Source organism: Poeciliopsis prolifica, unplaced genomic scaffold (assembly GCF_027474105.1).
Source record: "Poeciliopsis prolifica strain line A6 unplaced genomic scaffold, Auburn_PproV2 SCAFFOLD005, whole genome shotgun sequence".
NCBI lineage: Eukaryota > Metazoa > Chordata > Actinopteri > Cyprinodontiformes > Poeciliidae > Poeciliopsis > Poeciliopsis prolifica.
Window position 1 is genome coordinate 13,654,611 of NW_026562380.1, and position 244,043 is coordinate 13,898,653.

The 244,043-nt window shown below is 40.0% G+C and overlaps 7 protein-coding genes across 19 annotated transcripts; 4 read left to right on the forward strand and 3 right to left on the reverse strand.

The window, feature by feature from the left end:
• The first annotated feature begins 2,051 nt into the window (after positions 1–2,051).
• On the forward strand, positions 2,052–93,795 carry LOC129359710 (ankyrin-3-like). Of its 10 annotated transcripts, XM_055029531.1 has the most exons (50): positions 2,052–2,746; positions 28,333–28,434; positions 28,546–28,644; positions 30,961–31,059; positions 31,815–31,913; positions 33,335–33,520; positions 34,348–34,371; positions 36,600–36,698; positions 37,467–37,565; positions 37,653–37,751; positions 38,321–38,518; positions 39,913–40,011; positions 40,108–40,206; positions 40,288–40,386; positions 40,465–40,662; positions 42,447–42,545; positions 43,667–43,765; positions 46,369–46,566; positions 46,794–46,892; positions 47,436–47,534; positions 47,750–47,848; positions 47,947–48,042; positions 48,613–48,685; positions 53,712–53,835; positions 55,451–55,462; positions 58,726–58,828; positions 59,372–59,422; positions 60,453–60,562; positions 61,330–61,362; positions 62,774–62,998; positions 63,113–63,267; positions 64,348–64,559; positions 64,746–64,953; positions 65,073–65,169; positions 66,092–66,320; positions 66,414–66,539; positions 67,507–67,629; positions 68,162–68,188; positions 70,419–70,500; positions 71,658–78,902; positions 79,796–79,870; positions 80,955–81,086; positions 81,373–81,516; positions 85,956–87,342; positions 87,457–87,616; positions 88,101–88,175; positions 88,502–88,585; positions 88,707–88,813; positions 89,818–89,894; positions 91,590–93,795. In XM_055029531.1, exons 1-50 carry the CDS (start codon positions 2,624–2,626, stop codon positions 91,607–91,609), a joined length of 14,007 nt encoding a protein of 4,668 aa, XP_054885506.1. In that variant the 5' UTR covers positions 2,052–2,623; the 3' UTR covers positions 91,610–93,795. The 10 variants fall into 10 exon arrangements, with proteins under 10 accessions (XP_054885506.1, XP_054885507.1, XP_054885515.1 ...); XM_055029532.1 differs by lacking the exon at positions 34,348–34,371; XM_055029540.1 differs by lacking the exons at positions 43,667–43,765; positions 55,451–55,462.
• A 1,881-nt stretch (positions 93,796–95,676) lies between these two features.
• On the forward strand, positions 95,677–110,981 carry LOC129359968 (coiled-coil domain-containing protein 6-like). Its single transcript, XM_055029972.1, has 9 exons — positions 95,677–96,013; positions 97,484–97,633; positions 99,689–99,817; positions 101,526–101,629; positions 102,325–102,485; positions 103,997–104,153; positions 106,781–106,881; positions 107,756–107,877; positions 109,728–110,981. Exons 1-9 carry the CDS (start codon positions 95,759–95,761, stop codon positions 109,932–109,934), a joined length of 1,386 nt encoding a protein of 461 aa, XP_054885947.1. The 5' UTR covers positions 95,677–95,758; the 3' UTR covers positions 109,935–110,981.
• A 6,123-nt stretch (positions 110,982–117,104) lies between these two features.
• On the forward strand, positions 117,105–123,081 carry LOC129359907 (monocarboxylate transporter 9-like). Its single transcript, XM_055029863.1, has 6 exons — positions 117,105–117,208; positions 117,335–117,592; positions 118,841–118,984; positions 120,206–120,301; positions 120,645–121,520; positions 121,638–123,081. Exons 2-6 carry the CDS (start codon positions 117,394–117,396, stop codon positions 121,820–121,822), a joined length of 1,500 nt encoding a protein of 499 aa, XP_054885838.1. The 5' UTR covers positions 117,105–117,208; positions 117,335–117,393; the 3' UTR covers positions 121,823–123,081.
• A 787-nt stretch (positions 123,082–123,868) lies between these two features.
• Positions 123,869–141,372, forward strand: LOC129359700 (protein FAM13B-like). Of its 3 annotated transcripts, XM_055029510.1 has the most exons (22): positions 123,869–124,141; positions 124,975–125,158; positions 125,284–125,493; positions 125,682–125,862; positions 127,975–128,149; positions 129,118–129,239; positions 132,282–132,494; positions 132,608–132,677; positions 132,899–132,996; positions 133,447–133,455; positions 133,782–133,839; positions 134,453–134,527; positions 135,630–135,810; positions 136,630–136,879; positions 137,002–137,134; positions 137,711–137,792; positions 138,142–138,377; positions 138,493–138,576; positions 138,679–138,780; positions 139,045–139,259; positions 139,791–139,892; positions 140,380–141,372. In XM_055029510.1, exons 1-22 carry the CDS (start codon positions 124,112–124,114, stop codon positions 140,501–140,503), a joined length of 2,934 nt encoding a protein of 977 aa, XP_054885485.1. In that variant the 5' UTR covers positions 123,869–124,111; the 3' UTR covers positions 140,504–141,372. The 3 variants fall into 3 exon arrangements, with proteins under 3 accessions (XP_054885485.1, XP_054885486.1, XP_054885487.1); XM_055029511.1 differs by lacking the exon at positions 133,447–133,455; XM_055029512.1 differs by lacking the exon at positions 133,447–133,455 and having other exon boundaries at positions 134,456–134,527.
• A 550-nt stretch (positions 141,373–141,922) lies between these two features.
• LOC129359701 (phytanoyl-CoA hydroxylase-interacting protein-like) lies at positions 141,923–157,786 on the reverse strand. 2 transcript variants are annotated; one of them, XM_055029513.1, is made up of 6 exons: positions 157,685–157,762; positions 156,175–156,547; positions 147,754–147,941; positions 146,344–146,518; positions 144,249–144,366; positions 141,923–142,715 (listed from the first exon to the last, which is right to left on the reverse strand). In XM_055029513.1, exons 2-6 carry the CDS (start codon positions 156,278–156,280, stop codon positions 142,178–142,180), a joined length of 1,125 nt encoding a protein of 374 aa, XP_054885488.1. In that variant the 5' UTR covers positions 156,281–156,547; positions 157,685–157,762; the 3' UTR covers positions 141,923–142,177. The 2 variants fall into 2 exon arrangements, with proteins under 2 accessions (XP_054885488.1, XP_054885489.1); XM_055029514.1 differs by lacking the exon at positions 156,175–156,547 and having other exon boundaries at positions 157,685–157,786.
• Positions 157,787–166,039: 8,253 nt separating this feature from the next.
• Positions 166,040–224,050, reverse strand: LOC129360183 (protein bicaudal C homolog 1-like). The gene is given in 22 exon segments (XM_055030313.1): positions 166,040–166,198; positions 167,309–167,408; positions 168,071–168,234; positions 168,480–168,636; positions 169,370–169,524; positions 169,603–169,642; positions 169,723–169,882; positions 170,280–170,433; positions 171,952–172,087; positions 172,184–172,356; positions 172,475–172,636; positions 174,354–174,558; positions 176,629–176,760; positions 178,270–178,387; positions 178,389–178,463; positions 180,534–180,733; positions 184,455–184,508; positions 185,498–185,656; positions 186,212–186,291; positions 193,124–193,193; positions 200,976–201,022; positions 223,595–224,050. Coding segments are annotated over 22 exon segments (2,868 nt in total). The 5' UTR covers positions 223,794–224,050; the 3' UTR covers positions 166,040–166,070.
• Positions 224,051–226,934: 2,884 nt separating this feature from the next.
• Positions 226,935–231,641, reverse strand: LOC129359966 (ubiquitin-conjugating enzyme E2 D2-like). The gene is made up of 7 exons (XM_055029970.1): positions 231,482–231,641; positions 230,867–230,930; positions 230,669–230,700; positions 230,375–230,452; positions 230,134–230,239; positions 227,991–228,084; positions 226,935–227,911 (listed from the first exon to the last, which is right to left on the reverse strand). Exons 1-7 carry the CDS (start codon positions 231,503–231,505, stop codon positions 227,866–227,868), a joined length of 444 nt encoding a protein of 147 aa, XP_054885945.1. The 5' UTR covers positions 231,506–231,641; the 3' UTR covers positions 226,935–227,865.
• Between the last annotated feature and the right edge of the window lie 12,402 nt (positions 231,642–244,043).

The window sequence follows — 244,043 nt, forward strand, 5'->3', positions numbered from 1 at the left end:
GTACACAGAAAAACAACACGAATGCATCTCTGTGTTCATTGTGGCATCTGTTAGCGGGTGGGATGTTTCAAATGAACTCGTTGTCCTCACAGATTTCGGAGCAAATTATTGAGAGTCTGGTAAATGCAAAATTGAGTTACTGGCTGTTTTGGACATTAGCCATTAAGTGCTTTGCAGTCTTTCTCATTCGCTTCCAGATCTTTTCAGGTCTGAGACGATGCGATCTGCTGCGGTACGTTCTGTACCTACCATATGTCATTTCAAACTCACATGGACCTACATTCACATGTCCACTTGGAACGAACATCATTTTCTCACGTGATTGTCATCTCTCCACATTTCCACAGCATTTACCAAACTAAAAATAACAAAAATAGAAGAAATATTAACCCTGATAAAAGGCTTTTCTTTCAATTAACTTTAACTGTTACAGCTTTTTAAAACATCAAGTGCTGTTTTCGGCGCTCTGTGGCTCCATAACAGCTTTTTAAATGACAAGGTTCTGCTCAGGTTTATGGGCCTTTTTGATGTGTGTCTAAAACTGTGGCTTTTAAGTATCTGTGGATATTACAAACTTCCTCTAAAGTTGAATGAATTTTAAAGACGCCATTACACTATCAGCATAGTGCATTTATTCCAAATCTATTACTAGATTTTTATTTCAAGTGAAAGTGTTTCTGCTCCTGTGTTGCCTCTGTGGTAGTAGAACATGAACGCCGCCTCGCTGCAGATGAACGTTTGACTCGGTGTAAGTGATTAAGCGTCGTCGCTGTGACAATATCATTGTTTATGTTTTTTTTTTTTTTTTTACCACTGGAAAATGCAGCTTTTAGTTCTGCAGTGGAATAATGGGCCTCCATCCTCTTTAAGTCTCCGTCCATGTCGTACTCTGGTGTGATTGGAGAAGTTCTGCCGACTGACATAATCTTGTTGATCCACAGAGGATTTCTTTGAAAACAGTAAAGAAGTTTAGACATTGTTAAATTCACTGTTACAGTCAAAGTTTGTTCGTTCTCTCTGTGAATCTGTGGGCTCTTCTGGCTACTTCAGAGTCAGGAAAACAAAACAAAAAAGGCGTGTTTGTGAGGTTAAATGGTCTGACTAAACTGCTCTTAGATTAAGAGTGAGTGCGTATGTGTGTGTGCATGTGTGTATGTACTGTTCTTGTCTGACTGAAACACAGGTGTGAGTGCCCATGTTGGTCGTATTATGCTTGTATTATGCTTACATACATATTAATTTATAAAGAAGCACCAAGCAGTAATCGACTGAAAGGTCAATTTGGAAATGTCTGATTTTTTTTCTCCATTCTTTTCATGCGTCGAGACTAAAAACATCCATTATTTACAGACGACAAACACAATCGCCTGCAGCCCTTCCTGCAATTAATTTATTAAAAATTAGATAGGTTTAAATGTGACTAGTCTTCAAATTTCTTCTTTTTCTGTTGAATCAAAGCTACTTTCTTTAAAAAAGAACCCGCAGCACGTTCTTTTTTCTGTGTGTGTTTGAAAAGTGGAAGTGCATACAACTGGACTCTAGAGAAATGTGTTTGGGTATCAGCCAGGAAAAGCTGGATCAGTGCATTTCTAGTCACATTTCTTACTTTGAATACTTGAATGTTTCAGACTCCAGCTGGCTTTCTTCATACATTTGAATGCATGCGAGCTGACACTGTGTGTTCGCAGACATGCTTGTTGTTCACTGTGTGTGTGGAGAGAAGGAATTATGTGCGTTCGGTGTGTTTCAGCCGTGTCCTCTGCGTGTTTCCCCCCCTCCATCCCGCTTCTTGGCCACCATCACCTTGTAATCTGTAGGGGATGGTTGCACACTCTCTACTGTTGCTCCCCCACCTCCTTCCCACTCCCACTAGCAATGCCTTTGGTTCATTCATACACTTACTACCACTCACATGTTATTGTTCTTTTTGTTTTTTTGTTTGCATCTCTTTATACGCTCTTCCCTCTCAGGCTCTGGACAAATACATTTATTGCCAACCTGGCTGCAGGAAGAACAAAAAAAAAAAAAAAGCAGCAATAATGTCAATTTCAAAGAATGGTGTAAAAAAAAAAAAAAAAGGGAGTGTTGTTACCGTGGAAACCACTCCCCTTCCTCCGCTCCCTCCTCCCACCGTCTTTCTCCTCCCATCCACCTCTGTGCTGGTGATGCTCGCGTCTCTTCTCTCTCCACCCGGTTTGTCCTCACCTCTCCTGGACATGCTCCTCTCACACTGCCAGCGGAGGATACACGAGGAGGAGGAGGAGGAAGAGGAGGACGAGGAGACGAGGAGAAGCAGCTGCCTCTTCTCTCCCATCACTCCATCACTTTGAAAAGAGCAGAGCAACAACCAAAAGAAAAGAGGACACACAGGATTTACTTTCATACTTGCAAAAGAAAAAAAAGAAGAAGAAAAAGAATTGTAATAACCCCTACTCTTCCCCATTCTCCTTTTCAAGGAGGGCATTTTTCTTCCCTTTCCCCCCCTTTCCTTTTCTACCCCGATTTTTTCCTCTGAGATCCCGGTTTTGTTTTCGCCAGCAGCCCCTGAACTTCTCTGGGATTTCAGGTGAGGCGCGCGTGTGCAGTGTGTGGTGCTTTTCCCGTCTTTTTATCACTACCTATCATGGCTCACGCGGCCTCCCAGCTGAAGAAGAATCGGGGGGAAGTGGATGTGAATGCAATAGAGGACGAGAAGGAGAAGCGGAGGAAGAGCAGGAGAGCGTCGTCCCGGGAACAAAAGAGAAAGGTAACAGGCGAGGGCTGGCGGCCTGGCTGCTGCTGGTGGCTTCATCTGTTCTGCTCTCTCTGTGTCGCTGGAGCGTAGCTGGGTGCACGTATGTGTGTGTGTGTGTGGGGGGGGGTGGGTGTGGGGGTGTGTGTGTGTGTGTGTGTGTGTGTGTGTGTGGGTGTGTGTGTGGGTGTGTGGGGGTGTGTGTGTATGTGTGTGCGTGTGTGTGTGTGTGTGTTGTGTGCTCATTAAGCCCCATCCGAGAGGTTTGGAGGACTCACGTGTGTTTATTCATGGATGTGCTCTTTCTTGTAAGTGTGTTATTTGCTGCTGGCTGCCTAATTATGTGTACTACATGTGTTATAATAACTCTTTCATAAGAGCAGGTGCATTAAATGTTGCTGCGTAACTCAATGTCAAAACTATTGGAGGTACAGCGATCAGTTTTTTTGTTTTTTGTTTTTGTTCCCCTGGCTTATGCCGATTTCTGGTTTTCTTTGCGATCTGACCAGTGGATTTTGAGTTTGACCTTTCTGACGTTTTCTTCTTGAACTTACGTCCTTTGAAAGAGAAAAGAAATTGTCAATTTTTTTTAAACATAAGAAAAAAAAAACCCTGCAGAAATCGACATGCTGTTGGGTGATGCAGGTGACGGACTGAAGATTGTGGAAATCTTTACTTTCAATAAATGTGATAAATCGGGGGGGAGAAAATCTGGTCCTTTCAGTATCTGATCTGCCGATCATCGACCAGAAAAAAAATCAAGGAGAAATTGACCGATTCTGTTTTGGGTTTTTTCCCAGGACTGTAACACAAAACAAAAAATATATAACAGCTTTTTTGATAGATGAAGTCTTGACTCTAACAAATAGATGAAGACTATCCACATTTCTATCATCTCAAACCAAAATGACCTCTATGTCAGAGTCCCATTAAACTCAAAGTGCATCAACACACGTGCTGCTGGTTCAAACATGTAGAAAAATCTGTGGAAGAATGAACCAAGTTCAGTTTTCTAACCAATGGATGGGATTTCTAAAGTCTTACCACCTGTCCACACACGATGACTTCCTCCAGATCAGTTGAACTCCCATGCTTTTGTTTCTTTGCCGTCCTCTGACTCTCTCATCATTTACTGTCATTTTCATTTTTTTTTTTGCTGAGGTACATGTGATGTGTTCACTCCGCTCTCTGAAGAACGTGCGTTTGCATGTTCGCTGAATGGTCGGCAGACGCACGAGATGTGAATAACTGCTGCTTTTAGGATTTTTTTTTTTGGTTGGTTTCAGTCAGTTTCATTGTAGAGTCCCGTGTGCATGTGTGTGCGCTTGGATGCAGAGACAGCCATGCATAATGCATACTCGACTGATTTATTGATGACGAAGCTTTTTCGTATGACGGGAACTGAAATGCACGTGTATCTCTGTGGCCATCCGGCTCTCGACTTTGGGCGAAGCGCAAAACTTCCCTGAAAACAAAGAGACGGTCAACGGGATTACAGTAAATATTCAGCGTCAAACTTCTAAAAGCACAAATATACGCGTCTGAGCTGTCCTGTGACTATTTCTGAAAGCGTTTGCTGCATTCTCCATATTGATAGTAACACATTTGACCGTGAGGGATCAATCCAATAACAGTGTACTTTGTATCCATGGGCGCCTGGTTTTGAATTATGCTGCTGGCAATGTTATTTGACCTTCCCATATGCAAGGAGTGAGCCGTCATTGACAAATCTTTCAGAAACCGGAAAAGATTGCGAATACGCTTGAGGAAAGTAGCGGTTTTCTTTGGGATACGAACAATAAAACACGATCCACATGCGAGAGCCTGTTCACATGTCTGAGGTGAAGATCAGGTAGTTGTCTTAATGTAGAGTCATGTTTCATAGACGAGAACGACAGAGATGGGAGGAAAGGAGTCGGTTTTATTGATTTGGATGCATACCATCTACGACAGTCATCAGTTCTTGTTGTTTATAATGCATATTTTCCTATTTTACTTTTTCAAGTTCCAAACTTGTAGCTCAGCTCTAATGTGCTGCTTGATTCCATTCCTTGACGTGGTTCCTATTTGAGAGCTTTTATACTAATAGTGGTTCAGTTTGACCCGAATTGGGATGCTATAATGATGCAAAGAGACAAAACGTCTCTATCCAGTAGGATTCTTTTCTGTTTTGGAGTACGAGGAAAGTAACCTGAGTTTTTCCACTAATTTCAGTTTACTCCTTGGATGCCCTTGCTTCTAAACTCGGCCTTCCAGCTCTCCTTTTGTCTTAGAGACCTGACTGACTAAGCATTGGCAGTGTCACGGACGCTAAGCAGAAACGAGACATGCATGAAACTTATTGCATTACAGCCAATGAAATGCAAATTGTGACTAATAACTTAATTTGAGATTAATGATTAAGTTTAAATACAAACTTAGCAAGTTTTTTACAAATGAAAAAAATTACATTTTGATTAAATTTCTTCTATTATGCAACTTGATATTGCTGCAGTGATATTGCTGCGCGGCTGCAAACTTGTACAACAAACGTCTTTGAGTCACTGCTTTCCACCGCTCCTACAATCGCTATATTTGGACGTCAGAACAGGTAGAAAACTTTGCATGGAGAACACTTGTAAATGTAGAGCTGCGTTAGTCACCGTCAGGCTGATTACTGCATGCAGAATGTTATAAAGTCAGACTACGTTTTGACAGAATCACAGTTCATTTCAGTTGTATGCTTTGAGGCATGTGCACATTTGTCGGCACACGCAGTAAAGATATGTGAACAATTGTCTATAATCATTCTTTTTCATAAGATTTAGGTGTAGAGAAAGAGATTGCTGACTGAAGATGCCTGATGACAGTAAGCTTTGGAGATTTTTACTTCCCTTATGATCCTCAGTCCTCCTCTTTCAGTCTGGTGGCTAAAGGTATTTCAGCAGATTTTGGTACCAGAGAAACTTAATGTCTTCTTGGACAGTCCTAGAATCTGACTCAAATTAAATTCTGTAATTTTCTACTTTTTACAGATTGAGCTATTGGAATTTGTCCCTGACTAGAAATGTGTGTGGTAGCAGTGCGACTTTTATTGGTGTAAAAGGTTGAATGAATGAAAAAAATAATAATTTAAAGGCTTTTGTGTGGCTTTAACATTTTTCACTGACCAGCCACTTTGCTCTGATTGATCACCAGATTGGCAATATATGATAGAGTGCAGATTATCTTTTGAATATTTTCTTTTTGTTTGTGGAGTAAGTTAAACTGAGCTTTTAGCTTTAGGTTTGTAGCCTTCCTACTATCAGATGTCTTCATCAAAGACAACGTTAGCTGTTAGAAATGCTCCCAAAATGAAACTGTAATACTGCGTATTTCTGCTGTGTTACATTTATAGCTGCACCTATCCACATTTTCAGGTCAGCCTGTGACATTCTGCTGCACTGAAACATACTGTACTGTTGGCCTTCCTGTTATCTGAATGGGAAATCCCTATCCCTTCGTTCCATGAATTCTCCAACATGTTTTAGCTCCAATGTCATTATTCCAAAGCCGGGGTCTCCCAGTGGATTCCCACAGACGCACTCAGACAAAGACAGAGCAGAGCATAATTTTCCTCCTGATGTGCCCCAGTTTTACAAGGTTTCCCAGAACTGAGAACGTGCTTTGGGACAGCACTAGTTATTTCTCTCATAAGGCTCACGAACACAGATGCTTCCATTCACCTTCAATTGTAAAACAGCAAGATAATGCTTTTCATCTTCTGACAACTTTAAGATGTCCCTCTCAACTTATGCTCAAAAAGCATAAGTTGTGAATATTACTATTATTTCTTCTTGTTATTATTACTATTATCACCTTTGTTAAAAGTCTATCTCATCAGTAAATCCAACATAGAGAGCTTTAAATAAATGCTTCCAGAAAAATAGCAGTGTCGAAACTGTACTTTAGCTTAATGCTGTACTTTGAGTTCGGCCCTGAGGGAAATGGCAAGGCTGGGGTTTTTCTTGCCCTGAGAAGAAAAGCTAAAAGAGAGGAAAATTTTCCTTATGCTCTTTATGCATAAAATATATGCATCTTTTTTGTCCACCTGCCTCCTTTCCATCATATTTCTCTCATTAATGGACATGCATTGCGACCCTCCTTCCTGTCTCCACCTCTTCCCTGCCCTTGTCCCCCACCATCAGCCCATCAAATATGGAGGTTAATGAATTCAGACGCTCATGCTTGCCTCAGTTAATTGCACTGGCATCGGGAACTCCTCTTTGTGTTACTAAATGTTTTCACTATCAAGATGGTCACTGGCTAGAGTGAGAATTGAGTGAGGAGGCATTTTAGCATTTAATGGCAGCACAGTGAGAAAAAACAGAAATACATGTTTTTCAGCAGAGATGAATTCATTTGTTGAATTCAAAACCATTTCTTTAAGCGAAAACACCACATGACTCTAAAAGTTTATGGTAAAAGTCCTGAAAAGGTTTTGATTATTTGGTTCCAATGAAGTGTCAGCTTATGTCCACAGTGAGGACAGTTTGTACTCGCTTTGACAGCCAATGATGTGTTGGATGACACGGTTGTTTGCAGACCCCCTCATGATATACAGCTGGTGCTTGAAAATAAAGCGTCCATTTCATTCCCTTTGGGATCTGTTCCCATTCTAAGCTATTTTGTTTTGCTTTGTTTTTGCAAAAATGTCTGGGAACAGTTTTCTCACAACATGGTTCAATGGATTTTCTGCAGGCATGCAGGATACAAGTAAACCCCTCAGAAGAGCAAGCATCAACAGACGACAAAAAAAAAAAAAATCTAAATAGCAATAATTTGACTCCCTGGCCTCCCTTAGCAATGCTCCATTCTGTCGTATAACACCAAGATGTTCCATCATGATTTATAACAAAAAGCAAACCAAGTTGAAAACCTTGTTTTGTAGGTTGCATGAGTTTTATTGGGTTGATATCGAATTGATTGTGTTGATCAATACAAATAGTGTTTTTGAAATTTAGGAATCTTTATTCTTAAATATTCTAAACTCCTACAGACGTGACCTGTTTCACAGTCCTTCCAGTCCGACATTAAAAATCGCTCTTGACCTTTTGAGGAAGCTCTTTGACAGCAGTCACTTTTGTTTTGGGTCCCAGGAAGACAAAGCAGTGACTCAAGCTCAGTTTTGCTGCCGACTGCTTGAGATTATAGACTAATATCTTTATAGCCAAAGAATTGTAGCTTTGCTGAAGGAGATGCTTCCAGTGTGGAATTTTTTTTTTTTCACCAGGTCTTCCTGTTTGGACGTCTCTTCTGTTCAGATGTGTAGTTTCTCTTGCAGCCCATTCCTGTGTAGAGTTCTAAGGTTGGTCTTCTTGAAGATTACTAATCCCGATCATTAACGAGCATCTTGGCTGTTCTGGGGTCTTTAGAAACATTTCTCAGTGTTTCATCTTTTTTTGTTTTGTTTTGTTGTTTAAGTATGACATTCCCGACTCCAGAGGTTTTCCCCTCAACCATATTCCATCCATTTCTGTGACACATCGTCCATTGTTATGGTAACTGCTGTGTTGCATGTGTCCAAAACCCAGTAGGAATCCCAGATTGTGCAGCAGAGCATCCCGTCTCCTGTCTGCACCTCCACTTCAGCTCCAGTCTCTAAAGGGAAATGAAAACATGCAATAAGGATTGTTCTAATTATTGATCCACTTCAAGGCTTTTTACAGAGAGCCGCTGCTGTTGGAGGGGGTTGGTGTGTTTGTGGTACGAGAAGGGGGTGGTGAAATGTCGCTTGGAGTCTCTGTAACTGTGCATCTGAAGGTTTTGTCATTTGTGAAGTTGGGATTCCCCTCCGTTTAAAAAAAAAATATATATGATTTGCTTTTAAAGCTTAACAGTGTCTCCCTGTGCTGAAGAATCCCACTGGAAAGGCAATGAGACAGAGCAACAGATGTGAAAGAGTAGAGAGAAAGAAAAGACTTGGTGCCATGTGTGTGTGTGTGTGCTTGACAGCAAGGACAGAGGTAGAGACAAGAAGAAATGAAGAGAATTAGCGGGAGAGCAGGATTATAAGCCTAAATGTCATTTGAAGGTGATCAGTGTCTTTCTTGCCGCTCCGACAAACCATCAGCACTCCTCGTGCTTCCTGGACGCAAGTGCTGACGTGACGTCCTGTTTAAAAGGACAGGACATGAATTCACATCTGACATGTCAATAATTATCCACCGACGTGGCAGAGATAATCACAGTCCACAGCAAAAATCCGCTTGGAGTCATCTTATTTAATATCCTAATAAAAATGTATTTACATAAATGAAAAAAAGGCATTTATAGCACAATAGAAACATTATTTTGCAAATGAGATGTTCGGATAAAAACGACCTTGGTACTTTGAGTTTTTGAGCTGAATATCTTCTTGATGGACAGTTTAGTTTCTTGTATCTTAAATGATCCAAATAATAAAAGTTTTGAGGTTTATGACACAGATAAGTGTTAGAACAAATTTTCTGTGGTTATGTTCCGCTGAGCAAATCTTTTATGGACAAAAGTGATATGTGGACAGTTATAAAACCGAAGTCAAACCCAAGCGGACAAGACAAAAAACAAAAACAAGCTCTGTAGCAACAGGGTGAACATGACAAAAATTCACAATGTCACAAAGGCCAGCATGAATTCTCATCATTTTTAAGTGTTCAGGGTTAATTCAGGGATAATTAAATACATCTGGACTTGCAGAGAGGAATATACCTCACACTAACAAACCAGAGACACCACTAAAAAAAAAAAATAAAAAAAAGCCTTATTCCCTTTTCTGCTTAAAGATGCAGAGCTATCTACAAATTCTTAAATGTTGTATTATATTTGCTGTGCACTTTCATAATGAGGTCTGCTGCAGCTCGTTTTAATGCCCCCACCTCTCTCTGTCACACCCGGTAATGCACCGCTGGGCACCATCAGTAGACATGTTCCATCAAGCTCTTAAGAGAGCCAAATGTTGTGTCACAAGCCTGGGTGGATGTGTTGTTTTCTGTACGGCAGGTGTTCCTCATCCATACGCTTCTCTAATTGAAATAATGCTGCCTTGCTTGTCTGTCTCTCTCTCTCTCATACATGCAACCCCTCGTTTGACCCTTGGGACTCACGCCTTTACGGGTTGATAATTACTTTTGCTTGTTCGCCCCCCACTCCCACTGCTGCCATCTCTTCCATTCTCCACTTAACCACCTGCCACTCTACCGTGATGAGCACCGATGACCGCATTCATCCGGCCGTCAGTTTTGTCACATTCTTTGATTTTGGTTGCCCCGCATGTATTTTAAGTAGTGCACTTATCATGTCAGTGCATGTTGCCTTATCTGTGGAACAGCTCTGGAAAATAAACAAGTCTGGCTCTTTTGCCAAGGACAAAAGCATGTGGTCTTGGCCTTGTGGCTGCTCTGCTAACGTGTGGAGCTCAGAGGCTGAAGAGCCGAGGAAATGGACTGTGTTCGGTCGGATCGATGGTAATCACGGCGCTTCACGGTTAGCTCCCACGTATGGGGGAGGGAGAGGAAAACGTTGGCAAAAGGGAGAAAGAAAACAGGGGGCTACCATGGGAGGGCTTTGCATGCAGAGGGTTCCCGTGATAATAGAAATATGCCTCATTTTATTGTCATAGAGAAAGTCTTCTTACCCCTTTCAATTCACCTACCCAAACAAACTGACAGCCACGGATCCAACCCTCTGTCTGAACAGGCTCCAACTTTCAGATCTGTTTTAAACTTTTTTTTTTCCTTTACCAAAATATAAAATGAGTATCTCTTCAACTAACCCTATTAACACTGGACATTAGTTGACATCTTTCTAATGCCTTTCTAAGGTTGACGATTCATTGTCTTTATTTAGCCCAGAAATATGCAGCCCAGAGTTTCCCCCGATTGAAATTAAACAAAAACAAAAACATTTTATCGACCCCGGAATCCTTTCTACCACATTCAGGCATTTTTACACATCTTTATGTGGACGTTCAAGTTTGTGTTGTTTAGGCAGATGAAAATGCGAGCTGAGAAATTAGCTTGTGTTCTATATACTATATGCAGTCTCTAGGTAAAACTTAACATTTTCTGCTTTTTAACTACTCGCCATCTTTAAAGCAGCGATGGAGTGGGAACACCAAGCACTGAACATAAAATATCTCGTGGCATTGCGCACTTCCAAGGTAGAGCAGCGAGGGAACAGGAAGCTTCGATCATCTTTTGGCTTCTAGAGTAAATCTGTAAATCAAGCATGCACAAAATGTTGTGATCCAGCAGAAAACTGACTGCTAAGAAAAGGTTACTTGTAGCTGCAAGGTGGTGTTGGTATTATTTCACTCCGGGTGGCTATGTGTGAGATCATGGAAAAGATAGACCTTTAGACAACATAATACTGTATACACAGCTGCGTATTACTGTGATCTTTGGTTGCAATAATATGCAGCCAAAGCCTGAATAGAAGAATGTTCCTTCTATCTTGTATTTGATGCTAAATTATTCACAGTTATCTTTGCATGTGTGCTCTGGTGTCGGTGTATACTGACAACATGTTGAGGTTTGGTCGTCTGTTCTCTTAATGTCAAGTGTGTAAGTATGGTGGCGTGATACAGTCGTTGTTTCTCCTGGTGATCTGTCACTTCTAAAAGTGTTCCAGTTTTTCTGTCCTCTGCCTTTTCCTTTAAGGTTCTCAGAATCTTACAAATGAGGAAAAAAAAATTAAATAAAAGATTCACTTTAAAGGACCTCAAGGTCTGTGCAGGAAAAAAAGACCAAAGTCCATATCCTTGAGAAGGATGTGAAGGAGCTGTAAGAGTCGAAAAACACAAGCAAACCTGCTTTGCCTCCGATTGTTCTTCTAGGTGAAGCTCAGTGTCTCCCTGAAGGATGAAGATTTCTCTCTCTCTCTCTCTCTGATATTGCCTGCCCTGGATCATCCTCAAACAAGACATCCAGCTGCGCCCACAGCACTGTACTGGTTGAATCACCAGCTGAAAACTGAAGAAAAAGCAAGACAGAAGTTTGTGGAGAAAAAAAAAGAAGAAACTTTGGCTGTCTGACTCCCTTCCATCCTTCTGTCATGTGCTGCCATGCTCATTCCTTTGCAGTGAGCAGTTAGCGTCCCTATTTTTTTCTTTCTCTTCAAAACACTTTATGAAGTTTTACCAGTCATAAAATTTGCGGCAATAAAATAATGTTTCTGCGTGGTTTTAGCATGACTTAGGTTTTCTTTGCATAGTCATTCCTTTTGATTAAACCCACTGACCTTCGATGGTACATGCACAAACAAGGTTTTGTGTGTCATTGTGAGTAATGTTTTCCCCTCACTGTTTCCTGTCCGTCTGGGATTGGGTTCCTTCCACATATCTGCAACTAAAACCAACAAGGCAGTTTGAAATTCTTAGCACAATAACCAATTATTAAACAATCAATAAGCATGCACACATATAAAGAAAAGCAATAACTGAAAATCTAAAAGAAGAAAAAAAATAAGGCTTTGTCTCAGAGACAAAGCAACAGCAATAGCAATTATCATCTGATGAAGGTGAAACTTAACCTTTCTCAGCAATCAGGTCGTTACCATCAGCCTGCGCTTTCCAACATTACTGAGTCATGCTTATTTCTCATAATCCATGTAATAGATCACTTTTCCATCTCGGTTCTGTAATATTTGATGTGTCTTATGATTCGTACTCCTCTGTTCGTCTTTCTCAATCACACGCGTTAAAAACAGAGCAGATCCACAGCAGCGTCCACCCTGCTCCATCGACGATGCGCATTTCCACGTTGACAGTCTCGCATCCACATGTTTCTGGTTCTGTACCCGGCTGCTACTTTGAGAGCAGCCTGAGTCAGAGACACCCTATATTCTGTTTGCAATCCACCTGATCTCTGTGTCATTGCGTAGTGGTAATGAGAGGTCAGATTGTTTCACGCTGCTGATACCAAAAAGATGCAGCATTACTCAACTATCTGCTTTCAGTTTGCTGACCCTGTTTCCCAAAAACAAATATTTAGGCAGAATAGAACCACATATTTACATACAATGAAGAAAAAGACATTGAAGCACACCCACCTTTTCTTTAGGTCACATCCGCTGATTACTGCGCCTTTAAGCCTCTTTAAAAAGCTTGGGTGATGATGTAACTTTGTAAAGTTGCTGACAGGACAACTCACAACATTTTAATTAAGTGGAGGCACCCTTGTGGATATATTTGAACACATCAAGCACATCATTTGTGGCATCATGGAAAAAATCTGGAGGAATCAGCCATGATAGTAAGAAGGAAATTGTTGACCTCCCAATAGTCTGGTTCATCGTTTGGGTTTAATTTCAATACCTTCGGGCTGCTCTGGAAGCTGAGAAGTTCTCTGTGTTAAACGTGTGTATCAGCACCAGAGCAAAAGCAAAATTATATTGAATATCCTGGCTGAAGCTGCTAAAACACACACATACACCACCCCCCCCACACACACACACACACATACACCATAAAATATCACAAACCTGTTTCGTTTTTTTCACGTTTGTGGCTCCAAATGAATGTAATTTTGCTCATAGACATTTGAAAGTGCCTTGAATCTTCAGCTATTGTCAAGGTGACTCACTTTCTTATCAACAAAATAATGATGGCCAATTACGAAACAGCTATTTCAACTAATACAAGTTCAGAAAGCATTTTTTCAAAAGCGTTTTTTTCAAAATATCACATTAAAACTATTCTACTTTAAGGTTTCAACCCACTTTAGCTGCTGGTTGCTTTATCTTTTACCTCTGGTTGCATCCATGTCCGAAACGAAACAACTTAGTAACTTGAAGTGCACTTCACATCCATTGAATGCAGGGTTGTATGTTCCCCGCCTGGATAAGAGGGTGTTCTCCTGCTTCCTCCCATTAAACAATAAAAACATGACTGTTGGCTCAGCTGAGTGCTGGAAAATAAACTGCTCTTATGATGGACTGGTAGCTTGTGTAGGATGTAGCCTGGCTTTTGCCCAGTGACTGCTGGAGTCAGACACCAGCAACTATGTCAGGATAAGCGGAGGATTGGAGTATTAAAATTACTTTGCTCATAAATGTTCTGACTAATTGCACATTTTGCTAACTGTCAGACTGGGAGGCGTGATGTGATGCTCTGAGATGCAGCAGTGCAAGTCAGATTGCTGGTGGTGTTGCTGCTGACCTGGGTTGCTGTCACACACCAGAATGCATGTCTCTGGGTGTGTATGCGTGTGTGGGTGTGTGTGTGTGTGAGAGAGGCTGTCAGCGGTGTGTGAGCCGACTCGACACCCTCATGTCGAGGGTGTCGACATGAGGCACCTTCAACTTTTCAGAGACCTTCCCTCCGGACAGCGACCAACCGTAACCAGTGACGTGCAAAACATGAGTTTGCTCAGTTGATCAGAGTGAAAAAAAAAAAAAAAAGCTGAGCAGAAATATCCAAGTAGACACCAAGTAAAAAAATTAAAATCCAACAGAAGATGATTTTTGAGAAGAATTACAAGATTTTTTCTATTTAGGTCTCAAAGCAATTATTCGTAACATTTAACAGATTTCTAGTAAAAGCTAAAAAGTGCATCAAAGTACGAGACATTGGTTTGTCCTAAAAACGGAGAGTGCAGGTGTTTTTAGATTAGAGAGATAATAGCAAACAAAAACAAAGACTGTAGATATTTAACCTTCAGACTAATAGTAAGAAAAACGAAGATAAAACTGGTAAATAAACTGATTCAGTTCAAAATTAGTGTCACTATTCTATGGCAAATGAAGCATGTATTTGTTCATTTTGAGAGTGGTCAGCATATATTCAGCAATTCAAACAAGCAATATTTTATAAAGGTCTTTTATTTGGACCTGGATAATTACATCAGTTAAATTCTGTGATGTCACCATTTTGCTTATTTTGAACAAAATCGATTAAAACAATTAAAAAGACAAGAATCTGGACAAAGGAGAGAGGGAACCCCAAGCTGAAGAGCAGAGCCAAACGTAAAGGACAAAAACTGACACAAAGTGATTCAGAGCTCTGAGGAGCAGAGGACTCTGCGACTGTGTTCACTGCTTCAGCCAAGTAAACTGAATGTCCCCATCAGTCAAGGTTGTGTGTCTTATTATAGGTTGTTAGTCTCTCTGCTCAGCTGCGACCTTGGCACAACTGGACAGAGCATCTATACGTACCATGGTAGGCAAAATCAGAGAGTGTCTCTGTGTGTGTGTGTGTGTGTGTGTGTGTGTGTGTGTGTGTGTGTGTGTGTGTGTGTGTGTGTGTGTGTGTGTGTGTGTGTGTGTGTGTGTGTGTGTGTGTGTGTGTGTGTGTGTGTGTATGTGTGTGTGTACCTGTGACGCTTTGCAGAGTTTGCTGAAGTGTTGGTGTGGGCATGTAATAGCACGCATTACTGGGGACTTCGTAAACAGTCAGCTTTAGCTGTGTGGACTGGATGAATGGACAGACAGTAAGGAAGCTTTTCAGGGTCAGATTCAGTGCAACAACAGGACTAATGCTGGTAAAGTAAAAGTGCTGCCGCCCACAGTAAAACACGGTTTGCGCTACTTGACATGTCGGCTGTGTTTGAGCTGCCAACAGCCATCCACCGGTTTATTCTCCTTTACCCGCTTTGACAGCTGCACAGTAACATGCAAACCACAGTATTTCATCAAGTTCTCAGTCCAACGGTGGACGCGACGTTGATGTGATGCGTTGAGAGAAACTCCACCCATCTGCAGTTTCTCGGTTACCCCTGAAACGACACTAAAACATGCAACTTTTACCCTTCATGTAGCTCATCATTAGATCAATCTTCTTTTTGATACATATATTTTATCAGTAATTATAGTATTCACTGTCAATATTTTTATCTTAAAAATTATGTTTTGTCGTCAGCATTCAATATATGGCACAAAAAGTTTCTAACTTTTTATTAAAGCTGAAATTTGTAAGACAAATATTTTCAAAAGTGCAAACCCAAACCGTGTTATCTTAATACTTCAGGATTTAATGTATAAGCAGAGCATAATGAATGACTGCAGCAAATAAAAAGGCGAGCAGCGCATGAGTTTATGAGGAGAAGCGCTTATTCTCGGGACATTTGTGACATCATCAGGACAGAACTAGTACGTCTACATTCGACTTGTTTTGCCTTTTATCCACTGAAATAACTTTCTGCTCTTTAAACCCGCCGCAAAACTTTCTGACTTTGACTCAAGAAATTTGGCAAACTGTGTTCAAAGTGCAAAGCACAAGTCTTTGGTTACTGTATTACGCCAGTGTGTCAGATTCCCATCGCAGAGTCCTGCAGAGAAAAAATAGCCACCCAAACTGAACTCAAAGACACGAGGAGAAATCAGCTGTGGATCACCCTGAATCTCTCTCTTTATTGATTTCTGGATCCTGAGCTAAACAAAGCTCGGGCGAAAGAAAAAGAAGAGATTTCTTTACAAACACAATCTGACTCAGATTGAGGCAACAGAGGGAATTTTTCTATTTTCTGATTTTTGCTTTATAAATTTCCATCAATTCTCCTTCACCTGTTGGTTATTTGTCTAAATTAGCTACTCAAAGCAGACAGACAGAATGGCCCCCCTGCTGCTCTGTCCTCTTAAATGTATTGAAATCCTTCCGGAGGCTATGCTTGACCCGGCTGACCTCTTGACCTCCAATGGCCTCTGGGATTGCTTGCGAGCTTCAGTTATTGGCATCTTTATTGGCTGAGCTTCCTCTGCTTTCTATTAAACGTCTAAGTAGATCCCAGGGATAATCTAACCATCCAAAACACGTTTTCACTGATACTAAATACTCAGCAGCTGTCGAGGTTAGCACTTCATAGGGGGAAAGAAAATTCAAATAAATTTCTTTACTCAGTCTGCTCAATGCCTCTCCTGTTGGTTGAGTCCTGCTGTTATGGATTTGGGGCTCTCTATTCATCAGCCTATTACTTTGTGATGCCTTGGGGGCAGCGGGTTGTTTCAGCACCGGACGTCTGTCTGCCAAGCAGAAACGGCAGATTTAGAGAGGCAGCAATCTACTAACATTGTTCTAGCAACTAACGATTAAAAAAAAAAAGGATTATTTTGTCCATCATTCTGATGTTCAATTGATTAATGCAAAATTGCTCTGAGTTGTAATTAACTTTCCAAATTTGGATCACAATGTCAATATTTACAAAGTAATGCAAAGTTGGGACTCTCAATGGACTTTCAAAGCAACTTTGCATTGAAAGTGTCATTATTTACCGAATGACACTTCATGACAACAGTAATAGACATTCATAAATACTCCTTCATGTTTATGACAGTGTCATGTCAGTCTTATGCACACCCCTTCAAATAAAATTTCACCAATTCATTTTTTAAATCACGAAATAAACATTGGCTTGCCTAAAATGCAATAACATCGCATTCCTTTAAAGTGTGCCTGATCATTTGCATCAAAGGATGCAGCTACATTTAATCAAATACTTTGAGTAATGTCACAAACCGATTAATGGGAGTTCCTTTTTAAAGAAGGAGCCAGGAGAAGCTAAAACTCTGATGCCTAAGGAGTTCTGGATAGAACATATTTACAGTCAAACTTTTTTTTTTTTTTAATCTTAAATGGAAATACATATAACCACTAATAGATTGATAAATCCAGAAAAAATCCCTCTAAACTCTTCTGCTTTTGCCGCTTCTTTCGTTCTAAATGGAGCCTTTGCTCTGTTTTGGTCTCGAGACTCGGGCTGTTTGTGGAGAAATAAAAATATTGTCTTCTAATTTTTTTTTGTTTTGTCCAGATTGTGGTTGAATGTGTGCGTGCGTGTGTTTGTGTGTTTGCGCGCGCCGCGTTGACACCAAGGGGGGCTCAGAGGGGACAGATGGCCTGTAGTTTACTCTCGTCTGGTGCGATCTGTCTGCCAAGGAGCAGGCGAAAACAGTTTCAGCGCGCTCTGCTTCATTCAGATCTGCTCCACGGCCAAAATAAACACACAGCTTTGCAATCCTGACTTTTTTCTAGACAGCTTTATGTGCGAATAAAACGTTATGATGGAAGCCACAAAAGAAATTTGCAACATTTCTTTTAATATCACCTACAGGCGTTAAATGTGTTTTTTGTGCGCATGTGTTGGCGTTTACCTCCTTGTTGCAATTAAATATTCAATTAAGGGTTTTACCACTGGCTGCGTGGAATCATGTGTTTGTACCCAATGCTTAATAATTTATCGGGGACTCTTTGCTTCTGCTCTGCAAGATTCTGTCACTACGAAGACATCAGGAGCGAATGTTTCCTAGATGAAACATTAATCTATTTTTCTTGCATTTTAATTGTCTATGACTATTTATATCTGAATAACTTGGAATCAGAATGAAATCTCCTTTCTTCTTACTTGTGTAGCATTAGATGTGCTCAACACTGACCACACACACTCCTGCCGAAATGCAATATTTATGATGATGATGCTGTTCTGAGAAACTGCTAATTGATATTTATGTGAAAGGAACTGTCTTTAAAGTTTAGGATCTTTTTTTAGCTGAAACTTTTTGTTTTGAAACAGCCCTCTCAAAAGCATGAACCAAACCGTTTGAAAGGACGATAGATCAGCATAAACATTTGTGCAACTTGTGTAGATAATGTATTTATGTTTTGTCCTTGCTTTTTCTACTATAAATTATGATTGAATATACTTAGTCCTAGGAATATGACCAGTAAAACAGTCTTCTTTATTGAAATTCCAAGCAGAATCTTAGATTTTAAGTATTTTATCACCAGAAATGTTAGCTAATTTTGGTCTGGTAATAATTTGGTATGTTCTCCATTTACAAAAAGAAAATGCATGTATCCTAAAAAGATGATCAAGTGTTTTTTTGGGGGGGGGGGGATGCTTTCATTTGCAATAATCTTACTCTGGAAAACATGTTTGATAATTGTTCCTTTTTTTTTCTAAATGGAGCTCAGAGTTTCTGATGTTAATGTTTCTCATACTGTTGATTGTTTTCAAATTAATTCAAACTAACTTCATTTACATCAACATGTTACAAAAGAAGCAGACAGAACAGTGTTAGAAATTTTGTCAATTCACGTCATTTGAGACAAATGCAGACGAAAGTAAAAAAAAAAAAAAGCCAAAAATGCTAAACTTACATTAAAAAAACAAATAAACAAACAAAAAAATGAGAGGTTGCAACATGCTGGTGTTTATGTACAATAGCTCCTTTTATAATGAATGTAGCAGCAAGATAAAGATCCCTTTGTACATCAATTATTCTTCAAACAACACAACGACCAGATGGCTTTGGTTGCAGGAGGGTTCCTGGTGTTTTTGGGACACTGCTGACATCTCGGTGGGATCGCTGTGATGCTTTGCAGTTGTGATGCAGGAGACTGTCCACCAGAGTCCAGTGTTTGCCTGCATAACGGAGCCTGACCCGGATTAGGCCCAGGTTAGAGAGGCCGATGCAATAACCCAGCCAAGTGTTCGGACCGGATTTAGGTCATTACATACATTGACTGTATTTGTGTTTGATCATGTGCTCAAGCTGTGCTCCCGCCAACGTGCATTTCTCTCTCTCTCCTTCTTTTCACTCTACACCCAATCTTTTCTTCGTCTTGTGCGCCTACATCCTGACCCGTTTGTCCTTTCAGTAACCTTCCTATAAACCTGCCGCCTCCTTTCCGTAGGACGACCTGGGTACGACAGGTCAGTCTGCTGCACAGACAGATATTGATGGGTGAAACTTAAGTGTGCAGATTTCACCTGTTCAGCTGACAAACCAGTTGGATGAAATCCAGTACGGTGTTCGGGTTCCCCCCGTTTCTGATGCCACAGGGTGTTTCTAATGTGCAGCTACAGAATAACTCTTTGCTTATCAATGCAGCTGTGCCTCCCATGCGATTAAAACACCAGGACCTGGATAGTAAATTGGGCAATTCTTTTATTCTTTTATTTTTTTGATTGAATCTGGGTGAGATTGGATAAAAAGTTGGCATGAATTGTACACCCTTTTCCGTCCCTCCCACCTCTCTTTGCCTTGTCTCCCATTTCTCCCTTTCCTCCGATCGGCTCACGTTCTCTCCCATTCCCCCTCCAGCCGCTGCCGGTTTCTTGTCCCAGGTGAGGGGGGCCGTGTCCTTGAGCACGCTCTGTGCAGCTAAAGCAGCAATTGACTTCTGCAATTTCCTCCACAGAATGAGGATATTGGGGTTTCTCATTCCTCCAGTTGAGGTTTGAGAAATGAAATGCACATCGCCAAAAGCCATTTCGCTTTCTGTTAAATTTCAACAGAATTTTTTTTTCAATTATTATTATTTTATGGCAGCCTGAGTGTCCAAATCTAAATGCTTAAAAAAAACAAAAAAAACAACTGAGAGTCAAGCTGAAGAAAAGTGAGTATAAGAGAGAAAAGGTCAAAGATCACTTTCAAAAGAATACCTGCTGTCCTGTTCGACAAAGGTTGCACACCTTATTGTGATATTTGTTTCATGAAAAGTGACCTTACAATCGACTCTCTACAATTAAATTAATTAATTAGAGACTTTGCTCACATATTCACAGGATTAAATGTAAGCATTTACTGTAAATAGAAGTGCAAGCACCTCATTTGGCGCGTAGAATCAAAAACGTGCGTTATTGTTTGAAAAGGCAGGATTTAACTGTGTCAAAATGATTTTCCACTGCCAGCCCTGAATCCCCTCCTTTTCCTCTGTAACCCTCCCTCGTAACTATGGCAACCCAGTCTTTTCCCGAGGAGGATTGCTCACAACGGTGTTAGCGTGAAGGAGCTCGTGATCCACCAATCACACGTCGCGCTCGCCTCTTCTGGTCCAGAGCATCTGTCACTCCCTCCGTCAGCTCTCTTCCAGGTCTCCCTCGGTCTGAAATCCCCCCCCCCCGCTGTTGTCAAACTCGTTTTGTCTCCTGTCCCAAAGTACAGGGATACACCCACAACAACGCCAGTGTTATAAGACATTTTAATTTTCCTTTCTTTTCTCTCTTACGTTTCTCCTTGCTCAGTCTCAGATAGCTGGCACGTCGATGGCACCATCTGCAGTCGTGTTTTCGCGGGATAACAGAAAAAGTTTGGTTACTTTTGTAAAGTACTGGATTTGGAGAAATATTGTCCAGAATTTGCTCTTCTACCATATGATCTTAAAATATAAATAGTGATTTTACAGTTTTTATGCAGTTTATGGCTCACAGATATAATCATAATCAGTAACTTAGAATATATGGTCTGATTAGATTTTCTTGTTGAGCAAGTATACAACATGTTTGTCATGAAGGCCACATTTTATTAGGTTTAAAAATGTTTATTATTACTATTGTTATTATTATTTTTGATGTGATGTAATGTGCTCGCTTTAAATCCTTTGTTTTCTTTATATTTACGCAGAAATTCATTTAAAAATAGTCATAACATCAGCAGTCTGTAATGTATTTCACTTAGAGAATTGAGTGACTGAAGCAAATTAACTCTAATTTATTGAATAAGGATGTTTCATTGTTTTTGTTGTTTTTTTTTTATCAACTTTTAATGCTTTTATCAGATGAGCCAGTCTGCAAATATTAAAGAACTCAGAGGTTTTGCTGAACTTTGCGTTGGCATAGCCACAGACAAATGAGTCAAGGAACACTGAAGTGTTGTAGAACCTCCTGTAAGACGCCATCGAATGACCTTTCACCCTCAGGTGTAATTACCCAATATCAAACGTGCAGATTAGATGCAGAACTTAGATGCATTTTCTCCTCTCTGCTGCTCGTATGGATCTCTGTGCACATGCTTCCACGCTGTGCTGAGGCGCAGCTTTGAGTGCCTGGGACAATTAGTGGGGGTGTGAGTTCTCCATGTTCGGCTCCCACTCAGCTGACTGTGGCGGTGCGCCTGGTGGAGAGACAGAGGGTGTCCCTAATACTAAAAGAAAAGCCCCTAATCCTATGTTAACGTCTCCTCGTTGATGGGAGAGGGGAACCCGCAAGATCCTGTGCCCTCGAAGCAGCGTCTGGTGTTATTGTTTGTCCCCTGCTGCATTCAAAGCCGCCCCAACCCCCCAGCATCGCCAGTATGCATACAATCACCACTGTGTTGGGATTCCAGGTATAGCAAGCCCAGCCTGTCTGCGTGTGTGTGTGTGTGTGTGTGTGTGTGTGTGTGTGTGTGTGTGTGTGTGTGTGTGTGGTGTGTGTGTGCGCTCACAGCAGCTCTGACAGTGGTCTTTGTTTGGGGAGCAAAAACAAGCTGATTAGCAGGGCGACAATAAAGAGAGGAGCGGGCCGGCAGACACTATGGGAGAGAACGAGTGGGAGGGAAAGAGAGGGAGAGTGGGTGGGATAACGCGGCGGTTAAGGGGGGGTGTTTCGGTGAAAGTATTTGTTTCAGCTGCTATTTTCAGTGTGGCCCCTCTTGCTGCTCGTAACCTTGGATATCTAGATCACACTGACGCCCCCCCATATGCTCAGAGTAAATGAAGGTAAGGAAGAAGAGAAAGGAGGCAGACAGGGATGGAGAAGCCTCAGCTATTATGGTAAGTCAGCTTCCCCATCTCCTGTGTCTATGAGGAGGCAGGGATTTACCCTCGTTTACAGATTTAAGTAAAGAAGAGAAGCACAGGAGGGAAGGGATGGGGAGGGCGAGAGGGCAGCAGAGGGGATTTGGCATGTGTCCTCTCTGCAGCGTGAGCGCTTTGTTTACTCACTATGTAGACTCCGCTCTCCTTATCAAACCTCCTGTCCTGCCATCCATTTTTCCCCTCCGCTCACCTCTTTACCCTCCTGTCCAACCCTCGCCCTGATGTGCATCGACCACAGAGCGGAAGGAGCCCAGAAACTCCCACCGCTTGCAATTTTTTTCCTCCCCACTCTGTCACTTGAGCCAATGGCTCCTTGCACTTTACTCCGGTTGGGATGGAAGTTTGTGAGGCTGAGACAGCAGCTCACTGACAGGCTGAATAGATGACTGACTGGCTGGCTACTTGGCTGCCTGGCCACTTTCATCTCAGGTTTCAGTTTTCGTTATTGGGAGGCGAGGAAGAAAGAGGCAAAGAGCATGGCTGTGGAAGAGGGTGCAGCCTTACTTGTCCGAGTAAGTAGTTCTATTATTGAAAGCTCGGCTTATATTTTGTTGTTGTATTTTGGCTTGATGTTAGAGAAATGCTTACACTATTAGAATTGCAAAAGATGTGAATGCTGGCATGCAAAAACTACCAGGACTCTTAGCAGTGGTGGCTGTGAGCTTTGGACTGCAGCTGATCTGATAAACAGCACAACATCATAAAAAAAATTGCATTTTTATTTCTAGTTTTCATAAAAGTGAAAAAGATGTAAGTTTATTTAAAGAAAATGGCTTCTCTATGTATTTATTTAGTGGGCATACATGCTTTTAGGCAGCTCTCATTTTTTTATTTTTTTGTGCTGTGATCAAAAACTACTCAAGTTGTTTTTTTTTTTTGCCTTTATGCTCAGCTACATATAAACATCAGGCATCTGCCTTATATTTATCCCTTCACAAGAAATGTAATAAAACATATTTATCGACCATAAACCAGTTATTGGTTCAGATTGGAAGCAGGGTCTATTTTCTGCACTAAGGAATCCACCAGGAATCCAGCAGTATTTTAAGATGCTACCATGTGCACTTGTAACTTAAGGCTGAATTATAATTTTAATGTCCCCATGTCAGCATGACGCCACCAGGACCATGTTGGCTTTCTCTGAGTGCATCTAGCGGCTCATTGAAGGCCTCAGAGGTTTGTCCGATAACTTTGGTGAATAAACAACACAAGACAAAAAGGAACATACAAGGCTGAAGTTGAAAACAGAGTTAGTTCAGACATCAGTGTTTAGTTGGTCATCTGAAAATGGAAAAAATGTGGTAGAACTGCCCACCAAGTCTTGTGCTGTCCCATGTCAATGTAAAATTTATTTATATAGCACTTTAAAAACAGGTTCCAAACTGCACCAAAGTTGATGGGAAAAAAAACACCACAACAGAAGAGTTACAGTATCAGGCCTCAATAAAATGTCAAAGAATAAAACTGAGTTTGTCATTGTTCAAAGGACGCTTCATGGTGTCATGTTAACAATTTTCCGCAAATCAACTAGGGAACAAATATAGCAGGAGCTGCTTTGATCACATTAGGCCAAAGTTGATGCGTGTAGTTTATTTTTTTAAGGTTTTGTTGGCTTTAGAAGGCTTTATTTAAAAGTAGTTCAACAGGAAAGAGAGTAATGACAGAGGGGGAAGGCCGGGAATTGAACCTGCGACTGCTGCCACAAGGACTAAAGCCTCAATGCATGGGCGGTGCTTTGCCCCTGCACCACTACAGCACCCTGATACATGTGGTCTTATTTGAAGACTCTCACTCCCCACATCCCGTTGGGAAACCTGATCTCTCTAATGAAACACAGTGGTGAAAGCATCATGCTGTGGGGAAAGCCAATTATTGTTTTCCTTGCACTTAGGAATATGCACTGAAAAAGTCCAAGGGTACATAGTTTAATATTAACACTTTTTTTTCATAGAAGTCCTAAAAACATTCTCTAGTGTAAACATGTCAGCCAATAATTCTTTAGCAGGCTCATCGTATTTAACCGAACAGACTCTATGAGAATCTGTTCAAGTTGATGAATCTGTTTTGCTTCACCTCCTGTGGTAAAGTGACTGCTGCTGGGAGGCAGAGTTTTGGCGCCGCCGGCCGCTGCGGCCCTCATCCGGACGCCGCTGGCTTTGTGCGCCCAACTCTGAGTTTTGTGCTGTCAGGAGAGCAGAGGATCAAGTTAAACAATACAGCTGCTGCTGGTCTGGCTCTTCTCCTCTGAGCTCCCACTGAGCCCATAGTGGTGACATCAGTGTGTGCTTATTTTGGGTGCCGCTATCTCCCTGCAGGTAAACAAAATAAAGTGGGCCTGAAAACTTTTGCAATAACATTTCTTTATTCTTTTTAGTGTGAGTGGGTGCGCATGTTCTGATCTGTTTGTACTTTGCTATGTGCCGAAGTGACATCAAGAAAGCAACGCTGCCCAGGAATCTGTCTTTAAACGGACTGAATATCCAGCATATCTGTGCTAGAATATCTAAGAAAATGCAAAATGTGATTCAATTAAGCTTTAACAACAAAGTCAGCATGGAGTTTGAATGTTCTCTAGTAGGTGTGGTTCTTCAATGAAAACTAAAATGCTATCTGTGCAGCATTAACGTTCAGAGTAAACTGCAAAAGCCTGCAGGACCAACTGGATTGCTTTTAGTTTTTTCTTCTGAGACGCTCTCACAGACAGCAGCCACTAAACAGAGAATGCAAAGGGCCGAGCTTTTCCTGCATTGTGGCTGTTTTGAGTGCAGCTTGAAGACAGCTCATGTAATTTATCGCCCGCGTGTCAGATTTGTGTCCCTCATCCTCACCCGTCCAGCTAACACTAGATTAATGCTCTCCATCAGGCTTAACCTCGATTTTAATGGCCCAGTTTCCTTTGGCGTTTGATCTGTCCGCGCCCAATGACGTTCCTTCGCTTTACGCTCCTGCCGCGTGTAATTCCTCATTCACAAAGACCGTCACGTCCCTTATTCTGGACAGAATGTAGACCTTGAAGTTAGTCTCAGAGATTTTCTAGAGGCTTCTGTGCATAACTGAACAAAATCAGTGTTGTGCATGTGGGTAAAATCTACTTAATCTCTTTAAAGATGCGTTGGGAGTTGCATGATATATAAATAAAAATTTCAAAAACACTTGAGGATTTTAGGAAGAATAGCTTAGCAAGTGTTCTCAGCCCTTACATAGCTTTTCTATACTCAGTATTAAGGTGTGTTCTGCTATTTATGCGATTAAAGTGTAGTACATGCTACTACAAAAAAAAAACAACAACAACAAAACGCAGGTTTTGTCTTGAATCTAAAAATTATACAGCACTGCGATGTGTAAGTTTACATGGTTTGTTGCCTTGTAGCAACAAAGCCTCAGTAGGTCACACACCTGGACGCTAAACTCAGACAGTACCGTGACAAACACGCATTTCAGTTTCTGTAAAACACTGGATTTCTGCTTGGGTTTTATTCAGACGTGAGAAACCAACAGATAAAGATGCTTACATTATGTTACGGACATTGCTGTGGGAGAACAGATGTCACGGTGAAATGGTCATTTTGTTGAAAAGTTACTGAAACTAGACTTTTTCTTTGCTTGAAGCAAAAAATGTTTACTTTATCTCACTTTAAAAAGAATAGATGCAGCAAACTAATTGGATGCTTTGAGAGCTGAGCTATGGACTAACTTTGCCGTTTGAGGGAAAGTCATCTGGAGCAACTAATACACTAATTACAAATCCTTCCTGTCTTGTCTCTTCAGCCGCTTGCTTCATAAAGGAACTGAGCAAATGTATATGTATATATATGCACTTAAAAGTCTGAGACAACCTTGACATTTTTGGCTCAGTTGTTTTTTAGTTAAATCAGATTGTGTAAGCGTCATCTGAACTCATTCGGCAGACACATCAATTCTCCTTTCAGTTGGTCTATGTTCAAGCGAGAAAGTATTTCCTGAGAAATATTATAAGTTTCTCCATAACACTTAAAACGTCCAATAAAGTAGGGGAACAAATGGAAAGACAAACCTGTCTTGCTTAGTCTAGCTTTGTCATCAGAGCCACATTATTTCCATTCTGTTAGGGAAAAACTTATGTTAATTGCACGGATGTCAACATGTAGACGTCTTAATAGGACAATAAAAAGTCCAGAGAGTTTACCTCAGCAAATGTGTGGATGTGTGTGGTGACAGCATGGTGGAGTTAAAGCTGAACTGGAGACAAAATGTTTCCAAAAAGGTCAATACAAAGGTCACAACATCTGTAGCTTGATGTCCAAGACTTTCAAAAGACTTTATATTCACACCTTGTTCTGAGTTCTGCTCTCACACACATTCCACTTGCACCTTTTCAAATTTTTGTCAAAAACAACAAGCTTTGCTGAATTTAGAAGGCTAAATGGAGTCGTCTCTGTTTACTAATTAATTGACAAAAGCAAGTCTGACTTTTCTTTCAGACTTTTAGTTGGAAAAAACAAAAACAAAGCAGCAGTCATTCAAGTTTGTAGTTATACCACGACAAAAGGAGGTATAAATGTTGTTTAATTGCTCTGTTTTCCCTCAATGGAGAAACTTTCTGATCCGCAGTGTAACTAATTATGTTTGGAGGGCGTCATCTTGCTGCAGTCTTGATGAAAACATGTCTTGTTTTGGCTTCACTGATCGACTCTGAACCACTCATACATTTAAATGTTAGCGGGTTTTATTGTTGACATGATCGGCACTCAGGCCTGAATCCTGACTTTTCTCACAGCCGTGAGAGCAGAGACATCATTAGCGATCCATCAAACCGTCCTCTGAGAGTTGAGGATATGGAAAAAAAGGAAGAACAAATGTGTACATGCCAGCTGATGGTCTGCAGCGATACGACATTTGGCTTAATGGTTTCTTGTAATCAGGAAATGACTGGTTCCAGTTAGCGTGGCTTCATTTGCCATTAATTTGCGTGTCTGCCCATGAACGGACGACCGCCAATATATTTCCTCCTGCACTTTTATTTACAGATTGTTAGTGGAAAACTCTGATGCTGGATGTTTTGCGTGGTCACAATTTGGCTCTGAGCCACTGTTATTTCAGGACAAACTTAGCAGAAAGGGGGAAGGAGGAGGAGGAGTATAAAGTGTTGGATTGTCCAGTTTCTTCCAAGTTTCTCTGGGTGCGAGGCTAAATTTAGCAGGTCTGGACCTTTTGATAATTCAGAGAAATTTGGACTTTAAGCTTCTGTTATAAAGGAGCTTCCCCGACCCCCTCCTGATCTCAGCAACTCCGCTGCTGAGTTTTACAAAATATTCCTTGCAATGTTGCTGCTGCTAAGAAGAGGGGGGAAAATGTGCAGAGTTTGCTTTGTGTCATTTCATGTCAAATGTAATGTCCTGGGAGGCAGCATAGATACAGACAAGAAGTGCAACCTTTGATTCTTTTTTTAGCCTTCTCCATGTCTTTGTTTTTTTTCTCCGGCTCTCTTCTCCTCTTCCATACCCCCTCGTACTCTCCACATTTGTTAAACAGGGGTACGAACATGCTTACCTCATCATTTTTTTGGTGTGCAAAGCCCTATTTTTGTATTGGGATAAAGGACAGCCGAGCAGAGTAGAGGGTGCGCTGCTCTTCGTTGCACAGTGACTGCTTCGCTGGAGAACTGCATGGAAAAGAGGAGGGCTCTGTGGCAGCTGGGAGGACCACCCGGTCGCTGAACTTCCGACGCTGGGGAATCACAGACATTTGGATGGAGCAAAGCTGAAACAACAGATAGTGTGGGACCCGATGGCGGACTGTTGAGATGGCAGGATGAGGAGGACTTCTTAAAATGTGATTCGAAATGCTAGCTGGTGGACACAAATGGATTCCTTTACCGTGACTTTCTGTGGATGCTGACTTTGTTTTTTGTTTTTTTGCCTTTGTCAAGATGCCATCAGATCCCTGAGAAATAATGTCAGAGTTCTACCTGGTACAGTGATGCTTCTGCTTTTGTTTTTTGAATGTACTTTTTTTTTCCAACAGAGTCAGTTGGATATTTACCTCGCATCACTCCTCTTTTGTTTTTGTTCTTTTTTTTTTACTTTGTTTTTATTTCTCCTGTTTTCTCCAGTCTGACAGTAATGCTAGTTACCTGCGAGCTGCCCGGGCGGGGAACCTTGAAAAAGTCCTTGACTACCTCAAGTCTGGAGTTGAGATTAATATTTGCAATCAGGTATGTTTCACGGAAATGCCAGCCTTCGTCCAAACGTCTGATTTCATCTGTAAAGAAAAGATAAAACAGACTGTGCAGCTCTAACGACTCAAAATAATGTTTCTCCCCCAGAATGGCCTGAACGCTCTTCATCTGGCCTCCAAAGAGGGACATGTAGAGGTTGTTGCTGAGCTGCTGAAGCTCGGAGCCACTGTGGATGCAGCCACAAAGGTAAGGCACGCCCAGCCTGGCATGAAAGTGGGCAAAACATGGCCGCCTTTGTTAGAGTTCAAAGCAGAATCTCTAATTAATGAGGCCCTAGGGATTTCCTGTGCCAAGGGCTACATTTATATCATTATGCATATTCAGTCTGATCAGTTGAATTAAAAGGCACATGGCTTTTTTTTACAAAATGCAGTTTCAACTTACAAAATCATAAAGTCTCAGTATTTAGTAACATTTGAGAAAGCTGAAACCAATTACTACCAGGGCTGTAGGATCAATAAATCAGTTCATTAAGAACAGTCTGACTGCATGAAGTAGGGTAATAGATGTTTATCAGTCTCGAAAGTGTTACAAAGCCATTTCTGAGGACTCCAGTGAACCACGGTGAAAGCTATAACAAACGGAAAAAACCCAGGACATTGGTGAACTCACCAAACTTACTCCAAGAGTGCATCAATAATTCATCCAAGAGGTCAGAAATGAATCCAAAACATAAAAAAAAAAACATGTCTTACTAAGGGTCAGCGTTTGTGATTCAGCAATAAGAAAGAGATGGAAGAAATGTCATGCAGTGGAGAGCTCCGAGACAAAAAACACTGCTGACCAAAACAAAAAGAAAAACTCACTAAGGCTCGTCTCAAATTTACCAAAAAACATCTTGATGATCCCCTAGACATTTTGGGAAAAGTGTAACGTACCTACAGAAATATGAAAGTGTGTACAGCAGAAATTAGAGTGTACTGCACCAGAACTTGGAAAACTTAATGTAACTGATTTAACCGTGAATTTCATTTTACCATAAATTGTCCAGCTTTCGGATTTTAATTTTGCTCTCACAAAAATGTAGCTTTTGTAACAGAATATGCGAGCAGTACCAGCTATAAACGGAAAATTAAGTGTAGACTTTAGTCCATGACCTTAATAAAAAATTGTCAAGAACAGTGAGGCAATATTTCCTCTTCAGAGATATGAAAGAGTCAATACCAGCTACTACATGGTAAATGTTTTCACCAAAGGTTTCAAAATATAGTTTTCACATGAAGTCGGATTGGCTTCACGTCTTCCTAGAGAAAATGAAATCATTTCAAAACTGCTTTTTGTATTTATGTGGGTTGCCTGTCTGACATTACAGCTTGTTTTTTTAAAAAACATTTAAGTGAGCCCCCCAAAAAACAACAGAATATAAAAAACAGTAAAAGGAAAAAAATTTCCATACCACTGCATAAAGCAAGTCAAACAAAAGGCGCGGAGGCAGGATACTTTATATGCTGCATAAATAGATATCCTATACTCAAAAAAATATCACATCACTATTCTGACGTTGAAAAGGGTTCAGAAGCGGAGCCAACGGAAACATTATTCACATTTGTACCTTGAAGGCTTTTTATTCCCATTTCGTCGACTGGTTCGGTGTCTCTGCCCCGGGCCGCTCGCCTGGTGCTGACATAAACATGAGACGCAATAAAATATTTAAGATCAAGGAGAAAATCTCCAATTAAAATATCTCTGTACTGTGACCCTGAGGATTCGTAGGGATTAGTTTGGATGTTGCGTGCATCTTAATGTCATCAGATGTTAGGATTTGGCTCAGCTTTGTGGGCAGCAGAGAGGATACCTTGACTTAGAGATTTCTGTTGTTGTGTGTCGCCAGCCTTCTGACATTGTTTTGCTCTATTTGGGGAGAAAATACAATGTCGTGCTCGACTTTGATTTGTTAAATAATGTATGGCGCACTTTGCAGACTTTTCATTTGCAAAAAAAAAATGTCTACAATGTATTCTTTCCACTATTTCTGCAATTATATGTTGCTCTAAATTGATTTTGCTCTCTCCCATAGGATTGCAATTGAAGCTTGTAGTTGTAATAGCATTTCAAGTGGTCAAGTCACTAGCTATAACTTGTACCTTTTCGGAGTCTGCTTTGAATATCAGATGTCTGCTTGATTTCACTGTGACTGAATGTGGTAAACGTGAGCAATCACTGTTTTGTCACAAGCACATTCCATATCAGATAGCCAGAGGACAATGTGAGGGTCAGTCCTGCCTTCACTCTGACCCGGACACATTCGTAGAAGGCTGGTGAGGTTTTATTTTTAGGCCAGGTCTCATTTACGTGTGGGACGTCGGGATCGGAAGTGACACATTGCTGGCAGTGCGGCCAGGGGGATGCCAGAGTCCCCAAATACCAGTTCAAGCATGTGATTGGTCAGGATGGGATTTACTAGAGCGAATGGATGTGACCTACGGTGACAAAGAGCAAAAATGGTGGAACAGGTGGGCCAGAGCTTAACGTGCATTCCCTTGGCTGTTGTGTGTAATCCAGAAAGGAAACACTGCTCTGCACATAGCCTCACTGGCTGGCCAGGCGGAAGTCGTCAAAGAGCTGGTTACCAATGGAGCCAACGTCAATGCACAATCTCAGGTGGGACACGCGCACAAACATTCGCCTACAGATAAACCAAAAAAAAAACTAAGGTGCCCCTGCTTCGTTGACCTGAAGCCAGTATAATGTAATCACACTTCCAGTGATGCACACATTTGTTGGGCCTGATAGTGTATCAGGCAGTCACTGACATTGTGGGAATCACTCAGTGGAAAGGATTTTACTGACAGTAGGTGGCAAATTGCCAACTAGGCCTCTGCGGAAAACTGCTGTCCGTGCATTTTACATTTAACTCTGTCAAGGTGAGAAGTGACGAGAAGTCTGACTGCTTCTCTTGAAGCAGGGGTCTCCAGCTCCCTGCTTGAGAGACACCATGCAGCAGCTTTTAAATGCTCCACACCTCTGTAGTACTTTAATGGCATGAAAGAGGCTTTTTTCTTATTTGATTGAAGAATGCTAAAGCACAAATGCATTTAGCAGTTGCAGGACAGTGTCTCTTAAGAACTGAGGTTGGACATTCCTTTGTTACAGCAGATAGATCCAAAAACAACACACAAGTATTACATTAAGAGTGTTTGTGATGATGTTCTTTTGGCTTGATATTTAACACTGATGTTGTCAGAAATATTGGATGAATCTGAACAAAACATAGCTTCATTCATCTTACATAGCTGCTGATATTTTTCTGAAATGAATTATTTGGTTGAAGATCCAGTGATCTTGTGTTGTGTTGACCTGTGTGTAACTGTATCTGCTTTTGTGCCTGTGTGGTTTTTTGACTCTGGGCTGTGCAGAATGGCTTCACCCCTCTCTACATGGCAGCGCAGGAGAACCACCTGGAGGTGGTGCGGTTCCTTCTGGAGAACAACGCCAGCCAGAGCATCGCCACCGAGGTAAACGTGTGTGCGTACGTTCTACTCACACGCCGGTTCGGTGGTGTGTTTCTGTGTCAGTGCTGTCGTACAGTTCGTCTCCGTGGGTTTGGCTCAGTCACTTGTGGTCTTCACAGCTGTTGTACTAACCACGTTCCTCTGCTCCTTTTGTTTCCTCCCCCTCCTCCCTTTTCTTGTCCCACCCACTCGCTCCGCACCTTCCTGTGTCTCCGTATGTCCCTCCGTCCTCTGGGCTGTTTGCTGCCATGGTGTTTTCCCTCATCCTCTCTGCCTCACATCATCACTCTGTTTGCTTCCTCCTGTCCTCCTGTTCCCACTCCCTCTCTCTCCCCACCTCCACCTCTTCATCTCTTCCTGAGAGCCATGGCAGAGCCTCATTGATCGGCAGCGTATGTTGGTGGAGGCAGAGTGACCTTGAGTCGGTCACAAGACGTGGTCGGCTCTGCTTGCTGTCTCTCCTCCACCGCTGCTGCCGCGATTTAACGCCACTCAGTCTGTGGGACTCAAACACACAAACAGTGATAAGTAGCTGCTAGTGCTTATACAGGAGGCAGTAGCTATCTACAAAATGGGACGTCCCTCTGACACACACACACACATACATACACACACCCTGATAGGTATATATTTAAAAGAACCACTGAATCAGCTGTATTTGTGTGACATATCTGATGAGCTGAATGGACCATGTGATCCAATGATGCTATATTTCAAGAAAGTTAGCAAATAATGAAAAATCCAGCTTCTTGATTTGCTGGAAAGTATTACAGATCATTAATTATGGATTTGTTTTCCCCATCACAGTTTTGCAGGATTAGTGTGAAATATGTCACCACCAGTTGTAATCATTCAAGAGCTTTCAAAGTATCGGTTCAAATTTTTATAAACTGAGGTTCTGTGAAATTATCAGTAAGGATTTCTGTAAATATTTCATCTGGCCCCGAGTTTGTAGAAATTGTTTGCTGTGGGCACAGGTGTCAGACGGACTGCCATTTGTTTAAATTTAGTAAACTCATTGTGACAACACTGGATTACTCTGAATGCGTTGCTATATTAAATGTTTACACAATCAAGAGAGACAGTTATTCAGTTTTCTTAGCAGAGTAAGATCTTATTGCTAATGAAACTATCCTGGTGGAGAATTAAGCTGTTATGTATCTATAGCCAACAGATTGTATCTTCCTGTACTTTGGGGATCAAATCAAGCATGACTTCATTTGCTGAACTTATATTTTGTGTCTTTTTTGCGCTGCATTCAAACAGCAAGTCAGACGTGTAAAAATGTGCAAGCAACATTTCTACGTCTTCTGTTCTAAAACCTGCTTCACTACCATCAACCTGCCACTCTTCATCCATTGCATCTCTAAGTGAAGCGTTTATCTGTTTGGCATCGGTGACCTTCTCTGTCCCCTCGTCTGCAGGATGGCTTCACCCCTCTGGCGGTGGCCCTGCAGCAGGGCCATGACCAGGTGGTCTCCCTGCTGCTGGAGAACGATACAAAGGGCAAGGTGCGTCTGCCTGCCCTGCACATCGCCGCACGCAAGGACGACACCAAGGCCGCGGCCCTGCTCCTGCAGAACGACCACAACGCCGATGTGGAGTCCAAGGTGAGCACTGGGGAAGTTCAGCTCTGATCCGGGGCCTTCGGTCGGCTGGTTAATGCCAGATTTTTGTTTGAACTCAAATGACTGCATTTTTCTATTTGTTTTGTTTCTTGCCTTCTTTTCTTTCTTGTTATTGGAATTTGTTGCAATTATTTATATTATTTTTATTTCTGGCAAAAAGGAGAAAGAAGTAAGGTGATTTTGAGGAAACTTGATTACGGATTGGGACCCTGATTTGCTCTCTGCTTTGGTGTTGACTAATACGAGACAATAAGTGTGATAATGGTCATTGTTTTCAATTTTATGTGTTCATACAATGAACAAAAAAAACCTACTAATGGCGTTACAAACCTCCAAAGGACTATTAGTACATACCATCAACATTCTGGACCTTTTGATGCATGGCAGCCATATTGAATTCTGAATTTAGGATGACTTAAGGATGTCTGATCGTCCCAGTCAAGATTTCAGGAGGAGCTTTTGTTGTATTTCAAACCGGAATTTTGAAAATCCGATCTCCAAGCACATAAAATGCATCATAAGTGCATTACTTTGCAAAGATCTTGAGTTATGACTCTTTTTTTGTACTTTTTTTGATGTTTATAGTCATCTTGATTAAAAAAAACTATTTGAATGTTTTCAAAGTGCTATAAATTCAACACGATTCTGCAGGTATATTATTGTAAGCTACTGATCTCAAGCAGGAAATCTCATGCGAATTTGATTCAGGGTGCATTATTTCTCACTGAGCTCCTTCTCTCCTCTTTGCCTTTTCTGCCTTTTTTTTCTCACTAACTGCCCATTTTCTCTTCTTTTGGCTGACTTTGTAGATGATGGTGAATAGAACAACAGAGGTACACATATATATGTATATGTACATTATGTAGTTTCCTCATTACAGTTCATAAAAAACAAATAAAACAACAAATTTATTGCCCCCGACTTGATGCAGTTGTGTTTCTGCAGCCCTATATTATATCCCACTGTTCTCCATTTTAGCTCGTGTCTTCCTCCTCTTCATTGCTTCATTATGGTGTATACCTCAACTCATGAAGAAGAGTCAAAGTAAAAAAAATAATAAAAGCATGTTCATACCAAAATGTAAAAGGAAAAGAAAAATCTGGAGCTAGAGGCTTGGGTATCAAGGTTTTCCTTGATTTAAAGGGTTTCATGGTGTCCAAACATGTCCAAGGTTTCTCTTTTTGGCAAATGATTTGTGAATGTTGACAGAAATGTCCATGAAACTGATCTACATGATAACCAGTGACCGCATGAGAAGTGGTTATCATCCACTGAAAAGCTGCAGTGTGTCTATAACTTGCATGGCAATCCCTATCAGCTGCAAAACGTCTCGCTGTCTAGCAACAGCCACTCGGTCTGTTGGTAGAACAGAAGAACTCGGTCTTTAGCATACAGTGCCTCGCAAAAGGATTCGCTCAACCGTTTCACACTTTGACTTTAGTGCGATTTATTGCAGTTTTATGCGATGAACCAGCACATCCTTAAAAAGCCCAAAACATAATGCAACCACCACCGTGTTTCACTGTGTAGTTAATGTGCCACACGTCTTGGTTTGCATGTTTGCTGAAATGTTCATGGCACCACATCAAGACTTTTTTAACAACAGATTTGTATTTTACAATGACAGATCTGCTCATACTTGAAATATCAACTATTTTTATTCTGAGATTGATTACACAGAGGCGGAACGTACAGCAGTTATATAGGTGTAAGTCACACTTCCTGTATTTTCATCTGCTTAAAAATCTTGGAAACAATAATCATCCTTCCACTTCACAGTGCTGCTCTGTTACATCTTGGTCTATCAAATGAAATCCAGAAGAAATATACTGACATGGCAATCCCTTGTCAGTTTTTGCTCATAAAACAATAAAATGGTTAAAGGACATGGATACTTTCGCAAGGCACTGCACCTCCTGTCCTAAATTCGTCCACTTGGAAGCATTTTGCATGGGACCAAAGCAACAAACATGACACAGCTTCTGCGTCACACCAAAGCCAGGTGGCCACCTCCTGTGTGTGCCCATTTTGCTTTATTCCTGCCTTTGGTAGGCCTGACAGTCAACTGATATGATTCACCCAAAAATGGCCTTGCTGACCCGAAGCTTGAGCATCGTGGTAAACAAATGTGCATAATTTTCAGATTGCTGAAGTGCTTGCGATGGATCGATTAATTTATCACTAACTCACAATTTTTCAAAGGATCAGATGACAGTTTTATGTTTAAATATCAATTAAAAGCATTTCAAATTGATTGCAACTGTAGAGTTGCAATCAATTTGATTTTAGTACCTAAAAATTGTCATTTGCTTGCCAGTTCTTTTGTTCTTTTGTTTTTTTTTCTGGCTTTTTCAGCAGTTTTAACTAACAATGTAATCTTTCATGATGCCTGCCGTTTAAAATGTAAAGAACTGGATTTGAAGTTAATTTCTAGCGTAGTGGTCTTCAGCAGCAAAATGGTCAGCATGTCAAAAAGTTTAATCGGTCACTCAAGCTTTATTTATAGAGCAACTTTCATAAACATGAATTTATAGATGTTGAAACAGAAGGATGGACATAAAACCATCCAGAGGCGCGTATTCACAATGATCTAATTATTTAGACAGACAAAACAAATAATAATTGATAATACATGATAATAAGACGATAAAGATAAAACATCGATATAAATTAAGCAGTACTATGTAAGCCCAACAGAATAAACCTTCATAGAGGCAAATAAGGAGATGAACAACTGTGGTTTATTTTTGAAATAATTTTCTTTTCATTCAAGAAAAGTCTAAAACATTTCAAGCTCTGCTTTAGATTTTATACCATCAGCTCTTAAAGACACATATCTATGACAGGGAAGGCGTTAATATTGATAAGCATGTATCTGGACCCATGTGTAATGCATCTGTACAGACTTTCTCTTAGAGAAAACGTCAAATGTTGGTGATCATGAATTTGTTTAATGTAGACAAAGACTGAGATCCTTTTGAATATCCTTTTGAATTATTTTCTAACATAATGCATCTGTTTGTCTGGTTGTGTTCCTCCTCCTCCCCCCCTCAATCCTCAGAGCGGCTTCACCCCCCTGCACATCGCAGCTCATTATGGCAACATTAACGTGGCCACGTTGCTGCTTAACCGAGGGGCTGCTGTGGACTTCATGGCTCGAGTGAGTTTATTCTACCCTCTGGTGTCTGGTGGAAGTATTACCGACTTTTACCAGCTTTCAATAGAGAGACAAGCAAGCTCAGGCAACAGAGTAACAAGGAAATTCTTTTCGTTTCTAAACGTTTACTTCGTTAGCAATATTGACAGCGTGGAATGTCATATGAAAATAAAATCCACTGCATCAGAAAAAAGACGACTATAAACCAAAAGGTCGTCTTTACCACTTTGATGCAACATGGGTCACACTGTGTGACAAAATCAAACTCTACCTCTTTAATGGCCGTTTTGCATTTCTTGTATATTTTATAGGTTTTACTCTGCACAAGCTGCTTAGTTCCTCCAAAATAATCCTATAAATATTTTCCACAGCAACACTATTAGATCTGAGGCCAAGTGCAACCAAATCCTCTCCCTCATCAGATGTTGCCTGCACCATATTTAATAGGGGCCTAATTACTGGCTGTTTTAAGAGGTCGCTGGTGTTTGTGCTGATTTTGACACTGATTACACGTCTAGAGCAGAAGGGATAGTTAGAATCACCCAAGGAAGAGACTCAGCAGATGCTTTGTTTTTGTTTTTAATTTACATCATTTATTTTCACTAAGGGTCGGCCTATGGTTGTTTAATTCTTGAAATTGCTGGTTAAATGAGAAATGGCTAATGATTAAATGCTTTAATTACAGTTTCATTCAACTGGTGCTGTTGGCCGATCAGAGGTAAATCAATTTGTGGTTAAATATTTATAGAGACGTTCCTATTTTTCTATTAGAACGACATCACTCCGCTTCATGTGGCATCGAAAAGGGGCAACAGCAACATGGTGAAGTTACTACTAGACAGAGGGTCCAAAATAGATGCAAAGACCAAGGTCAGATTACACTTTCCTTCCATAAAAATAGTAAATTTATCCATGAAAGACCCTGTAATGAATATTTATGTGTTTATATGTTTTCAGGATGGCCTGACGCCTCTACATTGTGGAGCGAGGAGCGGGCACGAGCAGGTGGTAGAAATCCTTTTGGACCGAGGAGCGCCCATCCTGTCCAAGACCAAGGTAGCTACCTGAACCATAACTTTGTGAGCCGATGCTTTGCTCGTTAAAGGAAGAGGTCAGAAAGACATCGCAATTGTTCTTGGCTGTTAAAAAATAAGGTCTCAGTAAGTCATACCTTCATCAATAACACTGACACGTTTGTTTCAATCAGCTCCTCTGATCACACAGAGCGATTTGAAATCTGTTATCCAATCAGACAGCAGAGCTGTTGCTGTAGGGTTGTCGCATTGTCTCCATAACGTCTGTGCGACTTCTCCAGAACAGCCTGTCCTCGCTGCGTAAACCCTGCCGTTTGACCGCGCAGGACAACCAGTGTAACACCATAGACATTGTTGTAATGACCTCGTTATAACAATGCTTCTGTAACAGCAACTTCCTTCACAGTTTTACCTGTGCAAGCGCACGGCTGCGTCCTAACTGCCTGTGTCTGTCTGTCCACCTGTGTACGTGTCTGTCTGCGTGTGTCTGTTTGTTTGTTTTTTTCTTTTCTCTCTCTCTCTTTGTCTGGATCTCTCCGTCTCCTCCCCTCTCCTTCTCTGTTCTCTCTGCCTCTCTCCGACGCCTTGTAGAACGGGCTGTCGCCGCTGCACATGGCCACTCAGGGGGACCACCTGAACTGCGTCCAGCTCCTGCTGCAGCACGACGTGCCGGTGGACGACGTCACCAACGACTACCTGACGGCGCTGCACGTCGCCGCGCACTGCGGCCACTACAAGGTGGCCAAACTCATCGTGGACAAGAAGGCCAATCCGAATGCAAAAGCTCTGGTACGGACGATGTTGGAGCAAACTGTGTTCAAAACGAGTTAATACGACTGTTGAATTTTAGTTTGTGAACCAAAAGCAAGTTATTTTGATGCATTCTCTTAATCTGGCATGACAATCCAGGCCAAATAGTTGAATCATAAACCCAACTTGGTGTTTCAATTGAACTCTGATCACAAATATGTCTCAATAGTTTCAGAAGACCTCCTGAAGGGTCTTTGAAAAAGTCTTAACTTCAGTTGCTTTTTGAAAATAGACCAGTTCAACTTCCCTTACAGACGGCCTAGAAAAGGTACACATCCAACCAGAAAGCTAGTCGGCGGGAAAATGGTTGAGCCTTAACTTAAGGGATATTTACCTAAATATTGTAGGAGCTATTTCTCCATTTTTTCAGTTAAAGTTTAGAATGTAGATTATTTAGTTTGTTTTTATTGGTTTATTTTCTAGTTGATTTATAATTAGAATGTTTATTTTGTTGTTTCTAAATAGGTTTTGTGGTTAGTAATTAACTTAATTGTTAATTGATTTCAGTTTGGGAAGTGGGTGTGTTTCACAGTATAAAAATGTAGAGTTTAGATAAGTCTTTAGTCACGTGGGTGGTCTTATGGTTTTTTACCTGTCGTCTGTCATCAGTCAGTCAGTTTTATCAGTGAGATACTTTATTCAGGTGCAGGAGTTAGAACAGATTTATCCGAAGACTGTAACTTGTTTTTAGCTAAAAACTGAATAAAGTAAACAAAGAGCTGCATTTTGACTGTTTTGACCCTTTTGTTTTGGACTGCGTAAACCAGAACCCACGATGCACAGTATTGACTATTTGAGTTTATTTTATTTTGCTTTGATCACTTTTGAGATTTGAGTTTTTTCAATTTTGGAATTTAGTTTTTGGACAAATAGTCAATACAAATATTAATGCACCAGCCTGTGTGCCTGTTCATATAGCCCAAAATTAACTCTGTTTTTTTGTTTTGTTTTGTTTGCATAGAAGCCAAATCTTATTTTAGATTTCCAATTTTAGACTTTTGTTGTGGTGTATATTTTTCAGTTTGACTAAAAAACGAAACAAAACAAAAGTAATATTGAAAAATGTGGCTGGACTACTCAAGTTTCTGTTTAAATCAGCAATTTGTTGATGTGACATTCAAAACTGGAAGAAAAAAGAGACTTAAAAAGGTTATTTAAGGTGCTTCCACTGTTGAACTTATAACTTAAAAAAATAAACCTAATTCCTCCTGAAGTCCTCACTTACTTATTTCCAGCTGACCTTTTCACCACATTTATTTTCCTAAGTGGTCATTTTCTTTCTTTCTTTCATCTAATAAACAATCTCTTTTGTAACTGTAAAACTTCCAATGTTGACTAGATGTCAGTGTAGCATTAATTTTCTCCCTGTCTAGAACGGCTTCACTCCACTTCACATCGCTTGCAAGAAGAACAGAGTAAAAGTGATGGAGCTTTTGCTGAAGCACGGAGCGTCCATACAGGCCGTAACAGAGGTGCAACAGCAAGCCGGAGCGCAGTTCTAACAAAATCTGATTTGTTTTGCTCTTCAAGCTTGACATGATGTTTGAATCGTTACTGTTTCTGTGCAGTCCGGCCTGACGCCGATCCACGTGGCAGCCTTCATGGGCCACGAGAACATCGTTCACGCACTGACACGCCACGGAGCGTCACCCAACGCCACCAACGTTGTGAGTGGATGATATCTAAATGGTGCTGATTGTGGTTTTGTCCATCTTTGATTTGAAACACGTTGTGTTTGTGTCCTCTAGCGAGGGGAAACGGCTCTCCACATGGCGGCGAGGGCTGGCCAGGCAGATGTAGTTCGTTATCTGCTGAAGAACGGAGCCAAGGTGGACACCAAGTCTAAGGTCAGTGTAAAGCGCCTCGGTGTGATTTATTCAGTCCACTGAGTAACGCTAAGGGTCACCTCATCGCTCTGCGCATAGGACGACCAGACAGCGTTGCACATCTCCAGTCGGCTGGGAAAGGTTGACATCGTCCAGCAGCTGCTGCATTGTGGTGCTTCTGCCAATTCTGCCACCACTTCGGGTTACACGCCCCTCCACCTGGCCGCCCGCGAAGGGCACCAGGACGTCGCCTCCATGCTGCTGGAGAACGGTGCCTCACTTTCCTCCGCCACAAAGGTAAATCCCACAGAGGTCAGGTCAAACGCAGACACTCGGGGAAATAGAACGGAGGTCATCCGGTTTCAGTACCACACTTCCCCACTAGTAGGCCTCCGGGCTGCTTGTTCTGTTTTCTGTTCCACATCCAATTTCAATTCTGACAATTGGATTTTGGGGGGATTTGTAACATTAGGATTGTGACTGCACTGTTATTTAAAACTGTTCCTGCAGATGATAATGATTTTTGGTTCTAGCTCAGACCGCATATCCAAGTAGCGGCAGAGATCAAGATCAGAAAAAAGAGATGAGGAGAAGAATTAATGCAGCTGGTTTGTGGAAGTGTGCCATGTGTAGCTGAGGGGCGTTTTTAAAGGTCACCTGGATCGGTGGAGCAGATTAATGGAGAGTGAACCCCATAGTGGGGTCTGTCTCACTAACACTTACTCACTCGGACCCTCTGGGGACTCCCACAGATACCGGGCAAGAAATGGATGCAGCTGCATGTAAGAGAAGAGGAATTGGACTTCAGGAACTACTAGTTAATTTGTGATATTTACTGAGCAGCCTCTCATTTCAGCAGCCTGTCTTCTCCTTCACTGTGTGTGGAGGTCATGTGAATGCTGACTGTAGGCAGTCAGAAAGAAAGGAGGTCATGTGTTTCAGGGCAAGCGGGCATTTGTGGGAGTCCCACATTCCTTTGGAAAATATGACCAAATGTCTTTAAATATCTGCACACACACACACAGGAAGCCGAGTGCTGCTCATTTTGTAGCATATTTGGCTCATTGTCTGAGGCATTTTTGATCCGCTGTTTCTTCTGTGCAGTTAATTCTTTCTAACAGCAAAGCAGACACGAGCTTGATTATCACTCTGGTCATAAAAGGACAAAACAAAAATCTCAAGTAGGTAGTAACTGTTTAGGGTTCTTTAATCATTTTGTTGTTGATTTTTACACAACAGCCTAAGTCAGTTTTTAATTATCCATTTTACTTAAATGTGACATTTTATGAGCATTTTTGAATCATAATTCTTATATCAAATTGTGCGACCGTTCATCTCCCTAATGTGACTGCCTCAGATCACGATAACTTCACCCCTCACATTAGAACACAAATTAATTCATCCACCATGGTAGCGCAGGCCTTTTCTTTTCAAACTTTCAGACTGAACCATAAAAATCCCTTCCCCTTATATTGTCATCTACATCTGGGCTTTTTGAGATCGCTTTTGCAGCCGTGTGCTTCCACTTACTAGTCAAATTTGGACTCAAATTGCATTCAGTGACCTTCCTAGCTCATTATCATGTCAGTGTTTAGTTAGACCGACCATCCTGACAAGTAAAGCTAAGCAAGAGTTAAACAACACATCTCACCAATGAAAAAAAAAATACTTCACTGGCCTTCGTTTCTCTCAAACAGTCGCCTGACCTAAGCTTTATAAGCTCCAGCTGCGACCATTTTAATGGAACTGGACAATGAAAAGTGAGATGTGTGGTTTTAAAAAAAATTACAAATCATATTCAATCTCTATAAACCTTAGAGTTATTGCGACTCTCTTCTTCTGTGGTGTTATCTTGTTGTTAAACAGATATCTTACCCTCAGTAAATAAATCTTAGTGCATCATTACTTTTATGGCACAACCATTAGATTAGACTTAGGTCAGATGATTAGAGTTATATGAAGCGCTATATTGCTAAAATAAACTAATATACAAAGGTATCAAAAATATCCTATGAACTTTCTTCTCTTTTTATTTACATTGTATTCAAGTCCACTGATCGGTTTTGCTCTGTGTCCAACAGAAGGGGTTCACGCCGCTGCATGTAGCAGCAAAGTACGGCAAGATGGAGGTGGCCAGTTTGCTTCTTCAGAAGAGAGCCCCACCTGACGCTGCAGGAAAAGTGAGGACAAAATTACCTTGCCTTTTCTTTTCATGAAGATCAAAACCTTTCCGTATTTAAGCTGCTAGAGGGTAAATAGAGGCCCAAAAAATAGAAGAAGTTGTCCAGGTCTGGTGGTCTTAAAGTTTCTGACTTGTTAATAAAAGATTGAAAGTCTTTAGCAGATGTGACAGCCTGTTCTAATTCAACAAAGTGTCGGGAATAATATGCAGTGACAATATTCGATCTCCATCCAATACAAGCAATAGATGCTCCAGTTTTTGTTACCCATTTTTTTGGGATACCTTAAGATGATATCAGGGGAAATAAATTTCAATTCGACTCAGCGAGGCTAAGTGTGTGGGGAAACGGCGACTCCACTTTCATTAAGCAGGTTCTAAGGATCGGTTTGGAGTCATTCTGCAGATGTTTGAAATGGCCCAACAGGTTATTTCTGGTATATTTTGGCAGCAGCTGCAATAAAGCTGGCCTACTTCCTGTTTTTATTTTCTGACCCTGAAATTTATCCTCACATGCGTCCAGGTTGGCCTCGTTATGACATGTTTTAATAAATGCCATGTTTTACCAGTTTGACGCTGCAGTGTGGGAACTGAAATCGTTATTGTGCAGTAATAAGCTCCGTAGAGCATTTTAAAATAAACAGGTAAACCCCTAAAATGATGCTGTGATAATATTTTATTTCTCTTTTAAATGTGGGGCGTCCAGAGTCCCTCATTTAATATCACAGTTTAAGTTATGAAAAAATGGAAAAGGTTCTTGTGCATCTTATAAATGTGATGGTGGACAATAAGAAAAAAAGAATGTTACAAACAAAGTCAAGTATTTGGTCAGTGACACATTAATTTGCCTTTTTTTGCAGATGCTAACATCCAGCTTTCTCTCCGTATTCTGTTGATTTGATGCTCTAACTTTATATTAGCATGTTTCTAATTATACATGCTAAGTGATTTCTAATATTCTGTCTTGCATGCCGTTTGTATGTGTGTGTGTGTGTGTGTGTGTGTGTGTGTGTGGTGTGTGTGTGTGTGTGTGTGTGTGTGCGTGTGTGTGTGTGTGTGTGTGTGTGTGTGTGTGTGTGTGTGTGTGTGTGTGTGTGTGTGTTGTGTGTGTGTGTGTCTTAGAGTGGGCTAACTCCGCTGCATGTAGCCGCTCACTACGATAATCAGAGAGTGGCGCTGTTGCTGCTGGATCAGGGATCTTCCCCTCATGCTGCCGCCAAGGTATCTGCACAAACATTACCTCATAGCTTTTTTATATATATATGTATATATGTATATATTGTGGATTGGATTTAGAATGATAGGTCATCCCATCTCATAATTGGCTTCCTTTGAATTTTCTCAGCCAGCCAGACTTTGCTCCTGCATAGTGGCTTCAGTGACTTCTAGGAAACCATGTATAGTTTAGTGATACTCCATGCAATTTGCTCTGGATGGCAGCGCTTGAGAGACTATTTTTCAATTTCCTTTTTCTCAGTCATTCCTTCCTGCATGTCTTTTTTTTTCTGTTTGCTTATAATAAAATATCAGGTGTGTATTGGGTGCATTTGGATTAATTTAAGCGCTTCCGGCAAGTTGTTACTGGTGTTATGCTGGAGGAGTCTGTCTGCATAATCTTTCAAACAAATGCAAGCTGTACATTTTTTCAGAGCCCGACATCACGTGTATTTCCACGCTCAGATAACAAAAACCATTGAAAGGTCCCATGAAAATGAACTCAGAGCTGATTTTTAGAAGGAGGCCAGGTTAAAAAAACATAGTGTGCTTTTATCTGTATATTTTTAGAATGTGATCTAAATTTACCAAATGTGACAGATGCCTTTTGCACACACTCTTAATCGTTTTTACTAGCTCTATTTTAAGCTTTAATCTCCTTGATACTTTTTGGGTCCTAAAGCTGCATACAAATTTAAATAAACCCTCCTCGGTTTTTGCCAGTGGAAGATACACTCATCAGCCCTAACGTTATAGCTCCCAATGAAGTGCCCTGCAGTGCTAATTCTGGTACCACTAAAACCAGTATTAGCATCTTTAGCTATTTTAGGAGAAAATTTCAGCCAACATGCATTAAAGAGCCTTTGCCACACCTGACCCTGTTGCAGATCCTAAAATGTTTCTCAATAGGTCCGCTTTTGATAAGTATTGACCATCAGATGAGAGATGGGGATTCGAGTTTCAAACCTGGAATTAATTTAACTTAAGCCTTGTTTTGCTGAGCAGCTTGGATTGGTGTGGGTTGGTGCGGTTTTTGTGGTCCGGTGTCTTCAGGAAAGGCTCGGTTCTATTGTGTCACTCATGCTATGGTAAACAGTGGTGGTTTACTGTTAGGGTTAACACCTGTTAAACATACATTAACAAAGACAGAAAAGACAAAAGAGTTGGATTCTTTTCTTTCTCGCGAGGAGAACGGACAGAGATGTGCTTCAGTTACAATCTCCTACCGCTCTGAAGCATATTTTGTCTACTCCTCTCTTTTATTATTTTTAGGATCCCTAATCACAAGGACGCTGTAGCTCTAAAGGGAGGGGGAACAACTCTTCACACAGCTACAGCGTCAAAATGTTAATTCACTAACTAACACACAATCATTCTGTACTAGATAATCTCCTTTCAGGCACAAAGATTAATAAAATATGTAGTGATCTTAGCAATGATGGTTTTATTGGAGGCCAGCAACTCAACCGAAGCAGAGCTCTTCACCAAGAGGTAAACCTGCAGGAAGATTTTGTTTCTGCTCTCTGTCAGTGAGGCCTTCTGAGAAAGGAATCAGAGCAAATCAACAATACAAGAAACATTCTTAAATCTATAATGAGATTAACTTTAAGGAAAGCATCAATTAAAGATACATTATAAAGATCAATGAGAATAACAAATAATTGATAAATAAAATCACAATTTCTCCAACATTTACCATAGCATAAATTTTTTTTTTTTTTTATGCTATGGTTAATATCACAGTTTAAGTTATGAAAAAATGGAAAAGGTTCTTGTGCATCTTATAAATGTGATGGTGGACAATAAGAAAAAAAGAATGTTACAAACAAAGTCAAGGATTTGGCCAGTGACACATTAATAGGCCAAATCCTTGACTTTGACATATTTAAGCGCTTCCGGCAAGTTGTTACTGGTGTTATGCTGGAGGATAAATTTTCAAACAAATGCAAGCTGTACATTTGTTTGAAAATGTACGGCTTTTTCAAACAAATAGCCTTCACCTGAGCTGCCCCAGGTGAAGGCTATTTGGGGAGCGTTTGTGCTGTCTTCCTCTCAGCTCAGGAAGACAAGGTCAACGTTGCAGTGCCCGTATTGTCAGACCTGGGTAAAGTGACTTTGATTTGACAGAAGACCTGCAGTTTTTGAGATGTTGCAACCTACTTTAACAATTAATAGAATTTGTAGTTTTTCTTTTGTCCTTGTGTAATACCAGTGTCAAGGTTTTTTTTTTCTTCCTTCATTAATTTAGTTCTAGGATTATCTTTGATTAGCTTTTGAGTAATGACAGTCTACTAAATCTTGAAATGACCCAGAACTTTTCTCCATCCAACAATTTTAGATCAAGTAAAAATAAGTTATTATTGATCTACCGTCAATTTTTATGATATTTTTTATTGATCTACATTTTGAAGGTTTTGTACTTTGATCCATTGAATGTGAGGACAATTTTATGATTCTGAATAAAATGGATAAATTATAGAGAAAAATAAATCTCAGATGTTTTTGTCACCTTGACTATAAACCTGAACCATAAATTAAAATGAGGTTGATCATATAAATGACCTGCAGTTCCATCAAATTAATATTTTAATTCCCCTTTCTTGTCCTAGAACGGCTACACGCCTCTCCACATCGCTGCCAAAAAGAACCAAATGGACATCGGGACCACACTGCTGGAGTACGGCGCAGACACCAACGCTGTAACGCGGCAGGGCATCAGTCCAATTCACCTGGCGGCGCAGGAGGGCAGCGTGGACCTCGTGTCCCTGCTGCTGGCCAAGAATGCTAACGTCAATGTGTGCAATAAGGTGACCGGTGCCAGTTTTTACAACACGTAAACCGATGTTTGAAACAAATGTGGAGGAACATGTTTAGCTTTCGATTCCAAAACATACAATGTGAGATTTTTGTTTTTCAGTAGGATCTTTGGAACTGCTTTTTCTTAAAGAGTTGTTTCCTGTTATTCTGTTCTGAGCTTCATCCAGGACATTTTTGTTCATGCGTTGCATTGTGTGTGTACTTTAATTTAACACAGAGTGGGCTCACGCCCCTGCACCTCGCAGCTCAGGAAGACAAGGTCAACGTTGCAGAAATCCTTGTAATCAACGAGGCTGATGTCAACTCTCGAACAAAGGTAAAACGCTCTCAAACAGTCCAGTCTGCAAATACAAACATTTTTTTTTAGCCTTATTCGGGTTTTGTAGTTTTTTGGGGGTTTTTTGCTGTTGTTTCATTCTTTCTATCTTGGAGTTTTAACATTTCAAGTAAGCAAAAAGTGTTGACCGATCATCCAGTTCTGCATCAAACAAATACATTCTCATACAAAGTCGACCTGTATGTGTGCGCTGGGGCTGAGCTGCCCCAGGTGAAGGCTATTTGGGGAGCGTTTGTGCTGACAGGACAGATGTCTATAGGATAAAGATCATTCCTGCTCTGATCTCTAAGTGTTGTGCTCATAATCATAACTCAACATGAGACATGAAGCATTGTTCTGGTTTTTTGAAAAGCCTGCTGAGAGTTTGGTTATACGGACATGTTTCCACATTTTTAAACAAAATATTTCTGAAAAGAGAGATATCTGTTAGAAATGATACAGCTTCTTGCCTCTATTGACCGTCCATAACTCCGTCCTCTCTCCCTTTCGTCTTCTTTCCTTTTCATGTCCCTCCATCTGCAGATTGGATACACTCCCCTACATGTGGCCTGTCACTATGGCAATGCAAAGATGGCAAACTTTCTTCTGCAGAACCACGCCAAAGTCGACGCCAAAACGAAGGTAAACCAATGTTGCAGTCAGTATCAGTCACTTTAAATCTCTTTGATATCTATAGCAGCACCAATTTCATGTTTTATTTAGTTTTTTTAACAACAGATCAGTCTCAGTTTAAGCTGAGGAGGAAATCCTAACCATTCCATCGAGTTTCAAACGCAATTCACCAAAGAAGAAGTTGTTTCAGTTCAAGTGTTTTCACTGTGTCTGTCTCCATCTAGAACGGCTACACTCCACTCCACCAAGCAGCTCAGCAGGGCCACACCCACATCATCAACCTGCTGCTTCAGCACGGAGCCTCGGCCAACGACCTCACCGTGGTGCGAACACCGAGCAGACCGGCCAAAATGCTGAATGCTTTCTATGATTTCTGGACCTGTAATATCGTTCTCTTTTTTTTTTTTCCCTCAATGGTCAGAATGGAAACACTGCCCTTTCAGTGGCCCGCCGTCTGGGGTACATCTCTGTGGTGGACACTCTGAGGCCCATGACTGATGAAAACCTCTCAGCTATGGTGAGACACTGTCTTCTACTCAGCAGTTTCCTCTTTTAATGTTAGAAAAACCTACATCAATGCAATTAAGCTCCACTTAATCGTGTAGGTGCCAGCTTGTCCAAATCAAACCTGGCCTTCCAGTCAGCAGCACAATTAATGGAGCGAGTGAGCAAATGTGGCATCATGAGCCGCCAAGTTAGTCCGACACGCCGTGTCACGTGTGTGACGTTGCCCTGATTAAGAAACATAGAGAAGGCTTAGATTGGAGCTTAGGTTTCTTCTCCTTAGCCAAGGTCACAGGCAGCGATCCTATTGACACAAGGCTCAACGAGAAGTGTCAGGGTTGGCCACAGGAGAAGAGTTTGCACTCGAGACAATGCCAAAGTTACTGGGAAAAGTTGGGCAAAATGGCCAGTGAGAAGCAATCTTTTTGAGTGGTAGGAAGTAACAGACTGCACAAGGTAAAACCCATGTATGCTGAAGCGTCAAGTGTTGAACAGACAGACAGAAAGAAAGAAAGTATAATGTTTCTCCAACTATGTGTCATGTCACTTTGATTGTGTGTGTTTTGTTTGTTTTTTCATTCAGAGTGCCTCAGAAAAACACAAAATCAATGTCCCGGAGACCATAAATGAGTTCCTTGACATGTCAGATGACGAAGGTAAGTGAATTATTGTTAAAATATCTGAGATTTTATTGGGGTTTTTTTTTATTAAATCATGATTACCACCTGCATTGTGTGGTTGATGTCTTTGACATTTGCATACTTAACTGTATGTGTCCAAATCACGCAGTTCGGACTAATGTGCCACAGATTCTCAGAGAAGAGTCTTTTTCTGATTTTGATGAAGGTACTGGTGACCAATTTGAATCTGTTTCGTGCTGTTTGCTTTCTTTAATCCGCAGACATTTTCTTACCTTTAGCTCACTGTGCTAAGCAGCCTTTGCTTTACTACCAATCAAAACTCGTTCTTCAGCTGAGTGAAGTGATTTGTTTGTGGTTGCTGTTAGACTACTAACCACATGTGCTACAAAACCACATCCTGCCTGTTTATATTGTTTGTTTTGGTTTGTGCATCATTTTAGCCACATGCATTTTATTTGAGATCTGCAAAGTTATGTTCTGTCGAGCTTTATCCGTTGACTCTGCTGGTCTTGGAAAATCAAACACTGAATATCTTTGTCAAAGAACACTTTCTGTAAAATATCGATGCCCTTTGACCATTCTCACAGCATGATGCTGCCATCACCATGTTCACTGTCTAGTCGTTTTATCCCTTCGCATGTACTGTTGTCTTTTGATCAACAATTCAGATTTTTATTCCTCATCAACCATGTCATTTCCTGTGCTATAAGCCTCCTACATGGCTTATAGCAAACATGAATCATTGTTTCTTATAACTTTTTTTTTTCCAACAGTGGCTTTCTTCTTGCCAGTCTTCCATTAAAGCCATGTGTTCCTGTGTTCCCTGGTCATGTTTACTAATGTCCTCCTGAGAATCCCTTTCTCCAGGATTTAGTGTGATTAAAACGCACATAGTTGGTCGCGCTTGATGTTATTTAGAGAAAAAGGGGCCTGAATACTAAACATAGAAAACTGTGATTCTTTCACGTACCCCTTCACAATTTTGTGCTATTTTGTTAGTCATACAAAAACCCAAGAAAATACACTGAGGTTTGCAGTTTTAATGAAACAGAATGTGGAGAATATAATGGATATAAATACTTTAGAAAGGCTCTTTAAGCCAGAGATAACAAATTGCGTTTTTATCACTTACATGATGAAGTATGACTGCGGCATGCTTGGTTACAGAATGCCTTTATTCCTCCAGAACCGTGTTTATGGTACGAGTCACACAGTTTAAAGCTGCCACCTTCAGCCCACTGCAGTTTGTTTTGGAACCACCGACCTAACACGCTTGTAAAATTGATGAGGTTGTTCACAGGCTGTTGCTTAGGGGATGGTTGGGAAGGCGGCGGTTCTTTGTCAGGCGATACGGTTGGACTGCACAAACATATCAAGTGATGGTGGATGAATTTATTTTTGAGCTGGTTCCTCGCTGGCCTTGTGCGCTTCCACCAGTGTGATCTTTAATTAAAAAAATAAGACAAGAGAATCCTCCTAGTGCTGTGTATGAAGTTTTGGTAGTGTGTGTACCACCCTGAACAGTGATCCTGTTCAGAGTGGACTTGATAGCAGCCCAATAGAAGTGAGGACAGATTGGGTGTTTGCTTCCAGGAGTGGAGTCCCTCCTGGCTGCCGGACGGTTTTTTTGGTCTGTGTGCGAGTTTGTCTTAAAGAGGCAGGGGAAAGTAAAGACTTACCACAACTCTCTTTAATCCAATATGGGGGAATCCAATTATAGCCCAGATTGGGTAGTATGTGTTGTTCTAGCTGTTTGTGTGGCTTTTCCTTTACTTACATTAAACTTTCAGCAGGCTTCTGTAGTTTCCAGTTGTACTGCAAATGTGGTAAAACCTTTAATATTCGTTATGCCCTACTTTCATGGAGTATTTGAAAAGGCCTGTTACCAGATCTGGTCTGGTATTTTTTGGTTGCGTTGGTGTGTGTGTGTGTGTCTGTGTTAGAAATCACTGGATGCAGCATGCAGAGAAAACAGAAAGAGGAAGAGTTGCGGCTCAATATTTTCTTAAAGACTGGCAGAAAAAAAAAAAAAAAAAGGAAGGTGCCTGCTGAGTATTTCATCACTACTGACACTACTTCCCCCAGTTTGACATGCAGCCAAACTCTCCCTGGCTTCCAGCATAAAGAGTCCCTCACCCCCCACCCCACCCCTCTCTCATTCACTGTCCTCTCCAGTGAGATTCTCAGGCATTTGCTCAAACAACCTGTCAGCTGACTGTGGCTCCTCTCCACGGAGCCCTAAACTCTTCCAGTGACGGTGCTCTCTGTCTCTGCTTGTATTTGTTGAAGACCAGGAGTTTCTCTCTCTCTCTCTCTCTCTCTCTGTCTCTCTCTCTCTCTGTCTCTCTCTAACTCGCTAAATCCAATAAGATGAGCTTTCTCTGAGCCGGAGAATTAACTCCTGCGGTCAGGCGGCTTTTTGACTTCTGACATCTCTTCCCTCGCGGCGACACAAAAGTTCCAAGTGTTTGGATTTGTCCCATTTATTTTGCGAAAAGAGGGACGGAAGAGATGGCGCGCACCGGCGGATCCAAGCGCAGAACTTGTTGCTGTTGTTGTTGTTGCTGCTGCCCGGACGCAGGGAGGCGCAGGAGTTGACTGAAGAAAGAGCGCAACTGTTCCCGTCTGCGCCAGAAGCGCACCGAATGGACTGCTCGGTGTAGGTCTTCCTTAGTTTTTGTACTTATTTATAATTTTTTTCTGGTCTATGTTTGGGTTCTGTTGCTTCAAGTTTGGGGATCGAGAAAAGGCGCATAGGAAATAATTAGCGGAGCTGCGATCAACATGGCTGCGTCGGAAAAAGGTGAGCATGAAGGGACATCGAGGATGTACAGTAATTAACTCAAAAAAAAAAAACTACATTGACACGAGCCGTCTGGGTAGCTGAAACATTTTATTTCAGGGCGAATTTATTTATTTAGTTAGTTAGTTAGTTAGTTGTAAGCGGAGATTATGGTAATGGAGCACAAAAACTGTATTTTTGTGCCAATTTAGTGTGCTTGTATTTGAATGGGTCTGTGAAATGTTAGGAAAAAAGAAGTGGATTTCTTGTTTGGTCCAGTCAGACAAAAAAAGTGTAGAAAACACAGGAAGTTGCACCAGGAATGTAGGTTTAATGTATTTTGAGTTATTTATTTTTTTTAAACATTTGGAAATCTGATGGGAACATAAAGACACAATTAGGGGTTTTAGTGCTTCCCTGAATTGCACTTAGTTCCTGCATGTAGTTGAATGATTCTTTCATTGAAACATTTCATTTAAATGAGCAAAACCAATGCCTCGAATAACAGATATTACAATTATGACGAGCAGTTTCATTAACTCTGCTTCAAACATGTCATTTTAAGCTGTTTACCAGATAACAAAGATTGGTGTTCTGATACACAATGTGTCAGAAATCACATTGTATGTTTCCCAATTTACTGTCAGTAGTGCCACATTCAGATGTCCAATCAATAATAATAATAATAATAATAATAATAATAATAATAATAATAATAATAAAATGACCTCTTTTCAATTAAGACTGAGTGAGGGGGAAAAAAACACATAAGTTAGTTTACACAAACACTTTAAAATGCATTTTGAACATTTTAGCAAATGTTCAACTTGTCATCAGGTTTTTATGTGTACCTATAAGATAACAATTGTGTGCTGAAATATTATATTATCAATCAAATCAAAGCTGTTTTTCATCTATACTTCCAGATTTGAAAGATGTTACCATTGAAGAGAAATATATATAACATATATAATATTTTAACAGTTTTAACATATTTTTAATATATATTATTGTTGTGTATCATGTTCTTTTTTTAAATCTATGTGGACTAGGAATCTGATGAATAAATCAATCAAATCATATGTTCTACTGAAGACATTTTTGATCTTCATAAGGCCCAACATTAAAAATGAGTTTGGTTGACACCTCTGTGTTTTAGCATCTGATCAGTGGCTGATCAGCTCCGATCTTCCTTTGTGATATCGCTGACCCAAATACACACCAGCAGAAACTCTTTTACATTTGAATAAATCAGTGTCTGATATTTACTGTCAATGCAGCCTACATTTGTTTGTGAAAAAAAAAATGGACACAACTTAAACATTGTTCAAAACACAAAACCAATGGAACCAATTTGAACCGGAGCATTTTGTCTTTTTTTTATTATTAGCTTGAACACTCTTCTGGTTCCGTCAGTTTTCTACCACGTTTCTTTTTCTTTTTTTCCATTATTTTTAAAGAAAACAAAGTAAAACGAGCTCTTTTCCAAAGAAAAAAAAAAAAAAGATTTCCTCCGTCATGTGTGCGTTAGAGTTGGGTTTTATTTTGAAATCAGACTCCGGAAGTGCTCTTGCGCCGCTGCCTTGACGGCGGTCGGTGGCGTCTGCTCGGAGTGCGGCAGTGCTGAAGGCAGGAGGGGGAGGGGCTGCGGTGAAGGAGCACAGTGTTGCAGGCAGGACAGAGACGGACATGAGGGAGAAGGGGAAGCACTCCGGCCGCTCCGGCGGCTTCATCGATCGGCGTGTCATCGTCCACCGGTCCGCCGATCGAGGTGCGATGCGCTGCTGAATTTTACGCTTCTGTACTGTTTATTTTTCCGGCTTTGCTTGTTTTCATCACAGTTTGAGTGCTGTGATGAGAGGTGCGTTTGATTTTTTTTTTTTTACAGGACAGCAGCAGATTTACCGCAAAGTTGCTTTCTCGCTGCCTCTCCTGATGTTTTCTGTTAAATCCTCTTCCTAACCTCTGAATGAGCTGCAGTCGTTTGGGATGCTCGCTGTTGTGTGCCACAGTCTATTGAACAGAGTCAAATAAAAGTAGCAGGAGGCTGTGCATCTGCAGTGATGTTTTGGGTCCAACGTCACAGTGCTGCTGATAATTGCCCCCAGGGCCTTGATAAATTCTCTGATCTAATAAGAAAGAGATGGACGCCGGCTGCTCTGGTTCATTTTCCTTCTCTGAGGTGCTGCATCGCCTCCTCCTTTATCTGCTTGTGAAGTTAACAGCTGGATGTTGTGATTTCACCCCCCATCCCTCCAGGTGAGGATGCGATGACCGGTGACACTGACAAATACCTGCGACCTCAGGACCTCAAGGAGCTGGGGGATGATTCTCTCCCACAGGAGGGCTACATGGGCTTCAGCATAGGAGCTCGCTCTGCCAGGTAGGCGCCTGTCATTTGAGTTGAGTTTATATTGAACCTAACTGGGTAATTGGGAGATTTTCGATGCCGTAATCACGTTCATTATAGATTTATAACCACTGCATTGGCCGCTGCCTGTGCAAAACCGAGGCATGTTGTGAGGAGTTGGGCGTTCTGGTTTATCTGAACACAAAACAAATAGAGAATAATATGGAAGTCACCTCAAAACAAGAGCCTGGAAAGTTGCCATCTAACGATTCAACCTGACAAAACAACAAAAAAATGATTCAGCGTTTTGCCTGACCTAATTCAGACCCAGGCCACGAAACGGCCCAGAGTGTAGCGCGGCATACAGACGAGCCGCATGAGTACACTTTTCAAAGAGACTACAAAAGGTTGTTGTGGAAAACTGGCAGGCCACAGGGGAAAACACATCAGAGGCTATTGTTTCTATAGTGACAGATGGCAGATGTACGCAGATATACGGCGATGGCTGGATTGATAAAAAAAGGAAACGGAGAGGTGAGCGGCGACAGGAAGCTGCTGGCATCAGCAGGGCTCGGCAAACAAGGGAAACCCAGAATTAGATGGAAAGATTCCATGTAAACAAGTTTTTTTTTTGGTTTGTTTTTGAGGATAATGATGGAAAAAGTCTCAGTAGTCGCTGAATGTTAAGCTGTTCAAATGTTAAGATGCCAAACAATGAAAGGATTTACTTTTTATTTTATTTTACTTTTTTGCTTCACTTTTTGTGTTTAATATTAGAGATGCAGTGATCCAATATTTGGGTCAGATTTCTAATATTCACGTTTTGCAAAACTTTGAATAGCTGACACCAAATGTATCTGATTCCACTTTCAATTTAGAAAAATATAATGTACCAGATTCAAGATATTTCTTTCCAAACGTCCTGCCAAGAGACACCAGTTATTAAGAAATTAAGGTGATGCCACAGCTTGTGTGTGAGAAGTTGCTTCTTTGTTTTGCTAAAACTTCCAAAAGAAGATACATTTATTGCACTATTATTTGTTGTATTATTTTAGTAGATCTTTTTAAACTCTCTTTTGCAACTAGTATGATTAGCATGGCGAGCATTAGCTGTAGCTGTTGCGTCATCAGAAACATCCCAAAAGAGAAGTGGACTGGACATTTTACGTCAGCATTTCTAACTTTAAATTGCTCTTCTAAAATATGTACAGTATGTAAAACTGAAGTCATGTAGAATTCCTCCTCCAAATGCATTTTTACTCCTCTAAAACTGGTTAAACTTTACTTTTACTTGCCAACTACTCAAATGTCTCTTTACAAGAATGTGAATGTCGTGAAATATATTAAATTATGTATTATTGATCTTTGTTTACGTATGACGCTGAGCAAGGCCTTTGCTTTCCCTTACCTTTCTGTTTACACATCGACATTGCATGGTTTTGCTTTTGCTGGGCTGCACACACACATACACACATCCATACGAATCTAAACAAAATGTGCTTAGAGTAGTGCAACCATGCAAAAGCACACCATCAGTGTCCTATGTTTAAAGAAAAGTCATATCATGCCTAAATGTTTTCAAAATGCTTTGCTTTTCAATGTTCTGTTTTTTTTCTTCTTCCTCTTGTTTTTCTGTCCCTCATTCTAGCCCTAGAATCAGGTAAGAAAGGGCAGCAGTAGCATTAGTAGCAGTAGGAAGAATAAGTGTGAGTCGTGTCTTTTGTGTATTCGAACCTCCACCTAAAGCCACAAGTCATCCTATTGCACATTGGTCTCATGGTGTTGCTGTTACAGCATTGCTCCGATCATTTAGCTCCATTTAGCTGAGTAGCATTCACCGCAGTTTCTCATCCCTGTTAACAATCATTCATCACATGTGCTTGTTTAAGTTTTAAAATGTCTTTTGGGTTATTGATGTGGAAGAAAGGTGAGAACGCAGTGGTGGTGTTCTACTTTAGATTAGTTTATTTTAGAGATGCACCAACCTGAGAATTTGTGGCCGATTTGAGCTTATTTCTGTTTCACTTCAAGTGTTGCAAATTTTAAATATTCCAAATAAATATTTATGTAGTTTCTGATTATGTAAAAAAAAAAAAAACTGTCTTTAAAAACATGTGTTGTAATATCATCAGCTTCGTAAAATAGTGGGACATGTCATTGTTTTCCCAAAAGTAATTTTGGCAAAAAAAATACAAGTAAAAGTAAAAAATAACCCACTTGTATTAAATCCTCCACCATTAGCAGGGTCAGTGTGACAAGCATTGCTAACTCAGTCTCTTTGTACATTTACTCTCAATAGAGTTGATCTGATTCTTAACTGAGATTTCCCCCAAATTGAAAAAAATAAAAAATCCAAATCTTGAAGAGTCTGTGTTGGCCCTTCAACAAGCCAAAACAGACTAATTTTACTTCCTGCTATATGCTAACATAACATCTCCCTCCTAGTTCAAATTAAGTAGCAGTCTCAAAGAGCAGCGTACATGACTCTGCAAAAACATCTCTTTATTTTTAGAAGCAGAATAGCTTTTGTTCTTTTCAAACACCTCGCTGATACTGAAAATGTGGACAACTTTCACGCGGGAAAGTGTTGTTGTTAGCGTAACATGTTAGCATTTAGGTACGGTGTTTTCCGCTGACCATAACAAGATGGATTTTTCATTTAGTAAATGGCCTGACTCTGGTCACCAGCGTAATTCTCGGTGCATCTCTGGTTTATGTTTTTTTTTTTTTTCAGTTTTGGTTGTGTGGCTTAACCACTTCAAGTTTTCGTTAGTGTGACACCAAGTGTAACTTCCAGGGATCAAAATGTCAGCGTACATGCCCCTGCCCCACCTCACATCTTGTCGACATCCCAGTGATTGAACTCCTCCCAGGATTATTCTAGGTACTGTGATGGTTTGCAGAGATGGAAAGCCTACACACTTGACGGATTGACATGGCGGAGATGCACACTCACATGCACACTTGGCACTTACATGGATGCACAATGACTCAACAGTCAGCAGTCGTGTTTGTGTGTCCGCACCCACTCCCCCAGCCACTGGAAACCGCCAGAGCACTGACATATTCACATGCAGATGTTGAAGAGAAAAAGAGGAAGAGGCGTGCAGAGTGGGTAACCTCCAGTAAAATAAGTCGACTGGTGTACCAATAGGAAGTCGGAGAGGAGAAAAGGATGTGGAAAGAGCGAGGCCGAGAAGAAAAAGTAGAAATGCCTTCTCGAGATGGTGCATCATAGCTGTGAACGCAGAAGCACTGCTACACAGGAGTAGACAGTTGAGAGCTCCAAAGGTTAGAAAGAAACAAAAGAGAAGTGAGTGGAGAAGGATGTACAGAATGAGAAAGAGGAGGAAACTGTGAAAATCAAACAAGGTCCCGGTGTGAACAGAGAGGGACGAGGGGGACGCCACGCCAGCGGGTCCATTCAGTCCGTACAGAGTTGCTTGGTTACATCCACAGTGTAGGCAGGCTCTGCTGAATAAAGGCCTTCTCTCTCTGCTGAATAGTTTGCCCACTTAAACCCGCTGAGCTCTGCAATTTCTCTGCGCCCCCCATTGTACACTCACGCACATGGAACATCAATACACACATACAGTACACTGTCCCTGGAAACGCAGCAGTAAGATGTCAGCCTTTTGTTGTGGGTGTTTAATCATTTTCAGAGGCACTTATTAAGTGCAATCCTCTCAGTGCCTAGTAAAAGTATTTATACCGTTTGTCACGTATTTTATTGGGATTTCATGTGAAAGGAATACTTGGTTTTATGTTATTATTATTTTAAAATTCTTATCTTAATGGTTTAGGACCATTAAGATAAATAAGATCCAGGTTCTATTCAATAAATGCAGTTCACCTGCTCTTCTGAGAAGGTGTTTTCCAAAAATTTGGCTTATGTGGCCAGAACAGGCTCATTGTTAAATAAACATCCATGAATTTAAAGCTTGCTACCGGCTGGTTTTTTCATTTGTCAGATGAGACCAAAATCGTCTCTTTTGCCTAAATTGTTAAGATTATATGCAGAAAACAAATCATCTCCTGAAAACACTATCGGGATAATGTTGGTAAAATATCCCAAAATATACAACTTTATTTCAAAAATGTTCAAACCATGTATTTATTTTCTTCCTCTTGACAAATAGGTGCTACTTTGTGTTAATTTAATTGCATAAAATCCTAATAAAATACATGAAACTTTGTTGTAGTACTGCATCCATACAAGGGGAATGGATGTCTTTGTGATGTACTGTTTGAAATTGAAGTCCTCATCAGGTCTTTGTGGCAAAAGAGTAAAGGAATACAGTACTGCATCAATGCTGCAGAAATAGTCACACATCATTGCACGCAGCAGTAAAACAGACTGCAGCAAGGTTGAGGGCAAAACATACTTCAGTTTCAGAAACAGGCCAAAGAGGGCCAGTATTACAACAAAGTCAATTTGACAGCTGAGACTTTTTTTTTCAGTTTTCACAAATGTAAAATCTTCTCTCTGTCATCTGTCAACCAGGCGCCGAAATGTAAGATCCACTAATCCTCCACGTTTCCTCGTTTTGACATCTTGTCTAGTTCAGCTGTTACCCGAGCTCATGATGCACACCCACCACACCTTCCCAGAAAAATATTCTCAGCACTTTTTCTCCCTTCCCTTCTCTGGCCAACTTTCCCTCTTTATCTGCTAAAGCAAACAAGCTGAGCTCAGTCTCATTTCCATCTCTGAGCAACCTGCTACAGTATCTCTTCCTACAGGCTCTTCTGCCTTTTCCCATTTTCCTCTTGACAGCTGGACTCTTCTTTCGTCCAGCGACTAAATTCTGGTTCCCTGGAGGTTGCATATTGTAACGGAGTTCTTGCTCTCTGTTTTGTGCCCCGTTCTCCTGTCCATCACTTGTTGTTGCCCGTGGTGCCGGGTTGCATGGTAAAATGTAGCCTCCACTCATTCAGTTCGGATAGGTCCAACACTCTCAACCGGAGCTCCTTTGCCAGAGACAGTATGATGATTGAGGAGATCCTGGCCCCCACAAAAGACACGGTAAGACACAAGTTCTCTTCCTTCTTGCCGTCAGTTATTTGATTTGTCAGGATCTTTTGTTGACAGTTTTTTAAAAAATTAGACGTGTTGTTTTGAGAATTGCTGGCAAAAGCCTGACAGGCTTCACAACTTTCATGTTTTCTGTTTTTCCGATAAAAATCGAGTCACAAGGCAGGTTGGAACGGTTAAAGCAGGATGCTTTTTTGCTGCACAGGCAGAAGCACTGCTGAGGCTATCATAGCTTTAGCCGTAGTAATCAGATTAAGCATCATCCTTAACAAAGAGTGTATTTAAAGAGGCCCAGAAAACTTCTTTGAACTCATTTTGTACTTTTGTCTAATCGGGAGTTTATTTTACTTGTTTTTTATTATTATTCTGATTTAAAAATGTGCCTTTTAAACATTTTCAATAAAGTATTTGATGATTCAATGTAATAAATTGTAATCAGATCTAGAAATCCTTTTGGTAATCATTAATCAGTTCATTTAACTGTCTGTTGTCCCAAGTACAAACCATAAACTGATGTTTTTAATCTTCCCTAAGCTTCAGAGTGTCTGTAAAGACATTTCCTACCTGGTCGATCCACTTAATAAGGTACTCAGCGTGACAGATGTCAGGCTTATTCAGAAGCTTTTTTGGTTTTGAGTCAGTGTCACTGTGCTTCCTCGTCCATTTGTTTTCAGTGTATTTTCTGTACATCTGTTTGTTGTGGGATCAAATCATTGCACTTACTGTTTCGGGGTTATTTTTCCCATTTCCATGTCACTGGACGTCAATTCATGAATGCACATGATCCTTATTTATGATTGATCAGAGCTCTCTTCATGTCGTCATTTGTCTTTCCATGAAGATTTACTAGTTGGCTTTGTTCGTAGTTACTGTGTGCTATCTGTTGTGCCTTTATGTGCAAGAAAAGGTTGTCAGACTGTACTTTAAATGACCATTTTCACCCTTTTACATTTTTTACTTTGCTAATTTTTAGTTGTTAAACTATGAAAAAGAGCCTTGTGCGATGGGAGGTTTAGTACCAACCAGTTGGGTCATCATGGGGATGCTCTGTGCCCTCTTCGCCAACCAGTGGGAAAACGTTTTATTACACAGTTAAACAAATTATTGGACTCTGTTTAGGAATAAGGGGTCGAGGTTTCTCTACAACATGATCGTTTTGCGACCCATATTCCCAGACAGACATTTTGCCCAACTTACTGCTGCAAAGTTGGAACATTTGAGAAATATTACATATGCATGTGCTGAGGGTTTTGTTGGTGTAACTGGCTGCACAAATGTAGTCTTATCGACTCAAAGTGTTCTCTGAGCAACTACTTATAATTTTGTTGAACTCTCTTAAAGTGTATCTTTAGGGAGCTTCTTGTTAAATTTTAATTTGAAATTTGATTGAGGCTCATTCTGACCTTGAATGAGGTCAGAAAATGTCATGAAATCATAGGGAAGGGGACTTTCTGTCCGTCGACTGACTACTGTCTCTTTTTGTTTGGTTTCAGTCTATTTTTTCCACATTCCTCAATGGTTTCTTCACTGTCTGATCATTCTGACTTCCTCAGTCTCTTTATTCAGTTTTATTTGTGTCCATGTTTCATCCGTCTTTCCTCTTCTCCACGCCCAGCACCTCGCCGTGACAAGGGACCACAGTTCGGACTGCATGCGACGCTACAGCTGGACTCCGGACACCATGGACCACAGTCACAACACCGTGTCCAGCCCCATTCACTCCGGGTAAGCGCACCTGTGCTGCCTCATCTTCTCTGCTGACGTTATGCTTCTAACACATTTACAAAAATGCATTATGCAAACGTGTCCAATAACGCTACTGCACAAAACTACCGTTAAAAACTCCTACTCAGCAAAGCCCGCAGCACCAGATGTGGTGCTGTTAGATCCTGCAGTTCTGCTGCTGTAACCATTATATTGGTACAGCTACTTAGAAATGCACTTCATTTGCTGAAGCCCTTGTGTAACATCGCACACCTAGAGACACGGCCCAGAAGCAGGACCTGACTCGCCGATGCTGTGCTATTTTAATCATTAGTCAAATAAAACTGCAGGCTCTACATGAGCTCATACGCCATCGGGCTAATGTGTTTTATTTGGATCCGGTGATGAAATGCCGCTTTCATGTCCTTGCGCACACTTTGAATATGTGACATCATAAAGTGCTGAGGCCTGCTTTATACAAACTACGCTGTGTCTGCACGGACATGAGCCGATGTTATTTAGAGATAAAATATGGTGACGTGTCACGTCCAACTTTGGTTCTATTTTTGTCTTGTGAATTTGTACATGTAGCTGTTCCTTTGTTCCTCGTCGTTGTATCCGCTGTGTGTGTGTTATTTATTTGGTTGCTTGTCTTTTTTCCTCACTTCTAGTTTTTAGCCATCTTTCATACCTAGTCCCCGTTTGCAGATCCAAACAGAGCTTCTGAGACTTTGATACTAAATCTAGGTTTCTGGGGGCGCACTGTCTCCATGTGTTTACTTTTGCAGCGTCTCGTCCCCACTCGCTCAGTACGACTCCAGGTGACGACTGAGTTCGCTGCTCACAGCCACAGTGTCGCAGTGATGTCACTCACTTCTCCATCTCTCGCCTCATCGTTGTTCCTGTTTCGTTTTGTTTTGTTTTTCTCTTCTCTGTCCACTCCGCGCTCGTCTCATCCGTGTCGTCTGGTGTTTCATTTTGCAATGCGTAGACAGTAGAAGTGTGTTGGGAGTCTGTGCTTTACGTGCCGTCACCCTCTCTCGCTGTGCACATCAGAATTAGGAACTGAAAAATAACTTTCACCGGTCCTGCTGCAGTGTATCCACCTTGAACCGTTTCAAATTATGTCATGTGAAAACCTCAAACCTCAGAGTTTTATTTTGGTATTTTATAATGGATAAGCACAGAGTTGGGTGGTGTGGTGGAGGACTCTAAGGAGGAATGAAAAGGGTAAATCATTTTCAAGTTGATTTAATACTCAGTACAAAAACATTTCGGTCTACCTGCTTTGCAAACCTAAATAATAAAATTCTTGCCATTTTTTTGTTTGAAAAGTAGCTTCTCCTATTTGTGAAACTGAATGGAAAGCGTCTGTGTCAGATTCTGAAGACTCTCCTCATCATGAGAGTGTGACCACCATGTTCCACCACTATACACAGGCTTATGCATTAGAGCCAAAAAGTTTAATTTTGGTCTTATACTGAGGTTAGAGAGGTGGACTAGTTGTTTTGTTTGCCAGGCATACAATAAATTGGGTTGCATTTAAAAGATGCTACATGTTTTTAACTTTTATTTGAAAAATATTGTAGGAGGTTGGGAGGGTACTGTCCTTCTCCTACCAAAACTGGGGTTTGCAGATGAAACATGAATATATGAAAAAGTTCAAAAGGTGTGAATACTTTATAAAGACGTTATGTAACAAAGTAGAGTGAAAGTAGTATTTCCACCTCGACAAATCTCCATCCTTTCTCATATTCTGAATATGGGGTGCCACAAATAGCTTGTCATGTCACAAATAGGACGCATAAGATGGGAGTCTTGTTACCTGATCTTGGTGAAAAACATTTGTGAAAATCTTTGTCTATCTAATCACTGAACGCTGCTTTTGAGGGGCTTTGACATGCATCTCATCTTCAGGCTTAGAGCTGGAAAACAAACTTTCCGCCACATCATTAACACCCCGTTTAGTTTCAGGCAATGTTTGATGTCCTATTAAAAAAAAAAGATGGCTGACGGTGAGAACTATCAAGTTTCACAGCTCAAAGCATCTTTTGTTCTTTTTCCATTTTTATCTCTCTCTCGCTCTCTTCTGGTTAATTTACTGCCTTCCTCTTACTTTATTTGGGTGTCCAGTGATCACAGCATGGGAACCATTCTCCTCGTGTGTCCATGTCCGCCCTCATTTCATAGGGTTTCCCTTGTTTTCTGAGTTGGTCCTCATTATTCTTGCAGGTTCCTGGTCAGCTTCATGGTGGACGCCCGTGGCGGTTCAATGAGAGGAAGCCGCCACAATGGGTTGCGTATCATCATTCCTCCCCGGAAGTGCACAGCGCCGACACGCATCACCTGCCGCTTGGCTAAAAGGCACAAACTGGCCTACCCTCCACCCATGGTGGAGGGGGAGGGCCTGGTCAGTCGGTTAGTGGAGGTTGGACCTGCTGGCGCTCAGTTCCTTGGGTAGGCTATTAATAAGGCAACAATAAAGTCCTCGTCGTAACACCATGACTGATTAGCCTGTTTGGGAGTGCTTGAGTAGCTCTGTAAACATAACTGTCCTGTTTTCTTTCTCAGTCCAGTTATTGTGGAGATTCCTCATTTTGGTTCAATGAGAGGGAAAGAAAGGGAGCTAATTGTGTTGAGGAGTGATAACGGCGACACTTGGAAGGAGCACCAGTTTGACACCAGGCCAGAAGATCTCACTGAACTGCTAGCTGGGATGGAGGAAGGTAACAATGATCTTTAACAGAATCTGAAGGTAAAAGTGATCAGATTATTTTTAAAAAATCTATTGTGAGGACCACACAGATGTCCATGTAAGGGGAAACTATACAATGAAATTAAAAAAAAATACTTCTCAAACTGTGAAAGTGACTGGGCAGCATTATGCTCTCTCTTAGTAGTGTTAGGTATGGAAGTTTATTCGTTTTTTAATATTTAACACTAAGGAGGTCTATTGCATCTGGAAATTGTATTGACATAGAACCTCCATATTTGAACTAACAAATCATATCAAAATAGAAAGTAAAAGTGTCAGCTTTAGCCTAGCTATTAATAAACCATTCCATATGTGAAACATTGTCGTCAATAGTAAGACAGAAAATTATTTTATTCAAAAGTGATAGTTAATTATTTCTACACTGGAATAGCATATTGAGAAAAATACCTAAAAGAAAATTAAATGCTGTCACATTTGGAATATGAGTGAAACTACAATACTGTCATGATATTAATATTGACGATGTGATATCTATGAAATGTGTATTATTTTTCTGCAGTTTAAATAAGTTGAGTGCTTTCAAACATATACATGACTTATTTTATTGTACTGTGGAACTTAAACTGAGTACTAGCAAATATATTGAATTAAATTAAAGCAAATTAAATTAAATGAACTCGATAGGAATATTGTAAACATAATTTTTTTAAAATGATGTTTTCAGCTGCTCCAGCAACCAATTTTCTCACACATTATCAGTCATTTCATTTCTGTATTACTTAAAAAAAGAAACCAAAATCATCCAAGATAAGTTGACTTGAATAGAGTTTAAAAGTAGAAAACCTTTCAAAAAATTACAAAGATTGTCTGATCGTAAGACTGCAAAATATGCAAATATAAAATAAATCACTTGTCAAACAGTGTGAAAGTAAATGCTTTGCATTATGCTCTCACTCAGTAGTGTTAGGGATGGAGGCGTATTTGTTTAGTCAAATCTAGCATTTAATATTTAGCACCAAAGATGGAGGGAGAACAGTTGACTCTGTCTTTAAATTGCATGTAATAAAACACTTTTTTATTTTGCAAACAGAGATGGACAGTCCGGATGAGCTGGAGAAGAAGCGCATCTGTCGCATCATCACCAGGGATTTCCCCCAGTATTTTGCTGTGGTGTCCAGGATCAAGCAGGAGTCCAATCACATGGGTCCAGATGGAGGAGTGCTGTCCTGCAGCACGGTGAACATGGTCCAGGCCTCATTCCCACAGGGGGCTCTAACCAAGAGGATCCGCGTGGGCTTACAGGTACAAAGAGACTGCTCTGTTCGTCTTAAATAATGTCTGCATATACAGTCCACTTACTTACTTAGACTTGACCTAGCTTTGTTAAAACTCATTCTACCTAACTTACCTGCCTCCTTTAATTTGAGGTAAGTATTTGAAGAAGTTCTGTTCTTGCTTCATTATGTTGGTTCCGGTGTTTCTGTGCAGGCTCAGCCGGTGCCAGATGAGTTAGTCAGGGCGGTTCTTGGAAACAGAGCCACTTTCAGCCCCATTGTCACCGTGGAGCCCAGAAGGAGAAAGTTTCACAAGCCCATCACCATGACGATCCCCGTCCCTCCCAGATCGGCAGAAGGCCATCCCAGCGGCCAGAGGGGCGAATCTGCGCCGTGCCTGCGTTTGCTCTGCAGCATCACAGGCAAGTTAACGTGCAGATAATTAGAGCGTAAAGGTTTTCCATCTGCTGCTTAGACTGGTTATGAGCAAAAAGACTTCCGGAAAGCAAACGAGCTCATTTATTGGCCCCGTTTAACACAGGAGGGACGTCTCCTGCACAGTGGGAGGACATCACAGGAACTACGCCGCTGTCCTTCGTAACGGACTGTGTTTCCTTCACCACAAATGTATCGGCCAGGTGAGACACCTTCACAGATTTTTTTTACTAGTAATTAGAATATATTTGTTATGGATGCCGAAAAATTTTTTTTTACAAAGTACATTGGTAAGATATATTTGTATCTAGTAAATACTTATGTATACTTATGTAGTTAGCTAGTCTTATGTAAGACTAGCTAACTTATATAAATTTTTATTAGGCTGAAGTTTCAACTCCAATATTCTTTAATATCTTTTGAACTGCTAATATGATAAGTAATGCAAGCCAACTTTCTGATAATAGAAATATTCTAATGTTTTTATTATAGCTAGTTTTATGTATTTGAACTGTCTACTGCTTCTTCTCTGAAACAACGCACTTAGTTCCTGCAATGAAAACAAAATGATCATTCATATAATTAAATAATACCCTTTTTAAGATAAAGACATGATCTTGAATCATATTGCTTCTAGTCTCCATGTGAGCAGGCAATAATTAAGAAAAAGCACAAAAAAGAATACAAAATAAAAATTAAATTAAACAAATGTGAATAGATACTTTGTTTTCTGACCTTCTCACTACAAATAAGGAGCTAAGTTTTCATTAAATTTGAAAATTTCTATTTTTGTAGGATTTCTGCTGTTTTATTATTGAACCAGTATTTTGTCTGACACGTCTGGTTGGGTCAACAGTTTCTCTTGGCATTCTGCTGAACTGATCTGAGTATTTTTGTAACTATGCAAAGTTACAAACTCTCACCTAGCTCAATTTGAATTATGTGGTGAAAGTGCAGCCAGGTATAAACTCTCTCTTTGGTAATTCTAATCTACAATTAGTTGCTAAACAGTGGTCACGCGTCTGTGGGCTCGCTCTCGATAACCAGCTCCTCTTGGTAAAGGTTGATTACTCTAGAAACCTGCAGCATAAGGGATCTTTTGACATTAGTCTTACTCTTCCTCAGGTTTTGGCTCGCAGACTGTCACCAGATTCCTGAGACGGTAAGCCTAGCGTCTCAGTTATACCGGGAGCTGATCTGCGTGCCGTACCTGGCCAAGTTTGTGGTCTTCGCAAAGATGCATGACACCGTGGAAGCCCGGCTACGCTGCTTCTGCATGACGGATGACAAGGTGGACAAGACGCTCGAGCAACAGGAGAACTTTGAAGAAGTGGCGCGCAGCAAAGACATTGAGGTAAAGTCGACTTGCGAGAATTCAGAATGAAAATTAATGTTTGATGCAGTAGGATGTAAGTGGAATTTAAATACACGTTGTTTCTACGCTCAGGTTCTAGAGGGAAAGCCCATCTTTGTGGATTGTTACGGCAACCTTTCACCTCTCACCAAAAGTGGGCAGCAGCTGGTTTTTAACTTCTACTCTTTCAAGGAAAACAGACTTCCTTTCAACGTCAAGGTATAAAATGTTTCCCACTTATCATATCTTTTGTGTGCTTGAAGTTTTTTTGGCATTGCCAAATTCCAACGATCTCTGTTAAAGTGACATCATAACACTTGACATGAAGTTCGTTGAAACAGAAGCATTTCTGTGCAACATGTGATGATGTGGTGCCCTGATGTAGCAAAACTGTTAGAACTTAGGTAATTAAATTGGTATCACAAATTGCATACATTTTATTTAGACAGATTCTTAATCAGTTAAAAAGAAAAGTTAAATGGTGTACAAATATATCTGTTTTTAAAATGTACTTTCTGAACTAAATTAGGTAAATTTTAACTTATTTGGATCAGTTTGCTGATCTGGTTTGACTTGCGCTGTAAAATAATCAAATGAAATACGAGCTGGTTTTGTGATGAAGCCGTGAAATGTTGCTAAGCCCAAAGTTTAAGGATCTCAGCTTTTAGCTCATTCATTGATGCTGTTGCTAAACTAGCTAGCGCTGGATGCGAGCTTATATTCTCGCTCTAACACGGAAAGTTTCTCAACCACACGTCTCACAGTAGTTCTCACTGTTTACATGGTTCATATATTCACTGATGATAGAACGGGATTAGCGTTAGCATTCCTTGCCAGAATGTCCAGTTAATAATTGAAGTATTAAATATTGTCTAAAATAGCTCATCTTCTTTAATGGTGGTGATTTTAACCATCTCTAATGATTTAATTTATAAAATAACATGCCAGAGTCAAATAGAAACAACTGTATTGGCTAATATTTAATTCTTCCCAAATTTAATTTTATAGTACGAAGCCAAAAAAAGAAGCATAATATGTTTCATAAAAATTGAAAATTACTTGTAAAAATTTTTTTTGGTAATATAATTACAAACTTTTAACGGTTGCCATCTACCATCCAGAAATACTTTTTATGGGTGTAAAATCAGGTGACAGCAGCTCTTTCTCGTCTTTTCATCCTCCGCAGGTTCGAGATGTAGGCCAGGAGCCATGTGGCCGCCTCTCCTTCCTGAGAGAGCCCAAAACCACCAAAGGCCTTCCACAGACTGCCATATGCAATTTGAATATCACACTGCCAACCCACAAGAAGGTAGCAATACTGTATTTGTACTTTTCATCCTGTTACACCATATCATGTCATCTAAATGTAAATGATGTTCCCAGACAGAGAGCCTCTGAAGCTGAATTAGTCCAGACTTGACTGCCTGCTGCTTGTGTCTTTTTTTTAATAGTGGAAAAGCCTGTGCCAGTCATAAGACCCCACAACGTACACACTGAAGCACACATGCACACTGTGCTTTGACCTGTTGCCTGGCTCAATGTGGGCAGTCCAAAAATAATGCAAAAACATCTGTATGTTTGTTGTGGCATTGGTTGATCACAATAAACTGTAATCATTTTTATTTTATTTTTTTGCTTTTGCTTTAATTGTTTTGCTGTTTGTTTCATTTGTTAACCTCATAGATTTTTTCTGATGCCTTTTGTTGTTTTTGCTGCTCCATTTTCATCCCCTGACTTTTATTTCTGCCTCCCGCCCACCACCCGCTCACTATAACTTCCCTGCTATCCATTGTGTCATCTCTCCTCTCCTCTCCCGCAATGCATCTTGGAATTTACCACAGGATATGGAGTCTGACCCTGATGATGAGGTAAACATATTCTTCATCATCACATGAAACTGCTTCTTCTTGGTCATTCTTTATGTTGCCTTTGTTGCAGAATCTGGGGGATTGGGGAGTGTGCTGCAGATAGTTTGTCTCTGTGCAGTTGCCCGAGTCTGTCAGATGCTGCTAACTGCATTTTTCTTTTCTTTTTTTTTCTTACATAGCTGCAGCGTTTACAAAATAATCCAATGCACTGCATGAGTGAGAATGGCAATTGTTTTATTTAGCCAAGATTTTTTTTTTGTCCGCATCCCAAGCCCAGAGGATCAAAATGCTGTGCCACATCTCGGCTTGTTATTCATCCCCTTCTCCTCACCATACACCTGTAACTTGGCCCCATTATTCCGACTAACTGCTCCTCCTAGATATGATGTCATATCAGCTAAAAATAAAACCATAACTCTTGACATTTGTCCACTTGTTTCTAATTTTGCTTAGGGATGGTTTTATTTTTTTGTTTGTTTGTTTGTTTGGATTTTTTTTGGACTTTAGTAATCCATATTTAGTTAAAGAATATGAAAACGTTAAGCAACATCCTAAAAGGCTTAAACCAAATGGTGCACTTTTCTGGTTTAAAATTGTAATCATGAAACATTGCAGTGTGTTTGACAACAAAATATCCATCAAGATGCTGTGGAGAAATTAATCAACTAGACTCGTAAATCTGGATAATGTGCCAAAATTATGTCATGGGGATGGGCAATATGGAAAATAAACATTTTGTTACCCTGTAAAATCACAATTTTATAACTTTCTTTTTTTAAGCCAATGAACATTTTGAAAATATTTTCAAATTTTTATGCAGTTTTGTTAATTTGTGTCCAGTACAATTGAAATGTAAGACTTAAGACTAAAGTGTTTTGCCAAATTAATATTCTATCCATTTCATCCATCCATTTTCTGAGCACCCTTCTCCCTAATGGGGTCGGGAGGTAATTAATATTCTATGTTAACTTAACTGTTAAGACTGACAGATTAAGTGTCCTCTTGCTACAAAAAAGTTATGAAGCTACAGGAAAAGAATCTGCACCAGCCTGCAGAACATCAATGAGCAAAATCTGCTTCAAATGAGACCTTACAAAATCATTTTTAATAATAAACACCATCTTTCTGAACTTCCTTTCAAATGTTATTTGGAATGTATCATATTTAATGGGTACTACATAAACTTTGTTAGAAGAATAGAAAACCTGCCCAACGTTATTAGAATTTGGTTTGTCATCATAATTTGTAAAAAAAAAAAAAAAAAGGAAAAATAGTGAGTGTAAAATAAGTTTCTCCTTTCAGTAAAATAAAAGTTCTTTAGATATGATTTTACAATTCTCTGACATTCTAATGACACTTTACTTTATCATGTATTTCTAAGCTAATTGACCTGCCATATCTGGCTACAAACCCTTGAGTTGACCTGCATCCTGCTGGTGTAAAACTGGAGGACTTAACTAAATGACAGGCTAACATTAGCATGATTCCAATCTTTTTATGAAACTCGGCTTGTCAGATGTTTTTTCTTAATCGTAAGTCAAGAATAAGCTCTCTCTTGTAAATTAGATCTTGGATGTCAATGAGACAACCTGTGTGAATAACAGTTAAATAAAAATGAATAATAATTTTACTATAAAATATCATTGCAAAGCTTAAAAAAAACACACTGTTGGGGAAAAACAATTCAACATATTCTTTAAATGTATAGAGCTATTATTTGTCAAACTTTGTAATTCTATCTATGGTTTCAACGTGAAAATTACAGTCCTTTGGTAGATTATCAACTTGTTCTAATCTTTGACAGTCGAATATCAGAATACCTCACAATCTTGCATCAGTGTGACAAGATTTATAATTAATTGGCCTAAAAAAATGTGGTTATTGGTATATATTTTTTTCATTTTTATAGATCACTAGACAGTTTGACTCTTTGTTTTGACAAGATAAAGTCATACAAGTTCCTCGTTTCAACAATAAACTGAAGAATCCCTTTTTAAATGAGAGTATTTTGTTCATCTTCACAACCAATGTTTCATATTATCCACGGCAAATCTGCAGTACCTCCTTGTGTCATTACTAACCGTCTGTACAGCATTTCTAAACACAGGACTACAGTTCTACTTTGTGTAAAATTATTATTTTTAGGTTACATTAATTTGATAGATGAGAACCAGATTTCATTTAATTTTATGTTAAAGCTCCTTTTGTTCTTTTTTTTTGTTTGTTTCAGACTGAAAAGCCAGAACGACGACATACCTTTGCATCCTTAGCTTTGCGTAAGCGCTACAGCTATTTGACTGACCCAGCTGCGAGTGAGTTTCCGATTTTTGCTTTATAGTAATTTTTCATTTAGTTTAAGATGGATATTTAGTTGTAATTTTAATTAGTTTTATTGCCTATAGTTTCAATAATTTGGTGAAAATGTCATTCAGAAGCCTATGTACAGAGAAAAATCTATATGACATGTTCATACCTCCAAAACAAGTTCACTGATCATTTTTTCACCACTCAACATATGCTCTTCTGTCATCCTCCATTCCTCAAATATTTGCATGGTTTTTGTGTGTTAAGCTTTGCTGACCAACCCCATGTTGGAAAAAAAAACTATCTCTTTGTTTCAATTGTTTTGTCATTTTTACATGTGTGGAAGCACTGGGAACTGACATGTTTACCATTCAAACTTGTTTTAAGCCATGTTAAATAAAAATGTTTTGTTGAATTGTCATTGTTTTAGTAGCCATTGCATCTTTTATTGGCTTTATGATTGTGTGCGGCTGTGTATATTATTGTCAAACAGGTTGCACTTTACACCAATTTGATTCCCTTTGTAGTGCTGATTTCGCAGAGTAAAAGTGTATCATACATATTTTTTTTACTTCTTAAGTTTTAAAAACACCACAAATGGCTTCTTAATTGATGATGAAACTCAGAACTGACTTTGACATTTTATTGCAAGTAAAAATAGACACAAGGCTCATTTGGTAAAGTGCAACTTCTCATTCAACAAACTGAAAGTTAATAACGTAATTTTTTTGTGAGTAATATACACTTGTGGGGTCCTCTGGCATTGAAACTATAACATTTGAAAAGATCCACATTTTATTCTGAAAGACACTGTTGCTTAGAGGCACACACTGCAGATTAGCACATGAAAAGTCAATAGAATTGTAATTTTACATTTTTATCATTTCATCTTGTAATCTGTATCATATGTCAAACATTCTTATTCCTGCTCCATTCTGTATCATGTATAGTTTTCCATTGATTCATCATTACTTGGCGTAGGAACTTTTCTCATATTGATTGTGTAAAATTTTGACTTTGTTGCTGTGTGTTCAATCCCCTTTTTGACTGACTCAAATTTCTCTTTCTGGTTTTTGTTGTTTTTGTTCCATTATTTTATGTTAATTTTGTGTTAAATTTCTTATTGCTTTTTATTTATTTATTTTTATTTAAATTATTGTTGAAGAAACAACTGATCGAAGCCCGCCGAGAACACAGCCTTCTGGCTACCCTCACAAACCTGTCTTTTCAACAAGATCTTATCAGGCGTGGTCGCCTGTTCCTGTCACCGGCCCTGGCCAAGCCAAGTCTGGGTTTGGCTCCCTCTCCAGCTCGTCATCAAACACGCCTTCTGCCTCTCCCTTAAAGTCTGTCTGGTCCATCAATTCTGCCTCTCCCATTAAGACCAACATGCCTGGATCACCTGCCTCCTCTGTCAAGTCAGCTAGTGACACAGCCTCGCCCATCCGATCCTACATATCCATTTCGTCTCCGATAAAAACTGTAATCCACCAATCCCAGTACCCTGTCCAGGTTACACCTAGCCCCCTGGCTTCACCTGGTAAAAGTGCTTCAGACCCTTTGTCCATGAAAGGATTAGCAGCATTGACTTCTAGGACCCCTATAACGTCAACTGGAGGAGGAAGTCCTTATCTTGAGAGGACGTCAATGGGCCTGACCCCACCAACCTCTTCCAAATCTTCTCTCAGCATGTTCAGTTCTTCCCTGCCATATAAAACTATTCTGGGAAGTTCAACTGGTACAACTCCATCCTCCTCACCTATAAAAACAGTCCCTGGTCTTTCATCTGTGCGTTCCCTTACGATGGATTCCACTGCTCCTGTAAGAAACCTATTTTCCTCCCTTTCATCACCTCTTAAATCCAGCAACTCTCCAAGTGCTGCCGCTCTGATTAATGGAACTATGTCACCTGCACAGTATCGCTCTTCATCACCAACATCTCATCTCACCAGCAGCCTGCAAGAAAGAATACAAGCAACCACCAATGCCGCCACAACAAGTGTTAATGCGGCCTTTGACGAGGTTGAAAAGACATTCAATTCTTGCTCTGCAGGTTACGGCACCCTCAAGTCTTTGTCCTCATCTGCCTCCTCCTCATACCAGTCCATTCGGTCATCGGCTTCTGGTTCCCTCTATACCTCCCTGAGATCCCCTCCCAATGTCACCACTGCTGTAACTTCAAGTACAATGACTGTTCCAGTGTACTCTGTGATTAATGTGGTCCCAGAGTCCCAGTTGAAAAAGAGATCTGAGGTGCCCCCCTCAGTTGCTGTCCTTCTGTCACCAAGAAAAAGTATTCCTTCTGACATGAATGTTCAATCCTCCTTTGTCAGAACTCTGTCCCCTGTCAAAGCACCCCTGTATTCTCCTGGTATCAAATCCAACACAGCATCACCATTATCATCAAGCCAAGAAATTCTTAAGGATGTTGCTGAAATGAAAGAGGACTTAATTAGAATGTCAGCCATTTTGCAGACAGAACCAAACGCTACAGCCAGCAAAGGGTTTCAGTCCGATTCTCCTAAAGAGGTTAAGCTAGAGGATGAGGAGCCATATCGAATTGTGGAGAAAGTAAAGCAGGACTTGGTAAAAGTAAGTGAAATCCTGACTAAAGATTCCAGAAGGGATGGTAGAATTTCTCCTGCCAGAGGTTCATTGGATGACATACACTTCTCAAAAGTCCAAGTTGAACAGCCACCAAGCAACTGGAGTTACCCACCAAGATATGAGACAGTAGTTTCTCAAGCAAGATCAAAACCCATACCTGACAGAGATTTCAATCTGTCCAAAGTGGTTGACTACCTAGCCAATGATAATAGCTCTTTTTCCAAAATACATGAGACAAAACAGAAAACAGATGAAGGGAAAAGAGAAGCAGAAGGTAAAGAGAAGCAGAAACGAGTCCTCAAACCAACTACAGCAGTTCAGGAGCATAAGCTCAAAATGCCTCCTACAACTATGCGATCTTCCCCTTCAGAAAAAGAATTAAGTAAAGTGACTGATGCACTTTTTGGTGGAGACACTGTGTTGGAATCCCCTGATGACATATTCCACGAACAGGATAAAAGTCCTCTCTCAGACAGTGGGTTTGAAACCAGGAGTGAGAGGACTCCCTCTGCTCCTCAAAGTGCAGAAGGTACAGGTCCAAAGACTCCTTTTCAGGATATCCCAGTTCCACCAGTAATCACAGAGACTAGAACTGAAGTTGTGCATGTCATCAGAAGTTACGAGCCAGAGGACGACAAACAGCTTACAATGGAAGATGTAGATTCTGTTAGAAACATTGATTCAGATTTCAAAAAGCATCAGGCTCCCTCTCTATCAACTCCAGATCAGAATAAATGCCATTCTGTAAAATGTAGCCCTGATGAAGACCCAATGGGAAAGGGAATGAGGGTAAAAGAGGAAACTCACATCACAACCACCACTCGGATGGTGTACCACAAACCACCTGGCAAAGAAGCACCATCAGAGAGATGTGAGGAAACAATGTCGGTGCATGATATCATGAAGGCTTTTCAGTCAGGAAAGGACCCTTCCAGAGAGCTAGCTGGACTGTTTGAACACAAGTCTGGCAATGAGGAGGTTTCACAAAGATTTCTTGAGGACATTAACTCCAAACCCAAGGTTGAAAGAATAATTGAGGTTCACATAGAAAAGGGAAGTAAAGCAGAACCAACAGAAGTAATAATCAGAGAAACAAAAAACCATGCAGAGAAAGACATGTATTATTACCCAGGGAGTAGACAAGACGATGAGGAGCCTGAGGAGTCACTTCCAGTGTACCTTGAGTCCCCTAGAGTGAATACACCTCTGTCACAGGAAGAAGACAGTCGTCCTAGTTCTGCTCAGCTAGTGGCAGATGAGTCCTATAAAACACTAAAGTTACTTAGCCAACAATCTGTAGAGTTTCATGAAGATGAGTCATCAGAGCTTAGAGGAGAATCATACAACTTTGCTGAAAAAATGCTATTATCCGAGAAATTTGATCAATCTCATTCAGACACTGAGGAGTATCTCAGAGATAGATCCCGGTACCACTCACCTGACAGAAGCACTCACGTAAAGGCTAGGTCACCTGGGCCAAGGACAGAGTATGTATTTAGGTCATCAAGAAATGTCTTTGACAAATCTGGACGAATGGCTAATGTTGATGATAACTTTGACAAACTGACACTTTTGCAGTATTCCTCGGAGCCTGGTAGCCCAAAACAGTCCGTTTGGATGCGTGTGCCAGATGAAACGCAGATTAAGGAGAGAGAACAGTCTGAATATGAGGACAGAGTGGATAGGACTGTTAAAGAAGCAGAGGAGAAACTTAGTGAGGTCTCTCAGTTTTTTCGGGATAAAACAGAGCAGCTAAATGATGAGCTGTCCTCTCCAGAGAAGAAATCTCGCAGACCAGATTTCAGGGAATCCCGATCTGGGCCCAGTTCAACCCAAAGTAGCCCAGAGAGGTCACCATATAGGAGTGGGGGTAGTGGGGAGGAGTGGAACAGAGAAAGGTTAAGAGACAGATTTGGCCCTAGTGATAGAAAATGTTCCAGTCTACCCAGCAGTCCTGAAAGAAGAGTATTGCTCCAGTTAAGTGATAATGACCCAAGAAAACAAGGAGATGGAAAACTACAGGGAAGTGCTGGTGACAGTCCAAAATCTTTTCAAATGTCTTCCTCCAAAGTTAGTGCAGTCAGGCTAAAATTTGAACAAGAGGCTCAAAGGCAAGATCGGGGAAGTTCAGGGAGTCAAAATCAAAACCCTCCAATCAGAAAGCTCCAGGAAACTAGACTACCTGTGTATCAAATGTTTTCTGGGTCTAGTTCTCAAAAAGCACCTGACAGCCCAGCAAACCAAAGAAAATGCAAAGAGACTGAGTCAAGTAAGTCATCACCCAAGCATGAGACCAGTGGTAAAGATCAGGAAGAGAATAAGTTGTTCAAAACATGGGAGAGACAGGGATATGGGCAGTGTAAACCTCAGTCCCCAAAACTATCCAATTATTCAGCTCAGGATTCCACAAAAGATTGCAGTAGTGACTCCCAAAGACAAGAAACAACAAAGAAAATAATCTATACAGAATTTGTTGTCAGAGAAAGTCCAAGTACCAATGATGGTCTAAAAAAAAACTCGGAATCGCAAATTCCTGTAAGAAAATTGTCTAATTTTTCAGAAAACCACAAATCCACTTCTTTAAAATTAGATGAACCAAGTGAAAGACCAAGGCCTCATACCCCTACTTTAGGTAGAAGTCGGTTACACAGTAGCTCTGAATCCAATAGGTCTACTTGTGGATCATCCTTAGGGAAATCCACAGTCTCCTCAGAGAGTAGCCAGTCAAATATAGTATGTAATGGGGTTGATGACGAACAAGTACAGTACTTGGAACAAGCAACTCCTGTAGTTGTGACTGAGGGTTTCAAAGATATTAAACCCTTGCCAGTGTATGTCAGCATTCAAGTAGGAAAGCAGTATGAGAAAGAAACAAGTTCAGGGCAGCTGGGGACATACAAAAAGATTGTGAGTCATGAGAGCAGGACAGTGCAAGAAACGAGAGGTGCAGTTTACAGTGTCAAGCAAAAACAGTCTCCTTCTCCTCAACGAAGTCCAGAAGATGACACTTTAGAACAGGTAACTTTCATGGACAGCTCTGGGAAAAGCCCTGTAACCCCTGAAACCCCAAGCTCAGAAGAGCTGAGCCTGACATCCCGAACACCAGACTCTGTGATAGGTTTTATGACCAGCATGCCAAGCACTATCCAAGAGGAGTCTGAGGAGGAAGATGGAAAGACCTTCGTCTATAAAGAGCCCTTAAAAGCAAAATCCAAGCCAGCCTCTCCAGAAAATCAAAGTAAAAAGCAGGAAGGAGAAAGAGGGAAGTCTAAAGAAAAAAGAGTTGCTTATATAGAGTTTCCACCCCCTCCTCCATTAGAGGCCGAGCAGTGCAGCGCTGAGAAAAGGTCTGCATGTACTTCCTCTGAAACAGAGACAGAGATGATGGAGGTAAATCTGCAAGAAGAGCATGATAGACACCTTTTAGCTGAGCCTATCATTCGAGTCCAGCCTCCTTCTCCTATTCCCCCAGGGGCTGATAACAGCGACTCTAGTGATGATGAGTCTGTCTTTCATCCCGTTCCTATCAAAAAGTACACCTTCAAAATGAAAGAAGAAGGAGAGAAGCGTCCAAAACACAAAAAGACAGAGAAAAATGGAACTAAAGAATCTGGGGTTAATGGTGGAAAGGGAGAGGATGCTGAATTGGAACAAAATGGAAATGATCAGTCCATCACTGACTGTTCAATAGCAACAACTGCTGAGTTCTCCCATGACACAGATGCTACTGAGATTGACTCTTTAGATGGATATGATCTTCAGGATGAAGATGACGGACTAAGTGAAGACCCTAAAACATCAAGTTTGTCCAATGATGGGAAAGCTACTGACCGTTCATTTAATCAGTCCAAGCTTGAAGTGATAGAAGAAGAGAAATGTGAGGAAGGAGGTGACAATGGAAAGAATAAAAGTGGCACATCTGGAGCCAAAGCTAGTGGAGAAAAAAAAGACTATACCCTTGAAGGAAGACATCCAGATAGAAAGGGTTTTGGGGAGAACTATTTTGGATACCAAATTCAAGATGAGCTGAATTCAACCTTTAAAACTGTTGCTACCAAAGGTCTGGACTTTGACCCTTGGTCAACAAAAGGGGTTGATAATGAAGGGCTTTTTGATTCTAAAGCAAAAGAAGAGGACCCCAAACCTTACAGTTTGTCGGCTGAAGAAAAATCACAGGCTACAACACCTGACACAACCCCTGCTCGAACACCAACTGATGAGAGCACACCGACTAGTGAGCCTAACCCCTTCCCTTTCCATGAAGGGAAGATGTTTGAGATGACACGCAGTGGTGCTATTGACATGAGCAAGCGGGACTTTGTTGAAGAGAGGCTTCAGTTTTTCCAGATTGGTGAGCATTCCTCTGACCCTATAACAGGGGAAAAGGGGAGAGGGGGAAAGATCCTGGGGGTACCTTCCTCTCAGTCAAAAACTGGGGAGAGGTCAACAGTAGATGGAAAGATGACAGCTGTAGATACTACCTTAGACAGCAGCACTAGACCAACAACACCAGCAACAACTGCAGCGAAATACAACCCTGCACAGCCTGGCAGTGACATAGGTTGTGCTGTTACTGATATTCTTTCCTGTGAAGCCATAGCTGAGACTGCCTCTTCATGCACAATCACAGCCTCTAAGGTTGATTCCAAATTACGAACTCCTATTAAAATGGGCATAGCTGCCTCTATAACTGTGAAAAAAGACTCAGGGGATCTCACAGACTGCAAAGCTGAGTTGTCAGAGGGTCAGATGGTGCCAGAATACATTAGTATAAAGGGTCAGTGTTCAGAGAAACAGTCTAGCAGTCATTCTGACCTTAGAAAAGAAAACAAAGACTACCCATCTGAAAACTGCAACAACAATAATAACCTGGAATCCTCCAGTGTTCAGGCCAACTATATTCAGTGTGGCAGTTTAGTGTTTAATTTGCAGTCCTCCTCTGAGCCCACCTTGCAGAAAGCTAGCAGGATAGAAACCCTGTGCTGTAAAGATAAGAACAAGAGAGTAGACGTGCCCAGCAGCAGTCAGGTTCAAGAACAGAAGACCGAAACAGTTAAAGACAGTGAGGCAAAGCAGCCCAGGTCGAGGCTTCCAGTCAAAGCATCAGGCTGGTCATTTCACACACAAGGAACTGCCATTGGGAAGCAGAAACCCAAGCAAGCAGTAGCAGGTGAGGTCAGGAAAAGAGGAGAGCCAGTGATTGCCAAAGTAGAGCCTAGATCAAGGATACCAGTCAAAGACGTTAAAAAGAGTAGTCCTGCTGCTACAGCTAGCTTACCTGTCTCAGTTCGTATTACCTCACATCCAGTGAAGACACTGAATACAGGGAGAGCAGCCATACAACTGCCCACAAGGCAACCACAGAAGGATAGGCATCAGTTCTGCAGTGTCACCAGTGAGGGAGCATCTAGACAGAACAGACAGGATAACCCTAGTGAACTTTGTAAGCGCACCATTGAATACTTTAAAGACATTAGCGGGGAGACGCTAAAGTTGGTGGACCGCCTGTCAGACGAGGAGAAAAAGACGCAAACAGAGCAGTCGGAGGAAGACAGCACCTCCCGAAGCACCTCTCTGTCGGACGCCTCCCAGCCTTCCCAGCCCTCCCAGCCCTCCCGCTCATCCAGGTCTGGTAGAGGTTCGAGGGCTGAGGCCGGGGCCGCGTCCGTAAGGGCAAAGGTGGCGACGACGGACAGGGGTTCCGGCAGTGAGAGGAGCAGAAGGAGTAGGCGGACTGGTGGGAAGGAGGGCAGTCAGGGACTCACAGGGTCTCGAACGCCTCCCATCGCGGAGATCAAGCCTAGTTTGTAAAACTTTCACACTATGTTTAAAATACATCTATATATTTAAATTTTTCACTTTTAGTTGCATGACATTTTTGTGATCATTTATGGATTGACTGGAATGCCTGTGGCGTGTTTACATATCCTCGTCAAAGCAGTAGCTGTCATTTAAATTCCTTTTTTTTTGTCATTAATGTACTGTGCTGTCAGTGTTACCAATTTTTCTGTCCTCCCCTCCCCTCTTTCAACCTTGTTAAGCCTAAACCCGTGGGGCTAAGCATGCCAGTAAAAGTGTCAGATCACTGGCACAACCAGTCCCATGTTTGACAAACTCCCTGGTCTACCTGTCTATTTGTCTGTGCAGGGTGGTTACTGACTTATTGTGGTAGTTTGTTGTAGAACTTCTTATGCAGTTGTCATCGAGACTAACAAGTGTTTACAAAAAAAACTATTTAAAAAAAGTGTCTATGCATGGTCACATTTTTAGATCATAGATTTGTAGACCTATAAGCCTTTCATTGTATTTTGTTTTGTGTAGTTGCCATGACAGTTACTGCCTGCTTAGAGCATACATACCACAAACAGTCACAGAGCACCACTTACCTTATTGACACATCTAATGTCATAATGTCTAGTAGAAAATATCATTTTCTTGCCATCTTGAGCCTGAATGTGTTGATGTGATAAATATGGCTGGTAAATTTGGCAAACACTTGGCTTTAGTCAAGTAGTTTGAACACATTTTTAAAACTTTCTAAATTTTGTAAACCTCATAATAACAAACCTATGCATGAAAAAAAAAAAAAAACAAGTGGCCAGAAAAGGAAATTCTGTCATGTTTTTCTCTCACATTAGTGAAAACTCAGGAAGTATGGATTATTGTAATGTATTGTTATTCTTTTATCATCTTCAGGTCCCCAAAGTCCTTGTGAGCGAACGGACTTGCGCATGGCTATCGTTGCAGATCACCTGGGGCTCAGCTGGACAGGTGAGAAACTTGCTGTAAACATTTAAAATAAAATTTGAAAATCATTTAATGCGCATTTATATTGCGAGTTTAATTTAAAAAGTGAAACTCTTTTTCTGTGCATATTCATTATATGAACACATATATTAGGCATTTGTTTCTGCTGTATAAATATTTGGAACAGCTAATGGAAACTCACATTTCTGTTTCTCGGGAGTTTGGAATGTTACATTAAAAAACAAATCTTATCAACAGTGTAGTCCATTTTATATGCTTAGCTCAGGTAAGATATTTTTAATATTGTCCAGGAATGGCTTCTTATTAGGGATGCCACAGCTGCAGCTTATGTTCTGTATACAGCAGTGTGTGAACAGCCAGCTTCTTCATCACTGACCTCTCCTGGCCTATCGTCTTAATGGAAGGTGTTATTGACTATCTGCTGGACAACTGTCGGCTCAGTAGTCTTTTTTGTGATTGTGTTGGTAATTATATAACATAAATTTATTAAAAATGCTTTTTAATCGGTCACATGTAACATTCAGATTGTCTGAGAAGCTTCATTTTGAACCATAGTCAGCTGCTTCAACATAAACCAGTAATTAAAACGTATCACTTTGTGTGTAATGAATATTTACAGAATATTACGTTATCCTTTTCTATTCACTGAAATAAATGAACTTTTCCACAATAATTTAATTTGGTCAGTTACATTCACACCTCTTCTGCTTAGTTTTCCTAAAGAAATAAGAAATTTCCCTTTCTTTGGTTTCACAATCTGTTTTTTGCTGCCATCTTCAGGTTATCTGAAGCCAGACAACTACATTATTTTAAATCAATGCATATTTTAACTAACTCGCAATGTCTACAATAAACTCAGTTATTGGTTGACCTTGATGCTCATTTTAAAACTAGCGTGGCTTTTCTACACTTCTTAAACATACCTAATAAATAATAGAAGCCTAGCAGGAAGTCAGTACTCTTTAAGTTGCTTTGACAAGTGGAGGTATGCAAAACGTGGAAGAGGAAGAAAAACCTATGAATATAAAACAGACATTTTGTCCATTTTAAGCATTTTATTTAAAATGGTCTCTTTCTGTAATCACAGAGCTGGCTCGAGAGATGAACTTCACAGTGGACGAGATCAACCACATCAGACTTGAGAACCCTAACTCTCTGACAGCACAGAGCTTCATGCTACTTAAGAAATGGGTCAGTCGTGAAGGGAAAAATGCCACAAGTAAGTCTATTTTTATATATGAAAACATGGCTTTCTTTTACAGTCAGGATCAGAAACTGATTTATCATTTTCACAAATGCTTGTATTTAAAAGAAAGTTATCCATTTCCCTGCTGTTCTCCCTTCTATCTCATTTTGTATATGCTCTAAACTGTAGCATAGATTATACTTTAACTGATAACATGCAAATTACTAAGTGGTTTACTTTTGCTGACGTTCATTTTTCATGATTATGTTATGGTTTTTGTTTAAGTCATTAAAAAAAGAGTTGTGGTTTCTTCTCACAGCGGATGCCTTATCTGAAGTGCTGACCAAAGTCAATCGGATGGATATTGTGACTTTGCTGGAGGGCCCAATATTCGACTATGGTAACATTTCAGGCACGAGATGTTTTGCCGATGATAACGCTGTTTTCCGGGATCAGGCTGATGGTAAAGTTTAGCTCTACTAGCTGACCTCTTACCTCTCCCTGCTACCTTTTCTTTTGCACAAATGCAAATATCTAAAGTAGATATTATTACACTAAGATTTGTACTTTGGACAACTGGGTCCCGCAGTTCTCCAAATGCTTTGTTGATTTCTGCAATTACACAGCATATTTGCTTTGAAATAAGCATAATAAACAAAGCTTGACATTATCTTTTACTTTTAAATGTATATTTATACTTTTTTAATGACTCTTCAGTTTATTCTGGGATGTTTGTTTATTTAAATTAAGATATTCTAGTTCAGTTAAAGATGGTGAATCCAGTTGTCCCAAATAATCATTTTTACTGTCAGAACCCTTTTATAAATGCATGCTTACTCTAAACTGCTTTAGATGTTGCTGATTTTTGTCCAAGTAGAAATTAACATTCTAGAGTCTGCCTTTCTCCCTCTATTGTGCCTTATAGAAGTATTCACTTCTGTTAAACTTCTCTTTTTGTCACATTACAACCTCCCTGATATTTATGAGGATTTATTGTGATAGACCAACATTAATTGTGCCTAATTATGAAGTGAAAGGGGAATATAAATAATTTATAATTCTTTTAAAATAAAAATTGTGAGCGTGTTGAGCATTTGAACTCAGTCTTGACTCTCCTGAACAAAATTCAGTGCAGCCAATTGCCTTTAGGAGCCTAAATGAAGTAACGCAGAGTAACTGCAGAGATCCATATCTCTTTTTCTTATATCAAAAAATAACCTCCATAGATCCGATTCATGGAGAAAAGTGGCAAAAAGAAAGCCATTACTGATAGACTTGAGACTTGGCATGAGCATCACCTTTTGGCACAACCTATACCTTAGCATACAGTGAGAACTAGAAATGAGCAGTTTTAATCAAACTGTATGTGTGGGTGTGTGGGTGTGTGGGTGGGTGTGTGTGCGTACGGGGGTGCGTGTGTGGCTGTGTTGGAATGGCTTAGTCAAAGATTAGACCTAAATCCAATTGAGTACCTGTGGCAAGAGTTGCAGATGCTCTGTATCTAAGAAGAATAAGGGGTAAAAACAATTCATGGGATGCTGATTAAGACATAAATTCAACATATTCACAGCTGTAAATTCAGCCAACATTTTCATTTGCCAAAAGTGTTGAAATTCATGTATTACTGGCCTTTCTCTTCACAACTAGGAACAACTGTAATTTGGTAAATCAAAGAAAATGTGTGGAGGTTTGTGTTTGCAACATGCCAACCTGTGAAAAAGTTAAAAGGGTGTGAATACTTTTGCAAGGCACAGTTTTTTAGTTTCTCCTAGTCATCCTCCAGTTCCTCTGAGCCTTCTTTGGATAGATGAGAGAAATTGTTCCTCCTTGAAACCAAACTGCCTCCTCCTGCATTCCCTTCACCTCCCCGCAGTAGTACGAGTGGCTGAATACAGCAAAAACTGCTCTTTACTATTTAAGAGTCATCCACATGTGCCTGCTCCTGAATCCAACGTCATGCATCTTTTCTGTTTCACAATCATTATTTCACAGCACTTTGTGTTCTCCCCCTCCCTCTCTCCTCAATTTCTCTTTTGTTTTGTCCTGCATGTCCTCTGTTATTTTATTTCTTCATAGTGTGTGTCATCATACCCTTAACTCCTAGAGGCGCTGAAACGGCTTATATCCTGCCGACATCAAGTCCATATTTCCCTACACCGACACCAACTCCTCCACCCACTCCCCTCACACCTTCTGCGGCAGCTACCTTCTGTCCTTTATCACCACGCCGCTCTCCAAGTTATGAGTCTTCCATTTCGCTCAAAGACTTGGCGCCTCCTACATCGTTAGAGCTACCACAGTCGAACTGCCCCCACTCTCATTCCTTGCGTCCCGTGCCTCAGTGGCCCTCTTCTGATCCATGCGAATTTTCCTTCTTGCCCCAAATTTCCTCTCCAATCCCCCTAATCACCTCACCTTTACCTTTGTCCCCTGCACCTTTTTCTCCATCAGGCTTTTCAGTCTTTTCCATTCCAACTTCTCCCACCTCAGTTCCAGCCTCCCCCACTCCTAACGCATCCTGCCCTGTCGCTTTACACACAAACACAGCCTCCCTCACGTTATCTGAATATTCTTCTGACTTGTCCTTTCAAACCACATCTTCCTTTAAACCAGACCCCAGTCCTACAACCCCTACCTCCATACTTTCTTCTCATGACACCAACCTATCTCAGCCCATTACCACCCTAGCACCCTCTGCCAGTGACTCTGCAAGCAAAGAGTCTCCAGTTGCCCAACCGTACTCCTCTTCCCGGCCTGCCTCCCCTCTCTCCATATGCACCCTTCCTCCGATTTCTCCCTCCGGGTCCCGTTGCCCCAGCCCCGCCCCTTCTTCTCCTCCTTTGCGCTCCCTCTCTCCTTGTCCTGTTTGCCAGTGCAAATGTTTGACCTCAGTCAACCAGCCACCCGCTCGAACCCGCTCAGATCCTTCTAAAATGGAACTTTTTATTTAGCTCTCTCTGGGTTGATCCCCTTTTCCCTGTCCAATCCTTCCTTCCTCACATCTCTCATCTGTCATCAGTGTCATGTGAGCATGTAACACAACACCCTGGCAAATAATATGATCTTACACTTACCACTACCCACGCTATGATTCATGCAACCTTAGGATGCAGCTTTATCATCTTACGTCTCTGAAACTGTAACAGTCTGAAAATCAGAGACTCTATGAATCTATATTTGTAATTTTTTTTTTCTGTTTTTATTGAGCTAATCCATGGTTCTCAAACTCTAGCACAAGAATCACTTGTGATAAATGACCTGACTTCATAAATGCTTATTACAAATTCTGATATCAACTATACAGATTTAGATTGATCATATATGTTGGAACAGTGAATGATGTTACACCTGAGTCAAGAGCATTCTGGTTCCAATTGTGACTTCTCCTTTCAATATTTGATTGCTGTGTTGACTTATTCGGCACTTTAGTCAGGTTCTGGTCTTTCCAAAGTGCTCTATCACATGGAGTTTAGTTTTTGGGTTGTTTTTTTTTATAACTATTATCAGTAATATAATCTGATGTCAATGTATTGCACTCTATCTTATGTGTTCAAACAGTTTTTATGTTGATATTTCACAGCGCTGTTAAACCATCAGAAGTGCTAATAAATAAGTAATACAGCCATGTTTCACTACTTCTACATATCTGGCAGCTATGAGATACAAAACCTCTTAGTGAGGCTGGGCATTCCTGTTTTTTTTTTTTTTACTGGGACCTCAGAACATCAGATTTTCCAGAACAAAGGAAACGCTCCAATTTTTGCAAGGTGAAAATTAACATGCTAACGTAAACAACGGAGTGAACCAAGAACAAGTGCCTGTTCATTACTTATGCTGCGTTATATTTACTTCTATCACTGGAACTCGGCTCTGGGAAAGGCACTGAATCTCAGTTAACAATATTTCTGTTCCTCGTTTGGAATCCAGTGAATTTTGCTAAGTAGTAACCTGATCACTTAGCAAATCATGTTGCATATCAATAGGGGTTTCCTAATTTAAATGTTAAGTGACCTTGCTAACAACTCTTCAAAATCTGTGCTCATAAGCATGCTTTTCTCTGCATTACATTTTTTCAAACACTGATCACTTGGCAAATAAGTTAGAAGACAAATAGGGTTTGCTAAAACGTAAGTGAAGTGACCAGGCTAACAATTATTAGCAAAAGAAGTTAATGACAATTTATTTCTCTGCATTTTGTTGTTTCAATCACTGTAGAAACATGTTATCCTAAAGGAAAAAATAAAAATACCATCAAAAGTTTAAAAAACAAAAAAACTGTTTTGCTTTTATTCTGCAGCTATCACTATTAAGAATGGCTGTCATATTCTATTCAGACATTGAGTGTTGGAAGGCAATGGGGTGAAAATGCACAATTAACTGTACAAACATGCATTATTGAACCACATCTCTTGTGGACTATTTGGACAGTCCCAATGTGCCAGTTTGCCAAAGACAAAAAAACAACAAAACCGATCAAAGACTTGTTATGACACCGTTTTAAATTGTCAATCCCATTGATGGTACTTAAAACAACTTAGTATTTAAAGAGTTGGTACTTGTTATGAAAAGTTTGAGAACCAATGGACTAAATACTTTACGTACACATACTTTGCAAGAAATAGTTTATAAAATGACATTTGTGATGCTTTAATTGATAACATTTACACTTTTAGTACTGAATGCATTTTTTACATTGATTTGCCATTCTGTAATTTTATACCATATTACATCTTGGCTGGTGTTTGGTTGGATACTTGCTTTGCACTTGAGTCTCTATCTCATTGTCCACGTCACATGGTTTTTGGATTGGGTTTTGTGTTTTTGTCTGTGTCTGCTTGTGTCGTGTTCTGTTGTGGCATGCTTCTGTCGGTGTCTGTACATTTGTCATCCTGTCGCCTACAGATTATCAGAGCATTCTAGCCGAGCTGCAGTCCCCTGCCGCTCTGCAGCCCACCCTCCACTTCCTGGAGCCTGAACTCCCTGTCACCCCCAACCCTTCCCTTGCCCAGCCTCAGCATCTCCATTACCCCTATCCAGACAAGTCTTGCAATCAGCCTCAGTTCGCGAATTGGAGTTCAGTTGTTGATCCTTGTAGTAAAGAACCAGACAGCCCGCCTAAGAGTCCCCCCAGGCCCTGTGAGCTTGCCCTGTCTGCCCCAACCTTTGATCTTCCCGACCCGCTTCCTCCTAAGGTCAGAAAGCCCCACATTGCTTTGAACGACCAGCTTCTTTTGAGTGAAGAGGAGGACAGACCTTTTCAAGAAATGGAGCCCACCCTCAAGCCCAGATCGCAGTCCTTTCCGACAATGTGCGAATTGGACATCGACATTGCATTCTCTACCTCTTCTCCTTCACTGTCATCCATGTCATCGATAACCCCATCATCCCCTGATAGATCATGTATAGGTATGCGGTTGGGAAACACCTCAGATGGGGCACAAGAGGATATAGGTCAGACAGGCGGTCAAGTGGAAGTGAAAGAAGAAATTGAGAAAGTGGTTGAGATTGTTACGGCGCAATTGGAAGAGAGGAACGGATTAGTGGAGAAGTTGGTAGAACAAGAATTGATTAAAAATGTGGAAAGAAAGTGTGAAATGGTTACAAAAGACAGGTCTCAGCTGGTAGAAGAAGGGATCATTTTGCTGGAACCAAAGTGGTCCATAGAGCAGGATAAAGATTATGTCAATGAGCAATACAATGATGTTCAAGATGGGAGTAGAACAGCAGCATGTGAGGAGGAGGAGAAGGCTGAAGATGAATACAATGTGTTAATGGAGCATGTTAGTCTAACTGATAAAGTAGTCAAAGAGGCTGTTGGTCAATCAATGGATGTTGGGGAAAGAGTACAAGTGAAGGAAAAAATGGAAGATCCTGAGTCAGAACTGCAGTCTAAAGATGGACAAGGCATCTATGACACATTAGAAGGGGCAACAGAACGCCAGACTTTGTCTGACCTTCCCCCTCAACCTTGGGTTGAAGCGCTTGAGCCACTGCAGCCCTATGAGTCTGGATCCAATGAGAAAGAAGAGAAGCAGAGAGGCAGAAAAATTCCAGAGGAGGCATTAGGATCTCTGTTGGAGGAGGTGAACAAAGAAGGCTCAGAGGAGACGGAGGAGGAGGACGAAAAGGTGACTCAATCCAGGAATCAGGAGAGACTTACAGAGGTTGAACACGCAGAAAAAAACATATGTTCACTTTCAGGATGGCACAGCGACTCATCCAGTGTGAATGTTGAGCCGCCAACTCCGGGCCGCAGTGTCAGCTCAGACTTACTCGACAAGCAGGAAAGGTACAAGTGCAACCCAGCAGAATGGCACCTTAAGTACGATTTAAAAGGAAAAATAATACCCACTTACTTATTTAAATGAAAATTTGTTTGTTTGTATTTGTTTTTACCCGACAGTCAGGAAAACTCTAGTGAGTCTATCACCTCCTCATCTAGAGCTGAATCAGGGAGGTCCAGACCTAACGGTGATAACTCGAAACACTCACCTCAGGACGCCTCATCGGACTCATCAAACGGCAGAAAAGACGGGACGCCGGTGTCGGAGAAAAAAGTGCAGGTGAAGTGACAGTAAATAATATTTGTTTACTAATCAGGCAAAAGGATTGTAATAAAAAGATAATCTTCACCTGATGGAAGTTGGTTGTGCCTTACAATTAGGTTTCTAAGATAAATAAAATACAACATAAAAATAGCAAAATGTGATTTTTATCTATAGATGTGAAAGTATAGGATTGTTAAGGGCTACACTAATAGCTGACTTGTCAGATGTCAATTGGATAATATGTAATGGAAAGCTGGAACCCAAAATAAACAGAAATAAATGCTTGAAATATACCACCCTGGGTGCAATGGCACTATTTATGAATTTGAGAATAACAAGTTATGAATCATAATTCATAACTTGAGATGCTCCTTTATACTCGCTTTTCTTGTTCAATACAGAACCCAGAAAGAGCTCTATTGAGGAAATCAACAAAATATATCAAATGACAAATTTGTGTATTTGTTGTGTAATCTTTGAACGCATTCTTCCACATCAGGTTAGTGTAGATTCTGGTTCAGAGGAAGAACAGACTGTAACCACCAGAATCTACAGGCGGCGTCTCGTTATAAAGGTACCCTGAAAGCCTGGCGTCCAGGCTCGTTGGGCTTTGGTTTGATTTAGTTTATAGTTCACCGCCTCATTCTGGTGTGCGCTCTGCAGCTTTGGTCTCTATCCCCAGAGGTTTCCTCCATGTTTGTGTGTCTGTGTTTTTAAAGCAGAGACATTTGAGTACATGTGTCATTGGTTGTACTAATGGCAGTTTATGACTGAGGACTAACTCGGGGCATTCTCGTTTTCTGAGGTTTTCTTCTAGCGTGGTGTTGGTGATGGATTATTTTACTTCTTTTTGGAGTAGGAGCTGAAATAAAATGATTTGCTAACCGCAAACACTTACAGGGAGAAGAAGCAAAAAACATCCCAGGCGAGTCTGTGACAGAGGAGCACTACATGGACCACGATGGTAACCTCATCAGTAGAAAAGTAATGTACAACATTCATTCGGATTTATCTCTCTAAATCAGGAGAGAAAGTTTGTTTTTCTTTTTAGAAGGGAACAAGAAACAGCGGATTGTTTATCCCATTGCCTTTCTACCTCGAGCAGGTGATCAGGAAGGTAATTCGGCGAGTCTCAACTCCCACTCCAGAAAACCAAGGAGGTGACAGAAGGCACAGTGACCTTCACCACAGTCCCACTCAGCAAGATTATGGGTCAGAGGTTGGCACAAAGATAACCCTTTAATTATTCTTCCTGAAGGGTTAATCTACATGGGTGTATGGATTTCTGAGGTCATAATCTGGGGGAAGCTAACTGCTGATTAAAAGGTTGGCTTAAAGCTGCACTGAGCACAAACGGCTTTTAACATAATTAAAGCGCACATTTAATTGACTTTAAATGGCTAAATGGATTTTTTATTTTGTTAGTAAGGCATATTTTAAATTTTTCTGGTAACAGCCAGGTAGAATCGCAAGTTTGAAGATGGTGCACAAAATTGAAGTCATCATCCATATATGGCAGCGGCTTCCTGATTTTGTGACAAAAAAGTCCCCTTTTGTGTGAAGAAACGCATAAGATTGAAAAATTATTTGAAAAAAATTGAAAAGAAAAAAACAAGTTCTCGAACTTGTTAGAATTACAAGTTAATAAAAAAAGGATTTCTAAAAATACAGGTGCTCAGGTCTGTCTGTGTGCAGCTCTAAGGTAAACTAGAATCAGTTCAGTTTTATCAGGTTTTTCTTCAGTTTCTCCAGGTTCATTCTTGTTGGTTGCATTAATATTACTGTCCTCATTATTTCAACTCACGGGGATAAAATGCCTTTATTTGATATGCAGCCTTGCATGCTGGACATGAATACAACAGACATTGCAAGCCACTTTGCTCCTCACTGTGTGTGTTTTTGCTGTTTTCTTCTAGCCTAACCAGTTAATAGTGATATGAGTGCTGTGACTTTGTTGTTTCTAACCCTGCTCATAATATGTTATTTTTCCTTCCAGGTACGTAGCTGGTGTGGTCATAATTGTTTAATTTCTATAACACAACTATAACTAACCCTTGCTTTGGATGAAAGCACCATGAAACCAAACCTCCGTGTGCCATTGTGTCTGGTGTTTTTTCTATCCAGTTTGAGGTTTCACATTAATGTTACGGTTGCATGCTGTTAAAAGGACGGAGACATTTTAGTTGAAGAAATTTCTGTGTGTTTGTGTTTTTCAGCCGGGGGATGGAGCGAGGAAATGCAGACGATCGGGGGACAAAAAGCACCTCTAGTAGGGATGGGTTTGGTTTAGCAGGTACATTAAAATACAGTCTACCAATCACTAGGCTAACTTTGCATTAACATTGTTATTACTGGTTAGGATGTGTTTTATGAAAAACATCAGATGTCTATTTAATTGAATTTTATTTTCTTTAGCAGAAGTTGAGGCTTTAGCAGTTTCTTGTCAAACAGTAAATATGCCTCGTCAGTTTCCATCCCAATGAAGCTGCTTGGCAATCAGCCACATCCTGAGCAGACCAGCTAAGCTGTACAATTACAAAATGTTATCAAAACATTATTTTTAGATGAAGTTATAAGCTTACAGTGCCTTGTAAGCTTTAGTCACATTACAACCGCAAACTTCAACGCATTTAACTTGGATTTGTTTGGGATAGAAAACATAAAATAGTGCAGTTTTGAAGTGGAAGAAAAATTCTACATGCCGTTGAGTCTTTTATTTTCGTAAAGGTAGCTGCAAGTCTTTTGGAGTACATCTCTGTCAGCTTTGCATGTCCAGAAACTGACATTTTTGTCTATTCTTGTATCTAAAATAGCTCCAGCAGATCAGTTGGAGAAAATCTGTGATCACTTTTCATTTCTTGCCAGCGACTCTCAGTTAGTTCTAAGTCTGGACTTTGACTAGCCATTATAAAATATGCTGAACGCGCTGTGCTGTGACTGTAGTCACCCAGAGCCACTGTAATATGACTTTTAGATTTGAAAAACACATTATTCAAGGGAATGAGGGAATCACTATTTGATTCAGATGTGTGCTCCTGCGTTCAGCTCCATCCATCTTCCTTTAAACTCTTTTGTTTGGCTCGTACCACTGCAGAAAATTGGATCCATCAACTGATGCATAGAAATTTAAACAATTTTGCACATCGAACATAAATATGTAATTTATCATTTTAAGCAGCCCTCGGGAGACTGGAACAAGAAAGAAAGCTAATTTAATCACATACAGTACTTGCTGTGTTTCACTGTACTCGGTGTAAAAGGCTGTCTGGTCTGAGCTTGCTTATCCCCAGAGCCACTTTTCTGCCCTGCTAAGTGAGCGTGAATAGGAGCCGGTTACAAAGAAAACAGGGCTTATTGATGGCACACACCTCAGCATTGCATCGAGTTGCTGATACCCCTGCATGCCTGTTTTTGTCCACCAAATCCCCAACTCAGAACAGCCTCGTAGCATCCGAAAAGAATTTGTTATCCCACCGGCCAGACTGTTAATCCCAGCTGCTGCTCACCCTTATGTTTGCTGGGAATCATTCCATCTGTGGACATGTCACTTCAAAACAGAATGGCTTTTTGTGAAATCAGAAAGAGAGTTTCTATAGTGACAGGGGTCATGGTAGCAACTACGTGTCAAGATTTACCGTTTTATAATTATATCAAGTGTGCAGCAGAACCTCTCCGTGCACCTTCCAAATAAATATCATGCAGTGCCTTGCTGAAGTTGATCTTTTTCCGCATTTTGTCTCATTACAAAAACAAACTATACTGAATTTTACATTGGTATTTCTATATCACATTTTGTGTTGGTTTACTACATAGTAGCCCAATGAAATGTCCAGACGTTTGTGGCTGCAATACTATGACATCAATAAACAGTTTAAGATGCACGCTTATGTCTTCTTGTAATTGTATGTAAATATTTTTCTTGAATGAATTTGTGCATTTGAGATGGTCATATCAGCTGTAACATTTCACAAAATATTTTGTCTTGCAGGCTCACAGGAACTACGTTAGATGTTACCTGGGATCAAGCACTCAAACCATTTTGGGAGCTCCATCCATTGTGAGGGATTAAAATAAAAGTCCAGTCTACAGAATTTCTGCATCAAGCAAATGATGTTTATTCCGTAAGAGGAGCCTCACCTTCTCAGATTGACGCATGAGCATGAAAAACTCACTTTTGGTCACCATGAGGACCAGGAAGTTCCTTTCTTTCTTTTTTTTTGAGAACTGCGGTGGACCAGTAGACAGTGATTCTGCTTCCTGATTTGTGTGAAACAGTCCGTGCAGTGGATCCACTGGTAGTGCGAGAACCTTCTTGAGGAGCATCATTTGCTGTGGAAATAATTATAATAATTATAAAAAAGACTGCAAAGGCACAACTGTGACCAAAGATGGCACAAATGCTCAAGGAAAGGATAAAGCAGACATGGTACCGCAAAAATAACCTATGAAACACTTCTGACTCGACTACAACACTCGCCTTATAGTTTTTTCTTGATTCATTACTGTCAGGATGTAAATTTTTGGGGGATTTCTTTTTGTTTGTTTTTGCTCCTTTTTAAAACTTAAACTAACAAAAGAGCTTTTTTTCTGTAGAGAAAATGACTGTGTATACTTCTGAAATAAAGGGCGAGTTAGTAATAAGAGTGCATTGAGGAGATGGCTCTTTTCAAGTGCTTTCATAATCTACAGAAGCAGTTCCACTTTCAAAGATCTGACTGTAACTTCACAAGTTCTTGTATATTTAATTATTAGAGCAGGTTTAATGTTTGTACACACACAAAAAAAGCTGGTTTGATTTTAATAGGGAGAAGGGGGTGGGGGTATTTCCAGAAACTTTCTGTTCCCAACCTGGGAACTGATCTAATCCTGCAAAAAAATAAATAAATAAAATTAAAAAGAGAAAAATAAAAGAAGCAGCCTTTCAGAGTAACTCATATTTTCATGCATGCTGTTCACCTTATTTTAGGTACAATTTTTACAAGTTTGCAAACACTGTATTTAAGTGACAAAACCCTTTATCTCTGAACACCTAAAGCCCTGAAACTTGTCACCAGTTTTATATTTTGGACTGGCAAAGGATGCCATTGATGTGTTTTTAATGCTGGGGTTTGGGGTGAAAAAACAAACAAACACATATATAGCTTGTTGAGGATGTGATGTATTGTCTGTCTGTTGAAAAGCTGAGAGAGGGCCAGCTTCCGCTTAGAGGACAAGGTGACCTGAATGTAAATGCTTGTAGGCTGGTTCGCTGTAATATTCAACTCGTTCTGTGTGTATTGGCGATAAGGTGTTGGAGTCCCTGTACACTGTTAGACTGTAATCATTTTAGCTGAGTGTCTATTTGGTTTTCTAACAGCTGGTGTGGTGTTAAAGAAGAAGCATCGAGGCATTTTTTTTATTATTATTTTTTGGACATATAATCATGGGTGGGTGGGAGGTGAAATATCTCCTTGGTTTAAAACACATTAAGGACACATAAAGGATTTGTTTGATTGTAGCTCTCCATAGCATAATGTATGACAAAACACTGGATGGATCCAAACAATAATTTAAGCATAAAATAAATTGTGTTTAACTCTGAAACTGTGTGATCTCTTTAGACTTGAGAGACTGTATATGCAGTGTGAAATAGAAATGTTCTCACTGGCTCACTGAGAGGATTTTATTTTATATTAGGAGCCATCTTTGTATTGGTTTTCATTAGCTACCCATGTAGTTCTAAAGTGTGGTGTACTACTGATGCGAAGCCTCAGTGTGCTGATGTCTATGCTGTGGACATGGATAAAAAAAAACAAAAAAACAATGTAACCTGTTTTTTATTTTTCCTTGTTTGGGTATGGGGTTGCTTAGAAGAAGTCAGGTATGGTGTAAAATTACATCCCCTTCTACTGCTATGTCAATCAGGGGGTACAGAGGATCCTTTCATATGGTTTGAAAGTCAAATTTGTTTTGTCAATTTTGTTAAGTGTTTTCACCTGAGCAGACTTTTTGATGTACAATTCTTACTAACAGAGTGAAGCCATTGAAAATGTAACTATTCTAGCACTTTGGTTATTCAAGGTCTTTTAGAGGCTACAGCAGCAAATGATGCCACCACAAATGTTTCAGACATCTTTAAAAAAAGTCAACCTAAAAATTCCCAAAAAAAAATATAATAATAATTAAATAAATAAAAATGCTAAGATTTCGCAATATGGCTGTTTCTCCTCTCTTTTTTGTGTCCATAAATGGTTTGATATGCAATAACACTTTTTTTTTTAATGTGTAGATGAGTCAGGTTTGTAGGCTGCCTTGCTTTCCAGTTCCACCCACATGTTTTCTTTGAAACATCAGGGCTTTGTGATAACTTCTCCACAACACTGACATTATTGTCATTAAGCTATTTCGCAACTAATCTGGGCTAATCTTCCATTTGGCAGACCCATGCTTTTACTTCCTTACTTATATTTTGTGACATTGCTACATTATTGTCACATAATGTTCCTTCTTCCATATATTTTGGAAAGTAAGTCAGACCCTCTGGCAAACGAGAACAAAATCAACATCATAATCCCCTCACCTCCATACTTTTTCTCTTGGAATTGTGTTTTCACTCCCTTCTTTTTCTTACAAATATGAAAACATTCACTGTCATCATATAACACTGTGTTATATGATGATATGCTGTCTTTCAGAGACATTGCATTTGTCTGAACATTGCTTTCTCTGTTCCTATGTCCACTTGTTTACTGTAATCTATTTTTTTTATATATTATTTATGCTTTAAGACTAATGGCCTCTTCTTTGCTGAATGGCCTTCAGCAAAGAAGGTCGCTCAGTCTGTAAATAAGAACATTTTCTTACTGCATGCACATTTCTCACCAGAAGATATTCATCTCCCTTTCCTTCCTTAAAGGCATGATGGCTGGGCATTAAAATAACAACTGCAAAAAACTGAAAAGACGTTGACAAAAAATGTCCAAGGAACTGAGAATATCAGTCATTAGAGTTCGAACTCTAGGTGGAAAATGAGAAATTCTGTTCAAACCAAAGCACGATCAGACAGATGAACAAACATTTCAACAACAAATGCCCAAAAAACAGTTTGGTATGTAAAAATAACCCCCTCACAAATAACAAGAGCTGATATAAAAGACTGCAAAATAAAAGTGGTGTGGGTGTTTCAAGATGCACAATAAGAATGTCTTTGAAAAACAATGGGCTGCATGGTCGAGTCACCAGAAGAAAGACATTACCACAAAAATGCCATACAGTATCCCACTTACAGTACATCAGGCAGTAAAGAGACGAGTGTCAACATTTCTGGATTAAAGTTATTTGGATTGATGACACCAAAATGTTTATTGAACAAGAAATCTGGTGGTCCACAGTTCTCTTCCTGATATCTTGTTTGGAAGAACAGTGGAACAAAGTGACCTGATCTGATTGATCGCATATTTTTTGTGTTTGTGGGTAATGTCTGCACATTCCCACATTCCCAGCTGAGGGAAAATGAAGTGGCAGGGGCAGTTTGATACTTTGATCAATGTTCTGTTGGGATTCCTGAGAGACCTTGGAATTCTGCCATGCATGTGGGTGTTACATTGACATGAACCGCATATCTAAGCATTTCTGTAGACGCTGGGCTGAATTTTATAAAACGGTACAAACTGTGTCACTGGAGAGAGTTCTGTTAAGTCTTGGTGAAAATACACAAACACACACAAAACATTTTCTGCCATTTGTCATCATGCGATCCTGACACAGGCTGGAAATAATTACTGTACACTAATCAACGGTATGTTCCCTTTTGATAAACTTAGCCACAAACATAGGTGAATGATTAGATCTCTTGACAGATGTATTTTGTCAATCTCAAGTTTGCATTGTCTCACATGACATAAGAATAAAGAATATTACATTTTTAGGCGTGAGCAAGAGCATTTATATGTTATAGTTTACAAATAGAAAGAATTGAAGGCTCTAATTTGTTAAATCAAAATGTCTCAACAAAAAGTACCATTCACTATACAGTACTGGAGACATCCTGGTGGGGTCGCTATGTCGGCACGCCGGGGCAAGGTCACACAGTGTACCGTTCTGCTGTACTCGCCCCTCACGCTTTCTGCTGGAGCAGCTTCTTCCCTTCCTTCCCTCTCCACTGACTGCCGCACAGCCATGGCGGACAGCGCGAGCGAGAGCGACACCGACGGAGCGGGGAGCAGCTCGGCCACCCCGATGTCATCCTCCGCTTCAAATTCTGGGAAGCCAAGTATAGTCATTTCACAGTTTCGCCTGGAGGAACTGACGAACCGTCTTGCATCGTTGCAGCAAGAGAACAAAGTTCTGAAAATTGAGCTTGAGACGTTTAAACTAAAGTGCAAAGCCCTGCAGGAGGAGAATCGGGACCTCCGCAAAGCTAGCGTCACCATTGTGAGTAACGTTAGCCAGCTAACTAGCTACACGCTGTTCTCATTCAACCAAGTATTTTGCTTTTGTCAGTAAGTTAGCTGCTGGTGGTGGTATTTATCCAGTGGGGGCTGGTTCTCGCTAATAAATTTGGGGCGTTATGTGGTGGTATTATTAAAAAATGAACACAACTCTTGGATGTTTTGCTAGCTTTGCTAATAGTTAGCTTGTTGCTAAGTAAGCCAGCGGGGTAGCGTTTGCCAGGTGGTTGGGCAATGACTGGCAGCTACTTTGCTTTGTTGTGCTTTGGCTTGCTAAAAAGCGCCAGGACCAACATGTGCACCACACCTTGATGGCCCGTTAGCTGATAACTCACACCGCTGTCACTACTTTATAACCAAGGGGGATACAGTAACTTGAGTTAATAAATAGCCGTGTAGCAATGTTGGCACATGCTGACGCCTCGTATGTCTTCTTGCTGGGTTAATCAGCCAAGCTTCGTAGATATGTGAAAGCGATCCGTGGGACGGGTGGGGGGATATTTAGGCCAAACTTTACGACGTAGCGAAATGCCACGCCGTTAACGTGGACAGGTCGACCTCCCTGCTCGCCGCTTCACAGTTTCGGGAGTTGCGTGCAGCTAATATACGGGGCGACTCGGTCGCATTGAAAAGTTGACACATTGTTTCTGCTTGATGAACCCAGTTTAGCTATGAGGACACTGAAGAAGAGATGGGAAATGAGACAAGCAAGGACAGGCATGTCATCACTCTGTAATGCTAGCTGCCGTGGCTGTCCCAACACACTTCTCCTGTGCCCTCGCTGCTGCAGTCTTCCCTTCATTAAAAAGTCGACCTTTACTGCAATACCTCTCGACTTCTTTGAGAAAAGTATGCTTCCTCATTGACTTGCAGACTTCCCTGCAGCCAGATTTGGTGGAGCATCTATCTATTTGTTTTACAGACACATCTAAGAAATTTTTACACATGCAGTTTGATTGTAAAATAGATTATTAAAATGTTAATGTTTTTGATTGATTTGGAGCCCCCTTTACCAATACAGAATTTTCTTTTTCCTTTCCTTTCTCACCTTCCAATATTTATTTATTTATTTATAGGGACTATAATGCATTTATTAAATATGGAGTGTTTCAGCATACAAAAAAGAAAAACAAAAATAAATCACATTTTAACCTACCTCTCTTATTTTGAAGTGTGAAAAGCCCTTTGGCAGCCCACAGCATATGAATTTGTGAAAATGTGTAAAACCCTTAGCTATCCCATGTTTCACTGAGGATTTTGTTCTTCTAATTTCTTACCATATTATCCACTTTGCAGGAGTCTTAGCTTCCCGCATATACGGCTGTACTCATTGCTTTTTGCTGTTCCAATTTAATCAGGATAAAGATGAAAACATTATCCCATGCCAGGTTGCTAGAGTCTGTTTAACTGACGTTTCCTTTGGCACTGTCCCCATTTGTTTTATGTTGCACAGCAAGCAAGAGCCGAGCAGGAGGAAGAGTTTATCAGCAACACCTTGTTCAAGAAGATCCAAGCTCTCCAGAAGGAGAAGGAGACATTGGCAGTCAACTATGAAAAGGAGGAAGAATTCCTGACGAATGAACTGTCGAGGAAACTTATGCAAGTGAGTGATCGGATCAAGAGGGGCGGAGATCGGCTTTGCAGAATTGCCAAACTTTCAGAGTTTTGACCAGTTTTTGTTCAGTGATCATTAGTGGATGATTTAAGCACATCTTGAAGGTAATTTTAGAGGCTTTGTACATCATAATGTTTTTTGCATCAAACTCATTTTGTCATCCATCAAAAATTTTGGTGCTAGAAATTTCACCTCAATTGCCTGTATTGCCTCAAAAGTGAACTTAATTGGTGCTCTGTTTCACCCAACTTTATGTAAAAGTGGGCCAAGGAAAATGTTCCTTCACCAAATATTGTGTATTTACAGGTAAAGCTATAACATCCTACTTATAATTGTGTATAAGTCGGGATGCGTTTCTGGTGCAGAAGCAGTTTCCAGGAACATTAGTGTTAGCCAGGTGGAGTTTCATGAAGGGAGATTTCTTACCTGTTAATTATTTCCAGTATTTTGTTTCACTCATATCCCAGTGGAGCATTCATATTTTCTTTTAAATAACATTTTTATATTTGTTTGCAAACACAGAATTCAAACTCAACCATGTTTTTGTGAGCTGACAGTTAAATGCATTCATAATATCAGACACACTTACCAGAAATCTGAATTAAATGAAGTGTAGTTTCCTTCAGTGTTTGTGGAGGGTAACCATTGCTAAAATATTCACAAGTTATGGCTGTAGAGCTCTGGGTTGTAATCTTGAATAGTTTGTCTTCTTATATAAGAAAGTTTGGACAATATTCATTGAGCTACTGCTGGAGGCAACGTGTGGCGAAGAGGTAGACCCCATAATCACAGGCTGTTAGTACTCGACACTGCCGCCTAAAATTCAGCTTTCCCATGGCCCCCCACTTCCTTCTTTCTCTGCCCAGTTTTTGCCTGTTTGCTGCAAATTAAGGCACCAAAATCTTCCAACAAATCAGCTACTGTTGCACCTTTACCTGGAGATTAGAATGACTTTAATTGTGTTATAAAATACTTGCTGTGACAGAATAATAAGTTACAAATGCTAAAACTTACAGATGCGACTTAAACTTCTTAAAATGTTGTTCATTTGCCCTAATTTCAAACCAAACTTCAAAACATTGATATTTTGTACATTTTGAAAAATTAAATTTGAGGAATTTCAAACTCACAATGGATGGAAACGTTTTAATTCTCAGTCCCAATGGTGACATTGTTTCTGATCTGGTTTTCTCTGCTTCAGGAGCAAAGAAACAAAAACCGATGGAAACATGATAGCTCTGCAACGTCTCGCTGAAATGAAACCAAACAAGCAAATGTTCAGAGTCAAACGTAGGAGATACAAAATTATACTTTAACGTCTTAACCTGGTTGGGCAGCAGACTATCTCCAACTTTGAATTTAAGGCTGCCCTGTGTGCTGAGAAACTCACTGTATAAACAGCTAAATGTGGTGTTTGGTTGTAACGGGGTAAATGAAATGTCTTTTTAAGAGTGAGAACAGAGAAATCTCTAGCTGCAGAGGGAGGATGCACTGCTGAAGCCAAAATAGTCTGCAAGTTCATTAAAATGACTGCTTTTGGTTTGCCACAATTTCCTGAATATCTCTATTCACATGAATACTGTGGACTGAGAACTAACTGTGTGCGAATTTAGCTTATTGGTACCATCCACATTGAAGGAAACATTTCCACCACTGAGCAGGTATGGGAATAAAAATGCTTCCCCCACACCCCCCTCTTCTGTATTTCACATTAAGTGAATTTAAATTCTTTTTCCATATTGGTTAGCGAGTTATATAATTCATAACAGAGATGCTCTGATCTGCTCTGCTGGGCCGCACCCTGGTTTCGTTTTTAATTCATGAGCCCAAAGTTCTGTGGTAGCCATGTAATTTTTTCCTGTGTCTCTCCGGGAAGTTCGTCCCCAAATTCAATACAATATTTTGTTTTACTTCAAGTATGTAAGCCAAATGTATAAATCTTTATTCAGGCTGCTGCTCTAGCTCATATTTTCTCTTTTGTTTTTGTACATTGCATGCATTTTGTTCATCCCCTTTTTTCCTTTGTCTGCCTTTCTGTTATAGCTCCAACATGAGAAGGCGGAGCTGGAGCAGCACTTGGAGCAGGAGCAGGAGTTCCAGGTCAACAAGTTAATGAAGAAGATTAAGAAAATGGAGAATGAAACCATCTCAAAGCAGCTAACCCTGGAACAGGTAGGCTTGTTCTTCAAAACGAAAAGCGTCTATAAGCAGCCTGTCAGCTCAGCTACAGTTTTAATGTCTACATCTTTTCCTTGTTCTTCTTTACATAATTTTATTTGTGGCAGCAACAGACTCTCCCACCTGGGAATGAACTTTACTGCAGCAAACTTTTTTTGAAATTAATTTCTATTTACAGAACTAAGCTTCAAGATTAATGAATAATACCTCCATGGTATTAGAATCTTTTTTTTTCTTCATAAATTTAGTGTAATAATGCCAGAAAGAACAAAAAGTTCTTAGTTTATCTTTATTTCTATCAGACAGAAATTAAGTAGAATCATCATTCTCATAAGATTTAGACTGTTTGCTCTCAGCATTATTTTTAGAATATGGCTGCAAGAAGAAAAATATGCTTTAGCTCCCAGTACAAGGACTTACCCTGCTATTCATTGTGTTGCCATGAAGCTGCTGCCTGCTGCCCTCATCACTGCCTATATAACAGGAGAACCTTCACCATGTAGTTCAGCTCCTACAATGTAACCGTATTGCATTAGCATGCTGGACATTTTTTTGAGAGAGTATATGATTATTATTGTCAGATTGTGGAATTTACACACACATAAGGTTATAGTTCAGGAAAACTGAAATGAGAATGCAGCAGGGTTAATTCCCAGTATTTTTGCTGGTATGGCGATGGATCAGTGTCTAGGACATCAGCGTGTTTTGTTGTAAAATGTACATTTTGGCCCTAGAATGGTGTGAAAATGCCAGTTGAAAGCTTGTGAGGGTGTCATCATTCTGTAAAATCAGGTGCGTGCTAATTAGGGTTAAAAGGCTTCTCAGAGAAGAGGAAGCCATTACTCCTAAAGGAACATAAACAGCCAGATTAGTTTGTAAATTACCTGAACGACATGGACCTTCATTTTGGAGACATGGGATGTGATGAGACTATAATTGTAGTATTTGAAGGCCATGGCCAGTGACAATAAGCATACCTGGATTTAACTGAATATACGGGGAAACACATGCTCATTGTTTTTGTCAATTAATCAGCAGCTTGAGAGTCGGGTGAAGGGTTTTTGTGTACTGCACTGTTGATTCGGCTTGCTTTACTCTCCGAGGACATGCTGACAGGTCTGCTAGGTTTCGTCCACACACAAAAAAAACAAAATGTCTGTTTTTGTATTTACCAATGTGAGGTAAATCCTTTTCCAGGCCTGAAAACTGAAGTGGGTTTCTATTTTCATGAATCTCGCTGTGAATGCTCCAATCAAACCAGCAGGCTATCGTATTACTCTTGTTTTTGATTCCTTGATGCAGATCATTCTCCTCTTCCTCCTCCTCCTCGGGGAGCAATATGCCAGAGCTTTTCTTTTACAGACTGAGAGGTACACACTGCAGCTTAAAAACAAAACAAAACACAGTCCATCCCTTCAATCTTGCAGCAGTTGGCACCACCAAGGGTGGATTTGATTTGGGGTTTCAACTCTCGACTCCTCATCCCATAGTGTTTGTATAGCTTCTTATGTGCCAAGAGTCTGAACATGGAGGACATTTATGGCGCTGGGTAATTTTTTGACATGTTTGTGCTCTTACATGTGTGACGGGCCAAAATTCGGTGGTTCTTTTTGGAACAGGTTTATCAAGATGTAGTTCTTGGGTTCGAGTTACAGGGTTTTCTGTCTCTGAATGCCATTCATTTGTCTTTTCTGTTTCCCAGTTGAGGAGGGAGAAGATTGACCTTGAGAACACATTAGAGCAAGAACAGGAAGCTCTGGTCAACAGGCTGTGGAAACGCATGGACAAACTGGAGGCAGAGAAAAGGTAGAAAACTGCTGTCTCTTGGCAGCTTTGTGTAAACAGAATTGTTAAAAGATAACTTCTTCAAGATGAACGTTTTATTGTCATGTAAGGAATGGTTCTCATTTATGAAACCAAGGCTGGAGCACATTTTACCTAACATGTTTCTTCCATCCTTATTAGAACTTTTTGTTCTCCACACTTCAGAACTGTGTGTCTCCTAAAAAAATGTGAATATGGTTATTATCTTGATTAGGTTTATCGTGTGATTAAAATACGGTTTATATTTGTTCATTTTAATTTGACAGCAAAGGAAACTTTAGTTTATTTAGAAGCAAAAGTCACACTCTTGTCGATTATTTACATGGCAAAACTTAACATTAACTGCTTTTATTAGTAGAAATGTAATTCTAAATCTATTTTAAATTTGCAAGCCCAGTTTTTTCTGAAAGTAGGCTCATTTAATGCCAGTGGGCAGAGTTGCACTAATTAAAATCACAGTTTCTGTAACAAATTATTTTTAAAGTCTTGAAACAAAAGAACAAATGTTTTTAGGCAATTTATGCTCAGACATCAATGGAGAGCACATTTGTGTAAGTCTTTTTCTATTCGTGTGTTCTGTAAAAGGTGCTTAAGCTAAATGTTTATTTTTTTCTTTTTGAGTTTTTATGAAAGCATCTACGTGTCTAAGTCAACATTGTATCTTTCTTTTAAACAAGAATTCTTCAGGAAAAGTTGGACCAGCCCGTATCGGCTCCTCCATCTCCAAGAGACGTTTCCATGGAAATAGACTCACCGGAGAACATGATGCGGCATATCCGCTTCCTGAAGAACGAGGTGGAGAGACTCAAGAAAAGCCTGCGCACCACCGAGCTGCAGCGTAAGTTTTCACTCTCCTTCATCTTATGACCCAAGGTGTGTAAGTTGGCCTTCCTTGATAATTTAATGATGACTAGTAAAACTGACTCATGTAAACAAAGGTGGAGAGTTTGTTCTGCCCTGTTTTATCTGATATCACAAACACCATTGAGAACAATCTGTCTGGTTTCATGGCATTAGGTTTGTTTCAGCTTCATGACCTCCATCTTCTCTGGATGCAATAAACCAATGTTGTGACTGAAAGTCTACAAAACTGACCTAATCAGATTTTTAAATAGGGTTCATCTCCAGTCTTTATTATTAAAAGGTAGCCAGTGTTTTGTCTTCACTTTATTATTATAGCCTTGTCAAAAAGCACACATTTCAAAATGTTGACGTCGCTATGAAAACGGTTCAAATAAATAACTAAAGTAAGCAAAAAATGGTTTATGAAGACCAAAGGTGTTTGCTTTGGGGAGGGATATCTCTCTGCAGGGTTGAGAAAGTTGCAAAGATGTTTTGATCTGTACTGTTTTCATATCCCACAGTCAGCATTTTTGCTTTCCCAGCTCTAGCTGTTGGCAAACTTTCACAAAAGTCCCACGGTAAGTGAGGAAGTTTGAATCACCAGAGATTTGGAAATTGATTCATGGCCGGGTGACAACAAAGCCGATGCAGTGATTGTGACAGCTGATCAACTTACGCATTTACATTATCTGTAAATGTTTTGAATGAAAATATTTAACTCAGAGATTTGTTTTCAGTGGACCTTAATTAAAGTTTTATGATATAGTATAAAATACTGGACTCTCTTCTCTGTTACAGTGAATAGTTTGAGTGATAATCCGTTCAAGATCATTCATGTCTTTAATGATATTGTATAAGATATGCCTCTGCAGCCATACAGACAATAAGGCATGGATAGGTTATTTAAAAACGTGCAACAATCAGAATTATATGGTCTGTTTTTTTAACTAGTTTTTTGTTTTTTTTTAGACTATTCATCTTTCATCTTAGGGAGCAACATTTTAAGCAGAGATAAATTCTCCATACAATAGTTGTGGGTCATTTTTTTACACAAGAAGCAGAGGCGACATCACTGTTGGAATGCAGAGCTCTGTTAAACGTCATTAAATCAGACTAGACGCAAAGCAAGTTGGACTTTGGATTTTATCTTTCTGCTTTTTTACCACTAGGGGGAGATGCAATGCTAAATATTTTAACAAACTTGGTGAAAAGACAATTTTCAACAAGACTGCCATGGAATAACCAGCTGTGTTATCCGAGACTGGCATTGACCCATTTTGTTGGGAAAACAAAAACATAGGAATGCACAAACTGGGTTATTTTGTGAGATTACTGGAACACAATGTGCCTTTGTTTGGATATCTCAGTTTTGTGTGCTACTGGTTCGACTAGCTGAATATTGTTTCAGGTGTTCTTTATTTTACCACCTTGTATTATATCTGTGATTTAAAGCTGACGGTGTTTTTTTTCTTTCTGTTCTTTTTATTTATTTTTTGGTCTGTCTAGACACAGAGAAGCGTGCGCAGTACATAGAGGAGGAGCGGCAGATGCGGGAGGAGAACATTCGATTGCAGAGAAAGCTTCAGAGGGAAATGGAGCGCAGGGAGGCGCTGTGCCGGCAGCTGTCAGAGAGCGAGTCCAGTCTGGAGATGGATGATGAGAGGTAAAAGGTGCAGCATGCCACAGTAAAGGTTGCCACTTGGGTCAGAGTAATTCTGACTTCCACTGGTGTACAAAACGATATCCACAATTTACTTCAGTAGATAAGTCAGATATTCTTCATCAGAGTCCTGACCAAAGTTTGGAAAGCATTTAACTTGTTGGCATTTAGTTTGGACATTGTAAATTAAACAACGGGTCATTAAACGTGCTAGTTTGAAGAGATTGAAAACCAAAACAAAGATGAATAACATTGCAAGGTTGCTGTTCAGATCACAGCTTGGCACTAGACACTTGAATTTGGCTTCTTCTGTTTTGAAGGTGGAACCTGTACAGATCCTTGCAGAAGACCAAACCTGTCTTGCTAAGTTTGAGGCTGAAAAGTTCTGAGAATTTTAACAGGATTTTTTGTGATTAAAACAAAATAGTGCATAATTGCAAAGTGGGAGAAAAACATGCAATACTTTTCATAAATCATGAAAGTGTAACAAGAAAATTTTTTAACTAGGTAGATTGAATGTGAGGAGTAGTCATTCCCTTTTTTCATGATTAATTATGTTGAAGCCTCAAAGAGGCGACCACGAACCCAGTGGTCACTTAGACGGAGCGCCAGTGTTTGTTTTTCAGAGATAAAACCACCCAGGAGGTGAGCCATTGCTAATTGACTCCACCAAAAGGCCTTTATGTAAGAGTGGCCAGATGGACATGTTAAGGTAGTGTCCCTTCAGTAAAGTGTAGGGGTGTTTTTCTGTGACAGAAACTGGACCCCTGGTCCTGTCAATTAAACCTGAATAAACTGAAGAGGTAAATGTTAGGGTTTTCATCAGCTTCATCTTCATCAACTCTCTGTAACATAAAACACAACAATTTTTTTATTGTTGCTGATGAATTGCATCTCTGCCAGGACTTTTAGTGTTATAGTCTATCTATGAACCATCTTTGTCAGGTTTTCTACCCGTATTTAGCTCTTGCCACCTACTTTGTGTTGCTCTATTTCCTAAAACTCTAATAAAAAACTTTGTGCTACTAACTTGACCTTTGAAGAAGTTGAGGGTAATTATACTTTTGCAATGTGCTGCATCTCATTTTGTGTTTTTGTGGAGTTTCTTTTCCTCAAGCAAAGCGAGAACAAGACCAAATGCAGCAAATCATTCTGGCCACATTAAAGCTTACACATTGCAGAGCTCAATCAGCTTTTCGTAGTTGTTGATTCCTCTTACTTCTGACAGATCTTCTTGTAAATAAAACACGCAGGTTGTACCCACACTGCAAAAACACAACATCTTACCAAGTATTTTGGTCAGCTTTCAACTACAAATTTCTTTGTACACCTGAAATAAGACAAAACTAATTCATATCTTTTTAACAAGATATAGCAGCTTGTTTCAAGTCAATAATTCTTAAATATTTATTTTTAAAAAAATGCTAGTTTCACTTAGATTTTTTCACTTGGAAGAAAGTATTAAACTGAAGTAAATAAAAAAAAATCTGCCAATGATACTAGAACTTTTTGGTGAAACTTTATTTACACTGTCATAAACATTACATTCATTCAATTCAAATTTGTATTAAAAATGCATTAAAGGTGTAAACTTTCCATTATTTGGTAAATAACACTTTAAAAGCAAAGTTGCATTAAAACTTGCTTTAAAAGTCAATTAATTGTCAACTTTGCATTTAAAAAGTGACTGACTTGAAACAAGCTACAATATCTTGCAGAACAGTTCCTTGTTTGTTTTTGTCTTATTTCAAGTGTATGAAATAGGACATAAAGACTTTCTGCCTTTATGACTCAGTCAGTTTTTATGTTCATACATTTATATGTTTTTTTGCAGGTTTTCATAAAGTTCTCTGATTTTTCTTGCACTAGGAACTAAACCATAAACTTGGGAGTCCAGGTGATTTCCTGCTTTGTTTATAAGTCTACAATGTCTGCTTTATCGAACTGATTGGGGCTTTATGGGATTGTTGGCGGTTAGCGTGCTAATACAATGACCACAAACTATGCAGAAGTCCTTTACACAAAGAAACATTTACTGGTTCATTGGCAAAAGTGCTACTACAAAGGTTTTGCCTGCCATTTGTGCAGCTACTGGAAAAACAGTCTGCAGAGTTAAAAATGATGCCAAACAATGCATTTTTAGATTTTCCTGGCTTCAGGTGTCTAATGGGTGTTTCAATTTTAGGGTGCGACACATCTTTGACACCACAGGATGAGGAGAACACACATGATGTCATGATACTGACTGAAAGTAAACCAAATCATTCTAGGTCATGAGCTGTCAATTTTATGACTGGGAGCTGTAACATAAGACAGCAAAAACCAGTCACATCATTCTGTATTAGTAAGGATACATCTTGGACCAGATTTATATTGAAAAATGAATAGGAACTTGTATGTTTATTGCAGCTTAGCAATATTACTTCCATATCACAATGAACATCTATAACGTCTACAATCTGTCTTGCTTCAGACTTGAAAGTGATCTTCCTGTTTACCTGTCATACCACTAATCTAACACCAGTTTCTCCATTTATGACTTTCTGCCTTTATGACTCAGGCAGTTTATATGTTCATACATTTATATGTTTTTTTCGCAGGTTTTCATAAGGTTCTCTGATTTTTCTCAGGTACTTTAATGAGATGTCTGCACAAGGCCTGCGAGCGAGGACCGTGTCCAGCCCCATCCCCTACACTCCTTCCCCCAGCTCCAGTCGACCCATATCACCTGGTGAGGACAAACCATCAATAAAAAGCACCTTTGAGGTCAATTATTGTGACTTATCATCTTTGATCCAAGTTTTATCTTTGTGACAAAGGTTGTATGGTAATTGTTCTGTGTCTAACCTGGTGCAAACATTCATAAACAAGGCATTTTAATGTTCTATACGACAGGCGCTGCTCTGCTCCCAAATCCTATCTGATCTTCATCTGACTTAAGGGCTTTTGGATTAGAAAACCAAAAGTATAGTTTAAACTAAGGAATGCTATATTTACTTGTGAAAGTTGCAATAAAATAAAACAGTTTGAATACACAACCAGTCACTGAAAAATTTGGTCAGCAAAACAGAGTCAAGCGTAGTCAAGTGATTTAGTGCTATATTTTGCTAACTATAGTTTATAGGTATTAGTGCTGCTTTTGACAGTTCTCAAAGTGCAGTTGAGGTCACCAGTCATATATAGTGCACAGCGTTCCTGCTGAATTTATAGCTTTTGTCTTGCACAACTTCATTGGGTTGGAATTGTGACATTGGAATCTGGTACCAGCCATTAGCATTTGTTGAAAGGTCAAATTTATGACTTACTGTTGCTCACACAGGAAAGATGTCTTCAGAGTGGCCTTACTTTCAGTAATCTGTAATCCAGATTTTGCAAAACATCGGAGGCAGCAAAGAAATCAATGGCCATCTCCGTTTGGTGCTGCTTACTACAATTTGACCAACTTTGATATCTTTGTAACAAATAGACTCTGAAAAATGTGCAATGAAGCAAGGAAATTGAATTAAATAATTTAAACACATGCAGCTATTAACTTCCATATCTGTGGTTTAAATATGACTCCCAGTGGGTGATCGCTCTAAATTTCACTCCACCTTCTCCTCCAGGGCTCTCGTATGGGACTCACACAGTCGGCTTCACCCCTCCAGCAACGCTGTCCAGAGCTGCCATTTCCCACTACAACACCCCCGCCCTGCACATCCACGGAAGCTCCTCTCATGCCGTAGCAGTAAGTAACATCCACAAGTTATTGTCCCCAGCTCTTTAAAATATTGGTGGAGCTTTTAGGAGTGTTGACCTCCAGTCTTAAAGAGCCAGTGCGCTTTGTATGTTTCTGCTCCCAACACAGCAGATTCAAAAGGTAGAATGATCTCAGCGTTTCATCAATGAATGTAAAAATATTCAGTTTTCTTTTTTTTTGTCTGAAACTTTGCTCAGTATACAGTAAGAAAGTTGCTGAATTGACAGCACTGGGGAAGCTGTTGTTAACTGCAAGTGTGCAGACATTACCCAAACCATCATTCCTTTTACTTATTTTCTGGGAAGACAAATAAAAAAATCCCAACGTCCTTATATCAGGTAACTTCGAAAAGAAATTGAGTAATAATATTTTGTATATTCTTCCATTTATTTCTTATTAAAAACATTTTATATTGCCCTTTTTGAATTTTTCTTTAAATGCAAAGAAACGACAGCTTGTAATTTGTCATTACCAACGGTCCCTGGCCTAATTTTAGGCTTTGACTATTTGACTATAAGAGTGACTCTGAGTGCTCTTAGGGTTTATGTGTCTAATGTTTCAGTACTGAAGTATTTCCTCGAGGATTTGGGTAATTGATGTTCACCACCACCATCTCCAAAAGCTCAGCATAATTAGCACCTTTCAGATACAAAGCAACGGTCTGTAAAAACCATGTTAAATAAATGGCCTCTGGTGCTGAAATATTCTTGGATTTTTGTAACAAAGACCTCAGCAGATTGTTTTAATGCTTGTTAAATCATGTTTCTAGTAGCAAGACCTCGAGCTACACAATTCTTATTTGGAACAATGACTAAAGATATTTTCTGCCTCTCAGCTGTAATTCACAGCCAGGAGGTTTTTACATGAAGATGTTTTGAATAGACATAATTGCAGACATAGTTGAGACATAAAGTAGCACCACCCTCTCAGGAACACACCACTTTTCATATATTTCTGCAGTGAAATATTTCAAACTAAAACCTGGCCGAGAAAACTCTCGGTTTTGGTTCTAATATGGGTGCACTCTGTTGCTGATGTGGGTTGTACTTTCTGCAGCTCATAAATGATCTAAAGTCAAGTCAACAGCATGTTCATGTTTTCAACAAGTTGATAGCAAAATGATTTTACATAACTGTTTATGACTGAGTTGATGTTTTAATGAGCTGGTTATTGCAAGCGTTTGTTCTGGGGAAGCAACAATTCCTTATCAGTTAATGTATCTTTGTGTTTTGTCAATGATTGCAAAACAGTTGGTCTTAAGATGCGGCTTAAGTGTTGTTATTCAGACATTGATGACTGATATTCCCATGTTAAGCAATGCAGGAACAACTCTGGTCACATTTACCTTTTTTTAGCTTCTCTTTGAAAAGATTTTAAACAGTAGAAGTGTATCTTTAAATTTTTCCACACATTGACTCCATTCACCAACTCATACCTATGTTGGGCACAATATATTTGGTTAAAAATCCTTTTGAACCTCCACCCAGTCTCTGAGGCGCTGAGCTTCAAAATGATCCTGTCTGAACGATTAAAACCTCCCACTTCCTTTTAGTGGTCTGCGTATCTGGAGACAATGCTCCTGCTCCTTATTTACAAGTTTAAAGCACTTTCCTCCAGGAATGTCCAACCCTGATCCTCGGGGAGCTGCTGTCCATTAAGTTCTGCAGAATCTATTGGATCTATTGGATCGGTTGTCAGAGCAGGGGCAAACCCTGTGACATCATAAGTGTTGATATCCTTTTAGCTAAACCAAGTCTCCTCTTGGTTTAGCCACAAATTCTGTGTTCTTGTCTGTTTATACAAACATAATTTATATTTATTTTCTCTTTCTTTCTCAGAGGCCCTCCCCAAGAAGAAGCACCAGTCCCGACAAATTCAAACGTCCAACGCCACCGCCCTCTCCCAACACGCACTCAGGGGCCCAGCAGGCTCAGCCGCCACTCCCCCCACCAGCCCAGCCCATGGTCCAGTCCATGTCCTCCCCAGCAGCCATGTCACAGCATGCAGCGACAGCACCACCACAACAGCCTCCCTCCCAGCCTTAACGCCACACTCACTTGCGCGCACACACACACACGAAGTTTCTTTGTCTCTGCGCATGAATGCGCATTGAATGCCACGATGCTACCGCTGCAACTTCCATCATTACCAGCTCTGGAAGTGAAGTTTCTCACTCTTAACAAAAGTCCACAAGACGCAGCTTCAGATGTTTCGGAGGGAAAAGGAAACAAGAAGGCAAACTCTGCCTCAGTGACGGCAGCGGCCTGCCAAACCCACGTGGCGATATTTAGCTACTCTCAAAAGGAATGGATGGATTTCAGAATAAAAGCTCCTGGGATTTGTAGGATAATTGTTCCACCCTCTGTCTTGTACCTGTTATGTTCTTTGTTTGGGACTCTAGCTGGTTGGAGTTGTTGTGGCGCTTCTAAGATAGCACAAACGGCACAGTTAGTGTGTGTCATGGTGGTGTTTTATTATAGGTTGGATGTTTGGATCGGTGGATGTACAGCTAGAGAACTGGATGGATTGATAGATGGTTATTTTTTTCATGCCTATAAAAAGACATAGCAGTAATTTTCTGCACTCCAGTTCTCCCCTGTTGTCTTCTAAGCCGTGTCATCATGACTCCAAGTTAATCGTGGCTTTGATTAGGTCCTCAAAAATTGTCGTGGAAGGATGTTCTCCGTTAACAGGGCATTGGATCAAAACAGAACCTGCAATGCAGTTATTTTAGTTCCCGGAAGCCTTGAGTTTAAAACGAAAGTTTAAAAAGGAAAAAAAGTAAATAAAAAAAACATCCATGAAGATGGACACTGGTACATACACCAGAGATAAATGTCACCAAATATAGTCCAAGGTGTTACAGCTTAGTCATGTACTCAGTCTTCTCTCTGATCTCTATCTGGTGTATTTCTGAAAGCTTCTATCATCCTAATGGATATTTCTCATCAGAAAAAAAAGCAAAAAAAAAAAAAAAAAAAAAAAAAGCATAAATCTCTTTACACTAAATATACATACTGCTAAAGCATTCTGACTGAATGGTACTGTTGACTAAATTTCTATGTATGATTAAAGCTCTTGACATGACGATACCCGCTTTGTCAGTTTTATGGGCAATTGCTTCTCGTTTGTAATCCTGTGAGGGTATAAAAAGCAACCCACTTGCAGCCTTCTGTTATGAGTTTTCCTAGGCAAAAATCCATTGATTTTTATGCACATATTTATCAGATCACTGTGTATTTAGCCTGCCTGTAATGTTTCTTTGTGGAAGTTATCATATCTTCTAACAGTAATTGATGGAGAATGTTTGTGCCTTAAATAAATCTGCACCATCTAAAAGCCCAATGTGATACTGTACAAAAGACAATGCTTCCGATGAGGGGATTCTCAGTAAATGTCCAGCGCTGTACGACAGGTGAGTCCGTTTTAGACCCTAGTGCCGTTATGGTTCGGTAACATTAAAACAGCTTTTACTTTGCAAGTTGTGTGTAAATTTCTAATTTTGTTCCTTGAAATCTTAACTGGTCTGCCAGGATTCCTGCAAGGTCTTAAAAAGTCTTCAGTTTAAAAGGCTCAAAACGTCTCTGACGCATCCAGATTTTCAACAACAGCTTGAAATTGCGTTTGGTTTCAATATACATTTGGACACATCTTCCCTCGGGTTTCTTTCTTGGACTTTGTCAACATTTTATTTTTTATTTTTTTGCCGCTGCTGCTATGTTGACATTTCTTTTGATTATGTCCAAAAATGAAGGGATAGGAAAAAAATAAATGCAATTGACATTAGTAATTCTCTTGAAGCTCACCTTAATTTGCTTGCTATTAATGCTCATTCATAAAACCATAAACAGCCCAAAGATTCACATGTTTGACAAGACATCTGCTCAAAGGTCTTGCTCTAAATGTTCTCTTTCTGTATTTAAAGATCTGAATAAAATAATTACAGTTTATAGCTATTAAAACCAGCAATTCAGTTCCTTATAAAACACTAATAAAAAAAGATTGCGTGTAACTAAAATGTTGACCTACAAAAAGAAAAAAGATGCTTGTAGTATATGCACTTGTGATCAGGTTCCAAGTCCTGCTGGAAAATGGGAAAACATCTTCGTAAAGCTCGTCAATGAAGGAAGCATTATGTATTCTTATGTTTACCAGGTAGACAGGACTACTGAGGCAGAGCGTGATAAAATAATGAACCGACAGCAGCAGTGACCCAAACCGTCACTTGCCATTTGCATTCTGTGGTTCTCCACTCTGGGACCTTGAAAGGCAGAATTTAATTTAAAACTAGGACTTTGGAACAAGGGGCTCCGGTCCAGTTCTCCTTACCTCAGATGAAATACTTGTTACATTTTCTCTGGTTGCGAGGTCGATTAACTCAATTAATTACTTGCATCTTATGTTCTGGTGGTTCTTACAGCACAGAGTCCAGCTGTGGCCTGCATCTTGTCAATCATCCCTCAAATTTTTTGAAAGAACTTTGCCTAACAATCCTCTTTAAATTGGATTTTTTTTTCTCTCTGGCTTGTGCACCTGTGTCTTCCCTACTGATTCCTTCTAATTAACATTCTACTAATAGGCTTCAGTAGAATAAAAACAGCTTCTTTTTTTTTTTTTTTGGCAGTGTCCTTATGGCCTAACTGCTTTATAAAGGAGGTCAGTTACTGCTGAGTAATCAGTGTTCCTCACAATGGTGTGGGCCATAACAGTCTTAAAATAAATGTTTTATTGGTCTTGTGTACCATTGCAATTGCTTGAAAACAGTTTGGGGTTTTTCATTAGCTACATAATCCAAAAAATTAGCAATAATAAACAGCTTTCTTCGTTCCAGTGGAGTCTAACAGGACTTGTTGAATTGAACTATTGGAGGGGAAAAAAACAATTCACCAATGTAGTGAAAAAAGGTGGAAAACATGCCTGTGATTGAATTTTTGAAATTAAAATGGTAATCAGTAAGCTGGACCTTGATTTCAGAAATCACGTGGCACCCTAAAGCGCTAATGACTACATGTCAGTCGACCCAAATTGAACAGATTTATTCAAATCTCTTATTACCTTGGGGACCAAACTGCTGCCTGCAAGGACCAGGGGCGGGACATTCCTTTCCGCACTGCTAAACAAAAACACATATGGAATCAAGTTACTCTGTGATATGTATCTATTGTTGCATAACCAAATCATGTGATGTTCCCGTACAGCTGGGTGAAGACATTCCCCCTGTGCTAGCATCTAACTTTCATGTAGTCGGCAAGATTTAAACCGGTTCTAACCGGCTGGACGCTGGAGGAGTGGTTTCTATAAATCAATCATCACAGGATCATTAAACACCATAAACCTTTGTAATGTGGGTGAAATAACAGCATGTGTCGGGGGGTTGGGGGGGGGAGTACAAGAGTGAGACACATTAGGCTTCCATTAAGTTAGTCCGGGTAAATGTAGCTCATTTACACACACTGCTGGTTGAAGTTCAGCAGAAGCAGAACATACTCTGCACTCTTGGTGTGATATAACTATGTTTTCCTCTTTAAAGACTTGCTGAGAGTTGTGAAGCAGGTTAAAGTGTATTCCGTGTCCTGGGTTTTCTTATTATGCTGCCGCGTTATCTCTGTAACCTGAACTAATCCAAGCAGGAATCTAGGCTGGAGGCTCCGGCGGCCACGTTGGGTGCTGAAGTCACCTTTTGACCCCTGCGTCTCTCTGGAACCAGGCTGCCGGACTGGAGACATTTATCCAGATCGCAGGGGGGGCCGCTCTTTGTGCGTTCAACTGTCCGACCTCCCGCAAGAAAGAACAGCATGCTGCTGCTTCTCAGGTCTCACGAAAGTCCTAAGCAAAAAGAAGTACTCAAAATATTACATCAGCCCATGTAATAAATGATGGGAATGTAGATCGTGGATCATTAGAACAAAATGATCCATGTTTGTGTTCACTAGTGAGCATTTTACAGTACCTTTCTTCCCTTTATCTATTTTTTTTGTGTATATTTTAATATCCAGCTATTAATGTAGTCCTACATCGTCATTCAGCTTTCTGAATTCTTTCAATTTAAAGTCTTATTTAATTTTGTCCATCATCCTCAACCAGAGCCCTCTTGTTCAAAATGAGTTTTTACAGCACAGAGTCAAAACAAATTACACATAATATGTAGGCATCTTTTGCCAGATGATGCTTTGCAATTACAAATCTTTTCACTGACTTGTGAAATTAAGATTTATTTCTTAACAAAAGACTAAAAGGACTTTTCCAGGATTATTTAATGCAAATGAAATGCACAGTACAAAAAAAAACTTTTAATTCTATACAATGCTTAATGTGGAAAAACACTGACGTTTGCAAACTGGAGTTGTTTTAATGACAAAAACAATAACTGCAGTAATCTAGAGAAAATATATGACAGTCTGCCTCTTTTTCCCATGAAAATAAAAAAAATGATATTACTAGGACACTTTGAAAAATGGACTAAGTAACCAAAATGTAGCTTTCCACCATAAATATTACATGGCCTTAAACCTAAAACTCACAGGTCAATAAGCTGTCAGGATTAATGCCCCATTGAAGTTCACAGCCGACATTAATTCCAGAATCGTTTAATAATCCACTCTAAAAACTCCCGTGAATTTGTTCCACCAGGTCCCTGACGTGCCCTATATCTAGTTGAAACTGGTCTGGAGGCACTTGTCAGTGAAATGCCAGTATAAAGTACAATTAAATGGGGATTATGGACGCTAAACCTTTTCACTAACACCCTTCTTGGCAGTTGACCTCAGTTATGGGAAAACGCATCAAAGATCCAGGAAAGTCTTTATCTTGAAACCCACTTGCACTTTTTCTCTCCATTCATCCCTCCAAGATGTCCTCCTGTTTATGGCTTTTTACCTCCCATGTTCTTGTTTCGACTGGTTGTTTATTCTCATCGCTTTTATTTACAACCCTTCTCTTCAGCGCGTTCTGCTGACAATGCTGTGCACTGTGTCTGACGATGGGTGTTTTGAGAACAGGGACAATCGCTTTGGGTGACATAATTTTATAACGTAGAGTGACAAAGTGCAGCTCCTCCTGACCTCACACCTTAACAGCGAGGAGGAAACAAGAAGACACAATGCTCTGCAAAATGTATTTTCACCCCATTGAATGTGTTTTGTTGACATTCGCCGTGAACAGATCATCCAAGCGTAATGCTGTGGGAAAGGGGTTTTTTTTCCCCTGGTGGGAAGGTGATTAGAGCTCAGAGGGGAAATCAATGAAGAAAACCCGACGACAACTGTAAAAGACTTAGGATTGGGTCCTACTTTAATTTCCCTGGGGGACAAAGACACTAAAAACAAAGCAAGAGATTCGATTGAATGGTTTGGTTTGACAAACATACTGTCTTGGAGTGGCTCAGTCAAAGTCCAAAGGCAAATCCGGTTGAGACTCTGTGTCAAGCTTGAAAATGAACACTTATAGGCGATTTCCATCAAATCCGTCTGAGGGTATTTTGCCAATTATACGAGGCAATTTAGCTGGTAGAGTAAAACCTGAAATGTGTAGCAGCTGTAATTGTAGCAAATTGGGATTCTATAACATATGACCTCATGGGGTTAAATGCAAATACAAGCCCTAATTTTCAATGCTGCTTTTGTATTACTATTGGTTTTGGTGAGCTGATCTCACAAAATAAAACAAATTTAAATCCTAAAATGTTATGGAGTTTTGTAAATCACAGTAAGGCGTTTGCTTATCTTTCTAAGTATCTGACATTTAGCTTTCTTCTAATCAGTGCATCATCTGACACTATTCCTGGTGTCAGATGGTCGCTTCTCACTTGATCCGGCTATTTATGGTGGACCCACGTGCTGCAGCCTAATCTTAAATCGCATTTATCCTTCCACAGTATTCTCAGCATTTCACTCTCTATTGAATTAATGATGAAAGATAAGCAGATTCGGGCGTTTTTCCGCGGTTTTCCCCGCTGAAGGCGGCTCACCGGGCGCTGCCCGCCGGTGCTGCGCGGTGCTGTCGTTACGGTCCATCAACCGGTTCAGACTGGACTCATGGCAGCGTTCACAATGTGAGTGGAGGGAAGGAGCCCACTCACAAGCACTCCTCAACTCTGAGCTCCACGCAGCATGCGGGTCGTCGCCGCTAACTTTTCTTGTTAATTTAAAAAGGTGAATTCTTGCAAGAAAAAAGAAAGAAGGGAAGGAAGACTGACTCCTGTGGCTGAATGAACTTTGCAGGTAAACAAACAAAAAACAGTGTGGTTTTGCCTGTTTTTTTTTTGTTTGTTTTTTGCGTGATCGCGCTCGTCTTTGTTTTTTTTAATGTGTAATTGTTTCAAGCTTAAGAAAACACACACAGGAAAAAAAAAAAGTAGAAAAATAGAGCCACAAACGAAAGCAGTCGACGCATCTTTGCGGAGCGACACCGGAACTCGGTGCGCTGTGCTGCGCGGCGCTGCGCTGCGCGCGGCGCTTTTAGTCGCGCGGGGAGGAAGCGGCGCTCGCTTCCTCATCTCTCGAGGCTGCATGCGCTCGAGCTGCGGCTGGACCAGCAAGAACAGCTTTGAACCGGTTTGTCACCAGCTACAAAGCAGTAGGAAAAGAGAGAGAGAGAAAAAAGAGCCAGCGCACAATGTGCACTGTTGATGTCCCCACTTCACGCACACATAGAGCTCGTCATAAGGCGAAGCATTCTGATTATTTTTTGTCGTAGAGATTTATTAATTTTTTTGTACATGAAAAGTTCCCGTGGAGCGCGCAGCTCCGCAGGCGCTGTTTGTCTGCTGCTGTAGATGCTGAGGTGAGTGCGACTTTTGTTTGTGAGAACATTTTACCCGCTTTGTTTCCCTCCTTAATGTCATTTAGCAAAAATGACTAAATAAAGGAATTATGTTAGGGCTTTCGGTGAATATCGAGTTTTTATTGTATCTTGATTTTCATCAAATTTCAGTGGGGAAAATACAAAACAAAACAAACAACAACAACCCAAATCAACTACTTTTCTATTTTCATTGCATTGCGAGCGGGTGAATCTATCACCCAAAGATCCATTATGCTGCAGTGGAGCGCAACGATGCGACGGGCTCCAAATAATTTACAGAAAGTGCTGTAACTGATTTCCTATCAGAGAGGAATCATGGGAAAGTCAGGTCACAGAGGCAGGCAGAGGAGATCGGCCGGATTCTCCTCCTCCTGTAAGGTGTGGTTAGACAGAAAGCCAACAAATAGGGCAGCTGGCTGTGAGGAGGCTGCAGTCACATCCAGCAGAGGACCTCACACAGGTGACCAAACTGCCCAGGCCAGGTGTTGCAGCAGCCCTCCTTACATCGAGGCTAGGAGTAAGTACGCAGTCAGGGAGATGTTGTAGGTCATGCTTTAAAAAATGTGCTGCATTTTACACTCATGTAGACAAAATTTACAACATATAGCCTATATATTTTTTTCTTCTTCTTCTTTTTTTCCAGGAATTTCTCCTCAGTAAAAGCTGTAACAGATCCCATCGGCCCCCAGTAACATTGGCACCATGACTTCGTCCACCAAAGTCCTGGATGGAGGCTGGGGTTGGGCTATCGTCGCTTCGTCCTTCATGGCCCAGCTCCTGGCCTACGGATCACCCCAGTCCGTGGGGGTCCTGTACCCCGAATGGCTGCACACCTACCAGGAGAGCAAGGGCATGACGGCCTGGGTGGGCTCTCTGGTGGCAGGAGTGGGATTAATAGCCAGTGAGTAGCAGCAGACATGAAATAAACCTGTGTATTATTTCTTAATTAATTGGTTGATTAATACAAAGTCAGCAAATTCAACTTATGACTTTTAGATTTCAAACTGCTGCTTGCTATCAGTATAAGCAATACTTTGCAGGAATGTTGTGTTTTGGATAATAATATTAAATGTGGTTAGTGGTTAACAAAGTGTGACTCTTGAAGAGCCCTTTCACCCTTACACATGTCTTCAACCTTTTCCTTCCCAGTCATAATCACTCACACAGTGATAAAAAAGGCAACACACTGTTTGCTCAAAGTCTGAAGGAGCCAGTTTTCATAACGGCGATTAATCAACAGATGGACAAAGTTGCATCATGACTATGAGCACTTTGTGGCTCCCTGAGCAGAGTTGCAATTATTGATTTTCCCAGAGAGCAAAGCGAGTGCATGTCATCCTTGCTGTGAGCGTAGGAGGATCATTTAGCCCTGGAGCCAACTGCTGAGACACTGAAAGAGGAGAGGAGACGCAGAGGAAGACACAGATAAGGGAGAAACACGTGGATTTGTTCCTGTTCTTGAAAATCTAATAAATCAATAAATAAATAAAATAAACAAATTCTCGCTGAAAAGTTTGCCAACACTGCAGATGTTTATCTACTCTCCAGGAACGCTGATATCTGGTATTCCCATTTGGAGTACAGCTCACCTTTCAGCCTGGCTTCTGGCTGTCTGTCTCAAAAGAGAGAGAGATGGGTGGAGGGATTTGAACTGGACAGATCTGGCTTAAGGGCTGGGCAAGACCCAGACGTGTGTCCCGACCATCTGCAGCTATAGTGCTGCAGTTCCTGTAGTGTTTAAGAAAGGATCTCAGAGCAATGAGAATAGGAATGGCTTGCATGATACATGAGTTCACCGGCTTCAGGACACGGATGTATTTCCATTAGTGAAAAAAGAATGTTTATTAGGTTTCATGCAGATTGACTTACTGTAGAGGTGTTGCCCGAAAGTTAAGATTTCCTTTCATTTTCAGCCTAAAGGACAATCAAAACTACAAAATTGCAGTTTAATGACACATCTGAGGTGTGTGGCAAGAGGCAGCAGTGCATTGCTCTTCTCAGAAAGCTGTTATGAAGGACATGACACAGCAGTTTATATCTTCTCTGCTCTTTCTTAGGTTGATATTTTTAGTTCAGATCACACTGCCATTTTCCTCTGACTCTATTTTTTTTCTCTCCCTTTTCATTCCTTCCCCTGTCTTCCCCTCAGGTCCCATCTGCAGCGCCTGCGTGGACAACTTCGGCGCACGCCCTGTTACCGTCTTCAGTGGTGTTATGGTGGCAGGCGGCCTGATGCTCAGTGCCTTTGCTCCAAACGTCCAGTTCCTCATATTTTCCTATGGAATTGTTGTTGGTGAGGATTCACATATTTTACCTGTACATTTTTGTTTTGTTTTGTTTTTTAGTCAGTCTTCACTTGAATTTCTACAGAGTTTGCTCTCTTCCTGGTTGAGGTGTTTGGACATAAATATTAAATCATGAAATAAAACATTCATATCCATTTGCTCTACACTTTTTGAAGTACTACTAAAAGTAAATTGATCAATGAGGGGAAAAAATGCTATTGGTTTGTTTACTTGCAAACTAAAGTGGACAAACCCAAATTAATATTGGTTTGGAGTTACTTTTACAGTCAATTTACAATGCAGGCCTGGTAATTTTTGTTTCTTTGTCATTTGCTAAATCTTCTGATTGATTTTTAAAGTATTCCTCATTTTCCATTAGAGTAGTATCCTTTTGAAGCAAAACTTACTTGCTGAGTCCAATCAAACACAGACCAAATCTCACGGTTCAAGAGCTGCTGGGTCTAGAGGGCACTATCGGTTTGGATCTTATCCAGTAAAAATAGAATATGTAGTTTATGTTGCTCTGTTCCTGGGCGCAAATTTACCTTGTGTCCTTCCAACCTATAACAATCTCATAACACATTGTATAATCACTGGAAAAAAGCAAGAGTGCATGTTGAGTCAAACTCTTATGTAACATCAGAGACTGACTTTAGCCTTAATTACTAGTTAATGAATATCAATGGACCAGAAAGGATGACAGGATATAGAGCTAACCATGGCTCCATTTGTTTGACCATCACTGACCACTGTTGACAGAAAAATAAGAACTAATGACTCAGTCAAAATTCCCATTTGGGCTTTTACTGCCTGTGTTCCCAGACTGGTGGTTATGCATGGAATCAGCTACCAGCTGTTGCTGCATATTAAGTGGCTGTCCATGCGTGCTTAATTCTGATGAACCCTTTCACCGCCCATGCTACGTTTCATGCAAGGTGCACTGACCAGGAAGGTTATGCATAGTTAAAGAGCAATTTATTTTTAGAGATGCCCTCAGATAACTGACAGTTGCTGCGCAAGCACACGTAGCTTGTTTACTTGTCATCATGTTGCATGTATATATATATATATATATATATATATATATATTTTTTTTTTTTTAAAGCACACCGCTTATTGGAAGTAAACATGTGTTTCTACAACATGGGACAGTCAAAACACAATTGTAGGTGCAGAAAAGGCTATCCTTTTCATCCAGGCTAATGCATTTATATTTTCTCATTTCCCAGGCCTGGGTTGTGGACTTGTCTACGCAGCCACCTTGACAATCACCTGTCAGTATTTTGACAAGAGACGCGGCCTTGCCCTGGGCATTGTCACCACAGGTACTTCTGCCGACCTCTCCCCTGAGATCTCTGGGTGCCTTCCTGTTCTCCATGCTCACTTCTTTAATGTATGAGCTGCTGGGAGCCTTACAAAGCTCAGGTAAACATATGTAGTAGTTAAGCCAGATAGGCCTATTAATAAAACAGGTGAACTGACCTGTTAACTACATCTAGCCTGGCTGAGAATGAAAACATCCTTGGTCATAGGTCAGGAACTGTGACTCCTTAGGGTTGTAAGATAGAACTGTGTGGAAGACTGTGCACCTTTATTTTCTTACACACTACAACATTTTTGGTCTTATTTTACACCAGTACTAAATCTTTGTCCTTTCCTCTCGTTTAGGCACAAGTGTGGGCGCATTCATCTATGCCTCTGCTCAAAACGAGCTAATTGTCCTCTACGGCCTAGATGGCTGCTTGCTCATTATTGGAGCCATAGCACTGAATCTCATGGCGTGCTCTGGTTTCATGAGGCCCTTGAATATGCCAGGGTACTACCTCAAGCAAAAGGCCGCTCTCGAACGAAACACAGAAGAACAGCTCTTCGTCAAGCCCCCATTCGACAACCTCAAGATCGCAGTGGGTTCTGCAACAACCACTCCAGAGAAACCTCTCATGGTGAAGGAGTTGCTTATCACCATTGATGCTAAGGACTTGTCCGTTCAAACAGAAAAGAAAGAGGGTCACCTGACTGGGCTTGCCATTGTAAAAGCAATCAAGAAAAAGCAAAAGGCTTACTCCAAGTACATGCACTCATTGTATGAAATCTTACAGGACCAAGAAATGGTGGCCTTCTGCATTGCCATCTTCCTATTCAGCTTGGGTGCATTTCCACCTGTCCTCTTTATAGAGGACATTGCCCAGAGTGAAGGACTCATTGAAGAAGTTAGTGTCATTCCTCTTGTATCCATAGGCGCTATTGCCACTTGCATAGGCAAACTAGCGCTGGGCATCCTGGTGGACATCAAATGGATCAACGGCGTCTATCTCTATGCCTTCACAATGTTGGCGGCGGGTTCGGTACTACTTTTTATCCCCATCACCAAAAGTTACGTTGGACTACAAATCCTGACAGCCATCCTTGGTTTCTTCTCTGGAAACTGGTCCCTTACGTCTTACATTACCACTAAGATTGTTGGCTTAGACAGACTGACACAAGCCCATGGTGTCCTTATGTTCTTTGGGGGATTTGGGATCATGCTTGGACCTCCTGTTGTAGGTAAGATGCTTGTTTTTATCCATGTTTTAAACACCATACACAAGCATGTTTTATGTGTTGCTTGTCTGAAGCTTTGTTGACTATTCTAATCATGGTGTTTTGCATTTCCCTTTTCAGGGTGGTTTTTCGACTGGACACAGTCGTACGACTTGGCGTTCTACTTCAGTGGCAGCTGCGTTCTGTTGGGGGCGTGCATTCTTTTTCTATTCAGCCTTCCCTGCTGGAACAGGAGGCCCTCTGAGAACGACAAACCTGAAGTCCAGTACACCAGCACCTGTGACAAAGTTGCCTCAGTAGCCTGAATGAAGATCATGGCACCTGCTGCTCACTGACTGTTTCCAAACTATGCCCCAACTCCCCAAAAGAAAAAGCCCTTGGAGGATTTTTTTTTTCTCTGAACATGCTGGGGTTTCTTCTGTATTTCTGTTGTGAGATTTCAAAATGCCAGGTTCTCAGGTTCAACTCATTTACAACTGATATGTTTAAAGTATCGACTCTAAAGCCTGCTATGAATATTTTTCTTATTACCTCATTTTACGAGGTTAACAGAACAATGTTGGTAAAAATCCAAAATGTATCTTTTTTATCTGAAGGCTATTACTTTATCTTCTCTGCACCTTTGAAAATATGACATCAGGCCACCCATAAGACCAAGGAAAAGATCTTGAAAAACACTAAGTGTAAAAATACACTAACATTTCATGTCAAAATGCATTTATAATCACCCATTTTAAATATAGGATCATTTACTCTATGTTGGTTGGAACATTTTTTTATACCTATTAAAGTAAAATCTGATTCTGTATTTTGGTCTCAGTAAACAAGCTCTCCATTCTGAATGCTACCAAAGCAGCCATGATAGCCAATCTCTGGCATCACATAATGCCTGTAGAACCAATTCATAGGCCTTTCTTTGCTGTGAGATTTTGATATTTAAATGCATGGAACGTGTTTTTAATGTTTTACATCAACTTACACTTTATGTATCTGTTGTTTCAGACAGATGATTCTAGAACACATAGAAACAGCTGGGGGATCTCGCAGTATTTATGACATTTTGCAACATGTTGCATGTCCTGATCACAAGACTGCACAGACATTCAGTTCGACCTATCTGGTCCTTTATATCAGAATCACTGTGTTTAAATGTTTGCTTTGTCTGCATCTATACACCGCTATATCTTTATGTTAGCCATAGTTTGTAAAATCCTATGTGCTTGTGACATTTATATGCACAAAACTGGCTTTGGAGCGGTTAAAAATTTTGATCAAGTTTGTTCTTGTGATTTGAAGTGTAACAGGATTTTAGAACTCTGTGAATGCTGTAAAGTAAACCACTAGAGATGTTTTTGGTAGCTCCTGCTTCAGGTCTGAGAGTGAATCTGGGACATTCATGTTTAGCATTATTTTGTTCATAGAGGGTGTTGTTAAAGTACTGTAGCTATTCAGCTGTATATTGTAGCCTTTCATTTTTAATTTTTTTTATTAATGTAGTATTTATGTTTGCCTTTCAGTTATTTTGTATATTTAAAATGTGCCAATAAAAACATTTTGATTAGTAGCACTGTGTATTGATTTGTTACGAAATCATAATATTTTAAGTTCTAGGGTCAGAAACCTTACAACCCAAAGAGCACGTTTTACTTTGGCTCATCCCAATTTTAATAGAGTGTAGTGTGGCAAAACACCCCAAATGTTGACAGAGAACCTCACTAAAAAGCTATTTTCAAGTTTGCCACACATTTTTTCCATTGTTTGGTTGTATGTTTAGGGTTGCTGTCCTGCTGAAAGGTGAACCTCCAGCATAAGGCCTGTAACAGGCTTTCCTCCAGGATTGCCCTATGTGGAGCTTCATATAACTTACTGTTATCACTGACCAACTTACTTGTTCCTGCTGGAGAAAAGCCTCCAACAGCATGTTTTACAGTGAGGAATGGTGTGTTCAGGGTCGTTTGTTCTTTGCATCCCTATTTGCTTCCATTTTTTTTTTTTTTTTTTTTTTACCACCATGCTGAGTACAAACCTGATTTCTTGCACTGTCATTTATTTAAGAGCATTGCGGTACAGGGGGCTGAAAACGCACCCAAAAATGATTATTTTTCTAAACACAGAAAAGTTTGTCTGGATTTGACAGTGTTAATATGAAATTTGAGGCAAGACATTCGTGGAGTATTATGAGAATATTTCAGTGAAGTCTTTCTGTTATTTCTTATGTAAAATGTGCCGCTGACCGCACTGGTCAAACACGGTGAGGATACTGGGAACCATTTCCACCTGAGCATCCCGAGCCACTCTGCTGTTGCCCTTAGCAATTCCCATAGCGACCGTGCATCACGTGACTAGTAACGTAAACAACTTGCCAGTGAAGTTAGCAGGAGGATACTGAGCCCAAAAGAAAGAAAAGGCTTCGTTAAAAATAACTTTTTATACACGTATATTTGCGATTATCCAGCCGCCGGGATGTGAAGACCATGGCAACGATTAGTCGCGAGTCTTCGAAAGTCTCTGCAAGCGGAGCATTCATTTGGACAAGATGAAAATCCGTCCAGAACCCAGAGGCGGGGAGCAGATCCAGTCCGCTGAGCTGAAAAATGGGCGCAAGCGCTTCAATTTCCTCCTGTGTAAGTTCTCACATTCGGCGTGTTTATTCTACTGCTAAAGGCTTTCCCACGTCATTATGCAGCAAGTACGATTTAATTTTGGACAGTTTTTCTTTTCTTTTTTTCACAGAAGGTCCCTGAATGCGCTTTTTCTTTCTTTCTTTTTTTTTTTTTTATCATGCAACGTCTGTCGTGTTGCCAGGCGCTCCAGGATTGGACTTGTTCCAAATATCCTGTAGTTCTAGAGACCGACGTCACTTTTAAGGAAGATTCAGGTTACGTTGTCTTTAGGAGTCAGTAATGAAAAAAAAAAAAATCTAGGTACTAATAAAATTATAATCAAACTACTTTGTCATTCTGTACTTTTTATTCACTAAATGCTAAAAATATAAAATGGCACTTTACCTAAATTATTTCTAAATGATAAACAAACAATCCACTTTTGAAAAATATTACTAATAATACTCCACATCACATAGGTATGGCAGGGAAGTAGGAAAGATCATCACGATATTTTGACTTCTGTCTCTGGTCCAAGGTGGCATAGCCTACCAGATTTCCGATCTACTTGAAAGAAATCCACAGTAAACTGAATTTTTGTAAACTTTGGTTTTTCTTACCAATTATAAACTGTTGGGGAAAAAAAATAAATGTGGAAACTACTTTGAGTCTGGAAAAATGTTTACATTTAAATGAATCCTTGTGGGTGTATTCCCATATTCATACTAAAATCAATGTGAGTGTAAAATGATAACATATTTAACCAAAACGATGTTCTTAAGCTATTTATGGTGTTTGTTAACGTTGATGTAATGAATGAGATCTCCCTCTGTTAATTTCTCTTCTCGCTGCAGAACAACTTATCTTCAGTGAAAATAACAAGACCCACCTCTAAAGTCTGCCCAGAACACAGCGTTTCTGGAGAACAACCACGGTGTGTCTTCGGTGTTACTTTGGAAAAACTAAATGAGGATGGGCAGATGGTCAATGGGATACCGCTTGTCGTAAGAGACATGGTGGAGTTCTTGGAAAAGTGTGGTAAGTAAAGCCTTTCTGAGTCTCTTAGCTAAATTGCTTTATTCATCCCCCGCCCCCCTTTTCATTACATTTAACTCAAGCATCATCCGTATGTGTTGCTACTGAATATGTTTTCCCTATCTTAGGACTGCAATGCAAGGGTCTGTTTCGCTTGTGTGGGTCGATGAAACGTGTGAAGCGGCTGAGGGAACAGTTGGACCAGGGAGAGAGAGTGGACCTGGACCAATTGGGGGACATCACCAGTGTAGCTTCTCTACTCAAGCTCTTCCTGCGGGAATTGCCCACTCCTTTAATTCCTGAACCGTACCGCAGACAGATGGTTCTCAGCCTAAAAGGTAAGTGACAAATGACTTTTATGGTAAACATTTTTTGTTTGATCAAAGGTTTGTTTTTTGTATTTTTCGTTTCTTTTTTTTTTGGTTTGCGAATATCCCACTTAAATAAAACTTAGTTAAATTAAAGCTTTATACTCATCTTTACAAGAGAAACTAATCAATTTTCAATGTTTCTGCATATTTTTTAGAGTACACATGTGAGGAAGAGCTGAACCAGAGACTGGGAGAAACTCTTCGCGTCCTGCCTGATTTCAACTTAAATACTCTCACTTACCTCTCCCACTTCCTAGTAAAAGTGGCCTCCCAGAGTCAGTTCAACCAAATGCCTGTGGAAAATCTAGCTACCATTTTTGGACCTTGTGTATTTCAGTAAGTTGCTAAAACTGTGATAGGAGACATGAAGGGTTAGGGTTAGTTAAGTTTCGACCAAATGGCGTGATTTATGTCAGGTTTCTTTTTGTTTATTAATATTCCAAGATCAATTTCAGCATCTAGTCCTGTTACTTTGTTATTCGTTTTAAATACCTATGCCCAGACCAGCAGAGCTGCCTGTGTTGGATGTTTCTGTCGCACATGTGTTTGTAATTTTGGTAGATTTCAGTGCAGAAAAAAACAGCCTGTTCCTCATGAAAGCAGCCTTCTATGTATGTGGCATAGTTCAAACGCTTTGCTGCTGAGTGTTTGCTGTGTGAAGTCGAGTTCACCCCCTCGTAGGAAATGGGTGTGATCTGTGGCTTGCAATGCAGAGCATGGCACAGAAAATGACTTACAGATATGAACAAGGTCTTCAAGAGTTTGCTTGTTGCTTCTCCCTTCCTGTTTACTGAACTGTAAACAAGCCAAGTCTCTGTGGGGCCTCATACGATAAGTGACCGCTGTGCTTTAGTGACAGTAGGAAGGAGTCACTATATTTTCGGCTGACTCGTCATTCTTTGATCTCTGCTGTATTAGTTGTTTTGCGCCTGTTCGTCGTTGCATAAAGGCCAGGGTCTGAGAGGAAAATGTTCGTCGTAGCCACAGGCGAGAATAGTTTGAGTTTGGGTAACTGGAAAAAAGAAGTCTGGAAAAAACGGGTGGGTTAGAAGGCTGTGAATAACACAATATATTTTTGCTTCCTACAAAAATGTGAACGGCTTTGGGAGGCAAATATAATGTTTAATTTATTCAGTTCATTTCAATAATAATAATAATTATGGCAGTTTATTTGACTGAGAAAATGTATTTTCTCTGGTCTAGTTTAAGATTTCAATAGTCTAATCGGCGAAGGCAGGCATTGTATGCCAGCATTAGAACATATGTGCTTGGTGGCAGCTTCAGTGACACAGTCTGTGCCCCATAACTCCTCCATATTTGCCTCCCAAATGTCTACAGAGACAACCACTTCCTCTCATATGTCTCTGTGATGTAACAAGTGATAGACTTCAAAATGATTTGTCTGCCATGCAAACACACCTGTTGCTGCTTAGGTTTTCTGCATTTTTACTCCCACCACCCTTTAGATCTGTTTTCTATTATTATTTTTGATTTTTGCATGAGGGAAATAGGCTGATTTTAAATTGATAGGTTATATTTGATCAACAGAATAACATGAGGAAATGAATCTAAGCTGGTAGGCCAATTTGACATGAGTTGACGAATAGGGGTGAAATGATTAATCAAATTCATCGCAATGATTCGATTATCGTAATAATTGTCAAATAATTTTGTAACTGATGAATCAATAACTTGGGTTTTCAGACTCAGAAAAGGACAATTTGTAGAAAAAAAACTCAGAGCAGAAATTAAGCTAAAATTTTTCATATATATACATATATTGGATTTAATTACAAAAAACATTTTGTCTGCATGTTGTACCCAGAAATTCTCAAATTTGACCTTTACCCATTTATGATTATGTAAAAAAAATAAATAAATAAAATCTGCAATTAGCTTCCTTGTGCTATCAAATTATTAATCAATTGGAAATAATGAATAATAATAATAATTGTCAAAAATAATTAAAAGATCTGCTCATATTTTTAGCTGTAAATGAATCATTTGCTATAAAAGATCAAGCATTCACTAAAGGAATGCTGTTATTGTATTTTAGCCAATGAAATGCCCGTTTTCCTATTTAAAAAAGGAATTAATTGTAAGTGTATTTGCATGTTTCAATGTCTTTGTATTTTATAAAAAAAAAGGCTTAAATGAAAAATCTGCAGAATGTGTCAGCTTTTTTTTATTCAGTTCATTACTTAATTATCAGAATAACTGATTGTTAAAATAATGAAGTCAGTATTTGCAACCGTGATGATGATTTGTGCTTTCTGTTGGATGCGTCACGGTGCTCGATATGGGTTCCTCTCAGGACAGTGCTGTTTGTGCCTCGAGCCACTAGATGGCAATCTTTACCACTATGTTTGGAACAGAAATAGCCATTTTGAATGTGATAGCGTTGACAGTGACGTTGTGCTGTTGTTTCTCTTTCCCCTCTTCATGCAGAATTCCGGTAGGGCCCAGGATCCTGGAGGAGCAGAGTGTGGCTAACACCCTGCTGCTCCACCTTCTCAGATATCAAGAAGAACTCCTTCCGTGCAAAGCAGAGATCTTGATGAACCCATCCGCTACTTCTTCCTCGCCTCCTCCTCCTCCTCTCTCTGCTCTTTCACATTTTGAGGTGTGGATCATTTTGAGCTCAACTTATGTTGAGCTCCAACACGGTTATCTCGACAGAACTTTAAAAGCGTTATTTTAGCACGACTTAGAAAAAAAAAAAAACATAAATAAATGAGCCAGTGGTTTTCAATTGATTTGAGGGAACAATGTCGCCTTTTATTTATTCTTGACTTAGGAGTGAAACTTTCTAAATTTGATTTTTGAACTAAAGCAGAGAAATGTCCTGTGAAGTCAGAATCTCAAGTGGAGGTTTCCCCACCAACCCTGACTCCAAAGTGGTCACTATGCAGATGAAATAGAAAACTGTATAGAAATACAGAGTTTTTAGCTTAAACACTGATTTAGTTACTAAATCCCACTGGTTTCTGATATATAAAAGGCACTTCATGCACTTCAGTTGTATGCAAAAGCTGAATGGCCTTCTTTCAGAGTTACAATCACTTGATGATACTGATTTGTGAAACGCTACATGGCTTTGCTCCAGCTTGCTTAGATTCTTAGATCTGTTGCTGCCCGTTCTTTACCCGCCATGTGGAACATGCATTTTTCTTTTGCATGTTCCACATGTTTGAAGGAAAAACAGTCGGTGTTAAAGGCTCCTTCAACACAGAATCAGCTTCAGTCCGAACTCAACACGTCAGATCTGATTTCACTGGAATTATTTCGAGCGCTTCTCAAAAATGAGCAACATGTTTCTGTTGATCAATGTCATTGCTTCTAAACTGTTTTGCAATTTTTTAAAAACCTGTGTAAGTGGCTTAATTTGTTGTACTTTTGAGTAATGTGTTGCCGATTTCAGTTCTGGATCTCCTGTATAAATAGAGGAAAGAAAGATAGAAAAGTTTTTATTACATTGTGCAGAAATGGACAGTATACTGTGTTTGTGGAAAACGAGTCCACCTGTCCCTGTGAGCAACATTTTCGACATTGCCACTAGTTTATTAATGTCAGTGTTACCTTTTTTGACAGGTCCGACCCCACAGCTGTGACTTTGAGAAAAGCTGCATGGACAGGTTGGAGGAAGAGATCCCTTCAATTTCTGGGAGCTTCATTTCTGAACTAACTCTACAGATGCGATTACAACTCAGCAGGTACTCTTCATCTTGAAGGCTGTAAGGTTGTATTAGAGACATGAAGTGCTATTTAACATCTGCACGCAGTGTTGCATTTGTGCGTCAGGCCTTCAGATGCTTTTTCATACCTGACATTTAAGCACATGTGTCCTCTGCTAAACCTTTTGTAATGGAAGTAAAATGAGACGGTCTTATCGGCTGTTCAACCTGAAAGGGCAATTTCAAGTGAGAAATGTAATAGTTTCGATATTTGACACCAAACTAGCTGGAAATTTGATTCAATTGTAGCGTCTGAACAGACGAGTCATCCAGTCTGTTGCTTGAGGCGTTGGGACATGCAGCTGATTACGCCCTGAAAGTAACTTTTCCCATGTGACACATAAGCAATGGCGACATTGCAGGTCTGTGCATTCCGGTCGATCAACAGACAGCTGTTTGTTGTTTCTTGACACCTCATGCTCATTTCTGTTTGTTTTTCCTTTTACATATGAAGCAGAACAAGCATGCTCAAAATATGTTAATTCAGATTCTAAAGTGCAATATTTCTCCAGGATTGGCTCCCACACTGTAAATCATGAAGTTGTTGTATACATAATGGACACAAAGGGATATTCCACCTACATATATTTGAGTCTAAGCTGTGTAATCAGACATGTCTGCTGACAAAGAGTGACCAGATGCAGCAGAAGCAGAGTGTGAAAGAAGGCCAGTTTTATGTTTTGCCTTTGTTTTTGAGTCATCATAGTGCAAATATCAATCATTTTTCACCAACAGCTTCCTACGCTCATCTGCTCTGCAGGAGAGAGATGCTGCATCATTCCAAATGTTTGACCGGTTTCCTCAGCTCACTGAGGGATGTTAAATTGAAAACCTGGGGTAAATACTAGGAAGGGAACATTTCTGTTTTCCATATTTTTATTTCCCTCGTTAAAAAAAAAAAAAAAGCTGTCCAGGATCAAGATCAAACACCCACATTTTTTTTCTCTCTTTTTTTAAATCCAATAATTCAGAGCTCTTTAGTTATTTTCTTCTGGATTATGAAAATTAAATTTTTTTAGGCTAACACAATTATGGTTGGCCAGCACACTATATGCTTGGAAGTATTATGATAAAAGCATAATGATATGTGAGGGTTACAGTATATCATATATTGGGGTCAGTGAGACCAAAGCCAAAGGTAAATAATGTTTGTGTTCATGAAAATATCCTTTTCTATAACCATTTCAATATTGTAATAATAATTTCAAACAATTCCTGATCAGATTTTATGTAATTAGCCTTGAAACTGAAACATATATTGAAAATCAAAAGCTAAAAGGAGAAAATTAGCTCAGTTTGGGTCAAAGGTGCGCAGAGGGTTATCATGACACTTATGCTGGTTGCATGTAAACTTCTGACCGGTGCTGTAAATGTGTGTCACCTGGATGTTTCTGCTTATTTTGATTCTTATGCAGTTAGAATCAACATTTACATAGTTTACATTCACAGATTCTCCTCTATATAATTGTACTTTTCACTTAAGTTCTATATTCACCAAGTGGTTTGTTGACGTCGGTCATTTCACTTCTTCCCACAATGGTCCTTATCGAGGTCAGTTAAAGAAATGTATCAAATGCCTAGACAAGCATATTTTGTGAGATGAGCTTAATTCCTTGTGGGTTCGGTCTGTGATGATGAAGGAGTTTCTCCTCAGTGGTAAATATGCTCAGACGTGTCTGCTGTCCTCTGTTGGCCTTTCTGACCTACTTCTGTCCGTGTCACTGTGCTGTACCGGTTCTGCTAACTCTAAATATGATTGAGCAGATTCGAACTCCGGCCCTTTTGTCGTCACAGGCGAGAGTGTGTGTGCAGGGAAGTAACTGAAGCGACCGGGTCAGTAGTTTTTGCCTCCGGAGCTTTTTATTTTTCTTCTTCTTCTTTGCGACCATTAAGCCTTTGACGTCTCTGCGCTCCTTTCTTTCCTCGTCTTTTCTCCAGAGCAGCATCGTTGCTGCTTGTTGTCTTTTGTTTTAGGCTGTTGTGAGAAATGTTCTCGTCTTTGATCTGCTTCAGCGTCAGCAACTGTGGATCAACGGTCCATCGCGAGTGAGTGAAGAAATGGATAAAACTATTCCGAGCACGCTGCTGGTATTTGTCTGCAAAGAAATCTACTGTTTGATAATCAGTGACTAATATCTATGATAATTTAATCAACATTTATCACTGTAAGTGTTATCAACACCCTCGGCTATTTGTTAATTCATTTTCGCCTCTATGTTTTGGGTGTGATTGGAGTTGTTTAAGGCGGGTAGAAGAGGACCAGCATGGATTCTGTATTTCATTTAGTGCTGCGATGCAGAGCTTTAAGGGACGTTTTATCCTGTAGTTTAATATCAAAAATAATTTTCTGTTTTTAAGGTCAACGTTAAACTTTAATACATGCTTTCTGTGTTTCTATTCTCTTGTGAGCATGCCAATTCCGGTTCTGCTCCCACAGTTACAACCATAATTTTGAATGAATTCTGTTGTGTCAGACTAAATTAAATAAAAACTTGAAATGTGTAGGATGCTTATCATTGCAGGAAGCAATGATAAATTAAGATGAGCTATTCTGATTATTAATATTCTTCAAAGAACAATTTTGTGTTCGGAGTCTTCATAATCCATTTTATTCATGGCTTCGGTTGTGTGTGGTTTGTGTTTCTGTTTTATTTATCACTTTTGATTGTTGTTGTTTTCATTTTGGATATAACTTCACACAGTTCCAGTGTGAAGTTATCCTAAAATGCTATGATTATAAATATATTACTTGAAAATTGTCTCAAAACAACAGTATTGTTGTCTTTTTTTTTGTTGCAATTACTGTGAAATTGTATTATGCTTAAACATATTTTATTTGTGTATGTTTTCATCCCTTTACAGTGATACTCCTGTATATTGCTGACTTTTTCTGTACTTATCTGTTTCTCGTTAGATCTTGCATCTTTCTGTGGGAGAAAACACAGTAACCCCCCCGTTACCGATCTGTTAACTTTTGTCTTTTCTCTTCCTGTCTGTTCTCATATTCTCATGTCTTTCAAGACTGTTGCCAGTTTGTGAAATCCGCTCTGACGTCAACACTGACATTCAGGCGCTGACTGCAAACCGGGAGGTTCTGCGGGAAGGCAGGATCACAACGGAAGCGGGCAGCGCTCCGTCCAATCACGCTGACCTGCTGCCAGAGCGTCAGCCGTGGACCGCACAGCCTCTGAGCGCTCCGGGGGAACCTTCTGGAACGGCGCCTGCCGTGCAACGGTCAATTTTTTATTTTTATTTTTCCAGACCCTGCATTTTAACCCAGTGGTCAGGTGATGATTTTGCTGAAATAAGTTTTCCCTACTAATAACCCATTCGCCTCATCTCACCAGGATTTTATTTCAAACACCGCAGCCCAACACCAGATCAGAGCTGAAACAGGAGGAAGTTTGCTCTTCTTCGGTGTGCATCTGTATTTTTTTTTTACTATTCTCTGTCTAAACTCATTCATCAATACATATTCTTTCACTCTGATATATTACTCCTAGAATTTTTTTATTATTATTTTAGAAAAACTTCACTAGTATACATTCCCGAAGAACTAAATAAAACTTTTATTTGAAAATAAATTTTTACGTGCAAGACTAAATGAAAACGGATCAAACAGTTGCTTTTTTCTTCAGGTTTCCAGCAGCATCAGACAGAACTGGCCTCAGTCGGATCTCTGGATGTCGAGCGAATCACAAAACGAAATGCAAATAAAGAGTCCGCACCCAGACAGGTGAGATAAAACGGCACCATGATTATGAAAAAAAAAAAAAAAAAAAGGTCGAGCGCCTTTGATTTCTTTCAATAATTTGTTCGCGAACAATTTGTGTTATCAAAACAGTTAGATGTAAGTACTTAACAGTGAATCACTTGTTAGTGAATTGCTTTTTTTTTTTTTTTTTTTTAGCAGTGAAAGTGTATCAGATGCATTTAGATGGATACTAGAATTCTTTTTCGGAAGAAAAATATGACCAGGGCTCAGCCATGACCTGGTTGAGCCCTGCAGTCAGTTCAGAAGTAGGTTATCGGAGCACATCGCTGCTCATAGTCACGGCTTTGATATGATTCCAGTCCAACTAACATCGACTCGCTGCAGGGCCTCACGTGGAGCAGGCATACTAACTGTGTTAGATGGACTTTGCGCGGCTGGTCGGTGAGTTTTTGTCTCTGTTTGTCTCCACAGAAAGCCTTGGTAAGCCGGACCTTAGTACCATCATGCCATAGGAACCGACCGTCTCAGTTACGCCTCACTCATTCGAGCCATAAACAGTCCATAATTTAACATCCCGACTGCAGACCTAAACACATCTGTTTTCAGCTATGTTCATGAGCAGATCCATGCATTGCTTGCCATTAAAGTTACATGGACTGTAGCCAGAGGTAGAACGAGAGCTGGCGCACAATTTGTGAAGCCGGCTTTTGTTTTTGTTTGGTTTTTTATTTTGCTCTGGCACTTAGTCCGATTTGATTGGGTTTTTCAGCTTCAGTTCATTGTGCTTCCTTGTTATTGTTTTCTAGCCTACTGTGCTGTATACAGTCCAAGACAGAAGATGAAGGGACGGTGTCCCAGTATGAGGTAAACTGGCTTTTCTACAGAATAGTGGCTGTTGTCTGGAAATCGGTTTCATAGTAAATAGTTTCAGATTTGCATTATTTCGCTTTAACGTCCAAGGAAAAATAAAGTCTTTTTTTTTTCAAAGAAAAAAAAAACATTTCACTTCAAGAAATATGTGATTTTCTTGAATTTTTTTTTTGTAATGATTCCCTTGATCATAAATACTCAATGCTGTTAAAACCAGTTGTTTCCTTTTTCAGATCATTTAGAATGAATGAAATGACCTTAGTTTGTCAAATCCAAAAATAATGGCAGACAGATTTTTAGGTAGTTTAACTTTCTTAAAGTAAATGTTTCCATACATTTCTGTAGTTTTCTAGAATTTTGGCCCATTCCTCCAGTCAGACCTGCTGTAAGTGGATCAGCTTTGGAGGCTTTTTATTTATTTTTTGGCATACAGTTTTTGTTTCAGATCAGGGTTCATTTATCTTAAGCTAATTTTGAACTAATTTGCTCACATAATTTCATCCATTCGGTCCTTTTTGAAATCTAATAAATGTTTAAGGAGCAATTTTTTTTTCCAGCTCTGTACATGCATATGGCTTTGTTACTGATGGAGTTTCTCTTGCTTCAGAAGAGCAGAGGAGGAGGATGCTGTGGCCTCTCTGACAAAGATAGCGACTGCAGAGCCTCAGACAGCTGCTATGACGTAAGTTCTCCTTCCTCGCAGTCCTTTTTTATTTTTGTGCCATGAATTGTAGAAGGACAGGTGATACCTGGAGTTATTTTCTGTAAATCCCCTCCATGTGTCTGGATGTTTGTGCATGGCCGCCCGTAGGTGTTTATCTTCTGTGATAATAGCCTCATTTCTGCCCTCCCCTCACATCCGTCCACCTCCTCCGGCTGACGCACAAGGCTGGTTTTATTTATTTTTTAATTTTTTTATGAATGAACCGCTGCGGAGGATGAGCGAAAGGAACCTCAGCCTATACCTGCTGCCGTTGCTGCTGATGTCAGATCAGATACGACTTTGTTTTATGATAAAACTTGACATCACAGGTTGTTTTTTTTCCCCCCTTCAACCTGCAATAAAGAGTCAGAACGAACCACATCCACTCACACACACACACACATACACGCACGCACACAAACCAACAGTAAAAATGAATCCCCACATCACCGTCACATCGACTTCTTAACCCAGCCGGACTACGTTGCTGTGGAAACGGCTCGTCACATACAGTAGCTCTCTCCTCCCCTGCGCACGCACCCACACGACACCCAGCAACACGAGCGACATCCCCGCAGCCGCCGCCCCTTCATCCGTGCACTATGAATAGTCCATGTGGAGGCTGCTCGTCCGCAGAGGTGTCGGGAATGCCGGTCGGAAGGATTTAAGAAATTCTCAAAAGGCGCTCGCAGAGACACAAACACGTGGACGAAGGGGAGGCAGGGAATGCTTGTCGGGATGCGGGTGCAGTTCAGGAATCGCCTGGTGGGGAGACCACTTTGACTACAGCTGTGGAACTTTTTGTGAAGCGGCAGGGGAAAAGTCTTTCATTGGATTTCTTTTAAAAAGATCACATACCTAGAGCCGCTGTCTGCTTCCCTCCGCTGCCCTCTCACCGATCAGTTCACCCAATTTTGAAAGTCTGTTTCCGACCAAAGGAGAAGATTTGTTTTCCAGGACTTCCAGAAAATTTCTGAAGCTCACGTGAAGAGCTAAAGACCGCCAGCTGGGCTCCTTCCCCGACCTCGTCAGTCATTTTCCTGTCCGCGGCCCTGAGAACATGTTCTGCTTCTGTTTTCAGACCCCTTCCCTCAAGCTACAAGCCCTGGACTCTAGACCCTCGTCAGACTCATTAGACCCCTCGGCTCAGGAAAGCACGCCTGCGCAGCAGCAGCCATTTCCCTCTGAAGGTCATCGTTTGAACCAAACGCTGCCTCTGTCTGCGTCTCAGCATCAGCTCATGGTTGACTCATCACGAGAAAGTAAGACGGAACCAGTGAAGTGATACTGATGCAGTGGAAGATTGCAGATGAATTGTTTGGACTTTCAGGGACAAATCTACTGTCACAGTGAGATTAATGTGAATTCCATAGAGAATAAAAACACTTTTTAAATACTTCATTGGCTAAAACTGTGCTTCCAGTTTTAAAGGTTTATCTTTTGTCAATCAAACCGAGATCAGAATGTACAACTTACCCTGATCTGGTCTAATCTGTGATCAGCAAGTCAAATAGGGAAAAATCTGATTTTTTCATACGCATTAAACGCATCGAAACTTTGATTTATTGTCTACGAGTGCATCAGAATGCACATGCTTTCATTCACTTAAAAAAAAAAAATCAAACATAGGTCATCGACATATGCTTTGACACATAAATGGGAATAATTATGCAATGCTTTCATTTTATGTTGGGTTTTAAGCTACTACCTTTCTCCTACAGTGTCTGTTCCTCATGTGTTTTAATTAGGAAAAAAATCTGAATAAATCTAAATCAAACCTTCAAGGAAGTGGGTTATCATCCAGTCGTGATGATTAATCCAGTCACATTAATATTCATATTTACTGCAAAGATTAATGTATTTTATTAAATCCAACTTTAATAGACCTATTTGAGATGAGAGTGATGCCTTCCATATGTTTGCTGAAGACAGAAGAAATTTTAATAGTGAATACAGTTGTGCCTGTTGCTGTGTTTTATTTATTTCTCTCCGAAACGAGTTCGTCAACCCACCAGACAATAATTTTTTTTTTCCTATTATAAGTCTCAGATGATATGCTGTCTTTGCTCCCTGTCTTCTAGCACACCACTCACCTCCGTCTCTGTCAGAGTCTGGCTCCACTCTCTCCACCGACTCCGGTACGGAAGGACTTGTGAGAGAAGGCAGCTTGCCGAGCCCACCGCTCCCTCACTTGAGCCCACTCCTATCTCGTTTTACCCCCGGTGATTGCCCCGTCCCCTCGCCGCGCTGCCCGAGCCTCAGCCACAGCCTGCGGTACAACCTGGACCCCGACACGGCACCGTCGCCGCCCTGCTCGCAGCACATACGCATGTGAGACGAATGAGATGCCTCAGGCACATTTCCCATTGTTTTATTGGCGTTTTTTTGTGTGTGTGTGTGTGTGTGTGTGTAACACAAACAGCCTGGATTATTAACAGACTTTACTTCTCCAGGGCTCGCTGCAGCGTCCCTGCAGCGCAAGAAGACGGTTCTGTGTCCGCGTCGGCGCTCAACAGACACATTCACACACTCAGGAAGAAGATCAGGCGATTTGAGGAGCGATTTGAACAAGAGAGGCACTACAAGGTGAGCATGGACTAAAACCACCTGGACAGAATTAAGAATTATAAATGCAGTTCCCAACAACTTGACATGTTGCCAAATCTTTATCTATGAAGAGCATTTATTGTTCTTAATTCATACATTAAGACTTTTTGTCTTTGGCTTGTCACATCAACCTTCCTTCTGTTCTTTAAAAAAATACATTTAGTGTAGGACAGTCCAGTCCAAAAGTTGCTGAATGTGAAATGAAGTGGCTTTATTTTTGTCCATATTCCAAAAAACAGTGGCATGACCCTTTTTGCCACGTATGAAACCCTAATATTTTGTTTCATGAGTTGTTTAACCAAGACCCAATTGACGTTGAAGCAGTTCAATTCCATATCATGAACCTAAAATGTTTTAAAAACAGGAGATCTATATATTTGAGCCTGGAAGAAGGTTGACTTTTGAAAATAAAATGTGTCGAAACCCTCTGACTCCCTCTGCTGGTAAACTGGAAAACTATAGTTTGTTCCACAAAGCGTCTTTTACAAAGCAAGTTAGCAAAACTAAGCAAAAAGAGCTCTGCTGTTAATGATCACATTTCTTTAATGGTTTCAGCCAGCACATAATGACAAGACTTCTCATCCAGAAGTGGCCAAACTGATGAAGGAGCTCATCAGGAGCCGCAAGCAGCTGAAAGGTCAGTCATTAAATCACAAATGTGGACACTCCAGATGACTAGAGGGAGAGGAATATTTTTTTTTTTTACATTTAAGTTGCTCTTTTGGGGAATATGTGCTTGTTATTTATGCAGAAAATCACCTGGAAAAGATATTGGTTACTTTACTACTAATGCTAATGCTGATATTTTCAGCCAGAACTATTCATATAACAACTGTATGAAGATATCAACCTCTCTGAAAGTCTATAGAAAAAAATCACAAATTTTATGGAAAACTTTTTTTTTTTAAATATTTTAGTTGAAATGCTTAAAATAGGCACACTTTTTTACTTTATAAATCTGACCTTTTCTCTTGTTTCTTCTTCAGAAATGAAGCTCACACAGTCTGAAGAGTCAGGAGTGAAGGGACTCGGAGGTTTCAGTCCCTCTGGTGAAACCTGCAGGACCAGTGCAGAGCAGAGGGAGGCGGGGCCGACAGGAACTGAGCTTCAGCCCATCAACAATAACAGCAACGCCACGCAAAACTTGGAGGAAACGGTGAACCTGATAACCAACCGACTGAGGGAAAGGAGGACTGAGCTGGGTTTGCCGGACAACATCAAGGTCGGTGCTGTAGAAACGTTATCATCACCAACGCAGTTATTTTACATTAAGTTTAGAGTTGATGCTAGATGCTAAAATAAATGCAAGCTTGTTGTACTTTGTCCTCTTTGCGCAGGACATGTCCAATTTCCAGTTGAGTATGGAGAAGACCTGCATGCAGAAGTGTTTGCTGTACTTTGAGGGTCTGCACGGACGCCCAGTACGGCTAAACTTTTTTCCCAAATAGTTGCTTCTTTGCATTTTAATTTGTGTAGAATTGTAATTCGTTTGTGACAAAGCAACGCTCTTTGTGCAACTTCAGATCACCCGGCAGCAACGGACTCTGATGAAGCCGTTCTATGATCGGTACCGTCTGCTCAAGCAGCTGCTCTCTTCCGCTTCCACAGCAGCCATTACAACCATCGTGAGTTGCAGTTCAAGCAAAATATGTTTTTATTTAAGGAACGTCACTCGGATCTTCAATTCTCAGACATTAAAGAAATTCTCTCCGGCCATGACGCCACAAACAAATACAGCTGCCAGGAGTAGTGTCGCTACGCCCTCTAGTGGTCATCATAAGAGCTACACTGGATGCACATAGCTCGATGTTGACAAACTGTTGAAGGTGCTGGTTTTAATAGATTTAAAGAATTGGCATCTTCTTTACAGTAGTTTTTTCCCCCCCCAGGAGGAAGAGGAGGGTTCCGATGAAGAGCACTTTAAGCAGCAAAGCTCCAGAGAGCGGCCACTTTGGTTAAAAACGCCGAGCTGCAGGTCATCAGAGGAGCCCCAGTTCACATCGCCTGCGGAAACGTCCGAGACGCCGGTGGTGTCTCCACTGGATGAGGGGAAGACTTTCCATGCACAGATCATCACTATGGCAACACTGCATGAAGCATCCAGGTACAGCTTCTGTGCACACGCGGTGTGTGTGTGTGTGTGTGTGTGTGTGTGTATAACCAACCAGAGGCGTTCATAAGCTCTGCTTTAGGTTAGTCGTCACATTTCCAGGTCAGGCGAAAATGAAATTAAAGAGCATATTTAACACTTGGGATAGGTGTTTATTTGGGACCCACTGTCTAATATGAAATTTGACTCAAGTATTTCCCTAACCCAAGTAAGTCTGGAAAAATAAAGTAGAAGAATATTTACCTTTAGATATTCGTTCATATTATTTACAAGTATTTGCTGCAATCAATGTGTTTTTAGGATTCATTTTATACAAAAGATGCAGCCAGTGTTTTATGTCCATACACCTCATCAGTACACTAGTTTAAGCTTTTAACATCATTGCTTTTTCAAACTGCTGTCTAAATAAACCTGAGATACCTCTAAAGGTTTCATGGATGACACTATTTTTTGCATCTTTTTGGCTTATTAACTTGCAGAATATGCAGGTTGACGGTCATGCATAAAATGTCTTCCTTCATGCAGGCAAGAGTTACTGGATCACCTCCGGATGGTTCGATTGGAGAAGCGACGGCTTCACCAAACCCTCCAACAGTTCGAAGACCGTTTCTACGCACAGACCGGCAGGTAGCCGCAACACACACGACAAACACACGGGTCCTCCAGATTTCTTGGCATTTCCGTTTTATTTAGTCTTTTAATAAACTTGGAACATTTGGTTGTTGTTGTTTTTTTTTTAAACAACGCCTTGTGACAAAACAAAAGACATCCACAAAAAGAAGAAAAACCACCGCAATGGTACAACAGTGTAATGCACACCCATGTAACGTTAACCCAGCACAGAGAGCTCAAGGAGACAGAGATAGACGTTTGTTCTGAACTGTACACATCCTTTTGCACTGTACATGTTAGTCCTCCAAAGTAAATACAGTTAGTTGTTGAATACAATACACACACGCTGTACAAAGCTATCTGAGTAAGGCAACATAGGGACCATCAACCAGTCGTGGAAGCTGCTGCAGTTTGTTTCGAAACGTCGAAAAACAAAAGACGAAAGAAAAGAAAAGGTTTTTGCGGTTTTTGCATCGTCTCACCTGTGTGTCTCGCTTAACAGGGTCTGTCAGAAGGAGGACCGTGGACCAATGGCGGAGGAGTACTGCCAGTACAAGAACCTCAAGGCTAAGCTCCGCCTACTGGAGGCTCTGCTCAGTAAACAAGACTCAACCAAAGCAAGTTGAGTTACTCACAGTGGGACTTTTTTTTTTGTTTCTTTTTTTTTATTTAGCTCAACACAACTCTTTTTTTTTCCTTTTAATTGCTTTGATGCTGATGGGTCTCATTTCATTCCATGCTTGTAATGTAAATGCACTATACATGAAGAAGACTGAATGACCAAAATCGCTGACACTCTGAATGAACACGGGGTCTGGATCTGGTTTTTTTTTCTTTTTTCCCCATCGTCAACCTTTTAGGACACTTTTTCATAACCCTGTCTGTCGTAGCCATTTCAGCACAGTTACCATGTCAACAATGAAGCAACCTTAGTTACATTCAACTAATTTGTGAAGACTTCATGCATATTATGGCACTTTACTACTCGCTTCCTTCCCTTATACCAAAAAGATTTTCCTTCATCGTAGTTGATGTGGAAACTGCGTTATCAAAGTGCCGTTTTATGGAGAAAAAAAACAAAACAAAACAAAACAAAAAACTGAAATAAGCTTCAATATAAATCAGCAAGACAATCCAGCAGTGTTTGTGCATGTCGGGGGTTTTTTGTCCTACATTGTGCTATGATATGCATTCATATTTTCATATGTCATCTAAACTATGATCATCCGATTTAGATGTCGATCTTGAAACATATGCAGTGAACGTAGACGTCATAGTGCAAGTTGAGTTTGAAATGGACTTTTTTCCCCCCTCTGCCTATATGAAGTCGCCTCCTCCCCTCGAAATGTTCATGTTGACAAAGATATGAGCTTTTGAGATTGTGCACTTCTGGTTTATATAGTTTTCTATGTATTTATATCCGTCTATATATAGATATCTATATGAGTGTATCAATAAAAATAAATATTTTTTCACATTTATTCTGCAAAAAACATTTCATGGTTCTACTTTCTTTTTTCAGTGATGATGAAATATGGTGGAGGTGCTGACAGCTTCAACACTCATGCTGCACAGAACTGCATCATGCTGTTTTTTTGTTGTCTTTTTTTTTTCTTCCTTTCTTTAAGTTAATAAATTGCTCACAGTTTGTCACCTAAAGACCTTGTGGATACACACGGAGAGATTGTTGCGTTTGTACGGTTCAGATTCCACCGCGACTTAACGTCCAGGTTTTACTTCCTTTGGTATAAAAGAAATGAAATCAAACTGATTGAGAGTGTTGCAGCTCTAGAAAACTGTAGTACCAGTCCGTGCCACTAGTAGGAGGTAAGTAGAGATCTGAATTAATCAATTGAAATGATAGATATGGAATGCTTATTCAGAGTCTCAATTTCTAGTTAACAGTGCATCAGTAACACAGAGGCTAAGATTGTTAATTTAACATGGATCATTATATCATTTTTTTTAAAAAAGCATAAAGTTTTAACAGCAGACTTTTAGTACAGTTAAAGGGTTTGGTCAGTACACAAATATGAACTACGTGATGATGGTGTTTTTACCTTTATTGGATGATGATGATTATTCAAGGGTGTTTCTTTTTCTTAGATCTTTGGGAATGACGGTTTTCTTTAGGGACGGGGAGCAATGAGACTTATAAATCTGCTGCTTCATGCACGTGTTCGCCTGCTTCGTCGGCCCTTGTGGCCTTCCTTCCGTTTGTGTTGATGGGGTCAGTCAAAAAAAAAAAAATCAAGTCCCTCTCTCCCCCTCCTGGACTTTGGGCTCCCTATTTTTGTATTTTAGCGTCCCACGCTGATGTTGCACGTCTTGCAGCTGGGGTCCTTCTTAGCGTTCACCGTGGACAGACTCATGAGCTGGTGCCCGCTGATCTCTGCTACTGTGCCCAGAGCCAGGTCCACGGGATCCGTGTAGATCACCTCCAAGATGACGTCTTGGGCGTGGTGAAACACCAGGCCGCCGTCTTCGTCCTGCTTGCAGGTCAGGAAGCGGTTGTTGCCGATGTCGAGGGCGGGCAGCCTCTGCTTGCAGAAGTCGTCGCCCCTGGAGCCCTTCGGTGCCAAGACCAGGATGACATAATGGTAGGCCGTGTACATGCAGTAGAAGTCTCCGAAGTACAGGTTGGTGTCGGGGTTGAAGAGCGCGTCGGCCTGCACCTCAAAGCGAAGGCGGCCGTAGGGCGAGTCCTGCGGCGGCTTGCCGGTGTTGAACTCTGTGTTGCAGCTGAAGAAGATTCCCTCCAGCTTGCCGCTGATGGGCGAGCCGTGACTGCCGCTGTTGTCTTTCACCGACGGCATCATCCGGTTGTCCTGCGATTCCCTGGAGTTTTGAAAGAAAAGATCTGGGTTTTATTTTTATGTTAACTTTTCCTCGGAGCGTTCTGTCAAGGAATCTGCAACGCGTCTTATTTCTTGACATGGATTTTGTGTGGTGGACCAAGACGGTGTGGCACAGACTTGTGTTCCTTGATCTTCATGTTGATGTTTGTTTACTATTTTTCTCCATCAAAACTTTGAGAACACCTGGGTTTATGAGAGTTCCTTCTGTGGAACAATAACAGTCTCTTGATTGACTTGTTTAAAAAAAAAAAAACACCTAATAATTCAGTTTTCTTTAGTCTTATAGACAAATTATTTAAGAACAGACATGAAAGTACTTTCTTAAATTTATAGAAATCTAGATAAAAAATTTAAAAAAAGCTAGTGCCATCACAATAAAAAAAAATTGCTTTTGAAAATAAAATTCTGGACAAATCCAGGAAAAATAAATGCACACTAAAACAGAATAAATCTGACCTCAACCTGTTGAAATATAAACCTCAGTCCTGTAGCTATATGTCCAGAAATCCTGTTTTCATTGTGGGAATAACGCAACTATTCTGCTCTCATCATATGAAAACGGCAGTACTGGTAAATCCCCACATGATGGGGTAGTTCACCAAATACGCTCTCCACCAAGTGTATTTGGTTTTGCTGCAAATCAGCAAAAGAACAAAAAATAAATAGAAAAATAAAAGGAAGAATGACGTCAGGTTGCACAGCACCAGACAAAAGAGTGTTCAGAATCTGCAGTCCAAATAAAGAAACTGTTGTATAACTGGAAGCAATTCCTCAAGGCAACCCGATGGAAGGAAAACAGGAGAGAGAGAGTGAGAGAGAGAGAGAGAGAGAGAGGAATGTACGATTAAAGAGAAGAAAGAAAAAATCTGACAAAAACCCGCCCGCCTACTCTGTTGCTGAGTATTGTCAGCTCACTTTCAGTAAAAACACGAGGGAGCAAAAACAACCTTTCCATATCTAAGGCTGTGTGTGTGTGTGCGTGTGTGCGCAGAGAAGTCTCCTGGAAGAGCCGGCGGTTTGCTACAGTAGTTTTGATGTGGCATATTTGGACTGATGGCAGTAATTAGGATGCTTCCAGCGGCTCCCTCCAGCTGATTCTCATCTCTTCACGTAAGGCAGCTGGAGAGAAACGCTATAGAGCAGAGGTAGGAGGCCACCATGTTGTTTTGTGGAGTAAAAGGTTCCTGTGGTGATCCGTCCACATCCCTGAATTGTCTTGGCAGCCGCATACAAATAAAATCTAACTGTGCCGAGAATGAAGTGTTAGAAGATCTGTCCTTGTTAACTCCTGACTGTTTTAATAAATATCTCACTGAAACACATGCCTGCCAGAAGCGAAGAGCGTTACATGTTCTTAATTTAAAAGGCGTAAAAGAGCAGCGCTGCGTTCTCCTTCATTCGGGGCAAATTTGATAAAAGTGTTTCATGACATTAATAGCAAATCTATCCGGAGCTAGTTAAGTAAGTGGTGATACAAATAAATGATGATGAACTTAGTTATGGCTGTGCCCACCTGGCATGATCGAAGTACTCTTTATGCTGGTTCCTGTAGAAAACAGAGAACCGCAGCATTCGCCCGGCAATGACTTCGGCCTTCTCCAGCAGCTGGTTTAGATGAACCGTAGAGTAATCTAGAAACGGATTCATTATTTTAGTGGTGAAACACACACACACACAAAAACAAACAAACATTGAAAACAGATGATCAACTGTCATGAATCTGCATTGAAAATTTCAGGTATTAAAAAAAGCTAAATATCTTCCGCTCTGCCAATGAAGAAATATGAGCTTAACTTGAAAAATAATTAAATGATTCCCCTCCAAATATCCCCTTTGCGACGAAGCAACTGGAGCAAAAACATTTAATCAAGTCTCGTAATATTATTCTACTCCCACCAATCACCTAAGGGGCCTTTTCTTAATGAGTACAGGCCAAAACAGCTAGTTCTCCAGTAAATGAGTGCTTGAAGACAAACGACACGAGATGCGCAGCTTTGTTTTGTTTTCTTTCAACAGTTAGATTTGCTTTTCAAAGAACACCTTGGCTTTTGTTGCTGCCCTGATCCTTCCTGTACACACAAAACCATTTGTTTATTGATGCTACCAGGAGTTGATCGACTCAGCTAGAATGTGGACGAGGAGCAGGAACACTACAATGCCATCAGTTCACTTTCCTCCTTTCAATCTGTTTCACGACCTAATCTAAGAGATGCACCACCCACCAATTTAATGTCGCCCACTTATCTGAGATCAAGTCACCGGCTGACAGGGCTGGGACTTAAAACCCAGACATCCCTCTTTGCTTGACGATTAATATTTACCCTTGAGAAAGTTCCGGTCTACTCTCAGTAGGATCAACTGAGAGTAGACCAAAAGAAAAAAACTCCAGAAGGAGGCAATCGGATGGAAAAACCATCTCAACTGAGTCCTTTTAACACGGAGCAGCAGCAGCTCTGACCTGAGCGCTCCCCAGACGATGTAGCGACTCTCTCCGTACAAGTAGGCCGTAGTGAGGAAGATGATTGAGCCTTTTCAGCATTTGCTTTACCAGCAATTTGACATAAATCCTACTTTCAGTGGTCTTAATCACATAGTGGGAGAAGTATGGCATTTATTGTATTGTTTATCATTTATCATAATAAATTTCCCAAGACAGGAATTTTGATTCATCGTTGTCACAGTAAAATTCCAATTAATGATTCTTAAAATTGCCCAAAACGGTTTGTATTGTTAGTTTTGGCATTTCCTCCACTGTTTGTCCAATGGGATCATAAATAAATACCAGCCACACGTCCACTGATAGCTCTTCAGAAATTCTCTTCCTGGAAATACTGTCATCCCTCTCATACTTTGTTCTTTCTATTATTTTTCATTAGCTTAACTGAGACAGAAATGAATTATGTTGTGTTTCAGGTGGATAAAGAGCCAATATCTTCCCTAAATTTTCTTGTGTGTCAACAACCCCGGTTCATTTCTTGAGTGCAGATGCTTTTTCATGGCTGATTATGTTTTGATACAAGCTGTGAAATCAGGTTCAAGCACTTAATTGCTAAACAAAATTTATTTGGCTTTTCAAGACTGTTACCTTGCTGCACAGCAGTTCGCGTTTCCATCTGCAGTAACCCAATAAAAATCAAAATCGATTGAATTCAATGAGCTAATAATATACTGCTTGGCCTTGAAGCGTCAGAGTTAAGGACAGGCAGGGGAGTGGGCACCTAAGGGCCTAAGCTGTGTGTCTGTTCTCTACCAGGAGGCCTCAGTGGATAAGCCCCCTTTAACCTCCCCAGCCTGCTATCCATTCTTTCCCCTCCCCCACTATAAGCCTCTTGGCTGTTATGTTATGTGACTTTAGCATTCCAAACATATAGCACGGCTCCCCTTTCTTCCTTTAATCCCTCTATTTTCTCATCCTCCTCCACTCCTCTATTGATCTTCTCCTCAAATCATTGCAGACTTCCTGTAATATTCTCCCTCCCAATGCCATCTTCTATATTTCTGTGTGTATTTCGTACAGTTTGTCCCCTCCAAAACCTGAAAAGGCAACTCTGACGGAGGTCGATCGAGGACACGAGCTACGTGGACTGTGAGTTGTGTTGTGTACACACCGGCAGTGCAGAACTCAATGATCTCGCTCCACTCGGAGACGGTGTAGTCCCCGTCGGTCTGTTTGGACGCAGTCTGGACGGCCACAGTGTACTCTGTGCGGGGGCTCAGGAACCAGTGGCCCCGGACAGTCATGGGCAGGGGCACCGCCTTGGCCACGAGCTTGGTGGGAACGTCCTGGATACAGAGAATTGAAACAGGATGACAGGCAAGGAAAGGAGCAAAAAAGGTCAACTCAGATAGAGATTGACCATGTATGTGTCTTTTTTTATCTACATGCAGAGATGTGGAGACTCATGTCTGAGCAGATCATTTCTATACCCAAAATGCTCTGTCAAATTTTCATCAACCCACCGCTCCCCCCAACCCCCCACCACACAGGTATCAGTTGGCCTTAGCAGCTCAGTGATTGGACCGACAGCTCCTGCCCAGCAACAGAGTCATCCCGCTCCAACAAGGCAGAAAGAGGAGAGGTTCTCTGCAGCAACTCAAATAAAATAAAATACAGAAAGAAGGCGGCTGAGGAACCAAATGTTAAAGAATTACTAAAACAGACACAAAGCAGAGTCTGTTTTAGTGCTGCAGGGTTGTGAAGGCGTCGTTAGCCAATCAGAGCATCTGGTGTTAGTGTCCTGAAGTCAAAACCACCTTGAAAAGAATCTTCTTTAAGCTCTTAAAGAGCGGTCAAGCTGAAGTGAATTCCACCTTTATTGAAAAGAATAAAGTACTAAAGGAAAGTAAGAATGCAGCATTTTAATAACAATTTCTGCATTCATCTTGTATAATTGCAAAAAATCATTTATAATTTTTTTTTTACCCCATTACTACAGTTAATGGAAAACTTCAAAATTTCTGCATTCATCAACCCTTGCAAAAATATATAAGGTTGCAATGGGATCAGTGAATCAACAGTAAAACGTCACTGTAGTGAGCTAATGGAGAACGGCAACTTTTTATTTAAATATTTTTAGACGCGCACAATTCATACAAGATTCTCTCTACCTATAAATCAAATATGAAATGAAAATCATTTGAGCAGCACAAATCTGGCTATTGTTTGTTTTTGCCATCAAAGTGGTTATGTTAGATATAATGTGCATCCATCTTTAAAGGTAGGAGACATGAAACTAATGAAAGTTGAGCTGCGCTGCACAGCGCAGGACCTGCTCTGTTAAACTGATTGTCACCACTCATAATTTGATAGGGACATTTTTTTACCAATAATAAAATTTTAAAAAGCCATTTCAGAGGGTGATTTGCGTCCTTAATTCAATTATTTTTGCAAAAATGTACCAGTAAAGAGCCTATCATTTATCTTCAAAAGGCCATAACAACAGCCTGCTTGGTGATTCATCTCCCAGTGGCATCACCTTTAAAAGGCTGTTTATGTGTGTGACTTGCGCCTTTGTTACCTTGTGTTTGAACTTGTTGGAGTTCTTGTTCTCCTTCTTATTCAGGTCAATGAAGTAGTGTGTGATGCGTTCCTTGCTGCGCGCCTCCATATCCCAGCAGATCTTAAAGGAGTCGCAAGTGATGTTGCTGATTTTGATGTTCTGAGGAACAGGGAGTTCTTCCATGCTGCCATCCTGGGATTTGCTATCTGTGTAATCAAAAAAAGAAAAGAAGAGAAAAAAAAAAGACTGTTACCATGGAACGGCATAATAGAGTAGCAAAATGGGATCAAATGACAAAGTTTTTTTGAATAATTATACTCGCTGCTTGAATATGTGCTTACAATGACCCAGAGGTCATCATAAATCGCCATTTTATGTACGCAGTTCAAAACAAAAAAACCCTGACTCCAAGCAATTCCAAGTCAGCCTGCAGAGTGGAATGGCTAAAGCTTACCAAAGAATAAAAAACTGCAGTAGCTATTCAGCACACAGCATTTACAGTATAGCCATCAAAATGCACAGCAGGACAGAGCGGCTTACTGTATACGCTGCCATGGAAACACCATTCTCTGCACGCTTGTGCACATATCTGCTTCACCGAGCCTCAGCGGCGTCACAAATCCGATACTCTACTCCCTTCTCTTCTAAGCGGCCTCATGGGTTTTATGAATCTTCTGCAGAAGCAAGGGCATTCGAACAGTAATCGGGGTCACGTTATTGCCACAGTGTCACTAACCCATTTGGCCTCCACCAAAAAGCCCAACGCGTTGCAGCAAATCTCACATTTTCTCTGCTGCACGGCTGCCAAAGGCTTTGCAACTCAAAGTTCACCCAGAGGCTGATGGAAAAACTGAACCCAGCTGAATAAGAGCTTTGTCACGTAAGACAGAGTACGGACTTTGAGACGCCCACTTGGCTTGGCAACAATGCATTTGCTATGTATGCTCTGGGGTCTGCACACAACAGTGGGTGACAATTCAAGAATGCCGTGTTTGGGGGGTAATGTTCAATATGACTGGGCTCTGTAGAGGGTTAACAATAGCTGGAGTAGTGGAGCATGGAAAATCCATCTCCGTTCGTTCACCGGGAGAGGCAGAGATAAAAGAGTGGACTGGTAATTGGGTTTGTGCACTCCAACGCCTCACCTCCAAGTAATTGTCAAACTGTGCAGCTTTTGTGGATTGATTTTCTTAAAATTAGATGAGCGAAGGGGAGCTTTTATCACTCACTGTGTTGCACGAGCACAGAAAGCACAAAAAAAAAAATAAAAAAACCTGCAATCACTGCCTTTTTCAAATTAAGGCACTTACTTATTTCCCCTCTTGGTCCCGACAGAGTGTTTTCAAAAAACAATTTGCTATAAAACATGTCAACAGCATCCCAAAATGAACCACTGGACCTTGTAAAATTATCTTTGATCTATTTTAAACTGGTTATTACTTAATAAATCAACACAAAGTAGTGCATAATGAAGTAAAATGATAATGTATGGACTTCAAAGCTATTTTGCAAATAAAACTAATAAGTGTGGCATGGATTTGCAATCAGACCTCTCAATGAAATCCACTGCAGCTAATTAGCCTCATTTGGAAGCATATATTAGGATGAACACATTATTACTGACATAAATAAATAAAACTGTCTTCTTCTTCCCCCCCATCATCAGCAAAGATTAACGCTTTTATGATACTTCAGCAGGTTTTAATTTCCTTTGGAAACTCTTGCTGCCAAATTACCAGAGTGATCGTTTAGAGTAAAACCCACCTGACATTTGTTTTCTTGTTTACTATGAAATTAAAATGAAAGCTGAAAACAAATTTCCTAAAAGACAAGACAATAAATGTTGTGCCTAAAATTTCACATCAATTTGCATCTGCTTTGAAAGGCCTTGCATGAGATTTTTGATTTTGAAAATAAAGTGCGACAACAAGCACAAGCGGGATGCATCTGCACCGTCCATAAACTGTGATAGATAATCATCAGCAAAGAGCAAATGATTGTGGCTGATTAAACAAAAAACAACAATATATGGCAGCTAAAAATAATGAAACACGCTGAGGAACATAAGCTGTAGCTTCCCAACCATCTGTAAACTGTGGCTGTCACTGAAGGAAGAGAATTTGGTGTAAACTTCCCTTCAAGTATCATTGTTATCACATACATTCCCATATTGACCCAGAACTTTCCAGCATCTTCCAGACACGGCCGATTTCCAGAGAGCCAAACACATTAAATTCAGCGATACTGATTGGCCAAATTTTTTATTATTTTTCTCTAGCAACTACACACGATTGGCCATTTAGCGCCACTACTGGGTCGCTGTCCAGTTGTAGTAGGGGGTCAAGGTAAATACAACGTTGAATGAGTTATGCTATGTGTTGAGGCGGAAATAATCATTCAAATTATGTAAGCACACACTCTTTAGGAAAATAGGTCAATGCCGCTTGTGTTACCCAGATAAGTCTTTTTTTAGATTTTATTTCACCCCCCCAAGTCTGGGAAAGCAGCACCATAGCGCCCCCTGTGGACCAGTCACCACTGTTTCAGCCATTTCCCCGTCTTCAGCTGGGGAAAGTGTTCTCCACAAACACTTTTCAGATGTTTGTAGAGAACACACAGAAGTGTTTGGTATCTCACTAACTTATATTGCACTTTGCGGTGAAGAACGCTTTCAAAACTTATCAGTTTAGAATAACGTCACAGTCTTAAGGTCCAGTATTTTAATAATCAGCATGCTTGTCTGCTGTCAGTTTATGAGGCACAGTGAATAAAACAGTTCCTGATAAGTAGCCGTCCTTCTGGGTGCACTTGGCCTGACTTCTCAAAGTCCTCAGGACTCCGTGTTGATTGGTGGAAACCTCCTGTTCTGTCCTGCTGGTGGGCTGCATTTAATGTGTCCGTCTCATTAAAACAAGACCCCATTGAGCCGATTCATTTGGCTCAGACTGAGGGGGTCAGCGCAAGACATGACGGGCCACAGCTCAGACAGGAAGTGTTTCATCAAGTCAGTGCAGACCAGACAGCGATGCAAGCGCCGTAAAGACCCATCGGAAACTGGATGGTGCTGACCTTTACCGAAAAAAAAGATAACCTTTGTTGTCATTATTTGACATCTGCCCAATGCAAAAATTAAATATAGCTGCAGAAGCATACAAGGATTTTTTCTCTGGTTTCCCTTTGCAGTTACTGTTGTGTAACTCATCTCATTTGACTTATTTTCTTCTAATTCTACTTGCTGGATTTCAAAATCCTAAAAAGTCTTCCTTTTTCATGTGTCGTCAACAATAATATTTTCCTTGTAAGCTAAATCCTGGGAAGATTTTCACCCTCCTGCCTTCATGTGACTAGAGCATGCTGACTCATCTCCTGTTTACTCCAGTGCTCACCTAATTCATTTATTTGCAAAATGTCTTCATACCAACACACTCAGCCTTCACAAATGTGCTGTAAATACTGCCTTCAAAAGCCATAAATCAGTACTTTCGTGCAAATCTTTGTTCACCACCAATCTAGTCTACCCCAGGGAACTTAAAATGTGGCAACGCAACAAACTGCAGTGGGTTTTAGGAGTATTTTATGTAATGGAGCAACAAAAATGGAGGGAAAACTTATCTTAGAAGAAAAAGGACATATGGCTTCCATTATCATTATTATTTTTTTTACAACCAGTACATGCATGAACTTTCACAGTCTCAGGTCTTTGATAACTTAAGTATTTTTCTCCCAGGATTTCTCCATATTTACTTCCATTTATCTTCCCATCAACTCTTCTCAACTTCCCTGTCCCCGATGGAGAAAAGCCTTCCCACATCATGATGCTGCCACAGTGAGATGCAAAACATTTGCAGACATCACAGGCAAATCTGCATAAACCTAGGCTTACTTTTCATCCACATTTGTAAATAGGCAACGTTCTTAATTGAGCAAAATACAACTAAATTTAGTAATTTGTGGTGGTTTTCTGATAGGAGGGACATGACCAACCAGAGCGGCAGGAAAACCTCCACCCCACCAACCCCATGGGATGTGAATGTTATGAGTAATGACAGGGCCGAATGCATTACTCAACTTGGGTGAGGATTGAGGAGCTGAGGGTCGTTCACACAGGCAGCCAAATGGGCCAGAACCGCCTTCGGTAAGAAATAATACGAACTCTCGTGTTATTTACTTAGTTACATACAAAAAGCTTTACTGAGTAGTTAGACGTCTTAAAACAAAGTCAGTAGCGCTCTCTTACTCCTGCCACTCTGCAAAAGTCCAGAATATTGAGTCTTTGATCATCTGCTATGAATTGGGATTGGCAGGTGGGCCGATCAGTGACAGCGAAAAGCAGATTTTAATGCACAGACTGGCAAATTCCGCCCCCGGCCCCCACTTCTTCCTCCTTTCTGTTGTGTCTGTTCATCAATTTGTTTTCTGCTTAACAAATCTCATGAAACTACCTTCCTCTTGCTTGCAGTTGAGTTTCCCACCTCACTCACCACTTCTTAAATGGTCTACTTTGTCTTTTCCTATAGCACATAGCCCCAGTAAAAGGCATTAAAATTTGAGGAGGTAATGGGAATTTTTTTCTTTTTTTTGAAAATGCTCAAAGGGTACGCAAACTCTATTTTTGCAGCACTCTAAGACCAAAACCACTAAATGTAAACAAGATAAGCCAGGCCCTTTCTGTGGGAAACTGAAGTCAGCTTTAAACCTTCAGGGACTCGGAGAGCGCAGGATGAAAAATGGAGGGGCGAGAGTCAAGCTGGATGAAGGTCAGGCTGTGAGAACGAGTAAACTGTTCAGTCCCTCACAGGAGGCCTTCACCCTCATCCAGACTTAAATTAATCTGCCAGCATTACGCCCTCGGCTCCTTCTTCTCGAATTCGCTTAACGCATAATTTGGCTGCTGTGTGATGTTACCACAAAGACATATTACGAAGCGCCTCTGTTGTTTTGCCTCGTCCTCTGACGGACTGTAACGCTCTGCTGCACGGAAGGAGGAGGCTTGGCTTTGGCGCGTCATGATTAAGCAAAAACGAGGCAGTTTATGAATCATTATTTAAGAGTGCAGAAGCACAGATTAATTATGCAGGTCCCACGGGAGATTGCAACAAACCCAGGAGACCTCTGCCTGCTTCAGCAGAGCACCGCATGTCGGGATGCTGAGACGGCCGCTCTGCAGGAAACCAGTCGGACAAAATTATTTAAACTCAAAACAATCTTATTGTCTGCAACTGAGTTTGCTGGGCAAGTAGTGCATACTCAAGAGATGTTATAAGATAAAACATCAATGAATATCTTGAGATGCCAGATGCAGCTCCATCTAGTCACACCTGGAGATATTGAGTGTTGCATTTCGGCCGGCTTCACTGCTTCAATTCAGTCTGTCTGAACAGCTTTGATATGACCTCTGGGTGGTTGCCATGTCCACCATGTGTGACTAAAGCTCCATTTGAGAGCTCCGATAGTCGCGAGTTTGAGAGAAATAAAAAGCTAGACGGTAGTTTGACAGCACAAGTGCACACTTAGACAAGCGCAAAGCGCGAGTCTAAAGTTGAGCTGTAAACACAAAAAAGGCGACATTAGTCAGCATAGATACTCAGAGCCCTTTGGAGAGAGAAAAAAAAATCACAGCTTTCTTTTAGCTGTAGCACAGGCTAGGCTGTGATAGGAACCATGCTGTGAGCCTGAGAAGCTGCCAATGGCAAGAACATCTTTCAGAGTGTGATAAACAGTGCGCTGCATTGAGGTTAAGTTATTTATTCCACCTTTAGCTTATGCTCAATAAAAATAAATAGCTTTCATCATTTTTTTCCCACCAAATCAACTTAAGCTGGAGAACAAAACTTTTTTTTTTTTTTACTTCTCCAAAACCAGAATGAGTCATTATTTCTAATTTGCACTAACACGACTCAATACAAGCCTAACTTGTATCGAGTTGTACTAAACTGATTCTGCAGTTTTGCCCTCAGTAAAACATCCCCCAGCCCCAGAGAGCTGAAGATACACATGTCAGAGCCGCATGAGTACAGTGAACCATTAACCCCAACTCTGACACCGGGAACACAAAAACAACTTGTTCCCCACTGTGCATTGAAAAGCTCTAACAGACCTCCATGTGTGTGTGAGAGCACTCCATGCGCTCATTCTGCTAGCTCAGCATGGGCGTTCGAGCCTCTTTTGCGGGTGATTAAATATTAATGGGAATTCGGATAAATTTAGAAAGTAAAACAGAAATGGATGCGGTCGGCATCGACCCGATGTGATGACGCCGGGTTTCCAAGAAGGGTGAAAGTGAATGTGAGAGAGACAGTATGGAGCACAATGCCTTTCTGGGAGGAACTTCATGCACACAGTGCCAGCTGAAACGAAAGCATTAAGTGTCTTTACGATCCAACTCAAACAGAGGTTTAAGTTTGTGTGTTTATGTTCAACAAAGTCTATGCCACTGCTGACTTCTTTTTGCTTTTGCTCGTTTTGTCACTCCAGACGGTTCAGTTCTTCAACTAATTTCAAAATTAGGCAAAAACTGTCTGAAAAAAAATATGTGCTTTTTTTCACTCATTACGAGAAAAAGCTATCCAAACCAAGCCACCTATTTCTGAACATAATTGACCCTCAAACCTGATAACTGGTTATCTGCCATCAACCATGAATGATTACTGTCGTTTACATTGCTGTGAGGGAGCTTTGACCTAGTCTTTGGAAAATTATCTTAATTCAGCCACAGCATGTAAGGCCTGTTTAAGGTCATCCAACAGAATCTCAATGGATTTAGTTCACACTTCATCCAAAACCTAAATTTTATTTTTAATTGAGTCCTTCAAAAATGGACATCTGAAGGTCTCAGTGTGAATCATTGCCCTGCTGCACAACCCAAACCAAGGCGAGCTTGAATTTAAGGTCAGGAACTGATGGTTGGTCGGTGGCAGTAAAGGTATTTTCACATTGGTTCAACAGGGCTGGCAATAATCAGTATGTGCCTCATAAAACTATACAACCATCAACATAGAATAAATACATAATTACATTTTTTTAATTTTTTGTGCATATATCACAACCAAACCTTAGATTTTAACTGAGGACAGACAATAACTTCATAATGATTTGGTACTTTTTTAGCATTAAAGCTCAAAAACACGATAAAGGCTTGCAAATAGTTATTACAACACTGCCGTTGTTCCAAGTGACATATCGCATGAATATTTTAAATCACAACAACCCTTCTTGTGTTGAGAAAGAGAGTGGACATTGTTGACTGAGCAACACAGCAACAGAGAGTATGTGGGCGTCTCAAGGACAAAGACTTAGCTACTACTACTTAGCTACTACTTCCACGAGGAAGTAGTAGCTAGTAGCAAGTCTCGTGTTGCAAACACGAGACTCTCCCTAAAACCCTGCCTGGAAATCGACTGAAATGAAAGCGCGAGAAAGATTGCAACAAAGCACCGTGAGGGGATACGGATGCATCCTGTTGTATTGCAGCATGGGAAGTAGATGTGGAAATGGAGAAAACGTGCCACTGCTGCTTCACTGTGATCCGAGGCTGGGGGAGCATTAATGGAGGTAAACCACAGGCTTCTCCAGCCAATCGACCAGTCGTTATATACGTTTATATATAACAATGTGAACACATCAGTGAATTAATCTACAATTAATCTATGTGAACTGGCATCTCTGCGACCAAGCCTCAGATGTGGAATCAGTGCTGTGTAATTGCACTGACGGGTGTGCGGGGCTGCACCGCCTGCGCACGCTCTTGTGGGTGCAGCCATGTTTCAGCTTTTCATTCTCTACTCATCATGACTTGCATCCCCCTGCCTCCACCCCCTACTCTGCTACCAGCATCAACTGTTTCACATGTGTACAATGAACAAATTCAATTCTAACTCCCATATGTGCAGCATGCTGTATTTTAAATTCCCTTCTTCCTGCCTCCTAATTCTATAACTTTGGACCACAAACGTGGTTTCATGAGATAGCTACTGTGAAATTACTGTGAAATTTTGAGTCACACACTGCAGAGAAGTTAACTGCAAAGGAACTGGGGAGGGGGGTGGGGGGGGGTGGAGGGGAGGATGCAGGGTTTTCTCAAAGAGAAAATGAACAGAAGTCATGATAAGCTATAGGCGGGGTTGGTGCCTTTCTCTGTCCACGCCTGTGGTGCTGAAATGAAAAGGCGCTTATCAGTTGCCAACATGTGCACGCTCAGTCTGCAGAGACAGACAGCTGTTCCCAACAAAATGCTTCTTCTCCATTATTAATGTAAATGCATCCAGCTATGTTCTCTTCACGGACATAAATCGCACAGTTTTTCTGCCGAAGCAACCTGCGGAGTCACCGGCCCTCATCCCTCATGCAAACTATATGGGTTCTGCAACTAAGAGCAGCGTTTTTATTGCCCCCTTTCCCCTTACCCCCTTCCACTGAAGTCCTACAGTAACACACACTCACCGTCTCTTTCGCATAACTGTATGGAATCCAGACTCAGGTCCTTGATCATCCCCTCGCAGGGACTTAACGGGCTGGTGATATTGTGCGCCAAGCCTGGTACCTCCATCGCTGCTGGGGGAGTCGGGGAGGAGATGTGGTGATGCTGCCGCTTCGATCGCTGCGCAAATATCGACTTGCAGGTGGACAAAAAAGCCGCTCGTTCGTCCGCGTTAGAACAGGAAGGAGGAGAAGAAAGAGTCCGGTGTCCAGCCCCGCGCCGTCGCTCTCCTCTTCTGTCTCCTGGGCGGTGCGGCTGGTGGCGCGTCAGCGGAATCGTCACGGCCCCAGCGGCGCAAATGAGCCGCCAGCTGCAAAAAGAGGCGACGGGCAGCCTCTGCAGCAGAGGACGCGTTAGTACGCCGACTGTAGCCACCGATCGCTACGCGCTTTCTCGCACTTTTTACTTATTTATTTGTTTTTTGGTTGTTGTTTTTTATTTTTTTACTGCGCAGAGACTGCGCGCCTGCAAAGAGCCGCACGGAGCCACAAGTGCGCGCAAAGTGTGTCGCCTCGGGACAATTGAACATGAATAGTTCAGAGGATTACCGCAGAGGGAGTCTGCAGACTCAGTGGCTTCTTATGTAACCAGATTAGGCAGCTCGGTGTTCCCCCCTCTGTTTTCTGGTCTGCATCCGAACCGCGCGCTCACATGGACGTGTTCTTTTTTTCTTTTCGTTTTTACGTCCAACGTCATCCCAGCGCAGCTTTACTACATGTCCTTATTTGGTAAGGTGTAACCCTCTCTGGTTTCGGAGCGCAGGTGCGAGTGGGCCGTACCATAATGAGCTGGGGGACTTTAATTTACTGCTAACTAATGGTAATGGATGACCAAGCTTAATGGACCATTCTATGGGCCAGCAGTGGTGGAAAACGTCTCTTGGTGGGGGCTTGATGTGCCAATAGATCTCCCTTCCCTTCCTATTGCGCAATAATATTTCTTCATAAAGCAAAAAAAAAAAATAATAAAATAAAATAAAAAAAAATAAAAAGGTCTGATCACTTACTTGCAAAAATATACAGTAGACTATTTAGATAGATGCCGGCTAACTGTATCAGACTCACAACTGTGGAAAACACCCAAACCAATCCGAACCAGCGCAGAAGTTTAAATCTCTAACAATTAGAACGGCCATCTTACCCAGCAAACATTACTATACCAACCAATAGGAAAGCAGGAGAAACTCAAAGAAGGCAACACGCGCATCATTATTATAATGTTTTGTTGTTGTTGTTTTTATTTTAAAGAAATCTTAGCAACATTTATCCAGAGCAGCATTAGCATTTTGATAACCAGAGCAAAAATGCTATGGTTAGCATTGCTGTGGCTTCATCAGACAAACCACGGCGACACTCCTAACTGATTCTGAGTAACGAATCAATGGCAGCAGCTGGATAAAAAAAAAAAAAAGCAAACAACAACAACAACAACAACAAAAGCACAGCAGCTAAAACCGTTCAAACTGTAGCTCACCGTCCAGGGCCATAGAGAGAGTGTTACCAGCCATCTGGAAAGTCCTGCGCTGTCATTCAAAGTGGAGAATTCAACCGCCGTTGTCACCAGCTAGCGGCTTCATCACCATGGCGACGCAAAAAAAAAAAAAAAAAACCTTTCCGGCCCAAAAAACATGGAATTCTGAGACGCTGATTGGGCAAATGTTTATTGTTTTGCCATAGCAACCACGCTTCACTTCGACGGAAGTCCTGACAGGCGGAAGTCCGTCGAGGAGAGTCAGTTTGTGGAAATGTCGGTGATTCAGTCGGCATTTTCAGGCACACAATATAAAAGAAAACTCGCTAATACAATATTTAAAATAAAAACTTTTTATAGGTCGTCTTTATAAGCCGCAACCTCCCCCCCTCCACGTAAAGGAGCGTGGCGCCTCAGCGCCCCCTATCGACCGGCCGTTCAGTGCTTTGATTGGAGAAGTTGTGTCTCTTCAGATGTTAAGCACGCACGGGGTCAACATCATTAACTCTTATTTACTTCGCTTTGTTTAATCCCTCAGCTGCATTTAGGTTTTCATTGCTTACAATTTGGTTGTGAACTGAAATCCTAACAAATTACATTGACAGTTGTAATAGGAGGAAATGGGTCATGCATGCTTTTTGGGAGGCACTGGAATGGCCTACTCAGGTTATCCAGACTTCTTAAGATATAAAAGGTCAACTGCCCCACATTTTATGGTTAAACAGGCTGCAGGCGCGTTGGCCTTGGATCATCGCTTCACCACGCAAAAAAAAGAAAAAAAAGGCTGATCCTGCTTGATTCACTGTTGTCCACACATTCCCTAAAGTGGTTTTGCTTCTATGCACTACAGAGAAACGCCACAGCGATGCAGTGTCACTTTCTATTTGTTATGGCTTCTCCCTGTGTCACACAAGGCGCGGCCGCAAAGCGATTATCTATTCCACTGACAACGCATTCTGCAGCTGTGCCCTCAGATCTGCTGCTGAGCACGCCGGCGAGGAAGCTGCGGCGTGATGAAATGCATGGGGACGTTTTTTTAGGAGGCCAGGCTCTTCATCTCAGCTGACGGGGCGCGTTGAGACAGCATCGTCATCTTAAGTAACACAGCAGAGGGAGATAAAGCCTTGCACCAATTCCTCATTGCCAATTGGTCCATAGTAAAGTAGCTGGTGAGCATTTTTATAAGGCTTTGAGGATTAAAAAAATAATAATAATAAAATAAAATACGGGGTTATGTTGGGCAGGTGAATTAAACTCCTGGTAAGCCCGTAATCACGGTGGCATTCAGATGCAGCCTCGCTCAGATTTCATCTGGGCATTGCTGCGTCTGGCTCAAATTTCCGGCCTGGGAAATGAAACTCGTTAAAAGTGAAGGTCAGTGGCAGGCAGAAGATCCCATCAAACACACAGCCATCTTTATCTGACGGTGAGATGCTGCTTTAGCATACAGTAGATTCAGATAAAGCAGAAAAAAAAATCCTTTTTTTTTTTTTCCCTTTTTACTCAGACTCAGTCTTCTTGCTACTTGTTACTTATTATAATTGAGTGCCTGCTCTGCATTGTTTTGTTCAGGAGCAGCAGGGTGTGAGGATAGTACTGCCCGATTCTAGAGGATTCTTTCCCATCCCACCTCCATCCATCCTTCCTGTCAGCCCTGCTCGGCCTCCACCCACCCGTACGCCCTCCAGCGAGAGTCATCCTGAGTTAACATCAGTGTTTCCAGCAGGAGCTGCAGGGGGAGAAGGAGAGTGACTCTGTATCCTGTGTAACTCACACCAGGCCAATTTCAATGCCGTTGCCTCCTTCTTTACCAAGCTTGAACGTTTCTCTTCCAGTGCACACGTTTTCTGGTTTTATTTAATCTCAAAAACGACCATTTAACTATTACGCCTCCCTCCTCCTATTCTGCTGCTATGGATCTTCTTTTGTCTCACAGCATGCTGTGTTTTGGCTGTCCTCTCTGATTTGTTCACTCTGCTGTGCCTAAAGGCCACATGATGGTAACGCTCCCAGACAGATGGATTATTAGCAGGGAGAAAGGTGCAGATTTTTGGCCAAATAGTAAAATACATCTAAAAAGAGCAAACCAGAGATGTGTATGTAATCTTGAAGCAGGGCGATTTGTGCCGCACTGATTTTACACATGGTAAATCAAAATCCAATAACAGGAAACAAGGGAACATCAGTCAAAAAAAAAACAAACAAGAAAAACAAGCAATGGATTGAAACTAATAATAGAAACAGTCATCAAATGAAAAAAGCCAGTTAACACATGTAAGTGATGAATTCATAAAACAATCAACCTTCATGGAGAAGCTGCAGTTAACAGAGTAAGCAAAACTCTTGATGACGTGTCAAAACGGGTCAGCAGCAGTTTAAAAATTGATTTAGGTTCATTTAGCTTGTAGACGATCAGCGAGGATATAAAATCCATCCTTTTTCTGAGAGTTAATGCAGGGATTCAGTGAATAACTGGATTAAGAATCAATTCTCCAAAAAGTTTATTGATTTCTAATTCAGTCAACTCGGATAAAGCAATTACTTCCTCAAAAATAAAATAACACAAAGTACTTCCGGTTTGCAAAACAAGAGTTGAACTAATTCAGCACATTCCCAGATAATCCCAAAAACTGTTCCAGCTACCACCATAATAATGTGTCAACGGCAAAATAAAAGTTTGCTTTTGCAAAGTGAAATGGTATTTGGAATCCACACCAAGTGACGATATAATCTTAATTGGCTTAGAGCTAATTGGCCTCACTAACAAAACATAACCCTTGTCTCTTTAAGCAGGCATGTTCATACTGGGCTGTGGCATCATTGCATCGTTTCATTAGTTTTATTCCAGTGTAAATAAAACTAATAAAACTAGCAATCAAAATTCAGTAAAATCATGTTTTGCAGCATCACTGCTAAGACGGGTTATTGAAATCTTTTACCTTTATTTTTGGAATCTTTTTGGGGATTTTTCACCACTTGTGCTCCCTCATCTACAGTACAGTCACTATGTAACTATTGTAAAACAGGAAATGGGATGAGAGGCAACGCATTCTTCACTGGGAGACAATAATACAAAGTCTCCAGGGCTCAATGAGACAAACACATTTGTCTGGCATTTATGGGTCACCAAATGAAGCGTGTCATTGATCAGACTGAACTCGACTGTCGCTTGACTGATAATGCTGATGCACGCTGTTGGCTCTCTAGTGACATTCCGGTTTATCTGCACTTCATGCGAGATTCAACTAAAACGTGGTCCTACCCAGCGTCCTCGGAACAAGTGCTCATCTTAATCAGCAAAGAAGAATTAAAAGCAGAGTCAGAAAGGTTATTAGGAAAATAAATCTAATTGGGCGCACGACATTATAAAAACCCTGGAGGGATTGCTCGACATTTAATGAAATAATAATGTTTGGTGCCGAGAGTCTTTTGAGAAAGTAAAATGAAGCTGAAGTGAGACGCAGATGACAAAAAAAGATTTCAGCCAACATCATTATAAAAACCTAGAAATTAATTACACCAGATTATGCTTCTAGGGGTTACTCCTTTACCCCCTTGAGTTTCTTTTAATGCAGGTCACGACCCAGACTTCACACTTGACTGAAATGTTGTAGGACCTTAAGAAAGGTGAGGCGAATATCTCCAATCCTCAGCAAACATAACCAGAGCTTTACGGGCCAAGATGTTTATGACAGTGTAATGTCAGTCTTATGAACAACCCTCAAAATAGAGGGTTCCCCATTCTTATTATGTCCTAATAGATAAAACTCAATGGTGCTGGGTCTTTTTTTTTTTTTTACAACATGGATCAACAACTCATCTACGGCTTGATTTGCAGACCTGCTGATTTGGACGCGCAATTAAACATGTTCCCGAGAAAACAAACACGTTGAAAAGTTGAACGTTTGACAGTAAATAACCTCGACACCTCTTTGCATCGCTTGCAAAGATGCTCTTTAGGGAAACAAAAGATGTGGAACAGACTGTGAGCATATTATCCAGTGGAAAGAAGCCAGGGACGAAGAGCTGGTGTCCAAGTCACAGCTCCTGTCATTTACACCTTCCCTGCAGAGGGAAGCTGCCCGTGAGAGCAATATGTGATGCTGTGTGTAGACTTTGTAGGACTTTAAATAAGGACATCTTAATAATAATAATAAAACACTTCTCTGTAATTTAGCTGTCATTCACTCTCTGCCTCTCACAATAGAACATAAAATCAGAATTAGTCATGCAGGGCTCTCAGATTGATTGCCAGTTCATGCTTCTGCCTTGAGAGGGACTATTAGAGATTTCATCTTTGGTTAAACAGTTTTTCTCCTGCATGCTAAACAAAACCCATTTCATTAGGTAAAACGTTTGCTGAAGAAGCTCAGCTGGGCCGCGTTATATACATATACAACCTATAATTAAACCCCGTATAGCTTTTTATCTGTTTACCACATGCAGAATTGGCGAAGACACCATAATGAGTGTTTTCTTAGCGCGCCTCCCACGCCTTAACCCTGGGCTTCTCAGCTGTAACAGACCAGTATTTACATCCCATTGGTGTTACACAAACACGAGGGTGCTCTGTGTTTTCCCTCCCCTCAGCCCAGCACCTGCTTAAATTAATGAGGGTGGGAGGAGAAAGCAGGTGACTCACTGGCTGCCCACAGAACAGAGTTCAGAGGTACCACCTGTTTCTGCAGGGGGCCTGGATGGGACACACACCGTCTCCCTTCCTCCACCATCTGAACAATGATCCCATGCCATGACAAAGTTGGATCACAATTAAGATCACATTTTAACCACCATACATATTTAAACTCAAAAACACTCTCCTCTTTTTAACTGCAAAATCACAAGATTATTTATTGTCATTGCGACACACTGCAGGCAATACGACCCTCATTTCACTTTTAGAAATGCAAATCCAGACGGTTGAATGTGAGCAACTGTCTTTTGCAATGCTGTTCCAGATTTCTTTTTAAGTGATAACCCTGCCCTCTGGAGGTTTATTGGAGAACCGCATTTGAAAATGATTTATTATTATTTTTGTCAAAGAAAAATTACATTTACAGTAGACAGACTTTTAATTTTAACGAGCCATTAACACAAAGATATATTGTGGAGACCAGATAGCGACACAGGCTGTGTAGAAGACACATTTCCTTTTTTTTTTGGTCAGTAAAAGGAAAGCTCAAAAATGTAAGGTGGTTTTGATACAGCTAGCCTATGCTGAGCATGTGTTGATTAATAATTACGTCTTCAGGTAAAATCTGTACAGAAAACAACAGTCCAATTCTGAGTTTTTTTCATAAATTTATTCCCTTCATATTATTGGAATCTTTGAACATTTTTTTTTTCTTCTGCTGGATGATTTCTGCTTGTGTCTTTGCTACCGTACAGTTAGAATAACATCAGCATCAACAGATGGCACATGAACAGAGCTTTGGCCTCATGGAAATGTTTTACACGCCATTTCTTTCCAGGAACATTGAAAAGAATTGTACCTTTTCTCAGACAAAAAAAAAAAAAAAAAACAACAAAACAAAAAACAGATGTATAAGAAGAAAAAAGAAATACATAATACATAATTCCTGTAGTGGTTTACATTTACTATAAATGTACCATTTGACTGCAGTACAAAGATTCATTCAAATACATCCCTTTGCGAAGAACAATACAACAAGTCTTAGACGTAATTGTGAAAATACTAATAAAGGGAAAGACTTGACAAGCTGATGATGAACTTGAGCTTATTGAATTTCTTTTTTTGTTGTTGTTGTTTGTTGTGTTTTATGCTGATCTGCATTGGAGCTGCAGGAACATGAATCAACACTCACTCCTCTGAGCAACGAGAGGAGACTAAAGCAAATGTCCGCCAGAGCAGGAAGACGAGTCGCAGCGCTGCGAGGGCTCGGATGTACGTACCACGATGAGTCGAGGCGAATCCGGACCCGGGTTCTTCTCTCGGAATACAGAAGCGCACTCTAATTTAATCTCTTCATCACTTCGTAAGACTCAAATGATACGACAGCAAATAAACAAACAAAAACCCTACTGTACCTGGTCTGCATTAGCAACTGTGTCAGAATATTATTCAGTGAAAACGGCTGAAATCAGATGTGAAGAGCGTTGAAAAGTAAACAGAAAAAAGGCTTGAATCGAAAAGCATGAATAACTGATCGATTCCCTTCGTTTCGCTTTGGTCACGGATGGATCGCTGGTTCTTTACATCTAAATTGAATTCAGATAGATATGTCTGAGGGACTTTATACATTCTACTCTCAATTAAACTAATACAGTTCTCTTTCTTCCCTTTTACAATTAATGTACTGCAAATATAAACAAGAACATTACAACGAGCCATTTAATTGCACTTGGAACATGCTCCGGACGCTGGGGAAAGGTGTCGAGATTAAGTCAAGAGATATTTTAAGAACATCACAGAAAATACAAGAATATTTCAGCTATCCAAGTTGATGAACTGCTGGGAAAAGACGTTTTTCCTTTTCAAAACACATTCCTGAAAATATTACAGGAATAGAGAACCGGGAAAGGCTCTGATGATAAACATCAGTGGCATAATCTTGTTACTTCACTGAAAACTGCTTAACTAGGTTTGTTGGACATAAGATTGAGTGGACCGATAATAGAAAAATCTGGATTTTTGTTTGTTTTTCTCTTAAATCTCAGCCCTTTTAGCAAATTTATTTCTCCATATTTGTGTCTAGCATGAAGTCTAACACAAGATAAGTCATATTGACTTTTTGTGTGACGCATGATCTATCTGGACAAGGAAGGTCAGACCAAAATATTAGTGTTATTAACAAAATATCTCCCTGCTGAAAACGTCTTATGTACATTGGCACTTAACTCTCCAAACGCACAGCTTTGCTCTGTTATGAAGTCTTTGCTTTCTCCAAATTAAAAAAAAAAAAAAAACGGCAAGCAAGTCTTGGCAAAGCGTCTCACATTCCGGATACAAGCAATATAGTCGTGATTTAAAGCACATGGAGCTGACAAATAATAGATGAAATATGCACTATGAGCACAAAACAAAAAAAGAAAAACGGAGAAAAACGACTGCTGACACGATCAGAAAGAGGACTCTTTTAAGGCTTAGCCTGACCTCACTTTTTTCTGCTGCTGTGTTATGGCACAGCCATATCATGGCTCCACAGATTGAGGGGCAGAAACAAGTAAAAGATGCAATAAATGCCAAAAATGAAGACAAAATCAAATCATAGAAACTCACCATGAACATATAAAAACACATATGTAAACTGATTAACAAGAAACATTCCACTCATTCGCCTAAAATAGTAATAAAACTAAACATAAAATCATAATGCGGTAAGAATACAAAAAAATCGAGTTTTGCTTTGTCTAGAGATACACAAACAAAGAGGAATGTCATCCTAATGACACTCTGAAGACAGCCAATGGTAAAAGGCCACAGGTATTTCCTTTGGTTTATTTTGTTTAAAGAGACAGTTCAGGATTTTTGAAGTGAAGTTGTGATAAAAAAAAAGCTGTAAGCGGTTAATATTTTACTTGCAATAGATACCAATATCATCCGGTATAAATCGCGATAGTCTGAAAGAAGTCAAATGTGATGGCAGTAAAACAGCCATGTTTTCTAAGGTGTTAGAAATCTGGTTTATAGTTGGCTTCAGCTAGGATCAAACACCTGCAATTATTTATATACATAAAAAAAAATTATCTACTCAAGTTAATATTATAACTGCTTATAACTTCTTAAGAGAACCTCACTTCTTAAATCCTTTACTCGTCCTTTAAAGTGGGTCGAGTCACCGCTCCGGTGAGGTGACCTGCTTTATTTGGTGGAGCCCTAATCTCATTGGCTAAGTGCTTCCTTTTCATTATTATTATTCTTTTTGGTACAAAACGCATCTGTGCTTTTATTCAATGAAAAAAAAAGTATAGTTAATATTCCTTCATTGTAAGGAGTAAGGCTCTTACAGGCAAAAATCTAGTAATAAAGTGCATGTCACTGATACAATCGCATAACACGAATGCAGGTAGTATCAATCTGTAAAAGGATTGTACTAATCATTCTGCCTGTTCCCTTAATACAAAACACGGTGAGAAATACTGGACATTACCCTTCTTCAGAACCACAACGTTACCCTTCAATAGAAATGCTCTGGAAGGAGTTAACACTGAAACATCCCTTATCTTTAGTTGGCACTTAAGGCACAACTATGGCTTTTTATAAAAATAACTTCTTTTTTTTTTTACTGCATAATAATGCAACACTTTATAAAAAAAAAAAAGGGAGGGGGGAATACACAACCGCAGAAACTTGGGCACCAATGGGAAGAAAAAAAAAAAAAAAAAGAGAACAGGCGGCTGGTCTTCATGGACGGTTTCCAGATGAGGCCTACCACCGTCCGCTGACGCTGGCCACTTCGGCGTGAAACTGGCGGGAGAGTCGGCCGCTGGCTCCCCCCTCCAGGAAGGAAGACCTGATGGGTGGCTCAAAAAGCTTCCTTCGGTTCTTGTTTAGTTCTGCGGATCCCAAGACAGAAAAAAGAACCACAAACTTTCAACAGAAGCAGAGGCGATAAAGGCTCGATTCCTACCCCCCCTCTGCTGCGAATCAAAGCGCAGAAATAAACACAGCAAGGGAAGTTTGTTGACAATTTTTCCCCTGGCCTCAACCCATCAACAGAGACAAGAAAATAAGATTCGAATCACCACAGACTTGCTCAGATCAACAAAAGCCGTCTTTGCAGCCATCTGGTTTTATGTTTGAATAAGAAAATACATGTAAAAATTGCATGATGGCATCTACGGCTTGTTCATATGATAGGAGAGTTCGGCTTCTGCCAGCATAAACCTCCACTTTGATTCCTGGAGACAGGCAGCTTGCTGCCGCAGCTCTTTTTGCTGGCAGGGGAACAGGAAGCTTAAACTCTTTATAAGAAGAAAAATACATAAAGGATAAGGCAGACAGAACCGTGCATATTTTTGTTTTAAAGGCCTAGACATGGTCAGCAGAGATGAAAGCTGACCGTTACTTGGCACTCTAGCCTTTGGAAAACGGCATCATTAATAATCAGATCAGGGCTCCATATTTCCCCTCGCTGCCTCACCCTGGATCCAACTCTGAAGTTTGTGGACAAAACTTTTGGACAAAATCCCCTTGACAGGAAGCTCTAGCTTCCAAATGCAGCGACATCTCCAGCTGTTGCCCCCTCCAAAATATGATGTCAGTAGTGAGGTGTGACACAAACCACATTCACATGAGACCAAAGAGTCTAAATCAGCAACGATCCAGTCAGGCTTGTTTGGGGGAAATACGGGGAACGTGAACGAAAAATAATTAGTCCAGGCAATCTTTTGCAGGATCAGGCTCCGTTTAGCATCAGATGAAAACCAAGGATAAGAACGCAAGCAGTTATAATGGGTTCATCGCCCGACCCGGCAGGTCCCCCTCCTAAACTACGCCTCCCCAGGTGCTTCCCGTCGGCCTCAGCATCGCCGGCGATCTGTGCGCATGGACCAAGTCGGCAGTTTTTCAGGATGAAAACCAAAAAAAAGATGAATCATCTCTAGACTAGCATTTTAGCTTCAAGGAGAGGTCAGTATTTATATACAAAGTTTCTTCATACATACCTGAAATGGCAAGTAGCATTTTCCTGCGAGCACCAAAGGTGGTGATTCCTAGTTCCTTCAGGTCCTGGTCTGTTAGAGTCAAGAATGTCTGGAGGTCAATCTAAAAAAAAAAGGGAACCATTAGCAAAAGATAAAATTCTACTTATAAAAAATATTTTTAGCCAATTATTTTGACCAGCATATCATTGGAAGATATGTATTTGACAGGAGCTGGCAGAGACAAATAATTCAAAATGTGGTAAACCTCTTTACTCATGTTTCTTCTTGATTATCCTTTTGTGTTATTATAAATATTTCATCAACTTTAGTTCTGATCCTCAAGAATTTGGGAAATGCAGCCCTCAGCAAATATACAATAAAGTGTAATGAAGGGATCATCTTTCCCAGATCCCAGACAATTGAAGTTTAAATTCCCATTGTTCTTCTTTTAAGAAGAATGGCGCAAGTAAAGACACAGCCGTTCTTTTTCTTCACCAGTTTGAGTGGAGTTTGTTGCTGCATGAGTTTGTATGACGGTATTCAAACGAACACATTCAGAGTTCAGACAAACAACTGAGTGGACTAAAAGTAGAAGTAGAATAAAAATAAACAAACAAAAAAATAAATTCTGGTGCAAATAAGTGAGTCACTGCATGATAATAACATCATTGCTCAGCATTTCAATTCCTACAATCATAGACATTTGGCTTGGTCGAAGCTTTGACAAAGCATAGAGATGATTTTAATAAAACGTGAAGTGACGGAACAAAAGACGCTCTCTACCTCCTGCTGCTGGAAGACGTCGGTGTACTTCCCTAAGCCCAGCTTGCTGAAGAGCTCAGGCAAGTCGGAGCCTTTCAGGGATGAATTCAGGTTGCAGCCGTTGCTTCCGGTTACCGAAGAGATTGAATCCATGTAGTTGCTGCTGCTGAGGTAATGCTCTGCAGCTGCACAGGCAACAAAGGCAGAAAAGGGAACAACTAAAAGAGGATTCTGTTTATTTGTCACATTATTATTAGAACTCATGCAAAAAAACAATATTGGACCTTTTAGTTTCATTATTATTCTAGGGTAAATTTTTAACAAATGCACCCTGGAATAATAAGGAAAAAATATATATATTTATTTGAAAAGTTTGGAGATAGAGCCAAGAAAGGTCAACAGAGTGGAGTAAAGATGCAACAAAACTGACCAGATTTGTTCTGCTTTCTCTTCGGGCTGCTGACCGTGGAGGGAAACTCTGTGTGGTTCGGCAGGCCGTTCCCGTTTCTCTCCCTCCAGTTGTCCGAGTCGCTGCCGTTTCCCACGCCTTCCCGGCTGCCGGATCGAGACAGGGACAGTGGGGAACCCTGGAACGCAAGAAAAGGAGACAGACAAAATATTTGAAGAGTAATTCAAAATGCATTGTTAAAATACACAAAAAATGATTTCGAAAGTAAAAACCCAGCTGACATGTTTCTATGCAGTCTTGAAAAGTATGCAACTTAATTTTATATGACTGGATAAGTATGAACAAATTTTGAATATTCAAGATTTAAAAGAGATCATAATTTGACTTTACAGGGTGTTTGTGATGGAATATTTACTTTGTCACATCAACACATAAACCTTAATGCAGCTTATTGATTATGCTTGTTTTTTTAAGTAATCAAAAAATCTGGAAGTGTCAATTCACTGCTTTACTGGCTTCTGGGTTGTTTTATATCTGTCTCTAAAAAATTTAAAGGTTGTATATGTCACATAAAACAATCTAATCCAAGTTTTTCCACATTATTAAAAATGTATTCAGATGACAAAACTAAGTAATTCTTTAACACACTGATAATTCAGTACCCAGCTTCAGCGCAGCACTGCTTCATAAACTGTAATAAAGACACACCCATATGTTTTGTACTCAAATACAAATACTGTAATAAAAGTGATACAAAGCATGGCACATTTTTCTTTAAACGCCATATTTGCAGTAGCCATGTACAGAACAAATGGTAACCCTTCTAAAGGTGTGTAAACAGAGAAAGTGATAAAGTGTTTTAGGGCTGCTGCTGACGCTAAAAGCATCATTTTTTTCCTTCTATGCCTGACCTCATAAGTGGTGCCCATGCTGGGTTTGTACGGGACATGATTGGCTCTCCGCAGCTCCTTGATGGTCTCAGCTGGCATGGACTTTGAGAAGCCCAGACCGCTCCAGGTGTTGGTCGGGGTGCGCACCTCCGTCACCACAGGTTTCTTTAACATTGCTTTAATTAAACAGATAATCCATGGTCAAACAGAATAACGGCAAACATTTGTAATTTCGTTACATTTCACAGACTGACCTTTGGTCGCCAACAGCTTTTTCTGTTCGTAGTCGAACGCCTGAAGGAAAACAGGAGAGAACTTTGTCTCTTCATATTTAGAACAGAAAGAGTAGAAAGAGTTGTGTCAAAATGTTTTACCTGCATGTTAGCAAAAGGAGTCTGCGGCGCCAGTCTGATCCTCTCCCTCTCGTTTTGCTGTGCTGCCCGTTCGGCTGCCCGCTCACTGCCCGGTGCCCTCTTGTCCGCCACAGGACCGTCCGACGAGCTGGACTCGGCGTCCGACAGGAGGCAGTCAGAACTGGCAGAATCACAAAGAAGACAAGAAGAAAAAAGATGCAATTTATGCCTTTACCTTTCATTCCATCTGTCGATGTAATCTTTGAGGATGTCTTGTGATTAAGGGTTATGGGATGATTCTAAGAGGCCACAGTTGGCTCTTTCTGCAACACTCCTGTCCAGGTTTGGTGTGCAACACAGTCCATGTGGCAGCCAACACCTAAAACTCCTAAATCCTCTTTCACTCTGCGGGGATAACTAACCATCTGTCATTAATGTAGTAACATCTTGCCTTAATTAAAACAAAATCTGTAGATTTGCGTTTCATTACAGCCAGATACCCTTTCATCCAAAAGAGAGTAAGAAAAAGAAAAAAATCTACTGGGAGACGCCAAGGATCTTTATAGACACAAACATACTGTAGATGGGAGTTCTTGGTGCCCTGCAGGAGCTCCACAGCCTGTCGCTTCCCAGATGACGTCTTGCACGAAGCCAGCATCTGTTTCAGCTCGCTCCCATTGGCTGAGTGAGAGGGGCTTCTCGGCATGCCCACTTCAACAAATGTGTCAGAGCCTGAAGAAAAACAAAACAAAAACGTTTCCCTGATATTATGCAGACATTGGAAAAAAATTGAAAAAGTCCTGAAAACAACAGTTGAAATAATTCAGGTTTGAGCCCAACTGTGCCATTATGCGTGCGAAGGCGAGCGTTAACATTTTAGTCGGATGATGAATTAGTTAAAAACGCAGCGGCTGTGATGGTAATGATTTTCATATGTCACTCAAATGAAAAAAGCTGCTCTGAGCACATCTGTGTGCGCGTGCATTGCATGTAAACACGACTACATAAACCCTGTGACATAAAATACGGTTTCAGTGCGGTTTTGATGTCTGCTCACACGATCCTTGGTGGAGGGTTGACATGGATCGCCCGGGCCGAGTCCAAACACATTCTGGGCCACAGAAGGAGGTGAGAGAAGGCGGTAGGAAAGCATACCAGGACGCACCAGGAAGAAGAGAGTCAAAGCGGCTCGGAAAGGAGCTGGGAAAAACGAGACGCGTGAGAGTGGAGCTTTTGAGGGCAAAACCCCACGAGTGTGAAACGCAGAGGAAATGAAGGCCTTTCTGAACCGCTAGGAGACCAGCAGTTAACCTGTCTCCGTTCCAATAAATGCAAAGCACGAGCGCGGCCGGACGTTATAGAGGAAAAGCAGAGAGAGACGTTAGCTTTACACATTTCTCTCAGTGTGGTTTTCAGAGCGACATAAATCTCAAGCAGAAAAACGTGATTTTGGACGTTTATGCTCGGTTTGGTTGGCAGAGCTCCACGAAAGCGCAGTTGAAAATGTTAGCATCTCAAATTTTTAGTCCGGCCAAGGTCGTAATAACCCATAAATCACATTACTCTGTTTAAACATACATGATGGAGGAAGTGGAACAGGGCTGAATGTTATGAATGGGAGGCACATTTCTGAATACAACCACAACTGCTAAGGTGCTTTAATCTAGTTCAAGTATTTCATACCTCATGACTGTTTTTTTTTTTCTTATTTTCTCACATAGCAGCAACTAAGTTTAATGCATTTTATGAGAAATTTATGGAATAGACCAGGAATATTTTTGAGTAGGTATAAAACTTGACACTTGAAACTGACATTTAGGACTGTGTTCATTACCTGGCTTATGACAGACTTCTGACCTTTCTTCCATAAAGGGCAGAGTCTCCTTCCAGTAATACTGATGGACTGAACAGTGCTCTGCATAAAGCTTGAAACTTGGAATAAAGTTAAATAGACTTGTGTAGCACTTTTCTAGTCACAAGATGAACCTTGACAGGCTGTTTCTATGTGTCTGATTCTCCCTTGTGCACTCACAAACATGCACTGATACAAAGATTTTTACGCAAAATCACAACTTTATCTATGACGTGTTATGACGTGCATGTTAAACAGCATGTTTAACATGCTGTGTATTTACTAAAGTTCTCTAAAATACTGACAGACACGTGAGGCTCGATATTCAGGAACAGTAATGTGATCCTATCTAACGGAACAACATCCAGCATAGTTGCCTTTTTGTTTGACGTTTTTACCTTCGTCTGGGTTGGACTTGCTTGACAGCGGCTCTGAGGGACTGTGTCCACTGGCCTCCTGGGCCGAGTCGCATGGAGTCTGACTTAACACGGTTTCTGTGAGGGATGCCGTCGCTAACCTTCCGTAACCAGGATGCTACGCGAGGAAAGATGACAATACGAGAAGATATTCAATCACTTCATTTACAGCACAATTGAGTGACGGGTGGACGAATGACGACGTGAGGCTGACCTTGACGTGTCCGTTTAGCGTGCATTCAGGGACCCCGTTAGGCTGCTTGTCTATGGGGGCGAGGCCGGGCGGAGGAGACGGCGTGCTGTGTGTGTAACCCGGCACGCCTGACATCAGGATGCTGCTCAGGGTGGCCTGAGCTGCAGGGTGCAGCACCAACTGGGACGTAAAGCCTGCAACAAAAGATGAAGTAAAAGATGAAGTCTGGACGAACATCAGATGGCAAGCATTTCATACCTCAATAAACATTTGAGGAAAGAATAATTTTGAGAAGTTGTTCTGTGTACAAACTTTGGGTGCTGGTGAGCGAACTGGGCCACATGGAGGGGCCCGGTGTGGGGGTGCTGGGGCTCGGCGTCTGCAGGGGGCTCAGAGCCGAGTTCAGGCTGTTCAGAACAGTGTTCGGGGTGGCCGAGGCGGGGAGGGAATGGGGCGCTGTCGCACCTAGGAAACCTGCGGCGATCACGAGACAGAGGAAAAGAGTGAGATCGACGGTGGTCCCGTCGAAGCGCAGGGCCATTTTTCAAGCTAATCACACATTTCGCTGAGGCCCTCAGAAAACAATCTCAGTTTTCTGGCTATTTCACTGGAATTCCATCAAACTGCGACCAGACAGCAAATGAGAGGAAGAATGTCTTACATCTGTCCAAGGTTGTGGAAACAAAAGCATATATCCAGCATATCATCATACCCAATAAACCCATGTTAGTGAAAAGCACCCAACGATATGGTGCCTGGTGTTCTAACCCAAACACAGTGTATGAAAACAGAAAGAAACAGGTCTGTGGCTTTCACAAGGGGCTAGTTTGGCTCCAGGAATAAGACCCGGGATTCTTCTGGCAGGCTGGCCTGTAATCTGAGGAAAAGAAGCATGTAGCAATTACTAAAGGCCAGGATGTGGCCATCCACAACTTCACCCCTGGGCCCCTGGGTTTAAATGAAACAGCGAGAAAACGTCTACCGTAGCGGGTTCCCCCAACCAATTTACACATTTTAACTGAATTTATTGAGGAGAGTGAACAAAAAAAAAAGGAAAGGGCCACATGGAGGGAGCCACACACTTTATATTTTAATAATGGTGATTTAAAGGGCAAAGGAAAACTGAAGCATCTGAAATATTAATGTTAAAGAGAGTGATGCATAAGGCTTCCTCCACTGATACGATAGCGCCCTCCACAGCCCTGAGTGTCCACTACTAATCATATTTAATTGTGTAAATAATGAGAACGCCTGGATCAAATCTGAACCAAATTAATATTTACAGATTTAAGTCTCTATAAGGCTGCACTCTCTATAAATACTTTTTTTCCCCTTTACACGTTGATTGGATTAGGACATTTTGTTGTTTATTTTCATCATGATTAACATTCCGAATATTCAGGGATTTGCAAAATTATTAATATTAAGAACTGGATGGTAAATTACCATCTGGATGTGGTCATCTACACATTTAATTATTCGTGTGAAATGCAAAAAAATATATGTACTTAGATATTACTTTGTGAGACACAAAAAAGTGTGAACATTATGGAACAATTATTTAAAAAGAATTTGGTGAAATGATCAGCAAGTTGAAAAAAACGTTAATAGGTTATAAAAAATAAATAAATGTTCAAAACTCGAGACATAATTAATTACACAAAATAGGACTAAATTCTTTTTAAAGACAAAAACTTCCAAACTTTCACACAAACTGAACTCTTGACCAGGATGTTAGTGAGTCATGCAGAAAAGCTCTTAAAGTGAAAAGTTATTAAACATCTCAAAATAAATGTTTATAATTTTTCTACAACTATATGTACCCTGATGTCATTGTCTCATGTTTTGCAAATCAAAGATACACGTGATTCAGATCAAGACGACAATGGCAATCCTATGGTATTTACATCTCACCTAGGATTCTACAGAAACATCCAACATCGCACTTTAGAGACATCTGCGATACTGTGAAGGCGTCACCAGATTCTGACAGGACGTAAAATGTGATTTACGAGGATGTCCACTACACTGTCAATAAATCACATCTCTGATGCACTTTGTGTGACCAATAAAAGAAAAACATCTTATCTTTGGAAACTGACTGATCTTTTCTACATCATGGAAAAAACATCTGGAACCGCACCAGAAGCAGCTTAAGAAAAAAAACAAAGAATTTGGACAGCATTGTTACCCAGATTACTCAGCCCCAGGCCAGCTGAGGTCAGGATGTCCAGGCCAACGGGGCATATGAGGGACGGCGATGGACCATTAGTGGTGGGATTCAGTGGCAGGGAGGGTGAAGAACAGGACACCCCGTTGCTCTCGAGACCCAAGAGGAAACGGCGAGCTTCGTACATGTTGACGGCGTTCCTCTCCACACTCTTCACTATCACGGACTGGGAAAGAAGACAAAGGAGATCAAAACACAGTTGGGATAAAAATATATGGTGAAGAGGAGAAATGAGCAAGGGGACGAGGAGAGGGGGGGAGGCATGAGAAAGAAGCAAAAATAGAGGAAAGCACACATGGAGGAGTGAGGCATAGATAGGATAGGGAATGTTGGCACCAGAGATAGGGAGTCTGAAGGAGACCGAGGAGGGGGACAACAAGAAATGGGAGGAAGGAAGAGGGAATTAAGAGCAGATTAGAAGGATAAACATTAAGGCAGAGTGGGAGAGACATGGGAGCAATGTTCTAGAGAAAGCATTTCTTCATCAGCTGCTAGAAATCCATCACCTATCTCACTTTTTGACAGGCGAATATTATGAAATATCTAATACACTTAATGTCGGATGAAATGTAAGACATTTAATCACGAAAAGAAAAACAAAACTTTCTGCGTTACTGGAATCCAAACCCGTCATAATACTCAAAATAAATCTGTGCACAACGCTGCCCCGAATTTGACCATTTCGGAGCTTTTGAGAAGCGATTCCCAAACACGATCACTCTCGCTGACACAAACGTCTTTGCCAGTGCGCCGCGAGCGCTAACACTACAGCGCACACTGGCCTGGGCCTTCAGGGGGACTGCAGTCACCTCGTTAAAATGCTTAAGTGAAGGGTTCCTGAGTAGGTGTGGGCTGGGTCTGTGTTTACCCTGGCACCTCTGCCGAAATCCCTGCAGAGCTGTCTGCTCCGGGCACAGAGCCCCGGTTCAGGGCGGGACGCGGGCACCTCAAAGTGTCTCGTCAGGACTTTAGCTAAGTGGTGAAATACGATTAGAAATATTAAACGTTGTTGAGAGGGAGAATGTGAGCAAAACCAAAAGCATGTTTTTTGAATCTGAAGCTGGCTGTGGTTGTTTTAGCAGACTAAAAGTCACTGGATGGAGTTGAAGGTTTGGCAAAACAGCCCAACTTGCTGCTTTAATGTATTCCTTGACAGAAAAGTGTTAATCTAAAAACGAGCAGCTTATTTAGAAAGGCTGAGAAAGAACATGAGCAAAGTTCCCATCAATCAGGTGGAACATGCTTTGGCAGCCCGTTCTGCAGAGGAGACAGCCGGCTCTCATTCCCCACTGTGGCAGATGTCTGATTGCCAGAACTCTTCCCACTGTTGGTACTTGGTTCCAGGTTTCCTCTTTCAGCTCTGTTCGACAATAACAAAATGCAGCAATGCAAATTTATTTATATTTTTTTATTTAGATGCCACACTGTGACAACTGATGGAAAATAGTTTGGAAATGCCACAGTGGCTTTTTTTGTTTTCGTAACTCAACCCGCTTTTACATTTAAATGAGACAGAAGCTATGTTTTTCCCAGGGAGAAATCTTAACACATGTTGCCTTCTAAATATTAGGGTTAGCTAATGTTTGATTTTAGTCAATCTGAATTCTAAGATTTTCCATCAATCAGAGTAAACTATTTCCTGACAAAACTCCTCACAGTTATTTGTTTGCTGCATAATAATTTACATAAAACTGCTCTTTAATTACGAACATAGATAGTGAGAAGGCTAATGTCGAAAACAGACTTTTTCTGCATTTTTTTAACCTCTTTTAGGCTTTGTAACCATCTTAATTCATTAATTCCTCTTAATTCAAAAAGGTGTCTGAAACATTCACTTGAGATTGTGTCTATATTGACACGACAGCCGTCATGCACTTGCTGCAGATTTGTTGGCTCACATCTGGTGAATAAATCTCTGGTCCTCTACATCCCAAAGAAACTCTATTAAATTAAAATCTGGTGACTGTGGAGGTCGGCATAATACAGTCAACCATTTTTAAACTATTAAGCTTTGTGAAGTTGTACTCTACACTGCTTGAAGTAACAATCCTTTATGATAACAGTAATCATAATGGAGTAGACATGGTTAGCAACAGTAAACAGGATGCCTGTGGTTTTTAAACAATGCTAAATTCTTACCAAGGAGCCAAAAAAATATTTCCCCACATCATTACGCCACCACTGGCAGCCTGAACCGTTGAAAAGACGAGCTACATTAGTATGTGGAGTCCCATACCTTGCTGGGTTGCTTTGGCTTTGGTTTGATGCTGATGAAGACATCCAGCTGCTCCATTAGTGCCGTGATGCACTGAGGTTCCACCTCGATGTCCTCTTTGATGTCAAACATTAATACCAGAGGCAAGCAGCCCTGGATACAAGGAAGAAAACAGGATAAAAAACAAACCCCTGCAGATTCTTTCACACTGTCAGGAGCACAACGACACTGCTTAACACCATGGTTGCGTTTTATGCCCTATTTGTGTACTCAAATTATACACTTTCTCAAACCAGCAGTAAATTGTCCCATATACGCTACCATTTATAGACCGATACGTTAGCCATGCCAATAAATACGAGTTTCATGGCAGCATGCGACCCGTTGCAGCCTTCGGGAAATTCCGACAAGTTAAATCTCTTCTGCACGATCACCACCACAAGCACCACAAAGATCTGTATTTTGGGCTGAAAACTGGATGGCTCTCCGATTGAGAGTGGGTGTAATTAGCAGCAGAGTATATAGAGGCAGGCCGGCTCTGACAGGGCCCTCGGACCGGAGCTGTAATCTACCGTCTGGCCTACAGGCAGGAATCTATAGAGGCCAAAATCACAAAGCCATAGGACTGCGGGTAGAAGTCCTCTCCCTCTCCTGCGTCGTCTTCTTTCTCTTTCTACCCTCCCAGTACTCCTCTTTAATTCACCTTCTCTGCTGTCTGTGTTCATCACCCCTTCTATTACTCCTTTACTGTTCAAGAAGAGAGGGATCGTCTTGTGTGTTCTCTGAAACAACTCTGGCACTCCCTCAGCGTCTTTAGGACCAACTGGGAGACCACAGACAAAGACAAGCAGCTTTTCTTGAACGACTACACCGCATTACGGATCTCCCGACAACAACCCATACGCTGTTTACAACAGAGAAGTCCTAACTAGTTTAGCAGAAGTTCAAGCCACTGGTGATTAAACAGCCATTACTTTTACATATCTCTGAAACAGACTTCTTATTATACACCAAAGTAATTTAGGAAAGAGTAGCCTCAGTGGTTGAGGGCAACAAGTCAAAAATGGCCACTGAGCATTTCTGGACAAAATGAAAAAAATTATGAGGTGCTACTCTTGATCCAACACATGGATGCTAACGGAGGATTTTTGTGAAGCGGAAACATGCGGACGAATTCCAGCTACATGCAGGCCAAACCCTTATCATTAACTCTAATTAGAAAAGTATGTACACAGACAAAACATGAAGCCAAACTAATTTAGCCGGACTCCATCCTGCATGCAGGTATGTAGATACTACGATCACACAATGTAACCTTGAATCAGAAACAGATTCTCTTTATGTCTGATTTGAATATTTCAACAGAGGAAGAAGAGCCAAACAAACCTCTCTCAAGGCTGCTCACGACCCATGAGCCAATCATGTGAACCCCCCCCCATTAACTCGATTTGAAAACCACGCATCACTCAAACACACCATGATAATGTAAATGAGTCAGAGGCATCCATAATAGCTACCACAAAGTCAAAGGAATCTGCGTATGTAAGGAATATGCTACCACTAGCATCCCCTAACCACAAAACAATGTTTAGTTTAAAGTAATCCATTTCAACCGTTGGATTGGATGTCAATTAAAAAAAGAAATGCAAAGAAGTCACGTACCATGAGATACTGCCGCGCGAGGCAGACGGATTCGATGGTGCCCTGAATGTAGACGGTGGATTTCTTCTGGGGACCGTTGGGGTCGGGAGTGGACTCTGGTCTGATGTGCTTGATGTGTGCCGTTGCGTCATAGGTGGTGCTGCGGCGCGCGAGGAGGTGGGTGGGAGGGAGAGAGACCGGCCAGATGTTAAGAGCTGTGCCTCTCTGGGGACAGAGAGTGGATTATAAACAAATCTACTTAACAAGTCAAGAAACTTTCATTAATTCTTATATGCACCACAGACACCTTTAACTCCTGCAGTCAGTGGCAGAGAAAATGCTTTCTCAGTCTTAGTGATATCCTTCTGTAAAATGTCACAGAAAAATCAATAAATCTTATTTAATGAGTCAATTTCAGTAATTCAACCCAAAAGGGAAGGTTGTGTTATATGGATTCATTACTCATTGCTCAAGCTATTGAAAATGTGAAGCTCAGTTGAGTATGTCCAGTGCATCTGGAGAATATTCACTTTATCCACATTTCATCAAGCTACAAAATTTGCTTGACAAGGTTGAGTTAAATTGATTTCCTTCCTCAAAATTCTACACTCAAATGCCTCTTTATGATGATACAGAATAATTTTTGTTTCAAAGTATTTTTGAACACTTCCTGAACATGATGCTACAAGCTTAGCACATCTATCTTTAGGCCGTTTGGCCTATACTTCTTTGTAGAGATGACTCTGCCGCCATTTTCAGATGCTCAATCAAATGCAAGTCTGGACTTTGGCTTCTGAAGCACTCCAGGACATTCATACAGTCATTCTGTAGATTTGTGCCTCAAGACAATTCTGTCTCCAAAGCCAAATTGTCCTTTGCACAAAGCGAATTGCACATACTGATACTGCAATGCTGAAATATTTGTAATACACTGTGCAACCCTACACTTGATGTGAAATTTAACAGACTTATTCTTTGGTGCCTCTGTGATTTGTCTCTGAGCAAGCCTTTTCCAGTGTTTAACAGGAATCCACACACTGTGGCCAGCAAATGACAACAACCCAGAGCGTTTTGGGCAACAGTCCAACTGTGCTCCGAGGGTCTCACACTACCACACAACATAGCTTACATATTCTTGTGATCCTTTAACCTCCATCTGGCACACTTCCCAAGCCCTCAAACCCAACCCATCAGACCTACCCCAAAGTCAGGGATAATTCTTGCATTCTCTTCCATTCGTTGCACTGAGAACAATGCAATGCATTAAGGCTGTTCGGCAAGATGTGATTTGAGCCAGAAGAGATGCATAAATGTGAAACAATGGGTTGTAAATGACGATATTTGCAGAAAACAATGATTGGAACAACAACATGTGTTCCCAGCCAAATGATTAGTTAGTAAGGTTGTTTCCAATTACTGAAAGGAAAATTTTAAAATACATTAGATCAATGAGCCATTTGAAAATCTTTAAAGGGGTCTTTATTTCCCATTTAGAGTGCATTTCAAAAGTATCCATATCCCCTTTAACACAGTTCCAACAACAAATGTAAAAGTATTTTTTATTATATGTCAAAGAGCAACACTAAGTACCACACAGATACAAAGTGGTAGGACAACCACATGTTTCTTTTTGTAATATTCTACAATATAACTGAGAAGTGTTTTGTGGAGAGATCTAAAGCAGAGTTAGGTTTAAAACCATATTCCAAGCTCTGAACATTTTACTAAACATGGTAAAAACAAAGAGGCAAAACTACAAATCTGACAAAGCATATCAGTCCAATTACACTGACTGACTGGGCAAGGAGAGCATCAACTAGGAAAGAGACCAATGACAATTCCTGAGCTGCCAAGATCTAAGGTTCAGGTCGGAGGCTGTGTTATCTGCATTAGTTGTGAGCTTCACACTGCACACAGGTAGAACTGATGATAAGACAGATGGCACTGAATTCAGTGCAACACTCGAAGAAAACCTGTAGAGACTGAGGTGGAGGCTTAACCTTTGGCAGAATAACAACTTTAAACACACTCTCAGAGCCACAATGAAAGCACGATCATATGATACAATGAAAACCTGAGTATATTGGGAAAACCTATGAGCTGATTCATTGTTTCTACATGGCCATGTAACTAGTAATTCAGTTTGTTCCAATTTTTAATCATTTGTATAATCAAATGAAGTTAAGATTCTTCAAAATAAAACATTCCTTAAAAAACAGAACTAAAAAATAGTAACTAAAACCCCCCCAAAAAAACTCCCAAAAAACATTTGCACTCAACAGCACCTCAAGACTTCGCTCACCTTTACTGCGTTAACATTATTCTGTGAACCACGAATGACTCCGGTGGCCCTGTAGAGACGCGTTGGGGGCTTGAAGGAAACTGTGAGGTTGTACGTTTGTGAGATGTGCTGCACAGTGGGGGAGCTGGGGTCTGACTGCATGATGGCTGGAAGCTCGAAGGACAGCACGAGCGGAAGCAGCTCCTGTAAGGCGAAGGGATGACAGGAATGATAAAAAGCAAACCAGCAGATAAAAACTATCATTGTTTTAATCTAATGGTTACCTAAGAACTTGTAGCTGGTAGATTATGAAAGTTACCAAAGCCAAATTTTGCTAATACAGACTAACATAGATGTAGTAAAGCAGCTTGCACCACAACACATCAAACAGCCTTATAAAGACCAATGGGAGATGACGTGACACAGCAGGGATAGGGTGATTTCTGTTCATGTCAGAGACTTAAGACAGCTGACGCTCAGACAAAACAGCCAATTCCTTTAGCCAAAGGTGGCATAACTTCACATACAACTGTCAGGTCAATCCAGACAAAACACTGCAATGAGTGAAACTGCAGAGCTCCTGTGTCCATTAAATATTATGGCTCCAGAGCTGCTCAAAATTAGATTTACAATTCGAACAAACATCAGCAGTCGTTAGCCTGGTCATTCTCACACATGTATGAATAAAAAACCGTGCATGGAACCATGAGAGGTCAGTTCTTGTTCAATGTATCAAACACATCCCTCAAGTAGAATAGATGCTGACAGGAAGGCTACACTCATGCATACACATGCATATGCATGCATGCTGGAGAAATTACACTGGCTTACATCCATGTGGATTCAAACTGAAGGGGATATAGAAATACACACTAGCTGATGAATACGAACACACAGTTATCCAAACACTGACTTTTTGGGCAAAGCGCCACTATGGTTTTGGCTGTCAGTGAAGGGCAAGCAACATGAATTGCTCTGACCAAAGAAATGTATCCCTGATCACTCCCATATGCGCCTGGCCTTACATTTATATCACGTTTCAGTGCTCCCTCTCTGAGGGCTCGAGAAATTTAGGTCAGGATGGAAGGCTAAGCAAGAAAAGACAAGCAGTGAGCAGCAGGAGTCAAGCGCTGAATGAAGAATAGACCAACTTTTACTGTGGAGCTGACTTTAGCTTTTTTTTTTTTTTTTTTTCTCCTCCAAAAGCCTACAGAGCAAACAGTTGCACATGTGTTCAATCAAGGAGTACTTCTTTAAAGGCCTTACTTCTACTGACACCGCGGGGGAAAGACGAAGAAAAATGAAAACGTCTTTGAGGTGAAGCAACTGGGCGAAGCTTTCACCACCTGCATGTCCACTCCACCTTCGAATGAACAAGTGGCTTGTTACAAAAGCTGCTTTAGGAAACTGGCTTTATGTCTAAGAATTTAACAGACATCACGTGTATTGTTAAGACAGAATAAGGATCCATTGACGATATTTGGGTCAAATAGGGAGTGGAGAAAATAAGGTCAAGTACATTCTAGCACCACATTATTATGATTGCTGAGGACATAATTATTCACTGTATGGCAGTAAATAATTATTGTACACATTTAAACAATGTGTAAAGTTTCTGAGAAGTTCTGTTAAAAATTAATATATTTTGAGTCTACTCGTGGAAGTGTTTTATGTTTGTTGCTTTAAAGCTAGACTTGTTTTAGCAGAGATTGACAAGCAGAAGAAACACAGGGGAATGAGCAACACAATCAATCACTGTATTGTACACAAATAATATGAAAGTCTCTGTCCATGTGTACCGCTTATGTTTTCATTGGTATTTCTATGGATTTAACGAATAAAACAAAATAAGTCAAACAAAATTCTGTTTCTAACTACATTAATTTCTTCCTTAACCTTAACCCTTTCCATCCATTACTAACACAGTACAAATTTAGTTTGAAGAATATTTAATTTTTTTGTGTTCAAATAAGTTAAAACACAGAGTACCTGTATGTTTTATTTTATGCCTTTAACATTTTTGCATAATTCACAAGCTTTTTTATTGGACGTCCCAAAATACTTTTGGTAGGAGTAATTTTAAGCTTGTAGGACTCCAGACCTAGACGAGATATAAAGGACTCAGCCAGGACTATATGTAGAATAACACATTTACATCTTTAGTTAATCTAAAAACTAAGTAGCAAGCCTCTCCACTGGAACGAACAGAAGAGTTTACATTACCAGATTTTTTTTGTTTTTTGTTCTGGATATATAATATCTGGTAAGATTCTGGGGTGGGATAAAATGCAGCATGCTCAGCATTAAGTGGTGGAATTGCACATTTTGCACATTTTATGTGTGCAATTCCCCTCACTGTACATTTATAAAAGAAAGAATAGAACATTTAAAGCCCAACTTTGAGTGTAAAAGAATAAGTATATTAAATAAGCGAAATAGGAAGTAGATTTAATCAGTTTGGAAGTGTGTCAAAACTGTTTCAGAATGGGTAAAAGCTGAGACAAAAAAAAAATCTAACTGGTTGGATTTCCATGAAATTTTACGCCTTTGAATGCAGCAAGTAAAAAGAGTGCAGAAGCGTTCAGGGTGACCTGCTGTGACTTACTCTGCAGCGCACCGTTCACTCACTCTGTTGTTTTCACAGGCAAACTCAGCACTGTTGGTTCTGGTCAAATCGCAGTGGAGGACCATGTTTGCCGTAGACAGAAATGTAGTGATGAAACGCAGCGCGAGTTAGGAGAGGTAATAGAGCCCCCTGAAAACCAGCAGCGGTGGCCCTCTGGCCACAACTCAAGATGAGGAAAAGGCGAGGGAACGGACGGGTGATGGACTTAACAAAAAGAAGAAGGCTCTAACTTTTATTTTACAACTGATCAGAGGAAGGAGTTAGAGAATGAGGTAGGCTGAGTTGAGACTGTAGCTCTTCTCTTCTTTAGTATTTGGTAAAAAAAAAAGAAAAAGAAGAAAGAAATTAAGGCTATTTTTCCTTATTCTTAGCTGATAGACTTTTGAAGCAAATAAAACTATTGTTTAAATTATTTTGTATTTTTATGAAATAAAAAAGTTCTTTATAACATGCTTAGTGCTACGTATTTACAGACAAGGTAAATATGTACTTCAGTAATTTGAGATATTTGTCATACGCTTAATTTCAACAAAAGTAAAAGAAATATATATTTTAAGATAAATGAGTATTTTCATAAGTAACCCAATGGACAACTGAGATGCATCTCTACATTACTAAATTACTCTTAAAAAAAGCTTTTATAAAAATAAAACTCAATAGATAGATAGATAGATAGATAGACAGACAGACAGACAGACAGACAGACAGACAGACAGACAGACAGACAGATAGATAGATAGATAGATAGATAGATAGATAGATAGATCGATAGATCGATCGATAGATAGATTGATTTACAAAAGTTATTTATATAGATATAGATCCAAAAACTATCCAAACTATCCAGCATTTCTTGTTTTGAATCTTACAGACAGTTTCTGGGTCGACTCAATCGGATCAATATTTCTCTATGGCTGGAACACTTCTATTGATCAGAAACAAAAATTCATCAGTTCCAGTGCTGTCAGGTCTGGTTTATATTTCTAACTTGTTCATGTCTATCCTAATTGAGGCTGTGAAAGAAGGATTTTAGTAATGTCAGTATGTAACAAAATGATAAATGTAACATTAAATAACTAACATGATCTCATCCAAATGCATTTTAGTAAAAGCTAAGAAGAATAAGTGGCACATTTTGGGAAAATAACATGGCAATATCTTGCTCTTTTTCTCCCAACAGAAACAGTAAAACTTTGCTTCGTGAGGATAAAGAGCATAACCTTTCATGGGTGTGAGGCATTTAAAATTCAGGGTGGAGTATCCCCATTAGGCAAAACTGGCGGAGCTCCAGCAGCTTACCCTTATTTTTACACGTGCTGCCTCCACGCCTGCTGGCTGCCCTGCGATAGACACCTGTTAACAATAAAAACATGAAAATGGGTTAGCCAGTTTTGGCAGCAATCAAAACTTGATAATGCCAGAAATGCAGTGCATCAATCTGTACTGAGCTAATTCTTTCCTGTTGCATAATTGGCTACAACTCAGGTAATTGAGTTTTCAACAACAAGTCAAGGAGAGGAAACAGGTAAATATACATGTTGAACACTGTGATTCACAACTCAACCACAAAAATAGGTTGGAATTCATTCTAGCATGACTGATAATCAAACCCTGATGATCAGTTTTGAAATGTAGCAAAAAAGAACAATTGTCTTCTTAATTTAGTTGTTAAGTGCAACAACAGCCCAAGTCCCACGAGATTCTGTCAGAGCTACAAAACAAACAAACAAAAACACATCATTGATTTATCAACCAGTCTACATCTCCTTATCAACACCACCGTCGCTCTCAGTATTGGGAACATATCTGCAAGGTTCAGCTGAATCTGAAAGTGTTTGGCGTCAGAGACAATGAAAAGGAAAGTGCTTAAAGGGGCCGAGCCCTGAAGGGAGTTGTCTTGCCGCTAATCAGCCAATGCTTGCATCATCAGAGAACAACTGGAAGGGATTGAGCACTACATGAGGTCAGAGCACTGAAAGCTTTAACTGTGCCAAACATTCAAACTGTATTGGGCTGCAGAGATCAAACTTGAACTTTTTAAATCATGGATGGACTTTCCAGCGGGCTACACAACGATGCACTGGAGACTAGCTGGTAAAAGATGTGAATGTGACGCTTGACTTCGGCTTTGTTCCAGTAATCACAGGACACTGTACACACACTGAATAAATGATCCAGCCTGGTATCTTATGACAATTAGCATAGGAAACAAAAGCCTACACTCACAGATCGACTTAACGACCCTCTACGCCCGGAGAATCAATCTTTATAAGACGACGATTGGACTGTGCTATCGGATTACATTTTTGGCTCCTGGGATGAAAAATGAACAAGTCTCAAACCTGGTTGCTTTTCTCTGCCTGGTTGTTCCTGTTTGAGTCAGGAAAATGGATATGGCACCCCGTCTCCTCCATCACCCTCTTGATGTTATTCCCGCCTTTGCCGATGACATGTGAGTGCTCTGTGTGGGAAACGTCCATCTTCAGCGTCACCCTGTTGCTCTAATGTTCAGAAACACAGAGGTGCACAGTGTAGAGAAGTAACTTTGAGCTACATTTCAAAATTGTATGTATTTATATACAAAGCATTAATGCAGATTATCAGAAACACCCCTAATTCATCTCTAAAATAAACTTTACTCCAAAGAGATCTTATTTTAATTTCCGTTTTTGCTAAATTAAACTAATTCAGAAAAATGAGCAACATGAGGAGGATTAAGAAATCAATCAAATATAAAATATTTGAGTCAAATATAATGGACTAAAACAACCATTTAGTGACAAAAACATGTAATGGGGTGCAAACAAAACTAAAACTGCACAACTAAATTTCTTCCTCTAGGAGGCACTAAAGTGCAGTGTTCCAGATAAGCAAAAGTCTGTGTTGCTATGGCAAAGAAGCTACATACAAACACTTAAATCCATGACAACATAGATATAGGAGCATTGTGCATGACTGGAGACGAGTCAGAGTGCAATCTGTTATTTGCACTGCATTGAAATACATTTGGAGCCAAAAAACAGAAAGAGGGAGTGGGAATAAGAGTTTAACTTTACCTTTGTGTCAAGGACAGACATGATTCTGTATTTAGCTTCCCTCACGTTATCTCGTTTCCCGCACACCTTGATGTGTGGATCTGAAACAAAGAGACAAAGCGTTGCTATTTAGAGGGAAGGTGTCGGCGCCGATAAGGACTAACGGCAGAAGGGGAAAGAAAGAGATGGCTGCATTTATCAGCAAATTAGTGAGCTTAGGAGAAAAGCTCTGCAAGAATAATTGCTGTTTTGATATGTGCAATCTCGATGAAGTCTGCAAGCAGTCAGACGGCTCCCTGTGGAAATGGATTTATGCCATTTGTCGCTCTTTAGAGTATGATCAAAAAAACAAAAAAAAAACTGCCTGTCATGTAAAGCGTGTCAAAAACAGAGTGACATCTTGATTTTCTGCGCATTCTTGTCTCAAAACCTGGGAAGATAACTTAAGAATTATTTTTCCATCTTTTTTTTTTTTTTGCATTTTATTTTATGTACCAATTTACAACAGCTGTCATAAGAACCCAATTATGGCTTGAATTCTATATTTTATTCCACAACCAAACACTTAGAAGGGAATAGGGGGAGGAAAAAAAAATTACAACCAGAATAGATGTAGCTGAAAGAACATGGAATATTTTCTAAATTTGCAAGCATGCATTCATAATCATGTTTTATTAGTTGCTTTGTGCAAAGTGAATCAATGCAGGTTTACTTTTGCCACTTGAGTGTTCCAAGATAAAAGTTCAAAAAGAGAGGCTACTGGGTTACTTGTTTAATTTGAAACAATATTACACAACATATCTAATTTCAGAATAATTGCAACACATCCACAGTAGGCTCCCTTACAGCAGGCAAAGTGAACCTGAGGAGTCATGCATTGTTTATTAACGTACTGTTCTGCTTTATTGCTAAAAGTAAGGCTAGCTCTTGATGGAATCTGAAAGATAATGAGCAGCAAATACTTGTCAACCAGATAACAACATGGGGGCCAGAATTAAAGCAACCTGGTCTTCTTTAGCATCTTAGCATGGGCTAATCATCTTGTGCTTCACTGAATTAAAGTTGTAATCCATGCAAAAGGAGCAACCAAATACTGAGTACTGAGTTCAGTATATGAACACGCTTATTATACTGAGTTCTGTGTTCTTCTATTTGCTGTAGTCAATAATCATAAAAATGAACAGACAAAAATGTCTCCATGTGGATTTAATCTATATGAAATCTGACTTGTTTTTATTTAATTATTTAATACATTACCTGATGATATTCGAACTAATTGCTCTTGTAGATGTTTTGAACATAAGAGTGTGAAAACAGAGCTTATTCAGAAGAAACAAACAGTGTGCCCTTTGCTAAAAAAAAAAAAAAAGTCCCTAAAAGAGAGAATGTAACGATTCCCAGGTAAGGCTCAAAACTGGCCAATTTCTACATATTGGCCATTTGCAAATGCAAAAGCACACAAACACAGACCCACAGAAAGAGGACAAATTACTCTGCACCCTTACAGCCCATTAGCCAATGCTTAAACTGTGCTGAGTAGCAGGAAGCCCACCAAAGCCCCTCATCCAGGAATACCCCTCCCCACGTAGACAAAAACACCCCAGGACTCGGATTTACAGTACGAGCTGCACACCAAACTCAATAAATCACATTTATTTTTTTTAGCTTCACAGCTGCATGTTGTCAGTCTCAAAGAGGGCAGGACTGGTAAAATCTCCTGGATGGGTCAGAAAACTGCAAAAAACACACACATTTATCAAGAATATGAATAAAACAAATAATCATAAAACAGCCTAAGAAGAACAAAGAAGCACAAAGGGGAAAAAAAGAAAGAACACAAAGAGCCATTGGAGGCTTTTCACAGCCTCACTGCTGATTCCAGGCAGTTTTCCCATCATTTGGCTGTTGCTGTAAACAACCAAAAGCTCTCAATTTCCTCCCGCAAAACTTACTTTAACCATTAGGGGGAGTCTGGCTCCTCTAAGTGTCCGCCAACTAACCTGCAGAGCACATCTGGCAAACATTAGCCAGCCTAAACGAGTGTTGCAGTCGTGATGTACAACACCCCCGCATTTCTGGAGTGTGTTAGGTAATTTTTTTTTCTTTTTTCTCCCCCTCCTCTCTTCTACGGTGATTGATTGTGGAATAAAAAATGAACACCTTAAGTCATAATTTGGTTCACACGACAGCTATGAAAACAAACAACAACAAGGGCCGGACTCGCAGCCGAGGACAGTTAGCCTTTTCAAGCAGCTCTGTCAAGCAGCTTTGCTTGACAGAGGAGAAACCTTTTGACCCAGAATTCTCCACTGGCAAAGCCGAAGGATTTTTTCCAGCTACATTAGAAAATACCACACAAATGAAGAGAATTAAGAGAGTTTGGCTTGGCTATTTCCATTCAAAAACATCTGCGGAAACAGAGAAAGTTCCAGTTGGCGTTGCGGAAGGGCTATTAAAATGATTTTCATATAAAAACAAAGAATAGAACCTGAAAAATTGGAATCTAAATATGATCAGATTGAGTTAACAATTTGGTCAAAATGTTTTTTTTTTATGGTGAAGACAGGCATGAGTGCACACTGTATTAAATCATTGGCAGTGTGCTTCCTCTGATAGCTAGCTCCTCAGGCTACCGACTGGACTTATCACACTTCTGCAGGTTGCAGAGATTACTTCCTGCAGGTGATAAATGAAGTAGAGAGGCTGCTCTTTTTTTTGGGATAAAGTGCTAGACTGAATGCGGAAAGGTTACAAACATACAATTCCCATCAATTAAGGTGGGATCCTGTACATTAATACCAGATTGCAGAGGAAACACTGCCTCAGAATTGCAAGGAAATAAGCAGGGCTATGAAAAGCATGACTTTAGATTAAAATAGTTGAAAACACATTTCAGAACCAGAGAAATGGCTGAGTCGTCTGCTCCTTTACGGGCTGAGCAATTGAGGTTTGTGTTTTATTTGTTATGACATGATGAGAAACAAATGCGGTAAAGATCTTCGCCTTAAGCAATTTTAAATGTGGCGTCCATAACATTTAAAATACCAGCCAATAGTAATGTACTAATTATGGTTGTTATGTGCACATTTATTATGTATTTATGACGTTTCTCAAAATAAAATGTACTAAAAGGAATTAATAGCAGAAGTAGTAAAAGTTTTACATGACAGTTTTAATAACACTGATCAATTAATCTGAATATTAGTGAAAAGTTGATCAGTTCAACAACTCAATATATAGAAACTATAGATTAATTACACCCAGATTAATGTAATAACATGAACCTTTATTAATGTTTATTATGATTATTTGATGCTTACATGTGATAAAAATACAACATTTAATGTGAGAGCGATAAAAAGCATCTCAACACAAAAATGTGGGGCTTAACGTAAAGTTTAATGTTTAGTGTCTTAAAGGTATTAAACATTTAATCTGACAAGCGAATCCACTTTGCAACCCATGTGCTAATTTATTACGATGTCTAATTATCCATTTCAGACAACAGGGTTTTGTCTTCAGACAAAGCCAAAAAATAAAATAAAGATACCCCTATAAGAAAAGACATAACTTGTATGAAACATTGTAAAATAAAATTAAAACACATATTTAAATGAAACCATGGGAATTACTGTAACACACAAAGAATGACAGCACTCCCAAAGAAATAGACACTGAACCAGATGAAAGATTTGCGCAGAACAGGAAGTGTGTCGGCATTACATTCTTACTTTTTTCTTTATAAGTACCAATTAGCAGGGTTTATAGATTTGACAGCTGTCTTTCAGTAAAGTATGTTTTGGACAAATTGCTGCAAAATAATAATTACTTATATAGCTGTAAAAAGTGTCATTTTGAGTATTCCAAAGGCCTGTATTGTATTGGTTTGCAGAAAACTGTCTTTGTCTGCTATGTCATTAGTAATGCCAACAAATAACCTTTGTATGTAGATCTTAAATTCACGGTTCTTTAAACTTCTTCTTTATGGAATGTTACATTTTTCATGTTATGTTTTTATCTTGTGAGGCACTTTGAACTGCCTTGTCGTTGAAATGTGCTGCACAAATTACTTTCTGTCTCTCCTAAGATGTCATACTTTGTTCTCCAGAAGCCATTACGACTCTAATTATGCAAATGATTAAAGTCACTTTCAGGACTCTAATCCTGTAGCTTTCAGCACATCCAAAACATTATTTTGAAGTCTTTTATTACTGTCTTAGCTAACAGATTACAAGGAGACCCTTGTGTTAGATTTCCAAGAATACCAAGAAGATAAAAAGTTAAGGCCAATATTTACTTCATAGGACAGAGAAAATAGTTCTCTTTAACAGGTTTTTAGTTTAGTTTTGTTTTTCTGACGTATGATCTTTGCTAGCAAGAACTTTGTTCTTGTCTTTGCAGCCAGTCTTGAGTAAAAGTATTAATGTCTCTCTTCTGATTGAGTGTGCCTTTCAACAGAGAAACTTGTTTAGACCATTCTGACATCTAAATAATGCATTTTGCTAAAAGTCAACTTTCAACAACACAGCCAGAAAAATGGACAAATAAAAATCCTGGGACATAATAGAAAGTATTGTCACTTCGCCCACATGTAACTTCTCCCAGTCAATGTAGGAAGCAGGTTTTTGTGAATGAAGGGAGCCTTACCGTGAATGAAGGGTCACGTACGTACGAACTGCCAGGACTTAAAGTTGATTATGTATCAGAGAAGAAAAAATTTTAAACAATCCCCCTATAATCCCTTCAACATTTGTGTGAGCCGACTAACTGAGGAAGTTACATGACGTCAGTGGATCGCACATCTGGTTCGAAGACTAGCGCTGGCAATTCTCCTGGGGGAAACAAAGCGGCCACAGCTACACCTATTCCTCCAACCCCCTTTTCTTCCTCCGCAGTCCCTCCCTCCCGGAAGAGCTTTAAATAACCATGCAAATCTTTTATTGGTAACAGAATGCTGGAGCAACTTTACCAATAAACACAAGAGCTACGACTCCCACACCTCCGCCTCCGCAGGAAAAAGAAAAGGAAAAAAAAAAAGAAAAGAAAAAGTCCTGTGTGTAGATTAAGTTATTGGCTTGCGAGGAATGGAAAACATGTAAGCTTTCATCTGTGCAAATGGCTCAATTAGCTCTTTACCAAAGAATGCAAGTGCAACGTAGAAATACCTTTCTCTCATCCATCTGATTCTAATAACTTTGTCTGAGAGAACACTGACTGTTAAAATAAACTCTTAAATAAATGTTAAAAAATTGAAACAAAACATGACTAGATGTAACATTTTTGAAATTCAATGTCCCTAGTGAATTTTAATTGAAAGCCTGTTTTTGGACACTGATTACGGCAAAATGTCCTTTCCATTAGACTAGCTCCTGACTGTTATATGCTGTATTTGTTTTCAATCGATGACATAATCAGCATGAAAATGGGAGCATTAAAAAACAACAACCACATGAAATAATATTCCTCTTTCATCATTAGTTATCTAGTTACAAATCTATATGAAACCAGGTTGTAAAACGTTAGGATTTCTTAGCAGCTAAGACTTTCTGTCAAATGGCTCTCATGTTTTAAAATCCTGTTAGTAAAATGGCAGAGAAAAGGTTGTGGTAAACCAAATTTTCTCATTTCAGCTTTAGTAATCAATGTAGGAGCAGAAATTGTTTTTGCTTTAATTAAAAGCGATTGAATAATGCCATAGATTTTGTTTGTGTAAGAACATTGAAACTGTGGAAATTATTACCACAGGTTGTCATTAAATGATAATCACCAAGCAGCCAATGTGTTTCCTAACTCCTAACCACTCACCATTAGTGTAAATAACTGTGAATGTGGCAAATATGTAAGGTAACAAGATGCTCAACTTCAGACACTAATCTGCACGTAAACATATTCATACTGGCCACATTTTACGAGCACATTTTATGAGCTCAGCAGGTTAAACACAAACATCCACAAACAGAAAAGGCATGGCAGAATCAACATTCAAGTAAAGACTAACATGGCTTTGGTCTTTGACATGACTTCAGAACGATAGGTCATAATCAGGGGATCAACAATAAAAAATTGTGGTTTTTTTTTCTTTCTTTCACTCGGTCGGTGAACCGGTCATATCAAAAGTTTTACCTTCCACGAGCGTCGGATGTCACTCGTGGAAGGAAGCATTTCACTGCACAATAAAAAATAAAATCAGAGGGCACACAAGTAGGATAATAACTATGTAAGCTTTAACGAAACATGTATTTTTGCAGCTTTCTTGTACAATGCAACTGCTGCTTGAACTCGTCGTCCAGCGGCACACTAAGTGGAGCAATTTGTTTTGAATTTGTAGCGACAGAAACAGAAAAAGCTCTTTAAACTGTCAGATTATCAATTCAGCCACGGCTGAGACGAAAACAAAGATTTAGACGGTCTTTAATCACAGTTCCACAGCAATAACAAGAACGGGAGAGAACAAGTGTGTGATGGACCTAGAAGAAAGCAGAAGGGTACATTTCTGATGATAAGTTTAAACTCATGAAAGGTATGAGTTATCTCCAAATGAATTGGAAAAAAAATACCATATTGGTGCAATTTTTTCTGGAAAACTTGTAGATATGAAGAATTATGTTTCTTGCATCCAAGTAAACAGGTGCAGTTATGATACTAACTATAATGTAGTATGATCATGTAGTAGATGACTCAGTGACAAGAAGTGCTTAAGGATAAATCACTCTGTTCTACTTCAGGAACAAAACAAAACAAAAAAAAAAAACCAGATCATTGTCCTGATTTCCATTTATGAACAATACACTCCAGTTTCAAGGCGGACATTTTCAGCCATGATGAGAACTGTTTGAATCCCTACTACTATTGCAACTGCTAACAAAGTCACTATCTCGTCAAAAGGGAATAATAATCATCACATCATTTATTTATTTAATTTCTTTTTTGTACCTTTTTTGGACTTGGCTCCAATCTTCAGTTTGGAAGGCCAGGCTATCTGTGTTTGGGTTTCATCCATGATCTGGAAAAGAGTGAAAATGGAAAGATATTAGTTCATCATACGGACAATGACAGTAGCAGACGCTGTGCGTTGGAAAGATGCAGGGAAACTGTGTCTAACTGTTAAAGGAGTAAAGTGATGATGAACACAGAACTAGTAAAATACCCAAACAGTCAGAGGAGCTACAGCATCTATTAGTGGGTTTCACTTTGAACCTATTTGCTGAATCAGACGTACATTTCTGCTCACGGTTCAAATTCATCCCACCAGAAAGTGAAAAGGAAATCAAAACAAGAGAGGACTTTCAGGTTTGGAACTAAAAAAAAAGGAAGAAAGAAAAAAGGAAAGACATCTTTATGAGAAGAACCCTTTGACAAATCTAACCAAGAGCATATGCTAGAGTGGTTTAAAAAAAAACAAACAGCAGGAAGAAGGAATAAAAATGAGTAAGAAGGTGTTCGGGAGGCACTTGGGTTTCTTAATAAACTCCTGCTTGTCTTTTTGAGCAATAAGAAGTTCACCTCGACTGGATTAACAGCTGCAATCCATAAACAGCGCTCTTAGGAAGAAGCTCGTCCTAAGAAGGGGTTAATCTAAGTGGAGAGGGGAAAAAAAACAACAGAATAACACCAGCAGAAAAAAAAAGGAAAGGAATGATCGCTGTGTCCTGATGGATTTGTCCTCCTCAAGACGTTCCATCCCTGTTTTCACAAACGTCCTGCAGTCTTTTGTTTATTTTCATACTTTCCAGGGGTTTGTTCTTTCACGGTGGAGAAGATATGAATTTGTCAAAGTTCTCGAAGTCACGGCCACGTGACGAAGCACTGGAGGACCGTCTCAAGCCATTACAACACCGCCAGCCGCCACTTAATATATCTCAGTGGACAACTGCATTGAGCCATAAGATAAACAGTGCAAGTCAGATGGACGTGAGTGTGTATTGAGCCCCATTAGCGCTCCCTGCAGATGTTCAAGCTGATTAACATGGACAGAAAATCCAAAATGAGACAACTTTTCTCTTGTTTATTAATTTCAGTGCCAAGATAACGTCTTGTAGCTTGCAGCTGGTGCCAAATACACAAAAAGGTATGTGTTTAAATTCTCCACATGGTCCTTTGGAAGCAGCACGGTCTGTTTGGGATCCTTTGAAATAAAGTTTGACAGCTTGTCCAGTGCCACCCGCGCCCACCTGAGAAACGGAGAGTGAGCTCTGAAAAAGTGCAACACATGCCTTTCTTCATTCTGCAGCTTTACGCTCTGAGTCTGTGATGGTTGACTGGAAGCCCTTTCAAGCCTCACTGGTTTCCTACATCCCAGCCCTATAATCACATATAAAAATGGACAGGCTAGATCATCAGCTCGACAAAAACCCTTAGGTAATATTTGATCTTTCAAACAAACTCAGTAAAAATTGCCGTTTTTAGAGGTTGCAAAACCAAAGCAAGTGCGCATCGGTTCTGATTTGAAACACAACATTCATCTGAAACACATTGAAGCAAATTAATGCAAGTCAATAAATTTCTTGCGCAACACATCAGCACAACAAATGCCTTTAATAATGTGAGACATTCTTGTTTTGTTTTTCCAGATCCTGACTTTGACTGAGCCCTTCAGCACATGAAAATGCTCAACTTGAGCAGCTCTCAAGCCTTCAGATAACATTTCTATTTCTCGTGCGTTTACGTCACATTCATTTTTTTTCTACAAATGTGAACTCCATGTTTATCAGGCCTAACCATACAGTGCAATACCATATCACTGGTCAATCTATCCACCAAATTGCTATAATTTCCTTTTGTGTTGTATTTATATTCTTTGTTTTGTATTTATATTCTTATTATATTTACTGTGTACCTTGTATTTAATTTGTATTTTTTTGTATTCTTTTGCGTATGCTTACTGTGTGCCACATTTTTGCCTGTGAGCTGCTGGTAACTATAATTTCCTGAGGGAGTCTTCCCAAGGGATCAATAAAGTCAAGTCTAAGTCTAAGTCTAAGTCTAAAGACTGTGTACTATTACACTTATTTTTAAAGGCAATTGGTTGAATTGGATTTCATTTAGGGGCATCAGCCTAAACAAAGATGAAAACAAATGCTTTGCACTCTTTTCAGATTTACTTTGTAAAAACGTTTGAAAAGCATGAACCACTTTCTGCTGGTCCGTCACACAGAATCTGAACAAAACGCAGTGAAGTTTGTGGTCTCAATTTGAGAAAATGTTGAATATATCAACGGCTAGGGATATTCTGGCTGAGCAATCGATACTTTCACAGATGAGAATTTATTTGTTCAGATGAAGCTGAACAGATGAAGCTTGTTATGATGTGGACAATAAAAACTTTTAGTGCCCACTTTCACTGCCATTGCCTCATAGAGAACCACATCAGTGTTTTGGAAACAGTCAAAGGCCTGCTGTAGGGGAGCTTTCAAATGAGATGCCGAAACAACATTCGCAGTAAGAACTACACTGCTTCTCCTTGTTTCGGTCTTGCTCTCGTTCTTGCCTCGCTCAAATCTCCAAACGAAAGCAGAGGTGGTTAAAATGGATCCCTAATCAGTTGACTAATCAGGTAAAATACCGATCGATCAGTCGACTTCCAAATCACCACTAGCAAAAGACGTACAATGTTACCATCCCTTCTATCTGTGGAGTTTTCTTTTTGGTTTTATTTCTGCAATAAAATCAATGACTTCACATGCAGTAAAATACAGGCCCGAAACTTTAACCTGATGAGTTTTTTTTTTCCCTAACTGGGTACTTCATGTTATCCTGAGGCCGTAATTCTGATCTATTACAGGACACCCACCCAGCCGTCGTCTAGTACATGTGAGGAAGCCCAATAAATCATCTTCAGCCCAGAGCGGGACGCTAACTGCGCTGACTGAAGTCACATGTTCGCGCGGACAGCTGGATGTGGTACAAACAACAACAACAAAAAATGGCATTTTGTGTTTAATGATACAAAGGGAAACCAATCCACATCAGTTCATTCTTTTTATTTGTTTATTTTTTTCTATTTTCACTTTTTTTCCCTTGTGCTTCAAGTCCTGTGACACTGTCTGGGATTTATCACAGAGGCATTCATTTAGAACACTGCAATTTAACAAAAATAATACTGCAGCCAGTTCTCAGAGGTTGCTGTAATTATGGAGGCAAGGATGAACTAAATATAAAACCATGACAAATTCCGTTTTGAGTTTTAGATAAAATTGTAACTGAAAAGTGTAACATTAAAATTCATATTTGCTCTTTTTTTTTAACTAACGTAAACTGCATTAAAAATAAGATTTATCATAAAGATGACATCACGGCCCTTCGCTCGCATCTTCAAGCCCTTGAGTCGTCAACGTTTTCTGTAAAAAGGGCTTTGTTCGGAGAAACCCGCTTCCTGTCCAGCTTTGCTGTTTTTGGCAGCGCTCAGCAGATGGGACTGATTTCTGACAGACCACACACCATTTTAAAGGGCTGCATGGCGTTTGTTTTCACGAAGGGCCTTGAAATGGTTAAAGGTATTTGAACAAATTAAGAAACCTATACATTTACTATTCCAGACTTCTATTTTTCCTGCCACTCCACCCTTTTTCCTAACCTGAACAAATACAGACGTTGCTGCGATAGGTTTTCATGCCATCCGATTAACAAAACTGATTGGGTAGTTGAGGTTTTCAGCTGCGAAGAAGTCTAGAGCCATGTGTTGCATCACAAACGAAGGAAATCTCTAAAAAGACAGCACATGTAGTCCATCCATGTGACTGGGTTGTCACAGCAGCAAATCGGCATGGCAGCGTTGTTTTCTGCAACGGTGCAGCTGTTAGTTCAGCTGGAATGTGTGATCGTGGAGCGAGACGGGGAGAGGGCTTTAGTCGGGCGAAAAGCAGAGTTAAGAGGCTAAAGACAGCAGAGCTCGAGGCGGACAGAGCTGACTCAACCATCCCCTCGAGACTCAACAGCCGTGTTGAGAATCCAAGTGCTAACTCGCAGCTATCGCCTTGTTACCCCTCTTGGCTAGTAATGTTTACATAATTATGAAAAGGCAACACAAATTACAAGGAGGGAAGATTTGCAAACACCCCAGCTGAACATTTGATCAAATATATACATCCTCAACCAGAGGGAACCTAATTATTTAAGCCGCCAAAGTAATATTTCTTTGCTTTTCTTCTTAAAAAAATAAAACAAAAAACCCCCGCTGAAAAATAGTGTCAACACAATCTGTGGGACTCAAATCAAAAAGCACTGCTTGGCCACCAGGTGGGGCAGTTTATGTTTTTTCCAGCCATTCTATAGCACAATCAAGAAATTATGATACATTCGGCTGCTATAAAAATATTGTACATATCAAATGTGACTTGTAATTTAGCGCCATGAAATTGGGTCTCTGTGTCTTTAACAGCAGCGGTCAAAACCTGTTTGGTGCTCTGGGCGACCGACCTGGCCGCTGCCATCCCGCTCCTCTCCTCCAGTGAAGAATCGCCACTGATTGCGCTGTCCAGTTAGTCTGGACATTCGCAGCTTAGTGCTTTGCTGCTCGAAACATCTGACACCAAAAGACTGGTAGAGAACAGCTCATTCATGAAAAGATGGGACAGGGAAAACATATGTCTAAAACAACCTGGAGGTCATCTCTACACATACCTGTTTATTTAACATGGCTATCTTTAGTCACATATAGACAATGATACACAATCTAGCAACTAACTACTTAAATCTATATCAATTATATGTGTTATATTTAGTGTGGCGATATCTCCTTAATTTAGGATCTACTTGAGGGAAAAAGCAAAAAAATATATATATTTTTTGTTTATAGAATTGGAAAAAAATTCACACAGTAAAATATAAACTATATGTATATTAGTATATGTGACATGTAATTCTGTTGATCACTGTTGTGATAATGACATGACATGTCATAAATAAATACTTCAAATGTTAATAAGAACTAGTTAAAGTTGGTATCTCACTGACTGTGAATGTTACAATCTTACTTAAACATTTTCCTTTGCAGTATCAAACAAGCATCAATGCATATATTACTGACATACAGCCTGAATCCATGGTCCAAATAAACGGATATTTGTTACTGCAAGCAGCGATATTCTGACATTCGGGAACTCTGACTTCAGAAGGAGAGTTGAGTTTTTGACTGGAAACCGACTTCTAAGATTAAGTTTCCACTAAAACAGTCGTAACTCATTTTTTTACCTTTTCTCCTCAGTAATTAAGATGTTTAGTTTCTATTTGAAATTTAATGGAAACAGTTAGGAAAAATCAAGACAGCAGGGAAAAAGCCATTAAAAAGGGCGGATGAAGATTTTCGTACAGAAGGGAAGAGCATACCTGAGAAAAGTGGGTCTATATGTCTTCACTTCTCCAGTACACATGCAGTATGTGGGCCACAAGCACAGAAAATGTGTGTTTTGCATAAATATCCATGTAAGTGTGGATTGGGCTGCAAAGCTGTCTGACCTACTTATGTCAGCCTCTCATAATTTCCTGCAGGACGATCACTCAATCTGGTCTGTGGTAATTTTTGGTATTTTTTTTCGATGTCAGAGCAAAGAAATACAAACTGCTTTGGTGAAGAAAAAAAAACTAAACAAAATAAATGACGTTTGGCTTCAGATCTAAGCGTGCTGGCACTGTTAGGCCTGGCATTATTTAAAGAACCACACTCTCTGGGAAGGAGAGACGGAACGGGCGATCCCAGATGAACTGGCTACAAGTTCAAAGTTGCCTCTCAGCTCAAAATCTACTCGGAGACTTTCTGTGGTGAACAGTTATCATCTTCACCAGCTTCAGCTTAGCTTCTCAAGTCTCTCTTTTGCCTCACGGCTCACCCTGTGCACTGCTGTCCAAAAAGCTTTCTGGTCTTGGCCATGAATGCAAACTCCCAACAGATCACAATGGGAAACTTTTCCAGCACAACAGCCCCTTAAACTGCCTACCGACACATGTTTTCTATTAAACAATCATGAACCTAATTTGCAGAGAGAAACTCTCACTGCACCAGACTGATAGCAGTGAGACATCTGTGGTATAACGGAGCGCAAAGACAAAGCGACATGAAAGCAAGAGGGAGCGTTTGAGGGCCAAAACCAAACGGATATTCCCTCGTATGAGCTGTGAGAACTTCGACGGGGCCAATCCCAAAGTGGTCCAACTTGTGGTCTGCTGCCATCATTGTTACTTTTTCACTGACTCTGTGAACAGGGCGGACCAAACTAGACTTAGGGAAGTCCAGGAGACGGTGAGTAAGAGGCTCTGATCAACCGAGGTAGTGGGCTCATGGGCGGGCCGTTTTGTGCTGCGTCTGTACAGCAGATCTCAACCCCAAAGCACAAGCAAGAAGAGTGTGTGTCAAAACAATAAGTAAATAAATAAAGCTGAGCATATGCTCTCACGAGGAAGCTAGAGAACCAGTTTATTAGTTGCACTTAATATGTGCGGTATGGGACAGGCAGGAAGCAGTCCAACTAAGAGTTTCCATTTTCATCAACTTCAAGGTATTGCAGCTCATCCATTTTCTCTCAACAATACTGCTCCACACTCCACACTTGATGTTTATTTTTCTGACTTTTACTGGGCATATATGGGGAATCAGGAGTTATGGAAATGGAAATACTCCTGGAAAGGCATAACGCCGGGTCTCCTGCTTCACTGCTTCTTGCCAAGTCAAACATCGGCAAGCTAAATTCTGTTATCTGATTTAACGTGTAATTAGGACTATTTCTTTAAGCAAACTTTAAGTCACAGAATCACAGATATATTATATACACAAAGCTACAATACGGTGCATCCTCCAAATTTCAGCGAAGGAGAAAGGGAGGAGTGAAAAGGCGCCTGGCTTTAATTACTTAGGATAAGAAAACTGCGGCAGGAAAAATGAAATAGCCGCTTTTTGACATTAAACTCAGCTTCCCAAATTCCAAAACCAAAAGCGGAAAACAGAGAAAGGAGGAACGCTGTTCTCCGTTTCTTTCCTTACAACCAGTAGCTTTCTGAGGGTGTTTAATACAGTCTGAAGCTTGTTTTAGGCAAATAACAGTCTACAAGCGATGTTTCAAAGAGAAGAAAATAACTAGTAAAACTGAGTAATAAAACACAACACGATGTTGATGTTTGGATTTTTCCAAAAATGACAGAAGAGTTCATCTAATAGTTGCCATGTGTGATGGGGAGATTGTTCAACATTTACCTAAGACTTTCAATCAGGACAGCTACAGTAACAGAGCCTGTGGTAGAGATGAGACTTTGGTGTTAACATTTTTATTGTTAATCTGTTTCAAACGTACATGCATGAACATGATCAGCGCGATGGGAAAAATACTTTTATATAAAAACCACGCAGATTCACACTAGACTGACATATCAGAAAGAATATGAAGAACTTGGGGGTGGAAAAAAAACGCCTCAAGACTTTATAAAATCAAGGAGAACCCTCCTTGCGCTATTCTTCATGTAGTGCCTTCATTAACTTTTATTACAACAGTCCGTAAAAAGACTCACCGCTGGGCCCATTTTTAACACTGCACTAAACTCTAGATAATCTCGTACGTCACGGCACATTATGTAAGTGAGAATGGCCCTGAGTGTTGTGTCAGCTGTGTTTTGGCATCAGAGTCCTGGGGCCATTTAACGTCAGCGACGTTCTATTGTTTTTATTTGTTTGGATTTGTAATTAGAAGAGACCGGACGAAACACCTGACCTACGCTCCCTTGCGAGGCGAGGAGAGAAGTGGTGCTCGAGCTCAACGCAAAGACAAAGCAAACGTTACCAAGGTGGAGACTGCACACTCACCTTCTGAAAGAAATCCTCTCCGCCGTTCACTCTCCCCTCCGAGGCAGCTAGAGAGAGAAAGAAAGAGAAGAAGAGGAAGAGAGAAATCATTTTAATACAACTACACAAACACTCACTTTTAAAGGTGCGATGTAATCCTGTAGCAGCCAAATCACACAATGATTATGAAGTCCTCACAGTGCTACAGTATCTTCATTCAGAGCTTGTGTTTATGGTGGATTTCTGTTTTCTGTTTTTTTTATTTGGCACATTTACTGGGATTGCTGATTGGCAGCAGTGGAATAAAATGTTCCAAGTAATTTTCTATAATCCCAGAGATGGGACACAGCTTCCATGAAACAATTTGGTGGACACAAATCTTTCAGCGTTTCACACTCGCCAAAAATGAAGTCTTTCACACATTATGGTCAAAATTGTGTTTTGTTTTTTTTCTCTCACAAAACTGGTTGCCTAACTGTTTTGAGCACAGCTTCAAAGAAACCCAAAACCTGTTTGAAAGATCACCTGTAAACAAACTGAGCATTTACAGCAGGAGCTCAAACACGCCTGAAGTCGCTCCAACACATCTGCAAGTCCTTCAAACTGTTTCAGCTCTGTTGATCTTAAATACATCATCTGCTGCGCAGGGCAAATTCTTACAACGCTGTACAGCAAGCGTCTAAATGATGCTCCCAGGATGAGTTTTCAAGTCTTGGTAGCAGCCAGACAGTCAGATGGATTATAGACCTCAGTGAAAAAACCTGAATGATATTATTAGAAGAGAAAATAAATTCCTGCAAAAATGATGGCACTGCATTGAACTGAAAAGCCCCAGAGGAGGTCAAACCACTGAATGGAGCATATTACAGCACCTCTAAGATAATTAGATGATTCCTGGGTCAGGTGATTCAAATCTAAATTGGTAAAGCTACTTTGCAAAGCTGTTCTGAAAACAGTTTTACGGAAATGTGCACACAAAACACTGTTTACAGTTTCTAATACATTCAAACGACCGACCGCCAAAGATCAGTTTCTTGTTCATGCAGAGATTAAAGCCAGATTGTTGAGTGCCTCCAACCAGAGCCATTTGTACTGAAGCAGACTTCAAAATAAACATGACTCCAGATACAGTTTATGAAGACGGATAGTCTGGCTTTGCTCAGAAGATGAGTCCGTTCCTGTAAAACCATCAGCAGCCCACTGAGCTCATGAAAGACCAATTCTGGCTTCTCTGTGACATTTAAATTCAAATACAAGAATTATTTAAGAAAACGTTAGAATCCCAAAAAGCAATCATAATTCTGAGACATTTAATTTTAATTATTTAGTTATCAACGAGATTTTATCTCAGTTCATTTACAGCAAAATCCCATTTGTGTCACAGTTTATATTTGTAAAAACAGCCTGTTTGTCAGCATTTTGGTGCATCCAAAAACCAGTGATGGGAATAATGACATCAAAATAAACCATGTTACTAATGTCGCTATGTTTTTTGATAGTGAGTTGTCTAGCCAAATACTTCCTTCACCGGTACGATGCCATTTCTGCTGTGAAAAAGAAAAAGCGGCACATTACTATAATTCAGAGCTCAGATAATCTAAACCAGCATTTTTAACTGAAAGTGCAGATGTCAATTTTCTCTCATAGAGCTGAAAAGGTGCAAATAAATATTTGACATGTGATTAATGCCCCAGTAGTAATGTTCTTTATATCTCTAGTAAACGTCTCAAAAAGCCCCCCATCAACAAAACTGGTCACAAAGAATGACGATGTCGATGCGAGCTTGCACGCAGGAGAAGCCTAAAGTCAGGCAAGGTTAAAATAAAGTGAATAGAGTAACGTTGTCCAAGCAACCTAAGCTTAATTTTACACCGTGCAGCCATGTCAGTAGCATACAGTTTCCTACCTTTAGCTCATTCTGCTAAGTGTCCATTTTTTATGCAAATACGTAACTTCCTTATTCCATACAGGTGGAAATGGGATCCCGCTGAGACAGGACACACATAATGTTTTAAGCATGTCGTCAGCTTTTGTGACATTAAAAAGTAATGGGGAACAAATGTGGATGAAGCAACGCTGGATTCCTTTTTAGCTACTTCAAGAGCTTCAGATTTTTTTATTTTATTTATTTTTTTAAGTTAGAGTTGCTTCAAAGAGTGACTTATGCTCACAGTGACGCACTTGGAACACAACTAAATATGTGTTCAATCTGATATGAGATAAGTCCACAGTTTCCTTGGAAAAATTCAACTGCAATAATCGAACTGGAAAAAGTCTATAATTAAGACTGGCGATACAAAAACGTCTCAATGATATTTTAGTTTAGATACACATCAATTACAATGACTGGTTTGATGGTAGATATGAGGATAATTGCTCTGTTCTTTGGCAGCTTTAAATGATCCCAAATGATGAAAACCGTGTTCTTGTGCAATAGCCCTGCTAAACCTGAGACTTACATGTTTCGTTGCTGCTTAGAGAGCAGCAAATAAACATGTTTTATTCCCGGGTTGACAAAAGATAAACAGTCTAGCCCAACAGAACAGATTTTATTCTGCATTCAATTCTTCAGAAAAAAACCCCCCAAATGCTACTGTCATACTTAATGCCTCTATTACTGGAGGTGAACAGAAAAGAAATGATTCAGGGTGGGATTTGAGGATGCTAATGCTAGCCCTTACAGCCAAACTGTTTTTGCACAAATGAATGACAAATATATAACCATAGATATTTTTGTGCTTATTTTTTACTACAAATTTGAAAAAGTAAAATATTTTCAGTATCCACTTTGTTCTGAGTTTAGTAAAAATCCCAAAGATTATACATGCAGTACTGTAAAATATATATATTTGCCTTCTGCTTTTGCTTTCTTCTTTTAACAATAATATTCAGCAGACTGATGAGGAAAAAAGTAACACTTTTAATAAGATATGCTACTGATGTAAGGCCAACACTTCATTTCAAAAGTAGAACATCACACAGAGTCAAACATGGTGGTCGCCGGTGATGGTCTTTTGCTGAGTTGCTACTTTAAAACAAGGACGACGGCAGCAGGAAAAGTTAGCTGAGCAATTGGTGGATCACTGTGAATTCTTTTTCACACAGTTTCAATAGACATTTAAGTGCAACAAAGAAGTTGAAAGAGAAAAAAAAATCTGTAAGTAGGCACTTTTTCAAGGGTTGTGTGCTTAAATTTCTTAATTCCCAGTTTTAAATTTTCAAGAAAATGCAACAAAATGGCCACCGGTAAATTTAACTGCATTTGCACTGCATACCTCAGTGAACTGAGGTATGCTCTTGTTTCAGCTCTATGTGAAAGAGACCAAAGGTTTTTACAGCGGTTTTGCAGGCAGAGCAAAGGGAAGTGATCATGATTATTTTTATATAGCTCTTAATGTAAAACTTTAAAGTACTCAGTACGCCATGCTATTCATTTTCCATGAAAGGAGGTTGTGCAGCCAGCATGACGAGGATGGAGATGCTTTGACTACATAGAATGAGAACAGGAGTATTTCGTGCCAGAATGGGCTGTATGGAACTCTGCAGGGTATACTTGACAAATGCAGCGTTCATATAAGAGCTGCCATTGTGCAAGTAAGTAATTTTGCAGGTGTACGCTGGTGCTTCATAGTGTTATAAGCTAAACTTAAGACTTCAACACTATATTTCTCAGTTTTATGACAAAATATGTTTTTCTTAACGTTTCTGATACATAAAAAGAGGCAGGACTTTATCCCCAATAATGAAATGATTAAGTCTAAAGAAAAATAATTACAACTTTAAATAGCAAAGTAAACAATAAAACAAGACTAACATGAGAATAAAAGCTGGAGATAAACAGAATGATGAAAGAAAGTACATTGTGTTTTGTTGTCAAGCTGTTAATAAGTAAGACAAATACTAGTAATAAGTAAGGCAAATAGCTCAACAGCATTTTTGGAATAAGACTCACAGGAAACTGAAAAGAATCTGGATGTTCTTGCTTGTGAGCGAGAACATGAGCGATGTGTTCAGAGAAAAACATCCTGTTGAGCGCACATGGAAGAAGACTTGGGAGGGACGCAGCACGGGTCCCTGAGCTATGCAACAATGAAAAAGACTAACGTTAATATGTCCTCTGGAGTGGACATGCTCCTGCATGATGCAACAAGCTAGCAGAATAATCATCTTGGTGAGGGTCTGCACTCAATACATGAGAAAAATTAAAATGTGCCTCTATGGTCAGGTGTGTCTGTTTGCTCAGACACACCTGACCACATATTGGCCTTTCCAAATAAAAGTGATCAGCAATAAGTATAAGGAACATTACTTAAGTTTGTACATTAGGTGCAAGTTTGTAGAGGGAGATACTGTATAGCATAACAGATTGGATGGAAAAAATCTGATTGCATTCACCATGAAGCTTTTTCTCCTCTTAATGGAAATAAGAGGAATACAAAACTGCCTCTAAAATCCTCAACCTTCAGCTGAAGTTCCCAGTCAACTAAATTTATGCATATAGAAAAGATACATTTGTCTCTGTTTAACAATAACACCAAAAACAAAAAATATAAATCAATAAAATATTTATTAAATATATGTTGATGGATGAAAATTGTTCTCTGCAGCACATTTTTATCCAAACAAAACAAGGCTTTAGTGTTATTGAGGTGATTGAAAAGCAGTAAAAAAAAGTTGATAAAAAAAAACTCATTTTTTTTTATAAATGTCTTTTCCTTCACTGTGGGAAAAAAAGAGAAAATGTTCCATAAAAATACACAGCTCATGCCTTTCTGCTTAGAGAACCGTGAACTTTTTTTTTTTTCATTTTGTTTGGCCCACAGCTAAAGCGCATATATCTATTCTTCAGCTGTGCTTTACATAAAAAACAATCTGCTTCTGTTTCTTTTCAAAGGTTACCTCAGTACAGCGCGCTCTCCTCCATTCCAGCAAAAGCATCCAACTATTCGGCCCAGATTTGCATGTTGCAATCAGTTCTGTCATCGGACCCACTTTGAAAAATATGTGCTTAATATCAACAGCTATTTTCATTCGATGGCGATTTGAGAAAACAGTTATGACATTTGAAGGTAATCAGACACACACCCTTGCAATTTCCCCTATGTGAGTTCTTAAATGAATCTCATCACTGTAACGGGATGAAAAGAGCGACGGACATTAGAAGGGAAAGCACCCGGGGCTCGTTGCTGCCAGATGAAGCGGCAGCGTCTGGGATTCATTACTCTGCGGAAAGACGAAGGTTCTGGGAGATTCCGCTGTTTTGACGGTAAAGGAATGTAAACAGCGCTTATTTATACGGTTATGACTTCAATCCACACACAACAGTCCGCAAAACAATACAGACAGAAACCCAAATCACAAGGCAATTTTGATGTCAACAATTTCCCTGCTGCATAGTTTGAGTTGGACACTACCGAGGGTTAGCGAACGGTCGAGAGGGAGCACAAGTTCAAGAAGTTATAACAATTCCAAATGGCACACATGTAAGCCATCGTATTTAGTTTTGACATGCTAAATAGTAAAATTTATTCTGACATAATAAAAAGCCCTCTGGAGCCAGAGGCATGACCAGTGTGTGTTCACCTGTGGCAAACCACCAGCAACTTTAGGGTTTTCAAATTGGTCCTACGTTAAGGGATGCAGTTTTGTCTTAGCACACAATTCACCAATCAGAAATTTTTGTATACATCCTCTTTATTCCAAACTCAATATTGCGATTCCGATTGTTTGAATTAATTAGCACCCTAACTTTAAAGAAACAATTTGTTTCTCTGCTTTTGCCCAGGGTGACCAAGCTGGCCAAAAATGAATAAAATCATAAAATTGTAGCATTTCAATAATCATGCTTCTCTAGATAATAACATTATTTATCTTTTTTTAATAACATAAAAAACAACAACAACAAAAACTGAACTCTTTCATTTGGAATTTTAAAATCAGCTTACTTTAACTCAAGTGGTGAAAGTAATAGAGATTACCTTTAGGATAGAGGACTGTCAAGATACAGAGGAGATACAGAGGCAAACATTATATGTGCTGTTTTTAAAACACTTTAAAGCACTAAAAAGAGTTTTGCACATCAAAATATTAGCAGTTGAGAAAGTGCAATATTTTATTAGTTTACTTGTATCCCCTAATGTCCCATAATTTCTAGATAAACTAGATAAATAAATGCCATTATTATATATGTAGTTTGATTTCTTCTTTTAGTTTGTATTCTAAAATGAATGCTATTGTAGAAACTTTTATTTTTTTCAAAAGATAATTTTGGTTTCCACAATTAAATGTACCAGCCCCTATGAGTCAGACTGATAACACTATGCATGGAACTCTGTAAATTAGACCCAGTTTGATGTTTTCAGTATGAGTGAAATGTTTTAAAATGAAGCCTGAGGAAGCAGAAAGTAAGAGGCTACAGAGAAACCTGCTGGACAAGACAGAGGCACCAGAGTTAAGCTAATGGCCTGTAATGTAAACACAGTCTGCGGTTAGTATATGAACTGTGCAAATCATGCTAATAACTGATACTGGTGACATTTTGAAATGTGAGATCTAGCTGTTTTGTCTTGAAGTACTAATAAAGTCCTATTTATCTGCAGAGCTGAGTGGCATGCTCTCTGGTTATTTTACAATTCATTCCTGATCTCTGAAATTCTCTTTTAAAGCTCCATGTTTCTTCAAATAAATGAATGAATAACTCAATCTAACAAATAAGAGCAAAGCTGAACTTTTCACTTTCACATACTAAGTTGGACTTATTTTTTTAAAATAACTAATAAATAAATGTTGAAAAATGACAGATTCAATGTAAAGGGAACTCCTTATGATTTCAGGAAGGACAAGTCAAACCTGCAGCGACAAAAAGATGAAAAAAAAATACAAAAACATTTTATTTCATAAGAAATTAGATTTTCTTCTTTTTCATTGTGTTCCTGCACATAACTAAAGGAATCTCTTTTTCCCAAAAAACTAACAGCATGTTTTTTCTGGCAGAACATGGTAATGATTGCTGTTTTCACAATCACCTTTTGACTTTCTCCTCTAAGTGATCCAATTTTCTCAAGTCTATGATTATCTTCCAATTTTGAATTAAGAAATGAGACCACAACATTTCCCTCTAGTTCTTAAAAAGCTGCTTAAACTTCACATTCCTAAAATTGCTTTCCTTTGACACCACTTCTTCCCCACAAGTAAAAACCTACACTGTAAAATGTCTTTTACACAAAAAAGAGCAGCAGGGAAGTAATGGTAGGGAGATTTTAAACCTATTGATCAAAACAAATGTATCAGTTTATTACCAAACAGATATATATATATATATATATATATATATATATATATATATATATATATATATATATATATATATATGTTTTTTACAGTGTAGGTATATATATATATATATATATATATATATATATATATATATATATATATATATATATATATATATATATATATATATTTTTTTTTTTTTACATTTTGGTAAAAGAAGGTTGATAAGCAGATGAGTGCATCCTTTGAGTTATTCTACAAGAAAGAAATAAAGCTGTCAAAATTTATCTTTGAATTTAAAAAGCAAACAGAAATGTGAAGCGCACCAGCAAAATATCACAAAACTGCTTTAGCAATCTTTAGCCGATGAAAAGGGTAACGCCAGCAACCGGCTAATAGTCCATCGGCTAACATTTCACAACAAATGACAACTTTGAAAATCCACAGCACAATTACCAAAAGTGAAACAGACAGATACAAAAACAAGACTCAAGAACACACCTGACTAAACATAAACAAGTTCATTTGGTGATTGTCATATTTCCACAACAGCTATCAATACCAGCTCCTCCTGTGAGCATCATAGCTCATAAACATGTTTAATAAGGCACAGCAAACACACATCTATCTTCTCTAAACCTTTAACCTCTGAATCGAAAATGGAAAGCAGAGAGAAAGTTTGATACATAACTGATAAAAACATAGCTTCAAAATACAAGATACAAGTAATTTCCCACCAAACAGACTTGCAAATAGATTATACAAGAGCTTCTTAACCCTGTTTCAATGGACAGATCACATAAAGAAGAGGACTTACTGCTAATTGAACACACCAAGCATGTTTTATAACGTATCATCTTCAGTACATTTTATATAATGTACTGAAGATGATTAATTTTATATAATCTGCTTCTGAGAAATATTTTCATGAGCCCTAAGCTTCCTTTTTTCCAAAAACATAAACATTAAGACATGATTCAATATCTATGGGAGTGCTCAACTCAACATCTTGAAAATATCCATTTCAAATGTGAACCACTAATTCAAATCCCAGTTTGCAATAAAGCCTTTTTTACAAGACGTATGCCAAACAATTTCTTTAAAAACAAGGATTAGTGTTTGGCAAAAACACATGAATATAATGGAGAAATATCATAACTAACCATTTGTTTTAGCTCTGTGACTATCAATCAGCAATAATCCATTTGTAATGAGTCTGATGACAATCCACTCGGCTTCCCTTCATATGACTTCTTGTTTTCTGATTTGTTAGCAGATTTGCTACAATGTATAATTTTTTAAAACAGCTGCTTTTGATTTGTCTGAGATGACAAAGTTTGGCTCCTCATCTCTACTAATCCCCTTTTAGGCCCAAGATACAATTAATCTTCATCAAGGTGAGTTTAACCAATGGCAAGTATCCATTGTTTAGACTGAATAACAAATGACTAATTGGTTAATAAGATAATATTAAACTATATTAATATCTTACTGATATGGATCTTTAAATTGGAAATGGGTAATTTTACAGGTGTGAGATCACTACCTTCGATGTTTAGGTAGCATGAGTTCTGGCAACTATCTCAATATTTTTATTTTGCCTTAGAGCACAAACAAAATTCAGTCTATTTGTCGAAGCTTGTGGAATTAAAAACTAAAATATGATATAATATTACTTTTCTATTTTCATCATGGCATCAATGACCCACATCAAGGAACAATGAGAAATAGGGTATTGTGATATCCTACTGCAATATTTCTACGTCTTTTTGCCTGATCTTCCCTGATAAAATGTACTAGAAAATAAACCATATCAGAATATTGATATGGTTTATCTATTTGGTATCCATTTGGTGTTCCTTAGATAGAGGAACACTATCTAAATCCAATGCAATCTGTTTGATTAGAAATTGAAGCTTATGGAAAGCAGCTCGGCTGAATTGCAATTACATTACGATGCAAATTTGGGTCGCAAGTGATATCTAATATAAATACTGATGTTATGACAATACAAAAACAGTACATGTTTCCATACTCTTTCAACATTGTAAAATAAATAATGCACCACTATAATTTCTCCTCTGCTTCAGTTGAACACCCATAATTCGTGCTGCATTCCTATCACTTCTACATACCACATGGTCAACACTCTCCCCGTCCTAAAACACAAACGGCGACAAAATGGAAATAAATGTTGGTTTTGGTATGGCTCCAGTTTCACTTATGTTCCTGTATGTTCAAAACTCTCCAACACCAATGTCAAAGCTGACATATTGTGCATCTCTGGTAAAAAGCTTTGCTCCTCTGCAAAATTTCAGCATGGCGGCATCTTCTTCACATATGGACTGCGTTCCTGAAATGTTTAAAAGATGTTCGGGGACGCTAGAGGTGCGGGGGAATTCAAATGCATTCTTGAACTTCTTTGGAGCGTTTTCCACACAGCTCAGTGATAAAATGTCTATAAAATCAGCAGGTGAGAGAAAATGTGCAAATATTACATGAAACCAGAGGATCTGCTACGAGCGAGTGAACGTGCTCGGCGTGAGTTGTATGTCGCATTCTTCTTGACATCGAAGATTTGCTCGATAGATGTGGTATTCCTAAAACACAGCATGTAGCGTCAGGTGCTTTTCTGAGAGTTTTACAGTCAATCTGTGAATTCCACAACCTACTTCATGCGTTATATTTAGCCTTTTTCTGCTACCAAATGACCAGTTCCCGCAAAACTATGTTGGTGGTAAGATGGTCCATCTCCAAAAGAATGAAAAGGAAAACATTCACCACGAATTATATGTGTGAAAAACATCAGAGCCCAATCGGCTGCATGTTCTCATGAATTCTCTCAATGTTCATGGAAGAAAAAGAAAACAGACAATACAACTGATAGCATTTGACCTGGCTGCTTTGCTCTCATTCATCCAGACTACACGTCTTCCTCCGCTGACAGAATGTTTCTACAAGAGTACAACCTCGTAGCTGACAGGTAGTTGGCAGTGGTGGGATTGAAAGCTAAATGAAAACAGATAACTGTTTCCCCCTGGGACGACCTGGGATACTTTCATTTATGTTGGCATCTTAGCATCAGATTCCAGCACCTCAGACACTTTTCAGCTGTTTCTACATGGCAATGGGGCTATCTGTTCGCTCATTCATGACTGATGCAGCTGAAGGAGAAACAGCTGTCTGCTTTTTATGATCTGCCGTATCAGTGCTGCCAGAGAAGCTTTCTAAGTTTTCAACATAGACATTATTTTTCAAAGAAAACTGGAGGGTTATTAAACCCATTTTTTAGGCCAAAAAAAACATTAATATTTTACCAATTAATCTTGATTGTTGATGTCTATCAGTTGTTAAATCCTGGCTGCTTTTTATCATTTAATCCACATTCCTTGCTTTCACTGTTAGTCTAAAAATAGTTTGGGTTTTTTTGTTTTTGGTTAGAGCAACAAATCACATTCCTAACACGTAGTAATTTACTGTCTGTTTCTGTGTTTCCTGCTTCTTTCCCTTTGACTGCTAGACATTTGATTACAGTGAAAACATAGGTTCGTCTTCACCCATTTTAACCTACTAATGAATCAAAATAATAAAATCCAATGCCAAGTATACGAAATACATAGCACATACTTTGAAAGTGGGAGACGTAAAGGGGTTTCAGTGACTTTGAACATAGCCTAATTGTTGGTGCCAAACAGGCATTTCAAAAACTGCTGATCTGATAGCATTTTCACACGCAACCGCATCTTGGGTTTAATCCGAAAAAGATAAAGCAATCAGAGAGCGGGAGTAGTGTGGATAAAAGTGTTTGTATCAGAGGTCAGAGGAAAATGAGCAAAGTGGCTTGAGAAGACAGAAGCCCCAAATTTGCTCAAATAACCAACAGTGAAACATGGGTTACAGAAAAAAAGAAAAAAAAAACAACAACAAAAAACAATACCAGCTGCCACTCCTGTTGACTGCAAACAGCAAACTAAGGCTCAAATACAGCCTCACCAAAGTTGGGCAATAAAAGATGGCAAATATATCCCCCTGTTCTGACTTATTTTGATTTCTGCAGCAAGATTTTAAGGTCAGCATTTGACACAACATAAAACCACAAATCCGTTCTGCATTGGATCCCTATTTCACACAGATGAAGGTGAAATGGTTCCGCAGAATTTGCCTTGTTATATTATAGTTTTTAGGTCTCTTATGAGTTCCAGTTATGTTTATGTGAAATTAACATGAAAACATTAACCCATGTGAACCAGATACAGGGTAATAACTAAACACAAAGGTTCATTTTACACTTGCCTATTCTGGAGTTTTGTCCTAATAACCACAAAGATGAAGCCATTTTTATTTTTCTGTCCACACTTTTTCTAACTTTCATTGTGTTTCCATAAAAACTAAAAATTGAATAAAATCAGGAATAATACACGAGTTATAATTGTTTTTTTATATAATTTTCAGCCTCTTTGGTATGCTCTGGATCAACTTCTTATGAATGTTTTTGCAATAAATGTTAACATTATTGCCAACTATTAGCATTGATATTACAAAGTTTTTGTAGGAATTTCAGATACAATGGAGACACTTTTTTCTACAACAGAGCTTAAAATATCTAGGCTCTTTTACGCAAGACCTAAATCCAGCATCTACTACAATGAGTCAATATGCCTACTAATAATAAGCTACTTCCAAAGATCTACTGATAACAGTCAAACACTTTTTATTGACATATACTGGCCAGTTATGTAAATACTCCATTACGTTAGTATTAAACATCATTTCAAGGATTTCAAGTACGTTATGCTGTTTCTCAATATTAAAAAATGACCAGTTGAAATTTTCAAAAAATATATGTTTTTTTTGTTTTTTTGTTTTTTTTTACTTTGACATTGCAAACACTTAAAACTTTTTTTCGGACAGCTGACGACATATTTTTGCGTCGTGCTGAAGTCACTGCCTGTTCCCAAGCAGGTCCTGTCTTCTCCAACTTCCTGCTCAGTTGCCAAGCAACTTACGCTATAAAACACATTTACTAAGTGCCAGATGTTCCTGCCTGACAAAGACAAAAGCCTACCGGGAAAACTAGATTCACTGACCGTAAGGTCACAACAAAAGAGAGTCTAAAGATTGAAAAAAAACCAAAAACGTGACCTGATCCTATGACAACAGTTTTATTAAAAAAAAAATTTCTGCAGCATGTTGAAGAAAACCACAATATAAGATGTTTGTGGTGAAATGTGTGGGTCATCTTCCTCTTTATCTTCCTTGTGTAAACGCTGCCAAAGGGTTACATAACGATGTAGATTGCTGGTGCCTGGTATCTAATAGATCTCCCACTGAGCATAGGGAGTCGACCTCCATAAACATTTCACTGCACTATTAGGAAATCACTGACATTTGATGTTCATGTCTCTTTAATTACAGTGTTTAAGACCTGCCTTTTAAAGATGAGACAGATCCGTATAGAAGATTATTTTTGAAGGTGTTTCTTTTTTCTTTTGTTCTATTCCTGAACTTCATTACTCAACCTCTGAGTTATCTGAAGTGATTAATTTATTGGGGATTGCTAGAGTGTAATGATACAAGTTTCCTGACTCATTTAAGGTTTCGGAAAGTTTGTCTCTTAATAATTAGATTTCCTTTTTGTTCTCCACCCACTCTTTTTTTTAATATGTATAATTTGAGTGGAAAATGTTCCAGTAATGGCTGGGACTAGTCTTTAAAGGTGCACACATAAAATGGCTTTTCTCCAATCAAGGCAAGTGGAGAAAGGCAGATTGTTCTGCTTGTTGAATGAGGAGAGAGAACAACAAACCAAAACCCAAGGTTATCCACATATAAACATTAAAAAAATGTGATTCTGAGGGAGGAGTTAAAGGCTGGCTGGTTTGCATGCGTTGGCGTGGCTGGTCTTTGCGTTTACGTACTCGTGCGCACCCCCAGTGAAAGATTTTCTAAAATAGCAACCGCAAACCAGACAGAATGTAAATCTGTGCTTTGAAAAGGACTGATGAAAAATAAGTTTGTGGGCCACAAAAACAGGTATTCATTTCAGCCCATTTACAGCTCCAGCAGCAGAAGAAATGGGTCACGGCACTCCAGCTTGACTCAGAATGTTGAAATAGCACTCCTGGTTTTATTTTCTTGAGTAATGAAATGCAGGTTTTTCTGTAGAGTGAAGCTCAATTATATTACAGCTTCTGAAAGCCTCCTCATGCCCAGCATGAAGGAATTTGACATGTAAGCAAAGCTAAATAAAATTGTTTAATTGCATCAGCATGTTTTAGAAAGAGAGAACGAGTGAGAAAGGCAATGCCAACTAAAAAAAAAAAGAAAAAAAATTAAACCAGTATTGAAGTTTATCATTAAGGGACATGCTTAATGTTGTTAACTTTTTATGATTTCAGTGACTACTGAGAGTAATAAACCGACGTCAATTTGGAGACAGAAAAATATATATTCTGTCAAAGTACATGGCATTTATTGTAAATGGAAAACACCGGATTACTGGTCCTTTCCACAATGTTCATAACCGCCGGAGTCACATTAGCACAGCAATGCCTGCCCTGCACAGCAACTATAAAACTCCTATTCAAAGTCATCAGATACGCCTACTGTTCTACCTGTAGAAGAAGAAAAACAGAAATGACGATTGTTTTCAGAAAACGCACAAATTGAGAGATAAGCCGTTTTCTGGCATCACACAGCTATTCTGATAAATATCCAAAGTTAATGCAACCATTGCACAAAAGTAAAAAATATTCTGAATATTTTCTATATTTTTGCTTTTTCCTTGTATTGTTTGCTATGGAGTCAATAATTATCTAAGAAGCTCTTTAACTTGACTTAGTTTACTGATGATAAATGAACATGCCTTCAATCCAGGCATTTCCCCAAACCATGATTTGTCATTGTATAATAAAGTGGAGTAATGTCCATACAGGAGTTAATCCATCTTATTTTTGACAAATGATAGGGAAAACGTTATTCAGTTAGTAGGTAAACTATTCTTATTGGAATCTAAAACTATACATAAACCAAGAGTTAAGACACAGCCATCTACAACACTTATTCAGCATGAAATCCAGTCAGAGTCTGGTATACAAATCTTTCTGAACGACAGATGATTTCCAAATCTAGACACGAGACAGGGATTTTCCTTTCTGTTGCTGGCCCGCTCTCTTGTTTTCCATTCTTTGCAATGTTTCAATCCACCAATAATCTGTTAGAGGATTCTCTCCAAGTTCCCAGCCTTTCCATCTTTACTTTCACTTTAGGCTCATCGCAAAAGACAAAAGCACCACATCTACTATGTCCCAAAAACCCAAATACTTCTAAAGTCCATTCACTTGAATACATTATGATGCACATAATAGAAAACATGTGTAGCAACATGCAGCTGTTTTAGAAGTAGCTGATGCCTGAACTTCTCCACTTTTGTGTGAGAAGGTTAAATGAGCATTGAGCTTTGGGCTCAGGAAAAGACCGGCAAAACTTGGAAACTTCAGTGACTGTACCATGGGTTTGATGGAACAACATAGCAGAGTAGAACCGTCAGTGTTGAGAAATAATGGGGAGAATGAAGGAAAAAATGAAAAGCCAGCAGAACATTCCCCAAAAGACACTCACTTCCTGTCTACAAGTCTTACTCAGCAGCCAGGGGAAAGAGGAGGCTGAGGCCTATTTCACTTAGTACTCTCATTATAAATTGGTGGAAAACCTAATGAAGTCATTCTTTGAGTTATAGGAAAAGGACAATAGCTCAATTTTCTTCCAAGGTCTAGGTCAACTACTCGTTTTCCTTTTTTTCATATTTTGTTTTTTTATACTGGCTAAAAGCTTACAGTTTTAAAATTATAGCAGCTTTCGAAAATCTAACTAATAGAACTGTTGCTAAATATAAGCAACATTACAGCAATAAAAACATTTGGACTAAAAGAGGAATGCTGACTATTAGGGTTGGGTGATAGTACAGCATTACATATAGGGGGTGTGTATCTGGGAGATTTTTACGTATTTATTAAAACTATCACTATGTTGTGACCGTATAGTGTGAAATAGATAATCTGGGGGGAAAATATTGAGGTCCGCTGCCTTCTTTCCGTGCTCCAAGCACTAACTACAGAACTAACTAACAGAAGTGTTGTCTTACTGAAGTATTGCCCCATGACACCTAGAAGCCGATGGGCCAACACTGTGTGACCTGTGTTGTTTAATCTCAATATAAATCCAGCTGTTCTGTGAAGGCCAGAGACGTTTGTCATAAAACATGAATGAACAGCAAAATGAGAAACAAGAAACACAGCAGACAAGTCAATGATAAAGTTCAAGGGTTAGAATTCACTCCCGGTAGTCGACCCTGGGGCAGCAACGGTGACAGCTCAGCGTGCCACCATCATTGTGTGAATGTGTGCATGAATGGATGAAAGCAGTGTGAAGCAGTTTGGAGTCCTTTGGACTAGATTAATCACTACACAAGCACAGCACATTTACCATAAAACAATTTGTCAAGCTTTGAACATTTCACAAAGCCATCAGCTTATGAACTGTCCTACCAAGCTGACACGTCTACCACAGGGAGCATTAACTACAGAAACAGCCAAGTAGACCATTGCATCTGTGGTAATCATGGCACAGGTGAATCAATCTTTGACAGGACAAATATTAGTCATGCCCACTACAATGTTTGACCTTTATGGAGGAGTAGTAAGAAGAAAGCAAATCAAGCCATGTAGGGGAACCCACATATGTGGCAAGAACGTGCTCTGGTCAGATGACATTGAAACAAAACCCTTTGTCAAACACTATATGTTGTGGAAAACTAACAATGCATGTCTCCCTCAGTGTTATGCTGTGGAGATGCATTTCTTTAGCAGGGATGGAGAAACTGGTTCGTGTTAATGGAAAGTTGGGGCTAAATACAGGCTGAAGAGGAGGTTATCTTTTTAGCAGGACATTGACCATAAGCCTAATGGGCGGCCAGAGCAACAATATTGTGGTTTAGATCATAAGATGTTCACAATAAGGTGGTAAAATATATTGCAATATATTGTGTATGCAATGTTCATATTGAAAAGGACTTTGGGGAGCAACAGGTGTTCAATGATGTATTCCAAGTATAATGAACTTGTAATTTACATGCTAATGTAATATTCAGCCGTTTTATCAGAGTCAACTAAAGTCATTGCCCAATACAAGCAAAGGTGAAAGAGAAAGTAGGCCAACTAGGCACCTGACATGCTCATCACATTATTTACCATTACTATATTACTTGTAAGATTTTCTATTGTGCAACCCTAATGCACATGTTGGAATGGCGCAGTCAAAGCGTGGAGCCTTTTTAATAATCCTTTTACATTTCCATTCCATTGTCTAGTGTGCAATACTTTATCAAAATATCTCAACAGAATACATTGAAGTGTGTTTGTGTGACATCACAATCCCGTCTAGACAAATGGCACAATTGTGTACCCGGTAATTTTGGTAAACACGCAACAGCCCCAAAAAAAGTAGATACAGCCCAGCCCTACTGCAGTGGTCTGACATCACTTAGCCTCACTGTTTAACCACTTGTGAACTAATAAATTGCTATTGCAACAATTTACTAATATTACACCTGTCTCATGGCTCCATAAACTAAACAAGTCTGAAATGACAAGAGTTACTTCAACCATTTGGCCATGACAAACATAGTTTACATAAATTATATTTACATCTATTGATGAAATTGCAAAAAATTTTTTGCACTCATAAAAAAAAATAAAACAACCTTGCTGTCCCTCTAACCTATAATAGTCGGTGGTTTAGAAGGGGGAAAGCAAATTAGGTAAATGAGGAAAATGATTCACTTAGGCTAATTGTGGGTTGTTGCCACTGTTTCGCAGAAAACATGTTGTTACGATGTGTACACACACTGTCCCACCAGGAGTCTGAGCTTAATCACAAACACCGCAGAACTATCATTACTCGTCTGAATGAAGAAAACCCATCCACAGAGAGGATTAAAAAGTTATGTGTTGTTTTCTTTTTTTTTTAATTATCATTATTTGTAGAAAAAATGCTGTTTCTTTGTGTATATGTTTTAAGCTTCTCAGGATGAATGTAAAAAAAAAAACCTACACACACCCACACACACGCAGCATCTTTCAAGGTTTTGTGTCTCTATGAAGGTCTCCAAGGCATTAAATGGGGAGTTCTTATAAAGCGTGCCAAGAGTACAACTGTAAACCCAGAGACCATTCAGGGAGAGATTTTGTTGTCACTTCACCCTCTACTTAGTGATCTAAAACCCTGGAAACCCAAGTCGCTGCCAGTGATGCAAATGCTAAACTTGTAGTTGCGGAGCAGCAAATAATTTCCCTGTTTTTCTGATGTAAACCATGCAAAGACAGGAAAGCCATGCACAATATCTGACAGTTTAAGAGAGTAGATTAGGGTCTATTACTGGGAGGTATTTCACTTACGTCCCTATTATGTACCAGAATTCACACTATGCAACTCTAGTTCTGTACTTTTATGTGCCAGTCTTTGCATATTCTAGCCATTAGACAAGGGTCAGAATGAGTCATGTTGTAGTAGCATGTAGTGAAAAATGGTTTGGGCATGCTGCTTGGGACTAGTCACCTAGTTTTAAAACAGCATAACCTTAAATATGAGTGACTGGTGGTGTGCCTTTAGTTTCCATTCCATGACAGTCTATGTTTGACAAGAAAAAAATTATATTTCCAATTGTAGGTTTCCAATTGAACAGCATAGGGAAAATCACTTTAAAATCATCAATTGTCAAAGCAGGTACAAAAATAAAAACGCAGGAAGTGGATAAGGGGTGAAATTACTCCTGGTGGAAACATCGCATTACACTTGGAATGGATTCGCTTATGAACCGTGCTGTAAGCACACAGAATGCACAGCAGCTTTATTCTGCAGAGGAACTGAGCTTCAGGCTCACGTTTCCTTTTTTATAGACATGGCTTAAGAACAGAAAGTAAGGCTAACACTCTATAATTCTACAGGATGTAAAAATATTAATGCGTCAAAAGGGAATTTCAAGATTACATTTGCAGTGGTGCACATTAAAACACGCACAATACACAGAACAACCGTGAAGGCTTCAGAGATTATTGAAGATGCAGATGATGTTGAGAAGAAACTTTCACTGCAATATCAGAGTGTAAACACAACGGCTGCTTGGCTGTAAAGTTTCAAGAACAGACAATAACACTGCACACCAACAATACATTGGATCTCTTAAGTGAAGCTGGCCTAGTATCCATGATGCACCTGCCTTAGTCGCAAAAACCTTGATAGTTGGGGAAAACAAAAAGAAAAGACTGAAAATGTTGGTGAATTGAAACAATAATATTAAAAATTAAAAGATTTTTTTCACCCTAATTTATACCAATGATAAATTAGAAACAGGTATACTATTATACCTAATTATGTGACTTCTGAAGACAGTGATACTGGATTTATCTAGGGGCAGCAGATTAAACCAGCAGACCTTTGAGAATGTTAGGTATCCTTAAAACCCATGTACTCTGCTTCTTCTTCTTTTAAAAATTATGCACTAATTTGAGTCAATCCCATACAATGCATACAAATTAACAATCTAATCTGGTTAAATTGTCATCTAGTTAAAATTTTTCTAAACTTTCTTTTTGTAATTATTGACTAACATTGTGGCAGAAGTTTTCAATGTCCCATTGTTTAAGATTGCACAGTTTCACCATTCACAGTAGCAATATTTTGCAATACCAGACCAGATGGTCAGTATGGCTTCAAAAACAACCAAAGAAACAACAAACTTCTGCAGACAGACTACCTGGATGCAGCCAACAATTTGAAATATTGTTGTGTGGGAAGTGATTACAGCATGATGCCCTTTGGCTCGTTCCCGAAGGTCAAGTCGCAGTTAATTTTCCGGGAAAGACAAAGCAGCGAGATCGTTACGGTCGATATAACAGTGGATATAAAAATATACTGGGGTTCTCATAAAATGGTTTCATTATGGTCCAAACTCTGGCCTTACCACATCCAAATATATAAAGCTTTCCAATCAAAGCACAAGCAGATGTTACAGAGCTCTGATTTAAATAGATGAGGGAATCATTTGTTACGATTTAAATTGACTTGCACAAGGTTAAAAATAAGAGTATCTAATTCTGTATTTTTTTGCAGTTACTAATCACCGTTTGTAAAACAGTTCCACTGCTGACTCTTTACTGACTTGTCACCATAGTATACATACATAAAATATTTTGTTAACTGCTGCAGGGGGCAAAGGTCAAAAGTTAAAGCAGTTTCAAGGGTGAGAAAGTCTGAAGCTCCGACCCACCAGGCAGATCAGCGACTGAAGCAGAGCAGACGTTTCCACTCCGCATCCAAACTGCAAAGTCAACAAGAGCCGTTTCAGCCATGATGTAATGAAGACAAGATTGGGAAACGAGATGTTGGCAGGAAAAAAAAGAAAAGAAAAAAAACTAAGAGGCTAAACTGAAAAACTGTTGAGATTCACCCAAACAACTCCATCATGTCACATACACCGATGCAGAACAGCACAAACAGAAATGTTTGGGTAAGCTGGCGTGACGTGGTGCATGGTATGTCCGGAGGACTCCGACTCGGTTGTTTTCCTGGAAGAGTTCAAGATGACATGGAGCTTTGAGGAATGTACGGAGCACCGAGACAGCCACCAGGACATTCTCGAGGGGAGCCACATGTGTGCATGCACACATCTGTCTGTGTTCAGAATAAGACCAGCTGCTTTCCAAAATATTATATTAGAACACCATAAAATTTACTGATGGCCTCCTAAAATCCCGTTACACAGAATGCACTTTAAACTAAGTGCAACGTTTGAAACACTTGAAATATTCCGTGTTCTCTGTTCTGCAAACTTTTGACACAGAAAGCAGCTTCAAAGCAGTTCGCAGCCACTGTGTTCCTGTGATACTGATAGCCACTTCAGCTCCACCAACCAATGCGTCAAAATGACGCACGCTTGTTTTGAAATTAAAGACAAAATGATGCCAATATACTAAAACTCATTTGAGTTTCATTAGCTTGCAGAATCAACTGCTAATGAGTTTTTTTTTTCTCCGCAGTTAAGCAACCGCTCTTTCGCTTTCCCTTTTGACCACTGTGAACTCATCATAATGATCAGAATGGTGGTTCTTGAGATTGTTAACTTCGAAGTGTCGTAGGACTTTGCTGTCACTCCTCCTCGCATCACTGATGCTGAGCATTCACCACAAATAGCAGTTTTGCTACCAGTTTCCTACACTTTAAAAACCTTCCACACCGCTGACGTTTTCTCTTGGTCCTGCTCTCCCGCCATGATCACAGCAGGTAGGCTCGCGTGACATCATGACGTTGTGCTGTGCTGCAAGCATCACTGTCACTGGTTTGCTATATAAAAACAGCGCCTTTTATATCGATGAGTTACTGTGACAGAATGGCCCATGTCCAAAATTAAATTTCATAGCTAATATCGGCCGATACCAATACCATGCCAATAATATCATGGATCCCTACTAGAAAGCCATGCATGTTATGTAGATTGACTGGTTGCATGACTGATGGCCTCGTAAGATCCCAATAACATGATATTAGCTGGTAATCAACCAGCTAATAGCTAATATCATGCTATTAGATTTGTGTTATTCTGTAGCAGATTGACAAAAAAAAGAATACTTAGCAAAATATACTTTTACCTTGAAAACTACTACTTCTAAATTTAGCAGGCACTTACTGTTTTTTTTAATATGGCTTGGATAATTATGACTGTCTGCAGTACTAAATCCTAAACCTGCAATATTATGTCTGAATATTTCAATGATGGAACTGATTGTGATTAACCCAACCGTTACTCACATTTCCTTTTTACATCAACACACTGTCTCTACTACTGTTCTTGGACTTAAGCATCTAAGTCAGCACAATCGACACAAGAAGTGAGTCTTAAAGATAATGACAGTAAATCCATGTGGTCAGTTTATGAGGAAGCAGAGTTTGAATACATGACCTCTGAAGTGGTACAGCCTGCATACAATATGTTGCCTTTAAGCCATCTATACAATACAGTTTATCAATTATCATGATACATTTCTTGTCATGATAAGTATTTTGACTTATCATCACAATAATTTCCAATTGATGATGTTTAAAAAGAAAACTAATCTGTCCATATTGTCAAGATTATTATTTGTACTGTTAACTCCACTGTTTGTTCAATGAGAGTGTAAATAAATATCAATACATTTCAAAATACGATTAAATACGGTTACAGTGTAAAGTCTGGTGATACAAGTCACACTTTCTATGTTACTGGTGCCCTAATGAAGCGTATTACAAATAAATATGTTTTTCAGGAGATGTATTTGAGTTTGTGGAGCTATGGTAGCTGTGCCATTCAGTCACAGCCACTTCAGAAAAAAACATTTATTATCAGAACATTAATCATTATCACAATAGTACCGCAAAACATTGTGATAAAACTTTAAGTCCATATCGCCCACCAGTACTTTGCATTGCAATATTACATTTGTTGATGCTGCAATATATAATGTTGACAGTGCAGAAATGGGAATAATTGCCTTAAATACGTCATTGAAATGTATTTAAATGTTAATTAAATGTTGCGGATTCAGATTTTGACATACATGTCAAGTTTGTACTCAAGAATAATACAGTGGCACTCTAAAACTAACCCAGTCCTAGTGCTAAGAGAAGCTGACATTATTCCTGGCAGCTCAGCAGGAATCAGTTATGTTTTAAGCAACCATGATGAATGGAGGCACTGGCAATAAAGAAAGGCTAAAACATAAAAACCTTGAGATGAGCCAAGCCTGTTTCATCAGCTGTGCGCATAAGCAAACTCTTCTGCTGGGAAGCAAGTAAACTGAATGTTCAGGTCAATTTCAGTTTAGTCTACAGACACACATGGAAGCAAACAGGAACTTGTGTGGCGACACCTTGTGGTCAGAGCACGTAAGTTCGGCTACAACTTTAATGCCAAACAGGGAAACTCTTTTTTTTAAACTTCTCTAAATCCATCCACCGACAAATAGCAACAATAAATCTATAATTTACTTTCTTTTCAGTCACTTTATGTGTTGGTGTTAAAGTCACAAAGTAATAATTGGAAACATTAATTGCCCGGCCTTAATTGCTCTGATTGATTCTTCCAAATGATGCACAAGAAACTTAATTTTGCGCCACATGGTGTCAAGAAAAACCAACATGTCCGCCATTACAACCATACTTGCCCATCAATTAAGTATCTGAATGAGTCGGGTAGTAGCTACTTTGTGACAAATATATTAACTTCACTGGAGTTTTTTTTTTTCTTCTTCTTTTAGTTTTTATTCATTTACCTAACAACATGATTTCCAGCTTCTTGCGGTCCACACGGAACCTCTCCTCGGTCCACTCCGGGTCCGGCAGCGGATGGGGCCCGCTGAGGTCCTCCTCTGATCCGGGGAGAGGGGAGTCGGTGCTGCGCTCGCTGTTCGAGCCCTGGTCCGACTGCTGCTGCTGCAAGTATCCGCTCAGAGTGTCGCACTGGGCAGCCATGGCGCCGCGCGGTCACTTCCTCCAGGGGCCACAGCGATTTGACTTTTAAAGCTAGAGTTAAATAAATAATAATAATAAAAAAAGACAATAATAAAAAATAAAAATAAAAACAGACGTCTGTTCACTTTTTAAAAAAATCCGTCACTTCGAGGCGTCGTGCGTGCTCATTGTAGGGCAGTCGAAGTTTTTATTATTCTTATCAATATTATTTATATTTTTTTCATCCGCGGTTACTTCAAGCCCAGTCGTTTTTCCTCCATTGGACAGACTCTTGGCAGCAGCAGCAGCAGCAGCAGCTCAGAGATCCGCTCGCTGTTGTTCGTCTGTCTGCAGAGTTAACGGAGCCTCCACCAGCACACATACCAAGCAGCTCCTCGGGAAAGTTTCACGTGTCAGACTCCTCCCAGAAAGTTTTAGAACATGCCCCCCCACTCCCAGCCCTCCACCCCCCGGGTTCCTGCGAAGATCTTTTACTGGTTCCGAGAAAGGTTCTGGATTTCATTTGTTGTTTCTGGCTGAGTAACTCCATGCATCACTTGAAAGAAGCGGCTACATCCACTTTTACACTTCGAAACATGTGCATTCAAAAGTTTCTTGTAGTATTAGAAGAAAACACGAGGCCGTCTTGAATCCTGGATGGAACCAATGCGTGGATGGAACCAAAGAGACATTCAGAGCAGGCCATCTTTGAAATTAGATGCCTCATGTCACTGGCCACTTTATTAGGAACACCGTACATGTACTAGATTCTGGATGAGTGACTGTTATAGAGTTTATACTGATGCGCTGCTGATTCCCTTTTCCACCACCTTCCAAGCTACTCTACTGGACTGAGATCTGGTGACCAGAAGAAGGTATCAGTGTCCAATGAACTCCTCATCATGTTCAAGAGGATTTCAGCTTCGACTACATTTCCTCCAGAACATAGCCATCAGAAGACAGGTATATTAAAGGGGGAAGTGGTGTTTCAACAATGTACAGTTTTTTGGAAAGAGCCCAAACTGTGGCAAGAAAACATTCCCCATGGCATTACACTACCACCGCCGTTAATAAAAGCAGGATGAATCCATTCTTTCATATTGTTAACACAAAATCCTGACCCTGAATACTGGTGCTCAAATTGAGACTCATTAGAGCAGACAATATTTTGCCAGTTCTGGTGAACTTGTGTAAATTTCGGTTCTAGATTTATCTTTCTGTTAGTCAACATGAATATTATGGTCTGCTGCTGTTTCCCCATTTACTGCCAGGTCAACATGTTGCACATTCAAGAGATGGTATTCTGCAAACCCTTATCATAAGTTGTTTATTTTAGCTGTTGTTGTTTTTCTCTATTGTCTGTTCTTCATAATCTTCTCAATCATCAATAAGGAAATTCTTTCACACAACTAGACTTTTTTCTGCACCACTCAGTAAACCAAAGAGATGGCTGTGCTTTAAATCCCAGTACATTGGCAATTTATACCAAACTATCCCATCTACCCTAATGACCACATCGCATTCAAAATTCACTTAAATGACTATTCTTACTCAGTGCAAGCCATTTTCACTACATCTACTTGTCTAAATTCACTGAGTGAGTTGCTGCCATGTGCATGGCTGATTTGCTATTCACTTTAATAAGCAACTTAGCAGATGTGCCTAATAAAGTAGCCAGTGAGTGTACATAAGGTGATTCTGACTCAGCTGACAGTCTTTGTGACTTACCAGAATTGTTCACCAGAATTGTTTACACAAATTTTAAGAATTTGAAGGTAGTCCTACTTCCTTATTGTACAGTACCCCTTGCAGCAAAAAGGACCATTACATGATGTTACCAGCACCGAACACTGTTACAATATTCTTAGGTTTGAGTTTCATCATGGTCCTTTTAACATACCTTTTGTTGTTCAAACCAAATAGTTTAATCTTTGTTTTGTTCCAACATTAAACGTTTTACCAGAAGGTATATGGCTTGGACATATTGGCAACATCAATTCCTGAGGGAGAGACTTCTCGATTGCCATGGGCTGAGAGAGAACCGATGTTCTCAGTGTCCAATGTTGGACAGTTGCACTAGCGTCAGGCTTGTTGTTTCTTAAACACCCTAAGTCATTTCTTTTCATCTCAAGGTAAAAGTTTAGGCTAGCAAGTTTGTAACCTGGACACAATTGAGAGTTAAAATAGGATAAAGATTTCAAACACACATCAAAACTGGTTTTAGAGAAGATAAAACAGGCGAACAGTGAGTTTCTGGTATAACTCAAACTTTTGAAAATGTACTCACTTCTGTTTAGATAAACTCGACTGGGCCTGCCAAAAATGATAGACAAATATCCAGTCCAAATCATGCCAAGATCTTTTTTGCCTAAAGTGTATAGTTTCTGCCACTTGCTATGGGATATTTACTTAAATAATAATGGGGTGGGCTGGACAGTGAGGCAATTGGTACCACTGTTGCCCTGCAATTCCAGCCTGGGGTCTTTCTACATGGAGTTTGCATTTTCTCCCTGTGCATCTGGGTACTCTGACTTCTTCCCACAGTTTTTGAACTCTTCTTAGGTGGGAGTGTGTGCGTGAAAGATTGTTTTTCCTGTCTGTCTCTGTTGCCCTGTGATAGACTGGCCTTCTGTCCATTGCAGGATCGCCTAAGTCAACGCCTCTCTCCCGTTGACTGCTGGAGATAGGCACCAGCATCCATCATGACCCCACTAGGGATAAGCATGCAAGATAATGAATGGGAGGATAACAATGGGACTGTATGTAGCATTTTGACCTGTGTAAACTAGAGAGAATTCATTGTAAATTTAAGCTTGTGCACCCAATTGTTTGAAACATACAAATATATAAGCACTAAATTTGTCTGTTGCAACATGTCTACTGCATCATAATTACTGCACCATATAAAATAAAATGAAGAATTTAAATAATAAATGCTCAATTACATGGCAAAAAAAAAACAAACAAAACAATCTTTTGCCATAATAAATCACCGAAAATGGTTTCCCGCTAGCAACTAACTACAATCTGATCTAGTGGATGGAATTAGCCTGTTAAAGAATGGTTATGAAGCTCAATGCAGACTATATCTGCAGCATAAAACCCTCATTTATCTTCATATCCTGCACGAATTAAATAATACAAAGTTAAAACAAAGTTACCTTATGCAAACACTGTAGATTTACTACACAATTTGAACAGTTGCATAGAATAAAGTACAGACCATAAAATGGCATCCTCATCATAAATAACTGTCTGCATGTTATACTAGAACTCAGAACAGTTTTGTTGCAACATAATGTCTTTCCTTGAAATTAAGTTTAATTTATGCTAAAATATAAATGATTTTTTTAAGTAGCAAAAATGTAACTGTAAAACACAAAAACAATCAACTGGGACAGCATAAATAAGCATTAATGAACATTTTAAAAGAAAACCGGAACATCTTCATTAATCTATATTTGCTAATTGTACAAGAACATTGGGACAGCTGTTGGAGAAGATAATTAAATTTTAATTTATAGAACATCCTTTCTATTTTTACTTCATCACTCCAGCAAAACACAGTAATAACCACAGTCCACATAATTAGGCATTTGGCAAATACAAATTAAATAAAACAAATCGTGTGGAGGGGAACAGATAACGCCTCATTAAAAACGGCTTGGTTAGTAGAAAGTGAGGTGTGCCATCTAGTGGTCATGTAAACTATAAAACAGACAATAATGTGGTCAAATAGTCGTACAACACATTGAATGAGAAAAAAAACCCACCTTTATTTAAGGTGGTAAGAAGTAAATGGAATTCATATTCTGCTAAATATTTTTTATTTCAAGATAATGAAAAATATAAATACAAATCTGTTCAAAGAAACATACAGTCGCTCCACCGCAACACTTCAAATAAAATATTCAGAATAATAATTCCAATAATGCCAAAATAGTAAAACGGGTTAAGTCAAGTAAAACCTCAGTAGAGAAAGTGCATTAAGCAGATTAAACACCTCAGTTACAACCAGTGTGGAGAAAGCACTTTAACAGTACTGTCATCTGTTGAGAAGTTCTGGCAGAAGTTGTTGCTTTATATTTTTCCGTCACATTGCGTACCGCTGGGTCCATTCTCTAGCTAGTTTGTTATACCTTAGGAGGTCAAGTGAAAACATTATTAGAATGGAAAAAAAAGGAGATTTGTCAGATAATTAAATACAAAGATACTTACTTTTGTCTATCTGTCTTGTAGATCTGTGCAATCTCAGGGACGAGTGGATCATCGGGATTTGGGTCGCAAAGAAGGGAGCAGATGGACAACAAAACTTAAAAAAAAAAGAACAAAAATGTGTGTAAAAGAAGTGCCTTTTTGTTTGAATTTGCTTTGCACTTCCTGCTTAGATCTTTCTAGGAGCCGTCTATTGAAAAGAAAAGAAATAAGCAAAACAGAGATTGTCTTGTTGTATGTATGCTCCATCTTTCTCCTGCTTCTTGTGCACTCCACACAGATATCCGATACGCACTTCCTCACTTTTCTATCTTTCTGACTGTACTTTAGCTAAGAGTTTCTCAAGAGAAAGGAACAACTCCACACCAAGTCTTCAAAGTAAGTTTACATTTCATGCCTCTAAACAAACTTCTGTGTTTGCCTGGTTACTCTGTGCCAAACGCAAACTGATCACCCCATGTATCTCTAGTGGACAGGTAGAAAGATTCTGTTGCAGCTCTAACGTCATGTATACCGCACATATGAGCCTCATGCACAGAACTGACACAACCCCAACTCAAATATCACAGCCTAATATCATTTTCCCAGGTTAAAATGTACTTTAAAGCAGCTGGCTTTCTGAGGCGCAAACAAGATAAGAAATTGAAAGATTCCCAATTCCTAATTGATTTGACTAATAATTGCCAGAGTCTGAAAACTCAGAAAAATGGTCCTGATATACCTGAACATCTCTGAACATGCACTATTCAGAATAAAAATATATTAAAAGCAACACAAATATCTCTAATACATTACATTGACATCCCACAAAATTCCTTTAATTTCCTCACATTTAGACCAAAATGGCATACATGTGGTAATACAACATTATACATGGAAAGCTATAGCAGTTTCAACAACAGCGTATCAATTTATTTAGATGCTGTCCACTTCATCCCACCTTTTTGGATTCACTTCATGTCAGTCATGCAATCAATTCATATTACAAGGAAATGTGCTTATATGGCTAATTACTATATTATATTTAACCAAAAGCAGAAGGTCACTTAGATCATAAGTATCTAATCAATGATCCCACACTTGTGTCAGAACAAAAATAACTAAAATAAATTGGAATTAGCATGTGAGAAAGAGGAAACTTGAGCATTTTCATGGTGAATCGTCTCAAAAATGTCTGAAAATAGTTAAATACCAGGAGAGATGCCAGGATATGTCAGACCACATCTGTCTAAAATTGGAAGTTACTGGTCCCAAAATAAAAGCACAATGGACAAAATGAAGGTGCAAATTAAACCGGAGCCATTTATTTCACACTGCATCGAATTATCTTGGAATGAGTTGTGGTAATGAATTTCCACAAAAGCTCAGATCTCACATATACCAGAAAATTTGTATGACAGTCTATTTCCGTTGATTTTGATTCTGATCCCGTTTTGGGCCAGGCTGTGACCTTGAACAAACCAAAATGACTCAGCAAAAAGGACATAAGAACGATATGTATCCTTTTTTTTTTTTACAAGTTTTGTGCAATGTATTGCAAATATGATAATATGATAAAAAGACTCAAACACTACATACTGCTCTAACAATGACATTTTGCAATTTGAAAAAGGGCACTTCCCTTCAATGCTTAAATTAAGCAGTACAACTATATTAAAACTATATTAAGTCACATTTTTAAATGTAGACGCTGCATTTATTGATAACTTCACGAAAATAATGGGAAAAAAAACTGACCGTTTCTCCAGCTATTCAATCAGTGTTGAGGTAAGCAAACAGCATAATATAATAACACATTTACTCATTTTTGTCACATTTTTTCCCAAGGCAATGCTAGATAATACAATAAATACAATAAATGCCCATCCTCTATACCATGTAATAAATATAAAAAGAAAGAATTCTACTTCAGTGCAAGAGATGCGATTAACAAGTAAATGAGAGAACATTACTTTAAATCATCAGTTGTCAAAGCAGGTACACAATGTTTACACGTCTTGTACAAACTCAGACAGGATCAGTATGAAATATGAGGCTAATTTTTGTCCTTCTGTCAATTTACATTTAAAATTGTGTTGTCTATCATTCTGACCCACATCTGTTGCAGTAATGTCTGTAATGAACTGGCAAATCAAAGTTTAGTTACCTTTTGAAATCGTAAGAGCAGGGGACCACTGAGACCTCAAGATGTCAAGGCAAATGCTGCCATTGCTGTTTATGTTTGGGTGATAGATTTTTGTCGTAAAGGCGACCTATAGAGGAAAACAAAGCCCAAAAGAGAAAAAGCTCTCTTTTACAACGTGGTTGAAGTCCAGCTATACGAGACTGTCGTTGATGTTCATATCTGACAACAAAGATAATGTTTTAAAAGACATTTCTATTTATACCTTTGGTGGTTTAAAGGGGTAATCGGTGGGAAAATGGACAGAAAGGAAAAAAACTCCTCCATGATAAGGGCTGTCATTCTGAAACACAAGAGCAGATTATAGTGAAAGCATGCCCAATATCTGTGGCTCAACAACGTCATGGGCTTCAGTGAATGACATGGTAGAGCATGCCAGTCTGTGTTCACCATACACAACAGAAAGAGCTGTAAAGTCAACATAAAACACTATTGTCTAAAGATCTAGAAGCAATTTGGTTTTTAAAAATTGCTGCAAGCAAATCCAGAAGCAGCTTACCGGTCCTGTGATGGTGGCTTGCCAGTGAAACACTTAAGGAAGCAAAGACAAACAAACGTCAGGTTACGCAATTAACGCACATAACATCCAAGTCACAACTCAGTCTCAAAGACACAGCACTAATTCAAGGATTAAAAAGATAGAGAAAAGAACAGATGGTTTCTAAAGATGTCAACAGATGCAGATCCTCACACTTACTGTCTTCTCCTACAGGTCCAGCAGAACATGAAGCTGGAGGGTCTCTCTGCAAGTCATTTAACTCCTTAAAAGAAAACAAAAAGTTTACTATATTGCTCAATGTCAATATCAATAGTTAAGGTACTTACACACATTTACTTTTACTTAAGTGTCAACTAGTGTTAGCAAACAAGCATACAAGGGAGGAAACTATACTACGCTACAAAAAAAGTGTTGTCATTAATGCTATCCTAATGCCGCCTGCTGATAGCATCATAAGCTTCGGCATACAGCCATCACATGTACAAATGTCAGCCTTTCTACAAGTCCAATGGATGGCTTGTGTCCTCATGTCGGTTCACCACTCTGCAAATCAGCGACATCAGCAGGAAATATGATTTTTTATTTATTCTTTTTAAGGCACAAATTAATCAAAAGTTTGATTGATTCAAAAGCTGACTGCTGAAGCAGTTAGCAGCCTGCTAACTGTTCAAAATCGAGAAAATGAAAAGTTACAACAAACAGCCGCCAGAAACGGCTAACAAACAGATGGCTAACATTACATAGGCGTTTCCGCCGCATAGCTTCATCCCGTCGGGCACATTAAACAAACTACGAAAAGACGACTGTTCTCACCTTCTGTATTCTCTTCAAAGCCATGCTAAGTCTTTGTGAGTGGGTTATGAGAAGCTACGGTCTAAACTCTGACAGCTGTCACCCACGACAAGGCTCACTTTATGCCGACTCGTTGCTTGTTTTGAAAAACTGATTAGTTCTTTTGTTTCCGCGTTTTTGTTCGACGACGAAGAATGGGCAGCTGGATTGTGGGAAATGGAGTCTTTGACCCATTTTTTTTTTAAACGCAACAGCCCACTTCAATAATCTCCGCCAAAATTGTCGTTAAGACGAACAGCTGAAAGCTTAGGCAAACGTAGTATTGCTGTAGTACTCTCACAATATTTAATTAAAACCTTATTTGGAAAAATACACATTGCTTTAACTCTAATACAGCAAAAATACACATTTTCAGTTCCTCAAAATAGAACACACAATTTTATTTTGCTCAGTTCCAATTCAAAAATAATTAATTATTCCCAAAGAAAATTATGTCTATGTTGTTAAAGGATGCCTTAAATAAAAGGTAGATTTGGTTAGTATTTGAGTTAGTTTGGCTGACATGCATGTGATTTTAGGATCCACCAGTATTTGATTCTATTAGCTTGATTAAATAACTAACAGAATTAAAATATGGTTTTGGTTAAACATTAAAAATTCAGTGAGTTCGCATTCCACCCTGATAGGTAAATATTTCTTTTAGAACTGCTCCACAAGACATTGGGCATAATAAAGTTCAGTACTTTCTTGTTGATTTCTTTTAGAGCTTTACGTTCATTGTATTTACTTTAAGAATGAATCTGTATAATGAAAGTATAATTAGTATTGCTTACAAACAATTGTGGAAATGAATGATGAAACTATAGATCTTCTGTATTTGAATAAAGAGAAAATTTTACATAAGTCATGTTTCTATAAGTCGTTCAAAGCCACACTTTGCCATATAAGATGTCAAATTGCTATGAAATGACAAATGGCTGTGCATTCAGTTGCAGATGTCAAATGTGCACATCAGTATATTGTTTTTCAGAAAACAATATTATTATAACTTAATGTAAAGTACGGTGAAATGATACAGAAATATATTAGACTGTACACCAACATAAAGTTGCCATTTGTAAAATGAACAAATAAAAATAGTGACAAAAATAAGGGCAGTACAGAAATGAACCAAAAATGAATGTGTTTCAATGAAAAGAATAGAGTTTGGGTGTTTTTTTTGCCACTCATCAGCAGTTGGCTCATCACGTGTTTAACTGGACACTCAACTTAAACGGGGTTTTGACTCCAGGCCTTTTCAGCCGGCTGCCTCTTGAAGACCCAATGAATGGAGTGCATTTATGTCTTTATCAAACAGATAAAATATTTATTTTGGCAGCAAGCCACCAAGAGTTATGACTTATAAGCTGATGCCAGCACTCTTCAACTAACTGGAAGCAAGAATTAAGAAGTAAGCAAAAACCGTGTGGCAGCATCTTAAAAGGCTTTCTTATGACCAAATGATCTGGGGGGAAAACTAAAGAAGGATTTAGCTTAAGTCTACATCTGAGTTGATAGACAAGAATTAGTAATTATTACCAGTTACAGATAATGCATGATCTTTTCAACTCATCATTGACATTAATGTAAGGACATGCTAGAGATTCAGTTTTATTATTGAAAAGAGACCAAAAAAAGTCTGTGATGCGTTAATTAAAAAATGAAAATATGAAGACTAGTTTGACGTTCAAGTTTTCTTTTTAACTAAAAAATAACTAACGTTTGCTGCAGATACATTTAAAAATACCATATCCAAATAAAATACAATGAAACCCTGTAACATGTGTTAAAGAACTTTGTGTCAACATTGCGATTGTTTTCTGTATTATTTCTCTTTTGAGTTGTGTACCCCTTTTATTTTATGGATTTTATTTTGAGAATTTGCTAACTATTTTTGTGCAGTGTCTTCCATAAATTCATTGTTATTCATGTAACATCTGTTCGTAGATTTCTTTATTACTATGCACAGCTTTTAGATCGCCCCGTGGAGCATATATTGGTCTTAAAATCCAAGCCTGTGTTCTGCATTCAAAGATGAACTTGACTGGAATCAACCATTTGATTCGAGGGACACACCCAAACGTTGCATGACACTGAGGCATTAAAGCTGGACCTTCTCTGGACCTGGTCACCTCCACCACTGGTCCATTGACCTTCAGAGTCTAGACCGGCCGTCCATCCATCCATTTTTAAAAAATCTTTTTGTGACCCTACAAGCCCTGATGTTGCCGTTATCCGAATTTCCCCAAAGTTATATTCAGCTGTTCTATTCTAGCCCTGTTGGTGACCATAGGTGCCTCTGAGATAACTCTGTACCTCTTTGGGTCCTGATGGCTTTTTGACTCTCCCATTGGAGAGTCTGAATAGGTGCATGAAGCTGGCGTTGAGAGACTTTGTCTTAATGTTGTGATTTTGTTCTGTATTTTTTGGGGGAGTTTATGCGTAGGTTTGGGTTCTTGCTCAAGTTGTTGTGTCTGCTTTGTTTTGATTATTGCCTAATGCTTGTGATTAACAATTTTTTCACCCAGCTCCCTCATTTGCTGCTCCCCCAGAGCCTTTCCAACGTCATTTAATCAGAGTCCTCTGTTTTAATTCTGTAAAATTCCTCAGGGTTCATTTAGCCCTTATCAGATCCCAATGTGTTACTCTCGCTTAGTGCTTAATTTTTCTTACCGTTTTTGAATTGGACAACAGATGTTGCTCTTATGCATTCTTCTTCACATTCAGTTCGGATTCTGCTCTAATACACTTCTTCGCTTTCACCATGAACCTGCCTGCCTTCTGCCTGTACTGTCGCTCTACAGAGCAAAATCCCACTGTAGAATATGAACCTGTGAATCTCGCCTTTCTGTGACTGATCAGAATAAAACAGGTAGAAGTCAGATTGATGCATTAGTAGAAATAATCAAATTGAAGCAAAGATAAGGAGAGATTTTCACCCTTGCAATTTAACCTTGGTATACTGTTTAGTGTTGTTCAGTATTTACCTGTTTTGAATTTTAGGACAGTATGTTTACGATGTTGAGGTTAACAGTATAATTGGACATTTTTCAGGTAGAGTGAACAACATGTTTGGTCAACTGAAGGGCCTGAATCTTGAAAGAGCAAAAAAGGACATCAGTGTTAGATAATACAGAGACATACAGCACATAGTGGGAAAGGGCACATCTGTCGCCTTTCATGCCTGATCTGTTGGATACTTCAAAGCCAAACACAGCTACAAAATCAGAAGTACTTATATCCATGTCTCTCAGTGGATACTAAAAATGTTTTCTAATTAATCACGGTTTTTTACTCTCCATTCAGTGTCTTATCAATAGACTGCAAAGTATAGAAGTCCAGAGTCACCTAAGTACTTTGGCATTGAAACTTGTGTATTTGTCTTCTTATTGTTATTAGTATTATTCTATGTCTGTGAAGCCACCATGTATCTTTTTATTTTGTTTCAACTGAGTTTTTAATCCTTGTACATATAAATTTAGCAATTTATCATTTCTAGGTTTTAGGTCCCAAAAACAACTCACCATTATAATATTATCAGAAGATTAAAAGTTATTTTGCTTCCATAATATTTTTATAATCTTGTGTACAAACATTTAATGAAAAAAAAAAAACTCCTACCTTTATAAGTCTGTTAAATTCAATTTCTTTATTCAGCACTAATTCATGGTAAATGCCACCTCAAGGCATTTTGCAAAACAAAACAGTCCAAATTATGCATTGAATTAATTTTAAATATTCAAATCAGCAAAACCACACAGATAGAATAAAATTCAATTGCACACTTTTCAGATTAATCCTACTTATGACCCTGTGCAGTGAGATTCTGTTCTTTTTTCTTTCTTTCTTTTTTTGTATATTTTATTTTATTTATTTATTGTTTTTAAACCAGTCGAGGGGAAACAAACATTTACCTCTAAGGAAACACAACCAACATCAAATCATTGATTTTGCAGCAGTGTTTTGTCCACACACAGACAACAGACAGCTTAGCAAAGAATCAATTTTAAATTGGATCTTTAGAGTCTGTTGGTAGCAGCCTGCAATTTCTTCAGTTGAATCTAAAAAAAATAAAAACACTAAAAATCCCACAAGTTGGCAGACCTAAACTAACGTTAAACTGCAGCTTTTCATATTTGAAGACCTTGGTAATTTGGGGAAAAATGGGTAAAACCTAAGACATTTGCAAATTTTCATTTTGCCTTTTCTTAGTTGTAAATACAGTTTGGATTTACCTGAGCCATTTTAGCACATGTATTAGTTTTGATCTAAAGCATTCCATTTTAACATTTGTTGTCCTTCTGGAAGGTAAAAGAAAATCTCAAGACTTTTGCAGTCTGATTTTGTCTAGGCCTGCTCTGCACCTACTTTCAGCTATCTACAAAATATGACCAGCTTCTTTATCCATACTGTTAAATGACATTCCCACAGCATGCTTAATGGTGGGAGGAAGGTTTTTCAATGATAATGCAAAGACCACAAATTAAATCTCAGTTTTACATATTGCTGTGCGCCCTTTTCCTCTATATGACTTTAGGTAAACCTTAGATTGAATTATTGTATGTGTAACCGGGTTCTGCTTCACACCACTGTACCAGGCCGACCCAAGTAACCCCTCGACTCTGCGTTGTGTAGATGTTTTAGTGAAGACCAGGAGTCTGGGTGAACAGGCAGTTATTTCCTGAATGAGAACAGATCGGGTTGGAATCAATGCAATGGTTCAGCTTCCCTCAGCACACTCTCGTGCAGCTTCCATAGACTGGCACTGATTACAGTACATTAATATTTTAACATTCAATAAAAAATACAATAATAAATGATGTACCTGAATGAGAACAGATCGGTTGGAATCAATGCAATGGTTCAGCTTCCCTCAGCACACTACAACAGAGCGTCATGTTGACTTTAACTTAGCACAGAAAGTGTTTTACAAAATATTAACAAAACTAAAAGTGCAAAATTGATGCCAGGCACACAAATCATAAATAGTAGTTGCACACTATTGATGTAAGTTATTAAGAATGATACTTTGTGTTTCTAACACTTTTCCTTGCTGTGTGCTGAGGAATGAAACTCACCTCTCGTGCAGCTTCCATAGACTGGCACTGATTACAGAGGCCAGCAACATATAACCAGCCACACAGAGAGGAGGCGCTATTTCCCATTGCACTGATAATATATAAAGCAAGTGGATTCTACAACATAAACTCTGTTACATTCCCCCTGCTGAATTCCACTTGCAGCCCGAAATAAACAAATACAAATAAAAGAAACAACCCCATGAAAAAAAAAAATCAGATACACCATAGCAACCAGAAGAGAAAAACAAGCCGAATGAACATTTTAGACAATTCCCCAATAGCATACGCACAGCCATTGAGATGTGATAAATCTGCTCAGTAAATTACAGGCATTACAGTTACAAAGAAAATCCAGTCAGATGACTATTCTCAAAAGAACCAGTGTGAGAAGAAGTTGGCCAGACCCCTTCATCACACATATGGGAAGCAGAAAAAAAAAAACATGCCCATTACATATTTTGTCATATTATAACCATACGCCATCCTGAGACAGACAGATGAAAACAAAAGCACTTTGTTGGTTCTGAAACACCATTGTCCAATACAAGTACAATAAAACATATATCTTCACCCTAACAAGACTCAAACTTTTTCAGTTTTCTGATGCATTATCTCGATCAATCGAGAAACAGGCTTAAGTAACCTCCCCACCCTCGATCTTTTGGAAGTCTCCACCGCCCCGTCAACAACAGTACGGTCTTCAGCAGGAACAACAATTTCAGCTGAGACAGGAACTGCAACTAAAGGCAACAGGCTGGATCATGTTCAGCAGTGGTTGCTGCCTCCAAAACAGAAGAGCATCTACCTGGATCCATGGACGTGACCAGGTCAGATCGTTGCTCATCACTGGTTGAATTTTCTCGCACATCAGTGCCAATAGCGGGAGCACAGCCAGAGGCCAGTTGATGGCCCACATCAGTGCCTTCTGGGTCAATATCCTCAGTCAGCAGGGGCTCACTGGAGGCTACAGATGGCAAGTCAGAAACCCAAGCTCTTGTCCTGTATTCAGCAGATGTTACAGACATGTCAGACACAGCATCTCCATCGCCTTCAGCTATCAGCGAGCCAGATTCAGAAGACACATCCACCCCATCCTGCAGCGCCGCATCCTCGACAGGGAGAAATTCACTGGCATTAACAGGTTACGATGGACAACCTTCACCTGCCCAGTGGAGACATCCTGCAGCTTAAAGGTGTGACTTGTGTCATTCTTGTCCACAACTGTATAGACTACATTCTCCCAGCGATCAGCCAGTTTTCTCTTGCCGCGTCCCTTTTTGTTGGCAAGAAGAACACGGTCTCCAATCTCCACTGGAGCTCCCCGGACTTTACGGTTGTAGAGATCCGTGTGGCGCTGCAATTGTTTGCTCGCCGTCCTTTGTGCAATGTCCATTGCCTCCTTGAGGTCTTTCCTAAGCGCCTGGACATATCGGTCATAATCTGTGACGTCATGATGGTCAATGACAGAGCCGAAGACTATATCAATTGGGAGTCTCGGCACCCTGCCAAACATCAACAGAAATGGAGCAAAGCCGGTTGTTTCATGGATAGTGCAGTTGTATGCAAGGTGAGGGCTTTCAGCACATCAGGCCATTTTTGCTTAGCTTTCGGGGGCAAGGCACGAATCATATTGCCCAAGGTCCGGTTCATCCTTTCACAAGAACCATTACCCATTGGGTGATATGGAGTCGTGTGGGACTTCTGGACACCAGCAACACTCAGTAGTTCAGAGATAAGTGCACTCTCGAAATTTGCTCCCTGATCAGAGTGTAAGCGTGCTGGAAAGCCATAAACGCAGAAATAGTTATGCCACAGTTGGTGCGCCACTGCCTTGGCAGACTGGTTGGGGCACAAGAAGGCATGCGCCATCTTTGTAAAATGGTCTGTGACCACAAGCACATCCACTGATTTGTTAGCAGAGTCCTCAGCTGACCAAAAGTCTATGCAGACCAGTTCAAGGGGCTCTGATGTCTTGATGTTCTCTAAAGGTGCTCTAGCCTCTGGCTCAGGGACTTGCTAACAATGCATCGCTTGCAGCACCTCATACTCTGCCACATGTTTAGCCATGCCAGACCAGTGAAATCTTTGCCTAGCCAGATAAAGGGTTCGTTGCTGGCCTTGGTGACCTGCCTCATCATGGACTCCCTTCAGTACAGCAGGACGCAGGGCAGGTGGGACAACATACAGGTAGGTTTTTGTCTTTGTTACAGGATTCTTGGCGACTCGATACAATACACCGTTTTTCACAGTCAGCTTGTGCCATACCTTCAGAAGTCTGTTTGTTTCAGTCGCTTCTTTGGCACGCTCTCTCCTTGATGGTCTTCGCCCCCTTCCCACATAAAAGATTGCTCTACACAGTGCATCATCACACCGCTGCTGCCTCACCAGCTCCTCATGCGATAAGATGTCAGAATCAATATGGTTTGATGTGAGCAAAGTCTGTGATAACTGAGGCAGAAGAAGAGCGTGTGGCCACACCTTGGACTCATGTTCTTTATGAACCTGAAGGACAGCTCCCACCTCAGAAGAGGTCAGCCCTCCTGCCTGTGCAACAACTGTGGACCGACAAACAATAGGTTGGTCATCACCTGAGAACTCTTCAGGTGAATGAACTGTCCATCTGAAGGCCTCCTGCACCCCCCTGTGGCAACTGCCTCTGCTTCAGCCAGCAGATCATTGTATGGGACTCTTATTAAACGATGGGAGGCAGTTGGCTGCACAAAGGGTTCCCTGCTCAGCGCATCAGCAACTATATTTTTAGGACCAGGGATGTATTTTATATCAAACTGGAAAGGTGCCAGTTTCGCAATCCACCTTTGCTCGCATGCATCCAATCTTGGCTTAGACAGTATGTAAGTCAAAGGGTTATTATCGGTCCATACTGTAAACTGATGACCCCTCAGCCAATGATGAAACTTATCGCACACTGCCCACTTCAAGGCAAAGAACTCCAACCTATGTGCTGGATACTTGGACTGTGCGTGACTAAGTGTCTTACTAGCAAAGGCGATTGGCCTTGATGTTGAAGCTCCAGCCGGAACTTGTGACAACACAGCACCAAGGCCACCGCTGGAGGCATCAACTGATAGAAGGAAGGGCTCCTCAAAGTTCGGATGAGCCAGGAGCACTCGATCCAACAAAGCCTGCTTCAACTTGAAGAACGCCGTCCTGCAGTCATCTGTCCAATCCTCCTCACGCAGCCTTGCATGTGCCTGTCGGCGCTTTCTCCCTGGACCACGTGGGCCTTTTTCCCCAGATGTCAGCCGGAACAGAGGTTTGCAATGGATGAACAGTTCTCAATAAATTGTTGGTAATACATGACCATTCCCAGGAACGAGCGGATCCTGCTGAGATGGAACCTTAGAACCATCTTCCATGAGGTTTGCTTCCGTAAGGGATGTAATGGAAGCTATTTTCTCCGGATCTGACTGAATCCCATCAGCACTAACAAGTGTCCAAGGAATTTCACAGTCTGCCTCAAGAAGTGGCATTTCTTTGGAGCCAACTTAAGATTGTGAGCCTGCAGCCTCTGGAACACCATATGCAAACGCTGCAGTGCCACTTCTTCAGTGGGGGCAAAAACCAGGACATCATTAAGATAACACAGCACACTGAGGAAGTTCTGATCTCCAAAAATGCCCAACATCATCCTCATAAAGGTCGCCGGACTGTTGCATAGTCCCTGAGGCATACGATTGTACTCATATAACCCAAAAGGTGATGTGAAAGCTGTGTACTTGCGGTCCTGTTCATGCACCTCCACATTATAGTAGCCTGAAGTCAGGTCCATTGTAGAGAAAAATCCATTCCCTCCTAAAGCAGCCATGCATCTGCTGGATGTGGAAGGGGATGGGCATCTTTGACAGTTCTAGCGTTGAGCCAGCGAAAGTCGTTACATATCCTTAAATCACCAGACTTCTTCCAAACTAGGACCAAAGGTGATGCAAATTCACTGCATGACTTTCGAATTATTTCCCTTTCCTCCATTTCATTCAGAGCTTGTCTCAATTTGTCATAATGACTCGGTGGCACACGTCGGCAAGGCAACCGGAAGGGCTTGTCATCCACCACTCGAATCCTATGAAGGTACCCTGTGGCTTTTCCGCAATCTAGCTTGTCTCTCGAGAAAATGGACTCAAACTGGGCTATGAGGTCAACTAGTTTCTCTTTGCTAGCTTGTGACACTTCACAGGAGTTGATATCAATGTCAGACAGTCCCAGATTTTGCAGCACAGTATGTACAGAGCTACTGTCACCTATTACTCGCTCTGAAGTTGGACGATCAGGTAAGGTAGAGACGTCAGTGACGAGACTCTGCTCATCGTTGCACCTTACTGAGTCAGTAGTTGGCAGTTGTACATTCTGTTGTAAGCAGGAATCAGTGGAGCTGAAGCTCGTCACTGCTGAGCAGGTGAACACATCAGCTAACCTCATGTTTCGTTTTAAAGTCATTGGTTTGTCACAGGGATTTAACACTTTTACAGGGAGCCACCCATCACTTCCAAGATGTGCCACAGTTCTTCCGACCATAACTGACCTTGGCCTTGACCTTGTTGCTGTGGGTTCTATCACAACAGCACTGCCCACCTCCTCATTATCTCCTAGCTGCAGCCTGCCCCAGACCAGGTGCTCTGTCAAAGGTTCCAAGGTTATGGCTCTCTTTATCTTGACAGTTCCAATCTTATCATTGACACTCTCTGGAACCACCACTCCTGACATTAAACTTAGCACATTGTGCTCAGACACATCCTCTGTAGTCAAGACCTTGCTGCATCCACCCCCAACTTGTCCTTCGTCTTCAGGCAACTGACCAAATGCCTCATAAGGTTGCTGCCTATGATGAGATCCTCGCTTTGTCCTGCAACCACCAGCATAGGCACAACAACTTTGCAGCCATACATTTCCACTGTAATGTCACACACACCTGATGGAATTGTCCTTGAACCACCACAACCAATCAGTACAACATCAGTGGGTTGCAAGGTGGGGGTCTGCAACACTGCATGATCTAAGAGGTGGGGCATCAGATCAGTACTGAGGGTGCAGGCCATGGAGCCACTATCAAGCATTGCTTTGACAGATACTTTGCCACCAAGGGTCACATTTTCATAGAACAGTTCATCATGTTGTTTCAGTCTTTGGTGTTCTGAAGTACTGGACGATGACCAAGCTGACGTTCCTCATAGACAGTTTGGTATACTGACTCCAGATCATCAAAATCAGTCTTTTGGGGTGCAATTTCAGGCCTAACACTTGCCCCCTCCACATGTAGGCCAACTAGTTTCCCAGTTGCTGGGCAGCTGATTCAGGCCCTCTCGCTTTGTTAGTCACAGCCCTGGGACACCGAGCCCGTGTGTGATCAGCTGCATAGCAGAGGAAGCACAGCTGATTGGCCCTACAGTGGTAAAAGGTAGAGTGTTCAGTGTCACCACAAATTACACAGGGCATGACTTTGTGTGCTTGGATTCGATGAGTTCTGACATCATCTTTAGCAGGTGGCTTTGTTTGTCGAGGCAGACCCTCCAGGACTTCCTCCAGCCGAGCTATCAAATGATCAAGACGATCAGCAGGCGCCGGTGCATTAAGTCCAGTAGATAGCACTGATGTAGAGGTTGGTGATGGTGTGGTACATTTACTGCCGCATTTAGCCTCTGGCACATGAAGACTCACCTCCTGTCGCTGAAAACTTAAGGCACTGGATGCACTCAGCTGATGGCCACACTTCTGATCTTTGCTATGCTCCAGCAACTTCTCGTGTACATCAGCAGGTGTCCACTGCTGTAAGGGCTTGCATTTGAAGATAAGAGACAGTTCTGAGTCTGGACAGTGACGAATGAACATTGCAGTCAGTTCTTTTGTCAAATATGCAAAGGACTTATTCTGTCTTTTGAGACAGTCCTCTGTGAGTTCCATGGCTCTGTTCAGCCGGAGCCAGTAATCGAAAGGTGTTTCACCTAAGTTAGGTAATGTTGCATAAAAATCAGCCAAAGGCATGCTTGAACAGGCAGTGTCACTGAAGTGCTGTTTTAAGATCTCAAAAATAGGTTCTGGGCCTACCTTAAGACATAAGGATGGATTACTTCGTATGCCCACCCTGACTACCTCTTTTGCCCTCCCTGCCAGTTTACTGAGCACTTCATCAGCTTGTTCAGCTACCTGTATCCCTTTTTTCTTCAAATAGGTCATCATCATTTCCTCCCATTCCCGAACACTGCAGGTGTCACAACCATCCCCTCTAAAACACACAGGTTCCTTAACATCAGATTTCACAATCACATTCAAAAGTGAAGGTTCAGAGAGCACATTACTGGCAGACCCAAGAACGCTGTTCCCCAGTCCACATCCCAAGCGAGACTCAATACAAGAGGCAATGCTTTCTCCAATAGAAACCCCAATTTGCGTTGCTATTTCTGCATAAAGGCTTTCTTTAGTAGGTCTGGTATCTGATTCAGAATGATTGGAATCATCACAGTCACCATCAACAGGTTTATCATTCAGCTCAGCAAAGGTGGGCCTCGGTGTGGATGAGACTGGGGCTGCCAGCAAACCTGCTCTACCCCTACTGAGCGACTGCAGCGGGGTAAAACTAACTGTTCCCCTCCCTCTGCCAAAACCAGGAAAGTCTGTCATGATTCAGATCAGTTCTTTTTTTTTTTTTGTAAACAACCAGATGTGCAGAATCCCACCTCAGTGTTCCAATAGAAAACAGAAAATGGTGGAAGGAAGGGAAATTCCACGGGGTTTCCCACCGTCCATGTGGTGACTCCAACGACTGTCCAGGAAATAGACAGCACCGCTGCAGATACAGGATTGCAGAAGCTCGGGTCACGGCACCAATGTAACCGGGTTCTGCTTCACACCACTGTACCAGGCCGACCCAAGTAACCCCTCGACTCTGCGTTGTGTAGATGTTTTAGTGAAGACCAGGAGTTCTGGGTGAACAGGCAGTTTATTTCCTGAATGAGAACAGATCGGGTTGGAATCAATGCAATGGTTCAGCTTCCCTCAGCACACTCTCGTGCAGCTTCCATAGACTGGCACTGATTACAGTACATTAATATTTTAACATTCAATAAAAAATACAATAATAAATGATGTACCTGAATGAGAACAGATCGGGTTGGAATCAATGCAATGGTTCAGCTTCCCTCAGCACACTACAACAGAGCGTCATGTTGACTTTAACTTAGCACAGAAAGTGTTTTACAAAATATTAACAAAACTAAAAGTGCAAAATTGATGCCAGGCACACAAATCATAAATAGTAGTTGCACACTATTGATGTAAGTTATTAAGAATGATACTTTGTGTTTCTAACACTTTTCCTTGCTGTGTGCTGAGGAATGAAACTCACCTCTCGTGCAGCTTCCATAGACTGGCACTGATTACAGAGGCCAGCAACATATAACCAGCCACACAGAGAGAGGCGCTATTTCCCATTGCACTGATAATATATAAAGCAA

Bases quoted from the DNA above. Each gene is read 5' to 3' on its own strand.
- LOC129359907 (XM_055029863.1), top strand. From the start codon at position 117,394: ATGACTTCGTCCACCAAAGTCCTGGATGGAGGCTGGGGTTGGGCTATC. The intron at 117,593-118,840 runs GTGAGTAGCAGC...TCTTCCCCTCAG, and splicing joins AGGAGTGGGATTAATAGCCA to GTCCCATCTGCAGCGCCTGC. The intron at 120,302-120,644 runs GTACTTCTGCCG...CCTCTCGTTTAG, and splicing joins CCTGGGCATTGTCACCACAG to GCACAAGTGTGGGCGCATTC.
- LOC129359700 (XM_055029510.1), top strand. From the start codon at position 124,112: ATGGGCGCAAGCGCTTCAATTTCCTCCTGT. The intron at 132,495-132,607 runs GTCAATTTTTTA...TCATCTCACCAG, and splicing joins ACGGCGCCTGCCGTGCAACG to GATTTTATTTCAAACACCGC. The intron at 137,135-137,710 runs GTGAGCATGGAC...TAATGGTTTCAG, and splicing joins AACAAGAGAGGCACTACAAG to CCAGCACATAATGACAAGAC.
- LOC129359710 (XM_055029531.1), top strand. From the start codon at position 2,624: ATGGCTCACGCGGCCTCCCAGCTGAAGAAGAATCGGGGGGAAGTGGAT. The intron at 40,387-40,464 runs GTCAGTGTAAAG...CTCTGCGCATAG, and splicing joins AGGTGGACACCAAGTCTAAG to GACGACCAGACAGCGTTGCA. The intron at 88,176-88,501 runs GTACCCTGAAAG...AAACACTTACAG, and splicing joins GGCGGCGTCTCGTTATAAAG to GGAGAAGAAGCAAAAAACAT.
- LOC129359701 (XM_055029513.1), bottom strand. From the start codon at position 156,280: ATGGAGGTACCAGGCTTGGCGCACAATATCACCAGCCCGTTAAGTCCC. The intron at 147,942-156,174 runs GTGAGTGTGTGT...TTGATTACACAG, and splicing joins ACAGTTATGCGAAAGAGACG to ATAGCAAATCCCAGGATGGC. The intron at 144,367-146,343 runs GTGTGTACACAA...ATCCGTTTCTAG, and splicing joins CATTGAGTTCTGCACTGCCG to ATTACTCTACGGTTCATCTA.
- LOC129359966 (XM_055029970.1), bottom strand. From the start codon at position 231,505: ATGGCTTTGAAGAGAATACAGAAG. The intron at 228,085-230,133 runs GTAACTAAACTT...TTTTTTTTTAAG, and splicing joins TGCTCTTACGATTTCAAAAG to TTTTGTTGTCCATCTGCTCC. The intron at 227,912-227,990 runs GTAAGTATCTTT...TGACCTCCTAAG, and splicing joins TACAAGACAGATAGACAAAA to GTATAACAAACTAGCTAGAG.
- LOC129359968 (XM_055029972.1), top strand. From the start codon at position 95,759: ATGGCGGACAGCGCGAGCGAGAGCGACACCGACGGAGCGGGGAGCAGC. The intron at 104,154-106,780 runs GTAAAAGGTGCA...GATTTTTCTCAG, and splicing joins CTGGAGATGGATGATGAGAG to GTACTTTAATGAGATGTCTG. The intron at 106,882-107,755 runs GTGAGGACAAAC...CTTCTCCTCCAG, and splicing joins CAGTCGACCCATATCACCTG to GGCTCTCGTATGGGACTCAC.